This window comes from Gouania willdenowi, chromosome 7 (assembly GCF_900634775.1).
Source record: "Gouania willdenowi chromosome 7, fGouWil2.1, whole genome shotgun sequence".
NCBI lineage: Eukaryota > Metazoa > Chordata > Actinopteri > Blenniiformes > Gobiesocidae > Gouania > Gouania willdenowi.
In genome coordinates this window covers 33,774,403-34,024,146 of record NC_041050.1, presented here as the reverse complement: position 1 = coordinate 34,024,146, position 249,744 = coordinate 33,774,403, and the positions used below count along the sequence as shown (strand labels likewise).

The window sequence follows — 249,744 nt, the reverse complement described above, 5'->3', positions numbered from 1 at the left end:
GTGCAAAGGTCACTACACGTGCTAATAAACCGTACAAACCCCAGGGAATCAGGAGTGCGCGGCTGCTGCACGTCGCAATGCGTCCTCAAACCATTTAGCGCGTTTCCTCTAATGAATATGTATAGTAGGCGGAGCTCACAAGGGGAGCAAAAAAATGGGAGGAGGACATAAATAAATTAATGGGACTGGAGCAAGAGCTTGAGCTGGAAATAGAGCAAGAGAGTGATAAGAGGGAGCGAGGCCTTTTATAAACATATCAAAAGGTTTTCTGATTGGGCAAAACACATCTGCAGTGCAGGAGTGAGTGAGACCTGATTGGTTGGCAGAAAGAAGCGGGAGTATTAACTTTTCCTGTAAAGACAAGATAGTGGGGCTATCGCCACTTGTGCTTTTTAAACAAAGAGTCATAAAACTAGATAGGGTGTTAAGGCTAAAATGGAGGATGGGTGTGTGCAGATTGTATGAACCCTTGAAAAATGGCTTTCAATTGATTAACCCTTAAATGACTGATTTGAACTATTTCTAGCTTTAAGCATCACAAAAGAGGACAAAAACACTTTGATTAATAATCATGGAATATGAAGAGTTATAAACATTTCCCTTGAAAGATGATTACATTAGTGATTAAACATGTCAGATGGCACACAATGACTCTCTTTCCTGTAGAGAAAAATGGTTAAAATCGGGGTCCCAAGACTGGAATTAGTTTAAATCATAGTTCTGCCTTTAAAGGGTCAAATGGCGTTTTAAGTTGTATTGTTTATTTTTATTTCTTCCAGTTCAACTTCATGTTGGAGCAGGTTTCTGAGGTGTAAGGTGTCTTCCACTGTGGAATGTGTTTGATCTTTGGGGGAGTGTCAGCACAGGGGACCTGCAGGTCACCAGCAGGTGGTCCGCAGGATGAGGGCAGGATGAGGGCAGGCTGGGGTTTGAAGAAATTTTCCTTGGTCCTTTTTTGGCATCTGTTTTTGAGTCATTAAAGTGTGAAAAATTCCAAATGTGCGACAGTGTTTTTACCACCTTTGGACATCAACCAGGGTTCCTACAATTAGGAAACACTGCAGAATGTTTTACTAGATGAATGACGATGGACAAAAACACTTCACTTCATTATCTGTTACCTCACCATTGACCAATGTACAGTAAAAACGACGTATGAAGATGTTGATTGTGCGTGTTCCAACTTTCCCTGAGACATCTCATCATCCTGGACCCACGAGTGCATAAATGACTCTAGAAGTGAGGAAAACATGTGAGAAATCAAGCGTTTTCTTCTGATTAGATAAATACAGACACATTAAACATGCACCAACAGTCTCTGCGGCGTCTCATGGTTTGGCTCAGCTTTACAAAAAAAAAAAAAACTATTGCTGCCCTTGAGGCAGCACTACTGAGAATTCTTCACTCGACGGGTTGATTAACTTTAAGGGTAAGAGTAACAGTAAAATATGTGTTTGTTCAATTTTCAGAATGTGAGGAGTGTTTCTATCTGAACTGCTGTTAAATCTATGCAACCACTACACCCAACTGTTTATCAAGCGGCACCATGGGAAACACACAACTGAAGCATAAAAATAATGTCTATCGTTAGGTTTCCAATACAAATTTTCGCAAAATAAAAGCAATATTTCTAAATGTCGACAAATAATATTTGCACTTTGAACGTGTTTTTCCATTAAACATTATTTTTGGCAGGAGCCTCGTAACTCCCGTGAAATCTCATCCCGCGAGTCTGAAAAACCTCCCTTAATGAAAGCGTTAAAACATTTCAGCGATAATTCAGTTGTTTTTTTCTAAATTCAGGTGTTTCCATTACCAGTTTTTATTGCACTGTTTATATTTTGCGCATTTCCAAGGGTAATGGAAATGCAGCTTCTGTTTTGTAGGTTTTTGGATGTTGTATTATTGCATTATACCAACTTTAATAGCAGAGTGTTAATATTTCTAAATGTGCTAGAATTTGTATTTTGGTTTAGCAAAAGGGGCAAAACGGACAAGCTATAAGATCCAAAGTTGGGTCCAATCATTATTTGTGTGCTTTGGAATGCTGAACTACACATAATTTACTCAATTAGCTAAAAAAAATTACTGGATTCACCTGAAGGTGGTTCCTGGTTTATAAACACCTCTTGGATGTTTTTGTGGGTGGGAAGGGTTTATTACCCATACATCTTTGTGTAGCTAGAGACAAATGTGTACACAGAGGTGAAAGTAATGGATTACAAGCTACTGTAATTAAGTTTCTTTTTTTGGTATTTGTTCTTTTTTGTGTATATTTCTAAACTGGCAATTTCACTTGTATTCAAAAAAAGTGTTTTATTGCAATTCTACACCCAACCATGAGTGAGCAAATTACATTTTTTTCATTTTGAAATGACCAGACAACAATCAAATGCATCACATCATAGCCGACCAATCAGAATCAACGTAATGCACGGCGCCAAAACAGCATTAATGGAGGTTATTTTCAAAATTTTAGAGTTCATAATTGTAGCTATACTTTATATGTATTTTTTTTTTTTTTATTGAATTTATTGGTATTATTTTATCTAAGAAAAATAATTTTACATTTTGACAAACCTTTTATTTTATACAGATGCCTTTGTGGGAAATAAATTACGATTCAATTGTGTAAGATTTGGTCTCTTCCTTTTTAAGTTTATACATGAGATGTTTTCTGTATGCAAGGGAACCGTGACAAGATTTATTACCAAAAATAAATGTGGTGGGTGAAAGCAACTAGTAACTTTTACTTTGAGTACAATTTAATTGAGCTACTTTTTACTTGTACTTGAGTATTTTATGTATAACTTAATTGTATTCGAGTATAATTTCAATGAAGTAACAGTACTTCTACTTCTACTAATCAGTACTCTCTACACCTCTGCGTGTACATCTGTGAAATTTGAATGATTTGATATGTCATTGAAAATAATAAAAAAAAAAGTTGTTTGTGTAGCTTGCGAGCACGCTTATAGTATTGGATGCTACATGTCTATGCAATGGATGAGTTAATGACATTATGTGATTTAGATCTGGAAAATAAAGTCATTTCTCAACCTAAAATTTTTTTGTAGCAGAGTAAGACACTATTTCAATCACAAAATTATAGTTTTATTAGTATTTCCATTGAATATCTATACCATCATATATCAGACAAGAAATGTTGCCTTTGCACTAAGAAAACTGCAAAATTTTGAAATGTTAAAGGGATAATTATGAACAATTTACATTGTTGGAACCTTGACAAGGTGTAAAGGCCCCAGTTGCTCCTATATTGCCGTATATTTAAAAACTTGAAAAATATATGAATAAATGGCTTAAATAAATAGTTACTGTTGCATGGGAAAGGATTACTGCTGTGTTATACAAACTTTAAATAAAGAAATAAAAGAGAGGAGTGATATACCTACCGCACAACAGGGCTGCAACGGGGTTAATATCAGGATTTATCTGTAAGTAAACTGGGAATCGCCTAAATGCATGTGCTTATAAATCTTCTCATATAAACACTTGAACCCATCTCTGTGTTATTATTAATCTTTTAAAAAGACAGTAAATGTTGTTTTTGGTGTTCCCTTTTCACTGCCACATGTGAGTTTTGTATATATTTGCATAGCAGATAATACATAGTGTATGTTGGACTTTGAAGTTTTATCTGGATGAATCATTGCTTCAATATCCATTTTCTGGGTGGGTTGAAAAACTGGTGCTTGAACTGTGCTATATTCCTAGTGCTAAGTTGGTTGTAATCGTTTTCTTCCTAAGAACCATTTTGGATTTCCATTGACAAAGAGCCAAGTTGGAGCTCTCACATCACGTTCTACAAGCTCTCACATCACGTTCTACAAGCTCTCACATCACGTTCTACAAGCTCTCACATCACGTTCTACAAGCTCTCACATCACGTTCTACAAGCTCTCACATCACGTTCTACAAGCTCTCACATCACGTTCTACAAGCTCTCACATCACGTTCTACAAGCTCTCACATCACGTTCTACAAGCTCTCACATCACGTTCTACAAGCTCTCACATCACGTTCTACAAGCTCTCACATCACGTTCTACAAGCTCTCACATCACATTCTACAAGCTCTCACATCACGTTCTACAAGCTCTCACATCACGTTCTACAAGCTCTCACATCACGTTCTACAAGCTCTCACATCACGTTCTACAAGCTCTCACATCACGTTCTGCATTATATTTAGTTCAGAGATGACTTGTTGTAATTTCGCCTTTCCCTAACTCCTCTACCAACACCTTTCCTTAACCCTGTGGGTTATGGAAAAGTGGATAGGAAAGGAGATAGGAGGGACTATTTGCATGCAGCTTGAGTCATTAAACCATTCACTATAGCTTAGTTCTGCTTAGTTGCTTGTCTGCAGGAGTGTAGCTCCATCTTCTAACCATTCCTTAGGACAGGTATATAATGTGAAGAATCACATCTGCTACACCTGCGATAAATCACCTACAGAGTCCCTCTCTGAATCCCCTTCCCATTATTCTCTGCCTGCAAGTGAATATATACACATCAAATATCTAAATTGCTGCTAATGCTGACATAGCGTATCTGTGGTAAAGCCACCTAGGGAGGCCAAAGGTCACAAGACCTGTGCCCTGTGTGGTTAACTGACACCACATTGGCGTGACAAGGTGGAAACTCCCTCTGTAGGTGATGCTGATGAATGCTTTTTAGTTCATGATGGGAGACAAAAAAAAAACATCGGTGGTCGTGTTGGTGTGAGCCTTTTTAAATGCCTGTTAAATGTGAAGGTTGAAATATTAGGTGTAACTACATCAAGGAGCTCATGTTATAGGAGTCATATTTTTCCCTTCTTGTTGCCCATTTCTCCACCCACCTGTTGCACGTAAAGAGAAACATCCTCTACCAGAGTATTGAAGTGTGTTGAAAACAACATTTACAAGCAACGAGTGTCACACAAAGTAACACTAAGCAAGTGTAAAGTTGTTTAGTTGGTCAAAAAGTGAACGTGAACTGTTTCTACTTGTTCTTGATAAGTGGGTTTTTCTGCATTAATTGCACGTTATTTACTGGACCAAACTGCATTTAACACATTCAGCATAAAGACATAGCATATTTTGTATTATGTAATACACTTGACTTTTTTATGCCCCCAAAACAAAGAGCTGAAAGAAGACCTTTGGCCTGGATTGAAGGGCAATGATGCAGAGGTTAAAACATATTTATTTATTTCAAGGACAGTGCATATTAATAAATAATACTGTAAATATGCCAGAATTAGCCAAATGGCCATTTTTCATCTGTAGCCCATTTTATAGGCAACCTAAAAACAGGAATAATACAAACTAGCCTATACAATATCAATCTACAGCGTTTCTTATGTAGTATTTGAGTAAGCAACTACAGTATAGAATAAATACAAAATATACAATACACAACAAAGACAACAGACCAACAGTCTCACAACAGCATATCACCTCATTCATACTATCGTAGGAGATAAGTTCATTTAGAGTACATAAATCAAATGTGTCAAACTCATGGTCCGGTGGTCAAAACCGGCCCTTTAGAGCATCCAATTCAGCCGGCAGGGGAAAGTAAAAATTACAGAGAAAACATGAATTATTGTGGAAATCACCAAAAATATTCAGTTGTAGATATCTCAAATTCACCAATTTAATGAAACTCAACAATATTTTTAGGGGCTTGCAATTTTCCTTTGTTTATATCACATGAATGCAGTCATTTTTAATTGCAAATTGTGGAAATAACTCAATATTTCCATAAATCTTGCAATTTGTCACAATTCCACAAAATTCCTCTATATTACACAAAATTTGGGAACAAAATCAAGAATTTTTAAAGTGAATTGAACTGATATTGAAAACTAGGGCAATTATGTTATGTTGTTATTTTTTCCTCTCCCCTAAAATCTGCGGCCCAGTAGAGATCAAATTGGTCCCTATTTGGCCCCTGAAAAAAAATGAGTTTGACTCCCCTGACATAGACATACAATCAGTAAAAGGCCAGCAGGGGGCGGTGAGGACGCGATTAATTAGTGAAGTGCTCAATGTTCACAGCTGTGATTGTTAATGAGTCGTTGTTTTAGATGTTGCATGTGTCCATATTTCTGATGGTGGTGGGTAAGAGGGAACCTTTCCTGAGGGGTGTTGCGTTGCACAGTCCCCTCTCGCTGCCTCTCTGGTTCTGCTGTAAATAGTTTAACGAATATTTTAAAACTGGTTGAGAAGTGGAGATGATCGTTCATGGATAACTTTATAGAATAAGCATAGGTTTGAATACTTATACATGTTTTCCCAACTGAGTACTTTGCATTTTTGTAATATTGGACCAAGGTGGAATTGATGTTTTTTTTGTTTTGTTTTTTTTTATCCATAGTTTTTAGAGTTCGTTTGTAAAGGTGACTGAAGTGGTTGTAGTAAAGTGGCCAAAGTCAATGAGCAGTTGGGTAGACAGTATGTTATATGGGGCAGAATCGTAGTTACTAAGGCAGTATTTTATCTGGATGCAGACTTTATTGATGTGAGATTCAACTGATAACAACAAGTCAACTATGACACCAAGGTATTTATATTGTGAAACAATTTGCAGCATTTCTCCAGAAACAAAACCTCTGGTTCAAACCGTGAGGGGAGTTTTGGATTTGGTGAAAAATATTGCTACTATTTAAGATTAGATTAGATTAAATCGGGCTTTCGCCTTTAATTGGCCATGTAATGTTAGTACATTATTGGAATTTGTCTTCTGCACTTAACCCATCCCTGAGGAGCAGTCGGCAGCCATTTTGCGGCGCCTGGGGAGCAGTTCGGGGTTAAGGGACTTGCTCAACATCCCACAGTGACGGCCCCGGTGAGGCTTGAACCGGCAACCCTCCGATTACAAGCCCAGCGTCCTTAACCACTAGGCCACCACTGTATTTTATTGCAAGCAAGGGTGAACCAGGCCATGAACTCAACCATGGAGTCTGTGAGTTTTTAAGCAACCTATGAGATATTATTGCCATGGGTGTAAACAACAGTATCATCAACGTACATATGTAGCATTTTGTGTTTTACAGTGTCAGAAGCATTTTTTATATCCCAAAAATACAGCATCAACCACCTTACTCTTGTCCAGCAGTGCTCTGATGTTCTCTGTCAAATAACACGTTGAGTATTTGCCTCTGAACCCAAACTGCATAGGATGGAGAGCATAGGGTGTGGAGTTTAGGTGATTAATGATTTGCTCTGCTATTATTTTCTCTGCCATTTTCAAAATGCTGTGAAGAATACTGACACGTCTGTGATTTGCAATAAATTGAGGATCAACAACAGATGATTTACACATTGTAAGAAACAAATTTTAAGGCGACAGATTAATGATTTTGGTGATGGATAAATGATTGATGGGCTGAGATCCTTGAGCATGACAGCAGATTCCATACCATAGAAATCTTTGCATTTTTATTAGTTTGAGATACCTCAGTTTCTTGGACAGCTGTTAGACTTGAGACTTAGAATGTTAGATAATCTTTTTTCATAAGCAACATGCTTTCGTGGGATGAGCAGCAGAACTGAGTATGTGCTTTGCACCCATATAGAAAAAAAGCCAAATCTTCTGTGCCAAATGCCAGTTTATTCTGCGATTGACTCTTGTTTGGTGTTTGGTGGATTTGTTGATTGAAGTCTTAAGAAACAAGACAAATGAATTATTTAACAATTTGATCATTTAACTCAGCAAACAGTAGCCTCAGTAGCATCTGGAAGAAGAGCCTGGCTCCTCTTCCTCAGACCATCCTGATCACACACTGATGTTGGATCGCATTCTATTCTTCAACCAGTATTTGCCGAAAGTCAGTAAACATTGTTGTGTTGGTCTCAACAGTACGCCCAAGATGATCCCATAACGGTACAATGGGTTTAGGTCAGGACTGCAGGTAGGCCGTTCCAATCTCTTCACTCCCAAATCCCAGATCTGATAAATGCCACTCTGTGGGGACGGGCTTAATGACCTGGAAGGACAGAGTTTAGTATACCCACCTGCTAATACTGTATCATGTTTTTCTGCAGTCTGTGTCTTCTCCTCGCTCTTCTCTCTCTTTTCTGTTTCAGGTGTCGTGGAGCTGGCAGTTCCTGATCTGTGGTTCATGACTCAACAAGTCTGAGACACTCTGATGTTCTATCTCGCTATCCTGTACTGTTCTCCCCTTTCTGTCCAATAACCACAACCAGTTGAGGCAGATGGCTGCCACCTCTGAGCGAAAGATGACTATTGTTGTAATATGCGCAATATAAATAAAGTTAAAATTTGAAAGTTTGGTCCCAGACTGTGAAGATGTGCAAGACCAGGTTGCGATATTGGATTGGAACTGGTGGTATAGAATCTCAATATCAATCTGCAATGAGATTACCACCAATGCTGACAAGCCATGATTTTCCAGGGAAGGAGATCAACTACCTGAACCAAAAGATGTTACTGTAACGTTTGATGCAGCAATTAGCATAGCGCTCTCTGTGTCTTACAAATATGGCACCATCTAAAAGAGAAATAAAGAGCCTTTTCAACAGTGATTTATTGCCATTGAAGCATTGTTACAGCAAATAAATAATCTAGCAAACAAACACACATTTTCTTTCTTTTTGTCAGTCTCTCTTGTCTTCGAAACGTAATTACATTTTAAATATGTGAGATATGTGGCAAAATATGAGCGGGATACATCATAAGTGACTCGGAATTTAAGTTTGCAACAGTGCAAGCTGAGAACCAGAATAAAGTCAAGCTGTTTCCCATCTGAACAGCCTTAAGGTTGGACTGTGCAACTTAAACCACCTCAGACTCAATCACTGTCAACACTCATTATTGTGCAAGAATTCTCAGTTTTAAACCCAGGAGGTAAAGATATATCTGAAAATGGCTATGTACTGTACAAATAATCACAACATCAAAATCAGCCAATCGTTAATGAGGTATTTGGGATTTTTTTCTCTCTCTCTTAGGAAATATTCAGGTTTAAATCCACAAGGGAGAACAGAAGATTAATGATTAAAATGTTTGTGTGGGTGTAAAGACGAAACAGCAATGGCATCTAAGATCAAATTAGTTTCATATTTTCTAAAATATGAATTAAATTATTATGTAGCCAAAGATAGTGACTATTAGTGCAAACAGACAGAGGTGCACAAAATGACTTTACTAATTTTAAAACATACTTAAGTAGAAGTAAAATTACTGATTTAGAATTATACTAAAAGTACAAGTATCCCATGAAAGCAACTCAATTATAGTACTGTGAGTACATGTATTCCATGACTGTCACCTCTGCAAACAGAAAAGCTTTAAATAGAGTACCCATACATAATTGCCTCACATTGGCTTGATGTACAGGGTATTTGAATACCTCCAACTGTTTTAAAGGCATACAAGTCATACTAAAACTTTTTTGCATTTATTTGCGAGTATGTCAAAGTATCTTTTATGATTACGTGACAAGATTTGTGTACTTTTTTGCGTTGTGAGTATCAGTGACAGTTATTAAGGATCTATCTGCTTAAAGATGATAGACTTGTGCTTCTCGTGCCATGGCAAAGTAAGTGCACTTGCAAAAGAAGCAATACAATACTTTCCCACCATTTTGTAAAGCTCAGCCCAAATTGAGCTAATTCCCAACAACATTGATACTCGCCTCATTTTTCCAACGCGGTAAATTTTGTGTGCATTTTAGCAGCTGCAGTTTTTGCCAAATCCAAAATATTTCACAAAACGTGTCACTGAAGAAATGTCATTCTGTCAGAGGATCAATGATCAAAGCGTAATGAATTATTGCTGCAATGTGGTTTTCAAAGGGAGGCAAATTCTTAAGCCTTCATGTTTGCTTAGCCAGAATTCTGCTGGAGTCAATTTTTCGCGATGCCGGTGATGTGTAGAAAACAAGTCGGTAATTAAGACGAACAGTTGTCATGAGATTTATAGGAGCTTCACCAACATCTTCCCTGGACAGTAATGTCTGTGTTTCATTATAGCAGAGGTTTAAAGAGTACTGATATAAAAATCCTACTGAAGTAGAAATACTGTCACTTGACTGAAATTGTACTGCAGTACAAGTACAAGTCATTCATACATAAAATACTCAACTACAGATAAAAAGCAGCTCAATTAAATAGTACTTAAAGCACAATGAGATTTGACCCTTCTGCTTCCCGTAGCAGCTCAGAGCCTTGTTTGCGACATGGCGTACACCGCGGGTACTAGACTCATAAGTCTGTTGTTTGTGGTAATGCACCAAGAAAACAAGCCGACTGGAACAGAGAATGAGCAAACCCCGTGCTCAGTGCATGCTTGTCTGGATATAAAGCGATGGATTGAGCGGTGCCATTCCAATCTACTCTCCCCTCCACTGGCTGCCGGGATTCTGCATGCATTCAGCGAAGGCAGAGTAACGTTGTTAGAGACTTCTAATGCCATATAGTCTTTGTTGTCTGACAGAGTCTATCCCTCTATGTTAAAGTGTATCTCCCATATTAAAGCACATGTATGATAGTGTATGATATATCACGTAGATCATCATAAAAAATGCCACTGCTTAATTTGAGCAACTTTACTCTCTCCTTATTTGAGTTACAAGAGGGTGCTGAACATTTCAAGCTGTATTTTGGACTGCAGCAGTTCATGTTATGGTACTGCAGCAAAAACAAAGCAGAAAGCGGCCGCCGGGCTGATTTTATCATGAATTTACAACATTAAACAATGCATCAACGCAATTTTATAGTAATTCTACTAATCATTTTTTGCATTATTGTTTGTTACACACATTGTGGTTGGCGCAAATCTCGCGACATTCTTTTTTTTTTTGCCCCCCGGCAAGAATCCCAAAGTCCGGCTATGACTTAAAGTAAAAGTCACTTTCACCCCCCATGTTATTTTTTTGCTAATAAATCTTGCTACTGTTCCCTTGCTTACAGTAAACATCTCATGTATAAACTTAAAAAGGAAGAGACCAAATCTTAATTCATTTTCCAAAAAGGCATCTAAATAAAATGAAAGGTTTGTCAAATAATTAAAAAAAAATAAAATAACAGCAATGAATTCAAATAAAAATTCAAATAGATTATGAAGTATAACTACAATTATGAACTCTAAAACTGAGAAAATAACCTCTATTCAAATGTTTAGGTGCATTACGTTTAAAATGATTGCTCCGCTATGATGTGATGCATTTGATTGTCTGGTTATTTCATTTTTTGTTGTTTCACAACAGCCGTAATAATAATAAATAATAATTTACTCAGTAATGGTTGGGTGTAGAAATGTAACAAATTACTTTAATTCTTTGAAAACATACAGATTAACCATAGAAATATACCCAAAAAAGTACAAATACCAATAAAAGCAACTCAATTACAGTAAAATAAGAATGGGAGACAAAACCATGGCAAACATTCAAGAAATCTTTATTGTTTATGAAGCAAAATCAAACATTCAAGTTAAATAAATCAAATTAAACCAAATTCCATCAAAGTAAACCAAATTAGGTCAAATTAAATCAAATTAGATATTTACATCATGGAGTGTATATATCAGTAAAGTCAATAGTGCATGAGTGAAGATAATGTAAGTGTTGTAAGGTGTAAACAAAGTTAAACACCTAATTGAACCTAACGTACTGTATTTAAGCCAAACCAAAGTGTGGAGTAGTGTGTTATTGTGTAAAGGTGAGAGTGAGTGAGTCTGGGACGTTAAGTAATCTCAGCACACTGGGCCCAGGTGTGTGACATTACCCAATCAGCAGGCTAAAACACTGGGCAATCAGCGCATGATGTCATGGGAATCACATCCATCCATCCATCTTCTTCCGCTTAACCGCTTCCGGGTCGCGGGGACAGCATCCTCAGTAGGGAGGCCCAGACTTCCCTCTCCCCGGCCACTTCCTCCAGCTCTTCCAGGGGGACCCCGAGACGTTCCCAGGCCAGCCGAGAGACATAGTCTCTCCAGCGTGTCCTGGGTCTTCACCGGGGCCTCCTTCCGGAGGGACGTGCCCTGAACGCGGGGGAATCCTAATTAGGTGCCCGAGCCACCTCATCTGGCTCTTCTCGATGCGGAGGAGCAGCGACTCTACTTTGAGCCCCTCCCGAATGACTGAGCTTCTCACCCAAATAAATTAACACCAATGAATTCATTTCAAATTGAAAACATATTCTTAGGCTCTATGTATAGATACATTTATGAACTCTACAACAGTGCCATGCAGGTAACAACACAATAGGTAGAAACCACAACCTGAACTGTGGAGAGTGGCTGTGCTTTGATCAGAAATGGCACGACTAAGAACATATAGATTATGTTCAATGTGCCTTCATAGCAGTTTATGAAGAAACCATGAAACATAAATAAAAACATTACTTTACTTCTTTTAAAACATACCTACATTTCAATTACCCTTGGAGATGCGCAAAAACTGGTAAAAGAAACACCTGAGTTTCGGAAAAACACTCAAATATCGCTAAAACACATTAGTGAGGGGGAATTTCAGATGTTTCAATACTGAAATGTGTCGCAAAAGCGCGATGGAAACACTTTTTCAGCAAATGCACATCATAGAACGTGATGTACATGGTCACATGATCACTTTTCTCAGAGAAAACATGGCGTGGTACGTGTAAACAGAAGAGGAGATTGGGACATTTCTGATTATTACACTAAAAAAATGTTACTGCCACATTGGACGTGAAACAAAAAAAGGAATACAGAGTTTTATAAGGAGGTTCATCTTCCTGCAGCAAAGTCTCGCGGGATCAGATTTCACGGGAGTTACGAGGCTCCAAAACAACATTCAAAGGAAACACGTTCAATTATACTTTGTCGACATTTGGAAATATTGTTTTATTTTGCAAAACACTGTAATGGAAACCCAGCCTACTTCATGGTGGTGGGGGTGTTTTCTTACTTGATTGAAAGGGCTTTAGAGCATACCACAGAGAGCCTCAGTGGACTTCTAAAACTCAAGATTGGATGCATTTTAAAGTCACAAAAAAAACCCAGTAATTTTTTTAACTTCTTCCGTCTTCTGGAACCCCTGAAACGCACATGTAATTCATAAGCAGTTTAAAGCAGCAGGGGAAGGAAGCAAATGAAGTGCAACACAAACAGGCACACGGTGCATCTGGGAATGCATATAGCTGAACTCTTCACCTCTGTCGTTCCCAAAAGGTGGAATGAATTACCCAACTCCCAATGATCCGTATGAGTCCCTTTCTACTTTCAAGAGACGTCTGAAACTCTTGAAGGAAGAATCAATTTCTCTTTGTCCTTACGGGTAGAATGAGTCAGGTGGTCTAACATCTTAACCTGGCAGATTGATGTGTAGCCCTCCCACTAACTCGAGTTCTCCACATCAATCTGTGTCTGTGTATGACGAATCCTTTCGGAACCAGGGAGGGACATAAACAGAATGCTTGAAGCTGATTAGGCAAAGCGCCTGTCCACCATGATTTGTTTTAGCCAATCACATGGTAACAAAAATGATGATGTCGTCATCGGCATGCGCCCCAGAGACGCTGCTGCTCCAACAACAACAACAAGGCTCCGCTTTGCCATCTTTACCGTCCACAAATGCACAAAGCGCCTCTCGCTGTTGCCCGTTCAAAAAGGAAATGTTGGATTTTTCTAAAACTGAGTTTATAGCAGCTTCCACGCGTTCATCTTCCTGCGTCGACATCTTTCTATTTTGATTCAGAGCCTAGGTAGTTCCTCTTCGTCACACCCGGGTATCCCGCCCTAAACCACAACACTGCCTCATGATTGGTTCGAAGTTCGAACCGTTTTGGCTAACCCCTTTTTTACCTATTTTCTTTGTCTCATTTTTGCTCCTTTTCAAAAAGTTCTGACACTTATTTCCAACTTTAATTTCTTTTTTTCCAATAAATATCCCTTCTATCCTATTTTTGTCCATTTTTTAAGTTTTTTTTTTTACATTTTTATCCAATTTTTGTCCTTTCTTTAATTTTTTTTGGACTACTTTCCATCCAAATAAACTAACTTTTTAGTAATAAAATCACTTGTTTCCTTTTTTCCTTTACATTTTTAATCTTTTTGTTCCACATTTTTGTCATTTTTTACTATTGTTTGCCACATTTTGCCCATTGAAGCTACCCTTTGCCATTACATACCACCTGTTTCCTCTTTATTTGCCCCTTTTTTTTGGCCACTCTTGACTGCTTTTGTTCCTATTTAGTCACTTTTCACTCTTTTTTTGCCATGTTGAAGAAAAAAAAAAGGGCCGGCCAGACCGGCCAACTTCGGATCGACAGCCCACCGAGACGATGCCTGGCATACCAGATGGCCAGTCCACCCCTGCATCCATCACTCTGCCACCACCCAGGCATCTTTAGGTGGCAGTTCTCGCAAGCTTAGTGACAGCGTTCAGTTTCCAGAGGCAGAGGAATGTTTTTTTTTATGTGTCTTTTAATAATTATTAGATTATAATACAGGATATTTACTGGAGAATACAATTTTTTGTATTATTATTTATTGGTTTAATTAACAGGGACAGTGTACATTAATATCCATACAGAAAATAGTCCAGATTTAGCCAGAAGGCCATTTTTTATCTGTAGTCCCTGGACAGAATGTTAAATTGTCACCCTAAAAGAATACAAATGACAGGAAATACACAATAAAATATACAGTGAAAAGTAACTACATAATAGCATATCAATGTACCATTTACATATATATATATAAAAAAAAAAAGATTTGACCAGAGGATGATGGGAAAGAAGGGTAAAATACAGTAGTTTCCCGCCAAAACGGGAGACTTGACAGATCTGCTAAATGACATTGTAGAATTGTAGAATATAAGTTACATGTTTTTGTTGAAGATGGCTACCTGAAGGGCTGCTTGACTTGACTTCAGATAAGGAATCTAGAAGCCAAGCTTGAGTGTGGTGGTTGCCCTCAGGGAGTGCAAAGAAGCAACTAATGTTCACTGTTCAGCAGTTAATGAATCATTGGCAAGAATCCTTGCTGTCTGTCATTCTGCCAATTTATCACAAACGATATAGTTTATGTCTGGATATGCCCAGTGAGGAGGCCAGCCCAGCACAACACTGACAGGCATGTTACAGAAACCTTCAATGGGACTTGAACCACAATCCCTCCAGTAACATTCACTAACGCCAGTCACAACACTCTCACTATTTTTCAGTAATTTGGTCAGTAAAAACAGATGTTTGCAATGGAATAAAAAATTAAGATACGTTTTCAGTGAATACATGTCATTTCCCTTTGTAAAACTTGACTAATAGTTCAAAAGTACATTTTTTAACAAAGTTTTATGCAATAATCACAGCAGAAGTAACAATAGAACTTAGAGCATACAAATCATTTTTTTTTACTGTATTGTTCCATTTGTTTATTGGTTACTTCAAGGAGGGTATATTTTTGTCAGCATTTAAAAATGGGATAAAAGAACAAGTGATTAGATTTAGATGACATGGATCAATATATATATATATATATATATATTTTTTTTTTTTTTTTAATGTTATCATGATCAGTTTTAGGGCTGGGCGATAGGGACCAAAACTCATATCTCAATATTTCTTCTCAAAATATTCTCAATATTTTTAATTCAAACATCTGCACAAAATGTGGCACTTTTGGCATGAACTCAAAACATCTTGAATCTCAATATATTGCCCAGCTCTAATTAGGTTCACTGATCCAGATAACAGAGAAAATCTGGCAAAAAGGGTTCAGTATTTGGCTCTTGGCAGAGGTTTGCACTCTTATTTTTAGAAATAAAAGCCACCTAAATAGTTATATTTGTAGCTTAAAATCTGAAAGGTATATTTTAGTAACTTAAAGCGTGAGGGAATAGATTGTTCCCTAACTGTTTCACTCTAATACACTCTGTCAGCAGATGCATTGGTTACAGGTTATTTACCTGTCAGGGCTTTCAGATTTCAGATGGAGAAAAAGCTATGCCAAGTGCAGTCTTCATTTTAATCATACAGTGATGGGTCGTGCGTCCCAGCATGTTGAAATAATTTTTTAATCTATTCTCAGTTTACACCTGATGTTGAATCATTTAATTAAACACAGCACAACAAGTTTAGCCAAAGTGATGAGCTGATTTAATACATGACACTTTCAATAAAGTGAAAGGCTGAATAAGCATTGCATGCTCTAACTAAAAGCAACACAATTTTAAAGTAAAATATTATTATCAGAGCAAAACATATGCAGGGTGTGACTTACCTTGCCTTTGGCCTGCTTAAGAGATTTAATAAAGTTGGGATTTATTGACATATGATATATCTTAGGGCTTGAGGATTTCCAAACCTCATTGTTTTTTTTAAAGAAACCCAACAATGGTAAACACCAAAAGAACACAAACTTTAATATCACCATCAAACTCTGGGTATCAGATTCCATTACAGCTGGTATGAAGTGGGTCAATCAACCCTGAGAATGTAAACCTTGGGTTACTTACGTGCACACGTGCGATAAAAAGCCATCATCAATGGATCAGAGATGACTCAAACTGCCATGACAACCAAACAGAAAATAGTGATTTATTCACCGTAATGGGTGAAATAAGCCGTTGTTTGATGAATATGAGCCTGTTCTAAAGGTGTGTTCAGTCTTCAGTGACTATAGTGACTTAAATCACCAGTAATTAGTCACACTTTTTGGTCACTTCATCACTTTATTGCTTCAGTGACGTGACGAGCGGTGAATAATATGAATAAAATGTGTCTGAGGAGATGTGTCAGCAGCATAGGATGGCTGCATAGAGAGCCCTGACGTTACACTGGATATAAAGACAGTGACTGCTGCTTGATTTCGAATCGATTATATTGATTGTTAATGTAATATTGTCGCCAGAGTCATCACAACGTCCTAAAAAAACACTGAAGCAGGACACGAACCTGCAACCCATCACCTCCAAGCGCAGCGTCACAAATCACTGCGCCATCATACCTTCAAAGATGCATGAACGACAGATTTGACTGTATAACAATATAAAACAACAATCAAGCCTTAAAAGTGGATTTATATAAATTATCATCTCCTCCTTTATATTATCCACAGGTTTGTATTCAGTGAACTTTACTACAGACGTCAGTAGATGTTTTAATGCAGATCAACCTCTCAGTGACTTTCACTTAATGATCTGTATCCACAATGTTATAAAGAAAACTACCGTTATCGCACAAAAAAAACAAAAAAAAAAACATAAAGCAACACATTAGTAATGATGTGAGCACGTCTGTGGTGTGTGATGTTACTAATGTGTTTCAGAGCAAAGTCTTAAGGTTCATTAAAGTGTTCAGAAACGGTGTTCAGGTGGGCGGAGCCAGGTAGAAATCCAGGGTTTCTTTGATAAAAACCTGCCAGCGACCTGGTTTAGTTCACGGACAATGTTACCATGGTAACATACTCAGAGAAGAACATACCTCGCGTTTAGGAATGGGATACTCAAAGTTTCCCTCATTTGAGCCCAAACATACTCAGAGTTTGAACATAACCCGCTTAATGGAATACCCCTCAGGTGTACAACATGTGCCCAGGGAAAGGAGCGCTAGAGCCTCCTAGCTGTAGGGCATATAAGGTAAAACCAAGAGCTAACACCCCCTTTGTCGACTAACATTTTGCTCAGAATTCCATGGAGAAAAAACACAACTATAAAGCATAACACATTTTACACATACTTTAAGGAATCTATGTAAAAAAAAAGTGGAATGAAACAGTATTTAGTGGCTTCTGAATAATATTATTTCTATAGTTTTTTTTTATCATTTCCGGTCATTTCTTACCTGGTGTGGGACCAAGCCTCACCTTTGTATTTTCAGTTCATGTTCAAATCCAAATAATTTATATAATTATTTTGTGTGTTTTTGTGTCATTTTGTGTATTCTGTTGTTTTTTTTTGCCATTTTTGTTGTTTAGTATATTTTTCTCTTATTTTGTGTGTTTTTGTTGTTGTTTTTGTGTTGTTGGTATTGTTGTAATTGTTCTCTGTCAGCGTGTGTGTTTTTGGTGTTTTGTGGTTGATTTTCATTTTTGTATGTTTCTCTGTTATTTTTGTGTATTTTGTAGTGATCTTGTGTATTTTTCTCTCATTTAGAGTATCTTTGTTGTCTTTTTGTTTCTTAGTGCATGTGTTTTTTGTGTCATTTTGTGTATTTTATCGTTGTTTGTCTGTTCTTTTTATTATTCATAATATTTTTCTGTTACTTTTGTGTGTTTTTGTTGTCGATTTGTGAGTTGCTGGTAATAGGATAATAATTTTTAACTAAATTAACATTTCTACACTCTCTCTCAAGTACCTTCTGTAGTGCCGTTGCGTACCCCTAGGGATGCACGTACCCCATTTGAGAAACACTAGCCTAAAAGAAAAAAACCATATCACAGAGATTAAAGTAATTGGTTGTTTTATGGTCATGAAAGGATTAAAGTGTTGGCTGTGTGTGTGTGTGTGTGTGTGTGTGTGTGTGTGTGTGTGTGTACTTGTTTATACAGGTGGAAAGGATATGTAGGGCTTTTCCCTGTTGAGAGGGAGTCTGATGGAGCTTGACACACAGTTAGCATTCCACACATTACATGAAACTCATGATCCAGATAGAGCTCCACATGAGTGCAAATTTATACAAGCACTGCATAATATGTATCGGTATTTGGAAAAGAAAACTGAGCAAAGGTATAAGCACCATAACTGAAAATGACTTGTAGGTAAAGGTACAGTCACCCAAAGGAAAATTCCTTAAGCAAAAGTTCAAACGTAATAGCTGAAATTAAATGTACTCAAGGTAAGTACAGAAATTGTCTTAACTATATGTACAGTGTGCAGTGTATATTAAAAAATGTTAATGTAGAGATTTCCTGTACTAAAGCAAAATTAGTGCAGTGACAATTGTGATATGCCGACCTATATATGCTCAAAAATAACTCCACATTTACTTAAATATTCCTTATTATTATTATTATTATTATTATTATTATTATTATTATTATTATTAATAATAATAAGGAATATTTATACAATAATAATAATACAGTGGCTCTCAACTAGCATCAACTTCAAATAATGAGCCATATGCATGAGCCAAACTGAAGAAAAAAAAATCTACTTTAATACCAACAAATATTTGCATTTCCTGAAGAAAATTCCCATTAGCTAGCATTAGCATTGAAGAGCATTAGCTTTGGCTAGCATTAACACTAACCTATCATTAACATTGACTAGCATTAGCAAGGGATAGCCTTTGTACTAAACTAGCATTAGCATTAGCTAGCATTAGCTTTGGCTGGCATTAGCACAAACCATGAGTGTTTGGAATAACGGCATTTAAAATAAAGGCATTTGGTAAAAGGGTTTTAAATTCAGCTACGGGGTAATCTAACTAATTAATTTTTACGCCGTTACAACGCCGTTAACGTTACTGAACGTTAAATGCGGTGCGTTATATGCATTGATTGAATAAATTGTGATCCGAAAGCAACCCTGGCTTCATACGCAGCTGTAGTGAGGAGGTGGGTTAAAAACAAGTGAGCGATTATGATTGGCTAAGGTGGCGTTATGTATCATGGTAGCCAATCAGAACCAGTGTTTTTACACATGTGCCAGCACACGCGCCACACACACGCAACCACTACAGATATGATGAAGCAGCAGAGATGGCGAGCGTGGAGCAGTCTGATAAAAAGTTGGCATTTTTAAGGTGACGATACAAACACTACTTTATATTAATTGTGGTCCAAGGTAAGAACGTGTATGTGAAGTGTTCATTATATCCAGGAGTGAAGACTTTGTCCACATCCGTTGTAAGCAACTCAAATTTAATGAAGCACCTCACGACGACACACGCATCTAAAAAAAATTCATTCTTAACTTTTTTTTTAACAGTAACGCAAATAGTTACTTTCCTTGGTAGTGAGTTACTTTTATTATAGAGTAATTCAATTATTAACAGTTACTTTTTGGAACAAGTAGTGAGTAACTATAAGGAATTACTTTTTTAAAGTAGCGTTCCCAACACTGGCACTAACCAAGCATTAGCATTGGCTAGCATTAACAAGGGATAGCATTAATACGAACCTAGCATTAGCATTAACATTGGCTAGCACTAGTGTTGGCTAGTATTAGCACTAACCTAGCATTTGCCTAGTATTAGCATCAGTCTGGCATTAGCATTGACCTAGCAATAACATTAGCTAATCTGCTGCTCTGGAGTCACCCCCCTTAACTGCACAACTGATGAACTGCATATTACAGACCATTTCCTTCTCTCATTCAACATCACCCTCGGCCTCTCCATCACTAAGCCCCCTTGTGTTATCTCCTTTCGCAACATTAAAAACATCAACATGAACTCACTCTGCTCCAGCATCAACAGTCTAACCCCAACGATTTCAATGACCTCCGCCCCATTTCTCACCTTCCCTTCATTTCAAAACTTTTAGAAAAAACAGTTGCCTCTCAACTCCACTCCCACCTCACCCAAAACAGCCTCTATGAAAAATTCCAATCCTGTTTCCGTCCCCTCCACAGCCCTGAAACTGCACTCCTCCAAATCACCAATGACTTCCTTATGGCAGCAAACTCCAGTTTAATCTCCATCTTCATCCATCAAACCATTTATCACCCCATCCTCCTCAATAGACTCTCTTCCAGTAGCGTCCCTCACACCCCCCTCCACTGGTTCCATTCCTACCTCTGAGGCTGCACTCAGTTCATTGAACTCAAAACCTTGAATGTAAAGCCCTCCCTCTTCACTTCTGGTGTTCCCCAGGGCGCCGTCCTGGGCCCCCTTCTCTTTATCATCTATCTCCTCCCACTCGGCAATATCTTCAGAAAATTCGGCATACTTTTTCACAGCTTTGCGGATGACACCCAGCTCTATCTGTTCAGTAAACCTGACTCCACTCTCCTCTCTCCTCCCTTACCCACTGCCTTGCAGAAATTAAAAACTGGTTTATCTCCAACTTTCTCAAATTTTATTCCAATAAGACATAACTCCTCCTCATTGGCACCAAATCCATCCTATCCAAAACTAACTCTTTCTCCCCCACCATTGACGGCTCCACTGTGTCCCCCTCCCCTTTTTTTCTTTTCTCTTCTTTATATTATACCGTTTTTATTATTCTGTTTTATTTTTCTGATTTTATTGTAAAGTGTACTAAAAACAAATACAAATCATGTTTTTTCCCCCTATCTATTGGTTACCTTGTTAGGCTTCCTAATCAATAAAAACATAGGTTTTTTAATATTTTTTAAAAAAGCTTAATATGAAACATATTTTATTAATTGTTAACTATATACAGTATGTGTAGAACTTTACTCAGAACTGTAATGTGGTTCCCCAGTTTTGTGTTAAATTAAAATTGACAATTTGTATATACAGTATATATTTTCAGGGCAATTACAATTACAAAGTAAATTATCTTAACTCAATTACAATTTAATTATGATTAGGACAGCAAAAGATTTCTAAAATTACAACTACACTATAATTGTAATTCATGATCAATTATGCAATTATAATTATATTATTGTCCCAAACCCTGATTAAGTCTAAAACCTTTCTCACTTACAGTCTTGACCTACGTAAAATAAATTCAAACATTCATTGTAATAAATCAAAACACAGAGGTGAATCTCCATGCTGTTTTTACTATAGCACACTGATGAAGATAATTGCACCAATACAGGCATGCACATGCACAGGAAATATAAATGTTCCATTATGATGAAATCAACATGCGAAAGTACTCAAAAAAATTTTTTATGATTTATAACAGGGGGGGGAAACCATAAACAGCTGCAGAGCAGGCAAGCTCTCAAAAAAATTGAACCAGAAAATGAGTCATAGAACTACATATTTTCATATACAGATGGTTTGAGAAAAGTTCAATAATATGTCATTACTGCTGTAATAATATGAGTCAATGCTACATTAGCCTTTCTACATGCAAGTGTTTGAACCAGAGGTGTTTCATTCAGGTCATTGACGAGGGCCAGTGTCATCGTGTGAATACATTTATCAATCAAACTGTGCCTGAGGGCAGCAGGCTTATTATTTACATTACAGCTGTGAAACCATAACAATGATATGCTTTACATTAAATAGTAACAAAGGGACATGATGTATTTAATATTCTGTCAGTGATATTTCAACAGGAATTGTGTTCTGAGGTGGTAAATTAAAAAAAAAAAAAAAAAAAGATAGGACACTGAGTTCATGCTACGATACAATAGACCAGTTGTTCTCAATCATAGGGTCTGGACCCCTTTTGGGGTCGCGAGACACTGGGAGGGAGTCTCAAATAACACCAGGAATCATAACTTAGATATAACAAGAACAATTTGAGCCCATTTTTGCTAATTTTTACCCTTTTTCTGCAACTACAATAAACTTGCCATATTTTAACCTATTTTCATTTCGTTTTCTTACCATATTTTTGCACCTTTTAATGCAGTTTTCTACATCAAATTCTAATGCAATTTCTGTACATTTTTCCACTTTCAAGACATTTTCCACCCATTTTCCTACTGAATGTTGCATATGTTGAACCATTATTGTCACTTTTAACCTCTTTCAATCACATTTCATGCTTATTTTTCCCAATTTTACTCCATTCACAATTTGTCATGCCCAATATTTGCCAGTTTAAACTAATTGTTCCTACTTTCTGCCACTTTAAAGCTAATATTGACACTTTGAACCCTTTTACCACTTTTTCTATCCATTGTTGGCTTTTAAAATAGTTTAAAATCCCATTTCACCACCTTTTCCACCATGTTTGGTCACTTTTAATCCATTGTATTTCTGATTACTGTGACAGTGTGTGTTAATACATGCAGCAATATTAAAAGCAGACAAACATATCAGCGCCCCAGGGTGATGAGGACTGCTTAACTTTTGTTTTGACTGAAGGAAACATTTACAAATCAAGAACCATAAACACAATGTCAAACAACACCAGCAGCAAAGCAGTTTGGCTCATTTTGGCTCAGTGCACCAACTTGATGGATTGAAAATGTAATAAATAAACATTTAGCTTTAATTCGTGTAAGAACGTCTATATCTGCTGAGGTAAGCATTTTATTTATAGCCAGCTGTTTCATTTTTATTAGGCCCGGCTACCGGACTCAAAACGTCACTCACTTTGTTCTTCTTTTCCTTATTCTTGTTGTGTACACTCGTTAAAATTGGCACTTCTCTGTTTGAATCAGGCTGAAAGTTGGTAGGTATAATTTATGGATGTGTACGCATCAACGCTCGGAGCCCGATTTTTGATTTGGGGCCCAGGGGGGCCACAAAAGAGAAAAAAAAGAAAGTCAATGTCTTATTTATTTGCGAGTCAAATATTATGATGGTTGGTGGTACCAAATCATTGGCACATACCAATATATAAATGGGGCCCGTTACCCCATACGTGTCACCGGGGGCCCATTTTTAAAATGACGACTCCTCTGTTAGTTATCGTTGGATCGTAATGCAGTTTGGTATGAATACTCTATGAATGAATATGATGAGACGCTCAGAATCCATTATTTTCAGAACCCATTTCCGGTAATTTCCAAATTTATGGGAACAGTCATGTGATATATTGTTTTAAAGGTAATTCAACGTAGATTATGATTATGTCTCGCACAATTCGATTAGGGGCCTCCTTTTTTCGTCCATTTTCATTAAAATCGTTTTCTCATTTATTTGAGTCAAACATTGCGACAGTTGGTGGTACCGAATCATTGACACATGCCAATATATGAATGGGGCCCATTACTCCGTGAATCAGGCTGTAATTTGACATGGATATTCTATGAGTGAATGTCAAGAGCCTTTCAGAGACCATTTTTTACTCGGTGGAACCGAGTTATTTTACTGAATTCTCGGGAACGTGGTGCGTGCTATGATGTTCCTCGGGCCCGGCCGTAGTTAGTCTAAACTTGTTAAGAAACCAAGTTGCTGTTTAGTATTTCACAGCCAGGTATGTGTTATTCACTCATTAAAACACTTTAGGAGTGGCAGAACAAAGTGACTAGAGTTCATCTCATGTCTGGCATTTGTGTTTTGGAGTCTCACGAAGTCAACTCTCAGTGTGGAGTCCAAAAAGCTGTCACTATCAGTGAAACAAATTATCACTGGGTTGAAGTATTAAACCACACCCATCACGTAGAGAGCAAGAGGATGGGGAATAAGTTAGTGGTGGGGACATTCCTAAAAAGGTGGAACACGAGGTTGAGCTCAATGCCAACAGATATAAGTAGAACAGAAAGAACAAGTGGATGACATAAGAGTCTGTTAACTGTTGAAGAAAATAAATTCACAAAAAATGACCACAATCACTAACACATCTTCATCAAGGTAATCAACAAAGAAAGGAAGAATCCTTGAGAGTGAATGTAGGTTTCAGTTTGTCCATTTTTTAAAGACTTGGGTGCAGTTTTAGAATCTAATCATACTGACGAACAAGACAAAGAGGGCCTTGTACTATAATGAACAAAAATATGAACGCGACACTTTTTCATGAGCTGAACTCAAAGATTTAAAACATTTTCTATATACACAAAACACCTATTTCTCTCAAATATTGTTCACAAATCTGTCAAAATCTATGTTAGTGAGCACTTCTCCTTTGCAGTGGTAATCCATCCCACCTCACAGTGTGGCATAGTAAGATGCTGATTAGACAGCATGATTATTACACAGATGATGTCTTCACTAACATAGATTTAGACAGATTTGGGAACATTATTTGAGAGAAAAGGGTATTTTATGTATATGTTGCATTTATATTTTTGTTCAGTGTAGATAGAAGAAATATAAAAGAAAGGTACAGTAGTAAAAAACTCCAATATCCAAGAAATAAGCCTCATCTCTCGAGCACAGCAGTGGGAGTGTTACAGCATGGCCTTGAAAGACTGACAGTAAAAATGGTTCTTCAATATATAATAATGATAATGTTATACTTTTTCTTATTCAACTTAGTGAAACTTTTATCTGAATTTCCTTCTCTTACCCTGAAGGGCTAGCAGTGGGTTGCAAAACAGGATCTTGCTCTGATTACAATTTACAGTATTATAAGATGTATTATTGAATTCCTAACCCTGAAAACCAATAATTTGTTGCTGAGATCATGCTTTTATGTCAAATAGAACCAAAGTTATGACAAAATATCCAAATTGGCAATACGGATGGTGGCCATCTTGAGTTTCTTGATTTTGAGCAGGAACCATTGGTTTGCCAGCATGGATCCCATTAAAAACAGATTCAGCATACTCAATGTAAAAATGTTCATGCTTTCTTCCAGTAGTGAACATCTTAGACCAATATTGCTACATATCTGCCGGGCTGTGTCTACTCACTGCTGGATTTGAGTTTAACAAAGGACAAAACGCAGCATGTTGATGAAAATGTTTGAGTCTCAAGGCTCTCAGTGACTGCAACTAATATTTGAAAAACAGGCTAATCATAACATAACCTAACCACTAGAGCAGACATGGGCTCATCTGTAAACGGTCGCATTTACTGGTTCAATAAATGGGAAGAGATTCAAATTCTGATGTAGATGGTTATGATTTAGTCCGTATAAACTGGACTGAATCATAACATAACCTAACCGCGAGAGCCGATATGGGCTCATCTACATAAATGGTCGCAATTACAGACCTTAGAGTCGCTGTTAACTTACCAATAAACGGGGAGAGATTTGTCACCTTTACAATAAGTGTAGTCAATACTAGTCAATACTTATTGTAAAGGTGATAAGGCCAAGGCAGACTGACTTGATAATACTGTATCATGTTTTTCTGCAGTCAGTGCCTTCTCCTCGTCCTTCTCTCTCTGCTCTGTTTCAGGTGTCATGAAGCTGATGATGGCAGTTCCTGATCTGTGGTTCACGGCTCAACTAGTCTGAGACACTCTGATGTTCTATCTCTCTATCCTGTTCTGTTGGTCCTTCTGTCCACTAACCCCAACCAGTCCACGCAGATGGCTGCCACCTCTGAACCTGGTTCTGCTGGAGATTTCTTCCTGTTAAAAGGGAGTTGTTTCTTCCCACTGTCGCTAAATGCTTGTTCATGTGGATCTTGTTGGGTTTTCTCTTTCTTATTATGAATTTTATATTTTGATAAGCGCATTGAGATGACTTTGTTGTAATTTCAGCGATACAAATAAAGTTGAATTGAATTAATGTACTGGGATTTTAACTAACAATAAACCCAGGGGTTAACATTGATACATTGATTAGTCTATAGAAAGGAATGTATCAATTGAACACCAATATTAATCTGATTGAACAAGGCATCATTTACAGTTATCAGCATCCTTGTAAAGGGTTGGAAATACATTTAGGGTTAGTTAGTACAAGGCTAATCTTCATTAACTGCACGATGGACTGAAATTGCTGAGCTTTTCACGAATATGTTAAAATAGGCTTTGAAGACAGACCAGTTCTAAAGGACAAATGGTATTAAACCAGTACTACCCACTACCTGCATAACTACTACAGTAGTCAGAAAGTAAACATGCTATAAACAGCCCATACACATTGTGGATACATAAATGCTAAAAAAAAAAAGATCATTTATAAACTGATTAGCCATAATATTATGTCCACTATTAGGTACAAAGACTAACTTTGATCATTTCAGTAAATGTTTTTGGCCACACGATGATGTGTTGGAAGCAGGATAGATACATGAATGTAAGGATATAAGAGTTTGACAAAGAATACTGTATAAAGTTTACTACTTTTGCAAATGGTTCAGATCATCTCTGGTATTGCAGTATTTGTGGGTTTTTCCTGGTCTTCAGTGATGAGTATTTATCAACATTGGTCCAAAGAAGGAAAAATGTCTCACTGATACGTACTGGAGGAACTCGGAGGGCCTTTTATTCAACCACAAAAAAGGAGTTACTATAGATTATAAAGTTAGATGAGTGGAGATTACAAAGGGCGTTGTACTTCATTGTATATGAGCGCAACATAAAGGAAAAAATAAAAGCATGACAGTAATATAATGGCTGAAATGCATACACTACACATCAAAGCAAAAACATGAACATAACTACAACTAACTGAAGGAACAAAGCAAGATAAATAATGCCTGCACATTCTCCATCACAAGTCCCCACAAATGCATTTTCCAGGTGGAAAAAACTCTCTGCAAAAGCTAATCAAATTAAAAACATGTGGCGTGACCTGGAAAAAGCACAAACACTTTTTTGTGCATGTGTTTTTAATTTCTAGCTTTGTATCCGCCACAAGGGGGGATGACTTCAATAAAACAAGAAGACAGAAGATTAAAAACTTTCAGCTTGGTTTTGATTATTTTCTGTACATTCTTTTAAAAATGACAGATATGTGACAAATAATAAAGAGGATGTGATAAGCCAATGAAAGTTGTTTCTGAAGTACTTGCTGACAGGAGTGAAATGTGTGGCTTATACACACAGCTCTACCATCATGGTTGTGCTGCTTGAGAAGATGGTTTGGGCCTGCCACCATGTGGAGAAATAGGATCACAGCTTCTCAAAGGAAGACTTAAATTAGTGGTTCTCAAACTCATGTACCCACTTTCTCTTATTTCTGAATCTAAGTACCCCCTTTGTCTGACTGCAACATTTTGTTCAGAATACTATGAAAAACCATTTATAGAGCATAATGATGGAATACGCGAGTAATCCCACACATGTATTTATTTATTTTTTCTTTTTTGTCTCCACCTTCTGTTGAAATCTTTTTACGACAGCTATGCATGATTTATTGTTGCAATTAAAGGCAGATTTTTTTAGCTAAAGAGTTGAGCCATATGAGTGATTTTAAATGATTCCTCAGGCCATTATGCAGCGCTTGACAGTATCAATGCTCCGAGCGGGCCTTCCCTCTTGAAATACCGCTCATGTAAGTTTGGAGAGACGGACCGTCTTTGGCCAGGTCATGTGACCTGGAGAATGCTTGGAGAACGTATCACTTTACGGGAGTCACGTGACCACAGGCTCGGATATATTCATTGGGCTAATTGGCTTTTGCTAGTATTTTTCTGCCTGTTCGACTCCTGGTCATGGCCGAGGCAAGCTTCCGCCCCCTCCGCCAACCCGCCTTCCGCCCGGCGGTGGACCAATGATGGTGGCAAGGCCAGGGAGTGGGGGGAGCGGCGAGGAGGGCCGAGCGCCTGGCCTCCGGCGGCGGTGGCTGCTCCTCCAGTCGTGGCGCGAGCCCAGCCCCTCTTCTCACATCCCCACCCGACCCTGCCCAGTGTTACGCCTAGGTGAAGGGGAAGGGAACAGGGAAGAGGGAGTCAGGGCAGGAAAATGGAAGGAGTGGGTGGTCACACACATTTTAAAGAATCTTATTGTAAACAAGTGAATGAAACTGTACTTAGTGCCTCTTGAAAGGATTTATTTCTATAGTTTTTATTGTTTCCCATCATCTCCCGCCTGGTGTGAGACCAAGACTGACCTTTGTATTTTCAGTTTCTGTTCTAATCAAAAGAACAGGAACTGAAAATACAAAGGTCAGTCCTCAATATTATGATGATCATTTTAACTAAAAAATAAACAAACCCTATATTTCTAATACTTTTATTTGATAATTTTTCAATTTCTCTCTTTCTCAAGTACCCCGTGTAGTGCCATTGCGTACCCCTAGGGTAATAGCAATAATAATAAAATTTAAGTCATAATTATGAGACACCAAAGAGGATCAGGACCACTGGGGAAAAAAACAGAGCCAGAAAGAAAGAAAGAAAGAAAGAAAGAAAGAAAGAAAGAAAGAAAGAAAGAAAGAAAGAAAGAAAGAAAGAAAGAAAGAAAGAAAGAAAGAAAGAAAGAAAGAAAAAACACAGCCAGTGGTGGAAGAAAAAATAAATAAAAAATCACAATTGTAGTTTTATTATTTGTATTGTTTTTTTTAGTCAGGATTATTTTTTGTCTTAAAAAAAAAAAAATCTTTATTCTTATTTATTCATTTTTTTGATCTTAACTTTTATTTTTGATTTTTTAAATTTGTATCTGTTACTCTTCCGTGCATATTAAACTGCTTGAAAATAAATCTGCTAATATTTTCAAAGGCCACTGTGGTTCTGTATTTATCTATATTTATCAAACTAAACTCCTTGGATAAAAAAAAATGAGAACATAAAAGTCCAGAGTAAGTTCATGATGTAATAATATCGTCCATATGGTTCTTATTTTAAATCCTGACACAAACTGAAGGAGACCCAGTGAAGCGTGGCAGTAGGAATAGATTTTTTTGGTTTTTTTCCCTGTGTGCACATATTTGCATTTCAACTCAACATGAGGGAGCTGAGCACTGAGTCACTGATGCACTACAATACATCACCCACTGAGCCTTCACGCTTTCAGCCTGCTGCACCAGCAAATGTATGGCAGCTTTCACTTAACGTCAGACACAGACTTTAGTCTTGGTAAATATGTCACATCTTGTCAGATGTTGTTGCAAGTGTAATCACATTACACAGAGGCAGTGAGAACACTAATAAAATAAAGATAATTGATTAGGCTAGTGCAGTGGTTGCCAACCGTTATTTCTTGTCGTGACCCCATTTTTATACTACACATTTCTGGCGACCCCAGAGACTTTCTTTGTCTTAAATTAGTTTTTGCACCACACAAAGCAACCCTGCCGTTTTAGTGCCTATGCTCAAATAGTCTAATTTTTTTTTTTTAAAGGTTAAGATGACCTCAAGTCAAGACAATGGACAGCTCTGATTGAAGGTAATGAGGTCAGTACAAAAGATTCAGGACCAGGGACAGCTCTGCACCAACTTCTTTTATATGTTCTAATAGTCACTTTATTGTCGTGTAGGCCTTAATACAGTCACACACATGTGCAGTCATGACGTGTGTCATGGAAAACAATGATTCAACTGCAATGAATTGACCTTAACTCTTTGTTACACTGAAGATCAGAGGGAGTCCAACATTCTCCCTAAAAGCCCTTGTCTTTTTTCAATTGACCTGTGTATGAAAAGGTGATTGTGACTTGCGATACCTGGAATCCGGAGATAACAAAAAAAACGACAGAAAAACACTCTATTTATCTTTATATTTGGAATCACTCTTTTGGATACTTTGTCTGTTTATTTGTGGAAAATGTAGAATATTATCCCATTAGAAATCCTCCTCATCTATACTTACATGTATCTAAATCAGTGGTTGTCACACTTATTGTGTCATGTAACCATTGACAAGTTATTTTTGTTGTCTTGGCCATTGTACATTATGGATTTTTTTTTTATCACTGATGCTGTGGAAACATTGCCAGGTGCACACGTACCTTGAATTGATTGATAAATGATCACTGATCTACAGAACACTATAAACTCAGTTCAAAAGAGATTAAACTCTCGGCCTATGAATCAGGTTGAAGCATCTTTCCAACCTAAAGCTCTTAACAGCAGAGGTGAAAGTAATGGATTACATGTACTCACTGTAATTGAGTGGCTTTTAAGGGTACTTTTGAGTATATTTCTTAATCAGTAATTCTACTTGTAAAGTAATTTGAGTACAAAATTTTTTGTTGTAAAATGACCGACCAGATTAAACGTAATGCACGGTGCCAAAACAGCATTTAATGGCGGTTATTTTTCAGTTTTTCAGTTTTAGAGTTGATAAATAGTTATAGCCAGAGAATAATAATAATAAAAAAAAATGTGCTATTTTATTTTTAACTGAATTGTAAATTTTGACAAACCTTTATTTTAATACAGATGCCTTTGTGGAAAATAAACAAAGTTCCAACTGTGCAAGATTGGGTCTCTAACTTTTTAAGTTTATACATAACATGTTTACTGTATGTTAGGGAACCAACAATAAATAAAGCATGCTGTGAAACGACTGTTACACAGGAAAATATATAGATCTATGTTTGAAAAAAGATTGTGTGTGTGTGTGTGTGTGTGTGTGTGTGTGTGTGTGTGTGTGTGTGTGTGTGTGTGTGTGTGTGTGTGTGTTCAACAGCTATTTTTGGAAAAAAAATTTGGTTGGTTGAATTAAAACATATAAAAGTGGAAGAATAGGAAGAATGTGGGTTCCAGGCAGGGGTGGACTGGCACCCCGGTTTGGTCTACTACGTTTTTAGTTTTTTTTGTTTGTTTTTTTACGAGCAAGTGAGGGCAGACATGTTAACAGGTGGTCAAAAATGGTCCAAAAGTGGCAAAAACATGGCAAGAAAAAAGTGTTGAGTGACTAAAATGGTCCAAAAGCAGTTAAGAATGGAAGCAAGTGGCACATAATGGCAAAGTGTAGCTTAAATGAGCAAAAATGTGGAAGAAAAAGAGGGAAAATGTGGGGAAAAATGGAAACAAGTGGTATTAATTGGGCAAAAGTCAGCTCGTTTGGATGAAAAGTGGTCAAAAAATGTAATAAATGACAAAAATTGGATAAAAGTGTCAAAAAGAACTTGCAAAAAATGACCAAAAATAAGAAAAAAGGGGTATTTATTGGCAAACGGTAGCTAAAGTCTGAGAAAAAAAAAAAAGTGTCAGGGGCAAAAATGGGACAAAGGAAATAGGTTAAAAAGTGTCCCCATTTGAAGGTTTTCTGGGGGAATAATAATTAAAATGAAGACATAAAACACCACATGTTGAGCATCACTGACTTAATAAAATCTTCTACATGGTGTCACTGATAATGGATAGTGGGCTGGTGTGGAAGGAAAATACCAGGGCTGTTCAGGGTGAGACCAGGTGAGAACAACAAACATGACCTGGAAACCACAGAGTGAAGCAGGACTCAGATAAAGGACGCAACGTGCCACATTACGCACGACGTTAGGAGTTCCCTTGTTCACGGTAAACGCCCCTCCACCCCTCCACTCTCCTCCTAGCCTCACCGACTGTTAGCCATCACTGCCGGCTTGTCTAGTGCCTGCTGTCCCGGCTCCATCCTCAGACCTCCGCGGCAGAGGAAAAGGAAAGGAACGGAAAGACGCTCCAGGGGCGGAGGCGTCCGTCCTTCCTCCGACCGATGCTCACAACCTGGGCTAAAGCCTGACACCCGGACCTTGGAGGGCAGGTAATTCTTATGTATTTATCTGTCTTTTATTTTTATTTTTTTAAATGCTGTGGACTGCATGTTGCCTGGTGACATTGAATGGAAAGGCAGCAGCAGCAGCAGCAGCAGCAGCAGTAGCAGTAGCGGTGGTGGTGAGCTGTGTGCACCGCTTTGTGGCTCCGGTGTGAGGGTTGGATGCAGATGGAGGCTGATGATTCTCCATCTATGGTGGAACCAGCTTCTACTGCTCTATTCTTATTAACGAGGCCCGGCTGGATGCAGGTGTGTCCGCCCTGACAGACACAGCAGCTCTCTATTGTTCTTCATCTCCTCTCCTCACGCACATGGACCATGACTACAGGCTCACAGCTGATGCTCCACCATCATCAGCTAATTAAAGATGGAGTGTTATTATCACGGGTGTGGCTCACTGGACAGGAACGTGTGATTGAGCCATGAAATGCTCTGTTACTGAGGGAACACACACATCTATATACACACACTATATTAAACTATACATAGAATTACCTTTGTAATAATACCAAATAATGTTGTAAATTAGGACACCACAAAGGAACCAATGGGCAACAAGTGTGGAACAGAGATTCTCAACCACTGGCACGCATACCCAGAGAAGTACAAGAGCATCTAACAGGTTAAATGTAAATAATTGACAATAAAAGACAATACTCGAGTACTTTTCACATCCCTTTGATTTGTTTATTGAACCAAGAGTTGCACCTTGCACTATAAAGTTGTAAAGTACTGATATCTACTGTAAATAACTGATATATTGGTCGATGGCCTATTTATCAATTGCTATATAAAATAAGAACATTGATATTAGGGGTGTTGCGATCCAATATCGATATCGGTCCGATATCAGCCTGAAAACGAATCTCGAATTCAAATTTTCGATTTTTTATTTACTTTTTTGCTATTAAATTTAGATTTTTTTATTCAACTGCAGAATACTGTAGATATAATGTTGCAATTTAAAATGTCTGTAACCAATTGGTTAATAATAAATGGGTCAGTTTTTGTCATAACTACTGTTGCTGGCTATTGTTCTCTGTTTGAGTGACATCACTTGATCAAACCTTTTCTAACATCCAACACTACAAAATAAGTAATTATTTTTTTTTTAACTAAAAAAAAATGTTATTAAAGTATGTATGAGTCATGCTGATATAATATCGGTATCGGTCGATACGCAATGCTGCAATATCGGTATTATATCTGAAATAAAAAAGTTGTATCAGGACCTCCCTAGTTGATATACACAGGATATATACAGTACATAAAGATACATTCTTACGTTAGGGCGGCCGTGGCTCAGTGGTAGAGTGGGTCGTCCAATAACCCAAGGGTTGGGGTTTCAAATCCTGTCCCATCTCAGATATTGTCATTGTGTCCCTTGGCAAGGCACTTTACGCACATTGCCTTATTTGAATGGGTATGAATTGTGCTTGAATATAGGTGGTGGTCAGCGTCAGCCTGGAATCTATCCTAATCTCCTTGTATTATTCAATGTTTACTACAATGTTTACCAGGTGTTTGAGTTCCGGGGGCTGAGCGGGGCGGGGCAAACGCGCTGAGTAACCAATCAAACGAAGAGCGAACGACGTCACGACAATAGCGCGACAAGCTAAGCCGGCTCCGACAGAGGAAAATGACAGACTTACGGTTTTAAATCCTCTTCTTGTTGTGGTTTTAACGATATATCCAGGTCTTTTAAAACAGGGCGCCATGTTTGTTTGACACAAGGAGATATGGTGTTCTTTCTGTACGGCTCTGATTGGCTCGGTTTCTTTTGAAACCGAGGAAATACCACACCCACTCTCTTACAAAAAGTAAGAAAGTGGGTGTGGCTTACTGCCAGGCTAGATTTTTGCCGATAACTGATATATTTGATGGCCAATATATGAATCAATATATGAAATAAGAAAATTGATGTGCATAGGAAATATGCTTTACATCAGTGTTTCTCAAATGGGCATATGTGATGGCACTACAGCGGGTACTTAAAAGTATTAAACATTTAGTTTATTAATGTTTATTTTAATTTTAGATATGATAATCGTAAAAATGATGATGGAAATGACCTTGATTAAAACATTAACTGAAAGTATAAGGTAGGAGATGACTGCAAATGATTAAAAAAAACTGTAGAAAAATCTATTCAGGAGCCACTAAACACTGTTTTATTCTTTGTGTTAACGCTCATTCATTCCATCATTATGCTCTAAAGTTGTTTGTTCATAGTATTTTAAGCAAAATGTTGTCGTCGGACAAAGCGTGCACCGTACTGTGATTGACAAATAAGAGAAAAGTGGCACTTGAGCCCAAAAAGTTTGAGAACCACTCCTGTACATGAAGATAAATTCTTATGTAAACCAAAATATGATTCAAGTCAAAGAAGCAAAACACAGCTAAATTAAAATAATGAACTTTATAAATAGTGACACTGTCTATATAGCCACTCATGTTTAAGAAAAGCCAAAGTTGTGCAACTTGTATTTCTGGATTACAATGTAAAAAAGTCAAATTCAAAATATAAAATGGCTCAAATCTCAAACGGGCAAAAAAGGCAAAATATAACGATGAATTGGTGACTTTTACCATGTTTTTGTCATTTTGTAATCATTGCTGCTGATTCAAAAGTTGCAGCATATAACGCAGAAAACACAGCACAGAGTGCAGCCAAAGTGTTAATACATCAGCTACGTATCATAGCCCCCCCCCCCCCCCCCCCATACACACACACACACACACACTCCACCAACATCATTTTTAATGATTCTCAAACTGAGCTCAAAGCTAGTTATTCTGATTGTTGGTATCCACATCTGTAGCCACAGCTGGCCCTGGGTGGTCTGACATTTGCATGTGTACACAATGGCTTCTCCAACAATTACACACTTCCTTCATTTACATTCAAATGGTAAAATGTGCCTTGGATTCCAAATCTTTGGTTCGTGCACGACTGTGTAAACCACTTACTGCTGATCCATCCATTATCTTTTTTTTTTATCACCGTGACGCTACAAATGCACAGAAATGATGGGGTGATCAGTTTGCACTGGTCAGTATTGAGCAAAAAAAAAAAAAAGAACAGAGGGGACTGTGTCATCAGCAGCCATGAGTCACTGCAAAATGAGCCGCAGTGGTTACAATTACAAGTCTATGATAGTCATATTTTGATAAGATACAGAATTCAGTGATTGTTTACGTTCATTAGATGAATATTTATTATTATTTGCTAAGATTTAATCAGAGAATCAGAATTAGAATTCCTTTATTGATCCCAGGGGGAAATTGCTTTTGTTACAGCCACAGAAAATAAATCACAAATAAAAGAATAAAAACATTTAAGACGAAAGAAAGAATAAACAATAAATAAGTGTATAATTAAGTAAAAGACTGTTAAAAATAGGGATCAGATACACATTACAGTAGTAGAAAATAAAGTAGGATAGATAATACTAATAATAATAATAATATCACCAATATGATACATTTGTGATTATTTTCTTTATTGCTTCAGGATCCTTCTGTTCACCACTTAGACACTGAGCCTATCTAAATTTGTCTTGTTGCAACCAGACCACAGCCTTGTATCGCTCCCAGTATCGTTCACATGTGGAATTATTGGAGGCGAAGGAAATAAGATATAAAAGCCATCCATCCATCTGTCCAACCAATGCATCTGCCCCTCTCTGTATCCCTCCAACCTCACCACTCTCAGCCTGCCTGGTGTTCATTACATCTGTTGTGGTGTTTCTTCACCAATTTGTTCATTCAGGCTAAAGGGCAGAGCTTTCTGGGGCTATAGAAGAGAACATTATCATTTTACTGTATTCTATTCATCTGTAAGAGGGATTTTAGTGGAAGTACTTTTTACCAAGGCGGGGGGTCAATTACATTTAAGTCTTCAATTATTCATGTTCAGTTTCAACTCAATTACGATTATGGTGATCAGCATTTTTCCCAATTACAATGATTATCTTCCACCTGAAAGCGAATTACATTTACGTTCTAAATTAAATAAAGTTCAATTGACAAAAAGAAAAAAAAGAACGGAAAGTCCAAAATTTGAATCCGATATCCGATATTTGTTTTCAGATTAATATCGGACCGATATCCGATATCGATATCGGATCAGGACACCTCTAGTTGAAATGACATGGAATGACCCATGCTACTTTTTCACTTAGTAATCAGCTTTTATTTCTGATCTGTGCACAATTTAGCAAACCTCCCAGCTGGAGCAATACAGTAGCGTCAGATAGGGCTGCACGATTCTGGCCAAAATGATCATCATGATTACTTTGATCGATATTGTAATCACTATTATAATCACAATTATTTATCATATTAGGGAAAAATCTGTGTTTTTATTGTGCTACTTTTGAACAAATATGTGTACAATTTACAGTGCAAAATGAAGCTTTAAAATTGAATTATAATAAAAAATTAAAATATAAAAAACAATTAGCCCAAGAATTTAAAATGTACCAAAGGCTAACTGAATAAACAAAATATAGTATTACAGAGTCCGTATTTCAAATGTGAATATTGCAGATGCTCAGGTTAATGTAGTCGTGGCAACCAAAATTGTGATCACGATGAAAATGTGATTAATTGTGCAGCCCTAGCTTCAGATTATGGTGTAAATAAGACACATGGCAACTGAAGGCGGTGGTTGAATCTTTGCTCTGCGGTGTAGCAACCCACATGTAATCCATTGCCAATCAATGCATGCACCCCAAGTGGTAGCTGATGTGCTACAGAGAGCTGCATGCGTGCGGTGCATATACTGTATGTACATCAAGTCCACATGCCAGCTTGTTATAAGTCTATCACACAATTATCCACAACATCCTGTGATGGATTTGTGTTTTCCCTCAGAAGCAGGGCCAACGCTCAGATAATTCTCCACAGATCACAAACTGCTTAGACGTAGAGGAGCCTAACAAGAACACAAGGTCATACACAGCATTGTATCACATGAGATAACATGTTATTATAATAGGTGGCACAGTGAGATCAAATATATCTAAGATGTGTCTCAACTACAAATTTAATAGGACTACAAAAGTAAACATTCATTTCAAAACCTACATCAATACTGAAGGTTATCAGTGTCTGTGCTGATACCTGAGGGATAATTTAGTTTTTAGTTTAATACAAAGTGTATTATTATGGACATTGGACAATGTATTTTACATGCATTAAGTAAGGCATTTTGCAGAAATAGTTATATCATGCTATTTTTCACCCATCTCCATTTGTTCTAAGAACCCGAAAACATAGTATTTGATGTTTATGTCCCCAAACTCTCCTGTTTTCCAGAGTTTTAGCCTCTGAAATGTCACTTTCTAAGCAACTCTACACAAACAGGCTGATTTGCGGCCTACTTATGCATATTCATGAGTGGGCGTGTCTACAGACGGGACACTGACTTCCTCCTCCCTGCACGGTGACGTAGGGCCAGAGGACGACCCGCCCTCCTCCCACCCACTCTGTAGCCGAGCTCATGCTGCTTTATAAACACGAGACAGAGCGTGGGGGCGGGGCGTTTGCCGGTACATACATAGACTGTAGAAAATACATACATAGCACTGCGTGAAGGACGCTGAAATGCTCACCTTCGTGGGTGTGTCTGTTTACATGTCAATCACGGCAGAGAGCTTTCTGGAGGCGCGGCTTCTACAGCTCAGTGCCTCGTCAAATTCGTCATCAAAGTGGGAACGCGTCATCAAATTGGAGCGAGGTGTTTGGGCTCACCCTGCAGTAAGAGAGGAGCAAATCACCCTCTAACTAACGATTGAGGGAAACAATGAAAAAAACACTTTGGCCATGTGTATGAAGCTCTATTAGCACTTTATGATGTTTAAAGCACAGAAAAGTTGATTTAGCGTAACATGGACCCCTTAAAAGATATATATAGGCCATGGACTACGATAGCCATCAATGCACCCCCCACAAAACTCAGACACCCTATTTTTCTGATGCCTGAGGCTGTTCTGAACATGGCATCAAATGTTAACATTGCATAAATTAGGATTAACTTGTTGTTTTGGCATAAAGTTTAGTATTACCCTTGAAATACATTTGGAATCAATGTTTCCTTAACCATTTTTAGTTTAATAATTAGGTCATATCTGTGTATCAATAAAAGACAATTGGGGTACCACATTAAAGGTGCTGCCAAATATAATAATGACTTCATTTTCTATTAAGTCCAGATCTCAGATTTGATCATAATTACTATATATTACAATGAAACTGTGTATAAACACCTTTAATTTGACACTAAAAACAAAGTAGGTGTGGTCATACTTTAGCTAATAAGTCTTGTAAGGTATTTATTAATGATATAATATTGTTTGCGCGAGACTTAGAAGAAGCATAGATGACATTTGGTACTATATTTTCTATATACAGTATTACTGCTATAGCAATTCAGCAATGTTTAACATGTAGGATGTTAACAAATATCACAACGAGAGTCAATCCTGGTCATATTTTACTTCAATTTGAATCTGTTTTAACATCGTGATTTAACGTAGTAGAAACTTTGTTTGAATTTGGTATTTTGGATGTAATGTTGAACTTCTTCTATTATAGGAAAGTATGACAAACACAGGAATGAGAAAAAATAGGAAGGCTTCATGTGAAATTACACTGATGTTCATTAATACTGAGATTACTAGCTAACCCTAACCCTTAGATTACTAGATTTTTAAAAATATAATCTAAATCCCTGTGTCGGACTCCGTTGTGATGATTCACAGAAGAATGATTTCACCCAAAAAACAGAGTTAAATACTAATATTTTACAGTAAGATGATACCTTAGCTCTGATATGTGTGTTTAGTTGGACTACACTGCAAACAACACGTGTATTTACAACTCGTCCTACAATAGAGGAACACATAAACAGTATATACAGTACATTAGTCATTTTAAATATTTGATGCATTTTGAAAAAAGTTATTTATTTGGGTAAACATTAAATATTACGTTAGTTAGGGCTGCTCGATTATAGAAAAAATAATATTCACGATGATTTTAGTCATAATTGAAATCACGGTTATTCAAACAATTATTTGTCAACCAAAAAGTTATTTATTTTTTGTACAAAACAATGTAAAATATGTTGGAAAAAGGTTTTTGAGGCCATTCTTGGCTATATTGAGGGACACATGGCTCGCGACCATCGCTAATAGCCTGCAAGCTAGCTTTAGCTTTTGCTTTGAGAGAGGCAGAACTTATAAGCTTGCATGCACATGCATTAAACAACTCAAAGTTAGTATTAATAATCATTTTTTCTCATGTGTGCCAAGCTTTAATCTTTGTAGATGTCCTAAATCGTGGAAGTTTGTTTTGTTTAGCAAATCAAACAGTACAGTATGTATAATGAAACATAACAAAAATAAGAACATTTTAAATAATCATTTTCATCGATTATGTTATTCTTGTAATCGTTGAGTGTAATAATCAAAATTGTAATAAAATTTTTATTAATTGCACAGCCTTAACGTTAGTTAAGTATTCCATCGATTAGTCAATCGATCAATGGAGTATTTGCAGGAAATACTTTTTGCCACTTTAGTGTCAATTTTAGATTTACAACTATAAAACGAATAACTTATTATTAGTAACCAATTGATAATTCCAGCAAGTTAATTTTGTCATCTCATAATATATTAAGGTTTAATTTATTCAGACAACTTTACTTTGAAATTTACTTTGATCTCCTGACATGTTTCGACTGCCATCTGTCAGTCTTCCTCAGAGGCATCTACTGATTGCTTTGATGTATCCTTACAAGTTCTACTGTATTACTAACCAATTTGTTTTCTTTAAAAAAATTTACATTTGTTTACAAAATGTGTACTAATTACTAATTAATACATTAATAATAAATTGAAACAGGCTTATACATTTTCCCTATATTTTTTTGAAAGATCATATTCTTAAAGTTTGTTAGTAGCATAATTATTTTAACATGGAAAGTATAATTTTAATTGTTGAATTGCTCAGAAATAATCTTAAAAAATAAGGTTTTGCTAATTCCAAAAGAAATTCCTCGGATAGATTGTCTTCATCTGGTCCGCTGATCAGAAAATACAAAATTTAGTCCATTTTCAATGTTAACCTTAACAGAAATTGTTTATTTTTGTATAGGTATGTGCTCTTGCCCACCGAGTTACCAAATGTGTTCTGTAATTTCTTTAAATATTCTTCTGATTTTCACAATTATTTTAAAAATTCATTAACAGAGGTTGGTAATTTTTGGAAAAGTTTAATTTTTTGTATTAATCTATTGCTTTGTATATGGAAATTGGTTACTTGTCGTTGGAATTGGTGAGGTGGGTTGAGAAGACCTTGACCTCTACCAGCACAGTTATGTTATAAATGTTTGATGGATTTTTAATAATATTTTGAATGTGCAAACAAATACATCCATCTATCCATCCATCCATTTTCTTCGCTGCGGCCACAGTGTCAGCAGCAGCAAACAGACACATAAATAAATAAATACATAAAATAAATGTATAAGACTTTACATGTTGTTGGCTGATCATTGGCTGTAAAAAGCTTCAAGGCTGATGAGGATCTGACACCTTCTTCATCTGTTGGCCTTCATCTCTGTGTCTTTCTTCACATGGCCTGTCATGTTGTTCATGACAGCGCTCATCACGCCTCACCTCTGCATCGCTCTCAAGCACATGCATGTGTGTCAGTGTGTAAAATTATGCTTCCAAGGTTTTTTTTTTTTCTTCTTCCTCTTTGTCTTGTTTTGGCTTGGATTTCCATGGCAACTGCATATAAAACAGACGTCTGACTTTTCTTTGTGAACTATTATTTAGAGAAGTCAGCTCTGTGGTCAGATTAAAAATAAATAAAAATAAACATGATGCAAGCACATGTCAGTTTTTTCATCAGTTGATCAAGAGTGAAGTGATTCTCCTCCTCCTCCTCTGTCTGAATATGTTTTAAATCCTGGAGCCTGAGGAGGATTATATTTAGTCTGATGTGCTGCTGAGATAAAGAGAAATAAAGTCTAAGAAGGCTTTGGTTTGAACTCAACTTTTTTCATCAGTATGATGTTAATTATTTACTTTCCCTGTGAATCACAGGGGTAACAATGTGATCTTGTATGCGCCTGCGGCACGTTGTAAAGGTACTGATACAGTGGGGCAAAAAAGTATTTGGCAGTCACCTTTTGTGCAAGTTGTCCCGCTTTAAAAAGATCAGAGAGGTCTGTAATTTTCATCATAGCTACACTTCAACTGTGAGAAACAGAATGTGAAAAAAAATCCAGGATATCACATTGTATGATATTTTAAAGAATTTATTGGTAAATTCTCACGTAAAATTCCTGGTACTGGCACCTATTAATGCAATAATAATGCATTGGATTTATATAGCGCCTTTTTGTTCAGTCAAAGCGCTTTACATGGCATTGTTCTTTCACTCTACACTTAGTGGTGGTAAGCTACTATTGTAGCCACAGTTGCCCTGGTGTAGACTGAAGGAAGCAACGCTGCCATAGTGCGCCATTGGCCCCTCTGACCACCACCAACACTCACTCACACATCATATAAATACTAGCCAGGGTGGGTGAAGTGTCTTGCCCAAGGACACAATGACAAAAAGTCTTGCTGAGCGTTTAATTACTTCCTAAAAACACTGTGACACTCAAACAGGAATGGCCTCAGAATGGAACTGCCAACCTCTCAACTAAAGATGACTCCTTTGTATTTTGAAATCTGAGGTCAGCACCAGGACTGGGAAGGATTTTGGGAATCACAGGATTAGCTGGGAGAAGTTGCCAAATTTCTGCAATGGACTGGCACCCTGTCCAGGGTGTACCCCCATCTAATGCTTAGATAGGCACCAGCAGACCCCCAAAACCACCCTGAAAAAAAAAGCAAGTTGGTCAGAAAATAGATGGATGGATATAAGTTGGAAAATTTAGAATGCCAAAAAATCTGGTAACCCTTTAGTTGAAGTTTTGTATATAAGGCTGACATTACGCTATCATTTTGATGACATGACACCTGTCATTAGCATGAATAAGGTGTCATGAAAGCTGTCATTAAACCCCAAACCCACTTCTTTCTGCTGAATACATATGTATTTGGGTATTAAGTAGTGCTGTTGATTGATCCTTGTCCAACTTTTAACATTTTCGTGAAAGTATTTAAATTTTGCATTTTTAGTTGTAAAATGTCAGAGTGACTGGCCTCTAAGCTTTGAACGCCGACCATTACAACTGAAATAAGCTATTGGCTTAAACGGATTCTTTAGATTCCTGTGTCATCAAGTTTCACTGTTGGCCCCGCCCCTCCTACAAAAGCTGATAGGAGGGAGGAGGGTTTCCTCCAATCACAGCCCTCAGTGATTGACAGTTCCAATAAGGAACTTATCACTTCAGATGTAATGTTTTTGACTCTGTGCTTCTATAAAGAGCAGATTCTGCACTAATCAGAGGGTTTATCAAGCTATGTGTGTGTGTACAGATACATCATGTGTGTATTCCCGCCTGTCTCTGCGTGTGCGCGAACGTTCTTGTCGCGTGTCTTTCCGTTTGTGTATGAGTGGCGTTCATAACTGAACAGAGGCTGGAACTCCAATGTAGTGTTTGTGTGTGTGTGTGTGTGTGGGTGCAGCTTCACGTGGGGATTGTGTGCGTGTGTTGTATTTTATCGCAGATGTTACAGCAGCGCGGCCTGACTGGTCTTGTCTTACTGCTTTAGGAGTAACGCCCATAATCGAGGCAGTTTTTGAATTGAGTTTAGTTACTCTTTAAGGGTTGTTTGTTACCCTAACCCTTTGTTACCCTAACCCTACCTAACCCAACTAGATTCCTCCACCTAACCCAGAAAATGCCAACATAGCTCCAAAGGTGTCATAATTTAGCAAGTGACACTTAATGACAGCCTTCATGACACCTTATTCATGCTAATGACAATGAATAATGTTCTTTTTTAATTAGTTTTTTTTTTTTTTTTAACCTGTTGTATTTCTAATCTTCCTATGATCACCCTCTTTTACCATACAAACAAATATATTGTGGTATTGAGTGGAGAAGCTGTTTCTTCCATCAGTTGAGTGATTATCTCTTTCTTTTCTAGGATTTCACTGCTAAATTTGTTTTAATCAGTAAGGATTAACTTTACAGTGACCCTGCTTGAGTTTTCTGCTCTAATAATTCCGATATGCACATTTTCACCCTATTTCACTGCAATAATTAGGCATTCACAGATAAGCTTCTAATCACACAATCTGTCTTTCCGTATCGGCTCAGAAGAGCGAACAAAGAAGTTCAATTGCAGGAGTGTGGAATCTGCACATAAAGTGCGTATATAACCTCCTTTTATTATGCAGCTCTTTTTCACAGAGAGTGCTTTTACTATCTAGACGCAGGTGGGACAACTTCCCTCTAGTTGGCTTTCCTCTCTCAGAGGATGAACTTGCAGCCTCATTGGTTCCGAAGTCGTATCATTTATCTCGGTTGTGGTGCGACATGATTTGCAGCAGACCTGACCGTGGTGCAACGCCATGTGCTTCCAGGAGTGCTGAGTGCGGAAGCTTCAGAGGATGTGTGTGTATGTGGCTTCTCTTGAACAAGGACATCTTGACACTCCTTTCTCAAGCCCCCCAACCCCCCCAATGCCCTGTCCCTGGTTTACCAGAGCCAGCAGCTGCCCTGCAAGGATTGATGGACTGTCACTGTATGCCATTAGAAGGGAGGGGCTGATTATAAAGCTGAGATGTGGAGAAAGCTGCATGATGAAATGGGTATGGCACGACGAGGCTCTGGGATTGGCTTATAGAGTGAGTGGGCTTTGAGCACGTCAATGCAGACACAGTCATCTGACATATACTGCAAAAAATGCCTGATCTTAACATAAATGTACTCTGTTATTTTCATTTCAGAAGCTGCTTGAGACGTATTGTGTTAAAGGGTACCTGTAGTAGAAATGCACATAACTATATTACCAATAGGGCTGGGCAATATATTGAGATTCAAGACATATCAAGTTTTCTATTTTGGCGATATAGAAAATTACAATATCGCCTATAATGATATATTTTTATGTTATAGCTTATTTTTTTATTGAAATACTCATTTTAGGAGTCACTGCTTTCACTGTTTATCAGAACAGCATGAAAAGCACAGTTACATAGATTGATGATTGTGTCCTAACCCAGTCCTTCCCCTAGACAAGCCACACTATAAAACTCACTCACACGTGCTGTCCCTTATAAGAAAACAAAGTCAAAAACGTCAAATATTGTGAAGCTGTTTGTTAATAAATGTGCCTGTGAGGTATTTTGCTTCAGCATTTGTACTTTTTGCACGTTTGTTTACCCTAAAATATAATCCATGGGGAGCAGCCATTTTTGGCCAGATGTGACTTGAAGTCAAGGCTTCCCATTTTTTTATTTTTTTTTCCCATGGCCAATACCAGATTGCTTTGATTTTGTAGTGATTTCAGTTGTGCTTTTCTGACTTCTTTAATATATTTTTATTTCTGAGACGGACAGCATGAGGATGTGTGTTGGAGCTACTTTGGAGCAGTTATTGTGAGCTTTTGCTGCACATTGTAGCAGCCACAGCCGGCAGTACTAGTTACATATGAGACTTATAGATATAGAGATCATACTAAACAAATGAGTAGGAGAGAGAGAGCGGATTTATTGTGGCACAAGTCTGGAGATTATAGGAAAATCTGCGTTGAGCCTGCGCACAGTGAGATGCAACGACCCAAGGTCACTACCGGCCAAGGTTGGCGTCAGTGACATTTTTCAGTTACTATTACATTTTCAATTACAATTCAATTACGATTACAGTGACCTGCATTTTTTCCTGATTACAATTAAATTAAAATGATTTTCTATCCTCAGAAAGCTAATTTCAAGTATGCTCTCAATTACTGAAGTTCAATTACAATTAATCACAATTACTGAGCCTGAAATAAATAACCTAATAAAAGGTAATCTTCCTCTTGTGTTAGCTTTCTGTTAGCATCTCTAATGATAACGGGTCCTAAATCAACTGTAAAATACACTAAAAACAAATATCTATCATCTAGTTAGGCTTCCTAATCAATACAAATATAAGTTTTAATATTTTTTGTGTGGGCGTTCGGGCCATTTTTATGTCAGTATAACCCTAGATTTAAATTTTTTTTAAATGCTAAAATGTGGGAAAGCTTGATGTGAAGCATATTTTAACAACTGTTGACTCCAAATGTGTAGAACTGTAACGTTTTGCAATAAATTATAATTATTTATGGCAATTAACAATTACAAAGGAAATGATCTAAACTCAATTACAATTTAATTACGATTACAACACCAACATATTTTTAAGAATACAATTACGATTACGTCATAATTGTAATTCATTATCAATTGCAATTATAATTGACCCCAGCATCTGAGATGAGCAAAATGGCAGCTACCGTGTCTTATGGACGGGCAGGTTTTTACAATCCACTACAGGTATTCTTTACTGTAAGCTTTGGGCTGAAAAACACAGCTTATATCAATCCATCCATTTTCTACTACTTATTCGGGTGGGGTCACAGGGTCACCATCCTAAGCAGGGAAGCCCAGACTTCCCTTATGGTATGCTATGTTTTAAGTAGGCTTTAGACTAGGGTTGAGCAATTTTGGAAAATAATCTAATTGCAATTTTTTTCCTCAATATTGCAATTTTTTGCAGTTTTTTGTATTTTTCAATGAATCAATCTGTTCCATGATAAACAATTTCAGATTCATTCAAAACAATTTTTAATTATTCAGCCCTACTTTACACCGATCTGATCAGCTATTTGGGATCGGCTGATATTTTGCATTTTATGCAGTTATTGTGATCGGCTGTAATGTCTTAATTCACCAGTCCGATCAATGACGTCATTGCTGTGATTGAACTTTTTGTAGATGCTACCATTGGATTGTTTCATCATCTCATTTACTCTTGAAGACGTTCCACACCACAGTCATTCTTGCTCTACGCGACACCGTTTTATAGTATTTAACTCACATCTGTCGGCCAGAGCAAAGCGCTGAGTCAGCTAGTTTTGTTTATTGAGCCAGTTGTGTCGCGAGGTGAAGGAGAGTCGGATTAAAGGGCGGACAGCGGAGTGAGGCGCTCCCTTATACTTACGACCAGACATTTCACACAGGTGCCCTTCTTTCCTCATACGATCGGATTGTGATCAGTTGGTTTTTTTTTTTGATCAGTGATCGGCCAAAAAATAGTGATCGTGCAAAGCCTAGTTTTAAAAAACATTACCTCAAGCTGTTTATCAAAACAACTTACAGATTTGGGTGTTTTGACATTTGCCGTCACCAGTTTATCTGCACTGATTCCATCCAGTGATAAAACAACACAGTTTTCTGTGTTCATCACAAGCACCCCAGGGTGGCTTTTATCTCCAAAAGGTGCCAAAAAATCCATTACAACTATCAAAGAATCCAATTGGCTCTCAGTGGAAAGGCTAAATTCCTAGCAAAAATCTATTCCTGGATTTGTTAACAGACAGTCTTTGTATCATTGTCAGGAGAGGTTTAAAGGATGTGCATTTAACCTTTTTAAATGATGGAGCATTCAATTGCAGCGATGGCTTGAAAGGGTCACCGTTTAATGACCATAATAACTTAAATTTAACAAAGTCAATTTAATCCATGTCTTCATTTAAGGGACCATTAACACTGTCACCCATTTATCATCACTCATCCTGAGTGCTTAAACTGTACTTTGATTAAGTTTCTATAGTGTACATGGTTCTTAGTAATACTAGCTAATGTAAATAAGTGGTCAAACATCTCTGGTTTAAAACTGTTTTTGATCTAAACTTTTAGATATTTGCTGTTATTTTTCTCTGAACAATAGAAGCACTGCAGCACAGGAAAATGATGATGGAATCAGTGGTTTAGGCTGAAATTTAAACTCCTTTCCAAGGGGAAAGATGTAATAATACAATGCAGAGTGGGAGTTAACCTCTCGGGGATGTTCTGAGAATTGCTTGAGAAGATGGAGCGTTTTCCACAGCAGCAGCAGCAGCAGCAGCAGCAGAATCACAGGGTGTGTCAGAATAAAAGCTGGACAAATTTTGCTTTTGGACTGTAGACATTCGCACTTTGATCTTAAAGCTTGGAAATAGAGCGAGTTCACAGTCAGGAGATCAATCAGATGTTGTGATGAGAACTGATGTAACAAATTGAGGAATGTGATTCCAACTTCAGGATTTTAATCTACCTCTGGTTTCAATTTAACATATAACTCCCACTTCCTTCAGCAACATTTCCAAACTAAAGCTATTTCTGCTCACAAACATTTTTCTTGCACAGCTTGGGTTTTGATCTTTTGGATGGGCTAATGATGAAATGAGACCAACAAGGCCTTGTTTTTGGCTGGTTACTGATGAAAACTAAATGTATAATCATGTTAGTACTGCTCTCAGTAAATAATAATTACATCATCAAGCCTGATCTGCTTTAATTAAAATCATAGATTTTTAGCAACCATAACTTTATGTAACTCATTATCAGATATGAAATAAACAAAATTCAGCAGCAGTGGTTTATATTAAACAGTAAAAACACTATTGGAGTTATTTGTTTTATTTTCATGTGCTTTTATAAAATAATTTGATTACAATGAGGAAATAAATGAATTGCATACAATGACACTAATAGAATGACCCACATGCACAAAAATATGGTATAGAATATCAGCCCATAAAGAATAGCTCTTTGAGTCAGCATTTATTGGAGATTTTTTTATGTGTAAATGCTATTACTGAAGCAGATTATAGTGTAGATGTATTACACTTTATTTTGGGAATTGTTTTATTTATTTATTGTTTTTATTTATGTTCATTTTTATCATTATCTATATTGTCCATCCCTAGTCTGGGAATATTTCACTCAAATTTAAAGGTTTGTAGCAACATAGAGCAAATAATTGTATGATTTATCATCTGATTTAGGAATGTGCAATATTTTATCGTTAATGATTTATCGTCAAAAATATTCTCGCCGGTGAGAATTCCCATGTCGGAAATAAGCGAAGGCCATTTGTCCCTCAATTTAGCCAAGAATGCCCATAAAATCCTTGTTCCACAGGCCAAAACTGCCCCCGTTTGTTGTCAACTTATTATTCTTTGGAGCGAAACGCTGTTCTCCACACCAGGCCTCCCACCCCCAGCTCTCTCACCCACAAACGGCGGTGCTCGTCACGGCTACCTGAAGCTGCGATACATCATGGACCGCGACTTGGTTAAAACCAGATAACCATCCAACAAAGTGAACCGACTCAAGTTCCTCCGTCATGTCCACCCAAAGTTCCACAAACACGGGGACAGAGATGAACCCGAAGCAACGAGTATGAACTGAAAACTCAACTAAAGCTAACTACGCTAAGCTAACCCACAGACTGGGCTAAGAGCTAGCGCTAACCACTCCATATAAGGAATAGGCCAAATAAAAAGAACACGTCTTACTGTCATACAGCCACAGAGAGCCATCAATTTGTTTATGGTCAGATTTAACACTTTACTATGGAAGGATTAAAGCTAAACATGTCACATTGTGTGAAATAAATGTCACTATGCATCCGTCCAAACTTGTGAAACGCAATATTTTTTAATTATATTTCACGTGTTCACAAACAAAGCTGGTCCCATTAAACTAATATAACTATTGAGATTATTACACATAAATATACTGAATGATTAAATCATCAGCTTCATCTGGTTTAATTATAGGAAATCAGATAGTTCTTAATCAATCATAACTATGTAACTCATAAGATGAATGAAACAAGATTCAACAACAGTAAAAACACTGATGGAGTTATTTGTGGTTTTCATGTGCTTTTTTTTTTAGAAAATAATTTCATTTTAAATGAGGAAATAAATTAATTTTGTACAATAACACTAATAGAGTGATCCGCATGCACTGATTTTTAATGCGTTGATGTATTAAAATGTATTTGTGTTTGTAAGGAACCCGTTCACACTTTAAGTTGGGAATTGTTTTATTTATTTATAGTTTTTTATTTATCGTGATGTTTATCGTTGTCGTGATAAATACCAGAAATTATCAGGATTATTTTTGTTAGTCCATATCGCCCATCCCTAATCTGATTAGTCAATTAATCATTTCAATAATCGATGACTAGTCGACTATTAAAATAGCCGTTAGTTGCCGCCCTAATGAAAACACTCGATGTTAACACAAGCACATTTTGCATGTGTATAAGCACATCCGTTTGAGGAAAGGGATGATTCTACAAGCTGTCATTTACATATCGTCCTTCCTCGGCTGTGACATATTTTTCAAAAGCCATATTTCATAACTTCTTTCTTCTGCGCATCAGCCTATGAATGATGGGCCTGCGGGCTACCAAAGCCATATTGATTTTTTTACTCCTCCAAACTGACAGACTCTTTGTTTGAAAGATGACAGGAAGAAAAATGTGCAAAGGCAGGTCGCAGTGAACGTTGCATTATTCGGATCATTTTGCTTGAGATGATCAGTCGTTGCGTCTTTTATGAGCTGGAAATTTGTCAGCAGCTTCCTGTTGTTGATATTAAAAGTTTCTGCACATTGCAATGGGTTATTCTGCTTTTTGTCGTGACAAGTAGTACGTACATCAGTTGTAACTAAGGGTGTGCATCGCCATATATATATATATATATATATATATATATATATATTTATATATATATATATATATATATATATATATATATATATTTATATATATATATATATATATATATATATATATATATATCTCGCAATATCAATAATTACAAATTGCTTTTTTTATGTGTAAGGCTGTAAATTTTAATGGTTTTTCACAAGTTCTTTTTCCATTGATATTTATTTAAATAGTTTAGTGGACACCTATAGCGTAGCGGTGAGCATTGCCATCAATTTGACGATATGATACGATTTGCATGTCACGAGTGATGTAGTTTAACAAGGTCTGATGTGGTTCACTGACACCTATTGACCGGGTGTTTATGTGCTGTGCATATATTAGCGCAAATGTTTTTTTCGGTAAAAACATGAGTAAAAAAAAATCAGTTTTGGAATTTTTTTGGGTCGATACGATAATCACAGTGAAATATTGCGATATGTATATATATATATATTTATATCACAGAATCGATTTTTTTTCTTACACCCTTAGTTGTGACTGAGGTACGAAGCATATGAATCAAATATGAACAGATACAATAGTGTTTTCAGTGTGTGTGAACTCTAAGTTTAGAGCAGAAACTAAGATATCTGAGACTAGCTTCTTGGTGGAGTTTGGAGTTTAAAAAAACATTGATCATGAGACCGTCACTAGAGCGAGCTTGCCTTTTACATTGAATTTTTCTTATCTGTGTTGATAACATTTTTCAATACGTTTGTCTATCCTGCTGAACACAGTTTGTGTATTGACAAATATGTGACACTCACCACCAGTACACTTGCAAAGCTTTACATGAAAGTATTTCTTTGGTTTGATGATAAGTAACAATGACAGTCAAAGGTACATTCCACTCCTCCTCTTATCACTTTTACTTTGCACCCCAAAAAACAAAAAAAAATGTAGACAAAGTCCAGTGTGGTGAAAGTAAAAAACAAGTCACACACACAGTAAACAACATGATTGTACGCTCATCGCTCAGCTAAGGAGGTAAAGACAACCCTCTATCCTGAATGACAGGTAAACAAAAATCAACTCCAGTCTTTAACTATGTAATAGGAAAAAGCCACATAGGTAAAGATGTAAACTGTATGGTTTATAGAAATATAGTCATTATCTTTCTAGATTTTTGATGTGATCGCTAGTTTGATTTAGTTAGGGCATGATCCTGCTTTTTTCCAACTTAAAGCTGTTTGGTGTTAATGAGCTATACTTTACTAAAAAGTGTATTGACTTCCCATCACTATGGAATCTGAACAATTTGTCCTCATTAATGTTTGGTTCAACTATTTCCCAAGCTTATCGGCGATAAATTGAATTAAATTCTTGAGGTTCATTCAGGCAATTGGAAAAACAAGGTTTTCTTTATCTTTTTGAGATATGGTAACATTGTGACATGAATATTTATTTGAATAATATATGACAAAAACAAACAGCTAAACTCTTCAAAATGTTCAGTATTAGCAACTCCTGTGGACATATGACATGGGCATTTGTTTTTATCTTTTGGAGCACTTATAATTTGCGAAATATAGTATAAACAAAACAAAGTTTGTTTTTAAAATGATTCCCTTGGATTAAAAGGTTGAGGCAATATACATCACTGCTTGTAGTTTATGGACTTTACTTAAGGAAACATGCATGTTTTGGGATTGTGGAAGTTAACCAGAATCTATAGATAAAAAAAAAAAAAAAAACCTAACTGGACTCCAACTCTTTTTTGAAAACTGAAGTCCTTGCATGTTTTATTTCTGCATCAGCAGGTAGCTAATGCAGAATGCACGTTTGGGCAACAAAACATGCTGTATTGCATCCTTCTCGGACTGCAGTTTGAGACCTCTGCATCATTGGGAATTAAACATGGTAGTTTAAAGAATATAAATATAAACTACAGTTCAGTCAAGATGACTTCAGTGTTAGGGACGGTTTAGATTTGGTGGTAAGGTTCTATGTTGGGACCTCCCTGCTCATCCATGCAGAAAAGCCAGAAGCAAAGGGAGCTCTCCCTCGCTCTTCCCTACATTGAGAGGCATAATCAGAGAGTGGTCAGCAGGACCCCCTGGAACAGAAGCGCAGACGTTAGATGCCAACAGAAGACACTGTTTAGTTAGACAGAAGAGGAGGAACTGGGGTGGGGGAGGGTTGCGAGGCGTTTGCGGACGAAGCATGCGGAAGTAGGCGTGTTGCCATGGTTTAAATATAGCGCCTTGACAAACTTTAACCAATGGGAAGTATGGAACATGATCAGTTGAATGAATAACTGAATTAGGGGATGGATGCGGTCAGTTGTTAACAGCTACTGTGGGCTGGGCTAGGGCTAGCTTGAGTTCCGTGCCTGCCTGAACTAGCGCAATGCTCAATTTTTGGTGTTGCCCTACACAAGGTATCAGAAAGTACAGCTCAGGAGTTATCCGCTGTTGTTGCTTGAATGTGTGTGAAAGCATCCAATCCAACAAGCTGCAGTATAGATTTTTGATTGTTTCATTTCACTTTTTATATACATTATTGTTGCACTGTATAAGAGCTGCACTAACACATGTTTACCAGTCAGTTCTTGAAAGTACTACCTGTTGTACATGGTTTGTTTACTCTTTATTTCCAGCAGAGATTTCTAGTAATATCCATTATGCATTAGGTTGGTAAATTGTGAATGAATGTCAAACCCTTTTTACATATTTATCTCAGTATGGCATTGGCACTGACAGCTGGCTCTTGATGTCTGACACTATTACCATCACTAGTAGTTTGGGCCCAGTGTGACTTTGTGAGGTGCAGGTACTAATGGATTTAAAGCAGAAACACATTTGCAACACACCCACTTGGATACACAAAAAGCCCACACAATATGAGCTTACTATTGAAGAGTGGAAGCAGGGAGACGGGTCTCTTGGATTATTTTGGTCCTACTGCAGTGTGTGATTCAAGATGTACTAGATTTGTTAGATACAGATAGTGTTTATTTTGGTTCATTGGAGGTATATAAAGTTTGTGCTTTATATAACTTTACTCATGACAGTGTACTTTTTGTTTTTTTCAGACTAATCTTGGTGTTCTTATTTTCTAGTCGTACAACTTAAATGCTCCATATGAATTCTTAACCTTCCTATTATGCTTGGGGTCAATTTAACTCCATTCAATGTTTCTCATTCAAAAATTGTATTTTTGACTTTTCCTAATTTGATAGGTTCAATTGATTAAGCATAAAATGAAAATGCTAATTTACTTGGTGCTGAATTGGTTGTTCCTCTGGGGTCAGTTTGACCTCAAGCTGTTTTAGGTGTGTTGTGAAGGACCCTGATTTTGAAGAATTTTTATCTGATGAGAATGAGAGTGTTGACCATCCAACAGACAATCCCTTCCAAAAATCTGAATGATCTCTCCTTCTCCTTTTCTAAATTGTCCTCTAGGAAAAGGTTTACTGTAAATGAGGTTTTGGAACAGCTCTTTCACAGTGAAAGTGGCGTAGAACAGAATGTGTCTGACAGGATTGTGTTGAGGCATTCTCATCTGAAGTAGTAAATAAATATGTTTATGAGAGGAAAGGGGGGTTTACAGCATCAATGGTTTATTCTGTGAAAGTCATGAATGTGCACCCCAAATTAGAAAATATTTGGATGAAAGATTTTCAAGATGCACTATAAAATTAATTTCACTAAATTTGAGAAGATTTGGATGAAAACTATTCAAGATAAATTCATTCTTATTTAAAAGACTGCCCTGATGGTGGCGCTAGAGAACAGGTCAAGGTTTCATTATCAAGGGGTTATTTATGTATTCATTTGGTGTCGGAGCACCTTACAGATTTCAACCTGCATCACTGCTCAATTTAACACAGACCACTGGGTATGCAGAAACCAGAAGTGATGTGGACCTTGCCCGATTGGCTCATAAAATGACCAAAATGAAATAATTTGATTGGCTGTGCTCATGTGTTGTGCTTCAAAATGAGCTGCTGAAAGTGTCCTGAAGCTTATCTGAATCATCTCAAGCTTGACCTGCGATTCGTAGACACTCTGCTCTGACAGCTGCTACGTGACACTGACATTCTCGCTGCTTGGTTTACACGCGTGAACTCTTAACAAGTGACGACAGACGAGAAACACCTTCGTGATTCTCTGTCATGCTCTCATCTCCTTCACTAGAAATATACTGTAGATATTTACTGTTTTATCATAGCAAGATAATGATATGTCGGTCTCAAATGGGAGAAAAACATTGGAATTTAGCCTTTTAATGTGTATTGTCATGGATTCTTTTTCATAAGGATTTTATTTTAAAGGCCAGTGCTAGATTCTACATTAGGTAGGGCTGTGCAATTAATCAAAATTTTATTTTGATTTAGGTTTTTACAAAAACATAAGAAAAAACTTTTTTTATTTTACAAAAGTTTTATTTGCTAAATAACATGAGAACATATGTAAACACTTGGTAAACAAGCAAGGCAAGTCAAATGTTCTTGTATGGGAACACTTTGGGTTTGATGAGCAAAGACATCACATGCAAGAACTGATTCGTTTTGTGCAAAAGTGAACATAAAGTACTTGATTTTAAAGTTTGAAGGATTTTATTAATGTTTAAAGAATAACATTTACATTGTTTTGTACAAAAAATAAAAAAAATTTTGGTTGACAAATAATAATTTCAATAATCATGATTTCAATTATGGCTAAAATAATCATGATTATTATTTTTTCTATAATCGATCAGCCCTAATAACAGGTCTGAACCAACAAAAGGGATTAAATGGGTGGTAAACAATCATTAATTTTATGATATATTCAAAATACATACCTCTATATTTAAAAAACGCAATATATGTCAATATAAGTAAGTAACATTTATTTCTATAGCACCTTTCACAGACAAAAACCCACAAAGTGCGTCACAACACAGTTTAAAATCAAAAACAGTACACACAGTATAAAAGGCCATGACAACATAAACTCAGAGCAGCCCAAGAGTAGCTAATCAAAAGCTTGAACAAATAAAAAGGTCTTAAGTTGGCTTTTGAAGGTGTCAAAAGAGAGACAATAGAGAGTCAATAGAACGCAGGAAGGAAGGATCCGTCTCCTCTGGTCCGTAAACAAGTGTGAGGAACCATCAGCACAGTATCTCAGATTACACAACACAATCTAACAAAACCAATAACAGAGCTAAGCTATTAGGTCACCTGTTAATATTGATTTGTGTTAGACATTTGGCTGATTTCCTTGCAAATTTTTGTTTCAAAAACAATCTATTTTGTAGCTGAAGAGAATTTCTAGAGATTTGAAATATATATACAATTTTACACAAATCAAGCTGCCCACAGGCCCCTCAAAGGTAAACTGGGATTCTGCACAGGCTGCCAAACAGCTGCAGCGTCCGACTGATGCAGCTTCATTATGCAGCTTGTTACTGGACCGTTACCAGAGCAGTGGCGCACTGAAATACAGCCCTTCAAATTTCATTAAAAATATAAGTAATTAGTGAGCTGTTGACGTAAAAAGGACTCCAGTCCTCGAGGGCCTGATTACCGAGACTTTTAGATGTGTCCCTGCGCCGGTTCAAAATGCATCTTAGGAAACATGGAAGTATACTTTATTTGAAACAGTCACTATCCTAATCATACTAATAGTATATACTCATGGAGTGTGTTGTATAGTATGTGGTTTCAAATACAACCCATATTTATTTTTACAACTAACCAAAAACCCAAATCCAAAAAAAGCACAATTAAGGCAAACTGGGGACAGGACACCACAACACTGCAGCACACAAGAGTGTAACATCGATAATAAACCATCAGTCTGTGTCCCAGCACTAGGCTAAATAGTGAGGAAAGCTTGATAGGGAACGAGCCACACCTGGGTGCAAAACATGAGGCAGTTAATCACTCACAACCCAAACACACTGACGAGCAGGAAGACGACACAAAGATACAAGAGTTAAAACATGAAAAAAATAACTCAACAGAATAAACAAAGATTCACAGAAAAACAAAAAGAGGACCACAAGGGCTATAATCAATTAAAACCAATCAATTTCATACACAAGGTCATTCAACATGCTGTACATTATTAAAACATAGAAACATTAAGCAGTTTGTTACACATCTTTGCAGCATAACAACTAAAAGCAGTCACCATGTTTGCTGTGAACTCTGGGCTCCACTATCTGGCCTGTGTCCATAGATCTGAGAGACCTGCTGAGTTCAAACCAGACTAACATCTCACTGATGGATTCTGGACCCAAACCCACTCACAGATTTATACACCAGCAGCAGAACTTTAAAGTCTATTCTGAGGCTGACTGAGAGCCAGTGTAAAGACTTTAAAACTGGAGTAATGTGTTCTGACCGCTTTGTTCTGCTTAAGACCCAAGTTGCAGCGTTCTGAACCAGCTTCTGCCAGGAATCCCCCAAGAGAGCCTCAGTCTGCTGGAGATAAAAGCATGGACCAGCTTCTCCCATTCTCCTGAGTCATGAAACCTTTCACTCTGGAGATGTTCTTTAGGTGGTAGAAGCTGGTTGTTGATAGATTTGATCTGACTGCTGAATGTCAGATCTGAGTCAACTAGATCACCAAGGTTTCTGACATAGGCTGTTCGAAATGGCATACTAACGTACTACTCATACTAAGTCTGACTTCTAAATGGATCTTATGGATCAAATATGTTGATATTCTACTTTTTCACTTATAAAGGAAAACTGGGAGTAGGACACCAAAACACTGCAGCATACAAGAGGGCAACATCATCAATAAACCAGTAATCATTCTTCCTGTGTCCCAGCAGTCAGCTAACTAGTGAGGGTGGCTTGATTGCGGACGAGCCACACCTGGGTGCAAAACACGAGGCCGCTAATCACTCAACCACACTGACATCACTGGGAGGAGGAGACGAGACCAGGAATTCCTGGGAACCCAGAAAGACAAGCGTTAAAACATGAAACAAGAACTAGAATGGAAACTAAACAGAATAAAAACAAAGACTCAGAAAAATAACAAGAGGACCAAAAGGGCTAAAATCATCTAAAACCAAACAGAACCTGACAATTTCATACACAAAGCAAATCAATGTGTTTAAAACAGTTTAAAAAAACAATAAGAACATTGAGACATTTACCAGGGTTTAAAAAATCAACAGTGAAAACAATAACTCAACAATGAAAGCATTACAAATCTCCCTCTCAGTCATACGCAGAGAAAAAGCAGTTCTCCTTTCTCTATTACCACAGATAATCACTTCCATCTTCACATGATTTAGTTGAAGGAAGTTTTCACTCATCAAGCAGTTTACCTTTTCTAAGCAGTCACACAAATCCTCTATGGGACCAAGTCATCTGGGTTCAGCGATTGATATACAGTGGTTGGAAAAGTTTGGTCACCCCTGACAATTTCCAAAATTTTCATTTATAAAACATTGGGTGTTTGGATGAGCAAGTTCATTTTGATCTATCAAAAAACTGATGGACACAGGAATATTTCAGCAGTGAAACTAGGTTTATTGGACTAACAGAACATGTGTAATTTGCATAAAACCAATGTCATATTGTTGATTTGAATACCTGTACCTACTTAGCACGGGTTAATTGGAACACACAAATGTGTTGGTGAGCCTGTCATGTCAAGCCTTGAACTTCATAGACGGGTGTAGTCTATTACACAAGGTTTTTTCTCATAAAACAGTTTGATTTAATCAAAATATTCTACAAGGGCAAACATTGTCTTTAATAATTTTGAGTGCACTTAATTTAATAAACATCTGTAAACATCATCAGCATACCAAGTTATTTGTTAAAGCTGCTATCCGGAGTTTCTGAGAGAACGTCTCGATGTCCCGCCCTCAACAGCTCTACTTCCTCCCTTGCCTCTGCCAATCTACCAGAAGCTACGCCTCTACGTTTGTGCACGTGCATTGCAAACACAACTAAGTCGGATAACTACAAAAACTACACATTTATTGTTAAAGTGCCATAACTTTTGATTAAAGGTCCCATGTCATGCTACTTTTCACTAGGGATGTAACGATTAATCGTAAGGCAGTTAAAAATCGATTCATAGGTATCACAGTTCACATCGATGCTGTGAAAATTGAATCGCAGTACTTTTTTTAAACACCAGAGGACGCTATCCAGAAGTGTTGGCGGCGGGCGGAATCTGCTACTGCTTTCTTTCTGGCTGCCTTCTACTCTTAAACATGTTCATAAATTATTCCTTGCCCCTTTGGCACTGAAAGAATATCTGTAATATTACATGAATATCTGTAAAAGTCACGTTTTTCTATTAGCTCTGTCTGCTAGCATAGCATCTCTTCTTCACTGCAAGATATCTGCATGCCAACCGACCACTCAGTTACCAGCGCCCTCTGCCGGTTCAAACAAATATCTGACACAAATACAGTGCAATGACTGTTTTTTTTTTTTTAAGTCGAATTGTTAAGGCACAAAAAACATTTTCAGTTGCACTTTTAAAAAGAAAAATAACTATTATGCAGTTTTGTATTGTTTACTACAGAACCAGAATTAAAATTAATAGGCTTCTTCTTCATTTGTATTATTCCTTTATTTATTTCATTCAAGATTTATTTTTAGTTAAATTGCATTCTTTTGAGTAGTTTATGAAGGGATTCTTTTGACAATGAAAAATAAAAGGAAAATAGTACCGTCATTTATGTACAGTCCCATTTTGTAAAATAAATCATGAGAGAATCGTATCGTGAACCCAGTATCATGAATCGAATCGTATCGGGAGTTGAGTGAATCGTTACATCCCTATTTTTCACTCATCTTCATTTGTTCTAAGAACCCCAAAAACATAGTATTTGAGGTTTATTTTCGCAAACTCTCCTGTTTTCCAGAGTTTTAGCCTCTGAAAAGTCACTTTCTGAGCAACTCTACACAAACAGGCTGATTTGCGGCCTACTTATGCATATTCATGTGTGGGTGTGTCTATAGACGGGACACTGACTTCCTCCTCCCCGCACGGTGAAGTAGGGCCAGAGGACGGCCCGCCCTCCTCCCACCCACTCCGTAGCCGAGCTCATGCTGCTTTATAAACACAAGACAGAGCGTGGGGGCGGGGCATTTGCCGGTTCATACATAGACTGTAGAAAATACATACATAGCACTGCGTGAAGGACGCTGAAATGCTCACCTTCGTGGGTGTGTCTGTTTACATGTCAATCACGGCAGAGAGCTTCCTGGAGGCGCGGCTTCTCCAGCTCAGTGCCGCATGAAATTCATCATCAAAATGTGAATGCGTCATCAAATTGGAGCGAGGTGTTTGGGCTCACCCTGCAGTAAGAAAGGAGCAAATCACCCACTAACGATTGAGGGAATCACTGAAAAAAACACTTTTTATGAAAAAGTTGATTTAGCTTGACATGGGCCCTTTAAAACATATCACCTGTCCATGAGAAATGCTGCCAAACCCTGGTCCGTTCGGAATCCTTTTAAAAGCAGCAAGTCCTCCCACCTTTGAAAAGCAGCTCCGAGATAAATTCTGTTGCGGTCACGAAGACATTTATCCACAAGCTTTGTACCCGGACTTTTCTTTTGTCTTTTAGTAGAAGCTTTATACGTCGGCAATCGTGGAATGGGTAATGAGTTTTGGAGCCCTCCTCCATGACGCTATGCTGCTCTGTAATACCTGGTTGCTGTTGTGACAGTGCACGCACATTCACTTTGATTGACAGTGGCCCACTGCAGGAAGTCGAAGCCTATTGGCTGGGCCAAGTCAGCGCTTTCTTGCATTTGTATAGGGGTCTATAGGACAAAGGTGGGACTTATTTACATTAATGTAAATGAATGACCACCAGCAATAGACCATAGTAAAAGACTAGATAGGTATTTTTTTCGCATTTCAAAAGAATCATACGTAAACATAGATTTCTCAGAAATTCTGGACTTCAGCTTTAATACTACTGCGATTTTCTAACTGCACATTTACCATCAACAAGAAATTGAGAGATTGAGAAAGATATAGAAGTAGGGGATTCACCTATTTATATATAGCCTAGTAGTGAAGCTCTGACTAATAGCAGCCATGTAATAATTAGCAGATGCGCTTGTCGCTCACAGTAGATAGAAAAACACCTCCATTACACTCACTTTTAATCGTTCTTACTTACTGCCCTGACATCATTATATCCTTCCCAAACATCAATGACACGCTACGATTAGCTTGCTGAGCTGCACTGCTTTTGCTGACATCCAGGTGTTGTTTAATGAGGTTCTGCTTCAACCCGGTGGAATTATAGTAAAGGTTTTGTGTTGCACAGTTTGCAAAAAAACGTGTCATAAGTGATCTGAAAGTATTTTCAGGTGCTAGTTTTCTCTCTATCCCTTTTACTCACTGTTAGCAGCTATACATGCAGTGTATACAGTGCGTGTATCTGCACACACACAGCAGGTAATGATTCTGTAGATTATGCTTGAGTTAGTAACTTCATTAATTCTTGATAAATGTAATTAGGTACTAACACGTAGTTATTGCATTACTTTTAATTGGGGGGGGGTAACCTTCTAATATGTAAAATAATTAGATTTTTGTGCAGGTTTCACAAGCCAGTTCCATTATGAAATAGAACAGAAGATATCCATTATAGATACATCATTTCATGTATTATTAACAAACTGCAAACCATAACTGGTAGTCATACTGTCGGCCCTACTTGACGTCAATTTAGTGTTAAATAAAAATAGCTCTCACACAGCTTCCAGAAAAAAATGGTGCATAGTGTACTTCCAAATATAGAAGATTCTCTTTCTTTGTAATCTAAATTCTATTAATCACACAAAGAACAGTTTTACAATAAGTGCTTTTAAAATGGCTCTTTTGAAAAGTAAGATTTGGACAAATCCAACATTAGCTCCAAAACATTATTCATTCGTTCATCTATCTATCCACCATCCATATACTCTGAACACCCTGTTAACTTCAACTTCAGTTAGAATATCAGCTATCAGAGAGAGAGAGAGATAACGTGTGTGTCCTTTCTACTTGCAGCATGGGGTTATCTGTGTTTTTGACCATTACCTTTGTTGGTATGTGCTGTTGAGAGATGTTTGATGAGATTAGTGTTACTCACATCGCAGACAAACACTGCTCTGGGACATAATCTACATTTCCTGTGTCTGTTCTTTCCTTTTACATCAATTACATTGGAGAAGAGTCTGTATACCTCCATCCTGGAAACAGCTGTTTTAACTCAACAGACTGCTTAAGACTTGTAATTGGTGCATTTACATCTCTGTAGTGGTTGTCTGCCGTGCATGCTGATGTTTGTATGAAAGCCCATCTATCTTAGCTCTGGCACTGATTGGCTTACCAATGTTACATACTCCACCTTTAGCCAATTATACATTACTTGTGTAAGAAAGACAATCAGGAATAAAACATTTGCAGCTCCCGTTTTGTGCCTTACAGAGTTAGCCAGGTTTAATATCAGCTGTTAGCCGCCAGTATTCAGATTCATAGTACGCACAGAGCGTTTCTTTTTACTTTTCTCTATGGGACAATGGGTTTTAAGATGTTCCAATGTGGGGTGGGTCTATGTTTCAATGTTTTTCTAAAAATTCAATAAATATATAATTTAAACACGAAAAGCTCAGTCGCTCAGGACCTCGTCGCCTGAATCACACAAATTGGGTTGCTTGAAGGGAGGTCGCGTCATTGACATTGATTTTGAATGTAATCTAGTCGCTTCAGTCGCGTTCGGTATAGGCTTCAAAATCAGTTATTGACAGATGATATAAATGACAATCATTGGCCTTTTTGTTAGGCTTCAATTAACTGGCTTAAAAAACAAGTGGACTCAGCATGTTTAGCCTATTACAAACCAGCCTCTTTATAGTTTGATGTATTATTGTTATTATTATCCCAATTTACCACTTTTGGCTAAATATATACTGTAGGCATGATTGTAATTTTCTAAAAAAAATACAAAACTCAATATATCTTGAATCTTGATATTTCGCCCAGCCCTTGTAGGGCTCTGATAACTCCCAGTTTATGTTCCAATGGGCAAGTTGAACACTTGGTACTGGTCTGTGTGGGTTGGTTTTCTGTAGTGCCTAATGTTAAGGTGCCCATCTCCCTCAAAGCTCACTCTGCAGTCCAAGAAGGCTCATCTGTTTTCTTGGTTTTCTTCAGAGTGAATTTGATGTTGCTGTCTATTGTATTGATGTGTTGGGTCACAGATTGCATTTCTTGGGACTTGATGTGAGCCCAGGCGTCATTTACCATTACATACCATAACAAGTGGCTCAGAGCTGGGAGGTCAGCTTCTGTCTTTCTATCTCTTCCATGAACATCTAATATAAAGGAAACAGGACATTCTTTTCAGGACAGCAATGGAAGACAGTATTTTTGAGGTGTGAAAGAGTCCACCTTTCTTTGTAAAACATTGTTGAACAGAGGAGGGGGTTGAGACGCAAGCCCTTTAAGATATATACCTGTAATCCCCTCATCTCTTCACTCCCCAGATTTACCGTACTCAACAGTAATCTCCCTATCAGAGTTTGCTGATACCAGGGATCATTTAGTATGCCAAAGAGTTGCACAATAAGTTAATCAAGCCTAATCAACTTCAGGGCATAAATCCTCCCAACTATAAAATTACTGGAGAAGCCTCTGAGAGGTAAAAAGTCTTCAAAACTCCTAAACTAAGATACTAAAATCTGTAAATGAAGTTAGTCACAATGCCACTGCAGGTATAAGGTTTATGGCATTACTCTAAATACTAGAGTAAGTGATTCTACATGTTGACAGAAGGGTGCTTTTTGATTTAATTAGTTAAATCCACCTTGGGTTCTTTGGAAGATTAGACTTTAGGCAGCAGTAAACATTAATAAACATCCCCTTTTGTATTTGATGTTGATTAGATACAGTATATCTCATGTGTTCTTGCAGGACTGTAATCTATTTCTATGACAACCGAGACAGCCTCCGCTTGGGAAATGAAGACCGCAATGGAGGGTGACACAAGAAGAACCAATCAGGTAGGAGCTCTGGGCAGCACCCAGCAGCTGTACATCATTTTACTCAAGCATTTCAATCACTTAGGGGCTCCATCCGGCTTTCTGTTTGATATGCAAGGCAGCGAGCCCACCCTGCCTGTGCCAGCAACCCAACATCTCAGAGCATCAGTGCCACTACATCATGCATCTGCTGATCAAAAAATGAAGTTAAATAAATTTGTTGGGCCAAATAAACATCACTTCATAAAACATGGGGATACAAGAAGTTTTTTTCTGAAATATGGAAATGGGGTGTTTTTAGTTGAACATGCACAGAAGTAAGATTTCTTCTCTCTTAGGTGCCAGAAGACCATGGCGAAATGGATGATAACTCAGAGAAGACTCCCAGCAAGGCCTCTAAATCTCCACAAAAAACCTCCAAACGCCCAAAAACGGTCCCTGTTAAAATAATCCTACTGGATGGTTCAGACTACGAGACTGCAGTTGAGGTAGGGCTGTTTCATTATGTTTGTATCGACCAAAAAAGGGGGTGGGAAAAAATGAAATTGTCAATATTTAAATATATCTTATTGTATGATTTTCTGTGCTTGGTATTGAGTACAAAACTTAATAAAGTAGCATTTTTTTCTCTTAACAATACTGCAACAAGATCACACGTGAAACCATAAGAAGCATTAGCACCTTTAACTCTCCTATAATCCTTGGGGTCAGTTTGACCCCATTCCATGTTCATCATCGAATGAGGTCAACTTGGGGGAAGGAGGAGACAATATCCTCATTTTATAACAGCTCTTTCACAGTTACATTAACATAGAGGAGAATGTGGAGAGGAGTTTAGAGTGAATAACCCCAAATATGTTACAAAAAAGGAGATATAAATAAGTAAATACATGTTTATGAGAGGAAAGGGGGGTTCCCAACTTCAATCAATATGGTTAATTCTGTGAGAGTCATGAACGTGCACCCCAAATTAGAAAATATTTGGATGAAATATTTTCAAGATATGCGAAATCTAAAAGTGAAAGTTTCACCACAACCAATAGGGTTCATACTTTTGTGGTCCTTAATGTTGTCAGTAAATTTGAGAAGATTTGGATGAAAACTGTAAGATTGATTCTAATCTAAATGTTTGGCCTGATGGTGGCGCTAGAGAACACTATCAAGAAGTTATTTATGTATTCAAATAATAAACAAAGTGCCTGACACAAAAACTTGGTCAACAGTTTTCTGAAAATCATTTTCTGGGGGCAAATATTCCTGGGGTCAGATTGACCCCAGAGGTAAAATATGTTAGTAATAGTTTAAAGATAATAGGATGGTTAAAGATAAATCGATTTAAAGCAAAAACAATGAGCAGAGATGGTTTATATCCATAACAACAGAAGAAATAAATAAAGGTTTACATATTTGACCTTCACTCTCTGTTGACTTTTAACGGTGAAATGAAACCCCCCCAAAAAACTCACCCTCCACTTTATCTAGGGCATTGCTCAACTCATAGACTGCTTTTCAGGTAGTTTGTACTTGTGAGTATTTCAGCATAAGCACTATAGCAAAAACCCTTCACTTTAAAACAAGTATCTGATCATAAGCTTCTTTTTCAATGGTTGTTTCTCTGTGTTGAAATGTAATCATGCGTAAAATTTGTAGAAATAGAAACAGTGGCAGAAATCCGCTGATGATTTTCATAAGCTATAGTGATAATCTCTAGTATTAACAGTCATCTTAAGGTAATGCCGTGTTACTCCATGGAAGTCCTCCTGCCCTTGATATGTGTGACTGAGTCAACAAAGGCTGCTGTGTTGCGTTTCTCTCTGAGAGACAGAGGAATATGACAGGTGAACGGAGGCGAGATGAGCTCTGCGTTGTGATGGATGGAAGCCTCAGAAGAACAATCTACTGTATGAACTGATTATGCTTGTGCACAGCTGGTAGTAAGACTCAGACCCACACCAGTCTAGTTTTATTTGGATTTCACAGCTACCCACATGATGATCGAGCCCTGCTGAAAATGAAATTTGCTCCTCTTCGGCGATGTCAAAACACTTATTTCTAACCAGCGGGGGACCAATGGCCGAGTTCACATTGGTTTATATTATAACCTGTGCTGGGACCCCATTGGCTGCTGCTGTTGCCGATGATGGAGTGTGATGTGGTTGGCAATGATGGACAGTGTTTGCTTTTCAGCCTCTTTCGTGTCAGCTATGTTCTTTTTATGGCTTACTACCAGAGAGGGGAGAAATACAGTATATTGGAGATGCTGCCTGGGGATCACATGCTGCATATATATTATACCTTCTAACCTCACCCCTCATCTATCGTCCTGTTTTACTTACATACATGCATGCATACACCCCCACAATTCTTTAGGTCATCTGGCCATTGACACAAGAGGTTGTGGGCTTGATGGGAAAATCCATACCACTGACAAATGAGCTCTCTAATGTCGGAGTGGGTAGAGAATAAAAGAGGAGGAGGGAGAGATGAAGAGTGAGGCTCTGGGAAAGGAATGATGAAGATAAGGTGGAGCCCAGGAGCACTCCTTTCTCCTTTCCATGCTGTAGTATTACTGAGAGTGCATTTATCAGTGTGTTGGCAAAGGAGGCAGAATGATCGATGCAGTGAAATCATTATTTTAATTACAGGCATGATATCCGATGGGTACGCCGGGCCACGTTGAGAGAAAACAAGGAATTGGCCTGAAACGCTTATCGATGTTTGGTTTTTACGACATTATAGATATTGACCCAGTGTAGTGCATTTACTGTACATTCATCAGTCTTTCATGTGAATATACACTATTAAACAAGAACTCCACCTCATTAGAATACTTCACTGTTTTAGTTTTAGCAGCAACATAAAAATAACTTTACAATGTCTTTCACTTACGGTTTTACGTAAATGGCATTTCCTGAAGGAGTGTATCATTGTGAACGGTGAACTGCTTAATTGAAACAAAACAAAAATTGTTGAATTTTGTCAGATCTAAAATGTAGGTCAGTGGGTAGAGAGTAGCAGGAAATGGCCTAATTAAGAAGCATAATAGACAGCACTAAACTGGCCTATTGTGCATGTTTAATCTAAAAATATCTATTCAAATTAAACATTTTCCCTTTAATCAGTTACTGCACAGTGGATCCTCTTCCTCCATTAACCCTCCTATTATTCTAGGGGTCAATTTGATCCCATTCAATGTTTATCACTCAAAACATTATAGTTGACTTTTTTTGATTCATATTTTCATATATTTTCCTAATTTGATGGGTACAATTGATTAAGCATATAATTATCATTATGTTATTTTTTCAATGGTGTTCCACTGGGGTCAATTTGACCCCAAGCTGTCTTAGCTGTGCAAAAGTTGTTGTCTATGTGTGCTCTTACAGCCCCACACCTGCAGGTGCAGAGTTGATACATGATATGTCTCAGTAATATTTCAGCATAATAGGAAGGTTAAATGTACTATAAATATAGTAGATTATATGTATTAAAGTGAATAGAAAATATTTAAATACTTCTGAAAAATTATTTTTGCTCGTCTATTAAATAGTAACATTTGGATTTATTATTACGCGTTCATAACACTGTGAAAACAATTGTCGTGGATACAACAGTTTTTCCCGACGCAAACCCTCATTAGAAATTTAGTGTAGCTCTAGAAAATTGTCTGTCATCCCTTTTTCTAATGCACTCACCCTCTGTCTTGTTGGCACGAATGAGGCGATCAACAAATGGGTTCTCTTAAGATTACACTGAATAAATTCGAGCCACAGAAGTCCTTACAAAAATTGAATGACTTGGAAATTTCTTAAATGATACTTCCTTCCCTATCTATGTTGTTTCAATGTCAAATGTGTCTTTAATTGCATAAAAAATAACAGAAATTACATCCTGCTTGCCACTATCTACTATTACGTTGTCTTTACCCCAATCAGTGTCAGCATCCTCTTTTATTCAACTCTGAAATAAAGAGACAGGTTTCTTTGTAATGCTTAATTAACCACATGTTTAATATTTTAAAGTTATGCTGACTTGTGCCAGACTTATTAAGTGGAGCTCAACAAAAGGCCTCTGGGGACCTCGTACAACCCAGAGATGAAGAAAATGAGAGGGCACTCTCAGTAGAGACCTCTTGCTTCTGTTTCCATGGCAACAGCTGCTTGGTTTGCTTTGTTGCCCTAGGAGGCAGGTTTTCTGAGGAGATGTATCTGGTGCCTGTGTGTGTGTGTGGTCAAATTATAATAATGATGATAATACATTTTATTTAAAGGGACCTTTCAAGGTACCCAAAGTCACATACAGAAAAACAGGTTAAAAAACAGTAGAGATGGGATTTGAAAGTGCTGAGTGAATCTGCGTTTCGGAGGTCAGGAGGGAGTGAGTTCTAGAGCTGGGGAGCAGAGCGACTGAAAGCTCTGCTCCCCATGGTGATGAGGCGCGCAGAAGGGACACTGAGGTGGATGGAAGAGGATGATCTGAGTGAGCGAGAGGGCGTGGCAATGTGGATGAGGTTGGAGAGGTATGAGGGAGCCGGCTTGTGGATGGCCTTAAAAGTGAGTAGAAGTATTTTGTAAAGTATGCAATGTGATATGGGTACCCACCAGTGGTGCTGCTGGGGGACGGGTATGGTGATATGGTGAGTAACGGGGGTCCTGGTGATGATCCTGGTTGCTGAGTTCTGGACGATTTGAAGTTTATGAAGGGTTTTGTTGGGAAGACCGGACAGGAGGGAATTACAATAATCCAGACGGGAGGTGACCAGACTGTGACCGAGTATGGCAACAGTATGAGTGTGAGAGATTAGCGGAGGCGGTTTATATTGCGGAGGTGAAAGTATGCAGACCGTGTGATGTTATTGATTTGAGAAGTGAATGATAGAGTACTGTCGGGGATGACATCCAGACTCTTAACCTGTTGAGAAGGAGAGATGGAGGAGTTATCAATGGTTTAGAAGAAAGTGTCTATTTGTATGGGTGCCGTACGGACAACCCCTGGGGCTATTGGTACATTTACCGAAGTACACGTACGTAATGTCTTAGGGTTAGGTTCTAACGCTATATCGCAACAATTTTTAGGGTTAGGGTTAGTTTTATTCTTAGTCCCATGACCTAAACATGGCCAATGACTGACCTATCACTTGACCTTTGGTTAAAATGGATTAATAAAACTTCTGTTTGATCACTGTTTAATTTCAGAAAGTTGGATGTGAACCATGAGTTTATTTCAGTGAGGCAGTGAGTGAGGGAGAAAAGCGAAAGTGAGACATCAGGCTTGGTGGAGATGTAGAGCTGGGTGTCATCCGCATAGCAATGGAAATTGATGTGATGATGAAAAATATGGCCCAGAGGGAGTTAGTAGAAGATAAAAAAGCAGGGGACCCAGGACAGAGCGGGTGGGAGTGGGTGAGATGTAAATGATTTTAGTTGAATGTACTGAGTGCGGCCTGAAAGGTAAGATTTAAACCAGTTGAGGGCGGTGTGTGTAATGATAACAGAGAGAAGTCTGTCGAATGGTATCAAAGGCTGCACTCAGATCAAGCAGGATGAGGATGGAAAGGAGACCAGAATCAGCAGCCAGAGATCGTTGGTGATTTTGAGTAGGGCTGTTTCGGTGCTAGGAGTGGGCGGAAACCAGACTGGAACTGTTCATAAAGATTATTACAGGAGATGTGAGTATGAAGCTGTGAGGCAACGTTTTTTTTTTTGAGTAATCTACAGAAGAATGGCAGGTTGGATATAGTTTGTAGGTTTTTGAGATTATTGGGATCTGAATCAGGTTTTTTGAGTATTGGTGTGACAGCAGCTGTTTTTAATGAGGAAGGGACAGTTCCATTGGTAAGTAAGGAATGTATAATGCATGTAATGAGGAGAGCCAGAGTGGACACAGAGGCTTTAACGAGAAAAGTTGGAAGAGGGTCTAAGGGTGCTTTCACACATGCCTCCTCACTCTGCACCATGCTTCGCTTCCTCGGATACTCCGGGCTTTTTGCGATATTTGAAAGGTCATTGAAACACTGGTGCGGAGCAAACAAGCAAACTCTGGTCCTCTGAAAAATGTAGGTCTGGGTTCGGCTCAAGTGAAGCATGGTGCGGTCTTTAACCATGTGAGAAAGCAACCACTAGCAAACATAGGACTTTACATTGAAGCACAATTGTAACGAAGCAACTCCATCAATGACAGCACAGCAGCAGCCGCTGTGTGCCTCCCGTAACAGACACAAGTACACATTCATAACCCAGTGCTCCAGCAGGAACACACATGTCTATCCATCCATTCATCCATCCATTTTCAGAGTCACCTTTGTAAGCACACACATCTCTGTTTTCTCAAACTGATCACATGATCAGTGATGGCTGCACATTTGACGACTCTGTTTTTTCTGCGTATATATTCTCATATCTTTACACATTACACATCCTTACTGGTAAGTTACTGTTGACATGACGGCTCTGAGCTCTGACAGGTGGAGACGGAGCGGAGTCATCTGTGTTTATGTAGAGCATTAGCGCAGGTTGTGATTATGGGTTATTTGAATTATTATTAATTACTTTTCTGCGGGGATTGTTTTAGGATTTCCTTTGGAAAACATAGGAAGAGAGACCAAATATGGCGCGACTGTCAGTAGTGACAGGGCAGCGGCACATCGTCACAGCATTGGAGGTGGAAGTATTTTGTCCAATCGGAGACCGACCGTTTTGCCTGTGTATATAGAATAGAATGCGTGAAAGCGGACCGGAGCAAATTAAAATGCAAAAATGTTGCAGATTCACCTCCTGAATCGCACCAAGTACACCGGACTGTATGTGTGAAAGCACCCTAACTGGCAGGTTGAGATTTTAGATTTAGCAATGAGTTCAGTTATGTCGCAGACAGAAGGTAAAGTAAAAACAGGGAGTGGCTGAGAGGGTGGGAAAAAGAGAACTGAGGACAAAGTTTCCTGAGCTGGGTTTGGAAGGAGGTGTTGATGAATATTATTGATTTTGATGGTAAAAAAATGATATGAGGGTATTTCAGAATGTGGTGGAGTACATGTGCGAGGGAAGAGTATCAGGGGCCTAATTGACGCGTCTGCGTACAGAGAACAGGGCTTGTGAATTGCCTGTATGTGAATGAATTCAACTGGAGTAATGGGTGGATACAGCCCTTGTAGTGTGAGATATGGTTGAGATACATTTGCTTGTGAACAGTGTGTTTATATAAGCATTGACAACCTTTTGCTTTAAGTAGAGTTATTGAGAACATCATGAAGGCTGTCATTGTAATGATTAACCAGGTTGTCAGGGGTGGAGTGGCTGATGGGATGAGGAAAACTGTTAATACAAGATGTGAAAGTATTCAGATTAATGTCCTTGATATTCCAAAAAGAAATGGTTCGTGGGAGGATGGTTTTGTATAGTGGCAGGTTAACATTAAATGATAAAAGCTTGTAGTCAGAGATAGGGAGATCAACAGCCCTGTAATTGACAGGAGAGACACCAGAGCAAGTCCAGAGTATGTCCTTTAGTGTGATTTGGAAAGTTAATATATTGCTGAAAACCAAGACTGTCAATGGCAAGAATGGTTTAGATTGTCCATATGGATATTAAAATCACTCAAAAAAAATATGTTAGATGACAGACAGTTAAGATGGGTTAAAAAGGCAGTAAAGTCATTAATAAGATAAGACATTTGGCGTGGTGTAAACAAACCCCGGAGGAGGTTAATTGCATTATGCTAAAGCTTGCTGCGCAACCCACAGAAGCCGTAAAGAGGTTGGAGAAGGAAAAAGGGTGTGGTCTGGTCGTTCTGTTCACAACCATAGTGTCAAACACTGATTTTGCCTGATGGATTCAAATGAATCTTTTCACATTTCTTTTTTGGTTTCATGAACATTTAGTAGGTTATCGGACAGGGTTGGGGTCAATTACATTTTTTAGTTACAATTATGTTTTCAATTACGCATGTTCAATTACAATTTGATTATCATTACAGTGACCAGCATTTTTTCCAATTATAATGACATTACAATAATTTCTTATCCTCAGAAAGTCAATTGCAATTACATTCTCAACTACTAAAGTTCAATTACAATTCATCACAATTAGTGAGCCTGAAATAAATAATCTAAGAAAAGTTAACCTTCCTCATGTGTTAGCTTTCTGTTAGCATCTCTTATGATAACTGGTCCTAAATTAGCTGTGAAATACACTAAAATCAAATATCTATCATCTATTTTCTTTCCTATCCATTGGTTACCTTGTTAGATTTCCTAATTAATAAAAAAAAAGTTTTTAATATTTTTGGTGTGGACATCTGAGCCTTTTATTCTCCTCGATTATTATTATTTTTTTATTTGTAAAATGTGGGAAAGCTTGATATGAAACATATTTTAATAATTGTTAACTACATACTCTACGTGTAGTACTGTACATATAATTGTAACATGGTTCCCCATTTTTGCTTTAAATTATAATTAACAATTTTTATAGAATTTTCATGGCAGTTACAATTACAAAGTCAATTATCTGAATTCAATTGCAATTTAATTATGATTACGACAGCAACAGATTTTTAGAATGACGATTACAATTAAAATTATGCCATAATTGTAAATAATGATCATTATAGTTGAGCCCAACGCTGGTAACGGATTGTTTTCTCATTGGAGAAATAAAAAAGAGAAAGAACTGAATTGGCTTAAAAGCCTCCTCTTTATATCTATATCAGCAGCTTTCTAGCACTGGTTCCTCTCTGTTTTCATGCTCTTCCTATAAATGACTTGTTCCCTGCCTTGCCTCATGCTGTGTGTTGTTTATCTGTGTGTGTGAGACAGAAGTTTGCCAAGGGCCAGACCCTGCTGGACATGGTGTGTGGCCATCTGAACTTGTTGGAGCGAGACTACTTTGGTCTTGCGTTTCAAGACACCGACATCTCCAAGGTTAGACACACAGGAACAAACACATACTCACGTTTAGGTAACTCACTTAGGAAAAATAATGTTTGAATTGTATTTTGTATTTTGTTTATTTGACAGGGACAATGTACATTCATCAACATCGCAGTAAATGTACTAGAGTTAGCCTAATGGCTATTTTTCATCTGCTGTCTCTGGATCGCTGTTAAAAACTAAATCTATCAACATTAGTGCAATAAAAAATGTCACATTCTAAAACTAGTATGTTTGTATTCGCATGTGTATGTATATGTATATATGTTTTTTTTATTTTTTTTTTATATATATGTATATATGTTTTGACTTTGTATTTCTTTTGTTCAATATTGTCATTTGTTTTTCGATATACATTTTTGTTTACTTTGTTTATGTATTTGTTTTCCTCATATACGTATCACAGTTTAATTGTTTGTTTGTTAGCCTTTGTTTTAAATTGTTTGTGTTTATTGAAAGGGGTGGAGCTCTTATACAAGCATAGAAACATTCATAAAACTTTATAATTCACCTTCCTAAAAACGTGAGTTCCATTAAATTGTTCAATACATATTTTAAATATAAAAAGAGAATAAAATGCAAGAGAATCAGGCCTAATGATTGCAGATCAGTTTACTCAAAAATCTTAGTTGGCTTTTTATTTTTATATTTAGAGTTGAAATATTGTAGCTATTGCTAAATGTGAACCAGTATTTTAACAAAAAAAAGGAACTTCTGCTGCTCTGAAGTGATCTGACTACATACAAGTAGATGTGCAGTATATGTGTTGAGGATTTGTACTTTTACAGTACATCAGTATTTCTGTATAAAACTTCAGCCACCCTCATAAGCCTGTTTAACCCAATGAGTTCTGAGTGTGAGGCCTTTAACCTTTTAAGCTATAGGAGAGCATGGCCTTATAAAAAGGCTGCTAAAGGTCCACAATTCAGCGACGAAAGTTCAGGTGATATCAAGTCGAGAGATTTAATAATTTATTGGAGGGGGAAAGAGGAGGAGTTTGGACCTAAAGGCAGAGATAAGGCAGACTCCAGAAAAAAACAACAACATATCATTCTAAACTTGAACAAAAATCAAAACAATAATAAAATAATGTAACCCATTTTAACCTATTTCCTTTGGCAATTTTGCTACTTCTTTTGTCCCATGTTTGCCCCGACACTTTTTTCAAAAAATAAATACCATTTTTTTTTTTTTTTGTTCATTTTTGACACTTTTCCATTTTGTGTACTTTATTGGAATTATTTGGGCCACTTTTCATCCAAATAAGCAAACTTTTGCCCAATTACTACCACTTGTTTTCTTTTTACCAAATTAAACTAAATTTTGCCTGATTTTAACAACGACAGGACATAATTTCATTGAAAACAAGGACAAAAAAGAAGACAAACAAAAGAAACAAACTTACAGAATCCAACCGTAAAATTTGAGGGCAGAAGGAGGTCCTGTGCAGAACTTGAACACTTGGGACTGTGATGCTACCAGTTGCACCACAAAGCAACCAAATATCTACCAGCGCTTTATAACACTTAACACTAAAAACACTTAAATCGTAAAGAGTTTCCTAAATGGCGGTGTATTCATGTGTTAAGGTCAAATTTCTCAGGCGTTCATTCTGTTTTTGTTTGACCAGAATTGGCTGGATCCTTCCAAAGAGATAAAGAAGCAAATTCGAGGTAAGAAATAATGACAGATAAACCACAGGCATACAGTGTGAATGAACAGATTCCTTACAGAGTATTTTTGTTGCTGTGTCCAAAGTTGGTCCCTGGACTTTCGGATTTTCTGTCAAGTTTTACCCTCCAGACCCATCGGTACTCATCGAAGACATCACCAGGTAGATCCCAATCTAACTCAACATTGTTACAGTAGTAGAACCATCTTCCTTTTAGGTGAGGATCAAAAGAGGGATTGTGGTCAGTTCAGGCCCCTGAACTATAATGAGTTTGACACCACTGCCCTTACTCCTAACCCTAACTAACCCCACTAGATCTCTCCACCTTACCCAAAAAATGCTCCAAAGGTGTCATAAGTTAGCAAAAGGTGTCCTAATTTAGCAAACGACACTTAATGACACCTTATGTATAACATTCCAAGTAAAGTGTTACCCGTAAACCCCGGAATTGGTTGACATTTTAGTACCGAGCAGAAAAACTTCCTCAAAACCCTCCTCTTAATGGTGGTCGTGGCTTATGAGGCAACAGTTGACACTATCTGATCTTCAGGTACTACTTGTGCCTACAACTGAGGGACGACATCCTCTCTGGTCGTCTCCCATGCTCATTTGTCACCCACGCTCTATTGGGCTCATACACCGTCCAGGCTGAACTGGGCGACTATGACCCGGATGAACATGGACCGGACTATGTCAGCGAATTCCACTTTGCCCCCAATCAGACACGAGAGCTTGAAGAACGGGTCATGGAGCTGCACCACAACTACAGGTCAGAGAATATGGCATTTCTTGTCAAAATGAGAAGTTATGGTTTGTGGAATAAATGTGAGCAAACCAAAGAGAAATGAGGAATGGCATTTGCACTTTAGGGGTATGAGTCCAGCTGATGCAGAGGTGAACTTTCTTGAAAATGCCAAGAAGCTGTCTATGTATGGAGTGGACCTACATCACGCTAAGGTATAGAAATATTCTCCTCAGTTCTCTGGCACATGTTTTTAAAGCACATCACCTGAGGTCCTTCTGTTCCCTTTGTCTGATCAGGATTCAGAGGGTATAGATATCATGTTGGGTGTGAGTGCCAATGGTCTGCTCATCTATCGAGATCGCCTGAGGATCAACCGCTTTGCCTGGCCAAAGATACTCAAGATCTCTTACAAAAGAAGCAACTTTTACATCAAAATACGTCCTGGAGAGGTACAGGACATTTTTTATTAACAACTTAAGTCATGTAGTCAGAGATTACACAACAAATATTTATTGCAAACACAACTTCACCACAATAGAACCAGATCACGTCAATGGTTTTCACGATAAAGGCTCATTTATACCAAAAGCGTATATATTATTTATATTTTCTGGTTCTCAACCCTGGATTATTGCTTCTACTTTTTCCTTCCCAACACACATAAATAGCCAATTAATTGTTTGATAAAAGTGCTACATCTGAGATGTGTCAGCTTTTGTGTCAGTATTCTTGCTGGTATTATTTATAGCACTTTGGAGACGCTATCCTTCAAAATCAATTTTAGAGCTCTTGTTTTTTGTCTCATCCCGTTCTATTTTTTTCATGATGACTAAAGTTTGATAATTCAATCTTGAGGATTATAGATTTCCCCCCAAGGATTTGATTTTGCAGGGTTTAGAGCCATAATAGTCTTGCTCTGGTTCTACTTTCTAAAATTATCATGATAATCACTCATTAATTGGTATCCACTGTGTTTAGTTTAGTTTGTTTTAGTTTAGTTTATTTGAGCAATTCACATTAATTTTTTTTCTTTTTTTTTTAAACACAAGATACATCATTACAAGGTAATGAAAGCTAAAAAAGGAGTAGGTCAAATCAAGAAAGCTTTATATTCATTTATCATTACAAACATACAAATAACATCAACAAGAGAAAATTATTTAAGTACATTTTGACATCACAGTATTATCAGAATCTGAAAACATGTAAACATACATTATATTGGTGTTTATGATTTAACATTTATATTAATTATTTTCTAACGATTACTAATACCCATCGTCAATGATAATCACCAAGTATTTGATCCCTTCACATTATTTGTACTATTTATGGAGATTATTCACTCAGTTATTATTGTATTGTTGTGTAATCATATTTTAATCAAAGCTATAATCCTTGACATAATCTTTATTGTTTCTATTATTATCTATTAGTACCATACTATCCTAGAATTTCAACAATATTAATTAACACTATCAAAATCAATCAGTTCATATTATTATAAATTACCTTATTCACTGCAGTGATTGTTCATATACAGTATGTACAGTATTTGTATATATTTATACACATATATAACATTTTTTGTATTCTATATCTGCTGTTTCACTGAATTTGAACACTTCATAATTAGAATAAAATACCCTCATATCTTTATATGCAAATAGATTGAATATTTCTTCTATCTTTCTCATAATTGCTTTTGGGGTGGTCATTGTGTTATATATTTTTAACCTGTTATTAAATTGTGTAAAGAAAAGATGGTTTCTTCTTAGTGTTAGACTGGTTGTTTTCTGTTTGCTTGAAAGCGTTTCTTGTTGATGGACTATATGTGCAAGAACGTGAAATTCATCTATGATTTTTGGAGGTGGAGAATCTACTGACATGTCAGCAGGCAGCGAAACACAAACATTGATTTTTCTCAGTGCTGTGGAGGAAACGCAATTCATCCCACTGTCATCCCTCCATATTTTCCCACACTTGCTTTACTCACATATTTTTTTTTCTTCTTCTTCACCTACTCTCCCCGCACCCCCACCCCACCTTCACTGCTATACTCAGTATGAACAGTTTGAGAGCACCATAGGCTTTAAGCTGCCCAACCACCGGGCCTCGAAACGATTATGGAAGGTCTGCATTGAGCACCACACCTTTTTCAGGTAGGATTCCCACTCACTCACACATTGACCCTGCACTGTAACCATCCCTCCCTGCATGTTATAACCACTGTACTTATCAAGTGATACCCTAAATAAAAACTAGACCACTCTTTACAACTTATTGGGTAAAAAAAAAAATCATATTCTGTACCGCAGAATTTGTTTCTAAATTCAGAATTATTGCTTCCAAAGTTGAAACAATATCCACTATACCCAATATCTATATTCTACATCAGCATATACAGGAGTTGTTTGAGCTCAATTTCAACATTATTGTGCCCCAGTTTGCACTTCCACGTAGATATAAAGTACAAAAACATGTAAGAAACTGACAATATTCAAGCAATAAGTGACAGATATCAGTCCCAACAGAATTCACACTTAAAATTTCCTAAATTGTGTGACTAATTTGTATTTATTTAAGGGAAATATTATGTAATAATTTGTGGAAAATTGAAGGATTTTGTTAAAATTTTGAGTTTTTTCCAACTGTTTAACATAAACAATTAGTGCACCGGGAACACTGTGAACCCCTGAAAAAATATTGAGTTTAATTTACACAATGATTCATGTTTTCTCTCACTTCCTCTTGCGGGCCGGATTGGATGCTCCAAAGGTCCGGATTTGGCCCGAGGCGATGAGTTTGACACATGTGGCTTATAGAACAGAAGAATTTAATAGAATATATTAGATTTTAATAATATCAATATATTATATTTCTATTCAGTACCCATTCTATGGATTTCTATTTCCTACATCAGTGTATGATGATAAGGAAGACTGGGTGCTTGAAATTATTCCAGGTAACTCAAGAACTCCCAAACTCTCAAGTGGAGCCAATTGTTTAAAGAGTAACTAAACTTTGAGGTTTTGGCGAAAGTGCGTCAAGGCTGAAGATTCAAAATATTATGATTATGGGCGGGGCTCCTGGAGCAGCTAAGACGCACCCAGTCTATACTGTAGAATCTCCAAGAACAATCTGTGCCATGGTACCTACAGTACCTACTCAATAGACACTATAGCTCTCTATTCACAATTCTCTCAATCCAACCTGCTCGCCACAGATTGCAGAGTTTACAGGTGCTAGTTTTTATAGGATGGGTGGGGCCAAAAGTGGTTTGTGACGTAGGAAACCATCAAAGTGTCACAAACCACCATTCTCAGCCAATAGCGAAATTCAACTGATGAAGAGATGAAACTTTGTACTTATTCAGGACTCAAAAATCATTCGTTATCTCCACCAACCTGTCAAACCTATTAATTAAATTTCTTAAAAATAATTTTCCTCTAAATCCAGGTTAGATAATGTACTTTTATATCCTTCAGTTACTGATCTAGACTTCAGAGTAGGACAAACATAACATTAGTGTGCTAAAAACGTGTCCCTCCCTGTCTATCAGTGTAACCTTTATCAGTTAGTAGGTCACTGGCTTGTGTTTCTCGCCTGGCTCCACTGTTGAAGTCCAGCCAAAATTGCCATATTGTCACATTATGTTGCTTGGCTTCATCTAGATTCAGCACAGTTTCTGTTGGAAACACCACAACAAAAGAAATGTATTTGATTTTATTTTAAAAGGCAGTGTTTCTCAAATGGAGGTAACGTGGGGTAACCCGTAGGTGTACATGATGGCACTACAGGAGGTACTTGAGAGAGAGAGGAAGAAAGAGAGAGTGGCAAATTAACAAATTAAAGCATAAAAATATGGAGTTTAGAATTTTTTGTGAAAAAATGATGATGGAAATGATTTTGATGAGAACCTGAAATGAATATACAAGGGGTGTGGCAGGAGATGACCAAAATTGATAAAAACTATAGAAATAATTCTATTCATTAGGCACTAAATACTGTTTCATTCCATTTATTTACAAAATTAGATTATTTAAAATGTGTTTCTATCACTCATCCATCATTATGCTCTATAGTTGTTTTTTCATAGTATTCTGAGCAAAATGTTGTAGTCAGACAAAGGGGGTACTTGGATTCACAAATAACAGAAAAGGGGTACTTGAGTCAAAAAAGTTTAAGAAACATTGTTCTAAGTAATTAGTCATTAAAGTAAATCTCATTTTTCACAAGCTTTTTGTAACAGGCCCATGAACAAAAGCTGCCGTGGTACTTTTTAGCCAATTCCAAAATGTTGACTACACATCTTTGGGTTTATGTAACTGAACCTTCGTAACTTGGCTTCAGGCTGGTATCACCCGAGCCTCCTCCCAAGGGCTTCCTGGTGATTGGCTCAAAGTTCCGCTACAGTGGACGAACCCAAGCGCAGACCAGACAAGCCAGCGTTTTGATTGACAGGCCAGCCCCGCAGTTTGAACGCTCTGTTAGCAAGCGTTGCATGCTGCCTAGGAGCATTGATGGAGGTAAGAAACAATCCCACATTTCACTTAACGGTTCACTACGACTGTGTTCTGTGGCATTTTATTGATACTAGCTGCACAAAAACTTAATCAATGCATATTCTAATGTTGTTCAAGTTTCCTTCAACGAAATCTGTTATATTTAATCAGAGTTGGGGTCAATTATAATTGTAATTGTGTAATTGATAATGACATTTATGGCATATTTATTATTTATTTATTTATTAAAACATCTGTCATAAACATAATTAAATTGTAATTGAGTTTAGATAACTGACTTTGTATTTGCCATTAAAATTCTATAAAAAAATGTCAATCATAATTTAATGCAAAACTGGAGAACCATGTTACAGTTCTACACATATGTAGTTAACAATTATTAAAATATGTTTCATATCAAGGTTTTCCACATTTTACCATAAAACTTTTTTTTTTTAAATCTAGGGGTATACCGACACAAAAAAGGCTCAGACGCCCACACTAATACATACCAATATTTTCATTGATTAGGAATACTGACAATGTAACCAATAGATTAGATGTAATTGAACTTTAGTAATTGAGAACATGATTATAATTGACTTCCTGAGGATGAAAAAAGAATTGTAATTTAATTGTAATTGGAAAAAATGCTCGTCACTGTAATCGTAATTGAAAATGGCTTATTGAAAAGGCAATTGTACCTGAAAAATCAAGTTGACCCCAACCTTGATGTTAATTAAAGTAGGAATACAAAAAGGTTTATTTTAAACTTGCTAATTTCTGAGCGCATGTTTGGATTTTGACCAGCTTCAGCTCTGGGTGACAGTATGGACCAGCTGTCCCAACGAAGCTCCAGCGATCGGACACAGTTCATGTCCAGAGAAGACCTCGACCAAGAGGGCAGTATAGACTTTGAGCACGACCAGTATCACTATCAGGGCCAAGATCAAGATCAGTACGATGATCAGGAGAATGAGCACCTCGAGGCTCACGATCAAAGGCAGAATCCAGGAGCAGAGACATCCACACCCACCAAGGCCTTGGAGCTCAAGGTAAGAGATTGGCAGAGGTGTAAAGAGTACTGATATATCCTACCCAAGTAGAAGTACTGTTGATTGAAATTATACTCAAGTACAAGTACAACTAAGTCATACATAAAATACTCATGTACAAGTAAAAAAAAATATAGTAGAGCATCTTATTCAGTCCGCAGGAGAAAGTAAAAAGATAGATATCTCAGCCAAAATATTCAAATACACATGGATATAAATTAACAAATTTCTCATGCTTATGTCACATGATGGCAGTCATGTTTTCATATCAAATTGATGAAAAAAAACCTTTTTTTCCCCAAATCCTGCAAATTTCCTCAAATTATTTTACTTAATTGAATAATTGTTCATAATATCAAGGAAATGTAATGCTTGGATATTGTCTGTCTTTTATATACTGTATATGTACCGGTAATTAATTACATACATATCAATTCTGTATATATTATATACTGTATATATACCTGGAAGTAAAAACTAGGGCACATTATTGTTGAAATTTCTTGTTTTCCCGCCTTAAATCTTTAACCTTAAATCTGTATTTGACACCCCCACCCTAACCCTTCATTACCCTAACCCTATCTAACTCCACCTCACCCAAAAAATGCAAACATAGCTCCAAAGGTGTCATAATTTCGCAAATGACACTTAATGACAACCTTCATGACACCTCACTCATGCTAATGACAGCGTAACGTCAGCCTTATGTATAAAACTTCAAGTAAAGTGATACCACAACTTGTATTTCCTCTCCACTCTCATTGTTCAAATAAAACTTTTCAGTATGAGTTCCCCCCCGACCCTCCTACGCACCAGTTCACCACATTTTTCTAAGCTGGTAACTTGCCAACTAACAAACAATCCTGTATCTTTCTGCTGCTGAAATGACTAACTCTGCTGCTCTAGCCGCTGCTGTCCTCTTACATTCTATGCTCTGACTTGTCCTGTCCTGCAGGGTGAGGAAGCAGGCTCGCCGCTAGACTCAAAGACAGAGGTATTTTGTTCTTGGACCTCATTGTCTCTGTGGTTGTTTGTTTTTTAAATCTATTAGGAAATGGGGTTTCCTTTCTTGCCAGTATATATTGTATTTCTGGTAAAACTATGAGGGAAATTGTACAGTATAAATTAGTCTTCAGAAAAAGACAAGTTGGATGTCTATTCACTCTGGCTCTTTAATTTTCTCTCGTATTTCCAGTTTGCCCAGCATATGTGTAGCAATATTAGGCTAAGATGTTGACTTCTGGAAGAAAGCATAACAATTTGTACATGGGATTTTTTTGAGTATGCTGAATTCATTTTTAATGTAATCCACGCTGGCAAACCAATGATTCCCACTCCAAATAAAGAAATCCAAAATTTGGATATTTTGTCATAACTTTGGTTCTGTTTGACATAGAAGCATGACCTCATTAATTATAGATTTTCAGGGCCAAGGAATTCAATAATATATCTTAAAATACCGTAAATTGTACTCAGAGCAAGATCCAAAATGGCCGCTTTCCGTATTGCGAATTTCAATCTTACCATAACTTTGGTTCCGTTAGACGTAGAAACATGATCTTTGTGGAAAAACGTAGGTTTTTGGGGACAATGATTGTCATGAAATAGCTTAAAATACTGTAAATCGCCTCCAGAGCAAGATATAAGATGGCTACCACAATGCTTTACACAAGGAACTGGTGAAATTGTGATTTCTTTGCAGCCACAACTGTGTATGACAACAATGCCTTTAAAAGGGTGAACAATTTGATTTAAATCCCCATCAAAACCTGAATTAAAATGTATCTATTTTCATTTATTTCTCAAGAAGATTATAACCATTGTCATGCTGGTGCATGCATAAGCATTAATCCGATGATTATTTGTTTATTTTGCAACACTTGCCAACATGTACAATAATTAAACTGATTATTATTTAAATGAACGTAACAATGTTTCAATTCTTTTGCCATCTGGTGGCCATCTTGGATTTCTTGATTTTGAGTGGGAACCGTTGGTTTGCCAGCGTGGATCCCATTAAAAATAGATTCAGCATACTCAAAAACCCTCATGTACAAATTTTCAAATGTTTTCTCCCAGAAGTGAACATCTTTCTGACTTATCTGATTTAAAAGTGATGCTAGACATTATTAATTTATCACGTCTTTAAATTTCTCACTACAACAGTAAACTATTGTGGGAAAAAAGCTTCCTGCTGGCTGGCAAGATAAACAACATCTTAAATCTTTAACCGCGTCCCAGCGTGATAGAAGACAGGTTCATCCTGGAGGATTAAAGGAGATTCTCACTCATTGCTGAGGGTTTAATGAATCAATGTTAATGTGTAGTGCTTGTGCTGAAATCCTGGGAACCATTTAGTTTGTTGTTGTGCTTTAGAAAATATTTATTTGTCAGCCCGGTTAGACTCATCAGTTTGGTGTTTAGAACTGTTTGGGAATGTATAGTCTTGAGATGTAGCAAATGTTGACATTGCATCTGTCACTTAATGGACATTTGTGGTTTTGAGATGTTTTTGCATCAAATGTTTGGTCAGAGAAGAATGGGAACAGTCTGCTGCCAAACTATAGACTTTGAGTCAATAACTGACTCTATTAATGATCATTTGGCTGACATTGAAACATGGCCGCCCCCTTTCTTCTTGGCTCTACATTGAATCACTTAACAGTGTCAGTGCAAAGTGCGACACACCCTGGCTGTGTCAGCTGTCTCTGTCGTCCGCCTGCCTTTTGGACTCACGTGCAGCATTTTACCTCTCTGTCTCTGCACGCACCTGTTCTCCCCCCTACCCCCTGCTTTGCTCAAATACCCTTCACTTCATCTCACTTTGCCCCACTTCATCTGTCGGACAAGGATCTGGTCACCCACCGGCCCAAACAGGAGGTACTGCTCGTCCTCGGTCTTTTTGGCATGTTGCTGTGTTTGTGATCCTCACCAGGTGGTCTGTGTTTTCTTATTCATTTTCATTTTGTGCCAGCTGCTTCAAAGGTGACTGCAAGAGCTAGAGATTCATTTAAAAGCTTAGTTTCTTTTTGATATCGTCTTTGGTTTTTGTTTCCAATAACATTCAAAACTATTCATTTGTGTACAGAGTCAATTGTCGTTAGAAATTTCAGAATCAGAATAAGAAATGTTTTAATGGCCAAGTACAGTTTTTAGGACAATACAAGGAATTTGACTTGGTAGTCGGTGCACGAAACAAAAAACAACCCAGCAACAATAATAATAATAATAATGATAAATATAAAGGATGAGGGATAAATAAAGGATAGATAGAGAATAAAGGATATATATATATATATATATATATATATATATATATATATATATATATATATATACAATATTCACCTACTTCCGTTTCAAAACAAGAACCCTGGATATAGACTGCACATTGGGTATTAGCTAATAACGTCAACAACTGTTAACTGTTTCATCATAATAACTTCATTTTGGATTAAAAAAAAATAAAAAATATATATATATATAACTATTAACTCTGAATTATGAAAAGTTAAGGCCAGGGTTAGGGTCAATTACATTTTTCCATGACAATTACTTCTTCAGTTATCCATGTTTAATTACAACAATGATTGCGATGACCTGCTTTTCCAATTACAATTAAAATCACAATTATTTTTCCCTTGAAAGTCAATTACAATTAAGTCCTCAATTACTTTAGTTTAATTACAATAATCACAATTACCAAATAACTCCATAAAACGTGACATTTCTCTTGCGTTAGCTACCTCCTAGCATCTTTTATGATAAATGGTCAGTTTGACCTATGTTTTAAATCAGCTTTAAAATACACTGAAAAATATTATCTGTTATCTAATTAGTTTCTCATATCTTGGTGTGAGGCTTCCTAATCAATGAAAGTATTGTATTATTATTGACAGGTAGTGGGAAAATTAAATAAGAAACATTTTAATAAAGAGCTATAACATGGTTCCCCAGGTTTGCGTTTAATTAAATGCCTACACCACATACACATAAATCCACAGAGGCTGGAGGGGGAGCACCGCTCCCCTCCATCCCCCTTCTTTTAATTACACCCCATACATTCACCAAACACACACATTCACACAGGGGATCGGGAAGTGCCTCTCCATTGGGGAATGGAGAGGCACCATAACAGGGTGGTGGGTTGGTACACATATTTGGGCCTCTCCGGTGGGGGCCTGGCCCCTCTGTTGGTGGCTGGGCCACTGCATAGAGTAATAGCACATCAAGATGGTGCGGTCGGGCGTGGCGGTGGGTCTCGGGGGGGCTTTGCCGGGGTCTCTCCTTGCGGGGTCTTTCCGGGCTGTGTCGGCCGGGTGGGGCGCGGGGGTGCCTCTCCCCCTTGGGTGTGGCTTGGTGCTTGCTTTGTCTCCTGGTGGCCTTGGGGGCGGGCCCCGCGGTGTGCGGGCCCGGGGCGGCCTGCCTCGCCGGTTTGGGGGGTGGGTGTGCTGGGGGGGTGCTGGTGTCCTCACCGGGGTTGGGGCAGGGTTGTTTGGCGCCTCGGGATGATGCTGTTTACTGGGGGGGCGGCGTTAGCTGTTCCGATGGTTGAGGTTGCTTTCGGCCGCCTGGTGGGTATGTCCTGCCATCTGCGGACTGGTGGGTGGGTCCGGGGCATCTTTGGCTGGGGGCTGCTGTCCCGCGCTGGATGTGTGCCGTTGGGGTGCCTCCGTCCCCGCGGTGGGGGTCGCCGGTTGCTCGCGGGCCGGCGGGGGGCGCTGCCCCGTGGCTTGCGCTGTCCGGGGGGCGGCGGGCCCTGGGCTGCTGGCCTTGTGCTGTCTGGGGCTGTGCGGTCCTGCTGGGCTGTGGCCGGGACCTGGGCTGGGGTGGGGGGCGCGTCCCGGGGGGCTTGGCCCGGGGGCTTGCCCTTGGGGGGTCCTGGTCCCTGGGGGTGCTCCTGGGGCCCGGGGTGCTTGGCCGGCTGGCCGGGCCGGTCCTGGCGGGGGTCTTCTGGGGCGGGTGGCGCGTGCCGCGCCCTTGCATACCTTCTGGTGCGGCCCCTGCTTGGGCAGTCCCCCGTGAGGCAGAGTGTCGGGGTTAGATTAGGGGGCCACATCCCGGCGGGGCGGTCTGGCTTGGCCTCTGGAGGGGGCCCTGGCTTTAAAGAACTGAAGCTCGTGGCGCGGGCGGCATCAGCATCTGGGGCGCCCGGGGGGGCTAGGTTGGGGTGCCTGGGGACCGGCGGGGGGACTCCCAGCGGCCCTCTGGTGCCTTATGCGGCTTCGGGTGTGGTCGTTCGCCCTGGGCGGGCTGCTCCTGGTGCTGCATCCATTCCGGGTCCTCCTGGCCTGGGGTCGGGTCCTTGCTGGCTCTGGGCTCACCGGCGGGGGCCCGCCGGCTGCCCGTTCGGCGTGGCTCTGGTCGTCTGCTGGGCGTGGGCTTTGGCTCCTCCGCTGGGGTCTCGGGCGGGGGGCTCTCTGGGCCCTCCCCTCGGGGGGCTGGGCGCGGGGGTGTGGGTGGTGGTGGGGGGCCTGGGGGTTGGGGGTTGGAGTCGGTGGCGTGGTGCGCTGGGTCCTTGGCTCCTTGGGGGCTTTTCGGGTGTGTATGGGGGGGGCAATGGCAGCCTCTCGGCTTGGGACCTTGGGGGCGTTCGGGGGGCTGCTTGGCCGTGGGGTGGTCGCCGGGGGCCCCTAGATCTCTCGCTCTTTCTGCTGGCCCGACTGCTTCTTCGGGCCCGGGGGCGGCTTATGGGTTTTGCAGTAGTGGCTCTTGGAATCACATTTGTCATGGCACTGGCCTCGGGCTGTGGGATAACACTCATACTGGGCTCAACCATAGACACGTTGTTCCCAAATACCTGTTTTATGTAACTTCCACTCACTTCCTCCTCTGCTCACAGCCACCACCGTTATTCCTAAGCCGCACACTGGTCACCAGACTGGCTTGATAACGCAACAATAAGCACAATATACACAACCACAATTTCACATCACATCACTTGAAACTTATTGATTATTCCCCACCCATTCGTTTTCCTACCTTGTATCCCTACTCCCTGTTAACTCCCCCCCCCCCCCCCCCCCTCACCCTGGTGTAACACTGCCCTCTCTCTTTTTTACATCCTTCCTTTAATAAAGTATTTACCCTTCCCTAGGGAGGGCTGGTGATGGTCACAATTATGCAATGAAATAAATTCATTTATTTAATTGCAATAATAAAATATGCATTGCTGTTAAAAGATTGCACTTCTTGTAGTGTTAACCTTCAACAGCATGTGCAAACAAGGTAAAAAAAAAAAAAAAAAAAAAAAAAAAAAAAATTATTAAATGCCTATTACAATTACAAAGTGAACTATCTAAACTCAATTACAATTCAATTATGATTACAACAGCAATTTTTTTTTCCAATTAAAATTACAATTATAGATAGCTTTTTTTCAGACTCGGGGTACATAAAAACCATACAAACACAAAAACATCATAATTGTACAAAATTACGATTATAATTGACCCCAACCCTGGATATCGGTACAGTCCATTCAATAAAATCAATGAGAAAATGTTATAATTTTCTATTTTTCATAATACAACCCAAGACAGACTCATTGTATTGTGAGTCTTTGAAAACTCCTAAATGTCACGGTTTATGCTTCATAATAGACATATTATTTCCCCTGCTCCTACCCAGTGAGGTAAAGGTTCTGAGGTATGGGATACAGATTAGTGGATAACAAACTGCGTCACTAATTACAGTCAGAAAATAGTGCAAAATAGACAATATTTTTTCCAAGCTTTGTTCAGCCAGTTTGAAGTCCCTGTTCTTCATTCTGTGAGTAGCAGTTCCTGGATAAGCCTGAGGATGTTATCCTAAAGCACCAAGCCAGCATCAATGAACTGAAGAGGGCTTTGAGGCAACCAAACAGCAAAATGGTCCAGAGGGAGAAGCGCCAATCATCAGCTACTCCACCAGGAGGAACCCCTGAGAGGAAATCTGTAAGAATATGATCTCTTGACATCTAGGACATTACCATTACTTTATTGTACAGTCTCTTTCCATTTTATTAGCATGATGTTTTCCTAGCCCATTCTCTTCCTCCGATTCACTGCTTCAGTTCAGGCAAGGCACAGAAGTCCAAGTTTGCGATCACAAATCCAACAGTTGTCATTTTTTTCTTTACCCATCTGTTCACACCAATAATATAAGGTGTCACATATTACAGAGCAGTTTATCCAGTTAGGCTAATGTAACTGTCTACTTTGTCAACATAGGCCACCACTGATGCCAAATTGAATGACAAGCAGGATGCTTACGAAGGAACTTTGGATACTCAGGTGGAAAAGAGTAAGACTGCTTCTCTATGTAGAGACTCATACCCGGTGACATCTTGGGCGGAAAAAAATATTGGCGATTTTCAAACGTCTCAGGATTCTTTGAGAAGTAGGTTTGGAACATCTCCAAAGCAGGAATCAGAGTCCTTGCCAACAGGACTTGGAGATTTTAACCCTATGAGTTATACAGTAGCAGCTAATGGACATCATGAGAACCACATGACAAATAATGGCATTCAAGAAAATGGATATGGCTCTACATTCAATAAACAGTCCAAGAAGTTCCAGAATGATCCTTCCAAACGACCCCAAAACTTTGAGCCGCCACTGGCTGTGGATTCCTCCGTAAAGCTTAACCACACTGGACCTGAGGATGGCACAAGACATTGGAAAATTATAGAGTCCAGCCCAACGGGAGGAATGGAGAGCAACATGCCTGGAATATCGCACTCAGAAGGCACCAAAGTAGTTCCTCTCAAGCCTCAGAGATCAAAGAAGACATTTAATAAAGAGAAAAAAAACATTGCAAGCTCTCAAACACTAAATCTGCCTGACAGTTTCTCTTGTGTGTCTGGAGATGAACACATGACAACTTCAAACGACAGATCCTGTGAGGCCAAACTGGTTCATACGGCTCTGCACCCTGTCACAAAGGTTGGAAAAGAAGATGCGACAGCTGTCAAACAACACAGTGAAGCTCAGACGTGTTACCAGCAGCAAATGCAACTACAGAATCAGATTAGGAATGAAACGTCTGGAAAGGAGGACCACAGAGAGGACAGAGATCAGATGGGGCAAAGCCACTTGGTACGAGGAATCCCACTAGAGGATAATTTCCAAAATGTCTCAGAGTTTAGTATCAAACCTCCAGCAGCTCCCCCTCGCTCACTCCCCCTGAAAACTCAATGGTCCAGAGACAGACAGAACAACATGGACAGCAGCCACATCCGCCACGGAACGGCCAATCAAGAAACAGCCAAGAGAAAGCAAGCGGTAAACTATCTGCCCCCTTAACCCTTATGTCAGTCATTGGAAAGTAAAACATTGCATGGCCTTCCGGCGTTGCCAATCAAATCTTGTTTTTGCCATCTAAAACCTTAAAGATTTCACACACACACTCCCATACAAACACATACATCCGATCTCATGTGGCTGTGTATGAGGAAGCAAAAGTTCACCTTTGCATCGCATCATTAATTGACCCACGTCCATGGCCCTGGAAGCATTTTGCTTTCCCGCCGTCCTCCTCCTCTGCAAAGCTTGACATCTGCTTGGCCATTTCAGAACGCTGTGGGCCTTTAAGCAAACTCCTCATTGCTTAACCTTCTGGCGTCCTCTTTATCCAACCTTAACTGGTCATGTTACCACCTGGTCTCTCCTTCCAACATCCTCAAATAGTAAAAAAAAAAAAAAAAAAAGTGGCTGTTGTTGCAAGGAGTACAAGACCTTTTTTCCCTTAAGGTCTCTTACATGATCTTAATCACTTTGTGAATGGCCAAAAGGGGCATTTAAAGAAAATGTTCTGCCTTGGCAACTCTGGAGCAATAGTTTAGATTAAAGAAACTGATAATTGTAATCGCAAGCTACAGAGATGCCAAACCTTTTCAAGGCTAAGGCATTCATATTCTTCATTTATGAATATGGAAACCTTTTCCCTGAAAAAAGGATAACAGATTTAAACTTGTAAGTGCATGGCATTACCTCAGCATAATCAGGTGTAGAGGGTTTACCTGTGCAAGGTCTCTGTGTGCATGCTTCTAACAGTTCAGTCTCTGAGAAGTCCTCTATTTTAGCAATGAATTAGGCTGTTTGACTTTATAGATGAAAACGTGTTGTTATTTACAACCAGTATAGAAACAACACCCTTAAAATCTTGATTTCTTCAAACATCTACACATACTGTACACAAAAGAGACATCCAAGCAGCTGCAACTCTCCTCTCCCTCATATCACTAGCTGCAGTTTTCAATATTGTTTTGTTGATCTGACACATGCTTGAAAAGTTAGATGTTAATGTGCGTTTATTGTCTTATTGTTTTTCATTTCTTTAGGACACTCCTCCTACACCTACTATTTACGATGAGCATCTCAGCGAAGCCTCAGTGAGTTATCCCTTGACTCTTTCATTATTTTCATTAAAAATGGCAGGCACACTTTTCAGGTCAGAAGAGAGTTCCTATCTTAAGTGCATGAGTTTAAGTATCTTGCAAGGTGTCTGTAAGGAAAGAGTCAGATATATACAGACAGTTTGGAATAACTTAATTAGCTGAACCTTTATCAACTGTCTCCTGTTGTCATGGTTTTTGGGTAATAATCAAAAGGATGCTCCTCCAAGTTGATTGTTGAGGTGATTAATGTATCTGATGGCCCCTGGAAGTCTCGGTAGTTTGGGGCATGTTAGCGGCCTCCGGCTGACTGTAAGACTGTTAGAGGGAGTTTACCTCTCAGTTGGTCAGGCAAGTATGGGGTGTGGTGAAAGTGATGGAGGAGAGAGTTGCCATGGCTACTTGCTGAGGCAGCTGCCACGGCAACCTGGATCTGAGGAGGTGGCTGATGAGGAGTTATGCGTCACAAGCAATGTTACCTATTGTATATTGCAACTTTAAACTCGTGGCATTTTTGGAAACTTTGGTAACTGATGAATGATAAATGGTAATTGAGTGCAGTAAAAGAAGGAAGAAAAGAGTTGAAGTTAATATGGGGTTGGGCAGGGGGAGCATTGCCCCCCCTAGTGGTCAAAAAATTTCATTACAGTTTTCCCAAATTAATTAGAAATAATACAATACTTAATATAATGTACATAACATACAAAATAATAAGTTAGTTAGTTCTACCTCAGGTGTGTAGTATAAGTTTTTTAGTGAAATCCCAAACTTTTGAGACTTTAGGTTGGTTTTTCTTCTGTTAGGCATTTCTTCTTCACAATGTATATGGTGAAGCGACACTGCACCCAAAATGAAGCAGAAAGCGGCCACCGGCCTGATTGTATCACGAATTTACAATATTAAACGACGCGTTGACGTACATTTTTGTCGCCAACATTATTAATTATGTTATTCATCACTTTTACATTATTTTTGAGACGGTCTATGTATTTAATTCTATTTTTTCTTTTGCACCCCCGGCTAAGAATCTCAAACTCCACCTATGATAATAATATGTAATAGTGTACTCTCAGGTACGCTAGCTTTTTCCATACATGTTGCTCGTACAGTATGTAGTGGGACCTATTTGTAATTAGAACATTTTATTAAGAACACAATGAGTTCTGACATCGTATCTTATCAACATGGACATTTAGAAATTCCATATTATGAATATTTGTTCAATAAATTATTTCATTGTGTTTAGAAGGAACCATGGGAAAGACGTCTGGGCTCTGTGTCAGAAGATGATCAGGACCATGACATCCTCTACCTAAAAGAATCCCATCTGGGCATTGAGCGCAAATGTTCCAGCATCACTGTCAGCTCCACGTCCAGCCTGGAGGCCGAGGTAGATTTCACCGTCCTCACAGATCTGCAAACGGGCATGGAGGAGTTCTCCAGAGGGATGTCTGAGCTTGGAGAGAGAGACCTATCACCTGATGGGGGTCTGTGCTTTGGCATTGACTTCCTTCAACAGCAGGGGCCCTCTGAACTCTTGCCACCCTTGGTGCCAGCGCCTCCACCCAGAGGGGCCAGCAGCAGCAGCAGCCCCCCAGCTAAACCCATTCAGCCTGAAGAAGTCCGACCTGAAGCCAAGCGACCTGAAGGACAGGTAGAACAAATCACATGTTTTTCTGCTTATCTGAAAGCCCTGCTCATTAAATAGGTTTTAGACTAGTGGCTATTGTTGAGGGGAAGTGCTAAACGGGTGGCAAAGGTAGCACAGGTTTCTGTAACCTGATTAGGCACCTGGCACACAACAGGTTGAAAGATGGTCAACTTGAGTAAATGATTGTTAAAATGGTAAACATTGGTAAATAGTAGGGGTGCAACGAAACAGTCAACTCAGGATACCATATGGAATTTGATATAGGGCTCACAATATGAAATACTCACAATATGTTAAAAAATAAATAAATAAATAAAATAATTCCCAATGAAGAGTAACAAACGTGTAACACATCTTTGTTAATGAAAACAATTTGACTGCAAAAGTGTGTGACAGTGTGTGTGTGTGTGTGTGTGTTTAGCTTCACAAATAAGGAATGAAAACAAATATCAGTCTGTTTTTATTATTATTATTTTTCATTTCTGTAACATTTAAAAGCTGTATTATGGACCTGCCAAAAAAAATCCAAAATGTTCAGCACCTTCCTGTAACTTAAAGGAGGAGAGAGTAAAGTTGCTCAAATTAAGGAATGTTATTATTTATGATCTTCTTCTACAAACAGACTTATGAGTTTATGGAGCACCCACAGAGCCCGCCATGTTGTAAACATAGCACTGAGCCTCTTATATGGCTCAGTGCCAGTGTCTAGTTTACACTACGAGTCAAAAGGTTGGACATAACTTCTCATTTAATTTAAATAAGAAGGTGGATACAATTTTTTGACGAGTAGTGTAAGTTGCTATAAGGTCCATATTCCTAAACGAATACATGATACACATACGTAATAGGCATGCATGTCAGCAGTATAGTATTCATGTGGCTTCTTATGTCACGAAGCAGCACTGTTGAGGGAGTTGCGAATATAGAGGTATAGTGAGTATTGAGTTGGCACTTAGCATAGATTGTTCTTTGGAGATTTTATAGATCTAACTGGGCGTGCCCAAACTGTTTCAGGAGTATAAGTCTAGACGCACTAAAGCCAAAACCTCGGTTTTAGTTACTCTTTAACTGAATCGTCGATAGTGTGGTCATGTGTTGTCTTTGAACTGGGGTTACCTTTTAGTTACACTTAAGCTACAGAACAAAACAATTACATTTTGTAGTTTTGGTGTTGTCTTTGTTTCCTTCTTTTTAATTAATTATTGACTAAAAGCTGCTTTTGCTTCATAATCCAGCCTGTGGTCCCCAAAAAACCAAAGAGGTCAGTGCCAGTGTCGTCGTCAGTCGACAGAGAGCAGTCGCACCGAGACACAGGTCGTATCTCTGCGGTCCCTCCACTGAGCCGAGAAGCCAGTGATGTCATGCCCACCCCTACAGTGAGGAAGACCGACGTCAGGATAGAGACTCAGCCCAACGGGTCAGAGGTCACCACCACCATTGTGGAGTTCACCGATCAGGTCACTAACACGAGTCTCAAACTCACCTGAATATTAACTATTAATAACTACCGGGACAAAATTGACAGACTTAACGCACACACAATCTTCCTTTTGTTATACATGTATGTATTGTTTTTTTCTATGATTTTGTGTTTGTTTTTCTATTGTTTGTCTTGCAATATTAAAAAAAATATATTTTTTTTTATTGATTGCGTATCACTTTGACCTGACAGCTTTTTGATTATTTTATGTATCTGTATTATAATTATTTATGTTATTTTATCATTATTCTCTCTCTCTCTCTCTCTCTCTCTCTCTGTCTGTCTGTCTGTGTGTGAGACAAAAGTAATTCCCCCTGGGATAAATAAAGTTGGGATAAATAAAGTGTTTCTGATTGTGATTCAGAAACAGTCCATAAGGATAAATATCAAAGGTCAATAATGATTTGCTCTGTTTTAGGATCATGGCATCACTAGCCTCAGTGAGGTGTCGTTTTCTACTGGACAGAGTGTATCCCCAGTAAGTTACACACAGGCTACAACTTTTTCATGAGTTTGTGCTTTTTTTTTTATTGTTGGTTGGAAACATCCTCTGCTCTCTCAGGTGCACAAAATTGGGAGAGATGCGTCACGTTCGCCCATCCTTATGACGGAAAACGTTACGTCTGCAACCACCCACGTTACCAAGGTAGTAGCATACGGCATATAACTGTAACAGCTGGATATTCAAAGCCATCAAACATACACTCTTGGTTATGAGTTTCTGCTGCAAAATGGAGTTTGAATTATTTCCTGTCCATATACAGTGATAGTAAAATGAAATAAAATGCTCTTGCATGTTGCAGACTGTAAAAGGAGGATATTCAGAGACCAGGATTGAGAAACGGATCATAATCACAGGAGACGATGATGTAGACCAAGAACAGGTGAGTAGATGAACAAAATTCTTTTTTTGCAGTATTTGATCATTTTTGTTTTTGTGTCCTATTAAGAGAAAACAATGCTAAGAATTTACACATTTTTTGTGAGTTACAGTTTTATTTTTTATTTTTATCTGTATAATGTGAGTCAGACACGTGTTGTTCACGACCTGTCAGAGCTCTGTGAGCTGATCTGATACGTTCTCTGAGTAACAGACACTTACGTCTGAACACGTTAACGCTTTCAGTCCAGCCATCATTAGCAGCCACTTCATTTTCATGGATCGCTTTAGAACCAAAGAACCGCTATCCACTTCATAACACACCCAGCCACAGCCAAGCATTCAGCGTGTCTATATTAATGTTTATATTAAATCTAGTAACGTCACTGTTGAATCATCTCCGTCTTACATGTTGCTGTTGGTCTAAAAGGTTTTAAAATCTCTTCTTTCCTGTGTTAGCGACCTCATTTCAATATGATTTACATACGTAAATGTGGGCGTGGACAGAGAGGGGACATATGTGCGCTCACATCCCCGTTGATTCAGATGTTCAAATGATAGGTGCGTAGATCCTACGCACAGATTTAAACATTTGAATTTTTACGAGCCTGTCTCTGGATTGAGACGTATGCTTTTTTTCACACCATTTTATACGCAAGTCTTTGTACATGAGGCCCCAGAGCTTTTGTAGCCGCTGCTACCACCTTAATGCTAAACATGTAGCAGCTAGCACGGACACTGGGACAGCGCTAATCTCAACATGCTGTGAGCACGCTGTGTCTCCATTCCACACTGGACAAGATTAATAAGTCCATGAACAAAGTCAGTGGATAAACGTTATTATGTGAAGGAGAGAAAAAGCAACAAGTGTTCTTACTCTTTATGATGTGCTAACTTTATAGCACTACGTGGTGGTCTAAACTAAAGGTGTCAGCAGCCCTTGGGGCGTCTCACATACAGTGGAATGTAAATGGCTACGCCTGCATCTGTTTAAGTCTGTTAAAAACAATAAAGGACTTTATAAAAACACTTTTATATATCAATCATTTGATCTGCTATGTAATTAATTTTAATGTAAATACCTCAGGTTGAGGGTCGTTTCTCAGTCATTTTTAGGTGGGATTAAAAAAAAGATGAATTAGATTCATTAAATGAGTATTTTTCTAATCTCTTGACAGCACTAGAATTGAATGAGTTATAAAGATTTGGTAAACAACTTGCTCTCTTGTTGTGCTTTCATCTGCAGGCTCTGGCTATTGCCATACACGAAGCCAAACAGCAGCATCCAGACATGCAGGTCACAAAGGCTGTGGTTGTCAGGGAAACGGAGTCATCCGATCGACACAGTGCATCTGAGGTACGGCTGGATTACCGACTGGAAGCCAATGCATCTTGTTGACGTGTTTTCCTTCTTTTGATGCTGAGGGATTTAAGGTTTGGCCTTTATTTGGTTTTTATGCCCGTAGTCCTGATTGTGTGAGAGGAAAGAGACCCACCACCACCACCACCACCCCCCATCGGACCGGAGACATCAGTGCTGACCCCAAAACGCTTCCCACCATTCCAACTGAGAAGACGACTGCCGATGCCGACCTTATGGATCCTCCAGAAAACGTTCTAAAGCTACTAAGTACTGAATCCACATTTCTATAGATTAGTTTAAAACTAGCAGCTTTTCCATTACCATATCTGGAACAAAGACGTACATTTCCTCCAAAGCACTCGGGGTCCATGTTGTCCAGTCGCTGTTACTCAGAGGTGAAGGGAAATTATTTCTCGGAGTGTTGTTTAAAGTCACTGTGGAATAATCCAAGGTCACCTTCCTGAACTCTTACAGCTGGAGGAGCAGCAGAGGCTTATTTATCTGAACTTATTAGCTGCTTTGAAAATGAAAAAAAAGGTTTTTGCATTTTTTTTGATGAATGAGTGAAAGTTTGTTTTGTGTTGAAACTATCAAATGCAGGAGGTTTTAGGTAGAGCTGATTAAATCCATGAGCAATAGAGGATGAACAGGGGTGGGCTGGCATTTTCTGCCCATTATAAGTTATTAGCGACACCATGTAGAAGCCATTATTTAGTCAGTAATGCTCAACATGTGGCTTTTTGTCTTAATTTTGATTATTATTCCCCCAGAAAACCTTTTACCTATTTCCTTTGGTCATTTCACAACTTCCTTTGTCCCATTTTTGCCCCTTTTCAAAAACTTCTGACACTTAAGCGACCTTTTGCCAATAAATACCCATTTTTCCTATTTTTTTCAATTTTTGCCAATATTTTGACACTTTTATCCAATTTTTGTCTTTTCTTTAATTTTTTTGGCCACTTTTCATCCAAATGAGTTAACTTTTGACCAATAAATACCACTTGTTTCCTCTTTTCCTGACATTTTGCCTTTTTTTGTTCCACATTTTGTCTCTTTTTTTAACTATCGTTTGCCACATTTCCCCAATTTAAGCTACCCTTTGCCTTTACATACCACCTGTCTCATTATTTGCCCATTTTTTTGTCCAATCCTGACTGCTTTTGGCCCATTTTAGTCACTTTTTACTCTTTTCTTGACACTTTTGGACCATTTTTGACCACCTGTTACCATGTCTGCCTCCACTCGCTTGTCAAAAAAAAAAAAAAAAAGGTAGCAGACCGGACCGGCCCACTTTGGATCAACAGCCCACCGGGACGATGTCCGATATGCCAGATGGCCAGTCCACCCCTGAGGATGCATCGTTCAGAGCTCGATGTTTGGAGAGGGAAGAAAAAGTTAAACTTATCACAATACTTCCATCCAAATGTCTCACCTTTTAATATTTGAATTTGTTTTGGGTGGCAGGTTTGTAAGGATTGCTGTATACTGTATGTATTGGCAATAGAGGCTAAGAATTCGTTGCTAGTTGGTTTTTTTTCTGCCTTTTTTTTTTACGCGTTTATTAAAACAGGAGCTTTTTTTAGTTTTTGTTTCTGTTTCTGAGCATGCTGCTGAGTCGTCACATTATGCCTGCTTCCTCTCCTGTCTCAGCTTTTAAATCCAACAAAACCACCTAGGTCACTTTGACATAATAAGTAGAATAGGTTACGGACGTTAGCATCAGTAAAATAGAATCAGAGATAATGTTTGCATGGTCATTTCCTACATTATTGGATTGTGATTAAGTTAAAATACATGAATTCAAAAGAGATTATGAAATGATCATTAATCCATGTACTGTTAGTTTTTTGGTAATTCCATTTTAAAACCAAATCAAAATAACAAACGGTCTGGTTCTTTTTGTTTTACTGAATTAAAACCTAAATAGAAATAGAGGAACAACAGAGTCAGCAGAGTTTCTCTGTTTCAAAATTGAAATATTATTGGCAAAATCTTGTTGTGTTGGTGAGTTATGTGGATATTTACGGGGAAATTAGAGCGAGACGGTCCAAATAGTATCCAAATAAACTGGTGACTGACTATCGACTGTAAAGCTGGTGTGAGGAACAATAGATGTTTGTTGGTACCTTCAGTCACATATCATCAGAACCAGAAAAAAAACTTACCTAGAACAGCAAAGAGCATGTTAAAAGAACAACACTAATAATAATAATTCTACACACATGCAGAAAATGTGCAAATGAAAGATAAGGTTAAAAAATATTGAAAATACATTTTTAGGTCCATGTGCATGCTTGTTGTAACAAATTTTAGAAAATATTCATGTACTAATGTTTAAATTAATCATTCATCAGTGATGTAGTCACATTGCTGCATTGCTTATTTTTTTTTGTCCAGGAGTAAAAGTCCGCCCCCCTGTGAGTCCCCTGTGGTGAGATTAAAACACGAAGCTCTCGTCTATAGTTTCCCCGTAAATATCAAAATATCACACAAACAGTACAAGATTTGATTTTAAAACAAAAAAACACTACTTGTCAGGGGTTTTTTTCTTCGGTAAAACCAAATAACCATACTGTTTATTAACAGAATAGCCAAAACAGTACATAGATTGTTGACAAGATTACAAACTGAGTTTAAAATAATACAATTTTTTTTTTTTTAAATTCGAGAAAGATGAGTGAGATCAGTGATTTTTTTTCACTTCCATGTTATATTAAAGACAGAAGACTTAAAAAGTTTGACTAACAAGCAGACACTCTGTTTTAAAGAGCTACTAATTTGATTTAAATCAACACGTTTAATTCATCTTCCTTAATGCCCTGCTGAGAGGTATTGTTATTACATCAGAGCTTTTCTGATTGAGTTTTATGTAAAGTGCTATTCTCAAAAGTAGATGAAAATATTCAGTAGAAGAAGCATCTTGAAGCTTTTAGCGGTGTTTGCTTTGCTAATTGAGTGTTAGAGGGACGTGAAGGAAATGTAATGTGCCAAATAAAGGTAGCAGTGCTATTGTACAAACACAGGTTTTGTATGGAATAACTTTATATGATGAACAAGCTACTTTTTATTTACTTAAGTGCCAGAAGGTCAAGTAAACAATGTGTCCCTTTAATTTTGGTGTCTTATACATTACTGAAAAAAAAAAAACAAACAAAAAAAATCACTTTGCCAATGGTATATTTTCTATATGAAGCAGCAGGAGAAAAAAAAAAAAGAAGAAGTTGGTATGTTGCTGAAATGTAATGTCTAAATTTTCACTGTGAGTTCCTTCAGTTTTTACTGAGGCCTTCAAACACTAAACCTTTCAATGTTATCGTATTATCTTTCAGGATTGGTTCAAAAACGCATTTAAAAGTGATTTACTGACATGAATGTGAGTGTTGAATTGGAAGGTGGAAAAAATGTAAACAATACTTGTTCTGTATGTGTGGTGGTGATGTTTGTTGGATTGTGGAACTGTTTATAAATGGCTGAAAGCTTGATGTACACTAGGGGGCGCAGGTTGCCTTGGAGATGAAAGACTGAGAGAAAGAAGTCAATCACATCAGGGTTGGGGTCAATTGTAATTGTAATGGCGTAATTGATCATTCATTACAACTATGATGTAGTTATGATTGGAAATTGTGATTTCAAAAATCTGTTGCTGTTGTAATTGAATTACAATTGACTATATTGGAATTGGCATGTCAATTCTATAAAAACATTCACAATTTCATTAAACACACAAACCAGGCTTACGCGTGCATAGATAATGAATAAAATATGTTTTATAATATCTGCAACCTTACAGTTCTCTTGGTCAGTGATTTCTCAAATGGTGGTACGTGTACCCTTAAGGGTACGCGATGGCACTACAGGGGGTACGTGAGACAGAGAGAGTGGAAAAATAACAAATAAAAGCAGTAAAAAATATGGGTTTATTTTTAGTTAAAAAATGTAATAATAATAATAATGTTGATTAGAACATGAACTGAAAATACAGGGCAGGAGATGACCGGAAATTATATATAAAAAATAACAATAGTAAAAATAAAAATCAATCCTGGAGCCACTAAACACTGTTTTATTCCACTTAATTACAAAATGAGATGATTTAAATTGTGTGTTAACGCTCATTCATTCCATCATTATGCTCTACAGTTGTTTTTTCATAGTATTCTAAGCAAAATGTTGTAGACGTTTAAAAACCACTGCTCTTGAGGATCATTTTACCATTTAAAACAAAATTAAAAATTTAAATTGAGGTGTAGAGTGATAGAAAAAAGGCTCATACGCTCACACAAAAAATATTAAAACCTATATTTTCATGGATCAGAAGAATAATAAGGTAACCAAGAGATGAAAAACAAATTAGATGATAGATGACATTTTTTAGTTCATTTTACAGCTGACCCTTTATCATTAGAGATGCTAACAGAAAGCTAACACAAGAGGAAGGTTAAGTTTTAATGGGGTTATTTATTTATTTATTTCGCATCAGTAATTGTGATTAATTGTAATTGAACTTTGGTTCCTGAGGATGTAATTGTAATTGACTTTCAGCGAGAAAGAACAAACATGTCAGTCACTGTAATGGTAATTGAGTTGTAATTGAACATGGATAATTGAAGACGTCATTTGAATTGAAATATTGTAATTGAGCCCAACCCTGAATCGCCCTCTCATTGAATCTAACCCTGAAACGTAACCATGTGTGTGGTGAGTAGATCAGTGGACTGGGAGTAATGGCGACTGTTGGCTGGAGCTGATGGGACACCTGGTGACGTCCTTTGGCTGACCCTCTAACACAGCCTGCTTCACTCTTCCTCCTCCACAGCTTCATCATCATCTCTGCTGCTCTCATCGCTTGGCTTTGTGTCTTTGCTGTGCATTGTACTCACATTCCTTTTAAGATGAATAAAGAATGAAAAAACAACAACACACTTGTCGTCTTTGGATTTTAAATCAAACACAATTTAAAAATTCATATCCTATTAGGATTTGTGTATTGACATTTTGGAGACTGATACAATGTATTGACAAATTTAGTATTTAACAAATGTTATGGTAATACTGTTGTTGATGGAGACATTTATGAATGTAAAGCAGCTTTGCATTATTTGTCCACTGCTGAGTGCAGGTTTATGTGACGATTTATCCCCTCGTACAGGCTTTCTTTATGCACTCTAACGTGTATAACATACATGAGTGACTATAGACTCTAAACATACATATGCATGGCCATGGGTGCACTAAGTTTAATGGGTCTTTATATGGTTTCTCCAGATCTGTGATTCTCAGACTTTTCAGGCTGCGACCCCAAAAATAAAGGTGCCAGAGACTGGGGACCCCCACTGTATCTGAATGTGGTTGAACACAAACATGAATATTGAGCAACAGTCATGTGGAGACAGGAAAAACAAAAAAAAGGGTTCAAAGTGTCAATATTGGCTTAAAGGTGACAGAAATGGGAGGAGGGGGTGGGTAACGTAATTTAAAAAGTAGCAACAATTAGTTTAAACTGGACAATAATGGGCAAAAATAAGCATGAAATATGGTTAAAAGATATAATAATGGGTCAACATATGTGCCATTAGGTGAAAAAAGTGGTGGAAAGGGTTTAGAAGTGCTGAAAATGTCTTGAAAAGTGGGAAAAAAAAAGTGCAGAAAAGGCATTGAAATTTGATGAAGTGTCAGAAATAGGAATAATGTAGCAAAAATATTTTTTCTATCTTGACAGTATAGATATTTAATTAAATACTTCCAGAGACATACATTTTTATAACATTTTGTTTCCTAAAATGGGGAAACCAGGCACTCCAAAACACAAAAAATCAAAATGAGGAAAGATATTGTAAAAAGCCTTGATTAAAATGGCCAAATCATTAAAAACCAACATGTTTAACCCAGCATGGTCTTCATCAGGGCTATCAAATATCTGTGCTGGTCGTCACACCTATATATAGACATCAGCCAATTAAAAGTAGTCATCCCACCTTTGCTCACTCACTGGTATCACGTGTTGGCCACGCCCACACCTTGTGATGGGAGCCAATCACAGACTGAGACAGGTGAGGTCATTTAGTAATCAGCAACACTGTTGGAGAGGAAAAAGCAAACTATACAGTATACATTATGTTTCTAACAAGAATGTACTGAGAAATATCTCTGAACTAAATCAAAACCTGAAATTTGAACACTTTTTGAGAATACATTTATTATTAATCATAAACAAGGTGAATATCCTACATTAAAAAATAGAGATAACTTGCAAAAAATGAAGAAAAAGTAGACAAATCACAATTACATAATTTCATCATTTTTGTTCATTGTTTTCTTTGTTCTGTTCTGTATTGTTTTGTGTTTATATATACATATAAATGCAGTACTTTTGATGACAGCTGTCTGTAAAAATGACATTTTAATTAATACAATAAAATATATTTATAAAAAAGTAATCAGCAACACATGAAATTATGGAAGCCCACTACTGCCTGTAAAAGAGAGAAAAAAAAAAACCTAGGAAAAGTAAAATAGTTTAAAAAAATATATAAGTCTCTATCTGATAATTATAATTATAAATATTTTACTTTTCTTATTTGGTTTTTTTTTTTTTGTAGGTTTTGCTGGCAGGGATGGGCTTCCGTATGAAAGAGGGAACAAACCTGATAAAACAATTAAGAAAAAGAATATATATATATATATATGTGTGTGTGTGTTGGGTTGTCTCATTTTTATTGTTTTTCAGGTTTTTTCACTCTAACCATAACCCTCTCACCTGTTTCTCCTTTTCATTGTTCTGAGTCTGTGATTGGCTCCCATCACAAGGTGTGGGAGTGGCCATTACATGATACCAGTGAGTGAGCCAGGTGGGAGGACTACTTGTAATTGGGTGATGTCTATAGACACATGTGGTGTGACGTGTGCGTTGCACAGGCTGGGTGCAAAACCAGACCAGAGGACTGCGTTGTGCTACTATCGGCACGCGATTTAAACACTTTTGTTTTTGTGTAAACACAACACAATGCCATCGTGTTGCTTTGTTGAGTACCAACAATCCAGGGCTTACATTTGACAAAGTGTCTATCTGTACGTAGCTGTAAAAGTTAAACAAAGATGTTTGTCTGTTCTAGGGGTTAAATAATGGAATAATGTTGATAAAGACATAAAAATCAGTAACACGAGTTATGTGATGTGTATATATATATATATATATTTGCATTATTTGAAAAAAGGCAACTCAAATGTACTTGTTGAATGCGTGCATTGCTTTTGTGTGTATTATTGGAAAATGTAACTTAAATGTTTGTATATAGGAATAGAAGCATTTTTGCTGTTTCAGTCTTGTTAAATATTTCTAAATTGTGATTTCAGTTTGAATATTTTTTTTTTGGTTAGACTGAAACAAACAAACAAACTGAAACTGAGTGAAACTAATAATCAAGGAAAACAAAGAATAAAATGGAAAGATGTTTATTAAAAGCAGGTTGATCCATTCAAACACCCGTGGCCACATAAACACATCCATGGACCAAAGTCATGCCAAACATACTGTCTTTAATCAGCTATGTAGGAAATTGTAATGTGGCCTTTTGTCTCTGAGCCCAAACGTCCATAAAACAGAACCAATGACGGTTTGCACACAGTTATGTCAGTACATGGCAAATAATTAGACAGCAAAGCCAAACAAAGGACTAATAAATAAAAGCTCTTTTGTACAACATTAATTCTAATCATTGGACTTAAGGCTCATTTGGGACCTGAGGATATCAGTAATACAGATAGATGAGGCATGTATTCATTGAAAGAAACACTCTTGTGTATGTGTCAAACCCATGGCCCGGGGGCCAAATCTGGCCCTTTGGAACATCCAATTCAGCCTGTAGGAGAAAGTAAAAGAATACAGAGAAAACATGAATTATTGTGTAAATGAAACTCAACACCCCTGGTGCTTTTATCACATGATTGCAGTGATTTTTTGATTCAAAATATTGCATAATATTGACATTAATTAAACAGAAATTTGTCACAAAATCTAGGAAATTTAAAATTTAGATCATTTTGGGATGATATCTGTCACTTATCGCTTAGATATTGTCAGTTTCTTATATATTTTGTATTTTATGTATATGTAGAAGTGCAAACTAGGGCACAATGTTGAAATTACTTGTTTTTCTACATAAAATCTGTGGACCACTTAAAGTCAAACTGCTCCGTATTTGGGCCCTGAACTAAAATGAGTTTGACACCCCTGCTCTAGTGTGAATATGTCTATGATTTGACGTACTGTAGACTACACCTGGTCAGGCCCATAGCTTTGGTTCCATCATTCATCGCAGCTCTGAAGGTCTGATGTAAAGCAAAGTAAAGGGAAAACCAGAAAATGTGATAAACGTTGATAATTGTTGTCATGGTAAAGCAGTGAGGCAGAAATGACCCACGCAGGGTGGACTGGGACAAAAACTCAGCCCTGGCATTTTGTGTCCAGACCAGCCCACTATACATTATCAGCGACACCATGTAGAAGCTGTTATTAAGTCAGTGATGCTCAACATGTGGCTTTTTACATCTTTTTTTTTTTAAACTATTATTCCCCCAGAAAACCTTAAAGGGGGAAACTTTAACCCCTATTTACCTATTTCCTTTGGTCAACACTTTTTTCAGACTTTAGCTACTCCTTTTGCCAATACCACTTGTTTCCTTTTTTCCATGCATTTGGCCTCTTTTTGTTTCACATGGCCTTTTTCACTGTTTTTGGCCACATTTAGCCCATTTAAGCAACACATACCACCTGTTTCCAGACTTTAGCTATCTTTTGCCAATAAATACCCTTTTTTCCCACATTTTTTGACACTTTTCATCCAAAAATGCTAACTTTTGCCCAATAAATACAACTTGTTTCCTCTTTTCCCTACATTTTCACCCTTTTTCACTATTGTTTGCCACATTTAAGCTACCTTTTCCATTACATACCACCTGGTTCCTCTTTATTTGCCCATTTTTTTGGCCACGCTTGACTGCTTTTGGCCCATTTTTGTCACTTTTAACTCGTTTCTTGCAATGTTTTTGCCACTTTTGGACCATTTTTGGCCACCTGTCACCATCTGCCTTCACTTGCTCCTCAAATAAATAAATAAAAACGTAGCGAACCACATCGGCCCATTGAGACGATGCCCGGTATGCCAGATGGACAATCCACCCCTAAATCCACGTGTGTTTTATCTTCTTTGACCAACTGCAGGATTAACAAAGACTTCTCCACCAAAAAGAGCAGAAAACATTCAGGGGCAAACAACTTCAAATCACATCAATGTAAAGTTTCTTAGTCCTCCTCAGTCCCATCATTCAGTGGTGCATACATGCTGTATCCATTGTACTGGTTCTGCACTAGAACCACAGTGTACACACACACTCCTGTAGTCTCCAAAGTGAAAAACCATACTTGTTGGATAGAACGGAACAGAGAAAAACAATATTCTAAGACCTCGCAGACCCACAGAAGCAACGTCTGCATGTGAAAAGTTGTCAGACTTCAGTTTAGTCACCAAAAAAGAGTTTTTTCCTCTCAACGAGAGTAGAGGAGAGTGAGGGAGGGAAAAGGAGCAGGTGGAAATGTGGCCGTCCGCCTTTAGTTGTCTCTGACCTGCTGCTTCGCCACCTTATGAACAGCTGCATCCTGCAGATGTTTGTCATAGTAGCATCGATGCTGTGAGCATTACTGTAGCAAGGTTCACCCAGGAGAGCACAGAGGTCTGTCGTGCTGCTCCTCTGACAATAGAGCCTGAAAAACACAGGAAACACATCATTATCAAATCACTGTTAAATTATCCATCCTTTAATGCAGTGCTCTGCAACCTTTTCAGCACACGACCCTCAAAATAAAGGTACCAGCGAACAGGGACACCCGCTATAGCTGAAGGTGGTTGAACACAGACATTAACATTGAAGAACAGTCATGTGGAGACGGGACCATCTATAAGGGGGAATAAAGGGGAGAGATATTTGGGGTCCATTCATAAAGTCAGCAAAATGATGGACCATTGTTCTATGAATCTGTGATAACCACATTTATTTATTTATTCATCTGAATAATATCCACTGTTATCCAGGAAGTTTATGATTATATTTGAGCCCAATTTATAAGTCATTTTAAAGATTTAAATCCTTGTTTTAATCAGAAATAAAATGAGTTAAAAGTTGGCTAAATGGGGATTATAAAAACCACAGAAATTGGTTAAAAACTGGCAAATAATGGGCATGATAAATTGTGAATGTGGTTAAATTTGCAAAGATAAGCATGAAATATGGTGGAAAAAAGTTAAAAATGACAATAATGGGTCAACATATGCAACATTAGGTGGGAAAAGTGGTGGAAAGGTGCTGGAAATGTTTTGACAGAGGAAAAAATGTGCAGAAAAGGCATTGAAATTTGATGGGGAAGTGACAGAAATGGGAGTAATGTAGCAAACATGCAAAAAGGTTCAAATAATACAAGTTTGGTGTGGTTGTAGAAAAAGGACAAAAAAACAAACAAAAATGTGCTCAACTTGTTAAAAATCTATATTTTTAGTTTCTTAAAGGCATCTGGTGACCCCAAGGTTGAGAACCCCTGCCTTAATGTACAGTGAATACTTAAGGAATGAATGTCATCAGTAGTAAAACCAGATGTCTGCCTGCTGTTGGTGCTTTAGTGCATCAGTAGAGGGCAGTAGTAAACACTACAGCAACAGTAGATGTCTTTACCATTGCTATAGTGTGATGTAGAATCAGCCACAGAAACACATTCATGTTTTAACAAAAGAAAACCTTCAACATTAATAATCCAGCAGAAGTCTGTCCCTAAACCTCAGAGCTCATCTTATTGTTTGATTGGATACGACTTCACTTCTAGTCTGTGGCTAAATATCTATAATTACAATTACACTTTTTTTTTTATATCTCTAACAATACTTGATTTTTTTTTGTGGGAAAAGGTAAAAGACAAAAGTGTCTGAAAAAGCAAAATCTGTTGAATACAGTGGCAGGATGTCTGTATTTACTGTATATATCATTTAAGTTAGTATTCCTTTTCAAAATAAAACAACGGGATGCTATACCTTCACTTTCCTCAAATATAAATACAGTTAATAAAATGCAGTATAAAGAGAAGAAGAAAGATTAAAAAAAAAACATTATTATACACATATTATACACATATATATAACCATGATCAAAAACTGACTCTCAAAAAAAAAAAGACCGAATGTGGTCACAATCCATATTTTTTCTACAAACCTTTCCAACATGTGTATCAAAACTTTAGGACTTTCTATTTAAAAGCCATTGAATGCATTGGAACAATTTTGCAGTCCTGGTTTCTATAGAAACACCAAACTGTGTGTCTTGTATTATTTCATATAAAACATTATTTATTAATCTGTGTCTTCATACGGAGGTCACACGTGTTGAGAATTGATTTCCAAAGGTGCCAAGTCAAAAAGAAAGGGTAATGACTTTGTTTTAATAGCGGAGAGCGCAAATGTCAACGGAGACGATGCAGCGTGACCTTTAATCATTCAAGGTGTTCCTGGATCCAGCTTCGCTCCCTGGATTGTTCTGTAAACATGTCTTTAGCTGTAAAATGCACTCAACCAATCAGAAACGCATTCCTGACCACGCCCTCTACATTCTGTAGCAGGAAAAATGAGCCAAACACTTGGTTTAATGTGTAACCATTCATCCATTAGATCAATCAATCGATTTATATTCCTACGATCCAACTGCATCGATCTGTGCTCGGCAACTTGGCCTTCTGGAATCAATATAAAATAGTTTATATGGATATGTTTAAAAAGCACTTTTATTATTAAAGACGTTACGACCGACTGTCGCTGGCAATCACACCAGGGTCGGATTCAATTACAATTGTAATGGTGTAATTGATAATTAATTACAATTCTGACTTAGTTATGATTGCAATTGTAATTTTAAAAAATCTGTTGCTGTTGAAATCGTAAAGGAATTGTAATTGAGTTCAGATAATTGACTTTGTAATTGGAATTAGCATGGAAATTCTATTAAAAAAAAATGTACAATTTAAACACAAACCTTGAGAACCATGTTACAGTTTACACAGACGTAATTAACGTTTACTAGAATATGTTTCATATCACGTTTACCAACTACTTTGCAGTTTTCTTGGGGATACGTGCACCCCTAGGGGTGTGCAATGGCACCACAGGGGGTACTAGAGACCGAGAGAGTGGAAAATTAACAAATGCATTCAAAATATGGGGTTTAATAATGTTTATTTTAAGCTAACAATGTTAATCATGATGATAGTGATGATGGATAAAACATGAACGTGATGAAAACAACAGAAAACAAATCTATTCAGGAGCCACTAAATACTGAGATTCTTTAAAATGTGTGTAATCACTCATTCATTCCATGATTATGATGTATAAATGTTTTTCATAGTATTCCAAGCAAAATGTTGTTGTCGGACAAAGGGGCTACTTGGATTTAAAAATAGGAGGTTTGAAAACCACTGATCTTGAGGATTAATCGAGGGGTTTAGTGACAGAAAATAGGCTCAGACACCCACACCAAAATTATGAATACCAACATTTTCATTGATTAGAAAGCCTAACAAGCTAACCAATAGATGAAAAACAAATTAGATGATGGATAATATTTTTTAGTGTATTTTACAGCTGGTTTAAGACAGCAGTCATTATTGATGCTAACAGAAAGCTAATACAAGAGGAAGGTTACGTTTTATGGGGTTAATTATTTATTTCAGGTCAGTAATTATAATTGAAGTTTTGTAATTGGGAACGTAATTGTAATTGACTTTCACTGGAAAAATTATGATTGTAATTTTTTTATTGCAATTGGGGAAAAAAAGTCGGCCACCGTCATCGTAATTGAGTTGTAATTTAACAGGGATAATTAAAGATGTAATTGTAATTGAAACCCAAGCCTTCAGCACCAACAAACACATTAATTCCCTCAATCACTGCTTTGGGCTTTTTACAAACTCCAATAAACCAAACTCACTGTTTGTGTTTTATTGTTGGAAGTGTTGTTTTTTTGCCCTTTGTGTGGTTTGCACCCTGGAAAAGATCTCGCTGCATTTCATGGTGACATCTAATGATCTCTGAGTCTGAGCTGTCCCACCTGCTATCTTGGGGATGGTAATCTGGCGGCTGCTGATGCCTTCTCCCCCCTCGCTGAAGGGTTTAATTTGAATCACGTAACCTTGGTCGACCGGTAGCGACAGCTCCAAGGAGGTGTTGTTGGTCTCCACCACGCTAGGACTGCTGTGCTTGTCCTGGCTGTACATCACCTACAGCAGAGTTCACACAATTAACAGTGGGACTCAATATATCACAAGCACTTTTTAACACATCTGCAAGAAAATCTTGGTCCAAATTCAAGCAGTGTGAGAAGAAATGAGTCGTTTCTGGAGGCACGAGGATAATTCTTGCGCAGTAGATATCTGCACTTGAGTGTAGTGGATCTCCAGAGGAACGAGTGGGTGCAGCAGAGATAAGAGACAAGCAGAGATAGGGCAATCCTGAGCTTTCGGGCAGAGCAGTGAACGCATCAGCACCTTTTTGGAATAGACTAAGCTGCTACTTTCAGAAGAGACAGTTTTTTGGCGTGGGAATAATGTGAAGTGAATGCAGGTGATGAGAATGCAGATTTAAAACTTTTGGATAACAGAGGCTGATAATCACTGCCCTTTAAAACGCTGTTTAGAGCAGTAAACACAAAGAAATACAGACTCTTCAATTCAGGTTGGAAGGCAGATATCCAATGATAACATCATAAAAAACAAAAAAAAACCAAACATAAAATCATTAAAAAGTGGCTGGAAGTTAATAAGCTGTCATGTTTTTCTTTTACGTTCTAAACAATATTTTAATTAAATGTTTCATTTTGATGTTTAGGCTTTTTCCACATTCCTTTTTACATTTACCACTTTATAAATACAGTAACACTTTACTTGAAGTTTTATACATAAAGGCTGACGTTACGCTGTCATTATTATGACATGACATCTATCATTAGTATGAATAAGGTGTCATGAAGGCTGTTATTAAGTGTTAGTAGTTGCCCTAACCCTTACCTAACCCTAACCCCACTAGATCCCTCCACCTCACCCAAAAATGCCAACATAGCTCCAAAGGTGTCATAATTTAGCGAACAACACTTAATGACAGCCTTCATGACACGTTATTCATGCTAATGATAGATAACGACAGCGTAATGTCAGCCTTATGGATTCAAGGAAAGTGTTACCATAAATACTATTGTTCCTATTTATGTTTCAAAGTCAAAAGTCAAAGTCAGCTTTATTGTCAATTCCTTTGCATGCACAAACATACAAGGGAATCGAGAAGACGTTTCTCACTTCCCACGGTGAACAGATAAAGTGCTCAGGCACAACAGAAAAGACATTCCTATACTAAAGGTAGACATACAATTTTTACAACAGATAAAACATTTACCAATACCAAATACTAAAACTAATACTAATATATAAATACTAAATACTAAAACTAATACTAATATATAAATACAGTGTGTAGGTGGGAGTAGCAGCATGAGTTCCTATATGTTTGTATTCATGTTTAACTTTTTTTTTGTTTTAAAGAAAAATGTAGAAGAAACTCCCTCCATGTCTGCTGCTGGTCAAAAGTTGTGCCTCCTTGTTCATTGTGTTTCTGCGAAGTGTATTATTATACTTATTGAAAATGATCATTTATGAACACATTGGTTGTATTATTTATCTTCCATTAGAGTAGGGCTGGGCGATTTTGCCAAAAAAAAATAAATAAATAAATCTCAGATTTTTTAAAGAAAATATCGAGTTTTGATTCAATTTTGATTTTTTTTTTTTTTTTTAATGCACTTAAAAATGACTGCAGACAATAGATATATTGACAAAATTGCAATTTTATTGCCGTGATTGTCCTCAAGAGTTAAAATGCATAAAACAATACCAAAATAAAAAGTAAATAAACCAGGTTTAAGCAAAAGTGCAACAGCAACTTCACAGTAGCTGAAATTTTCTGATTGAGAAATCAGATAACTACATATTTTATAACATATAACGTTACAATTTAAAAAAAAAATGAAGTCTGAATGTGTGGTAAACGAGTGAAGTGTTCTATCCTAGAAGAACATATGAAGCCTCACTAGTTACCTTATAACCTGTGACTTCCGACTCGTTCTCCAGTGCGTGCACTTGGTCCCACTTTAGGATGACCTTGGAGTTGGAAGTGTTCCACATGATTTTGACTGGGGCTTGGCTTGGAGCTTGAAAAGGACAAAGGTGTAGGACAAGGAGAGGAAGAAGAAGGAGAAAAACAGCACGCTGTTCAGTCAATAAACAGTGTAAAACCAACCCAGCGTGAAGGAGATTTCTCATTATCAGTTCAGCTTCCCACTGTGAGAAGTGAGCACCAATTCCACAGATATCCCAGAGTGGGAGGAACAAAGATCCTAAATTACAGGCTGGATGGATGGAAGGTATTTTATTTATTTCAACTATTTAAAAATGTAAAAGTTTGAATAGTTTATGATGGGGTGTCTTTATAAAATGTCATCTTATTTTACAAATATTTGCACATAGAATATGAGTGGATGTAGTCAGAGGTATGACGAGTACTGATATATCCTACTCAAGTAGAAGTACTGTTAGAATACTTGATTGAAATTGTACTAAATTGTATTGTAGCAAGTAAGTCATGCACAAAATACTCAAGTACAAGTAAAAAGTAATTCAATTAAATAGTACTCAAAGTAAAAGTTACTAGTTATTTTCACCCTCCATGTTTTTTTTTTGGTAATAACTCTTGCCATGGTTCCCTTGCATACAGTAAATATCTCATTTAATGGGAACTTAATTTATTTTTCACAAATGTATCTGTATAAAATAAAAGGTTGATTTAAAATCTACAGTTATTTTAAAATACAACATTTGATTGTTGTCTGGTCATTTTCTTCTCCTAGTTTCACAATGTTCGTTGATCATTTTAAAACAAAAACATTGGGTTAGAAATGTAATAAATTACTTTACTTCTCTTAAATTGTCCTTAAAGGTGCAGTCTGCAACTCTTAGAAAAGTGACTTTTTGTCATATTTGCTAAAACTGTCACTATGTAAGGACAGTTTTACATCAAACTAGTAGTTTGTGTGAAAAAAACAGACTCATTGAGCCCCGCCCCCTGCTGCCTTTGGCAGATTGCCAGAATGTACCGCGGCCGAGCAAAAAGAACCAATCAGAGCCAGGGTTACGTTTGATTGACTGTCTGACAGTTGTTGCTCACAGGACCTGCCCCTTTACCAGAGCTAGAGCGCCGTTTTTTACAGTGTATGATCTGAAGGAGTAGAAGATGGAATTGGTGACTTTTCTGCTTGAAAGCTAATTACTGCTGCTGGATTTACATTATGTGTGATTTGTAATTACACTAGAACTCTGTGGTGCATGTGTTGTTTGTTTGTGCACGCAGCATCCGTGTGGCTGCTCTAAGTCACACTGTGTTGTTGTTGCTTCTGCTAAGGTATGTGCACATTGAGAGAGAGAAGCGCTGCAGTAATATGCTTTTAACAGAGCATGTTATATTACTGTGATGCTGCTGTTTGGCTATCGTTAGCTTGTTAGCTCCTCTGAGGGAGGGACTTTGGAAAGTTTGCAGGGAGAGCGGGATCTGAGAGTTGCAGACTGCACCTTTAAGTACAAGTAAAATTAGTGTTTTAGAATCATACTCAAAAAAGTACAAGTACCCATAAAAGCAACTCAATTACAGTAACATACTTGTAATTAATAATTTTCACCTCTGATTCTAGTGTATGTTAATGTCAAACTGTCAACAGTGCATGAAACATAAAAAAGAACGACTAAAGAATTGTGTTTTTTTTTACTGTAATCACTGTCTCAAATGTTTAAAACATTTAATTCAGATAAATATTGTTACTAATCCATGCATACATGGACAAACAGACGCAGCAATGTGTGTGTAAGTAAAAGTTCTTACGTGGTTTCTTGGTGGTGACATTTACTATGTTGCTCTGTGGGCCCTCCCCAGCACTGTTATAGGCCCTCAGGGACACATAATAGGTAGTGCTGCCCTCCAGATCCCTGATTACTGCTATGGATTTGTTCCCCACTGTCCTGATCACACTGGCTGACTCCTGCTTCTCCTTTTTACTCCAGTACTGCACCTAAAAACACAACAGAATACGAAATAAACTCCAGATTTCAATTAACAAGTCAATATCCAACTATAATTCCTGAGGAAGAACTTGGGAGCAAAACTGTAGTTTACAAACAAAACAAGAATCCAGATCGTAGAAAGTAAGTAAGTAATGAGTAGAATTTGAAAAACTGATATAATGCTATGAGTGGTTGGCATTTCCCACAGTGCTAGTTGCGTAGGCAGGTTGTGGTTAACCTCGTAGCCTAGGATGCGTCTGCGGTTGTTGCTCCAGGCCAGCGGTCTCCAGGTGACCTGCACCTCCGATGCTGAAACACTCCTCGCCCTTAGCTTCCCTGGAGCTCTGCTGGGCTCTGAAAGAGACACACACTCATATTAGGAGAGGAACAGAGTGCTTTACTACACCCACGCCCACTGTATGACTGTGTGAATATAAGGCTGATCCTGCACGTCAATCTGTAGCACGAGGTGAGGAGGAGTGTGTGCACAGCAACATGGGATGTTAAATTGGTTAAAAGATGATTTACATGAGCATTGGTGCAACACATATTGTACAATGTTTATTATTAGTATAATATAAAATAATACAAAGCTCTATGTGAAACAGTTTTCTAAAGTTCATCAAGTTATTAATTAGTAAAACTGGAGAATTATAAATTGCGTGGTGGTTTTTGTCCTGTTACCAAGGGGACCATGCTAGGGATCTCGCCAGCACTGATGAGTGCAGAGACCGATATGATTTTGATCCTTTACGCTGTATTTCAACCAGCGTAGGGAGGCTTTCTGTAGTTTGGTGGTAGAGGTGTTGTCTTCTGATCGAAGGTTGGGGGTTCGATCCCAGTCTATACCTGTCAAAATATCCATAAGTAAGACACTGAACCCTAAGTTGCTCCCAGTGGTCGACTCGCGCCTTGCAAGGCAGCTCTGTCCCACTGGTGTGTGAATGGGTAAATGAGCTAATATGTAAAGTGCTCTGGTACTACTTCAGTCTGTATAAATCAAGTCCATTTAACAATAATTGTTGCACACTTGGACAATCAGGTGTGCATGTGTTGTTTTAACTCTCTTTTTAATCTGTATAACCGAGAAACACATCCGTCAGCTGCACCGTTTATATCTAATAAAGTTGATTTGCTCGGCTTCTCCTGTCTTCACCTGAGGACCCCTGCAGCCACTTAGCTGCCCCCGATGTTGCCTGTGTCCATCCTCTGCTTTGCAAACCTTAATCACAGTCTTCAGTGTGCTATAACTGGTGGTCGCATGTAGCGGCACATGAAGCTGCTTGTCATGTTTATAACTCACAACAGATCATACATGGATGCAAATATTGTCAGGTTGACAATATTTTATACAGGCTTCACTCAGATTTAGGGCCGTGTTCTGCCCGGCTTGGTTCGGCTGTGCATCCTCCGCAGTGTAACCCATAATCAGGGTCCAATTTAAACAGTGTGCTTCATAATCTAAACAAAAACAATAAACGAAATAAAATGATAGAAAAATATGAAATTAATGAGTATGTCCCACATAATACTTAATTTAAATTTGAAAAGCGCATCTTCGAATCAGTCTTTTGAATAAAATGTTTTTTCTTTTCGATACAGTGTGTATACAGTGTGTATACAGTATTAATTAGTGGAGGATGTATAGCAACCAAGCATGAGTAACTCTAACTCAATTCATCATGACCCTTCACCAATTCAACAAATAACTTTTGGCTTTAAAGTAAGGCAGTAGCTATCCGTACTGTTGCCGCATCAATATACCGACATTCTATCTGTACGCAGCACCCCTCATTGGCCAGTTTAGGTCATGTGACGTAGACTAAACCTAACCCTAAACCTAACACTAACTCTAAAAATTGTTACGATATTGGGTTACAACCTAACCCTAAGACGCTACGTACTTGTACTTTGGTAACCGTACCAATAGCACCGGGGGATTGTCCGTACGGCAACCGTACGAATAGACACTTTCTTAAACTAAAGCTGGAACCAAGTAACAACTTTACTTTGACTTTACAAAATTTGGCCCACAGAGAGTGAACAATTGAAATTTTTTTTGGAGGACCTCCCCCCACGCTGTGAAAAATACCTGGTTCCGAGAACCCTGCACGTGGGCTTTAACCTTCCACATCTGCTCCAGATGTTCTGCGAGCCGTTCTGTGAGACTTTTCCTTTTTCTCACGTTCTTTCTTCCTGATATTTCTGTCAGCTATATTGTCACATCTAAAAAGAATAGTTTCTTAAATTAGAAATCTATTTCAGTCAATTGAAAAAAGAAGTGATAATTTTTAGTTTAACAAAAATGGCCATTTATTTACTTATTTTTTAACTTATACGCTATGACCTGACGTTCTTGAAACGCATCATTTAGGGGGGCACTGGGAACTGATTATCTTTTACAATCCACTTAGTAGTACCCAACTATACCCATTGCAGTTTCAGTATCACACACCTTCCTCTGCAGAGTAGATGGTGGTCACTGGACTGAAAGGACCCTCTCCCTTGTTGTTGTAAACCCCGACTTTAACTTCAAAGGGAGTAAACGGGGGGATGCTCTCATTCTTGAAGACGTATCTGGAGGAGTCTGGAGACGTGACCGCTGCCTGCATCCATCCCTGTGCACTCAGTGGACGGAACGCCACTACGTATCCAAAGCCTGGGCCGCTCTGCAGCTCCTCAGGAACAGGCTAGAGAGGGAGGAGATGACAGAGGGATGACTTAGGACAACCCAGCACGACTGATCTCAAAGACACATACCTCAGATATACAGCTCTGTGCTTAAGTGGTTACAGTACTTGTAAGCTTTGCATGAAGTAATCAGCATGTCTGCTTATGTTGGTTTTATACTTATGGGGAAAAACCATAAGCCATAAAATATGATTTCTCACAATCGTGTTTTTGTCAGCTACTGTAGACGTAAACACCTGAACATATTCATTCAGCTTTTACATGTTTTCATTTAAAAGAGAAAGTCCTTAGAAAATACAACAAACCTAAAGAGGACTGATTTTACTCAAGTAGAATTACTGTTACTTGATTGAAATTGTACTCAAGTACAAGTCCAAGTCAGTCATACATAAATTACTCAAGTACAAGTAATGATGTAATGAAATCGTACTCAAAGTAAAAGTTACTAGTTACTTTCACCCCCCACATTTATTTTTGGTAATAAATCTTGCCACGGTTCCCTAGCACAGGGGTTCTCAACTGGTCTCACCCTGGGACCCACATTTTTCCACGGTCATTAAATCATGACCCAATTCAACCAACCAAATTTAGTGTTTCGAAAATTGCTGCTGAAAACATACAAACGTATATGTAATATTTTTTAAAACATAAATCTAAATTTTTCTCCTTGCAACATGCATTTTACAGCATGCTTGTCAAAAGAAAAAGTTATTTCAAAATAAAAGACAAGTCCAACATGAGAGACATTAAGTATTTGTTCATTTTTGACCAGCTGTCCACGACCCACCCAGTACAGGTCTGCGACCCACTTTTGGGTCCCGACCCACCAGTTGAGAATTACTGCCCTAGCATACAGTAAACATGTCATGTATAAACTTAAAAAGCAAGAGACCAAATCTTGCACAGTTGGAGCTTAATTTATTTTCCACAAAGGCATCTGTAAATGTTGACAAATCTTTTATTATATACATTTATTTTTAACACCAATTAATTTCATTCAAAATGAAAATCTAAGTATAGCTAAAATTATTAACTCAAAAACAGTGCCATGTCAAATGTGTCATGTGGGTAACAACATATTAGGTAAAAACCCAAACATGAACCCAAGAAAGTGGTAAAGTAACCTCCATTCAAGGCTGTTTTAGAGCGATGCATTACGCTTAATCTGATTGGTCGGCTATGATGCGATAGATTTGATTGTTGTCTGGTCATTTCTTTTTTTTGTAGTTTCACAATGTCATAACGGTTGAGTGTAGAAATGTAATGAATTACTTTATTTCTTTCAAACCAGGGTGTCAAACTCATTTTAGTTCAGGGGCCAAATACGGAGCAGTTTGATCTGAAGTGAGCCGCAGATTTTATGCTCAAAAACGAATAATTCCAACAATATCTACGTATAAATAAAAAAAAAAAAACAAAACATGTAAGAAACCAACAATATCCAAGCAATAAGGGACAGATATCAGTCCCAACAGGATCTAAACTTTAAATTTCATAGATTTTGTGACCAATTTCAACAATTTAACATTAAAAATGAGATTGTGGGAGTGTTGAGTTTCATTTACACAATGATTCATGTTTTCTTTGCAATTTTTAACATTCTCCTGCGGGCCGAATTGGATACTCCAAAGGGCCGGATTTGGCCCCTGGGCCATTAGTTTGACACATGTTTTAAAATATACTTGAGTACAAGTTAAATTACTGATTTAGAAATATACTCAAAAAAGTACAAGTACCCATAAAAGCAACTCAATGACAGTAACACTCACCTCTGCAAAACACACAAAAACAATAAAACAGACTCAATATATATTTTTTCTGTAAATACATTCTTACCTCCCATGTGATGACCAACTCTGAACGCCCGCCACCACCTCCGTTCACCCGGGCCGGTGTCACTCTGGGAACTACAGTATCAACACAACATCTACGTATAAGATGAATTTCAAAATGAAAAAATATACATCCATGACAATAAATCGATTAACCATATTAGGATTTTACTCAGCTATTAAATTATCTGCTAACACTGTGTGGTCCTGAGTGTCTGACCCTTGCTAATACTAAAAAAAACTAAAGGCTGGTTTGTGTCATTAAATCCAACAGATTTAATTAATTGTACATTAGGTTTTATAATTAACTGCCTTGATAGATGTGTTCGTTATTAGGCTATATATATACATAGATTCTTATAAATAAACAGACACAAACAAGTTCTAAAGAGGAGTCGTTCTGCTTTCCTGGAGTAGATTCTTCTTCTTCTTCTTATGTGTTATGAGCAGTTTCAAATTAAAGGTGTCACTGTTGGCAGTGTGAGAGCGTTAGAGACGTACGCATTTCTTTGGTGCGGGCTTTTTTGGAGGGTTTACTTGGCTCTCCCGTTCCTATGCTGTTGATTGCCAAGACTCGAAACTCATACTCCACCCAGGGACTTAAGTCAGTGACGGTGGCTGACAGCTGCTTCCCTCCAAGCGTCTCACGAACTGAAAGACATCATAAAATAACCTTTCATTAAAAAACTGAAAGTTAAGCGTGACGTATTGTTTAAAGCCATTTCCCAGTGTGACATTTAGAAAGGAAGATCTCATGATCTCTTTGCTCAACCTGATAGTGACATTTACTAAAAAGATTCAGGAAGTTGGGCATCCGGGTAAATATTAGCTGCGTTTCCATTACAGGTTCTTGCAAAAATAAAAGCGATATTTCTAAATGTCGACAAAGTATAACTGTGCGTTGAATGTGTTTCCATTGAAGGTTGTTTTGGGCTGAAGCCACAGGAAGATGGATGCTCAGAACCTCCTTATAACACTCTGTATTTCTTTGTTGTTTCACGTCTAATGTGGCAGTTATATCATTTTAAAGTATAAGAATGTCCCGTTCTCCTGTTCTGTTTAAACATACCGTGTGTTCTCGAGAGGAGTGGTCATGTGACCAGGTGAGTCACATTCTGTGACGCATAACTGAAGAAAAAGTGTTTCCATAGCGCTTTTGTGACACATTTCAATATCGAAATGTCTGAAGTTCCTTTTCATGAAAGAGTATAAACTTTTAAGTGATATTTGAGTGTTTTTTTTCAAAATTCAGGTGATTCCATCACCAGTTTTTATTGCGCTATTTTGCGCATTTTCAAGGGTAATGGAAACACAGCTAGTGACGTTTCGGCCTAGCAACGCCGGTCGCCATGTAGCGACTGTAGCACTGCAGTCACTTAAATTTCCCCTGATGTGTCGCTTGCACATAGTGGTGCTTTTTGGTCACTTCATCGCTCCAGTGACGTGATCACCAGGGATGAATGTGTGTATGTGTGTGTGTGTGCTGAGCCGGTGACAGGGTCGAGAAAAAGAGAGAGGGTTGATCACTTCTTTTCCTTCTTGCTCCGCCTACCCTTACAGAGATATTAAAGGATGAGTTCACTCAGAATGTTATGATCAGTAGTTACTGTGGTTTTCAAGAAGTTAACCACTTTAATTTTGCCCCAATAAATTGAGGAAGTTGTACAGCCTTCCGCTGCAGCCGTCTGTACTGAAGCGGAGGGGAGCAGGGAGGGGCTGCAGCCTCCGCTCTACAGACAGGACGAGGGATTTGTTGCTTGAAGTCGATGAAAAAGTTCAGATTTTTCAACTTTTAGCGACCTGGTCGCGCTCACCACGCCAAAGAGCTGCTGTTTGTCCTATGTCAAAAATAATTCAGATATAAGTTTTTTATAATTTCAAAAGAGAAAAAATGCAAAAAACACTGGCTGGAAGGGTGGAAATGGGTAAAAACTGGTCTCCAAAAGTGTCTCATTCCAACATGTTCTCTCTACATTTCATAATGGGTAAGTGAATAGTTAACATCTGAAATGATGATTTTTGGGGCATCTCGTTGGCTTTAGTTTTCATTCTAGATGACAATATGTTGTATTTATATCAGTTGTAGCTTTGTTTTAAAGGATTTTACCGCATGATATTTCATAAAATGAGCTTTATCAGGCAAAGTTTGCATGAATATTTGAAGGCTGGGACTTTGTTTGGGCATTCAGATATTCCCTAGCACTGTTAACTTGGTCTTATGTCGTCCCCTGGCCTCTTCTGCTAGAATAGACCTTTATTCACGTTGTAGTAACACAATAGAATAGCACACAGTTAAGAACAAAATTCATACCAACATAAGATAACAGCGCAAAGAACAGATGACCAAAAATGTTTTAAATAAATAATAATAAAAAATAATTACATGCCATTTTATAAGAATACAGAGATATAAATCACTCCAGTATTTAAATAAAGCCAGTTTTGTCATTGAACAAACAGGACACGGACGAGTAATTTTCCCCCATTTCAAGATGGCACCCGTTTATTTACATATATATAAATACATATATATATATATATATATATACCAGTGCTGACAGCTTGCCATCCCAGTGAGAAGGGACTCCTGGCCTGGATGGTGTAGCTGAGGATGGGGCTGTGGTTGTCCGTCCCTTGTCCCCAGGAGAGGGAGGCAGTGGTCTCGGTCATTGCAGTCACTCTGCAGTCCACAGGGGGTCCTGGGGGTCCTGGTGGACACATTATTAGTCACAATCACTCACAGTGAACGCTGACTACTGCAGGGATTAATAAAGCCTAGAGGAGGCAGAGAGGAGATGCAGAGTGGGTGGCTGATGCTTGCAGCTGATGTAACAAACCAATTAGAGACGGAAGACAACACCAGCGATGCTTTCTGAAGTTTGAGTGCTATTAGCTGCTGACGCTCAAAATCAGGAGAAAACACAATCTGTCACAGTTTGAAAGATGAATCACAACAATCAAAGGTAATAAGTTGATATATGCACTTCATTTACTCTACAAAGTAAGGAATAGTTTTCCTTAAACGCTGCTGTACCTGGTCTATGTGGGAGGAAAACTACAAAGAGAGGACAAAGTCTAATTTTGGATAAAATAAACAAGATGGTGGTAAAATTCTGAATGACAAATGCTTGCATGATGCATGTACTTGTATACGAGTCGGGTTGGGCAATATATCGAGATTCAAGATATATCAAGTTTTGTATTTTGAATATATAAAATTACAATATGAGGGGTCTGCAAACTGCGGCTCTGGAGCCTAATGTGGCTCTTTGACTCTTTTGCAATGGCTCCCTATAGCTTTAAAAATTCATTGAAATAAAGAGTTGTCATTTCACTACAGAGGATATTAATGATTAATAACAAATAAAATCATGATATAACAATTTGTTTACCTAAAATAAAACACGTTGTGATGACAGCCACCTTCCTACTTCACTTCCTGCAACATCTACAGACCATCAACTTTCCTGCACCTGTGGCTAATCTTAAGTTTTAAATCCACCAATTAAATATGCATGCTTTATGTGTGGGAAGAAATGAGCAAATAGCAAGTGTTGACCAACAGATCAAACTTCAAGTTACTTTTTGTGGCCCTTTAAATACATGAACTAAAAAATAAAAAATCTTCTTTATAAAACAATGTGTTCATGTAAACTGAGATTGGTAAGAATTTACTGTTTTGTTGTTATTTCTTGATGTTAATTAGTTCTCTGGTCAGACTATATACGAGTTTATACAAAGGAACATGACTAATCCTTTTGTAACTGTTTTTACAGCCAATAAAGCAGAAAGCAATGGAAATATTGACAAAGGTTGTCCCAATGCACAGTGATGGAAGAAAAAAGCTCTAAAAACTACTAAATCAAAAAGGAATTAAGATAAAATGGCTTAAAGTTTGTAATCAACAATTACGCACATCCACTGGTTGATCTTTAACATAACACTTCTTGTATTGGTACAAAAAAAGGGAGACAAACTGCAAGCTCACTGTGTTTAACTGTAAAGGTCTCATAAAGGCTTGACATTTTTGACAAGTTTTTGAATTAAAAAGTCTTAACTTCCTGACATATGTTAAAGATTGGCAATCATGTTTTTTTTTTTTTTGTCTTTCGGTGTTTTTAACACCTTATAAAAATTAAGCTATGTCATCACTGCTATTATTCTAATATAACGATTTGAATAAAAATGTCATATTTACTCAACTCAACCTTTATTTATAAAGCACATTTAAAACAACTGGAGTTGACCAAAGTGCTGTACAGATTACAATGGTAAATACAAAAAGTACAAAAACAGAGAACATATATTAAAACCAATTAGAATTTGCCACGTTCCCATGTTTAAATTATTTAAAATAAAATAAAAATTACCTTATACACTATTAAACAATAATTTCCTTTCACATGTTTTATTTATTTTTTTGTTATATTGAGTTTCTTGAAGTTGATTTGGTTGAAATCCCTGGATCCTCGTAGCTGTAGCTGGTTATGTCCATATTTCACATTGTCGTCGTGCATTGTTTTTGTTTTATTTTGTCTATGTTTTGCATTCGTCTTCTTGGTGTAAACAGTGTTTTTTTATTGCTGCTCCTTTAATCTACTCGTGTGGAAAAACACTTTGCAGACACTAAGAGTAAAACACATTGTCACTACTTTGATAGCATTTCATGTTCTACCGGCTATCCCTTGTTAAGTGTGTCTGAGGCTGGTTTTCAGCCTAGAAGCAGCTTTTATCCAGCTGTGATAGGTTAAATGCCCAGCTGTGAGTTTTTAAACTGTCTGTGGCTACAAAAACCACAGGAGTTAAAGACTAGAGTTTCTTTAGTACAATACTCAATAACCCACACCGAACAGTCACTGAACACACACACACACACACACACACTCAGGACTGAGTCAGTGTTACACTGATGGAAAACTAAAGTGTCACAGCCAGAACAGAAATAACTAAAGCACAGCCACGAGTGCAGCAACAGTCTTGTTAATAAGAATGACATACAATACACAGTCGTACCCAGAGCTGTCTCTGCAGCTATATGTGAGAGAAAAGAGGGAACAGAATCCAGCTTTATTTTAGGATTCCAAAAAAGAAGAGAGCTGAGAGTGCACAAATCGCTGCCACTGGGAGCATCCTTAAATAAGACAATGCTGTATCCCCCAAAAAATCTCAATGTTTCCCTGTTGGTTTGAGAAATGGCTCTTTGGAACCCAGGTGAAGGGAGAGAAAACACAGTTAGTCATCTTAATAAAGTAAAATGTGTACTCGTGCACTAGTAAACCAAGAATCTGTACATAGACTCCAAACTTGAACACTAGTAGAGCTTAACTAAGGTTGATATCACCACCATTATTCACCACATTGTCACTCATTATTGTCATTTCTCATATTAATTTAGTTAACTTACTTTCGCTTTGATAACATTGCAACACTTACTATCCCAGGTTTGTTTGTGTCAGCATTTATAGTTTATCTCAAAGCATTTGGTATTTTTTTTGTAATTTAGTCTTTGTTTCATTAACTATCAATTTGATGTTTCTTTATGCATACTTTAAGTTTCATACATAAAGGCTGACATTACGCTGTCATTATTATGACATGACATCTGTTATTAGCATGAATAAGTTGTCATGAAGGCTGTCATTAAGTATCGCTTGTTACCCTAACCCTACCCAACACCACTGGATCCCTCCACCTAACCCCAAAAATGCCAACCTAGCTCCAAAGGTGTCACAATTTGGCAAATAACACTTAAAGGGCCCATGTTACATCAACTTTTGTGTGCTTTAAACATCATAAAAGTGTTATTTAGGCTTCATACACATGGCCAAAGTGTTTTTTTCATTGATTCCCTCAATCGTTAGTTAGAGAGTGATTTGCTCCTTTCTTACTGCAGGGTGAGCCCAAACACCTCATTCCAATTTGATGACGCGTTCCCACTTTGATGACAAATTTGACGCGGCACTGAGCTGGAGAAGCCGCGCCTCCAGGAAGCTATCTGCTGTGATTGACATGTAAACAGACACGCCCACAAAGGTGAGCATTTCAGCGTCCTTGTATGTATTTTCTACAGTCTATGTATGTAACGGCGAACGCCCCGCCCCCACACTCTGTCTCGTGTTTATAAAGCAGCATGAGCTCGGCTACACCGTGCGGGGAGGAGGAAGTCAGTGTCCCGTCTATAGACACGACCACTCATGAATATGCATAAGTAGGCCGCAAATCAGCCTGTTCGTGTAGAGTTGCTCAGAAAGTGACTTTTCAGAGGCTAAAACTCTGGAAAACAGGAGAGTTTGGGAAAATAAACCTCAAATACTATGTTTTTGGGGTTCTTAGAACAAATGGAAATGGGTGAAAAATGACATGGGACCTTTAATGACAGCCTTTATGACTCCCTATTCATACTAATGACAGATAATGCCAGCGTAATGTCAGCCTTATGTATAAAACTTCAAATAAAGTGTAACAGTTTTTTGTTTAGTATGTCATTTGGTCAGCAAGTAAAAGTGTAGGATCATCATTTCCTGCCTGGTCACAGAGTTGGTGATGTCACCAGAGACATCTCTGGGCCATACCAACTGAGTTTCTTCCTTGACATTTTCTTTTGTAACTTGTAGGGATGTAATGATTAATCGTAAGGCAGTTAAAAATCGATTCATAGGTATCACGATTGACATCGATACTTTGAAAATTGAATCGCAGTACTTTTTTTAAACAGCAGAGGGCGCTATATATTTATCCCTTCTCTTGTCCAGCAGTGAATGGCGGGTGGAATCTGCTACTATTTTCTTTCTGGCCGCCTTCTACTCTTACATATTAATGTTACATGTTAATAAATTATTCCTTACCCCTTTAGCACCGAAAGAATATTTGTAATATTACGTGAATATCTGTAAAAGTCACGTTTTTCTATTAGCTCTGCTAGCATAGCATCTCTTCTTCACTGCTAGATTAGCTGCATGCCAACCGACCACTGGGTTACCAGCGCCCTCTGCCGGTCCAAACAAATATCTGAGGTAAATCAGTGCAATGACGGTTTTTTTTTTTTTTTTAAATCCAATTGTTAAGGCACAAAATACATTTTCAGTTGCACTTTTAAAAAGAAAAAGAACTATTATGCAGTTTTGCATTGTTTACTATAGAACCAGAATTTAAATTAATTCATTTGTATTATTCCTTTATATATTTCATTCAAGATTTATTTTTAGTTAAATTGCATCGTTTTGAATAGTTTATCAAGGGATTCTTTTGACAATTAAAAATAAAAGGAAAATAATACAGTATTTTCTAGTTTTTTTTCCCAAAAAAAAAAAATAAGGTAATATTTTTGAGTCATCATTTGACTACAGTCCCATTTTGTAAAATAAATCGTGAGAGAATCGTATCGTGAACCCAGTATCGTGAATCGAATTGTATCGGGAGTTGAGTGAATCGTTACATCTCTAGTAACTTGTAATTATTATTTATCAAGTAGATTGATATCATTTGTTTATTGAAGCCATTGTGTAAATGAGTTAATACTAATTTGAGTTTGATACCTTTTGTTTGGTATTAAGGGAAATGTGGGTTTTCACCATAGGCAAAGTTTGAAATTCTTGCCAGGGGGGGTGAAATTAAAAAATACAATTTAATATATAGACCTTCTCGAGATACGTGCCAAACCACAATTGTGTAATATATACAATACTGCAAAAATGATTATTAACACAATTGATAATGTTGACTCCAAATATTTGCATCAACGGGTCGTTTAATGTTGTAAATTCATGATAAAATGAGGCCGGTGTCGTGTAGAATAAACCAACCGTGAAAGTTTCCTATGGTAGACGGTGGCCATGCGCACCTGGTGAACTGCGCATGCGCGTCCGTCATGTTGAAAAAAGGTAATTATCTTTCCTTTCATTTTTAGGCTTAGGGTTAGAATTAGGGTTTATCATAGTAGGAAAATTTAAGGTAGCAAAATATTGTACGTATACGTGTAAATATTTACTGGGCTATTAGTGCGCATGCGCCTGAAGGAGGCTTTCACACGTAGGATTATTTTTCGCTACACCGGCGGCCGCTTTCTGCGTCATTTTTGCTGCAGTACCATACATGACCTGCTGGGCGCAGTCTCGATTCACTATTTACATTGTGAAGAAGAATTGCGCAACAGAAGAAGAACCAACCTAAAGTCTCAAAAGTTTGCAACCATTTCACTGAAAATGTATTCTACACACCTGAGGTAAAACTAACAACTGTGACATGACACTCACAGTAATATGTTAGAATCAAAGCTGCAATTTATGCAAAGCTGCAAAATTAATGAATTTGGGAAAACTGTAATGAAAACCTCTGACCACCAGGGGGGCACATTGCTTTCCACGCCCTCACGTCTTTCACAGGAACTACTTAGGGAAGAACAACCTAAATGCTACCTATGAATTTGCTCACTGAAAAAAATCAAACGTGTGTTTTCGTCTCACCTCTAACAACGACATCAGTTGCAATAGACACACTGTCGACCTTCGTCTGAACAGCACAGGTATATTTCCCAGCATGCTTGAGCTGGATGTTCCGAATCATAATGTCACCTGCCGACTGCTGTTGGTGGAAAAGTCAGAGACAGAGAAAAACAATTACTGAATAGAAAAGAAAAAAAAAGTATGAAACTTTAAAAGTTAAGCTGCACAAACAAGTGCGATGCGACTGATTTCTTTCAGCTTTCAATGCATTACATTAGAGAAGAAAAAGGTAGAACACAAGACCAAGGACACATCAAATGTCTGAACACAGCTTTTCATGCAGAGAACATGTCACTTTAATGAATAAAAAAAGCTTCATTAAGCTCAAGGCTTTTGATTTTTCCCTTCATTTAGTCTATTCCAAAGACAACCATTCAATGCTGGATGCATTATTATCTTTGAAGCGCCAACTAATATTAAGTTGACTTCTTTATCAAGAAATATGAAAAAAGGATTTGTCTTTGCAACTACTTTGATCGACATTTAGGGACATTTCAAAGAGAGAAAAAAAAGTGAAACACCCGGTCATGTAAATAAAGAGATAAAGTAGCCACAGATATAACATTTAAAAAAGGAAAATAGGAAAAACAGAACCAACAACTTTCCCGACCAAAGTAATGAAAGTCCTTCATTATAATAATAATAAACGAGCGAATCTACGTAACATTTAGGGATATCCCCATACAACCTTTTCCCTTCCGATACGATACCGATATTGCAGCCATGAGTAATTGGCCGATACAGCTATTGATTCGATACGACACCAGCACGAATCATACATACTTTGATGACTTATTTTGTAGTGTGAAATGTTAGAAAAGCTTTAATCAAGTGATGTCACTCAAACAGAGAGCAATAGTCAACAACAGTACGTATGAGAAAAACTGACCCATTTATTAGTAACCAATTGGTTACATAAATGTTAAGCTTCAACATAATATCTACAGGATTCTACAATTGAATAAATATAATATACAGTATATCGGAGATTTTAGATGCAGTCTGATAAAATACAATATTCATTTTCTGGCTGCTATTGGACCGATATCCGATATCAATATCGGATCAGGGAAACCCCAAGTAACACAGCTTCATAATCATGATTCACGAGTTTGCAAAAACAGGTAGAAAAATACAAATGAGGTATACATTATTTACAAATGGGAGGTCAGAATGCAAACTGTTAATAGTAAACTGACATAATTAATTTAAATAGATAATCATTAGTAACTATAGCAGTTTAAAACCAGAGGTTTGTTTTTGAAAGTGGGAGTGGTGTCGCTTTGGTAAACAATCACATGTTGGTAGACAGGGATGGAACTTTGAGGTGAAGGTTAGTTAGTCTGTGTTTTTTTTTTTTATATATAATTTGAAGGTTTTCCTAAAGTGTGTCTCAATTAATTGGTTTTATTTCAGTTAGTTAAAATTCAAATTTAATTTGTTCATCATTCAAAAGAGTAAAGATTTGCTTTTCAACTGAGAGAATAGAACACTGGCCTAGTTAAAGCAATAAATTTAATTGACATAAGTTTAAAAAAAAATTGTTAAACACCATCACACACACACACATGAACATTTTTATCAATTGAAGATACATTTAAATATTTTGACTGCAATAAATATTGAAGCTTTTCATATTCAGGTCTCGACTTAGTCTAGTGTGAGATGCTGAAAGCAGTTAATATATTTTCTCTATAGCAGTGTTTCTCAAATGGAGAGACAATGGAAAAATGAACAAATAAAGTGTGAGTCTAAACTATAGAAATCAATTTATTCAGGATTCACTAAATCAGTGTTTTTCAACCTTGGGGTCAGGATCCCATGTGGGGTCACCTGAAAAAAAATGTAAATATATTTTAGAAATTCTTTTTTTTTTTTTTAAATGAAAACAACATTATCCTAAACAACAGTTTTTCTAAACTTTCACTTTGTGAAATATAAATCTAGTTCAACTAAAATTCAATTAAAAAAATTATCTTAAAATCAAAATCAAAAACTAATTCTAGAATAAAATGTTTTTGGGGTCGCCAGAAATTCTTGATATCAAAATGGGGTCACGGTCCAAAAAAGGTTGGGAACCACTGCACTAAATATTGTTTCTTTCCACTTATGTACAAAATGAGATTTTTTCTAATGTGTGTTATTACGCGTTCATTCCACCAATATGTTCTATTGATGTTTTAAAATAGTTTTCTATAAGCAAAATGTTGTTTAGTTGGGCAAAGGGGGTACTTGGATTAAAAAAATAAGAAAAAGGTACTTGAGCCCTACTCTAAAGTTCTACTACAATATCAACTTTTTCTCCTTCAATCACTGACATTAGAACAAATCTAAATGAGGAAATTAGGTGCCAACTAACATTTGGTTTCTTTCAGTTGTGACTTCTTTGTCACAAAAATACACGAGTTCACTCACCCCTCCAACTTTTTCAAAGTAGGTCCCTTGGCTTCCAAAGTGGATGAGCTGCTCATTGAAGAACCAGGTGAATTTAAGGTCCAGAGACTGGTCATGTCGTACCTGACAGGGCAGAACGATGCTCTCACCTATTGTAACATCCAGGTGACCTGCTGGACTCGTGATTACGGTAGCCTCTGTAAACAAAGAGAAACCATTTAGAAAGAGAAGCACTTTGATAGAAAATCACCACCAGGTGTGACCCAGTTTATGACTTGCTAATACTGTATCTCTATTGAAATGATGGTGCAGTTTGAGCCTGAAATACTAAAAATAGCACAACACAATCAGGCCGTGATAATGATAAAATCTGAACGACTAGAAAGTGGTGATAGAGAGGGTAACAACGTCTAAAATTAAGACAGATTTGAACAATTCAAAAAGATTACATAGATGTTATCAACAGTTAAATACATAATTATACAAAGATGTGCTTAAAATTAGAGGTCGACCAATATGGGATTTTCAAAGGCCGATGCAGATACAGATTCTTAAAAAAAAAAATTCAGCCGATGGTTGATATCGAAAGTCGATTTTGGAAGCCAATATATATATATATATATATATATATATATATATTTTTTTTTCCGTCAGTCAAGAGGTGTCTGCAGCTGTTCACACGGGTGCCTGATCAAATATCTTTATATCATATTATATCCTTATATTAAATATATATATATATATATATATATATATATATATATATATATATATATATATATACATATATTTATTATTTTTTACATGGAACTTAATTTGAATATCTCTCCATGCCAGTAAGTGAAAGGAGGTGGCACAGTAATGTTGCAATTGGGATGTAAATGAATGATGGTCTGCTTAGAAAAAATGCTTTATTCTCTTCACAAAGCCGTCTGTCAGACAACTCCTTCCAGCAGACATGAGCAACTGGAGGCCCTCACACTATTTTTGAGCGTTCCCTGAAGTAAATGCACAAAATGACTTTAAAACACATAGAAAACTACAGACATCTACACTAGACAACATAAATACACAAAATAACTCCAAAACTGCAAAAAACAAACAAAATCACAAAATGACAACAAAAATACACAAATTGGCTAATAACACACAAAAAGAGAGGAAAATACGCTAAATGACTAAAAAAAAAAGCACATAAAAAACAATAAGAACACACAAGACAATAGAAAGCTCAAAATGAGAAAGAAATTAGGCTAGGCAAATGTATTTGTATAGCGCATTTCATACACAAGGCAACTCAATGTGCTTTACATGATAAAAAGTGCAACAGAAAACATTCAACAGCTTAAAAATTACATTAAAATCAGCAGTAAAAACATATAAAATAATCAACAAACACAATACATTAACACCAACATGACCCACAATCTCCCTCACAGACTATTACACAAAACAACCACAAAGAACAAAAAAACAACACAAACAGCATTAATACAGGGAACAACACCTTGTATTAATGCTCAGACCGGTTATTATTCTAAATGCTGACATGAATGTTGATAATGTGACCCTCAGATCAGTAAATTAGTTTTTTGTGGCCCCGCTGTAAAGAAATCTGCCTCAGAGTAAGTTCTTCACTTCTTTAAAGTATACAAACCTTTTAATTTCCAAAAATCTGAAGGACAAACACTCACAAAAAGAAGACAAATGACTCAAAGGCTTCACATTCTTTGTACATTTGCCTTCTTCGAGTTGCATAAATCAGTACATTCATCCATATCAACAACTACAAAAGTGAGAGGGATTGAGTAAAATAATCCACAGGTTGCTTTTCAAAACCAAAACAACTGTGAGCTTGGAGTCAATTATTTAGCTTTATTTATGCAAAACAAAAACCCAACGTCGTCCATCTTCAGTGTGCCACTCATCAATGGAATCTTTGGCTGAGCTAGATGAGCTAGATGTCTTGTTTACAGCAGGGCAAAGTGGAGGGCTCAGCTGAGACTGAGAGCCACGTACACTGAATTATGCATTCATGTCATAAGCATCTCATAGACAGGGAAGCCAATGCAGAATGTCAGGGGGAGTAGGACCTATATTCTGCTCTGTCAAAACCAGCCCGCTTGTTTATCTTGCTCTCCCTAAGGAGAACCGAGTAGCTGACTTAGTGGAAATTGGAAAAGTTTGGCACCATATACAAATTTGTGGGACTTAATGTATTTTATTATAAAGCCAACATGCTAATATCTTAGGATGACTGGAAGGAAATTCACAAGTTTTGTCATTTCTGATAGGAAATCATCTTTTATGGCATTTAAATATATTCAAATGAGCAAGTTTTCATTATAAAGATCAAAGGGAGTGTAAACGAGATCTTAATGGTCCCATTTTTATAAGTATTAGAAGTCCTATGAGGGGATGTTAAGAAAAATAGCAACATAATGAGACACAGACCCAAATTGCTCCCCTGAGGTTTAGTCGACTCAAACTACTTCCTTTGGTCTAATGTTGCCTGTCAGTTCTCACTCTCACTGAATTTTAGGAATGATTTGCAGCATCAAATTTAGTTTTGATAATAGGAAATTATTTTTCCTACCAATACGAAAAGTCAATTTGTGCATAAGGTTGGTGGGTAAAATCCCACTTCTTTGAGACAATCTCACAGCGTGTCAAACATAGGTTCATGCCCTGGGGCCTCATTTATAAAGCATTGCGTAGAATCCACAATGAAAGTGTGTGCGAGCAGAAAAACCTGAAAATGATCTGCACCTGGACGCACTTTCTCCTTAATATGTCACAGCCCAGCTAGATGTTTGTGTGGGTAAATTCTCTGAACACACCCACACATGTGGCCATACCGGTGTGTCATTGGCCGATCATGTTAGATCTCTGAAGCTAAGCAGGTCTGGGTCTGGTTAGTAGTTGGATGGGAGACCACTGAGAATTCCAGGTTCCACAGTGGGGGACAGTGGTATCTGCCATTGGCCACGTTTACATGGGAGCTTTAATTCCTCTTTAAAGCGGAATAAAAGTTAATTCCTCTTTAACCTGACCTTGTCAACACATAATTCCTAATGCTAATTTAATTCAGAATTAAAGTTAATTCCAAATTAGGTGGCTGGTTTATTCCGTTTTTTGATCCCGAATTAGATAATTCCTCTTTCTTGTAAACACTTCACTTGCCTAATTCCGCTTTAAGGTAATTCTTGTCGTTCTGCGCTTGCGCGACTTGCGGCGATGACGCGTTGGTGACGACATAATACAAGATGGCCGCGGCCCGGACTCCAGCCTAGACTATTTAATAAGAGCCTTAAAAGACATGGATATAATGAAAAGAATGAATAGACGGAGGCATAAACATGTAGACTTTAACACACGGACTTATTAAACATACACGAACCTCGGTAAACGGAACAAGCGTCACCTGACGGCTGGCACTAGAACCCGGAGGCGGAGTAAATGCGTCCCCGTACTGCATGTACAGACTGTAATATCACCAGTTTATCATTTTATCTGTTGTTAGAGCTACTGTCTGACCAAGGAGCAACTATTTATTCCTGGTTATAGTTTTCCAGACTTTTTACCGGTGATTACTTCCTATCTTCCTTACGCTCCGTGGTCCAAACTGAAATCGTGTGTTATTGTTGAGCTGCTGATTCAAAGCTACAATCAAAATAAAGGTGAAAACAGTTCTCATGTGTGGTGTTCTGTATTATAGCCGACAATAAAAGGTTTGCTGTGTGTTTTTCCTGATAGACGTGATACGTCACGTTCTCCCACTGTCCAATCAGAGCCTTCCCAACCCCCAGACCTAAAGCGGAATTAAATAAAGCCGAACAAACCAGTTTTCCATGTAAACCTCGTTTGGGAATTACCATTTCCATGTAAACACGAAGCGGAACACTTTAATTCTGAATGATTTAATTTGGAATAAATAACTCCGAATTAAAAAAGGTCATGTAACCGTGGCCATTGTGTCCTTGGGCAAGATACTTCACTCACAGCCTAGTATAAATGTAGTATGTTGGTGGTGGTCAGAGGAGCAGCTGTGGCTATAATACTAGCTTACCACCACTAAGTGTGAAGTGAAAGAAAAATGCCTTAATTCTGTAAAGCACTTTGAGTGTTTATGATAAAGCGATATATAAAATCCAATAAATTAATATTATTATTATTACTACCATACAGTAAATGGTCAATGGAAAGGAACTCATAGATTATCTTTGCATTGGGACGAGCTGCTGACCAATGGGATTTTACACTCGGTCATGGCAGGAAAGACAATTCAAAAAGTTTCAGATTGAGGAAGAGCAAAAAAGTATTTATTTGGTGGTTACAGTAGTGGCATCACTAATAAATAAAAGTTAATTACAGTTGTAAACAGTGTGATTGCCATGGAGCTAAATGTGTGACAGAGGTAAATAAAAAGTGGTCTGAAGGGCAGGAGGAGAGTTTCATTAAACGGTCACAGTGTGTCTGCTAAAGGTGGGGGCAGAGCCTTTTAGAGAGAGAGAGAGAGAGAGAGAGAGAGAGTTGCGACATCTCCGTTCACGCCAATGGAACCGTTTTTTTTCTTTTTTTTTTTTCACAGCAATGGTGGTTCATGGAACCTCATAATAGTTCCTGTTGACTATTGCAGTGCAATGGAGCTAAAGCGACAGTTTGTGATCAACTTTTGAACGGCAAGACGTTTAAATAATCATATTGGATATTATTATCATCATTATCAGCATATAAGGGCGACCGTGGCTCAGGTGGTAGTGGGTCGTCTTCTGATCGAGAGGTTGGGAGTTCGATCCCAGTACCTGACTATGTGTCGAAGTGTCCTTGGGCAAGACACTGAACCCTAAGTTGCTCCCAGTGGTCGACTAGCGCCTTGCATGACAGTCCTGTCCCACTGGTGTGTGAATGTGAGAGTGATTGGATGAATGCGCTGATATGTAAAGCGCTTTGAGACTGCTTCAGTGTGGTGATAAAGCGCTTTATAAAATCAAGTCCATTTACCATATCTAAACTCATTAACGTGTGCATTAAAGCATGTTAGTGGATTATTATTATTATTAACATATATTGTATATACGAATACACATGACGACGTACTATATAGATATTGTAAATCAATGCAGTTATTGACGACAAATTACCAAGAATCCCAGTTATGTCTCTCGGAATCAAGGGATTCGAATTGCCCGCCAATAACTTCCGGGAACTATTTGAGTCCATATGAACCATGTGACAGTCAAACATTTCAAACTTCCGTTGTCGCAACTCTCTCTCTAAACGGCACTGGGTGGGGGCCAGGGAACCCACACCTGGGGCCAGTTCCCAATAAAAACTTGTGTCCAACACTGCTGTGCTTCAGAATAAATGAATCATGCATTGATGCCAACAAAGTATTCAGATTGCAGATTGATTGAACACGACCATATTTGAATACATGACCCAACAGTTCACTGTTCACATCTATAACACAGCAGGCCTGGGTATGATTACGTCATCTATAATTCTGATATGTGCAGACATTAAATGTATGAGCTTCCATTCATCCACCTCATCACCTCATTCTCCACGTCAACAAAATGTGTGTGTGCCAGGGTCAGAGTGACCGTACCAGTGCACAGATTCTCACGCTACATTTGTTTTAATAATTCACAAAGTTTGCACTTAAAGCGTCGTGCGCATCTTTCAGGCCCCGTTTTGTGCGTGCGCAATGGTTCTAAATGAGACCCCTGGTCTCTCTCACAGTATTACTCCATATAGCAGCATACAGTACTTTATATATTATGCTTTTATTTTAATTTGTCAATATATGCTACTTCCCCACATCTGCAACAATGATTTTAAATTTTTTTTTCTAATTTACGTAGAATAAATTACAGAAAATAATTAGTGAGTTACATATTTGGTGTCTTTTTATGGATTTAAACCTTTTTTCTAACTAAAAGAAATGCAGTTGGATGGAATATTTAATGGAAACACTTGGAAATAAAAATAGAAATACTCAAATCTTACACAGGACTATAATATGATAATAATATAACTATAATAGGGCAGAAAAAAAACAAAAACATTTGAATAGATTTAGAAAAATATTAAAGAATATTTTTTAAACAGCAGCGATGGTCATGACAACAAGACATGAGTTAGGACAAATGTGGCTACTAAAAATTATGTTTATTAATTCTTAAAAAATGTGTTCATTCATACATAAAATATGCATAATCTGAGCATTAAATAGTACATTTTTAGTTGGTGTTACGGCCCCCTCAACTGTAAAACACAAAACAGTTTTTAAGTTCTTAAACATATGAAAAGTATTATTATTAAGCAAAAATGTTGAGTTGCCACAACTTTGAGTTCTACAAACTTAAAATTAAAGAAAGTCAAATATTTATGTCACAATAAATAGTGATAAGTTGCCTGAACAAATTAGTAATTGGCCAAACGAATATAACAAAATCTCAAAACCTGCAATTTTTTGTTCTGCATGAAAACTTAAAAATATGGTGGAGCCAGTTGCTTTATTATTTTGAGTTTTAGAAACTTTTCCTTTTTTGCAGTGCACATTAAAAACTAGAACCTGCTGAAGCTTTTCACTCACATGTGTCAAACTCATGGCCCGTGGGCCAAATCTGGCCTTTTAGAGCAACCGATTCGGCCCACAGAAAGAGGTGACAATGACAGGGAAAACATTAATTAATATGTAAATTATTAAATAATTCAGTTGTAAATTGTTGCCGAAAGTTTTTTCAAAACCCTGCAATTTTTCACAAAATCACTCAAAAATAAATCCAAATTGGTCAAAAAATAAATGAATCAAAGGACATTTAAATATCTGTAACATTTTGCTTAGATATTGCTGATGCCTTCCTACTTTATGCTTACTTAATTTATAACTGGAAGTGCAAACTTGGGCACATTAATGCTAAAATTTTTCATTTTCCTACATAAAAACTGCGGCCCACTTGTGGTCGAACTGGTCCATATTTGGCCCTTGTACAAAAATGAGTTTAATACCCCTGAACTAATGGGGTGAAAAGGATGTAGCTAATGATAGATGTTTGGAAAAATGATATATTTCAAAGAAAACTAGGTGATAATATACATAGTATGCGCTGAATAAAATCCCAACTGAAGAAAGAGTTTTTTCTGGAATATCAAGAAGATAAACACGTGTTGTATATAATGTAAAAGACTTATTTGAACATGTTAAAAGGCTGTGGGGAAAGAAAGGCAAAGACTGATTTGCAATTCAGAAACCTTGTGAAGACGAATCACCATAAGCCATTTTAATAGAGCAGTGCTGTTGACTCTGCTCTTTGGAAATTCATGGCACTGCAGAAGTGTATGAATTTAATGGAATACAATTGCAAAAGAAACTGAGCAGTGCTATGAGTCATCGTGCAAAAAAAAAAAAAAATAAATAAAATAAAAAGGTATGAATAAAACATCATTGTACAGAAAAGTAATGAGTCCTGTTCTTTTTCTCGCAACTATCAATCAACTAATTGGACAGCATACGTTGTGTGAGAGTCGGCTTGATTGCAAACACGACCATTCATTGTGCCACGGTTTGAAGATAATGTCGAATGTAACAGGCTTTCAATGCTTAGTACGACTGGCTTATTATATTTATATAGTATACATTAATATTTGATAGGCATAAAGCCAGCAACTCCTTACATAATAGTACAGTAATCAGTTTGTTTGTAGTCTTACCTTTTACCAAAAGGCTGCCAGCACTGCTTGCCACTCCAAACTGGTTTCTGGCTACACATGTATACATTCCAGCATCCATTTTGGTAATGTTGGATATCCGTAGGCTCCCATTATCCAACACCATCACTCTGTGAGAGGAAGAAATAAGCATGAATGAACGAGCCTTTATACTTATAGTCTTACATCTTTGTCAAATGCGCAGCAATCACTGTCCTAAAATAAATACATAAATATTGAACATAAAAATATAACCATTTAATTGTCTGAAAGAATAAATAATAATGTATTAGAATAAACCAAGTAATAATTAAAATTTTCTAAACAAACAAATTGATAGAAACTAACAAGTTACTTATTTTTACAATTTAGTATATTTTTTTTAATTTGTTTTTAATCAATTTATTTATTTATTTTTAATTTATATAAATATGTATTTCTTTTTTTAATAAGCCCTTCGAGCTTTCTGCCGTTTTCCTGCACCTGTTTATCCATATTTTATGTTATGTGTCTTATTCTGTAATTGTGCAAAGTAAATAAATCAAAAATAAATAAATTATGAAAGCCATTAACTTTAGTAGGGGGGGAAAACATTGCATTTTGATTCTTGCCAGCCGAATAAACAGTTAACACCTGCCTTTGAATTTGCTTGAATTATGTTTAATTCATAGGTAAGACTTTTTCCTTATTTCACTCTGTTTTAAACAGTCATAATCACTATCATCTCTCATTTAAACCACTTTTTGGACTTCTTGAACTAAACAGAAATAACTGTAAATAAATGTTTGTTTTTTTTAAAGTAAGGTAAAAACAGACTTTATTGGTCCCAAAGTTGGGAAATGTGGTTTGTCACAGTAGTGTATAAAGAATTAGGACACATAGCCATAAAGTAGAACAGAGCAAACTAAATAGATACTGTCATCAAAACACATTTGTATAAATGCACATTATAGCAATATTAAAACACACATCTTAAAGTCACTATGTGTGTTTATGGTCCAGCTAGGTGCTCATTAAACAATGTGACAGCTTTAGGGATAAAGGACTGTTAGTGACTCAGTCTGGCACTGTTCAAAGAAGTGTTTCTCCTGCAGCTTTAATGTTTATTCGACATACGAGGCCGTTAATTCCTGCTGTTTTTCCCCTATAAACATGACTATTTATCATAATGCAGAAAACTCTCTGCTACGCTTGCTCTAGGGGCACTCAAACCTTTCAAAGTAATGTCCTTCAAGGATTTAAGGTCTTAATAAGTGCGAATAGTAAAAGTAAAAGAGCGGTATGAAAATATGCATAATGACATTCTTTTTTTACAACATATTTTGTATTCTAATCACAGTCAAGTTTGAGGAATAAAAGGAAAAACACTTGGATGGATATTGTTTTTTTTTTTAGATAAAATAGGCCTCTGACACGTTAGACAATGGAACCACAAAACTAGGGTCACAGATGAACATGTCACATGTAAAATCTTCAGCAGGATAAAAAATGCAAAATGGTCACATGCTGCACAGTATGCCAAGAATGAAAGCAAAACAAAGCAAAGCTTATTTATTAATCATGCAGATCTCCAAGTCACGATTTCATCAGAATTACCTCACACAGGCTTCGTTTAATATGTTAAAAAGAATCCGCTTTTTCAGCCTCAATTTCCCCTCCTGCAATTGAGATATTTCAGCGGCTTTGGAAATAAAATGTCTATAACAGTGGTGGCCTAATGGTTATAGGAAGCGAGCTTGTAACCAAAGGGTCGCTGGTTCAAATCTAACGTGGGCCATTGAGCTAATCCCTTGACCTTGACTGATCCCTGGGCACTGCTCTGTATGGGTTAAAAGCACAGAACAAATTGTGTGTATGTATGTGACGATAAAGTCTATCCTACTCTTTTTTGTTTTTTCTTTAATGCCTTCATTTCTAAAATATATATAACCAGATACCAGATCCATTTGGTGTAGTCATGATTGTAGCATATTTCACCTCTCAGAAAGTAAAATGTGTTCTATTTTTTAGATATGTCGAGGTTATCTGGTATCCTTCTTTCTCGCATTTTCTAAGTCCACTCCACTTTCAAAAAAGATACAGTGATTGTGGAACAAAAAACACAGAAGAAAATATCTCCTGCAGGGCATAGAAGGTAATATATATTGGATGTGCATCAATAGTTGTCAGAATACAAAAAAAATAAGAATATATATGTGTTTAGTTAAGTATTTCACTTTGAAATTGAGTTTCCTCAAATACACACACAGAGTCATGTCTATCCAAAAGCTAACAATATGCGTTTATATGCAGTAAATGTATATACATTTATAATGAAGTGAATGTAAGTAAATTACAGATATTTTCTAATAAAGAAAATATGTACTTGTTATAATGCACATAATGTTGAACAAAGACCCCCATGGACTTAATCATGGGCACTTGTTGGAGTGTTTAACTTTCCCTTTAAGGTTTCTGGTACGATCTTCATTCATTCACCATTTGTACTAGTGACAAACTTATGGACTGGGGGCCAGATCTGGCCCTTTGAAGCATCTAATTCGGCTCGCAGGGGAAAATAAAAATGACTGCTGCTCACAGTTTTCCTTGTGCTTATATCGCACCATTGCAGTCATTTTAATGTTAAACTTTTGAAAAAAACCCAAATTTCTTACAAAATCCTTACATTTTCCTCAAATGACATAATATTTCCCTTCATTTAATAGAAATTGGTCACAAAATCAAGGAAATTTAAAGTGAAGATCCTGTTGGCACTGGTATCTATCACTCCATGCTTGCATATGGTCACTTTCTCCTACATATTTTGTATTTTATGTACACGTAACTGCAAACGTTGAAATTAATAGTTTTCTAGGGCTGAACGATTTGGGAAAATAATCTAATTTTGATTTTTTTTTCCTCAATATTGCGATTGCAATTTAATATGCGATTCTTTTTTCGAGGGCCTCTTGTCAAGTATTTTTCAATGAACACAAGCAATAAATCAATCTGATTTATTTAAACTTTAAATAAATAGACATTTTAAAGCACAGATTACAACAATAAAGCAAACAAATCTGTGGCTTTACCTCTTCAACATACTGATCTAACTAACGTCACGTTTCATAAAACATGTAAACGTGGACTGCACTTCTTAAACACTCTCTGAACTTAACAGGCGATGCAAGAAGAAATAAAAATAAAAAATTGCAGCTTTTGTAATTAGAAAATCGTGTTTTATGATATAGCGATAATATCACAAATGCAATGAATCGTTCAGCCCTATTGTTTTTTCCTGCATAAATTCTGTAGCTTACTTGATATCAAACTGCTCCATATTTGGCCCCTGTTGTAAAGGGTGGTAGAGGTCTGTTGGTGCCTATCCCAGAACAAAATCCCACTCACACACTTAAAGGTTTGTATAGTGTACACTGTACACTACTCCACTAAAGACCATAAAAAATACATATACTTTCATCTGCATACATTTTTCCAATAGTTGTTTCTCATCCCTACAACAGAAAACCTCTCTTTTCTTTGTCATATCAAAGCCAACAGCTTGTCAAGTTTGTTCTTCAGCAACAGCCTGTATTCACTCTGATCTTCCCTTAGAGGGCTGACATGAGAGAAGATTACCTCCAGGAATCAATAAAAACATCACAGTGCTAAAAAAAAAGAAGAGCTATCCTGTGGTAAAGACACCCCGTGTTGATAGAACTAAAAAAGTAATTTCATTTTTTAACGGCAAGCAGCAATCAGTAAACTTTGGTGACATTTTTGCGATATGAAGCAGCTGAGACAGTTACAGAGGTAAAAAAACTAAACATAAAAAATCTTTTTCCTGACCACACTTGTATCCACAGAAATTATTCACCAAACTGACAAATGACTTGCTTAGCGTATCTCTTGAAAAAATCTAATTTTACCCTCTAAACTGCACATTGGCAATGTAATCGCATAAAGCCAGTGTTTATCACATGAACGGTACTTTCTATAACATCGCTTCCAGACACCGTTGAACCCATACGACGATCAAAAATGACCCGTGTCACTTTTTAAAAGCTGGAAGAATTAAAACACATTTCAGTTTTCCACTCTCAGTAGAGGCAGCGCTATTTTCTCCTTAGAGAACCCAGGGCTTCCATTGCAATGGCCTATAACAAAGAGTTATGGATATTAGATGTCACAAGAATAAGACTTGCCATTAAATTGTGCAGCAGCCTATGTCAGGCTTCCTGCTCAGCAAAGCTATACAAAAGAATGGCTGAAGATAAAGATGTGCAAGTGTTATCAGAGTGAAATGCTCTCACTTTGTTTGTTTTCCTCTTAATGGCTGCCCTTGAGCAATTAGGTCATTGGGGAAATTTGTGGGGTACATAAAATCCTATGCAGTGTGATATAGTAAACACTTTTAAAGCTCTACTCCAACCATAGATGTGCGGTTACAGTGAGTTAGTAGTAGTAATCTAAAAGCCTTTGTATTATACGGCTATGGAAATACAAACAACTGTTCAACTCCTACAATAAGAAGGTCCAATTAAGCTAATATATCACATCAGTATGTGCAAAGAACAAGTAAATCAATCACAAGTTATGATATCAGCTCTTAACCAACACCTACATACATGCATTCATACATATATTAAGTTCGCACTGCAATGTTGAAATATCACATGAATTATGTAAGGCGCCCACTATATCCAGGCAATAAATGACAGATATCAGTCTATTATTGATTTTGTGACCAATTTTTAATTTAGAGGTAATTATGGTAAAAAGGAAATCTTAGGTATTTGAAATTTCAGATTTAAAATGACTGCAATCATGCATGGGGGAAATTGTCATCCTCCAAATATTGTGTAGCACTCGGGGCAGCGACCCCTAAACTGGGAGAACTGGTTGACGTCCAACAGATTTCAGGAACATCTGAGGCCTCAGTCCAGCAATTTGCAAAGCTAGGAACAGTGTGGATATTGTGTAGATACTGTGTAGAAGACCCAAGCTTGAGGAAGACAAACACAGGTAACACTTTACTTGAAGTTTTATACATAAAGGCTGACATTAGGCTGTCATTAGTATGAATAATGTGTCATGAAGGCTGTCATTAAGTGTTGTTCATTACCATAACCCTAACCCTACCTAACCCTACTAGATCCCTCCACCTAACACAAAAAAGCCAACGTAGCTCTAAAGGTGTCACAATTTAGCGAAAGATGTCATAATTTTGCAAACAACACTTAACTCACCCACTGCCCATGACGTAAATATACGTCATTTCAAATCCAACTGCTCACTGCCATTGACATACAGTAAATGTGTCAATTGTATTTTTCAACGACGGTTGCTAGGAGACACTGTTACAGACCTCTCCAATGAATATCAGCCTTGTACTATGATGTAGTGACCAACTGGTGCCATATAGGTGGCAGCAGTGTACCTTTGGATGAGCGATTAGCTGTGATGTGCACCATCACCGGGGAGGGAGAAACCATGGACGAGGGATAAAATGGCGCTACGAGAGAAGAAGGTGAAGCTTCCAGCACCTAACATCAGCGCACACGTGTTGACCGAAGTCCACTATTGAGAGTGTCGCGATTGTGAGAGAAAACGATCAACAACCCGGTGTCACGTACGGAGTTTACCTCCGTACTGAGATTATAACCCTAACCTAATCCAATAAACAAATAAAACACGTGTCCGTTCACTTTGAAAACAAAAATATTATTTATTTTTTTTAGCAAAAATTCAATTTCCCGTAGTGCGTATATACGATCTCAGTACAATGTGCACTCAGTACATGACACCGGGCCATACAGGTCGACTGGGCATGTCAGAGAATAGGAGGAAGTTGCGTGTGTGGAGACTGAGGTGGGGGAGATTTGGAGGAAGGCCAAAATATGGTAAGGGAACCAAACAACTCTGACCCAGATAGCAAAATAATTATAATTTTGCCATCAAAAGCCCAGTCTCAGTGTTTTTTGTTGTTGTTTTATAGAAAGAAACCAATGTTGAGGTGTCACTAAAGCAAAAAAATAAATTAGCCTCAAAGTCACTGACTGATTTTTTTCAGAAAAAGCCTTTTTTCTCAGCTTTTGGTCAGACACTGGCCTTTTGTGTGTACCTATATTCAACTGCTGATTACGGAAGAAAAAAAGATAGAAACCAAAAACATTTCCTGATGAAAATAGAGTCTATTCTTTCAGAATCTGGTTTTTAAATTTTACATGATCATAGTACAAAATATTCTGTGGGTCTTTAAAAATCAGCCAAAATGCTGTAAAATGAGGTACTGTAGCTGTTCTGAAAATGGCTGGCAGCCAGTGAGTTAATGACAGCCTTCATGAAACCTTATTCATGCTAATGACAGATATTGACAGCGTAATGTCAGCCTTATGTATAAAACTTCAAATAAAGTGTGAGCCAAACATAGCACCCCCAAGAGGGTGAGAAGAGGATTTATCATTTTATACAAAAAATTATAGTTTTATGAAAACCATCAGCCTGTAAGCTTAGATCAAAATTCCATCCATTTGTAAATAGCTGTGTGTGTGTGCAGGAATTTTTTTAAATCTTTGTTTTGTGGGTGGGTAAGTTTTATTGTTTTGACTGTATTTCACTGTAGTGTAGAAAGGCCCAACCAGGGACAGCAGTTGTGAACTAGCATTAACTACATACTCTATATGCATCACATCAGCGGCAAACTTTTATGTCTATGTTCAATTGCATTGTCCCTATAAAATAAATTAATAAAGAAAGAAATAAAGAAAGTAAAAATTGATTGAAAATCAGATCTGCCACTATAGGAAGCAAACTACACAGATTTCGAGTTGGCATATAAAAAGTCCACATTCTCTGCTGTTCACCAGATAATGTATTAGCATAATAAGTCTTCATTGTGCATTTTGGTTTGTCTTGATAGTCGTTCCTTTACAAATCTATTCACATTAAATTCTAAAGAAATAAATACTGTTTAGCATTACAATTTATCCTCCAGTGGCTCAATGTAGAAGTAAGATTACTAAAAGCTTTTCCTATATGCGATCGCTGGCAGTGGTCAGCAGTTCAATTAAATTAAGCTAAGCACTTTATCATTAACCTCAGAGATCTCTGCCTGAGTGCCTAGCAACTCTGCAACATCCTGTTACACGTTTTTTCTTTAGGTATCACCCACTGCATGATTTCATTAACTAATCAGATCACAGCCTTTTTCCTCAGTCAATTAGTTTTCTTTCATACTGCAGATCCTTAAATCATTATCCCAGAAAGATTAGAAGGAATTATGGGTACTTTTGTTGAGCCAGTGGGACGGATTAGCGCTGTGCTCCTGTTATAGTATTAGTATCAGCCCTCCTTTTAGTATAGAAAAAGTAAATGCAAACCAGCAACCAGGGAAATATCTTGCATGAGATGCTGCAATAATGTCAAATCCTAACATTGCATATTCAGCTCAGCCTCTTCAGGGCAAAGCTGTATCATATCTGAATTGATATTTTACTGTGCATTTAGATGGCCATTCTTTTTTCAATAATTAAAGACAGTCATAAATCATAAAAAAAAATATGCAGCTGGAGGTTTGGCAGGTCAATCAAAAAAAAAACAAAACAACCTCTTTCTTATAACCAAAGTTTTTTCACATGGAATTTGTCGCCAGCATCACTGACAGGCCATATGGCAGGTGGAGGTTAGATTAGGGCTGCACAATTATGGCCAAAAAGATAATCACAAATATTTTTGATCAATATTGCAATCACAATTATAATCACAATTATTTATCATATTAAATAAAAATCTGCTACTTTTAAACAAACAGTAGATGTACAGTTTACAGTGCAAAACTAGTAAGTAATTTATTTATAGAGTGCTTTTTGCAGATAAAATCACAAATTGCTGTACAAAGAGGATAATAATGAAAAAAAAAATTACCCAAGAATTTACAATGTACACTATTACATAGTACAGAGCTCGTATTTGAAATCTGGACATTGCAGACGATCAGGTTAATTTAATCGTGGCAACCAAAGTCGTGATCACGATTAAAATTTGATTATGCAGCCCTAAGTTAGACACCAACAAACCTGCAGCACCCCCACAGTGGTGAGGATGAAACCCCAGAGGTTAGGTGTGGGAAAGCCAGTGAGTGTGCTGATGAAAATGTAAATGAAGTTAAACGGGTGGAGAGACATTTTTGTAGCTTGCATAAAGGAAAATAAACACACCAAAATGATCTCATAATAGTAAATATAATATTTGCCCAAGCTTGATAACAAAGTCTCTTTTTCAGGCTTTAAAACCAAATATTGACATTTGAGAGGAAATTGATAACTCATGACTAGTGCTTTAATAAACAATTAATCATAGACGCACCTGTGATTGAAAGCAATTGTGTAAATAAAAGATGTTTCCATCTTTGACTCATACAACAAACAGCTAATTTTCAACACATTTAACAATATTCAAAAATAGACTTGTATTACCATTTGTTTTTATGATCTAAATTAGTTTTTCTTCTCCATTGTATCTCCTTTACACACAAATAATGCTTTGATCAGCACTTAACCTCAGAGGTGAAAGTAACGGTATATCTTTCAGTACTTGCGTTACTGTAATTCAGTTGCTTTTATGGGAACTTGTACTTTTTTGCACATATATCTAAATCAGTAATTTTACTTGTATTTAAAGGCACACCATGGACTTTTGGACCTAAAGAGTTGGACACATATGAGGTATTTTAAATGATTCCTCAGGCCAATATACAGCGCTTGACAGTATCAGTGCTCCGAGTAAGTTTGGAGAAGACGGACAATTTTTCACCAGGTCACGTGACCTGGAGAAGGCCTGGAAAACTTTTCACTTTACGACAGTCACGTGACCACAGGATATATATAGTTCCCACTTGACCTCACATCATACGGGCAATTTCCGACCCGGCGCCATTGCTGTGGGCAGCTGAAAGGAGTGAGCCTCTGTTTACAGCCAAAAGAGCACAATACGGTTGTTTCGTGTTGGGTTAATGGTGCATTAATCACCGCGATAGCTCAGTTAAACATCCGTAACTTCAAGATAAGGATTGGCTCTCAGGGCTGTGGTGCGAAGCGGCACTGCTACAGTCTATGGGCTGGAGGAGCAGCTGCCACCGCCGCACTGTTCTCCTCGCCGCCGCAAAAGGCCGGCCTGCCTCACTGCGTCGGTGGCGCTTCCCTCCTACTTCCTGTCGGCCGCCTTCGTCGGGGGTCAAGGCGGAAGGGCGAGACCCCGGCCGCCGCGCCGACCTTGACGAAGGGGGCCGACAACTGCGGCGAAGAGAGGAGGATGGTGGTGGCGGCTGCTCCTTCAGCCCAAAGATTGTAGCTGCGGCGCAAGCCCAGCCCTGAGAGCCAGTCCTTATCCCAAAGTTACAGGTCAGCTACTGTCTGCATACACAATCAAAAGACAAGGGAGGCTGGCCCGACTCACTGTTTGATGATTTTTGCGACAGTGCTGCGACGTTTAAACATTTTTTAAGTGATTTGTTACATTTCTACACCCAACCATTACTGAGTGAATTATTCTTTCATCAACAGACATTGTGAAACTACAAAAAAATTAAATGACCAGACAACAATGAAATGCATCACATCATAGCCAACCAACCAGATTAAAAGTAACAAATGGTGCCAAATCAGCCTCTAACTGAGGTTATTTTATCACTTTCTTGAGTTCAGGTTTCTACCTATTATGTTTAGGGCTGCTCCGATCTGATATTGATATTGGTCCGAACTGCATCTAAAATCTCCGATATATTATATTAGATGTATTCAATTGTAGAATACTGTAGATATTATGTTGAAGGCTAAAATTCATGTAACCAATTGTTTAATAATAAATGGGTCAGTTTTTCTCATACTTACTGTTGTTGACTATTGTTCTCTGTTTGAGTAACATCACCTGATTAATCCTTTTCTAACATTCAACACTACAAAATAAGTAATAAAAGTATGTATGATTCGTGCTGACATCGTATCGGATCAATATCGGTGTCGGCCGATACTCAAGGTTGCAATATCGGTATCGTATCGGAAGTGAAAAAGTGGTATCGCGACATCCCTAATTATATTGTTACCCACATGGCACATTTGACATGGCACTGTTTTTAAGCTCATAATTTTACCTATACTTAGATTTTTATTTTGAATTGAACAAATTGGTGTTATTTTATTTAAAAAAAAAAGAGTTGGGCATTTTGACAAACCTTTTATTTTATACAGATGACTTTGTAAAAAATAAATTAAGTTCCAATTGTGCATGATTTCATCTCCTCCTTTTTAGGTTTAGACATGAGGTGATTACTGTATGCAAGGGAACCGTGAAGTAACTAGTAACTTTTACATTGAGTACTGTTTAATTGAGGTACTATTTACTTGTACTTGTGGACATATTGGTACTCTTTACACCTCTGTTTAACCTCCTACTAAAACAAGGTACGTAATATGTATAGTTGCTGCCAAAACTTTCACAAAAGGATCTTTTTGTTGAGGATCTGCACATTGATCAGTGCATTTGGGAGTTTCTTCAGTCCCTCAAAGCTGGTCTGGATCATCATCTGCCTTTGGCTCTAATGACCCTCTGGGCCTCGCATGCTGCTAATGAGCTGATGGATCAGTGTATTGATTCCACTGATGCAATCTAGGAACATCCAATTATCTTAAGTAAACAGTGGAGAAACCCATTCTGAGCCAAACCGGTGAAACAAAGCACGACGGAGCTCAGAGACGAAACTCAGATTGAAAGAATGTTTCTTGCAATTGAAAATAATGTTGTGTCACACACTGTGAAGCTGCTCTTTGCAGTTTGTCATCATGAATATCAAGCAGGGGAAATAAAATAAACCAGTCACACAAACACTGCTCGGAGAGTAAAATACATGCAGTGTTTTTGGCTCTGTGTTCTGAACGCACACGCACACACACACACCGTTATATAGAGAAACCTGGTACCTGTGGCTCTCTCTTAGGGCTTCCTTCCCTTTCCTCCATGAGATTACACCCCGAGGAGACATCCTGGGCTTACATTCAATGAGAACATCGCCACCCTGCCGTGCCAAAGTTTGGACCTTCACCAAGTTTTGAGAAAAGTCTGGCGCAATCGCTGAGGATGGAGTAAAAAAGAGGAGAGAAAATAGTGCAAAACAAGACACAGAAGAAAAAAGGTTTAGTGACAAAGAAGAGCGGCAGATGAGTAGAGCAGGACACTCGATCCATTAGGCAGGTCAGCCTTCACTCCACAGATGCATTCATTTACACACACACGCGCACACACACACACACACACACACACACACACACACACACGCACACACGCGCACACACGCGCACACACGCGCACACACGCGCACACACACACACACACAAAGACTAATGCTGTTGAACAGATGTTGCACGTCATTTTTCAAAAAAAGTTTTTCATAAAACAAGTTTTCAATTCCCATGAATTTTCCACTAAGGCCCTTTGAAGCAAAAAAAAAAAAAAAAAAGAAGAAGCTTGATGCTGTTCCTTTAAGCCTTAATTACTGAGGCGTCGCTGTCTGAAGCTGTTTTGTATGCAGCCCGACTCAGCAGAAAAGCTCTTCAAAGTGAATATGCAGCCTGGCGCCACTGTAATGGCTGAGCACCTGCCAACGTACGCACGGTGTTCCCGGTGCATTTACATTCAAGGATACAAACAAAATATGAGAATCCACTCTTGTGCTCATCGCGCGTCCTTTCTGACGCTGTGTGGGAAACAAAGCATGCCGTCGACTGTCACAGTTGCCTACTTTAATCACTTTGGGGAGGATTTTATTCAACAGGATCTTTAAGCTCTAAGAAGTTACAGTTTCTTGATTTTAAAACAACTAAAGCATTTTAAAAGCGTCTATAGCAGACATAAGCAACTGGAAGCCCTGGGGCCACATGCAGCCCTTGGTCTAATTTTTATACAGCCCCCAAAGTAAACAAATACATAGAAATACAAAAATAATAACAGAAAATACTCAAAAAATACACAAAACTACTCCAAAAATGAACAAAATAACAGTAATACACAAAATTACTTAGAAACATATACAATATTTCAGAAAATGAGAACAAAAGTACACAGAAAAACATGAAAAATGACTCCGAAAAACTATAGTACTAACAGAAGTACACAAAAATTACACCAAAAAATGCAAAATGACAGCACAAATACACAATATGACTCCAAAAAACATATTTTATAGGAAAGGACAATAGAAATGCACAACATTACTCCTATCAAGCAAGACAACAACAAACATACACAGAATGACAGAAAAACACAATTACTATAAAAATAAAAACTCATTGTTAATGCTCAGATTGCTCATTAATCTAAATGCCAACAACAATGTTGATAACGTGGCCCTCCAATCAAACAAACACATTTTTGTGGCCCCGCTGTTATAAAGCTCACCTAACTCTGGTCTATAGTTCGCTGAGAGGAAGTGTTATTTATTCTTATAGTTCTCAAGTTTATTTAAAACAGTGTTTTTAAAACATTATCCAACATCCTCCCACACAGAATAATACCTTTAGAAGTTCACTAATTACAGCCTGGAATAATATGAACTTCATTGATCTCAGTCTCTGTAAACACCTTTAAAATGTAATGAGTTACGTCAGTATATCTATTTATGGGCCACTGAGGACACTCGTATAACAACAAGAGTCATTGGACCACAGGTTTGAGAAACGCAGCAAAAGTAAGTAATTATTACATTTTCCAATGTTGCAAATCTATCATTAGTTTTGCATTATATTTATTCTTGGTGCTAGGATTAGTTAATTGTTCAGTATGTTAACTAATCATATATGTTGTATATTCTTCAATTTTAACTTGTTCCCCAATTTTTTCTGTTGTGCCCCCCCTTGAAAATTATTCAGTAAGGCTTTTCTAGCGACCAACATTAGTTCTCAGAGGTGAAAGTAATGGATTACAAGTACTCACGTTACTGTAATCGAGTTGTTTTTATTGGTACTTTTTTGAGTACATGTCTAAATCAATTTTTCTAAAGTACGATTTAAAAGAAGTCATTTGTTACATTTCTACACCAAACCTTTACTGAGTAAATTATTATTTTTTTTATGATCAACCACATTGTGAAACTACAAAAAAATTGAAATGACCAGACAACAATCAAATGAGTCACGTCATATACGACCAATCAGAATAAACGTAATGCACGGCGCCAAAACAGACACAAACTGTATCTATAGCCTGATCTTTTTTTTTTTTATTATTTTGAATTGAATCCATTGGTGTTTTTTTTTTTTTTTATTTAAAACAAAAATTGTACATTTTCACAAAAGTTTTATTTTATACAGATGCTTTTGTGGAAAATAAATGAAGTTACAATTGTGCAAGATCTATTTTAAGGGAACCATGGCAACATTTATTTCAAAAATAAACATGGGAGGGGGGGGGTGAAAGTAACTATTGACTTTTACTTTCAGTACTATTTCATTGAGCTACTTCTTACTTGTACTTGAGTATTTTATGTGTAACTTACTGCTACTTGTACTTGAGTATTTTATGTGTAACTTACTGCTACTTGTACTTGAGTATTTTATGTGTAACTTACTGCTACTTGTACTTGAGTAAAAATTCAATCAAGTTATAGTTTTTATATCTTATATCAGGATATAGCATAGCTATATATTAGAGCTGAAACTAATAGAAGTGCACCCACTTTTTCACTCCAATACACATTATTAATGCAGGGTGTCTGACTGAGCTCAGAAGCATTAAATCTGCTTACATGCATTCCATTTTTAGTTCAGCTCAACCAATTACAGTTACATCAGTTACTAAACATCATGGATCTGAACAGGCTGTGCATCCATTTGATTGGCTTTGGTTAAAAAATGTTTCATGCAATTAACCAAAATACTACATCCCACAAGGATCAAAATATTTTTCTCTTTCCAGACGTCTTCATATGGTGTGGGTATAAAGCCATATTTGCTCAATTCTGAGTTCTACTAAAACAGGCTTCTTAACAGCTCATGAGCAACACATTGCATCCATTCCTCGCTTCTATTGCGCATATATTAACTGAACCTTTGTTTCCTTTACAAACCATGAGTCAATTTTACTGCTTGAGGAGGTCTTCTAAAGTGTTGTTTTTTAATTGGCACATTTCTACTAAGGAAATGTTCCACTCCAAAAAAAAAGCTTTTTTCCCCCTCCCTCCAATCTTTATTTTTGTTGCTTGATTCTAACTCGCTACTCCTTGTTGGTTATTCCATAGATATTGAGTATCACTGTACATCAGCATTAATATTTAATTCCATGAGAGCTAAACAGAAGCAAACAGAATTAAAACCATAAATAAACTGACGGTTTAATGGTCAGGAGTGCGAACAGAAAAAAAAAAAAAGATCAAAGACACTTTTCTGTGTGTGTGTGCGCGCGTGTTCACTTGATCTCACCAATGACTCGGAGCTCGGCGTTGCTGAAGATTCGACCGTGTTTGTTCTCGGCCACACACTGGTACATTCCGATGTCTGCCAGGTTCAAGCTGCTGATGTTCAGCACTCCATTATTCATCTGAACCCTGTCCTGCTGAGGACACAAAAAGTACGCCACAAAAACACACACATTCCTGTTTAATACATCACTCATGAGGACACCTGGTAGTAGTACTACTGATCAATAAGTGATTGAGTTACTGGTTCTGCTGGAGATTTTGTAGCTGATGCAGGTTCATGTGGAATTGTTATTTTGATGAGCGCTATGAGATGACTATTGTATTTAGCGCTATATCAATAAAGTTGAATTGAATGGAAAAACAAGCAGTTTTATTTCCTCACCCACAGATGTTTTTCTTCTTATTACCATTTGTCATGTTCTGTTAAAACCTTTGCTGTTATTTTTACACACATTTCTTAAACATAAACATCCCTCAATCTGCCAAAAACTTGGAAATTTCATTGTTGTCATAATTTCTCTTGCTCATATAGAACTTGGACAGTACGTATTGTACTGCTCTTAAAAACACAATGACCACAAGTACTTGAATAAAATTACTGTTCCGTTATAATTTGTCCCTAGTCATTTCTAATAATCTATCAGCAAGATATTTTAAATATTACCCTAAAGCCATGTTTTTCAACCTTGGGGTCACCTGAAATCCCTAGGAATTGATGAAAAAAAATACTGATTAAAACTATAAATTTTATTTATTTTTTAAATTAATCTTCAATTATTGTATTTGGTGATTGAAAATTGCTATTGGCAATTAAATATATTGTTCTCGTAGGAGTTATTTGTCTTCCGCAACTCCTTTGTCGTGGAACTCCTCCTAGGCTATTAATGCATCACGAATGACACGTCTGTCATGACATAGGGACAATGTCAAGGATGTGCAGTCGACCTTTTTTGAAGCCAAAACGTCAAGGTCAAGGTCGTGTCAAGTGCCAAAAACCAAAATTTTCCATATCTCTACAAATATTTATCATACAAGTTTGATGCTTACATTTCTGAAAAGCTCGTTTTAAGTGAAGTATTATATTTCGTTGGACCGAAGCTGTACCACCTAGCAGTAAAAAGATTGGTAGGGGTCAAAGTTCATAACGTCATAACTTGGCCACTGGTAACATTGAACAACATTTCCTTTCAATGTGTGACCTTGACCTTTGCTCAAGGTCATATTTAAGGTCAATAACTCCTCAGAAAAGTGAAAAAAGTGACTTCCAAGTTCAGCAAAAACAACACACATTGTCCCAGCGAGTAATCCATTGTTCCAGCATGTCTCAAATTGTCACACATCGTCCCAGAGTCCTACATTGTCCCAGAGTGTTCCAAAATGTTCCAGTGTCCCAAATTGTCCTACATTGTCCCAGTGTGCAATCCATTGTTCCAGCATGTCTCAAATTGTCCTACATTGTCCCAGAGTCCTACATTGTCTCAGATTGTCCTACACTGTCTCAGTGTTCCACATTGTCTCAAATTGTCCTACATTGTCCCAGCGTGTCACATATCGTCCCAGCGAGTCTCAAATTCTCCTACCCTGTCCCAGAGTGACCCACATTGTCCCAGCATGTCCCACAATGTCTTAATTTGTCCTACATTGTATCAGAGTGTCTCAAATTGTCATACATTGTCCTGGACTGTCCCACAATATCTCAGTGTCCCAAATTGTCCAAGTGTGTCCCAAATTGTCCTACATACAAAAATACTTTTTTTTCCCTATAACTTGGCCACTGGTACCATTGAACAACAAACTTGTCAACAAATCCAGATACAGGTTGTCATTTTTGCTAATTTGCATTTGCCAAAAATGCATTGCAAATACAGGCCTTGCCTAGTTATTATCATTATTGTCCATTTACTTTCTGACCCGCTAGCTACTTTATTCAGGGTCGTGTCGTATTATTATTCAGTCATTATTATTAATATTATTCTTTACCACACACAATCTCAAACAAAGGTATTCTATATAACTGTATAATTAATCATGTGCACTAATTCTGGTTACGCTGTTTTTTTAACACAGTATAACAAATATGATCAAAAACTAATTTTAGAGAAAAAATTGTCTCTGGGGTCGCCAGAAATTTGTGATATAAAGCTGTGGTCACGACCCAAAAAAGGTTGAGAACCACTGCCTTAAAGCATGGTTTTTGCTGAATTTAATACCATTTGTTTGGCATAATGTGTCCAAAAAAATAAAAAAATCACAAAATCTGTTCAAACAGTGCAGTTTATTTTACATTACATTCTGAAACCACGGATTGGTTAATATGACTGCTTAGTAATAGACTTTATACAACTTTAAGCATGTTCACTGTGATAAACGGCCTGGTTTAATTCAAGGTTCAGACACTCTCTCCTGAGGGGGTTGATAATTGAAACAGTGTTAATTTTCTGTGGTCTTAATAGTCCCGCAGTGACTAGATGTAACCCCCCCCTAGCTTTAATACCACAGAGAGATTATCAAACGATGGCTGAGATCAAACCTCAGAGGGATCAGGCAGGAATAAACTCAGCAAGGAGACTGTTATTTTTGTTGTGTTAATGAAAAATAAAAAGCCAAATTCAGTTTCCGGCATTTTTTTCAACCCTGTGGAAGCTTTAACCACTGATTTCTGATGCCATTTATAGATACATTAATACAACTATGGTAGTCCTCATTGTTCTTGTCCTTGATCTTTCCATTCATTGTAACTGGACCTTTTCATTTCACTGACAAACTAGTCCAGAGGGTCCTGATGCCACTCTTTTTTGTCATCTGGATTCATTACAGCACTGCCACTTGAAAAGACGGCGACTAACCCGTAACATCTGTCAGTGGCACTGCCAAGTATCTTCAGATAGAGTTTTGATTTTCCAAGTCTCAATCTCTGGATGAACATTAAACCAATGTAACAGTGAAGCCATGGCCACGGGGGGTCGAGTGAGTGGATGCAGGGAGCAGCTTCCAAGTAGGGCACAATGAGTCTCTGGGTTTTTGGATTTGGTCGTGCTCAAGGGAAAGGAGCTGATAATGAGAGAGAAAGATCGAGGGGAACTGTAGTGATTTTGAACAAATGAAAGATGGTCCCTTTTAGGTTACACAGCCAGGGGCCCAGAGGCATGACAAAGATGAACTAAGGATGTGAATGGGTTTAGTGCCACACAGCACTATGTGGAGCCCTGTTGAAAAAGCTTCAGACACTAGTGGATCTGCCACAATGTCTTTCAAAGTGGAGACGGATGATGACATTTTTCTGCTTTATCACCATCTTTAATTATGCTTGACTTCTACCAACAGAGAAAATCTGTAGAAGGAACTGATTGATGTCCTGTTAGTAGCATCTCTTTATGGCTTATAAAGCTAATTGTTTTTGCGAGAGTAATTGTATTCTACGACAACAGTAACTAAAGAAGACATGTAGGGGTTTTTGGATGTGTGGTTAAAAAAAAGCACCTCAAACTCTGTAAAACAAACAAATATAAATAAAAGAGAGGATATAAGGAAGAGACGGGCAAGTTTTATCACAGCGGGGCCACAAAAATGTGACTGTCAGATCTGAGGGCCACGTTATCAACATTCATGTCAGCATTTAGAATAATGATCTGATCATGAATACAAGAAAAACAAAGGGTTTGTGGGTTTTGGTAGTTGTTTTATAATTCACCATGGTAACTTAGGCTGAATGACTAACCTGGTCGGGATCAGGTATTGTTTTGGATAAGATCTGAGCGAGTACTAAAGTCCTGCCTCCTGACCAATCAGTTCTCTAAGAAAATGACTTGTCCAATAAAAAGAGGATCATTCTGTTGTTTTTGGTCGGCATTATGGATTTAAATTCTTCATATTTTTAAAGAAGTATTACTCAATTTTGACAAATTGCTTTACTGTTCCTCCGTGTTTGTGATTGGTCTGAAGCTGTAATCTCTACCCCCGTCACAAGAGCGCACACGTAGCCAGACTGAAATCACCTGCTTAACTTAGCCAGTTGATATTGAGATTCGTAGGACTGCTTCTCTTTGACTGAGAATGTTTGGTTAGGTGAAGTCTGCTAACGGAGATAAATTCAGGATATAATTATCTAACTTTATAGTACAGGCCCTTTGTGTGATTTTGTGTTATAGGAGTCATTTTTGTATACTTTATTTGATTTTTCTGTTTGTAGTGGTCTTTTGCCCTAAGTTTAGTGTCATTTTGTGCGTTTAATTGTTGGGCCGCACAAAATCAGACCGAGAGCCGCCAGTTTCCTATCTTTAATCTATGGTGTAGTAGGAAAAAAGGCACGAGTGTATCCTTGTTGTGCTGGGGTGACATTTTGAAGTGACAGCCCTCTTCTGTGCCATTTAATTTCCTTGGAGGGGGGCCAAAATGAGAGAATGTTGTGGGTGGGAGGGAAAGAGAGCACAAGAATGAAAGTGAGGAAAAGAAAGAGATGCAGAGATAAAGAGGGGTGGGGTGGGGGTGGTGGGGGTAGTGTTGTGAAGAGGACTGATCCATTCTAATGAGGAATAACAAATGGCCCTCTTGGCCTCCCTCCCTCCCTCTCCTCCTTCCTCTCTCGCTACATTGCTGACCTTTTGGGTTTGGAAATTGATTTACTGTTGCAACCGTTGACGGTGGCATTTTGAAAATGGTAACACCCTACCTCATTAATACAGCTGCATGTACAGTGAATATGTTAGCCTGGTCACCTGCTGAATGAGATTTCACCACATTATTTACAAATCAATGCTGGGGATGCACAGGTGGCACGATTATAGTATCCTGTGGTTAAAGACGTAGGGCAAATGAAAAACAGCCTGTCAAGATGAGGAAAGAGAAAAAGTTTTCCCGTTTTCAAAAAGTTTGTGATAGAAATGTCTTGTTTGTTTTTCCGTATTACCACTTCTCTTTTTTTAAAAACAGGTCTCTAAATGTTAAGTACAAAGGCAATGAAAAGACTGGCTTCTCAAAGTGATTAAAGTTTAGCAGGTGCTCTTGGGAAAAACTGGGGGAAGAAATGTGTCAAAAAATGGAGAAACCAGGCACTCCAAAATTGAAACAATCAAAATGAGGAAAGAGATTGTTTTAAAAAAAAAAAAAAAGCCTTTATTATAATGGATAAATCATTAAAAAGCCAACATTTTTCAACAGCACGGTTTTCATCAGGGCTATCGAACATCTGTGGTAGTTGTCACACCTATATATAGACATCAGCCAATTAAAAGTAGTCATCCCATCTGACTCACTCACTGGTATCATGTATTGCCACGCCCACACCTTGTGATGGGAGCCAATCACACACTCAGACAGAACAATGAAAAGGGAGAAACAGGTGAGGTCATTTAAATAATCAGCAACACATGAAAAAATAAAGACAAACCAACATAAATTACATGATTTAAGCCAGGATATCATAAAACGTCCAATGGACAATGGATTTAGAAAGCTTTGATGTTCAATATCCATAATGTAAAGTAAAGAGTTGTTTGCATTGTGGTATTAGGTAGTAACAAAAAAACCCCATTCAACAAGCTCTTGATAGGGTACAGTGCAATACTCCTCTCCAGAAAAGCACAAGATGTAAAGCTATCGCTCAATTTCACCCTTTTTTTATTACTAACTACACCCACTCTGAGGGACAGATTGACGCATTCACACCTATTAGTGGAAAAGAAAACAACTTGGTACAATAAACCAGCTGGTACTTTTAAATGTGTGCACTGTCCTCATTCTGATAATGTTGCACAAATTAAAGAGTTTACGAATGTTCATACCAAAAAAAACTTCAAAACAAAAGGATTACATTCATTGTAACACTACCTTTGTCATATATCAGTTCTTTTGTCCGTGTAGAGAAGGTTTGTTCTACAAAAACACGTTTGAGGGATCGACTAGCTGAGCATAAATATGCAATTTGAACCAGAAATCAAGAAAACCCTATGGCCAGACACCAACCTTTCTGAAACTGTGAGCTTCATACATACTGTATAGTTCAAAGGGCCACCAGTTTGAAAAGTACTTCTTAAATACTAAATGTTCACAGTTTCACTTTAACTGGAGGGTAAGATAATAAGGAAGGCTAGCAGTAACATAAAAATTTAGGAAAAGTTTAAGTTTCAACATGCAACATTTCTCCAAATTAATGAATAATTAAATTATTATCTTCCTATTTCACTAGCTACTAACAAACAACTGTTAAGTAATCGTATCACATAACATTTGTAAAATTGAACAATTCTGTCATATTTTATATTATATCTAACATACCATAACCATACACCAAATCTGCAACACCTAAAAACATCTTTCACAATGTCCATCCATCCATTTTCATACCCGCTTATTCCCGTTTAACAGGGTCGCGGGGATCTTTCACAATGTTTCAGCGAAAATAAACATTTAAAGATGGTTAATTTAATCCTAAAACTTTATCACTTGCAGCAGTATTTAACTCTATTAAGTATTAACTACATCTGTCATATGTATTTATCCTGAGCTCCTGAGGGCCCCTCACATGGCCCGTGAGGGCTACCCAGTGCCCGCGGGCACCGTGTTGGTGACCCCTGCTCTCGATACATACTTTCATTTATACATGGAAATGCAAGGTAGCACTAGTGTTGAAATTGTTGAATTCCCCATCTCTGCGGTCCACTAGAGGTCAAACTTGTCCGTATTTGGCCTCTGAACAAAAATGAGCTTGACACCCCTGCATCAGTTGGACACTTTATGATTTCCTGGCTTAAATGATGATTTTGATCTATCATGTTTATTGTAATATATGTTGGTTTTGTCTGATTTTTACAGTTTTCCAGGTTTTTTCTCTCTTTCATGTGCTGCTGATTAGTTAAATGACCTCACCTGTTTCTTCCTTTTATTGTTCTGTCTGAGTCTATGATTGGCTCCCATCACAAGGTGTGATTTTTTAGCCACTAAATATTATTCATAAATCAATGAATGAGTCAATCAATGCCTTAAGGGGACATGTACCAATTTTTCACCTTTTAAAACAGTTCCCTGTGGTCGAAATGACTTATCTGTGTTGATGTTTGGTCAAAACATAACATGAATTAAGTGAGGGGAGGTTTAAGACCCTATTTTATTGAAGTCTTTGAAAGCACTCTGTTTTGGGGGGGAGTGTCCTTAGATTTGCACAGACCTCCCCTTTCCCTGCCTCTCTCTTCTGTGGGGTGCGCACACTAAAGGTGCGGTCACACCAAACACGACTGAAGTGTCAACATTACATTCAAAATCAATGTAAATGACGTGACTTCAAGAGGTCCTGCGTGATCTCGTCGCTCCAAGTTGAAAAATTTTAACTTTTCAAGCAACTTCAAACATCAAGTCCCTCATCCTTCACTGTCTGTAGAGCCGAGGCTGGGGCGGGGGGCTTCCTCAACTTACCTGGGCAAAATTAAAGGGGTTAACGTCTTGAATAAGCCTACATTCTGAGTGAACTCATCCTTTAGTAACTCCGTAAGTTGATCATTGAAACAGTAAAAGTGGTGCTGTTAATTATAAGTGCTGTAAACATACGGCCGGAGAAGAAGTGATGGAGTGACCAAAAAGCACCAATATGTTGAAGCGCCTCATCACGGGTGATTGAAGTGACTGCAGTCGCTACAGTCGTGTTCGGTGTGAACGCACCTTCACTCCTTCACTAGCAAAAAAAACAAATGTTTTCATCAGGCTGGGGGTGGAGTCCATGGGTGGAGTTACCAGCGGAGGGGAGGGTATTTTCTTTCCTGATTTATCTTGTGATGTCACAAACTTAAAATGTGAAACAGAGCAGTTTTCGATGTTATAAGACTTAACACAGAACAAACAAACGACTGGATGGTTTTATTTCACATTTTGTGTGCGGATGGACACTCATATGTGATCAAAAAAATTGCAAAAGTGGATTGTTCATATAATGTCCCTTTTAAAGACAGCAAAGCACTACAGCAACAGCTAGGTTTTGGTGTCATTACCAATGCAAACACACACACAATCAGTGAGTGGAGTGTACTGAAGCCTGTTATCTTGGGCAGAAAACAAACTCGCTGCAGCAACACAATAATGAAAAACTAAATTGTCAAAATGTTTGATGTTCTTTGAGAGATAAGGCACTATTCACCCTCACGGGAGAGCACGGATTTAATGATAAAAATCGAGAGCATCAAATTGGAGAGATTGAGTGCCAAGGTGCTGCAAATGTCTCTGGTTGATGATAGACAGAAAATGGCATCAATTTGGCTCCTTCACAAAACACATTCAAACAGACAGAGGCGCACACAAAGTTACAGGCCAAATGTACTCCCGAGCAAATGCAGGCACATTTATGTTGCCAAATTCAAGCTAATGTGTAGCATTTCTACTCAAAAGTATATTTTACTTGTTTGGAATGCATAACACAATATGCATTTTGTACTCGGGACGAGCTTTAGATTCAGATTTTAGATTTTATCCTTTGCATTTATTTTGTGCACATCTTATACCCTTTGACCATGTGATACTGTGCTTTCTGACGATATAATGACAACAAAAGTATGCACATTTTAGGCAGTTTTTGGACCCTGCTTTAACAGAAGAGCACAGATTGATTTTTTTAAATAACAGAATTCCTATTTGTGTCTTGTGCTGAGTGTAGACTATGTTGCCTTAATAGTATAGATATTTCATTTGCTGTAAATACATAAATTTATAAATTATCATATTTTGCATTTTAGAATTACAACACAATATTGTATGTGATTATTTAGAGCACGTGTCAAACTCTAGGCCCGGAGTTCAAATCCGGCCCTTTAGAGCATCCATTTCGGTCCGCAGGTGAACGTAAAAATTGACATATTTGCAGGGGCTCACAGTTTTTGCGGTGCTTATATCTCATGATAGCAGTAATTTTTAATGTTAAACTGTTGAAAAAAACCCTTAAAATTCTTAAACAATTCTTTAATTTTCCTCAAAGTTAAAGTAAGATGGCGGTGCATGTGGCTGCAGTAGCCCCTCTGTGTCCATATACATTTGTTGTTGCACTGCTGTTTTTTTTCGAAATGCACGTCTTTGCACAGTATCTGAAAATTGAAAATCTGTTGGTTTATTTTTATCCTTTATATTTTGTATATATTGTAAAATCTTTCTACTGTTAGTTTACGCCGTGGATCAGAAAGAAACATTTTTTCGATTTTTCTGCATGTCCAGAACACGTTGAAAATTTGACAATAAAAGATGACTTTTACTTTTGACTTTGAAATTATTACATAACATTTTCCTTAAAGCTGATAGTTTCGGAGAAATCTATGTTAATGTATGATTCTTTTTAAATGTGAAAAAAAACCTAACTCGTCTTTTACTATGGTCTACTGTCGGTGGTCATTCATATACTGTACATTAATGTATATAAGTCCTGCCTTCGTCCATAGAGCCATATACAAATGCAAGAAAGCGCGGACTTCGCTCAGCCTTCTTCCTGCAGCGTGTCACTGTCAATCAAAGTGAATGCGCGTGCATCGTCACAACAACAACCAGGTATCACTGAGCAGCATAGCGTCATGGAGGAGCACTCCAAAACTCCAGTTACCCATTCCACGATTGCCAACATACAGTATAAAGCTTTTACTAAAAGACAAAAGAAAATTCCGGGAACAAAGTTTGTGGATAAACGTCTTTGTGACCGAAACAGAATTTATCTCTGAGTTGCTTTTCAAAGATGGAGGGACTTGCTGCTTTTAAAAGGATTTTGAACGGACCAGGATTTGACGACATTTCTCATGGACAGGTAATGATAATAATAAACATGTTTTAATCAAAAGTTATGGCACTCTAACAATAAATGTGTAGTTTTTGTAGTTATGCAGCTTTGTTATGTTTCACAATGCGTGTGCACAAACAAGGAGGCGTAGTTTCTGGTAGATTGGCAGAGGTAGGGGAGGAAGAAGGGCTGGGCGATATATCGAATATACTCGATATATCACAGCTTGTAGTCTGTGCGGTGTTGAAAATGACCATACCGTTAAACTCGCGCATTTTTTTTTTTTTTTGATTTATTATTATTTATTTTTTTTTATTTTTTAAAATATCTTAGTGGCATTATGCACAAAAGGTGCACTTAAATTTAGTGTTGTTTTGAAATGTCATCTTAATGACAACATGCACAAAAGGGCACTATTTGTTTTAAAATATTGTAGTGGCATTATGTACAAAAAGTGCACTTTAATTTTGTGTTTTGAAATGCCATGTGAGTTGCATCCTGCACTAATGTCTTGTTTTGAAATGTCTCTGTGACAATTTTGCACAGAACGTGCACTTTCTGTTGACAATCTTATGTTTGAGCCACTCACTGTTTAATAAATACAGTTATGTCAACTTTGACTTAGTTGTGATATCCCCTTTTTTGCATGAAAGTTTAAAATTGGCATATATTAATGCAGTATGATCAAGAATGTTTTAATGTAGACATATAGAATCATCATACTGGTGTGATTTTGTGCATCAAAGTGTTAATTCAAGGGTAATACAAAATATCGAGATATATATCGTGTATCGTGACATGGCCTAAAAATATCGCGGTATTTATAAAAGGCCAGCCCTAGGAGGAAGTACAGCTGTTGAGGGCGGGACATCAAGACGTTTTCTCAGAAACTCCGGATAGCAGCTTTAATTAAAGGTGCAGTCTGCAACTCTTATAAAAGTGATTTTTTGTCACATTTGCTAAAGCTGTCACTATGTAAGGACAGCTTTACATCAAACTAGTAGTTTGTGTGAAAAAAAAAAAAACGGACTCATTGAGCCCCGCCCCCTGCCGCTCCTGCAGCCTTTGGCAGATTGCCAGAATGCATCGCGACCGAGCAAAATGAACCAATCAGAGCCAGGATTGTGTTTGATGGGCTGTCTGTCAGCTGTTGCTCACAGGCTCCGCCCCTTTCCCGGGCTGGAGCGCTGTCTTTTTTACAGTGTATGGTCTGGAGGAGTAAAAGATGGAATTGGTGACTTTTCTGCTTGAAAGGTAATTACTGCTGCTTGATTTGTAATTGTTACACTAGAACTCTGTGGTGCATGTGTTGTTCATGTGTGAGCAGCAGCCTCCGTGTGGCTGCTGTACGTGACACTGTGTTGTTGCTACTGCTAAGGTGTGTGCACATTGAGAGAGAGAACCGTTGCAGTAATATGCTTTTAACAGAGCATGTTATTTTACTGTGATGTTGCTGTTGGACTAGCTTGTTAGCTCCTCTGAGGGAGGGACTTTGGAAAGTTTGGAGGCAGGGTAAGAGAGCAGCAAGGAGAGAGGGATCTGAGAGTTGCGGACAACACTTTTAAATAGAAATTGGTCACAAATCTAGGAAATTTCAAGTAAAGACCCTGATATCTATCATTTATTGCTTGAAAATTGTCGGTTTCTTACATATTTATGTATATGTAGAAGTGCAAACTAGGGCACAATAATGTTGAAACTACTCGTTTTCCACCATATAATCTGTGGCCCCGCATTGAGCTATAATTATATGTTCTTAAACACCTTTAAAATCTTTATTTGCAGCTTGTGCCAATGTAACTAACACTTTTCAAGTAAGTGCTGGAAAGTCTGAATGCAAATGGGCTTATGACACATGTTTCTGATTACTTTATTTTCCTCTGCTGTGTTTTTGACTTGCAAATAATGGCCCTGATGTGCTTTCCAGTGAGACTTCCTGAGGTGTCGTTTGACTGCATGTTATATCACTCTGTTCTCTCAGGCACTTAGTTTAACTTTTGGCTTCAAAACTTAATGACAAAAAGGGAAAGGAAAGGGATAACCATCAACATTATTTAAAGCATGATTTTTTTGTTAGCCATAACACAGAGAGTGGTTTTGTTTACTGCTGATTATCCAAACAATAGGAAACAGTCGGATGAACAAACAGCTTTAATTGTTCTTTCGAAGTAAAATGGTAGATACACTAATGTTTGTTTCATGATTAAACCAAAGTTTTACTTTTTACTCTTTTCTGTGATGCTTTTCAACAAAGCAATGCTAAAATATGTTCATTTTTTCCATTTCTATCTAAAGAATAAAAGTCTACCTCCATATGATCGAGTGGTTCTCCATTTTTCAGCCATCGGTACGAGGGTTTGGGCTTCGCGGTGGCTTTACACTCCCAGACTAGGGTGTCATCAATGGTCTTTTGGACATCCTGTGGCTTCTCAGTCAATTGAGGGGCAGCTGTAAAATTACAAAAAAACAAAAAAAAAAAAAAAAAAACTGTAAACAAAACAAACCTTTTAAAAGTGCACAATTGCTTCTGTGTTACCGGTGTGGCAGCAGTTTCTGGGTAAATCAATGAACCAGCTGAGCAGACAATTAGTCCATTAAAGAAGCAACGAAGGGCACAAACTATATAAACCACCTACCATTAACCTGAAGCTGACCTCTGCTTGAAAATCATATTATTAAATCAGAGGAAGAAAGGTCATCACAGAGGAAAATCAATAGTCATTGCTCCATGCTTAGGAAAAAAAATACAACTTTTTGTTAGTTTAGTTGTAAAGTCATTGAAAATATTTCTTAATACTCAGGATGGTGATGCAAGGGTAACACAAAGTGCTTTGACTTTAACTAGAGCGTAGTAAGTGTCATCGACCTTGTAAAGCAACCAAAAACAAATGCTTGCAGCCATGGCAGGTTCAAGGGGAATGGAATAAAAGTATGATGAGTTGCTCTTTCCACCTACTTATATACTGTACCTGTTTTACTTTGACAATATCAGCTACCTATATATCTGTATATGCATCATTAGGAGTAAATTCTTTGTAGATATAACCATTCAAGCCAAAACTCTCCTGCAGCGCATATAGAACATTTTCTTCCCCTTACATCAAATAAAATTTGCTCAATAAACTGTCATGTTTTGCTAATTTTGTTTTTAAGAATAGTGATTACTGTATCTCCGTCAAAGTTGAGACAAAAATATGCTGTCAAACCTTTTCAGACTGGTTAAAAACAAAACAAAAACAAAGAAATAACAGAGTTGTAAGGCTGAACGATTAATTGCATTTGCGATATTATCGCGATATCATAAAATGCGATTTTCTAAATGCAAAGGCTGCAATTTCTATTTTTTTTTTTTTCTTGTCCTGTCTTGTAGTGTTCTGTTAAGTTCAGAGAGTGTTTAAGAAGTGCAGTCCACATATTTGCATGTTTCATGAAACGTGAAGTTGAGGTAAAGCCACAGATTTGTTTGCTTTATTGTTGTAATCTGTGCTTTAAAATTTACATTTTATATTTATTTAAAGTTTAAATAAATCTGAAAGTTTTTATTAGGAAACAGATTGATTTATTGCTTGTGTTCATTGAAAAATACATGACAAGAGGCCCTTGGAAAAAAAAAATTGGCATATTAAATCGCAATATTGAGGAAAAAAAAAAAATCGCAATTAGATTATTTTCCAAAATCGTTCAGCCCTACTGAGTTGGTCAAATATCTCCTAACTCAACTCAACATACATGTACTGTATATAAACATACAAGTAAAGTTTTACTTAAAGAACAATTCAAGATTTTTTCCACAGCATCTCTGCTTAGTTAACCAGACAATTGGTTAATAAATGGTTCGAAAAGAGAAACTTTGTTAGTTTTAGGGTCGCAAAGACTTAGTCACAGAGTTCAAGCTTAAGAAAAAAAAAACACACCGTAAGCCCTACTTTATCATGTACAGTTTTATATAAGTATCGTATTTTTTGAAATGTGTGAAACTTAACAAAAAGTCAAATGTGTGCATTTGATTTCCACAGTTTAAAACAGTATGGATAAACTTGAGTCATCAAAAACATCGTGCGCATTATAGAAAATTTCATTTCTCAAAAATAGCTGTTGAAAACACATATATAATCTTTTTTAAAACATAAATAATGTGCAATATACATTTCACAGCATGGCTGTCAATAGAAAAGTTTCTTTCAAAATAAAAGACAAGTCCAAAATGAGACATTGAGTATTTATTTATTTAGCTTTACGTGACCCACCCAGTACAGACCCACTTTTTGGTCCCGACCCACCAGTTGAGAATTGCTGGTCTATACATTAGCATATTTTCAAGTTCAATGTCATATCCTGAAATAATGTAAATGATTGCTTTGTGCTGGATGCAAATTCTGATTTAGTCAACAACTTATTAGTAAAGCATTTAATAGAAATGCCTGAATATCCAACATATAAAGAACATCTAATTATAGAGCCTTTTTTTCACGGAGAAGGAGCAAATGTACTGCATGGGGATGGACAGTCAGTGGTGTGAAACAGATCCGTCGTCCATTGAGATATACAGTAGGTATATTTTTGGTAGAAGCGCCTGGACCAATGTGGCGCCATCACCTCTGTGGTCACAGGGCATTCATTTTTTTTTAGGTCTATTTTCCATTTTTACAGAAATATAGGACAAAGTGTGTCCTATATCGGTTCATTAAAGGACACGTGGTTTTATGGTCAAATATAGGACGATTCCTTTTGAAATAGATTAGTACAAGGCCAATTAAGTGTGCATTAATCAGTGGAAGCAAGATACGTATACACATTTCAAATGTGAAGATTTATTGTTGCTAAAAACTGTTCTAAGACTAAATGGTTTCATATTACTTTTGATTAGGTTTTATGATCAAAAATCACATTTTACACAATAATTATGAAGAGTGTTGAAATACTCAATAAAGGACCTTTTACTGCATGACAGCCAGTTAACATTAAAAATGAGACTGTCAGAGAAAACATAATGGAAGACAAGTCTTTATGCCAGCGTCTCCTATCAAGAGTCCCTGACAGTCTGAGCCCATTCAAATGCAGTTAGTCCATGATCTCATTATTCTAATCTTCAGGAAATGTACAAGGACAATAATGAAAAGTAAAGAGAAATTATTCATACTGTCTCTGGACTGTTTGGTTGTTGCAAACCCCACAATCCTATGTTTCGATTATCTGGTTGTTCTATAGAGTTGATGGATGTCCCACATGATCCCGTCTATCTAAAATGGGATTAGAGATTTTTATCACCTGGCAGCTGGTCAACCAGTGTGGCTTTAAGTTGAGTAGGGGCTTAAATCTCAACACCAAGAACCAAGATTTCCACTCAGCTACAGCAGGGGCCAGGCTATTTAGCACCAACACGATATAGCCTCAAACAGATGAAAATGTATGACCTAGTTTAGAAAATGACCAGGATATTATCCAGTCTTTGTATCGAGCTTAAAGCTTTCCCAGCTGTCAGAAAGTACAGTATTTCTAAAGCACAGCCTGCAGAATGCACAGCCTCTCCATAGGTACGACGAGCATTTCATATTACCCACAGGTGCTGCAAATTACAGATTATCATATCAAAGACACACTCTTTCACACAAAAGAGAATTGCAGATTTAAATATTTCACTCAAGCGCCTCCCTATAGGGTTTTATGTGCAGGCTCCATCATTGCATAAACAAAATATTGGAAAGAATAAAGACATAAAACGCCCTTCATCAAGGACCATTAAAGCCGTTTCAGAAATATAGGGCATAAGTCCAGCGTGGGTGAGGGAAAAACGTCCTCTCTTAGGAAGGTGGAATAAATCAGTGGGTTATGGCCCTGTGGTAGCCGCGGGCACCATAAAAAGCATGTCAGAACAAAACTACTGGTAAAAGGTTAATTCATGACCACATTCCCCAGTATGATGCTGTTATAGATGTACTCCAATAAAAACAACATATTGCACAGCAGCAACAAAAAGTTTTTGCAAAGCTCTCTCTCTAAATGTGCACTTTTATTAAAGCAGTTAAGCGGTGAGTTTAAATAGGGTCATCAATCAATGAAAAGAAAGTAAATAAACATAAGTGAGAGCCTAGAGAGAAGGTTGAACAAACCTGATTAAATTCAACTGGAGAAAAAAAAAAAAGGAGTGAAGTTTGCACATCAAAGTGTGGGATCACATCCTCCCACTCACCATAGAAAGACAGTTTCCCTCTAACCAGGTTTTTTCCTCGGCTGTTCTCCGCCACACATTCGTATATGCCTGCGTCCTCCTGCTGAAAATAAGGAATCTCCAAAACGCCGCTGGCTTTGTTGACATCGACCTTCCTGCCAAAAGTGGCTCCATCATCCCTTCTCCAGCTGATAGTTGGCACTGGGCTAAACGGGAAACACAGCGCATAAGGACACACAATGTCAAACAAGTCTAAAAGTGTTGTCTATCATTGTTTAGCTCAGTAGAAGAAGCCTATACAAGACAAACAGCGGATATATACGTTTACAGCTCCAGAAAGACTCAATATCAAACAGCTCACACTGGTACAGTCAACAGGCAATAAAGAAGTTGTAATTTTGGTGTATACATACTTTCCAAGTGCAAAACATTCCAGTTTGACTGTTGAGCCCTTAGCAACAGGGACGACTTCTGGAAACTGGACTTCGATCTTTGGTTCGTATTCGCCCATCGCACCTGAAGAGGAACACAGAAATAATGTTTTACATGTGTGTCTAAGACGGGGTTGTCAAACTCATTTTAGTTCAGGGGCCAAATTAGTAGCAGTTTTGATCTCAAGTGGGCCACAGATTGTTTTTTGCAGGAAAACAAGTAATTTCAACATTATTTTGCCATAGTTTGGACTTCTACATATACATGAAATACTAAATATTTAAGAAACCAACCATATCCAAGCAATAAGTGATATATATCAATCCCAACTAAATCTTCACTTTAAATTTCCTAGATTTTGTGATCAATTTTTATTTAATTAAGGGAAATATGTCATAATTTTAGAAAAATTGTAGGAATTTAAAGGAATTTTGAGTTTTTTTTTAACAGTTTAACATAAAAAATGACTGCAATTGTGCGATATACAGTAAGCACCGGTAAAACTGTGGGACCCTGCAAATATTGTTTTTTTTTTTTTGTTTCATTCACACAATGAGTCATGTTTTCTCTGTTATTTTTACTTTCTCCTGCAAGACGAATTGGGAGCTCCAAAGGGCTGAATTTGGCCCCCGGGGCATAAGTTTGACACATGTGGTCTAAGTGGTCACAGCAACATATATTTTTATAAATAAAAGCTTGGGAATACTTTACTTGAAGTTTTATACGGACGGCTGACATTACGACCGTGGCTCAGGTGGTAGAGACCTCGTCTTCTGTCTAAATGTCAAAGTCATTGGTCGACTAGCGCCTTACATGGCAGCTCAGTTGTATTGGTGTGTGAATGGGTGAATAAGCTGATATGTAAAGCGCTTTTGGACTACTTCAGTGGTTATAAAGCACTATATAAATCAAGTCAATTTACCATTTATGCTGTCATTATGTGTTGTTAGCTAAATCATTAAAACCTTTGGCGCTATGTTAGCATTTTTTGGGTTAGGTGGAGGGATCAAGTGGGTTAGGGGTTAGGGGTGGAGTTAGGGTTATGGGTTGGGGTTAGGTTTGTGGTTATTTTCTCTTGATGAAACCCCCTGAACAGTTCTGGACGGTTTAGTTCTGTATGGGGAGTCAAAGGCAAGGCCTGGGCCGGCGCATGTTACTCGAGTTCCTCTGTACCATACATCGTTCATCAAGGAGTTTGTGAAGGTGCATCAGAGAAGCTGTCTGAGATGTGTCCAGAGACCAAAAGTAAGTAGACTTGATGCAGTCGGCCACAACTAGGATTTAGGGTTAGGTAGGGTTAAGGTAAGGGTTACGGGCTAGGGTAACGAAGGGTTAGGGTAGCAAACAACACTTAATGACAGCCTTCATGACACCTTATTCATGCTAAATAATGACAGCGTGATGTCAGCCTCATGTATAAAACTTCAACTAAAGTGTTACCAAAAGCTCAAACTAATCAATGCAGCTGAGCAATAGCCCCTTTTTGATTTCTCTGCCAGGAGGAAGTTTCTACCATTGAACTGTGTTTTAATGTCATTTAGTTTAGTTTTTTCATGCAAGCTCAGACGCAGAAATAAATGGCGTATACGGTAATGAATATGCTGGCAACTGTACACAGAGGCTGCTGCTGGCAGGCCAATAGTTCTCCTCTCCACCCCGTAGTCCTGCCAGCTAATAGTTAATCAAAGCCGCTGCACCTGCTCTGGGAGAATGGTTCTACCCCCACTCCCCTGCATTGACAGTAAAATAATAAAGCCAGCTCCAACTTTAGAACAACACTGTTACCTACCGTCCACCCTCAAGACGAGAGGTGATGGGGGTCCCTGGACACTACTTTTGGTGACTGTGTTGGTGACTACACAAGTGTAGTTTCCTACATCTGAAGGCTCCACTTTAGCAATGTAGAGGTTTCCAGTCTTCTGGGACACGAACCGCCGTTTGTCTTGAATGACGAACGAAGGGTACTCATTGAAGATCCATGTAAAGCTGAGTTCTGCGGGCAAAGTCATTGAGAATAAGTGACATACAAGCAACATGTCCTCTACACACCATTGTTTCCTGTGTATGCGTGCTTGATAAAGGCTCTCATGTCAGGGATTCCCCTCAGGGACACAGCGATCGGTGGACTGAGCTGAGCATCAACCCTCTATCATTAAAACATAATATATATTTAAAAAGAAATGAAGCTTGTGCACTGCTCTTCACATAGTAAACATTTATTCTACCATTTGTTTGCAGATGAACACTTTTATAATCATTTGAAACAAGAAAGCATTAGAACTAACAGAGTTTTTTTGTTGAACTCCATGGTAACATTTGTACTGGAGTAACACAATATGTTACAAATAGTTAAATGGTCAGGGAGGCCAGTGGTGCAGCAAAGCTCAACCTGGAATCTCTGAACACCAGACAGGACAAATAAATCTATTGTCAGGGACAAATCTCATCTGTTACATAAGGAGTTTCAGCTTCTTCCATCTGGACGGAGGTTTGCAGTCCCACAGCGCAGAACAAAGTCATACAGGAAGCACTTTGTTGTCCATTTCAACACTTCTTCATTTGAACTGTTGATATTTATTCTAAAGTGTCCAGGGTTTTATTCTTATATTCATCCTGTTACTACTTATGTTTTTAGGAATTGGTGTTATGTTTTTTTGTCCTTTAGTTTGGTGAACAGTTGTGGTTTAATACGTGCTTTCATACCTTTTTCTTTGTCATATTTGTCCTGTATATATTTGGATTGTAAATTGAAGACTGACAAATCAGAAGAAAAGCCAATGGAAGCACAGCGGGAACATGCAAACACTGCACATAAAAGTCCCAGGTGTCCCACTACAACACTATTACCTATTTACATTATTCAATACCTTGAATTATTATTTTCTAATACAGATATTCAAAATTATTTCAGATTGAAAAGCCTCACTTGTCAAATAACACGGCCTCAGGCTTCAAAATAAAAGTCATCCATGAAGAAGTACGTTGAAAAGCCGTTCTTCCCTTTTATTTTTTAAAAGTCAAGATATATGTGATATCAACATATTTTTTTATGAATAAATACATAGTTAAATGATATATTTTAACCTTTCGAAATAAATAGAAAATAACAGCTTTCAATTTACTCGTGTATCCAAAGCAGCGCATATTGATTATGTCGTGTATTTCCGGTTTCTCAAAATACAGCGTCATTAGGGGTGTTGAAAAAAAATTGATTCAGTGATATATCGCGATATTACGTCGCGTGATTCTGGGATCGATTCTAAATGCATCCATATCAATTTTTTTTATTTAAAAAAAAAAAAAAAAAAAAAAAACCTAATATAAACAGGTATATATATAAATACACATATATTTATTTATTTTTCTTAACCTTTGTTTAACCAGGAAAGTCTTTTCCATTGCAGGAGACACTGTAACTGCACAAAGAAGTGTGCTGAAACCTTGCACGAAAGTTGGTTTAAAAGCCACAAGCAGATTGTTTGTTATTTTTTTATTTTAAGTTGTTGGCACATGGCATGTTAAAGCCAATGTTTTAAGTGTAAAATATGCCAATAAAATATATTTCATACATAATGTTTTCATGAATGTGTACACATTTACAGATTAGTTGTTTCTTAAGTCATATTTAAAATTTTAAAAAATCGCAATAATCACCTTTATGTTAATATCGGGATAAATCGTATTGTATTGTGGCCTATGTATCGGGATAGGAATCGTATCGCCAGATACCAGGCAATACACAACCCTAAGCGTCATGCTGCGTTTTACGGACTGAGGCTGTTGAGTGTGACTTTTATTTTGAAGCCTGAAGGTGCATTCACACCGAACGTGACTGAAGCCACTGCAGTCCCTTCAATCGTCTGTGATGAGTCGCTTGAACATATCACTTCATTGCGCCAGTGATGTGATGACCAGAGAACAGCACTTATCGTAGACAGTGCCGCTTTTACCGTTTAAATAATCAACTTACGGGATTACTAAAGGATGAGTTCACCCAGAATGTAGGCTTTAAGGAGTTAACAGCTTTAATGTTGCACCGGTCAGTTGAGGAAGTGTACAGCCCTCCCACTGCTGCCTTAGCTCTATAGACAATGATGGCCGGGGGAGTTGACGCTTGAAAAGTTCAAATTTCTCAACTTTGAGCGTCTAGGTTGCGCAGGACCTAGTCGGTTGAAGGGAGGTTGCATCATTTACAATGATTTTAAATTCAATCTGGTCGCTTCAGTCGCATCCTTGAGGCCATGACACTGTTTGGTCTGAAAAATGACAGACGTTTTCCTGATACCTGATACCTCACTCTGAGACCTTAAGATGTCCTAAAATGTACACTGTACAGTGGATACAGGATGTAACCCCCCCATAGGGTTGTCTTGCTGGCCATCACTTAGTCAAGTTTGGAGGCCACCAACAGGACTCAAACCCACAATCTCTGCACTGAGAGGAAGCAACGCTCACTGCCACAGAGTGACCCTATAATCAGTGTGTTACAGAATAAAGTATTCAGTATGGCACCACCTTGTCTACTAAATTTATCATCTGTGATAACAAGCTTCTGGGAAAGACTCCCAGTACTACCAACCAAATGGAGTGCACTCGGCGAGGCTTCGCACTAACGATGAGCTGCATTATAAAAAGGAATGATGGTGTTTTGACATATTGACACAGGAATAGATTGCTGTGGACCATATTGCATCCCTGTCCCAAAAGCAATCTTGGCTGTAGGTAAAAACTTGTCTAAGCGATGACTCTGCACTACAGTACAGGGAATAATTGAGATGTGAGTTGGACACTCATACTGACTCATGATTCTTTACTTCAGATCTTTAGGGGATAAGAGAGTGTGAGCTTTGACATACTGCTGCAAACCTTTGCAAATCACAGACCATCCAGTAGAATCCTAAATTGACTTCTTTTGCTTCAGAACCTAATTTGCTGTACCTCCCAGGCAGCTACATCCATCTGCTCGGCTTTTTCCAACTTGCTACATCTTCTTATCTCCTCCACCCTCTGCTCACCTGTTCCTGCACCACTCGATAGACCCTCACTACATATAAATGGCCTGTGGTCAAGCAGCACATCTTGCCAGCATCCCTCCAACGTGGTGCCAAAATGCTCCTCTGGCCTTCTGTTTGATCTTGTGCCTAATTTTCAGCCACAGATGCAAAACCTGAACAGTTTTTCAAGATTTTTTTTTTTGGCTGGCACCATTTCTTCCTCAGCCCACTTAGTTTTTGTGACTTTCTTTAACCTACTGCTAGTGTTTAAATTAACTTTAACACTCTGGCTTCCTGTGTCAGGATTTATGGAGCCTGTGATGTAAAACTGTTTGACAGCTTGACCTTCACAACTTCAGGCTGTAGACACTTGCAATGTGTGCACATTGAACATACAGTTGTTTATGAATGAAAACATCAAACCTTTTAATTGCTTAAGCAGGAAAATAAAAACTTTTGAAAATGCATTGTTGGTCAAGTTTTGATTAAAGTCATATCTGGAAAAACTAAATAAATAACTAAAGTCATTCATTGGATTTACTGTAGAAAGAAAAACATTTAAAGCTGCTACCCACAATAAATAAAATTATTTAGAAAATTACATTAAATCATAGTTTATTTATGTTTTGATAAAATTTTGAAATATTATATTTGGACAGGTGTGTCTTTTATTGAGTTAAAATCACTGGAAATATCATTGTACACACATAACCTGAATGTAAAAACTGAGTGCGAGTGAGGAAGAGAGGGGAAAGTCAGGCCACGCCCCCACGCTACATCTAAAGTGTGATTTATGCAGAAAAATGTTTTCTCTGTCAGCTTGCAAGACAATAGAATAAAAAAGAGCTTTTTTAAGCCAATAAGTGAAGCTAAGCCTGAGGTAAACAAGTCAAAGGTTGTTTCTGTGGAAATCTAAATATTTTGTATTTGTGGGTTTTTGTGTTGTGAAAGTTTAGTGTCCTTTGTGATGAAAGTGGCTAAATTAGCATTGTTTTTGGTGTTGAAACATGGCACTTTTGTGCTGTCGCTCAGAGTGAGAGACGGATGCGCTCCATAATGGCCGATTGTCCGTGCATCTTTAAAGCTGATTCATCATTTCTTTATTAAACATTTAGGTTAATTGGTTGTTTATGTTCATGTGATAATATTGGCCAATTTAGTTAGCAAAAGGCGCTTAATAAAAGAAAAAAAAAAGTATTCCGTGACACTTTTGTCTATCTTTTACTGCCGGAACAACACCCTGCCAATGTTCTGGGTTCTGATGATTTACAAATTAAGCACTGATAGAAGGTAACTATGGATCCAAAATGTGTTACTCTCATATGCAAACAGTTTTGAGACACTTTTAATTGTTTCAGGACTCAATGAGAAATGTACAGTATGTGGCTGGTTGAAACTTTCGACGAGAGCGGTAGAGTCGGCCATCTTCATGAAACCATGTACAGTATATACTCACTAAAAATGATCAACCAACCAACTTGAATGCAAGCCATCCATCCACCAACACTCATCTTAAATTAGATTAGTACTAATGGGTACTTTTACATAGGAGTGACCCAAACCGTAGATAGTAACCATCTGGCTTCAGCCTTAAACTACAATTCTGCCATCACGCCATGAGCTACAAAATGAAAAGTTGCATTCTTCAACATGTTGAATTAATCCCCCAATAGCTGTCTTGGCACCTTTGAGATAAATTTTGAGAGGAGCTAAATTTCAGCATCAATATTTCCCCTTTGAGGACGCTCCTGCTATAAACTCAACCCCTGCCTCACTGACTTTTCAACCATAACTTTCATTGCACCCACGAGGAGAACTGCTGCAATATCACTCTCTCTTCTAAATAATATATCACTGCTCTCATCCTGACAAGGTCATGTATATTTGATGTGCGTTTCTGAAAACAATATCTTCCAAAGGTGAATGCACAACAAAATGCTACAACAACAAATGAGAGGTTACTAATTGGTTAGTTAAAGATTCATGCTGGGGAAACAGGAACCAGGAAATAGGAAGTGGAAGACTCCCCTGTTTGGAGCTGATGGTTAGACTTGAGAGCATTCTGTGGAAGGGCAGTAATGGATTAATGCAATCATGAGTGACAGTGAGTGGCAGATTTTCATTGTGGTTCCATTTAGCCCTTGTATAATGAACAGGCAGCATCAATTCCCCCTAATGACCTGAAGTGAGAGAAAAGAAATGGAACATGACAAGCCAAGGACGTCGTAAATCAAGGGTGGTTTTTTTATGCATACACGTGTATTGTATTGATAAAATGTATATGCATGCAAGTTCTGTCAAAGTTTGCAATCCTAACTGTGTTCACAAGGGACATGAATGACAATTAACCAGGGCAGGGTTCCTACAGATTCAATCAAATTAGATTCAAGACTTTTCAAGACTTTGAAATTAAATCTAAGACCAACTTCACAGTGAACACAAATGGGGAAAGAATAGCCACATAAATTACATAGGGTTAGGGTACATTTTTTCCAGTGTCTAGTGTAGACTAAAATAAATTACCACACACAAAAATACACACACGATGACTAGAAACATTTATTATTAATGCTTTAAACAAGGCCTAAAAACCTATATTTTGACAAAATATATCTGCTAAATTATGCTTTATTGATTGTATTCACTGTATTCACTGGTTTATGGTTTTTGCAACGAAATCACCAAATAAGTCCAAAATATTAGATGCACACACTCGGGCTATGTGCAAGCTGTTAAAAGTTTCAGGTCAATCAGACACTGCCTCAGGGAGATACACACACGCACGCACACACGCGCACAAACACGCACACAAACACACACACACACACACACACACACACACGCAAAGACATTCCTTGTATTTATAGATTTATTATTATTATTATTATTATAAAAAATAGCCATAAACAACAACAAAAATACAAAAAAATTTGAGAGTTTGAAATGTGAAACTAATTACAATCACAAAATCATACTTATGTGTTAATATTTAAGACTTTTTAAAGACTGATTTAAGACATTTTAATGACAAATAAGGCTTTATTTTGAGATTCATGAATTGAATGCCTTTAAAGACTTGTAGGGTTTCTCGTCTGTATTCATTATACACAACTTCACTCCTTCATATAGCTTGGGACACACACACACGCGTGCACGCACAAACACAGAAAAAAGGCAAAATCCCTGCCAGCCACGAGTGCTGTTTCTAGCTCGGACCAGCTTCTGTTTTGGAATAGATGCCCTGTATAGGGAAAACAAGCGATTTCAGCCCTGAGTGAACCTGAAAGGTTGGTTTCCATTAGCGAAAAGGAGGTCAGGTGCATTAGGGTCTTGAGTAACTAAGAGTCATTCAAAGCATCTTAAAGCAAAGGATGACATGGGCAGATACAGAAATAAACATTACATGAAAACAACAAAAATTGAGGTACGATGGAAATTTTTACGAGAATAGAGTTTTGGAAAATTGACGTGTTTTGATCAGACCATAACAATGAGCCGCTGTATGGTTTTACAACATGCTGGGTGCACCATATTAGTTCCTGCAGTGGTCTTGGGGGTTTTTGAGGCACCATAAAACAGAATAATGGTTTCCTGAATCATGCATGGGATATTGAAATCCTTTACAGAGGAGATGAGGCAGGTCCTTGTACAAGACAGCATTGTGCTGATTATTAATAATGTCCTGTCACCCTTTATGAGAACAGGATTCTGACTTTTCTCATGCAAGCCACAGTCTATTTACCAGTCATTCAGATATGCAACAATGCACCAAAGATCCTACAGATACTACAGAAAAATACATAAATGTACTTTTTTCTTTTTATTATTTCATTTTTCGCTCATGTGTAAAACTTTACATTTTACATGATAAATCTATTCTAGTTATTGTATTTGTTGTTATAGTTATTGTATAATAATGTTATTGTTGTTATAGTTATTTTATAATAATGTTAGTGTTTTAGTTATTGTATAATAATGTTAGTGTTATAGTTATTGTATAATAATGTTAGTGTTATAGTTATTGTATTTTCACTTTCAAAGGAATCTAGCTGATCCATATAATCTCGAGAGACTCTTTTCAATCTCTAGACACCCCTGGTGATCCATTAATATTATTTCAAATATTATTAAATGGCTTATGCATATTGAGAAACAAGATAAGATATTATTTACATCAAAAAACAATTAATAAACAGAGGAAACAACTGTAATTTTAATGTGTGTGTGCATCCTTCTCTTATTCATTCATGAAAATAAAAAAACAATATCTCTAAACATCAAAGCACTTGAGAAAATATGACTTGTTAATGTTGCCAATCTACAGTCACACTGGAACAAGTTAGTGGGAGGAACATGCGTGACCATGAACAGCTACAGTTCAAAAGCAATAACAGAGTGAGATTATTTCCTCAACACACATGAAGCATTGGCCTTTTTATTAATAATGGAAAATATTAATTACATTTGTTAATTTTCTCTGATTGTATGTGTGAATGCATGATATGTCTGATTCACTGTCTGCTGGTGACCTGTCCATGGTGCACATTGCCCTGCATTAAAAGAATCCAGCTTTGAATGGATCCAGTGCCCAGTGGCTCTGATAATACTGTATAATATGGATGAGTGTTTAAAAAGACACTCCCAGTGCAACAGATTCCCTACATGTCATTTGTTCTTTTTAAAAAGTAGATAAAGACTTCTTAAAAGATGTGACAGACATAGGCCAGGTGCAAATAACATTGTAGCGTACTGACAACATCACCCCCAGGACTACAGTCACACACACACACACACACACACACACACACACACACACACACACACACACACACACACACACACACACACACACACACACACACACACACACACACACACACACACACACACACACACACACACACACACAATGGGGGGTGGATCGCTTCTAAATTCATGCGCACCAGTCTAACCCACGTGTACCTGCCTGCCTAACTTTCACTAAACTTACCCAATTTACGTAGTTAGGTGTAGTGGCAGGTGTGGCGTGAGTGAAGCTATAGCGATCAGGCGTGCTTCACTATGTAGCACCGTCTACGTGACATGTTAAAACAGTTAAAAAAAAATTGTTAAGCGTGCAGGCGTGTACACGCGTGCAAGTCAGTAAGTGTGTGTGAGTGTTGAGTGTTGTATCCTGTCCAATCACAGCAACGATCTGACTCAGAGCGTAACACTACAGTCACTACCACTCTATGGACGGGTGTCATGACACAGACTGTAACCGGACTAAATGGGGGTCCGTTATACACTCACTCTCACACACCCTTACATACCTGCTTGCGTGTATACGCCTGCACGTGTAAGCGTCTAATATTTTTTTCTGTTCACATGTCACGTACACGGTGCTACATAGTGAAGCGCGCCTGATCGCTATAGCTTCACTCACGCCACACCTACGTCTACGTGTCACTGATATATTTATGTTTGTTAGGTGCACATTCAGGTGTGGCATAGGAGTGCATACGCTGTAATGTGTATGCACATTAAAGCGTATGAAGACATGTTAACACAAGCACACATGCAGACGTGAGTTGTGCATTGTGCCCGTGTACCCATTCTAAGTCTATGGAAAATGTAAATCAGATGTGCAGGCGCAGGGTAGGCGTTCGATAGACTGGTGTGCATGAATTTAGACTCCCTGGGGGTCAAAAGGTATAATTATGAGAATGTCTAAGGATTAAGATCATATTTCTTGCATAATTACATAAATTATTAAATACATCCTAATTCACTGAAGATTAGAGCAAAGTTGATTTCCATTTTTAAACTGTAGCATACAACTATATACAAATATTTGTGAAAGTGACTTAGTTATGCAAGACTGCAGTTACAACAAAGCAGGCAGAGTTGTTGAAGATCAACATCAGAGGAGAAGAGAAACTCACAAATGTTATAACAAGTAGATCTGTAAGTATGATGTTTCATTTTAATCTCAATCTGAATTAAAGTAGTCGTTGGATGCCATTGATGTCGTGAGGTTACAACTCAAGATAGACCTTTAGAATGACTAAAAATCATCCATGGTAAAATGAACTGTTCATTTTCGGACATTTGTGAAAGGTTTAAACTTGTAGGTGGTATGTTTACACTAAAGCTCCATGGCCTCTGAACAAGGTCATTTGAAACATCCAGTTATTATTTCCTTTCATCTACATTTCTTTCAGATTATAAAAGGTGAGCTTGTCCATATTTCCTTGGTTTTGTTGGAATCCAAAAAGCTTCACGTGCAAGAATGAAATACATTTAAAGGAGCAGACGGCATGATCAAGAAATAAGATCCATAGCAACACGACTGCCGTTAGTGTAAACTATAGTCAAGCCGACACGAGCGCGCACGTGTACTCTTCTTAGCAGAGCAGCTGATACTGTGGCTAGAGGATGGATACACGACGGAAGCTTTGAAGCCACAAAAATATAGATTATCTTTATCCTTGATACATGGATTATATAAACAGATTCACTGGGTCTCTTGCGTGCACTAGGAGTGTGACAATATCTCGATACAGCGATATATCGCAATATTTTTCCGCACTATCGATTATCAATATGCTCGTGCTAAGTATCAATTTTTTTTTCTCTTTTTTTTTTCCAAAACCTTTTTTTGCTTTTTCACTAAAATGTGCAGGTAGGTCTTCACAGAAATGTTGTCACTGTTTGTTGATTGAACCATTATGTTGTTTAATGGAATATTGCACTATAATGGTGTCACTGGTAAGAAAGACCCTATTTTTTGTTTACAAAAAGCACTATTGGAGATACTTATTCATTTACATTGGTATGTTGACACTTATTTACAGAAATGTTGCACTAAAATAGTGTCACTGTTCATAGGACTCTTTCAATTTATTGTCTTTCAGAGATATAAAATAAAAATTGTATTTTTTCACTTAATCTTTTTTTTTTCTTGTTATGTCAGATTATCGTAGATTGATTTCCGACCAATATATTGATAATCTCAGTATCGTCATATCGTGAGATAATTGTTATCGCGAGCTTCGTATCGCGTATTGTATTGCATCGTGAGGTAACCAGAGGTTCCCACCCCGAGCGTGCACTACGCGCCTATTTGTGTTTGACGTTATCTGATGTTGACATTAACAGTTGTTGGTTATTAAAGCAGGTTTACCACTAAAACAAACATGAATATGTCATTTGTATGAGGAAAAAAAAATTGACGTTTTAACTGTCGGGTTCAGATCGGAAGAAAAAAATACCTCCTCTACGGAACCAAACAGTAGTTAGGTTCAACGGCCCACATTTATTAACCTTGCGTGTAAACGGGAGCAAATCTGAGTTGACATTGTGTTGTACGACAGGACCAAAGTGGAAGTTATGGACCATTCGTATCTGACCAATCCCCCTACCAATGATTGGGTGTTGATAAATGCTGCAGCTGAATTTGATAATCATTAACATGTTATGCCCTGAAATATTCCTGGTTCAGAAACAAACATTTGCAAGTAAAAAAATGTTTCCGAGATGAAAATCAGCATCCTCACAGCTATGGTGAAGAAAAACAAAGAAGTTATTTTTGGTAGTGTGAAAACTGTAATTTAAGGAGCTAATTTAAAGGCTCTGTGGAAGAGAATAACAGAGGAGGTGAACAGCCTTTCCATATTGGAATGGACTCAGGCTGAGGGTTGAATTAAAATATCAATAACTGCAAATGATGGTTTAAAGCAGAACTAAGTAACTTTTTCACCTTAATAAATCCTGCTCGTAGTCCCTGTGAGGGTAATACAAGTGTTTATTGGGTGATCGGGGGTCTTTCACCCCCCCAAAACCAAAAGGGACCTTTAGGGGGAGCGCTAAGCAAAGTTACTTAGTTCTGCTTTATATGAAATGTTACTCATCTACAACCTAAAAGCTTAAATATCAGCTATTTGATCAAGACAATTATTTGCATTTAGACTAGTTAGGCAGGCGGGAGTGAATGAGGGCCAATGTGTTTGTCTTCTTTCAGTCTCCAAACCATCTTCTTTATTGGTAAATGGACTTGATTTATATAGAGCTTTTATGCCTACACTAAAATAGTCCCAAAGCGCTTTACAATATCAACTCATTCATCCATTCACTCACCAATGAGACTGAGCAGCCATGCAAAGCGCTGGTCAACCACTGGGAGCAACTTAGGGTTCAGTGTCTTGCCCAAGGACACTTCAACAGGTATAGACTGGGATCAAATCCCCAACCTCTCGATCAGAAGACAACCCCTCTACCACCATGGTCGCCCTTATTTCCGGCAGAGTGGACGCCTCTCCAAGCGTCATCAGCACTATTTGACATCAGCGTCATTTGACGTCACGTCTGCAGAACTACGCAAATGAATGAGAATGAGCCCACACACGTATTTCCTTATTTCCTTGAATGCTTCATTAGCCATTAGCATAAAAAGACTTAAAATTAGTGTTTATTTTTTCTGCCCTGTGCTCCTTTGAGGCCACACCCTTTGTAAACCTGCATGAACTGTGTACTAAAGATCATACCACAGTCATAGACAAGTGTGACTGCAAACTGAAACCACTGAAATGTGGCCCGGGCCTCCTGCATCAAGGAACATTGGCTTTTTGCACATGCAATACAAGTCATTGACAAATACATTGTCAACATTTTTCACTGTTTACTTTACATATTTTAGCATACTAAGTTTTGGGTTTTACTAAATGCAAACTAACCTGGAAGTAGATATTAGAGTACTTCATTTTCTGCATTAATGCTCAAAGAAGGTGAATTTGAGGGTAATCAGTAACGTGGAATCATTTCAGAATGAATCCAATTATATCCTGTTCATCCTCTGCTGATTGTACCATATGTCCAAGGTGAAATCAGGTAACGTGGACAAGTTTCATTACCAAATTATGCTAAGAGCTGCCTTAAAACCTCAGAAGCTTTGTCAAAAAACAACTTTCTCTAATAAGATTTAAAGATTACAAGTTACAAGATTTAAAATAAGGTATGATCAACATAATCCAGTCTGAATCAATGCTGCTTGGAAAAAGGGTGCAAATACAGTATAACTTGCTGTGCCAAGATATTTCAAAGATATTTCTGGATACTGTTCCTGACACTGTTACTACTACAGCCCAGAACTGCAGGCAAAGCTGTTGTTATCCTGTTTGTAGTCTGTGGAGTGAGCTGGCATGTGGACACCATTCTACAGAGCTGCTAGATGTAAGCATATGGCCTTTTGTTCCAGCTTTTTGTTCTCAACACAACCTCATGAGAGCTAGTAAAACACACTCAGAACAATGCACAAACAAATGGGAGCTCACTATTTGGTTCTAGTGCAAACAAAACGCGTGAGAATTTATGGAAGTCAAAAGTTACCTGTGCTGTTTATTTGTTTTGTGCTTGTTCATTGGTTGCTCCTGGGGTCCATTTAAAAAATAAAAAATAAAATCAAGATTCTAGTACGTGTAAGAACAGAAAAAATGTAAGAATTAAAAATATACAGAAACATTAAATAAAAAGGTAAATCAAGACATATTTTCATTACACCAACAAATACATTAAAAAATACATGATATATACAGTACATGGTTAAAAATGTATATTTTAAAGCGTTTTAAATGTCTTTCAGGTCCCTGGGCAATTTGTTCCATCAGTATCAAAGCTCTAAAAAAAGACAGACATTTGTAAATAGTTGGTATGAGAACAATTGGTGACTAAGCTGGAGTTTGAACCAAGTTGAGTATTGTACAAGCAAATAATTTTTTATTTTCAATAATCTCAGTTGGCCAGCTAAAATAATCTTTGTTGTAAATATTAGTAAATTATAATGCATTTTAGTTTCAATGAGGGGTTTGTGGAGTTTGTTGAGATACCTCAAGTGTCTTAATCAAATGTTTTTTAACATTGAGCCAATTTAAATCAGCTTAAAGAGCCAACAGGACGCCGTAACTCAAATAGGCATAAACACACACATATATACAGTATATATATATGATAAACAAATGCATTAAATCATGAATCAAGAATACATTCCGATTTTATTAGACACTATCATGTAATTGTCAATAATGACATTACATAGTTGATTTCTCTGTATTTCAAACATCTTCACAACACCAAGTTTGGTAAGAACACAAGGACAACCAACAAAATAATATGAAACTGTGACTGAGTTTAAGTTAAAGTAATTAATTAAAAACGGTGAAAGATTTGATGTTACTTTTTCTTTAATTTGAAATTAAAAACTTGGTTTAGTGGTTAGCATTGTGGGTTTGGCTTCTTAAATGGTGACTTTCTCTGTTGAGATTGAGTGCTCTCATGTCCCTGTGTGGTGACAAACTGGTGTCCTATTTAACTACCAGCAGACCCAGACAACACACTATCCTTGGAGATTTTATATTACTGTTCTGTGGCACAGTGTTGTGGTGTGGGAGATCACCTTGTGTGCTGTATAAAACTGTTCAGAATTGGTCGATGATGTCTAATAGCTTTCATTTAACTAAGCCTTAAATGTTTGTGTGCAAACAAGTCTGCAATGCAGGAATATTAAGGAATATTGCTGTTCGGGATGGGAATCAAAAACCGGTTCTCTCTGAGAACCGATTACCAGTAATCCAATTCCTAGGAATGGTTTGTTTACTTGCCTGTCAATTCCGCTTATCGTTCCTCTTACGTCGCAAATACGCAACAATAAACTCCTCCAGGTCCTGTATATTGTCTTTATGCTAGCACCAAGTGAAGCTCCTTCCAATAACAATAAGTGCAGCTGTACTTTTGGTTAATATGTTATTTTTTACAGAAGAATTATTTGTTTTATGTCTGAATTCATTTTAGATCAAGTTGTTCAAGTTCAAAAGGAGCACTGTCAATATTCTCAAATGTTTGTAGCCAAAATGTGTCATATGTTGTAATAATAATAATAATAATAATTCATCAATTTTATATAGCGCTTTTTTATATATTATTATCCAGTGAAAACAATCTATACCTGGTGAATTAAAAGACAGCTGATATCCCTGCAGGAATCTAAAGAGACAAAGATAATATAATAAAGAGTTAAAGCAAACAAATCCATTTGTATTATTTAATTCTCTCACCCAATGAGAATCGATAAGAGAATCAGTAAGGAATCGAATCGATAAGCAGTATCGATAATGGAATTGGAATCACCAAATTCTTATCAATTCTCAGCTCTAATTGCTGTACATGATAGAGATTTATGAATGAATGAATGAATGAATGAATGAATGAATGAATGAACTAATATTAGTTTATCTCTGGACAGTTGACAAACAAAAAGATATGCTACTTTAAAATAGGCATACATAAATAGAAAATGCTCTCCACCAATCCCAGCTTTAGCACTAAAAGGAATGATGGGAATCTCCATTCAACCTCAAGTCAAAATTAACTTGAAAAATTGCGTCACTACTAATTGACAAAAACGTCCTTTTTCCTGATCCTGTATTTAGAACACTTAAGAATAACTATTTGCATTATACAATGGATGCAGAAGAATGATGAGAAGCAACGTAAACACTTTCAGAGAGAAACTCTATCATTCACTTGGCGAACCACCAGACAAAGACAACCTCTTCACTTTGCCTGCCAAAGTTTTTCTTCCCCACCATTAAAATTTAGGCTGACGTCCTGTAGGGAAAATGACTCATTCCTCAAGCTTCCATAGTAGAGACAAGAAGCCCAGGGAAGTGAGCAGGGGAGAGCAAACATGATTTTCACTTTGTCCAGATAAAGCAGCAGGCGAGAAATCAGAGAAATGATACCGCACTGTGTCGACAGCTCAGAGGAAAACAGTGACTTCTTCACTGACTCTGAACAGTATCGCCAAGAACTGTGCACAACCATACACACACTCTGACACAGTTTAAACAGGAAATACCGTTGGAAAAAGCATGATCTTACCTCCAGAGTGCGATGGTGGGCCACAAAGTAGAACCACTCCTTGACCTTCACGAACCCTCACTGGACTTCTTCTCTGGGTCTTGAAATTCTCCAAGTCTTTTTATAGCAAAGAGAGACCAACAACAAAACAAACACATGATTAGTTAGAATAGTACAGAAGAGGATTATGGCCGATTTTGATGGAGAAAATAATTTTGGGTGTATCAAGAATAAAGTTTGAATGTCAAGAATCGTGATGCACCAAAATTCCGGCCACCAAAACTCTTTTCTTGCTGAAAAAAGCCGACTGAATGAGGATGTTTTGATGACGCGAACAACGTGCGCATACCGTCTTGCCTCACAGAGCGACTGTATTCTATACATATGATCACCTAAGTGTCTTTTGATCAAAGTTGACCGAGCACGTAAGTATGATCTATGCTTCTGTGTCACTTAGACACTGTATAGTTACGTGTAGCCCTCTGTTAAAATGGACTGTTAGCACGCCTGCGCATCAATAGCATCTACAGCGCATGTTTCTTAGAGGTCCTCTGGACTTTACCATTTGCAAAATCATTTATTTCCGTGTTTGGGTTTTTGGCCTTCGTTTTCTCATTGTTGGTTTTCGGTTTTGGCTAAGAATTTTCATTTCGGTGCATCCTTAGTCGAGAATAAAGACAAAATGTCGAGATTAAAGTTGAAATTTCGAGAATAATGTTGAAATATAATGTCAAGATTAAAGTCAAAAAGACGAGATTACAATATCGTAGTAAATGTTGAAGTTTTAGTATTAAAGTCAAATCTACAGAAGCTGACTAGGGCCAGTTCACCATATACCACAACGTTCTCTATCTAAACTGGTCCTAATCCGTTTACTTAATAGCCACAGAAGGAACTGAATTCTCCACCTCTTCCAAACTTGACTGGTTTTTCCTACTGAACAGAATACACTTTTGGCAATATCTCCTCAAAAAGATTACGACACCGTGTTTGAGATAAACAAGAAACAATCTGTTATTAATCCCAACTTTACAGTGTAGTTTAATGATAGGGTTCTCAACTGGTCTCACGCTGGGACCCACATTTTGCCACGGTCATGAAATCGCAAACCACTTTTTTTTGGAATTCAACCAACCAAATTTAGTTTTTCAAAAATAGCTGTTGAAAACACAGTATATAATCTCTTTTTTAAACATAAATGTATATATTTTCCTGTGTAGCATGCTGTGAAATGCATGTTCACAGCATGTGTCCAACATGAGAGACATTAAGTATTTATTTATTTTTGACCAGCTGTCCACGACCCATCCAGTACAGGTCCGCAACCCACCGGTTGAGAATCATTTAACGCATTCATCATTACACGGCAGTTTGTAGACGACCACAATCTGCTGTTTTGTGTCATATGGTGAATTGGCCCTTATCAGCTTCCGTAGATTTGACTTGTTTAGTTGACCTTCGACTTCTATCATGACATTGAATTTTGATTTTATTTTCAAAATTTCACCTTTAATCTTGTTTTTTCGACTTTATTCTCTTGACGTTTCGACTTTGATCTCAACATTTCAACTTTATTCTCAACCTTTAAACTAGACATTTAAATTTTATTGTCTACATTTCAACTTTAATCTCAACATTACGACTTTAATCTCGACGTTTCGGCTTTATTCTCATTATTTCAACTTTACTCTCGACCTATAAACTTTAATCTCGACATTTCAACTTTTATCTTGATTTGTCCAAAATTATTTTCTCCATCAAAATTGGCCCAAATCCACATCCGTAGAACAGTCATGCACATAGGCAGTGTTTGGAATAACGGCGTTTGTTTTTCAGTAACGGGGTAATCTAACTAATTACTTTTTAAGCCTTTACAACGCCGTTATCATTACTGAACGTTAAATGCGGTGCGTTACATGCATTGATTGAATAAACTTTTATCCGAAAGCATCCCTGGCTTCTGACTCCGCTGTTGTGAGGAGGTGGGTTAAAAACTAGGTGAGCGATTATGATTGGCTTAGGCGGCGTCATGTTTCATGGTTAGCCAATCAGAGCCAGTGTTTTTACACATGTGCCAGCAAGAAGAGGCGGGTTAAAAACAAGGTGAGCGATTATGATTGGCTAAGGTGACGTGCCAGCACACGCGACACACACACACACCCACACACTACTTTAAATTAATTGTGGTCAAAGGCAAGAAAGTGTATGTGAAGTGTTCATTATATCCAGGAGAAAAGACTTTGTCCACATCCGTTGTAAACAACTCAAAATTAATGAAGCACCTCACGACACACGCATCTAAAAAATGTGAATTATTTGACATTGAGCAACTTTTTTTTTTTTTTTTTTTTTAAATAGTAACGCAAATAGTTACTTTCCTTGGTAATGAGTTACTTTTATTATAGAGTAATTTAGTTACCAACGCAGTTACTTTTTTTAACAAGTAGTGAGTAACTATAACTAATTACTTTTTTAAAGTAACATTCCCAACACTGCACATCGGACACCAATTCATATAGCTGAGTTGTGCAAATTATTTATTTTTTTTAAAAAGTGCTTCAGCAGTCCCTTCAACAACAACTGCTGACCACTATTTACCGACCCCAAAGTCCTGCTGCGTGTCTCCGTGTGCACCACAGAACACTCTTGGCATGTTTGCACGAACGCAGACATGGTGTTGTACACTCTTAAACACTTCTGACTGCTGCAGAAAGCAATTTCTCAAGCATAAGTCACACATGAGTGAATTTAATTGGAACAGTGTATCGTTATCACTCTCTGTGTTTCATCCAGAGCCACAGAACAGCAACAATTAATGAGTTAGACGGAATCAACAGACATTTCTATGGAGCTCGACTACTTGTTGACAACCTGTTTAGAGAAAGCAAAATAAACATATCCTGATCCATGAGCATTTGTGCTGCAGCTCTGGGAGATATCGCAGCAGGGTGTGTGGCTGCCATATAATGATATAATAAAAGCTGAATTGAAACAAGAAGCACAGTGAGATATAATGCATGACGGACACCTCCTATGTAGCAGCACGGCAGAATGAGTTTCCACCAATTAAATACAGCAAATTACCTTTTAAGATGTTGTGAAATATGGAGAAATGCATTATTGTATTAATGCAACATACAAGCAACTCGAGGCCCCTGGGCAATTAGCTAGTAGATGAGCTGGTTTAATAATTGGTAAATGCTTTTTCTCCTGTTTGTAAAAAAATTATAGTTAGATAAAAACAATAGATGTTTTATTACTTTGATATTTATACATCATTTAAAAGGCACTCAATTTTAGTGGGTATTGTTCAGTATTTATAGGAAAATAAATAAAGCAAATGTAAGATAAATACAATAATAAGTTATAAATGTGCATTTTTATCGCATTGTAATAATAATTTTTTTTTTCTTCTTTTTTTACAGTAAAACTAAACAAAAAATGGTTCATGCAGTGTGAATATTTTTTTAGAATGGAATATAAAGGGTACAAAATAACTGGATGTACAACAGTGGTGACAGTTGGTAAATGGGTTAGGCAAAAAAAAAAATCTATTAACAGAGGGAAATATTTTGTCACCAATATAAAAGCTTTTGGCAGTGACTTCATCACGACTTTGAACAGGAAGCAGACAATTGTTTTTGTGCGCCTCTCGTTTCTGACATCAATGCCACAAATTGTTCTGCAGACCTCTGCAGAAAACAAATGCTAGATTTTGACAAATGCATGTTTCTAAAATGTCCTTCAATGTACTTACAACACTGCAGTGTAATCAACTGCAATGACATAGCATTAGCAATGGCACGTACAGTGTCAGATTTTTCAGACCACAGGTACAGCTCCACTGATCAATATTGCTTTGGTCTTCAGAGCGGAAATGGGCTTGTGCTAAAAGGCAACAATGCCTGACAGGCCAAGCTGTTGCACTGCATGGATCAAATCAATCACAGCGCTGCACCTCCATGTGTTTTTACAGGACAAGGTCCATTTGTTTGAGTTCTTTAGGATTCATGAAATTTAATGTGAGATTCAGTCTTTAACGCTTTCAGAGTATTCACTAACTTTTCCATCATAATAAAAAAAGAGAATAACATTTCAGTAGCATTGAGATGAGACCTTTAGGACAATAGTATACATTATGGCAGGCGTGTCCAACTCATTTTCTTTCAGGGGCCAAATACAGACATGTTTAATCTCAACTGGGCCGCAGAGAAGGGGAATCAAACTATTTCAACATTAGTGATACTTTGCATTTCAATGTATAAATCATCTAAAAGTTTGTAGAGTATATAAGGCCCCGGCAATATCCAAGCGATAGGTGATGGGTAGTGACTATATTTATTTAATTTGGGGATTGAGCAAGATTTTGGAAAAATGTGATCAACAATTTGTGAGTAAAAATGACTTACATCGTGTTCTACAAGCACGAGGACAACTGGAAACCCCTACAAATATTGTGGAGTTTGATTGAATTTGGGACAAATTCAATGAAACTCCACTTGAATATTTGTAAAGTTCAATTTCCAAATAAAACTATTGAAATTTTATGTTTGTTTTTTTGTAAGTGTATTTTGTGTATTTTGTTGCATGGATGCCAATATTTATGTTTGGATATGATACAGTGATTCAAAATTACTCCCAATTTTGACTAAATTTCAATAATTCCCATGAAATGTTTGTATTTTTTGAATGTTGCCAAAATTCCAGAGATACTGAGATATCTACAACTAAATGTATTGGTAATTTAGAAGATAATTCACAATTCTCAGCTATTTTTACTTTCCCCTGCAGTCCGAATTGGCCGGATTTGGCCTCCGGGCCTTGAGTTAGACATGTGTATTATGCTATTAGAAAACTTTATTTTTATCTTAATATTAGTAATTAAAGGAATATTTCAGTTCAAGCTGACCACTTTCTATTGACTGCAAATTGTTTGAACCAAATAATTGTTTTTTAATTACAATTTTGTTACAATGGCTGATACAACATTTTTCCAGACCAAATATTCAGATTTGCACCTATTGATGCAAATACTGGTGCTATGATTGATTAAATTTTTTCTCAAATTGTTCTTTTAATCACTTTTATTGCCCCTTTCACTCATACAAACCATAAAGTATTTCCACATAGCTGACATTGTTCCTTAACAACCAAGCTTGTTATCATTACATTTTTCACAGACAAATTTTAAAATGTGGTACCATGGACTGAAATGCCACTTAAATAATGTCAACATAAGATAATAAAATAAAAATGCAAACTGTAATCATTGTTTCCTATTTAAGTCAATGTCACATCTCTGTCTTCAGGGAATCGTCACCCAGTGGGGCCATTAATGGTGACTGACACAGGACCTTTGGTGAGGGTCAAACATCACGTGAGTGCAATTCTTACAGTGTGTTTGTGCTGATATAACTGAGGAGGTGCTTTCAACACAGAGCTCGTGACTTTCCCAGTATGAAGGAGAAGTGAGATGAGGGGCTTTGACAGCACAAAACATGACAAACTGCAAGAATTGAGCTTCACGTCATTAACTAATCAGCGTTTAGACCTTCCCCTATAAGCACAGGTCATAAAACTAAAAAAATATTATAGTGTCCATTAATGCTGTGCCATATAACGATATTGCAGTGGCTGGGCTGTGCTCGCACATGAGCGTTAAGGGTTTATTTTAGTGCTACAGTAGTATGTGGAGCTATACTATGATACATTTCGGCCAGATTGGGTCCCCCAGAGCAACCGGAATCATCAATTAGTCTGTTTACAAACAGTAGCTGTGTTTCCATTACTCTTGGAAATGCACAAAATCTAAATAGCGCAAAAAAGACTGGTAATGGAAACACCTGAATTTCAAAGAAACACTCAAATATCGGTAAAACGTTTTTACGCTTTCACGAGGAGAAATGTTTCAGACATTTCGATATTGAAATGTGTCGCAAAAGCGCCATGGAAACACTTTCCCGCACATACACGTCACAGGACGTGACTTTCCCTGGGTCACATGACCACTGCTCTCAGAAAAAACATGACGCGGTATGTGTAGAAGTGAAACAACCTGTAGCGAAGTCTCGCAGGATGAGATTTCACGGGAGTTACGAGGCTCCTGTTTAAAACAACGTTCAATGGAAACGTGTTCAAAGCGCATTTATACTTTGTCGAATTTTAGAAATATTGCCTTTATTTTATGAAGATCTGTAATGGAAACCCAGCTTGTGTCACTACAGCCAATAAGACTCTTCCAAACAAAATGGCTGCAAACGTGTCTCACAAATAAAAGTGTTATTTTATCTCCTGCTGCTCTAGAAGGATTTTTAAAGAATATAAACGAAAACCTCTACAATCATCAACAACAGTGTATGTAGCAAAAGTAACGAATATTCCTTCATTGAGAAGATTCTTAAAGGAGAAATACCTTTTATTTTGGGATATTTTTTGTTTGTTTATTTTTATATATAATAAAATATATAATGAATAGCAATTATCCAGTCATTTCATGTAATTTTAAGGAAGAAACAATATATTGGGATATACAGTATATCGTTAAAGATATAAATCTACCTATATTGTGATGTAGCACAGCACTAGTGTCCATATGGGTCATTGGATGCTATAAAAAATTGCCTTTCCCCTTTCGAATGTACCCAATATCAACACACTTTAATTTCATATTTAGCAAACTTGTGGAAATGGAAAACAATCTGCTAACCAGAGATAACAATACACCCTTTAGAACTGCCTTGCAGAACCAGTAATGTTGCATCAGGGTGCATCTTGCATTAGTGAAAATCCTTACCTCGAATAAAGAAAGAAAAAAAAATCCATTCAGGATTAAGAAAGTCAATCTGGCTAGATAACCGACTAGATTGCTTTCCAGCATTCCCAGCAGGCATGCAGAGTAACCCAACATGTCAGTGTCTACTGTCAACAGGATCTAAGACCTTTGTAATTTTACAGCTTTAAACTCCAAGCAGATGGTAACTGAATTGTTATATCATGCATCGTTCAGAGGATTAAAAATGAACTCTAAAAGCATTAGTAACTAATCCTTGCTGTGAAAACCTGTGGTGGTTAAAAACGTCATTAGATTAAGTGAATATAAGACTGCTTGTATTACACAGGAGTCAGACTTCCATTATAAGGTTTTAAAGTTTAATGTTTTATCTACTGCGTTTTTCACAATCTTTTGCCTTATAAACACTATTTTTATGCTTCTAAACAACCATTATTGTAAATCTTTGAACAATACACTAAAAAGCTTTTCCCTTGATCTTAATATCAGAGGTAATAAAGGAGCAAAGAGAGGAGGAGATTCATCTATTGCAGTGGTTCTCAAACTTTTTTGGCTCAAGTACATTTTTAAGAAATTTCAGGCGACCCCATTTAAACTCCCACATGGGGTCCTGACCCCAAGGTTCAAAAACACTGAATTAATAGATTTATTTCTATAGTTTGTATCATATCCAGTCATATCTCTCTCTCTCCCTCTCTCTCTCTCTTACCGCCTGTAGTGCCATTGCGTACCCCTGGGGTATACACGGACCCCCATTTGAGAAACACTGATCTTTTGGAATACTGAGCCCATCCTGTCAGTTTGTAACAAATGAATGAATGAAAGTACCAACTTCAATAAGAGAGTAGTCCTTTATGAATATGTTCCCTGACCTGATTAAAAGATTAGAAATAAATTGGATATATGGCACATCAGAGCAAATCCTGATTCTCTCCTGTTGACAGAAGCTGTGGGCCAGTGTACCATCACCTGTCAGACCCAGGTGATGGATGTGACAAATCAAGGTGACATACAGCTAAGGTTGGACCTAAAATATATTAGAAGTTAGAGAATGATCAAAAGCCAACTGGAAAAACTAGGCACACATTTGCTTTATAGGCCAGATATTTAATGGTACTTTGTGATATAAAAATCCAAATGATAGGGAGATGGATATTATCTTGTGCTCCCCCTGCAATGATCACTAGGTCCGCTATGGCTGGGAAATAGACCTCAGATTTCAATCTAGTTGGGCCATCTGTTCAGACAGCTGAGCTGTCGTTTCTTATGGGCTGCCCATCAAGAATGGAGGCCTCAAGCTCACCTTGTCATCAGTGTTGGCCTGGACTCCACTCTTATAAAATGTGATGGATGGAAGCTGTAAAACATCAACTATATATGGTATCTGCCAAGAGCCCACCATATAATCATAGAGGCTTTATCACAGCACGGTGAGAACTGTGGAAGCTCAAAGCATAAAGAACATCAACACTAGAGTTAGAGGGTTAAAGTGTGAAAACATGGAGCACAAGCCCCATTCCGTGTTTTCCCATTAAGTGTTGAAGCTGCAGAATGTAGGTTTTTTTTTCGGGGGGGGGGGGGGGGGGGGGGGGGGGGTTTGCCTCATTTGGTCAGATCTATACTAACCTTTAAGCATATTGTAATTCAAAGTGTTCTGAGAGGAAACTTGACCTCTGAGACTACTCTTGGCTCTGTTTCAAAGCTTTAGAAATCAAGGAGCGGGAGATCGTGTAACAAACCAAGTGTTCCATGAGCTGTTTAGGGCGTTACTGTTGGCTACTCGACAAACGTTGAAGCATGTTTACATCCTTTAGATGAGTGGTTCTCAAACATTTTTGGCCAAGTACCCCCTTTGCTGACTACAACATTTTGCTTAAAAAACTATTTAAAAACAACTATAGAGCATAATGATGGAATGAATGAATTTAACAAATCTCATTTTGTAAATATGTGGAAAGAATCAGTATTTAGTGCAGTGGTTCTCAACCTTTTTTGGACCGTGACTCCATTTTGATATCGAGAATTTGTGGCGACCCCAAAGGCATTTTTTTCTAGAATTAGTTTTTGATAACGTTTGAACTCAGATTTTATTTTTTTTTTTCACTTCATTTTAGTTTAACTAGATTTATGTTTCACAAAGTGAAAGTATAGAAATACAGTTGTTTGAGATTGTGTGTTGTTTTCATTCTTTTTTTAAAAGAAAATAAATGTCACATCCTGTGACGTGTATTTGCGGAAAAAGTGTTTCCATCGCGATTTTGCAACACAATATCGAAACGTCTGAAAACACTTCTCATGAAAGCATATAAAACTTTTTATTGATATTTGAGTGCTTTTTTGAAATTCAGGTGTTTCCATTACCAGTTTTTATTGCATTATTTAGATTGTGCGCATTTCCAGGGGTAATAGAAGCGCAGCAACAAGAACAAGACTTAAAAACAAACTATAATAAGCACTATCAATTCAGAGACTACTAGAAACATGGTACCATTTGATTTTACATCAATCGGTACCAGATAATACCGACAGAATTCGGTCGGTACCTAAAGTACCGAATTCGGTACCCATCCCTAGAGACTACCAATAGTCAAGCAAATCGGTTTTCAAACTACATGTGGGAGGAAACCAAAGTATCTGGAGAAATTCCCAGGTACACTTAAAGAACATAAGGACATTTTAATTTGACTTATTCCAGGTTCCATTATCATGACGGCTTTACTCGTTGGGGTAAGGGATACTTTAATGTAATGTTTAAGATCATGTATATTCCTAATCCCACTGGAAATGGCAAAGTGATTTGGACAAAGAAATGTTGGTAACACTTGAAATTGTATAAATAAGGCTGACATTACACTGTCATTATTATGACAGGACACCTGTCATTAGCATGAATAAGTTGTCATGAAGGGTGTCGTTAAATGTCATTTGTTACCCTAACCCTTTGTTACCCAACCTGCTAACCCTACGTAACCCCACTAAATCCCTCCACCTAACCCAAAAAAGGCCAACATAGCTCCAAAGGTGTCATAATTTAGCAAACGACACTTAATGACAGCCTTCATGACACCTTATTCATGCTAATGACAAATAATGACAGCATATAATGTCATCCTTATGTAAAAAAACTTCAAGTAAAGGGTGACCAAAATTAAGCACTTGTAGTAACTGTTTCAACTCTTTTCTTGGATTATTTGAAAATAAAATGTTTTGTCCAATTAGTCACAAGCATAACTTACATGCAATATGAAGACTGGCTTCTCTGCTGACAATTGTTCCAAAGGAGTTTGAGGCCAAGCACTGATAGATGCCAGTATCTTCATCTCTGTTCAGATGGCTGATGTGAAGGTTTCCTCCCATGAGAGAGTAGCGTGACCCGGGTCTGGGCAGGAGGAAAGTGTCGTTGAGTTTCCACCTGTAAATAGAATAATAATAATAATAATAAACACAAAGTCTAAACTTTAAAATAGACCCACATCTGCAAATATCTTCTGATTAGTGTATGATGACACTTTAGCTACTTCCTAGTTCTGCAATATGTTGTGATTATGAGATAGCATATGTATAATTTGCTTATATTTTTGATAAAATTGATTTTTCATCTAATTTTTATTTCAAACATGAACACAACAGCACTGTATATACCACAATGACAAAATAATAAGTGAAACATAAAAAATAAAACAAAGCAAAGAAAATAAAATAAAAATAAAAATCGTTACAAAATCATGTGAAGCCTGTACATGTTTGTATGAACTTATACTGTTTGATCCTACCCCTTGTAATATAAATTGAAATATAAAGGAAAATTCATGGAACTATATATACAAGTCTTATTTTTCTTTATTTATCATTTATATGTATTATTATTGTTTCTGGTTTTTCTTTTGTTCTGTTTAACTACCAAGTTAAATTCCTTGTACTTTTTTTAAACTGTACTTGGTGAATAAAATCCATTCTGATTCTGATTATAATATACACATCTTTATACTATAAAGGGAGACATACAATTCATTGATATATATCTATATAATTATACAATTTATGTAATCCACCATACACATACATAAGTATATAAGTATCACAAAACACAAAAACACCTTTTCCTCAGGTTCTCCGGTTTCTTATATTGTAGTCTATGCATCAGTTTTATGGTTACATCACGACCTGCCAATCTGATTTTCATCATGTGTATATAAAAATAAATTAGGTACCTTGTGGCAAAGCCTGTTCAGCCTTTATCAGAAGCATTTTATAATGTTGCACTTTTATTCATGTAAAGCACACTGAATTGCATTGAGTATAAAATGCTCGGTACAAATACATTTGCCTTGTCGAGCAACCATTAAGGATACACAGGAATTTAAAAAGTAGATGCACCTCACTGCTCTGTTTTGCCTCCTTGGATAAAACTTTGGCTCCTATTTCCATCATCCTAAGCGCAGCTTTGTGCTGTGCTTTGCTTTCTCAGATTGGTGGTGTTCTCCTTGCACTGTTGGAGGCATTTCCCCAAAAAATCAGGCGTGGTGTAGAGATTTTGCAGTGCAGGCCAGTTGAAGGAGGCACAGTTATTGATAACTACTTACAGTAGTGACTAGAGATGCAACAATACAGTCAGCTCATGGGTCAATACTTACCTCAGGTTTTTTGGTCACGCTTCATGGTTCGGTTTGGGTCTGATGGCCCGAGGCCGTTAAAGTGTTTTCATTGTTAAGTGTTTTAAGTTCATTTTAACTCACTCACTGCCATTGACGCATATATTTGTCATTTCAAATCCAAACGCTCGCTGCCACAGACTCATACAGTATAACAGTCAATTGTGTTTTTCGGCCGCATAGAACAATCCCAAAATAAAAAGTAAGCGAAGCTCTGTCATTCACCAATTACAAGCTTTAAAACAGGTTTAAGCAAAAGTGCAACAGCAACTTCACAGTCGCTTAAATTTTCTGATTAAGGAATCAGATAACTACATATTTTATAACATAACATTACAATTAAAAAATCTCTTATGATAACAGGTCATAAATCAGAAGGAAAATACACTAAAAACAAATATCTTTCATCTAATTCATTTCCTATATAATGGTTACATTGTTAAGCTTCCTAACCAATGAAAATATGAGTTTTATAATTTTTGGTGTGAGTGTCTGAGCCTTTTTTGTGTCACTATACCCCTAGATTAATTTTTTTTTTAAATGGTAAGGTGTGTTGATATGGAACATATTTTAATAAGTGTTAACTACATATGTGTAGAACTGTACATAGAACTGTAACATAGTTCCCTAGTTTTGCACTAAATTATAATTGTCAATTTTCATAGAAATTTCATGGCAATTACAATTACAAAGTCAATTATCTGGACTCAATTAGAATTTAATTAAGATTACGACAGCCACAGATTTTTCAAATTACAATTACAATCATAATTATGCCTTAATTATAATTCATTATCAATTGCGCAATTACAATGATAACTGACCCCAACCCTGGCTGGCAGTGAGCGTAGCTGCCGGAGGTGACAGAGAGCAGTGAAATCATGAAATCTATGGGAATCTCTTTGGATTACACAAAAAATGATACGCACTGAAAGCTCAGCATGGCTCCCTGAAGGTGTGGGGTGACAAAAGTTGTATGTTTACACATGCTGAGATCCTCAGGGTGTTACCTGTAGAAGGGAGAAGGGTGTCCTTGGGCTTCACAGCTAAACACCACCTCTCTGCGGTTCTCCCCAGGGTGGATGGGGAACACCACGCTGCCTGGTTGTTTGGTGAACACTGGCTTCAGCAGAACTCCACTTCCTGAGTGAAAAACCAAAACAACTTTCAACATCATTGAGGGATTTTTTCAGGCTTAAAGAGCAAGCAAGAGGACAAACAAGCTGAGAAGGATGAATCATGTGCCGGGGTTTAGCCTCCATCCCTGAGCCATGTGAGCCGAGCCCACAAGCATTTTTCATATTAGTCATTAAAAATCTGGCAAGCTCCCCAAGGTACTGCATAATCAGCTGATAACCTTCATAAAAGTTTAACGCAAACATCTAAATGTACAGACCATCAAGGGTACACAGTTGCCACACTTCAGCAGAAAATTTGATCTCAACTCTTTAAGCTTGTCATTGTATTTCCATTGGATGTCAGCTAATGAAATAACAGGAAAAGCCATTAAAGTTAACAGAAGAAGGATGGACTTAATTAGATGGATCACTTATTTTTATAGCCCTTAAATTTCACTTGCTTTACAAACTTTCTAAAATGAACCAGAACTTGAGTGAGTCTTGAGTTTGTTTGTTTGTTTGTTTGTTTCATTCAAGGGAAAAGGAGGTGATTTATTGTTTCACAAATTAATTTTTCTATGATGCAGCATCTCAATAACTGAGATTAAAAAAAAAAAAAAAAACGTTTTTTTTTTTCTTATCTTTGGTAATAAAGTATTGTATATTATGAGCATGAAAATACAAACTACAGAAATAAAAAGAAAACACATATAATTAAGTTAAAACTGTTAATTAAATAAGGATTAAATACAAGTGCACACATTCCAGTAAAATCTAAAACAAATGTACAAATATACAAATACAATACAGATAAATAGGAGGAGGCAATGGGATAAAGACCAGATACATTTTTTTAAGGTGAGAATAACAGGGTCTGAATGTACATCTATTGACTCTTAATACTTGCCATTACATGGATGAAAGAATTAAAAGTAATATATATATATATATATATATATATATATATATATATATATATATATATATATATATATATATATATCTCATATCGCGAGGTACCTGGCGATACCCAGACCTAGTATACATATACTCACAACAACAGCTCTTTGGGTAACAGACCAAATTTCCAAAAAAATGATTCCTAGTGGTTTTGCAATTATAAACACATAGTAGAGTAACAATATTATTGAAAAAAGTTTTAGGACATACAGTCATTTGATTCAGGTGATCAAATCGACTCCATGGCCACAGATGTATGGAATCACCAAAGCATGCAGAATGCTTCAATAGTGAAAGAAAGGGTTCATTTCAGGAGTTAAATACATATCATAATAAGATGCCAAAAATCCAGCCAGTGCATTTCTTACATTTACTAAATGCTAAACATTCCAAAATCAACTGTTAGTGATGCTATAAGTAATTTGGCGCAACAACAAAATGGCAGTAGATGGTTTGATGCTCACCAAAAAGAAACAAGTCGACAATGGCTACAGATGTTAAGTTTCTACTCTGTAAAAAAATCAGATTCGCTGAAAAAAAAAAAGAATACATTGCCTGATTAGATGGATTTCCATGTCATTAGAATTCTACTCAAACACGATCGCAGATTTAATACAAAGTGTTGGATGCAGAAAAATATTGGGACACAAATTCCACAGTATTGTAATAATCTTGCAGGAATTCTTAATGAGTTGGAGTTGTCAGTTTAAGAAAAATTCTGAACAATAAATAAAAATGGTTGCAACAAAAAGCAAACAAACTATTACTGATTTTTGTCTGACTTTTTAACAAGGGTTGAAAGACAGTCTATGAAATACATTAGTTCTTCGTATAGGGCGTATAGGTTTAAATAGCTGCATGTCATATCATTAGGAGTGTGACGATATCTCGATGCGGCGATATATCGCAATATTTTTTTTTCCGCACTATCGATTATCGATATGCTTGCGTGCCGCTAAGTATAGATTTTTTTTTTTTTTTAAAACCTTTTCTGCTTTTTCACTAAAATGGGCAGGTAGTTCTTCACAGAAATGATGTCACTGTTTGTTAAAGGAACCAATATAATGTTTACTGGAATATTGCACTATAATGGTGTCACTGGTAAAAAAAAAGACCCTATTTTTTGTTTACAGAAAGCACTATTGGAGATACTTATTCGTTTACATTGGTTTGTTGACACTTATTTACAGAAATGTTGCACTAAAATAGTGTCACTGTTCATAGGACACTTTCAATGTATTGTCTTTCAGAGATATAAAATAAAAATTGTATTTTTTCACTTAATCTTTTTTTTCTGGTTATGCCATAGATTATCATAGATTGATTTCTGACCAATATATCGATAATCGCAGTACTGCCATATCGTGAGATAAGCGTTATCGTGAGCTTTGTATCGCGTATCGTATCGTTAGGTAACCAGAGGTTCCCACCCCTATATATCATTCATGCTGGTGTTGCTAATAGGGAAGCCTTTACAATCACGGAAGGTTCAGCGTCTTATCCTTACTTTCTGTATGATAACTTTTCAGGATAAAAAAAATTATTGTTGTTGTCTTTTATTCTGTAACATAAGTAGTCATTCCAAACAAATTGTGAATAGAAAATATTTATATTACCTGCTTGCAAACCAATTATCACCAAGAACTGCTATTTGTTTCCCTTTAACTACACGGTTAAATCACTCCTAAACACAAGAGAACAATAGTCCAACTACAGAAAGCAAATTTACAACTCAAACTTTTACATTCATACAGAAAGCAATCAGCAGCTTATTACTATTCATTCACGCAGAGATAAAGTGTTCTCATATTTTCCAGCGCCATAGCAACTGTTATTATTGTTGGGATGGACATGAGTCTAAATCCCAGGAGGTAACTTAACTTCAAACCAAGAGAAAATGTTTTGTCCTTCAGAACTCGTAAAAACAACGTAGAACAGTAAAAGAGCAAAAGCAAAAGCTTATGTGATAAGTTAAGTTGTCGTGAAAATTGTTTGACAGTCTGAACACATGAAATCTCAGCTCCATAAAATCCATTTCACACTAAAAGGCATTTATTACTCACAGAATTTTTTCAAAACTCAAACAGTATAAGGTGTGCTAAGCAGGAAAGAAAGTAAGGTGCAGTAGGAAATACAGAATATTGTTAAGGATTGATTATATCTCATTAAACAATGAGGTGCTAAACACTACACCACCGCTGCTTAGCTTAAAACTCCACAAACGATAGACATTTTGGTAACTGTTTTTGATTTAAACATAAAGCTGACATTACGCTGTCATTAGCATAGATAAAGTGTAGTGAAGGCTGTCATTAAGTGTTGATAGCTAAATTATGACACCTTTAGAGCTATGTTGGCATTTGTTGGGTTAGTTGGAGAGGTCTAATAGAGAAAATGACAAAATCGTCTATATTGATATAAATATGTTTTTATAGCTCATTTTTTTTAAGGAGTCCCTTTCACTACTTCTCAGAACAGCATGAAAAGCACAGATAGATGGATTTCTGAGTGTGTCCTAACCCAGATCTTCCCCTAAACAAGCCACACTACAGAACTCACTCACACGTGCTGTCCCTTACAGGAGAAAAAACCAAAGGTGGCACATATTGTGCAACTGTTTGTTAATAAATGTGCCTGTGACAATATTTATCAGCAAATTTAACCCTGAATAGTCCTTCTGGTAAGACGTAATTTGAATTAACATTATCGAGATTTATATCGTATATCGCCATTTTGAGAAAAAATATTGAGATATGAGTTTTGGTCCATATCGCCCAGCCCTAGGTTAGGGTAACGAAGGGTTAGGATAATGATCAACACTTAATGACAGCCTTCATGACATCTTATTCATGTTAATGACAGGTGTCATGTCATAATCATGACAGCGTAATGTCAGCCTTGTGATTAAACTCGACTTTACACGATCAGGATTTTTGGGCCAATCACTGATCACCAGTCTGATCATATGAATTCAGGGGTTTTTTTAGGTACCGACCAAATTCCTTTCGGTACCACCTGATACAGATTCACGGACTGCAAATGCCGAAAACAACTCTTCGGTGTAAATGAGACAATAAAACAAAAATGGGAGCATCTACAGACTATGAAGTCATTGATCAGATCAGCAAATTAAGACATTACAGATCACATTAATTGCATAAAATGCGAAATATCGGCCCATCTAATATAGGCAAGGCAAATTAATTTGTATAGCGCATTTCATACACAAAGCAACTCAATGTGCTTTACATGATCAAAAAGTGCAACAGTAAACATTCAACAGCTTAAAATTAATAAGAACATTAAAGTCGGCAACAAAAAAAAGATACATTTAAAATCGTCAGTAAAAACATTTAAATACAGTATATAGCCGATCAGATTGGTGTAAAGCCTAGCATAAATCTTCAAAGAAAAGTGTTTTTTCTGGTATAGCATAGGCTGTGCAGGTATTATCAAGATAATGACTGGCTACTGTTGTGAAATATTTAAGATTCATGGTAAAACCTGACACTAGGTTGCACAATGAGCAGCCAACAGTAAGCCAAGGACAGTGATTTAAAGTGCACTAATGCAGAAATCCTAACAGGAAGTTGACTACAGGAGGGTGCAGACCCCGAGGTCCTTTTTAAAACGTGTCTTTTTTTATGTGGTGCCACAAATTTAATCTATCACCTGCTGCCAGGAGGTGACGTGTGCATGTTTTCCAAGCCTCTTTAGACAACATGGAGCACAGCATGGAAGGCACAAGTGGAAAGCAGAGGGAGCCGTTTTCAGAGTCTGAAATAAAAAGTAATCTCAAATTCAATACTCGCTGACAGCAAATGAATTCCTCCAGCTTACCTCAGCATGAATAAACAGGCACATAGGGAGTCGGCTGTGGGGGAGGAACGAGTCGTTTGTGAGGCACCAAATCCATTTGCTTCAGCTCAGGGTTTTATGCATCAAATAAGAAAAGGCTAATCTTGCTTCTTATGGCAACTTCCTCCTCTGTCTAGGGCGATAAGGTACACCTTTAGGGTCTCTAATTCAGGGGTGGCAAAAACTCCTGACTGGACAGGTGGTTTAGGATGTTGCACATCAGAAGGTTAGATTACATCTGGCTAAAATGCTTGAGTGTGCTTGATTTAGAAACCTTTATGAAAAAGTTAATTTGACATTTCCTCATAGAAATAAAATGTTAGAGTGCTGCTGTGATTGTAACACATCCAAGATCTGAGTTAAAAAAGTTGAAGAAACAAAATGTGCAAAACAACCATTAACCCTCTTATTATCCTCAAATATTACTTACACATTTTTATGCTTGAGGTCAATTTTCCTCTACAAAATGATTTTCAGAAAATTGTTGACCAAGTTTTTGTCAGATATTGTGTATTTGTTGAATACATAAATATATACAGTATATGATAATCAAGGGCTCCCATCCTAAATTTAAATGTAGACCATTTCTGCGTCACTTTACCAATTTTTATTTTGTTTCTGTCGCATTGTTTTTCCCCTGTTTAGATAACTTTACTGGCTATTACTTACCAAAATTGCACCAAACATGCTCAATGGGGGCCAATAAAGTCAACTACGGTTATTATTTATACATTTATATGCTTCAAATAACTTACTTCCTGGAGTCGCTGAAATCACGCGAGATTATCACGGGAGCTGAAACATGTTCGTTTCTGACATTTAGCATCTCAGCAATTATTATGGAAATGTGATTTGCTCCCAAATATTGGTGTAAGAAAAAAATTGTTGTAGCAATATAACACAATATTACTTGACGTGATTATCGTATCAATCCAAAAAAAATGTCCAAATCGATTATTTTAATCATGTTTTTAAACAATAAACATTTAATTGCGCAAACATATGAATAGCGCGTAAACGCCGGGTCACTAGGTGTCAGTGAATGCATTTTAGCTTGGAAGTTAAATCTGTGTTCCTTTTCAGTCACAGAATAACATGATCTCTCGTCGAACTGTAACGTGTTGTGTGCGAGAATTAACGAAATTTGACACATTTCTCTGTTTACTCACTTGCTAGACATTCTGTCTCCTGTTTTTGCAGGGGAAAAATAGCATGTACGTGTGTGATATTATACCACAAGATATAAAGGAGGTATTTCTGTGTTATATTGGGCCCAGATTTTAATCCTTTTATTATTTACAAATATTACTAACACATTTTAACCCTTGGGGTCAATCTGACCCCAGAGATATTTGCCTCCAGAAAATGATTTTCAGAAAATTGTTGACCAACTTTTTCTGACACAGTATTCATTTGTTGAATATATAAATATACATATGATAATTGAGGGCTCCCATCCAATTCAGTTTCAGGGTACACCTGCGTTTATTTACTGAGTACATGAACAACCCCTTGATAATGAAACCTTGACCTGTTCTCTTGCGCCACCATCAGGCCAAACTTAAAAATGTATATATACTTTATATCTTGAAAATATTTCTTTTAAATCATTTCTAACTTGGGGCGCACATTCATGAAGCATAATATATACTGTATTGTGTCATGTATCAACTCAAAAGTATCAACTCTGCACCTGCTGGTGTAGGGATGTAAAGTTTTACACAGCTAAAACAGCTTGGGGTCAAATTGACCCCAGAGGAAAACCAATACCTGCAGTGTGTGTTCAGCACGTTGAAAAATGTCATCATGATAATTCTATATTTTTATATTTATATTTTTTTTTGTAAGCTTGGCCTATGATTTCATTACATTGTGTTATACAGACGATAATAACAGAAATTATTGCAAACACATACTGTAGCTAATATCAGACCATGTCAAATAATGTAATGGCTCATCAAGGCCAGAATGACGGAAACACATCCTTTGTATTCAGGCGATCCAATGTTAGGTTTATTGAGGAAACACAGCATTGATTTAGTTTAACTCCATAGGGGAAAAGCAAATTAAAGCTATATTTTTGGCTCCTGCTCTTTATAGAGAAAGAAAAGAAAACCTTTTCTTTAGCGAGGAAGCCATTTGTCATCTAATTGCAGTAATATCCACACCTTTTCCCTAAAGGAGTTGTTTGAAGGCTATTTGTCACTCACCAGATGCCACGGTGATCACTAATGGAAACATTTATCTTGGTTTCAAACTGCATCATTAGGTTTTTTACCACAGACGTTTACAGAACACCTAATTCACAGTTAGTGAATCTAATGTAATAGAAACCTCTTAAAGGCTAATCGTGCAGGACACTACAGATATTTTTGCCTCACTGTAAGATGGCCCTGGGTGCAGCATGGCATCGGGCAAGTAATTCAATTACCTACGACTGTCCAAAAACTTATTTTTCACTGTATTTTGTTGAGTCCTAATATTGGTAATAGGTGTAAACGTGAATGTGAGAGTCAGTCCCTATATGTGTTGGCCTTGGCACCCTCAGCATGATGTCTTGCTAGGTGAGCTTGTAAGTTAGTCGTGTTCCCACAATATTTCATTGGGAGCGAGCCAAATCATGCAGACGGCGTTGTCCTTATCAAGCTTGTTTTTATTCCTTAAATCAATTTAAAAAAAAAAAAAAAAACGATTTAAAATGGGCATTCAAAAAAATCGCGAGGTATATAGTGAAATAGATTTTTATTTTTTATTTCTGTTTTTCTTTCAGATCTTATAAAGCAGGGGCGTCAAACTCATCTTAGTTCAGGAGCCAAATACGGAGCAGTTTGATCTCAGTGGGCCACAGATTTTTTGCATGAAAACAAGTAATTCCAACATCATTGTGCCCTATAGTTTGCACTTCAACGTATACATAGAATACAAAATATGAAACAAACCGCCAATATCCAAGCAATAAGTGACAGATATTAGTCCAAAGAAGATCTTCACTTTTAATTTCCTAGATTTTGTGAACAATTTAAATTTAATAAAGTTAAATATTATGTCAAAACTTCAGTAAAATTGTAAAATTGTGTCAGAATTTTGAGGGTTTTTTCAACAGTTAAACATTAAATATGTTTGCAATCGTGCAATAAAAGCACAAGTTTCATTTACACAATGTTTTCTTCGTCATTTTAATTTTCTCCTCCGGGCCAAATTGGATGCTCCAAAGGGCCGAAATTGGACCTTGGGCCATGAGTTTGACACATGTGGTATAAAGCTTTTAATATAGGATTGTTCCCATAAGGCAAAGGAAATTAGAACTAGATTTTTTTGCTAAGTAGTATATATACTACAGCAAAATCAGCCGATAAAAGCAATGGATAAAGAAAAGTGATGTTGACACTAGAAGCTTCAGCAACAAGACATAGTGTGGAATGGAATGAAAGCTTACACCAGTACATTTAAATGCACTCTGAGAAAACTACTTTACTCATAATTTATTAAACTGTTTGAAATAGAAACATATTTAAATAGTGTAGCAATAAAACTGCTACAGATTCATTATCGACCCTTTGTTAAAAATAGAAATACTAAATGAAATACAACATATATTTTGGGTATTTTTTCTAGTGGTGTCCCGATCCAATATTGATATCAGTCCTATATCAGCCAGAAAACAAATATCAAATTTTATCGGACTGCATCTAAAATCAACTATATAAGCTCTCCGATAAAATGTTCCGCTCCATTACTTCTATCCATACGTGACTGTGGTTCACACTCCAACAAAATAACATACTGTTGCTGACTATTGTTCTCTGTTTGAGTAACATCACTTGATCAAGCCTTTTCTAACATTCCACACTACTAAATAAGTAATTAAAGTATGTATGATTCGTGCTGATATTGTATCGGATCAATATCCGTTTCATATCGGAAGTGAAAAAGTTGTATTGGGACAGAATTTTTTCTCAATTTTTTAAAGCAAAACTAAGTAACTTTTTCACCTTAATAAATCATTCTCGTAGTCCCTGTGACGGTAATACAAGTGTTTATGGGGGTCTTTCATCCCCCCTGCTGTCTCTGGCCAGAAAACAGCACTTGCAACTTTCCTGTCTCCGACCCGGTGGCAACAAGTACTGCTTTACGGCAGCCCAATGCAAACTAATGCTAGATTATGACCAGCTGCATGGCTGCACACGCTTATCTACAAATTCACTTTTCTCAAAGTTATATCAGGGCAGAGAAGACCTTTGTCTGAGGAACGGAGCAACTCTATGCAGTGACAGCTCAGCAGCAACACACAGCAACCACACACACAAATGTTCATTCATACATCTATCCATCCATACATCCATCCATTTTCAGAGCCGCTTTGTCAGCACACAAACAAACACATCACACACATTTCCACACTCCCTTCCGTATTACTCCCACATCATTCATTTCTTTTACTTGTCTCTTCCTCATACTGTTCACAGGGGACTATATGTGTGAAAGCACCCTTAGTGTCACTGTATTAGGATTTTTCAGTGGTCGGTTGCTACCATCTTGGGAGAGCAAAGCTGTGGGGTAGGGCAGGCGGCGGGGGGTGCAGAGTGTTTAGGGGGAGTGCTAAGCGCAAGTTACTAAGCTCTGCTTTAAATAAACCCAAATTTAAAAAATGGCAGGCTCTGAGTGGGAACTTTACATTTTTATGTTCACATTTTCACATATCCAAAAACTTAAGGACACAAAGACAGCAGCATGTAATAAAGGTAAAGAGACTTCATCAGAGGAAACAATGGGGTTTAGGATGATCCACACTAATGTGGGACATTTTGATTTCCAAAAAAAAAAAAAAAAAAAAGAGGACACTTTGGCCAAACCCGGCAAGCTTAAAAAGTACTCAATATTTTCTTGAATCTACCGAGCAACGGCAAAATACAATATAGTAGATAATTTCTCTCTTTATAACAACGACTTTTGAAAAAAATCTGAAATCAGTGGTGACTTGAGTCAATATATATTATATATTATAACATTCTGTCCTTGAAAAATCTCATATATACCTTCTTAAAATCTCTTAATCATTGAAACAATAAAACATCACCTCCTAAAATTGAAAACTATGATAAAAAAAAACAAAAAACTTATATCTTATATAATATTCTAATTTTCTCAAACACTAAATTTTGGGTTTTCATTATCTGTAAGCCTTAATCATCAACATTTAAAATACAAAGGCTTGAAATACTTCACTCTATGAGTCATGAGTTTATAACATATATGGGTTTTACTTTCTGAAATGAGTGACAAAAAATATTAAACTTTTTCATGATATTCAAATTTTTTGAGATCGGAGCCCCTACATCAACTTTGGGGTGGGGTCCCCATGTGGGGTCGCGTGAAATGTCTAGTAATTGGTAAAATCTATGAATGTGTATGCATCAACACTAGTAGCCCGAATTTCGATTTGGGGCCCAAAAAAAGAAAAACAAAAGTCGATTTCTCATTTATTTGCAAGTCACATATTACAACAGTTGGTGGTACCAAATCAAGGGGGCCCCATTTTTCAATGAACTACTCCTCCGTTAGTTTTTGTTAGATCAGAATGCAGTTTGGTATGAAGATTCAATGAATGAATATGATGAGACGCTTGAAGCCCTTTTTTCTTTTTTTTTTTTTTTTTTTTTTTTTTAAATGGGGCCCCCATTTCCGGTAATTACCAAATTTATGGAAACATAGTCGTGTGATATATCATTTCAAAGATAATTCAACGTAGATTACGTTTATGCCTCGCACAATTTTTTTTCGGCAATTTTCATTAAAGTTGTTTAATATATGAATGGGGCCCATTCCTTCGTATGTGCCAGGGGGGCGCCAGGGTCTGAATTCTTGAGAACGTGGTACGTGTTATTCGGCACAGAGACGTTCTGCGGGCCCGGCCGTAGTTCATCTGAATTTGTTCATTAAACAAGAAGATCATTGAAATTAATATTGAATAATTCCAGCCAAAAACTGTAAGCTAAGGGGCATAAAATCATAAATATTCTTTAAAGCAGTGCCTCAATTGTACCAAAACGATCACACAAGTGATATTAATATTTTCTCACTTGGTTCTAAAACTGCTGCACTAAAACACGCCAGCAATAAGAAAAAAATGCATTTCCGAATAGCCAAAAATAACAGTGGGAAGTGTTTTCTGAAAACCAGCATCAAATCATACTCCTCCACCTTCAACACTCTGCAACACATTATTTACTTTCATCACACCAAACATCAAAAGCTAAAATTAAAAAGTCAGTAAGTAGGAAAGACTGGAGAAAAATAATATGCAGAGAATTAACTTTTGTGTTTGTGTAGCAGAAGTCCAAACACATCCATTTAAATCTGTGTTTCGAGGAGTTGCTAAATTGTTGCCCTGCGCGCCAGCAACAGATGTTTTACTGATTGCACCACTGCAAATAGCTTCAGCCCCAAATCTTGAAAATCAAGTGAGCTTTTAGGAAAGTGTTTTGAAATCAATATTCTGCTTCAAATGATTTATGCTGTGGTGGGTGGTTGTTCTACACCTGAAGGGACTCCTTTTCCTTCCCAGAGCTTAGCTTTCACTAATAACCACATTGCTCTACGTTTCATTTGGACAGATGGAAAATAATCCAATTACTGCAGTGCAATTATTGGATACAAGTTAAATTTTCTTGCTGAGGTTCACAGACAATGAGCCTCTGTGTACGGGGGGGAAAATATGACCTTTCTTAATAATACACCTCTGTGATTGTTCTCTCAGTTCAAAGTACAACTACATTCAAACCTTTCTCAAATTGATAGTGTTGATTCAGTGCTAGATGATTATATATATATATATATATCTGAGAGGGGAAATACATCCAGCGTGACCTTTCTGCTCTTCTACTCTTGCTTGTACTCACTGATTTACACACCCATGCCGTGGGTCATACAGGCCTTCAGAGGGAACAGTGGTTAACTTAAGATGAACTCACTATGGGACTCACTTCGCTTCACCCCAGTTCTCTCCCACAGCCAAAGCACACGGTTGGAAAAACAACACTTGGGTAGCTTGAATATATTACCTTGGAAAGAAAACATCTAACAGGGTCAGATCGTATTCACTCCACTCAACTGTAGGTTTGTTTAGTAAAACGCTCATCCTTTCTTTCTTATATCACAGAGGTTTTATAGTCATTGTGGTTTCCAACTAGGGCTGGGCAATATGGACAAAAACTCAATATTTTTCTCAAAATGGCACTATATGACATTAATCTTGATATTTTTTAACTCAATACAGTCTTATTAGAAAGACAATTCAGGGTTAAATTTGCTGATGAAAAAAGCCACACAGGCACATTTATTAACAACATGTGACACTTTTGGCTTTTTTTTTTCAAATAAGGGACAGTACGTGTGAGTGAGTTCTGTTTAGTGGCTTGTTTAGCGGAAGGTCTGGGATAAGACTGACTCAGAAATCCATCTAACTGAGCTTTTTAATGCTGTTCTGAGATATGGTGAAAACAGCGACTCCTAAAACAAGCTAAAATAAAATAATAGTACATAAATAGTAATAGAAATAAGCTATAAAAAAAAATTATATATATATATATATATATATATTGATATAGTAAGGGTGTGCGATCTGACGATATTAGATCGTTAAGGATTAAAACGTGACGACAATCTTCCAAATCACGGAGATCGTAGAACTGTCTGTAGTTCACATTTTAACTGTTGCTGTGCCGTTTCTGCATCATATGTCAGTGGTCCATACACAGCACATCTCTGCCAAATCACACCATTTGCTCGTCAGCATGTCAGCATTACAGCATTACAAAACAAATAATTATTCTGTAAAAAAGAACATATTAACCAAAAGTACAGCCGCATTTATTGTTATATATTTAAACGGGAAAGCTTTAGTTTAGCCTTTGTTTACATTTCTATAAATGGACCTTCAGAGACGCCGTCCCCGTTGTTTCATGTGATGTCATCAGCCGTGTGTGTGAATGTGTGAAAGAGCAAACTAAAAACAACGATCAGTACAAGTCCGTCCCCGTGTCTGATTACTTGTTACGAGAACATAAACTGGTGACAAGGTGTGTGTTCTTGTGGAAGTTTGTTGTTTTTCGGAAAAAAGTCTGTGCAAGAAGCAACTTTAGTGCGAGTGCACAGAACCCTGAAGTGAGTAGCGTAGCAACAGAGACGCTACAAACACAGCACTATATGGTGGAAGGAGCTAGCATGAACACAATATACAGGAACTGGAGGAGTTTATCGTTACGTATTTGTGACAGAAGAGGAATTGATAAGCGGAATTGATAGGCAAGCAAACAAATGATTCCTAGGAATTGGATTACTGGGAACCGGTTCACAGAAAGAACCGGTTTTTGATTCTCATCCCTAGTCAGAGGCTCAGTGCAGATGTCTGTCTGTCCTCTGTTAGAGTGTTGAAGCACTGAGAGACATTTGAGAAAACTCTGTCGCTTTACACTTTCTTAAAGGGACAGTGCCCTGAATGTAATTTACTTTAAAAACTACTTTCAGCAACGATACATAATTTAATCACACATTCCAGCCTTAATGAAGCAAAACTATTGGGGAAAAAAAAATGGAGTTTATACTGTTTATCGCTATTTTGAGGAAAAATATAGAGATATGAATATTGGTCCATATCACCCAGGCCTAATGTAACCAAAGCAGTAACATTTTATCTCGTAAAGGATATGATTGTCCAAACTGTGTGAAATGAGGGGTTCAAACACTGCTTAAAGTAGGATTTTATTAACATGAATGTGTTACCTCAATAGCAAATAGAAATCACTAGACTGATATGCTGCCTTGTTATGTAGCAAGTGTCGCTAATGCTAATGCTAATGCTACACCACTTTAGTTAAACTAAGTAAAAAGACTGTGTGACTAAAATAACTTGTCAGCTGTTTTGTTTGATTAATTGTACTTGGAGGTTGGAACCAGTTTAATAAATTGCTTACATACAATTTTTAAAATATTTGAAAATTACCTTGTCTAAAATGATCTTTTATTCCTTTTTTCCATTTAGGGTGATGATTTTAAGTAGGTGAATTCGCTCTTCGTTTGATTGGTTACTCTGCACGTGTCTGCCCCGCCCCCCTGAACTCAATATAATCTCCTGTATGAATAATACAAGGAGATTAGGATGGATTCCAGGCTAACACTTTTTAGCTTTTGACCCACAAATTCAATGACAGCCTCTGCTTTACAGGGCTGCTCTTATATTACACCATACCTCTAGTAAACAGAGCATATGTAAAGTACACTCACACTGAATATTAATGCTTGGTAAGTCTAGGCTGCCAGCAGTGTAAGCTACCAGGATGAGGCAAGGGCTGTGCAACACAATGCTTTTCAGAAACATTTTGTTAAACACTAAACAGCTTCCAACAGACGACTCTGAATGCTAATTTAGCCTTCCATGATTGTAAATTAAAGCCATTCTAATTGCAGCAAAGGAAGATGATTTTAAATAGTGTCTTTAAAGCAGCAGTTCATCAAAACTCTGACACGTTTATGCAAGGATTTCTCTTTTGTCTCATCTCTGGTCTGGATATCTAAGAGAAGGCTTAAGTGGGACACAACATCGGATCCTGAATTTTGATTTAAATCCTATAATCCCACAGTGAGTCACAACTCAACTTAATAAAAGCTTCATTAAACATCCACTAATGTACTTTAGATTAAGTGATAAGCTGTGCTAATTGCCGTGTAAGTAAATCTAGGCGTCGGAAACGGCATTCTGCTTCCGGAGAAAAGATAAACATGCGACAAACCCAAGCCCACACACACACACACTAATTATTCCAGGTCCCAGCTGTGAGACGGGGTGGCTGGTTTTTTGAGCACGGCGACTTGAAAGATTACTCATTCCTCAAAATACTTTGTTCATGCAACAAAGCCTTCATTCATCTTGTTCTCAGCCTCAGATTCTGACATTGTGCAGAAATGAGCATTTGACCCTGAACAGTTTGCAAAGCAGGAAATATAAGGGCTCTCATTAAAGGCAAGCTCAGTGGCAAGATTCTGAAAATCCCACAGCAATTTCAATTAGGATAACATTTGAAGCAGACAATTTAATGAGTGCACGTTGGCCTTTGTGTAACAGCAGTCCGTCACAGATGAAGGTGATTTATACTGAAACAACATGGCCAACCTTCTGGAGGTAAAGATAGTTGCTACGTGCTACCAAAGCAGCAGTGTTAGGGTGCTGTCTGTAGCTAATGAGAAGACAATGGCTGTGTTCAAAATTGCATCCTAACGTACTACACACCAATGAGTATAAACTGTCTACCAGAGGTGAAAGTAATGGATTACAAGTACTCACGTTACTACGGGTGAGTATTGCCTGGCATCTGGCGATACATTTTTTTTTTAATATTTGACTTAAGAAACAATTAATCTGTAAATGTGTTGGCATATTTTACACTCAAAACATTGGCTTTAACATGCCATGTGCCAACAACTTCAAATAAAAAAAAATAACATATAATCTGCCTGTGGCTTTAAAAACAACTTTGACTTTAGTGCAACTTCACTGAGGTATATGCCAAGAACAACTAATGAATACAGAAAATTAGTACTTTCTTTTTAAATTTAAAAAAAAAAAAAAAACACAAGCCGAGAATCCGTGAGTCACAGATCGCGGTAAATGTTAGCTTGAGCATATACATGAGTTTTCCCACAGGCGTTAGCATGAAGCTAGCAGACTATTTGTATAGTGGTATTTTCTATTTATAAAAACACTAATATGTATTTATATGTTCAGTTTACAGTGTTTCCAGAGTAAAGACTATGCGGATCTTCTGAATCAAATGTTGAGGAAAAAAAAAAAATGTAAATAAAATAAAAAATCGATTTTTGAAGTTTATGATTCGATTCAGAATTGTGGATGATTAGAATCGCGATTCTTATGTGAATCTATTTTTCCCCCCGCCCCAACAAAATACGCATGAAAATAAAGCTATTTATTAATATGAACAATATTATCCTTTTCTGTATTGCGCAATATAGAAAATCTCTAAGCATGACTAGTGTTTCCACTGTGCATAAAAATATATTATATAAAAATATCCCCATATAGAATACATCAAGGTATTACTCACGTACTCAATCTTTCCATACTACCTAATTGGAACTCACTGCATACTCATGGTGACGTCAGACTTAGTAGTACATTAGTAAGTATGCCATTTTGAACACAGCCAACATGTTTCACGCTCAATGTCACAAAAGCTTGTTTTTGTTGTCAACCTACCAAAAAATGCTTTAACAGGTTTGGGGTCAATTACATTTTTCAGTTACAATTATGTTTTCAATTACCCATGTTCAATTACAATTCAATTATTATTAGAGTGACCAGCATTGACCAGCCTGAAAATATAACCAAATAAAATGTTACCTTCCTCTTGTGTTAGCGTCCTGTTGGCATCTCTTATGATAAAGGGTCCTAAATCAGCTGTAAAATACACTAAAAACAAATATCTATCATTTAATTTGCTTCCTATCTATTGGTAAACGTGTTAGGCTTCCTGATTAATGAAAATATAGGTTTTAATATTTTTGCTGTGGACATCTGAGCCCTTTATTGTGTCAGTATATCCCTCAATTTCAATTTTTAAAATGGTAAAAAAAATGTGTGAAAGCTTGATATGAAACATTTTTCAACAATTGTTCACTATACAGTATATGTGTAGAATTGTACATAGTACTTTACAATGCTTCCAGTTTTGTGTTAAATTATAATCGACAATTTTATATAATTTTCATGGTAATCACATTTACAAAGTCAATTATCTGAACTCAATTACAATTTCATTATGATTACGACAGCAACAGATTTTTTTAAATTACAATTATAATTAAAATTACATCATAATTGTAATTAATTATCAATTACAATTATAATTGAGCCCAACCCCGACTAGCAACTAGTGGACCTTATCCTGTTGCATATAATGATGAGGAACCTACCTGTCAGACGCTCCACCAATGACAGCAGCAATAGAAGTTTCCATAGCAACCCCATTTTAATTTTCTCAGGTCAGGTCTAGTTTACATCCAATCACAGGTGTGCAGAAGCCAGGCTTTGTCCTTTGCTGCACATTCACTGTCCTTCTGTCAAAAAGGAAAGAGAAGGAAAGATTAGAAAAATATTCCCACCAGTCCACCTGTCTCATCTGCTGATTACGAGACCAGGACCTGATCTTTAAGTCTACTTTAGAAAGTCCTCCTTGGTGACATTCAACAGCCATTCAAAAGCACATCAGCACCAGACACGTCTACGTCACTGCAGCGTTTGTGTAAAAATACTTTTCTGCCTATAATTGAGATCATGTCTCCAAAAAAAAAAAAAAAAAAAAGGATTATTTTCTGGTACTTAAACATGCTGAGACAAAACAAAAAGGAAGCTGGTTGTCAGACGTATTCCCAGCATGTAATGAAACACTTTCCTGACCCCTTCAGTTTGTCTGATCTGGAAGAATCCGTGTTTGATTACTTTCAAGATCACTGACTTTTGAAGCTTGCTGTCAGTCAGGGTTTGGATCAATTACAGTTTTCAAATAAAATTACGTCTTCAATTATCCATATATGAACTTCCCTCTGAAAGTCAAACATAATTACATTCTCAATTACTAAAATTCAATTACAAATAGGGATGTAACGGTTCACTCAACTCCCGATACGATTCGATTCACGATACGATTCTCTCACGATTTATTTTACAAAATAAGACCGTAGGCAAATGACTGGAAAATGTTCCTTCATTTTTTTTGCGAAAATGCTGTACCATTTTCTTTTTATTTTTCATTGTCCAAAGAATCCCTTGTTAAACTATTCAAAACAATGCAATTTAACTAAAAATCTTGAATGAAATAAATAAAGGAATAATACAAATGAAGAAGAAGCCTATTAATTTAAATTCTGGTTCTATAGTAAACAATGTAAAACTGCATAATAGTTCTTTTTCTTTTTAAAAGTGCAACTGAAAATGTATTTTGTGCCTTAACAATTGGACTTTAAAAAAAAAAAAAAAACTGTCATTTCACTGTATTTACATCAGATATTTGTTTGGACAAGCAGAGGGTGCTGGTAACCCAGTGGTCGGTTGGCATGCAGAAATTCTTGCAGTGAAGAAGAGATGCTATGCACTAGCAGACAGAGCTAATAGAAAAAAGTGACTCTTACAGATATTCACGTAATGTTACAGATATTCTTTCGGTGCTAAAGAAATCATTTATGAACATGTTTAACAGTAGAAGGCGGCCAGAAAGAAAGTAGTAGCAGATTCCGCCCGTTGCCAACACTTCTGGACAAGAGGATATATAGCGCCCTCTGCTATTTAAAAAAAGTACTGCGATGAAAAAAGGAAAAATAGAATTAAATATATAGACCATCTTGAGATTCAAGCCAACCATTGTGACGACATTCCACAATGTGTGGTAGGCTGGAACTAAACTGTCACTGTGAATTAACATATACATAGCGTATACTATTTAATACAAATGATCGACTCTTTAATGTAAATACTGGAAAAGATAACTACCTCATGTTTACTTCATTATCCTTTGCACTACTCACCACTGCACTATTATCTTATTGACTCTTGTACGTATTAGTCTTTAAATTACTTGTTTATGTTTTTAGTTGATTATTATTATTTAATGTTTACATTGTACAGAGAGCTCAGTCTACCAAAGTCAAATTCCTTGTATGTTAAACATACCTGGCCAATAAAACTGATTCTGATATATTTAGTAACATAATTGATAATGTTGAAAACTAAAATTTGCGTCATTTTGTGTTGTAAATTCATGATAAAAATCAGGCCGGCAGCCGCTTTCTGCTTCGTTTTTGCTGCAGTACCATACATGAACTGCTGGGTACACTGTTGCTTCACCATTTACATTGTGAAGAAAAATTGCGCAACAGAAGAAGAACCAGTTTGGGACCATTTCACTGAAAACGTATACTACACATGTGAGGTAGAACTAACATCTGTGAATAAAAAGTAACTGTAATATGTTGGAATCAAAGCAGCAAAAAACTATTCTATGAAAAAAAAAATCTCAATAACGTAGCCTTGAAAGCAAGATGATGGTCACATGACTCGAGCGCCAAAAAATTACTTGGAATTTTAAAACAACAAATGAATTCATATATATTTTGTACAGTCACTGTTTTATGGCATTAAAATATGTGTCTATTATGTAAATTATATTAAGAATTGTATTTTTTTAGAATAAATTTGGGAAAATTTGGTCAGTTTGACCCATGTCTTAAATTAGCTATAAAATACACTAAAAATATTATCTATCATATAATTTGTTTCTCATCTCTTGGTTACCTTGTTAGGCTTCCTAATCAATAAAAATATTGGTATTCATATTTTTGGTGTGGCAGCCTTTTTTCTGTCAGTATAGTCCTAGATTTAAAAATATTCAAAAATGTTAAAGATTCTAAAGAGAACTGACGGTAGTGGAAAAAGTTGGTACGAAACATATATTAATAATTATTAACTACGTATGTATAAATCAAAACTGTAACATAATTCACCAGGTTTGTTTAATTAAATTGTAATTAACAGTTTTTATAGAAGTCCCATGACAATTACGATTACAAAGTCAATTATCTGAATTAATTTACGATTACAACAGCAACAGATTTTTTTTTCAATTAAAATTAAAAATACGTCATAATTGTAATGTAAGAACTCACTCACACATGCTGTCCTTTATAGGAGAAAAAGCCAAAAGCGGCCACATATTAATCTTAATAAATGGGTCTGTGTGTCATTTTGCATCATCAAATGTAAACCTTAATTGTATTTCTGGTCAGACTTCATTTGAATTAAAATTATCAAGATATATATCATATTGCCATTTTGAGAAAAAAAAATTGAGATATGAATTGTGGTCCATATTGGCCATCCCTAACCTGAATTAATTTCCTTCTAAACTCTGAGGAGCACAGTAGGAGGAGAGGAGCTATGATGCTTTTCAGTACAGTGTCAGATAAAGGCGTGCAGCAGGCACCTTATGGAGTGAAAAAGGACAAAAGGGGGAAATTAGCCATTGTCTTGTCCCAACTATCTCTCCTCGGTACATTTAACTGACAAATGGTAAAGCTTTTTCCCACTATATCAGCCATCAGCTGAAAAAATGAGGGCAAAGCATTCATATGAACAGGGAGCCTATATAGTGACAAAAAACATACGCAGGTGAAATATCAGAACAGAGATGGGCAACTTCTGTCAGAGCGGGGCCACAAAAATGTGATAGTCTGATGCGAGGGCCAAGAATGACTAATCTGAGCATTAATAATGCAACTTGAAAACACACATTTTGTGTTTTTAAATTCATTTTGTAGATTTTCTCATCAATATGGCCAATTTTTGTTGTCTTTGTGTGTGTTTTACAAGTCATTATGTGTGTTTTTGTTATACTTTTTCTGTTCTTGTTGTCATTTTGGCTAATTTTGTGTATCTTTGAAATCCTTTTGTACATGTTTATGTGTTTAAGTGGTTGTTTAGTGTGTCTTTGTTGTCATGAAAGGCTCACATTCCTGTCTTAAGTTTCCATTTGATAATAGACTGTTTTTCCTTACATTGGTGCCCAGAACTGAGTTGATTCCTTAGATGGTGATGAGCTAATGTTAAAGACATACCCCCGAAGATATGTATGCTTTGCTTTCCTCTTTCGAGTTCAGAGTTTGCATCATATTAGCCCGCAGCTCTCGGCAGGTCTCATTTTTTGTTACTTGTTCAGGACATTGATTGTATTAATAAACTGCATATTATTTACAAGTCACTTGTCCCGAAGACCTTTTCTACACCACCTTTTTTGTCATCACCATCCACACCACAAGAAACATGTTTTATGAATTTGTTTGCATTGTTTTTTTATGTTTTTGTTGGTGTTTTTTTATACTTTTTGTTTTGTATATACAGTATATATTTTTTTTCATTTTGTGCATGTTGGTGTCGTTTTTTGTGTTTCTGGAGTTTTAATGCATTGGATTTTATATAGCGCTTTTTTCATACACACTCAAAGCGCTGTACCTTGATGTGTACATTGATGTGCATTACTTTCATTCCACACACAGTGGTGGTAAGCTACTATTGTAGCCACAGCTGCCCTGAGGCAGGCTGACAGAAGCAAGGCTGCCATGGTGCGCCATCGGTCCCTCCGACCACCACCAACACTCATTTATACTAGGCAATGTGGGTGAAGTGCCTTGCCGGAGGACACAACGACAATGAGCGAGATTCCGGAAGTGGTGTGAAACAACTTCCTATGGCTATAGCTTTAGCATTAGACAGTGATAAAAATGGCCCAGTCTTGGTGTGGTTGCTCTTGTTCTGTTCCTGGTTGCTCTTGTGGGGCAAGAAAACAGTCGTACCTGTCTAACCACGCTTTTCCGACGGACCCAAACCAAAGGAGGCGGTGGATCTAAGCAGTTAGGAGGGATGAGGGTCCGGAATCTGAATTCTACATGACACCGGCTCTTCACTCAGGAGGATTTTTTCAGCGGACCCAGTCACCATCAGATGCCTTAAAAATGGAGCTGTTCGGTGGTGTTTAGCTCAGTGGGTTGAGCACCCGCCCCATAAATGGAGGCTGTAGTTCCTCACCTGCAGCCGGTCCCAGGTTCGATTCCCGGCTTGGGACCCTTTGCTGCGTGTCATTCCCTGCTCTCCCTTTCCTGTCAAGCAACTGTCATATAAAGGCCACTAGAGCCCAAAAAATCCTTAAAAAAAAAAAAATGGAGCTGTTCCATCTCTCTTTCCCTGGAAAATTTTATGGCACCACCGTAGAGCAAGTCTGCCTTTGAGAGGGCTCAGAAACTGCAGCTTGTCCTCTCACAGCAAGCTAGCCATGCTAAAGCTGCTACGGCACATCCACCCACAGGCAAATAACACAAACACATATCAGAATGTTAAAATATAATTTAAATGTCTATAACATGCTTTTCTTTAGGCATTCCAAATATTTTAGCAGACTAAATTAGGTTTCTTTATTACAATGTTTATACTTCATATGTTATATATATATATATATACACACATAGCAGTTAGTTCACAAAGCTACTTCTTTTTTCATCTTGATATTCTTCAGGAAAGAACTTATACCCCTTATTAAGTTCATTTGTTTGGCTATTTGCTGCTGCGATTGCCTCCGCATCAGCGAACAAAAAAGCTGGCAAGTTGAGCAACGCTGTTGAAAAAACAAGAGCTATTTTCCCTTAGACCCGCAATAACAGGAGGCGCTACTTCCGGTTGTCGTGAAAAAGGTCTATTACAATTTAGTTTTTGGGGACTTCATAAAATTAGACCAAGGGCCGCATGTGGCCCCCGGGCCTATGTCTGTTATAGAATGTTTACTTTATCATAAATCTGCACCATTATAGGGACAGAGTGTGAATATATTAGCTTCATCACGAACAAGTTTACCCACACTACTATCTATTCTGTGCGTATTACCCCATTAAAAGACACTTCTTTTTTTTACAATCTCATATTATATTTGGTTTGAAATGTCATCTTAGTTCCAAGTTATCTCACATTTATTAGCATGCAAATGTCATGAGTGTTGGCTTTAAATATTAAAGCAGAAAATTCCAAATCCCTGCTTGTGCTCCTGGATATATTTAGAAAGCCCTTTCCTTTTGATGGAATAATTGTGAGATGCGCTGAATAAATTACTTCACACAATCATTTTAAAAGGGACAAAAAAAAAAAACAGGCGTCTAACATCAACACAACTTCATCTTCTATCGTGTTTATGTCAACTTTTTTGGATGACATCTAACTTCTGTTTGTGTAGGAAATTTGTCGACTTCTCAAACTTTGTTTTTTGGCTGTGAAAGCACAAAACGAGGAACCACTCGGGGAGCAGACCGAACCCTCTCTGCAGTTTGACACATTTATGACAAATGCTTCATGTTTTCAAAATCCTTTTAAGTAATTGTTTTGTCAGCCATGTAAATGTTTTACACTCTGGTCATCTAAAATTAATTCCCCCAGCTTTGACAGTGTGAGCAGCAGCTACCAGAGCAGAATGTGTGAACTATTGACTCACCCATTCATAAAAGCTGTAATCCACTGGCCTCAAACAATAATCTTTTGATCTCTATTAAGGATTGTATCCAGTGACACAAGACGTCAGACAACAGTGTTAGTGGGGGGGTGGGGGGGGGCTCAGAATTAAAAGGAAATCTTGTAAATTCATATTATCTTTAGTACGAATAGTTACCTGTGACCAAAAGTGTATTGATTTAAATTCTAATGGATATTAATAGGGATGTGCATTATCATTAATATGACGATACGATACAATTCACGATTTGCATGTCACAATACGACATATTCCAATATATCCTAATACTAAACAATACGATATCAATTGCGATATCAATAATAACAAATTTCACCTTTACTTTAACTTGTGAAAACAAACAAATGGAAACAAACTGTAATTCAAGTACCAATATAAAAAAACAAGTGGTATGTTTATCCCGATACATCTCGGTACTAAACTATACGATATACATAGCGATATGATGCAATATTAATAATTACAATTTTTTCTTCTTACACCCTTAGTTAACATTGGATTATTTGCATGACATTACGTGCGACCATTAAACTCAAAACCTACTTATTTGCTAAAGCGTATACCGTATAATTGCATTAACTTAAAGCGGACAGGGTCTCGTCACAGACAGGGTTGCAATCACAGACTATTACGTATATCCGGTACAAGACAAAGTCTCGTCTGTAGTGGGAGCATTTCAGAACATGGCAGATGCCGCAAGACGTTTGCCGTTAATCTAACCACTAAAAGCGTGCAGGCAGACCTGCTAATAGTGTAGCATGTTTTTTCTGCAGTCAGTGCCTTCTCCTCGACCTTCTACTCTTTTCTGTTTCAGGTGTCGTGATGCTGGAGCTGGCGGTTCCTGATCAATGGTTGGCGGCTCAACTGGTCTGGGACACTCTGATGGTCTATCCTTCTATCCTGTTCTGTTGGTCCTCTTTCCACTAACCCCAACCAGCTGAGCCACCTCTGCACCTGGTTCTGCAGGAGATTTCTTTGGAGATTTTTCGTCCCACTGTCGCTAAACGCTTGTTCGTGTGGATCTTGTTGGGTTCTTTCTTTCTTACTATGGATTTTTTTTATTTTGTAAGCGCATTGAGATGACTTTGTTGTAATTTGTGCTATATAAATAAAGTTGAATTTAATTTATAGTGAACAACCATAAATATGTTGCATGAAAAAATAAGTAAATAAAAACAATCAATATGGTTCGTTTTGTGAGAGTCATGAATGTGCACTCCAAATTAGAAAATATTTTGATGAAAGATTTTCAAAATACACTAACTCTAAAACAGAAAGTTTGACCTGGTGGTGGCGCTGCAGGAAAGGTTATATCGTCACCACAACCAATAAGTTTCATATTTTTGTGATCATTAATGTTTGTAAATTTGAGAAGATTTGGATGAAAAAACATTCAAGATAAATTAATTCAAATTTAAACATTCGGCCTGATGGTGGCGCTAGAGAACAGGTCAAAGTTTCATTATCAAGGGGATATTTATGTATTCAACAAATAAACAACAAACTTGAGTCAACTATTTTCCTAAAATCATTTTCTTTAAGCAAATGTCCCAGGGGTCAGATTGACCTCATGGGTAAAATATCTTAGTAATATTTGAGGATAATAGGTGGGTTAAATGTGCTATACAAACTTGACATACTTGTAGTTGCCATTTTTTAGCCATATCATTAAAAGTAAGGAAGATTATTCATTAAACCGATCAACATATACACCTAAATGTAATAATTATGATTCTGTATGTCACCAGTAAACGATAACTGGTATTTATCCTGCAATTTAGGAAAAAAGTCGCTGCTGTCAGAGAAATTTTTAGATTACAAAGACAACAAACTTGTCCCATTTTCTCTTGACAGCTCCAACTGGAGTTTTGAACCTAAGACTGGAGTTCAAGCAGCCAGAGAGGCTGACACAGACGGCATCAGAATCCACGTGCTCTCTGTACCCAATCTTTCAGCTACCAACTATTTTTCAGGCCTCAAAAAGTGTATTAATAGAACGGTACTCGTACTCTGTGCCTCGCTGGTTGAAGAGTCCACATGAAGATAAAATTCACACTAAAAAGCATCAGCATCCCACACACACACACACACACACACATCCTACCCCTGGAGCTCTGAATCATGAATGAGCCCAGACTCCCACACTCGGCAGGGACGAGACGAGACTGGGAAAAATGGCATACAATGCTGCATCTTTAATCACCTGAGCTGTGACTTCTCTTGATCTGCAGACACTAGCTCGATAAGTGTTTTCCAGCACGTGTGCCTCGTCTCGCTGCTTTGAGTGCCTCCAGTCATTCAAAATTTATTTTCTGGCTACGCTCGAAGTTCAGCACGAAAAAGTAAAATTGTAGAATTTCAAGCCATTCCAGCATATTGTGATTTACCACACAGTACACACACAGAACGATGATTGAATGATTTACAAGGTTAGAGCGTGGAGGAGTACCATGTGCTGATGAGGACATTATGATGGGTCACGTATTTCCACAGATATACCGGTAGTTGCTTTTACAGCAATTGTTCAAAATGCATCATATGAATGAAGAGTTTGAGACAGCGCTGTCATTTATTCCATTGAAGGCTAAGTATTAAATATAGTGTAGGAGGTGGTGATCATGAAAAACGGAAGGCAAACACAATCCATTGAATTCTAAAAAGAAAAAAGCATTCTGAACTGGGGTTTGGTTTTTCCTCTCTTTACTTAACCCCCCTATTATCCTTGGGGTCAATTTGACCCTTATTCAATGTTTACCATTTAAAAAGTAATCTTTTTTTTTTTTTTGCTTCATATTTCATGACTTTTCCTAATTTGATGGGTAAAACTGATTAAGCATGAAATTAGCATGATGATATTTGACCCCAAGCTGTTTAAGCTGTGTAAAACATGTCTGTGTGTGTGATCCATGTGTGACCTTACATCTCCACACCTGCAGGTGCAGAGTTGATACATGGTACATGTATTGAAGTGCCTGATACAAACTCTTGGTCAACAATTTTCTGAAAATCATTTCCTGCTGGCAAATATCCCTGGGGTCACATTGACCCCAAGGGTAAAATGTGTTAGTAATATTTGAGAATAATAATAGGATTAAAATCTGGGCCCAATATAACACAGATACACCTCCCTTATATGTTTTCACATAATATCACGCACTTGCACGGTATTTTCCCCTAGAGATAATGTTATTGAAAGGGAATGTAGATAAAGTGATTTATGGGTTGGCTGTTGGTTTTATAAATAATGCTTTGGGATTAGGGTTGTGCTTGGCCATGAATATGACGATGCAATTCATGACACAATATATCGGAATATATCCCGCTACTTAACAATGCAATATATATTACGATAAATTATGATGACAATAATGACAAATTTCACCTTTACAAGTACAAAATGGTATGAAATACAATTTAGTTATTTATTTCAAAACTTGTGAGAACAAGTAAATGGTAATTAACTGTCAATCAATCAATCTTTATTTGTCATTGCACATGTTACAGCGCAACAGATCAACATGAAAAGACAATCACCTATAACATGGGAGGACAGGGGCGGGATAGCTGTGGGTCGCCACAAGGGCGGTGCCTGTATTTCTCAGATGAAAAGTAGAAAACAGGAGGTAAGAAGAGGGGAAAAAAGGCCGGCCCCAAACTATGCCCCATTAGTGAGGGGCAAAGTGTGAAATTAGAAAAAAAAAACTCCTCAGCACATAGAAGCAAAAAACACAGTAACAACAATTACAACAGCAAAATTTGAGGACAAAACACATTTCTTAAAGTAACCACAATAATCTATAAAAGTGCCCAATATGTTTTATGGAAATTACGTACAATTAACTTCCGAGCTAAAATGCATTCACTGACACCTAATAACCCAACATTTACGTGCTAGTCATATGTTAAATGTTTTTTTGTTTTTTTAAATCAATTTGAAATTTCTTTGCATCGATACAATAATCACATTGTGAAATATAGCAATATATCGCCGCAGTGACTTTTTCTTACACCCTTATTTCAGACCAAATCACATTTAATAATATCGGCGGAGGTGTGAAGTGTCAAACTGACATGTTTAAGCTCCCATGATGTAACCTCGCATGATTTCAACGTAACCCTTCTGAAAGTAAGTTATCTGAAGCATACAATTGTAAAAAATAATAACCGTAGTTGACTTTACTGCCCTTATTTAGCATGTTTGGTACAGTTTTGGGAAGTTTAATAGCCAGTAAAGTTATCTAAACAAGGAATGACAATGCAATAGAAACTAAATATAAATGAGTAAAGTGACACTAAGGTGACACAGAAATGGTGTACACTGAAATGGAATTGGGGCTTTTTTTTAAATTTAGGATGGGAGCCCCTGTAAGCGATTCGAATCTTTATAAACTCATGTATGAGGTAAACCTAGAAAAATCTGACTTCAGTCCCAAGGCATCCACTTTCTGCTGCAATAACTTTGCAAAAAATCTCTCAAAGATAGAGGATGAGAAATAAGTCTCAACTCTTTCTCCTCACATAGAGAATCAAAAGTCTTCAAACATTCCTCAGCATTAAATCTCATGCGCCAAAGAAGATTTCTCCCCTTTTTCTACTAAAGGCACTCAACGGAAGTCAGTTGAGAAAATGCCAAAGTATTCCCCGGCCAAGTTTCTACCTCAAATACTGGCACAGGACAAAGGAAGTCATAACACTTTGATCTAAGCACCAAAGTCGCGGGCACGAGACAACACATGCCAGCTTTTTTTTTTATTTTTCCAGACTGCACAAGTCACGAGCAAACAAGTGTGTTCATCCTACTTACATGTGAGCTAGGGTTGGGCCTCGATTTAGATTTAATAGATTTTTAGAATGTGTAGTAGGGATGTACCGATTCACTCAACTCCCGATACGATTCGATTCACAATACTGGGTTCACGATATGATTCTCTCACGATTTATTTTACAAAATGGGACTGTAGACAAATTTCTTTTTGGGAAAAAAACTAGAAAATACGGTACTATTTTCCTTTTATTTTTCATTGTCAAAAGAATTCCTTGATAAACTATTCAAAACAATGCAATTTAACTAAAAATAAATCTTGAATTAAATAAATAAAGGAATAATACAAATGAAAATGAAGCCGATTAATTTAAATTCTGGTTCTATAATAAACAATGCAAAACTGCATAATAGGTATTTTTCTTTTTAAAAGTGCAACTGAAAATGTATTTTGTGCCTTAACGATTGGACTTTAAAAAAAAAAAAAACCGTGATTGCAATGATTTACGTCATATTTGTTTGGACCAGCAGAGGGCGCTGGTAATACAGTGGTCGGTTGGCATGCAGATATCTTGCAGTGAAGAAGAGAAGCTATGCTAGCAGACGGAGCTAATAGAAAAACGTGACTTTTACAGATATTCAAGTAATATTACAGATTTTCTTTCGGTGCTAAAGGAGTAATGAATCATTTATTAACATATTTAAGAGTAGAAGGCGGCCAGAAAGAAACTATTAGCAGACTCCGCCCGCCGCCTACACTTACGGATAAAAAAAGTTCTGCGATTCAATTTTCAGAAAATCGATATCAACCGTGATACCTATGAATCGATTTTTAACTGCCTTACGATTAATCGTTACATCCCTAATGTGTAGATAAAAACGATTTTTATTTTGCAAATTCAAGTTTAATTTTTGTATTTTTTTTTGCCCACTACAGTCTTTTTAGTGTTCTGATGTGAGCCAGCCCCTTCTTTGTTTACGCTTTGAGTAGGAAGTAGCTATATGTGAGCCACAGGCATGTTTACATTTTTTTATTCGCACTCTTCTAAGGGAAAGTTTATTATTTTTTTCATTGTTGTTATATGTTATAAAATATGTAGTTATCTGATTTCTTAATCAGAAAATTTAAGCTACTGTGAAGTTGCTGTTGCACTTTTGCTTAAACCTGGTTAAAGCTTGTAATTGTTGAATGACAGAGCCTCATTTACTTTTTTTTTTGGGATTGTTCTATGCATTTTAACTCTTCAAAACAATCACAGCAATAAAGTTGCACTTTTGACAATATATCTGATGTCTGCAGTCATTTTCAAAAAACCAAAAATCAAATCTAAACTCGAATTTTTCTTTAAAAAAATTGGAGATTTTTTTTTTAGGCAAAATCGCCCAGCCTTGTGTGAGCTCTAACATACATTGTTTAACATAATAAGCAGTTACAGAAAAATACTCATTGAGATTAGATGCCAAAGATGATACAAAGATTTTCATATTCATGATAAATAAAAAAGAAACAATATTAAAAGCCTCTTTATATAAACAAACTAATTTAACTAATTTAAGATCTGGTTTATGTTCTCCAAAGCCCAAATAGGTGATGCAACAACAGTAATCTCATTAGTGATCAAGAAAAGACATTATTGCAATTTAATAGCCAGCTAATTATTAGTAAATTACACACACTGGCTGAAGTCTTGCTGAAAAACTGTTTAAAATCAGCAGTAATCATGAGGGGTAATTTTAGGTGGCTTGAAAAAAAAAAAAAAAAAGAAAGAAAGAGAGAGAGAGAATACGGTAATACTGTGACTTTTGAGAAGAATGCCTAAAACATGCATTAATCTGTGAGCAAAAACCCCAATATAGAACAACATCCTGCTGTGCAATAATCATCCTGTCTAATCAGTATCTTGATATGCCACACCTGTGAGGTGGGATGGATTATCTCTGCACAGAAGTGCTCACTAACACACATTTGAAAACAATATTAGAGAGAAATAGGTCTTTTGTGTATATAGAAAATGTTTTAGAGATCTTTGAGTTCAGCTCATGCAAAACGGGAGCAAAAACAAAAGTGTTGTGTTTATATTTCTGTTCAGTACATTAAAAATAAATAAATATATATATATATATATATATATATATATATATCTCAAGAGCAATATGCATTCGATCTGGATGAAACGAGGTGAAGTAATTGAGGAACTAACCCGACATAACTGAGACAAAATTCATTAAATCTGTTCAGTAATTTTGAAGTAATCCTATGAACAAACAAACAAATAAATTGTTTTGTTTTGTTTCTCTGGTGAAAATATTACTTCAAAGTTTTATTCACACAAACATTATTGTCTTTATTGTAAACAAATACTGGTACTATCCTGGTCAGTCATGTTTTTAAGATATTTCAGCATCTGGAAAGCTTTGATGTTTTTTAGTTGTCTGAGCTTTGGCATTTAAAAAAAAAAAAAAAAAAATTATTATTGTCTTATTGGTATTGATCAGTATTTTCAGAGCCATCTCTCAAAACATTAATCTCATGCTCTTTAATAAAAGATGAACATCAGAAGCCTGTTTCATGGGGTTGTAGAGCTGAAGTGAAACAGATCCTTGTACTTTCCCTGACAATAACTCACATATATGTAATTTCACCTACACTGACCTTCTGCTTCATATGTTCATATGTGTGTGGAATGGATTTGCTTCTGCTCATGCATATCATGTTCTGCTCAGCAGGGAAGGCTGAACTTCACACAAACCCTCTTTTTTATTATTATTATTAAATGTTATGCACAGTACATTCATGTTTCTCAGTAACAATATAAAAGTAAGTGCATCAAACATGACATCATGAACAACAGCAGCAATATAGAAAGGAAAAAATAAAAATAAAGAGGCATAAGGTAGATTAGTCAAGGTTAAAGAGGTTATAAAGCAGTCAGAACTCGAATCTTTTAAGTATTCAGACCCCTTTACATTTGTCACTCTTTGTTTCTTTGCAGCCATTTGCTAAAATCATAAAAGTTCATTTTATTTCCTCATTAATGTACACTCAGCACCCCATCTTGACAGAAAAAAAACAGAAATGTAGAATTTTTTGCAAATTTATTAAAAACAAAAACTTAAATATAACATGGTCATAACAGTGAAAAATTTAAAGGGGTCTGAATACTTTCCGTCCCCATCAATTTATCAAACTGAATGTGTGGATAGACTAGGGCTGAACGATTTTAGTAAATAATCTAATTGCGATTTTTTTTCCTCAATATTGCGATTTAATATGCGATTATTTTTCCAAGGGCCTGTTGTCATGCATTTTTCAATGAACACAAGCAATAAATCAATCTGTTTCATAATAAACACTTTCAGATTTATTTAAACTTTAAATAAACATAAACTATGAATTTTAAAGCACAGATTACAACAATAAAGCAAACAAATTTGTGGCTTTACCGCTTAAACATTTCATGAAACATGTGGACTGCACTTCTTAAACACTCTCTGAACTTAACAGGACAGTCTATAAATAAAATAAAGAGATAATAAATAAATAAAGCTTACTAATATCTAGGGATGTAACGATTCACTCAACTCCCGATACGATTCACGATACTGGGTTCACGATACGATTCTCTCACGATTTATTTTACAAAATGGGACTGGAGACAAATAATGATTAAAAAAATATTCCTTTATTTTTTTGGGGAAAAAAACTAGAAAATACTGTACTATTTTCCTTTTATTTTTCATTGTCAAAAGAATCCATTGATAAACTATTCAGAACAATGCAATTTAACTAAAAATAAATCTTGAACGAAATAAATGAAGGAATAATACAAATGAAGAAGAAGCCTATTAATTTAAACTCTGGTTCTATAGTTAGCAATGCAAAAATGCATAATAATTCTTTTTCTTTTTAAAAGTGCAACTGAAAAATGCATTTTGTGCCTTAGCAATTGGACTTTAAAAAAAAAAAAAATCCAGTCTGCATTGTTTACGTCAGATATTTGTTTGGACCAGCAGAGGGCGCTGGTAACCCAGTGGTCGGTTGGGATGCAGCTATTCTGTGCAGTGAAGAAGAGATGCTATGCTCGCAGACCGAGCTAATAGAAAAACGTGACTTTTACTGATATTCACGTAATATTACAGATATTCTTTTGGTGCTCAAGGGGTGAGGAATAATTTATGAACATGTTTAAGAGTATAATGCGGCCAGAAAGAAAGTAGTAGCAGATTCCGCACGCCGCCAACGTTTCTGGATAGCACCCTCTGCTGTTTAAAAAAAGTACTGCGATTCAATTTTCAGAAAATCGATATCAACCGTGATACCTATTAATCAATTTTTAACTGCCTTACGATTAATCGTTACATCCCTACTAATATCCAGTCAGTAACATCACACATACTAAAGTGCAGGAAAAGTAAGGAGAACTAATATCTGCTTTAACCGATTGGATGTTTTTCAGGCAAATCAAACTCTCAACAAACTTAAAATAAATTTTTAAAAAAACAGAAAGAAAAAAAAAATTGCAGCCTTTGCGATTAGAAAATTGCGTTTCATGATATTGCGATAACATTGCAAATGCAATTAATCGTTCAGCCTTAGGATAGCCTTCTTATTATTGATTAATTTGATGGATTCTATGTAATATTTACACTCGATGCTGAAATTCTGAATACTGTAAGCAGAGGTAGGCAACCGTTATCACAGCAGGGCCACAAAATGTGTTTGTTTGATCAGAGGGTCACATGATCAACATTCAAGTCAGCATTTAGAATAATGAGCGATCTGAGGGTTAACGCAGTAAACATAGTAGATTTGTGTGTTTTCAGTCATTTTGTGTATGTTTGTTGATGAGGCATTTAGTGCATTTCTGTTGTCCTTTTGAATATTTTTCCTGTAAAATATGTTTTTTTTAGCCATATTGTGCATTTGTGCTGTCATTTATAATGTGTGTATTTCTGTTTGTCACTTTACTTGTTAGTGCTGTGGGTTGGCAGAGCCATTTTTCATATTTTTATTGTCTTTTTGTGTACTAGTTGTCATTTTCTGTAATTATGTATATTTTTCTGAGTAATTTTGTGTCTTACTGTTGTCGTTTTGTTCATTTTTGCAGTCGTTTCTGTGCGTTTCTCTTGTCTTTTACTGTATTTTCCTGCAATGTTGTAATTCTATGTATTTTTCATGTATTCTTGCTTTTGTTTTGTGTATTTTTCTCATTTTTAACACTTACTTTGGGGGCCACATAAAATTAAACCTAGGGCCACACGTGGCCCCCGGCCCGCCAATAGCCCATGTCTGCTGTAAAGTGTGGGTTAGTTTTCTGGAATTTAAGATGAATGGATGTGGAATTTACCAAAGAAAAATCATCAGATTAAATATTTGTTGTAGTTTTTTAGCGAGTTCAATCAGTGGACATTTGTTAAATAGGTGCACTATATTGTCTTCAGTTGTTTTGCTCTTCACACTAACCCTTCCTTCTCCTTTTTTCCTGAACCGGTGACATCATCAGGAACGTGTCCAGCCATACACACACTTCCCTCAGGAGAAGCGTAGTAGCTCTGCTCTCCCAACATCAGTGCACAAGGTAAGAGGAGAGCAGTAAATGCTGAGTAAGGTTTAGATGGAGGGGAAAACACCCAAGGAATCGCTCAATTTTCAGTAAAATACTAGTAGGTATCTAGAATATATCAACCTCACCCTTTGTAATGCAAAAGCAAATCTATAGCCACACAAGATGTAAGTATTTGTGCAAGAAAAAGAGAAAAAAGAAACATATTTGATTTCCATGAGAGCGCACACTGCCAGAGTAGTTCCTTTTCTAACATATGGACACTCGATTTCCTGAAAACTGTTTCCAACGGAGTGGCAGGACTTGAGACAGACGGAACCAATCAGGCTTTTAGCTCAGTGCAATCAAAGTAAAGGAGAAAGAAGAATGCATGAGAACACTGAGACTGAGCTGAATCCCAACCACTGATGAGGACTCATCATCATCACAATGAGCAGCACTGCCTTTAATTAGAATCAACCAACATTTAGTCTGCGCCGTCACTCTAAAATGCATGTAAAAATGTACAGAATACTGTAACTAAAGTAGTGTTTTTCAACCTTGGGGTCGTGACCAAATGTTGTGTCACCTGGAATTTAAATTGGGTCACCTGAAATGTCTGGTAACTAGGGATGTAACAATTCACTGAACTCCCGATACGATTCGATTCACGATACGATTCTCTCACGATTTATTCTACAAAATGGGACTGTAGTCAAATGATGACTGAAAAATATTCCTTTATTTTCTTTGGGAAAAAAACTATTCAAAACAATGCAATTAAACTAAAAATAAATCTTGAATGAAATAAATAAAGGAATAATACAAATGAAGAAGAAACCTATTAATTTAAATTCTGGTTCTATAGTAAACAATGCAAAACTGCATAATAGTTATTTTTCTTTTAAAAGTGCAACTGAAAATGTATTTTGTGCCTTAACAATTGGACTTGAAAAAAAAAAGTAATTGCACTGATTGACGTCAGATATTTGTTTGGACTAGCAGAGGGCGCTGGTAGCCCAGTGGTCGGTTGGCATGCAGCTATTCTGTGCAGTGAAGAAGAGATGCTATGCTAGCAGACGGAGCTAATAGAAAAACGTGACTTTTACAGATATTCACGTAATATGACAGATATTCTTCGGTGCTAAAGGGGCAAGGAATCATTTATGAACATGTTTAAGAGTAGATAGCGGCCAGAAACAAAGTAGTAGCAGATTTCGCCCACAGTGTACACTGCTGGACAAGAGAAGGGATAAATGTTTGCTGTTTAAAAAAAAAGTATTGCGATTCAATTTTCAAAGTATCGAGGTCAATCGTGATACCTATGAATCAATTTTTAACTGCCTTACGATGAATCGTTACATCCCTACTGGTAATTGATTCAAAGTAATTACTGATTAAAAATGTATTTTTAATATTATTATTCTTCTGCAAACTAAACACCACCCAATCCTAAACAATTGTATTCTATACTTTCACTTTGTCAAATATAAATCTAGTTAAAATAAAATACAGTCTAAAGAAAAGGAAGAAAATAATAAAATAAAATTAATAAAATAAATACAACAAATAAAATGTACAAAATTAGTTAAATAAAACATAAAATATAGTGTGTAAATATCTAAACTGGTGTAATGTGTCACTTTGTACACTAATCCTATAGCTACTCTGTATTTACTACATAGCATAATAAACAAGATCAAAAAAAAAAAAAAAAAAAAAAAAAAAAAAAAAAAAAAAGTATTTGGGGTCACGATCCAAAAAGAAAAAGCTTGGGAACCACTGCACTCAAGTAATTATAATAGGGGTATCCCGATTCGATATTGATTTCGGATTTTATTGGACTGCAGCTACAATCTTCAATATAAGCTCCCCGATACGTTTTTGTTGTATTTGTCCCAGCCCTCAATTTGTTCCCACCATAAACTGACAGTAAAAAATAACTGAAATTAACTTGAATAGTTTTCTGTTTGAATAACATCACTTGATCAAGCTTTTTCTAACATTCAAACAAAATAAGTCATAAAAGTATGTATGATTCATGCTGATATCGTATCGGCTTGATATCGGTATCAGCCAATACACAAGGCTGCAAGTCGGTATCGTATCGGAAGTGAAAAAGTTGTATCGGGACATCCCTAAATTATAGTAGCTACAAGTTTGCATTTATAAAATAATAAACAAAGTGTGTTTGCAACTTGTATTTCAAGGTCAAAATTCAAAAAATAAACACTCACTAATTAAATTTGAATAAAAAAATGTATTTGTAACCTCCTGATGTGTAGAGCGTTCAAAAACACTAGTAGCTACTATGCTGTGATCTAGAACTGGGCAATATATCGAGTTTTCTATTTTGGCAGGATAGAAAATTACAATATCGCCAATAATATCCTCATTTATCCTCAATATCCTCATCCTCAGCACAGTTAGATGGATTCTGATACATCCCAATTCAAACATTCCCCTAAAAAAAAAAAAAAGCCACATTACAGAACTCACTCACACGTGCTGTCCCCTATAGGAGAAAAAGCCAAAAGTGGCACATATTGTGCAGCTGTTTCGGGGCAGATTTTATTTGAATTAAAAAAAAATAATCAAGCTTCATATCGAATACTGCCATTTAGAGAAAAATATCGAGATATTGATTTTAATCGATATCACGCAGCCCTACTGTAATTGCGTCCGATTTAAAGCTAAAAGTTTTACATTCACTAATGATGCAAACGTGTGCAACAGGAAAATGCAAAAAATAAAAACAAACAAAAAAAAAAAAAAAATCTGTACCAGACTCAGAGTGCATCCTTTGCATGTCTTCATCCTTCTTCGTGTGTACATGTTCCTCCTCTTCACATCTCTCCATCCTCTCACAGCAGCAATAGGACGGAAGAATAGCGAACTTCGTCTCTCAAAAGTGCGAATTTTCAGGAAATTAAATGAACGGCCAAAAAAAAAAAATAAAGTGTCCGAGGAGAGGCTTCAGGCTTCAGCCTTCACCCTAGGCGCGTCCCTTCCCTCTGTCCATCCCCGGAGCTGATGCTCTGAGTCCCGCTAGTTGTTGTTGAAGGAGCTGTTGTTGTGGTGGTGGTGGTGGTGGTTCTCCGGTGGCTCTGTTCAAAACCACGTCACGGTGAGATTATTTTACCCCTGTGGTCCTGCCCGCAGGCGGACGCACCACAAACCTGAAGAATAGTCTTATTCTGCCTCTACTTTGGTATTAAAGTCCGAATATGTGCTCTTAGTTTGGCTGGTGTTAGTTTCTCATCGGTGTGAGTCGGTTCCTTCAGAGGGAGCAGCTCGTGCAACTGCGTGTGCCCTGCGCGCGCGCTCAGCGGCACATGGGACATGTGAGGTGGAAACAAGAGGAGGGCGTGCGTTTTTACTCATGCTGCACACAGAAAACATGGATATATAACCCTGAATGACCCGAATAAACTCCCACTGTTCCACTATAATATTAAACTATAGGATGTTTGCTTAATGTCATTAAAACCTTTCGTAAAGACTCAATAAATGTAGTTAATTAACGATGCGCACAACAATTTAGTAATGAATCACTAAATAAGGCACGAACCAAAACGTATAGTTACTCTCATACCGATTTACTATTATTATTACTTTTCTTACACATTTGGCTTTTTTTTTTTTTTTTTTCCTGTTCCTTTTTATTTTTTAGTATAGACACTAGTGGCAATAGCAGTCTAGTATAGACTTACTAACATGGATAGAGAAGGTACAGAGAATGAATAAATATTAGCCATGGGCAATATATCGTGATTCAAGATATATCGAGATTTATATTTTGACAATATAGAAATATACAATATCGCCTACGTAAAGCAAGAAAATGCAAGTGTATTTGGAAGTGTCTCCTCGTACATAATACGTATCCATATACAGGCATTCTATCCATACAAAAGATGACGTTACCGAAAGTCACGTGATCATTCCGTGCGGTTAGGGTTAGTTAGTCCGTAACAGTTTTAGGTTACGGTTTATGGTTAGTCCATAATTTAGGTTACGGTTAGGGTTAGTTAGTCCGTAACATAGTTTAGGGTTCGGGTTACGGTTAGTCCGTAATTTAGGTTAGGGTAAGATAGTCTGTAACGTAGTTTAGAGCTAGTCCGTAATTTAGGTTAGGGTTAGTTAGTCCGTAATGTAGTTTAAGGTTACCGTTAGTCCGTAAATTAGGTTAGGGTAAAGATTAGTTAGTCCGTAACGTTGTTTAGGGTTACGATTAGGGTCAGTCCATAATTTAGGTTAGGGTAAAGATTAGTTAGTCCGTAACGTTGTTTAGGGTTACGATTAGGGTCAGTCCATAATTTAGGTTAGGGTAAAGATTAGTTAGTCCGTAACGTTGTTTAGGGTTAGTCCTTTATTTAGGTTAGGGTCAAGGTTAGTTAGTCCGTAATGTAGTTTAGGGTTACGGTTAGTTAGTTTGTAACGTTTTTTACGGTTGGAGTTAGTCCATAATTTAGGTTAGTGTGAGTTAGTCTGTAACGTAGTTTAGGGTTAGGGTTAGTCCATAATTTGGGTTAGGGTTAGTCCATAGTTTAGGTTAGGGTTAAGGTTAGTTAGTTCGTAACGTTGTTTACGGTTGGGGTTAGTCCATAATTTAGGTTAGTGTGAGATAGTCTGTAATGTAGTTTAGGGATAGGGTTAGTCCATAATTTTGGTTAGTGTGAGTTAGTCTGTAACGTAGTTTAGGGTTAGTCCATATTTTGGGTTAGGGTTATTTAGTCCGTAACAAAGTTGACATGTTAATACAAACGGAAGTACAAGTGCGTAGCGTCTCATTGGCCAGTTTAGGTCATGTGGTGCATGTATATGAATACATATTACGTATTGAAAGCCACTACCAATGTATATGTATAACGCATATCATACACAAAGCATTTCATTGTGCTTTACATGATCAAAAAGTTCAACAGAAAACATTCAACAGCTTAAAAATCAATAAGAAAATGAATAATAAATGTTATTTATAAAGCACTTTACATTTGAAACAAATGTCAAAGTGCAACAATGGGATTAAAATCTGCAGTAAAAACATTCAATCAACAATAACATCATTAAACATCTCCCTCGCAGTAGAGAAAAAGATTGCCTATAACGATATATTTTTATTTTGTAGCTTATTTTGAAGAGTCGCTGCTTTTGCTACTTCTCAGAACAGCATGAAAAGCACAGTTAGATGGATTTCTGACCCAGACCGTCCCCTAAACAAGCCACACTACAGAACTCACTCACATGTGCTGTCCCTTAGAGGAGAAAAAACAAAAGTGGCACATATTATGCAGCTGTTTGTCAATAAATGTGCCTGTATCATTTTCTATCAGCAAAATTTAACCCTGAATTGTCTTTCGGGTAAGACTTTATTGAGTTAAAAATATAGTGTATATAGCCATTTTGAGAAGAAATATTGAGATATGAGTTTTGGTTCATTTCGCCCATAAATAAGGCAGAAACCAACACATAACAATCACTCTTGTTTACTTCCTGTTTACCATGATAATTATTTTTCTTTCTTTATTTCTCTCTTTTTTTGCAGCTTCCCTATATTAGTCAAATAAGCCAGCTAATACAATCATTGCATGAATAAATTCAGACAGACCTACCTTTAGCATAGGCAGTGGCAAGCACAGTTCCTTTAGATTCATTAGCATGGATAGAGAAGGTACAGAGAATGAATACATACTTATAAATGCTAAACCTAATGGGTAAAACTCTGCAGGCAGTGTAGTCTTCATGTCTGTTGTTAGGTCCAATCAGCAAGAATAGGAACACCTGTGTGAGATTAAGCCCCAAACCTGATAACCGCTAGCAAGTAAATGATCTGATATTTCCTACTCAAGGAGAAGTACTGTAACTGTACATAAGTACAATAAAATACTCAAGTACAGGTAAAAAGTAACTCAAAGTAAAAGTTACTAGTTACTTTCAACCCCCACGTTTGTTTTTCGTTATAAATCTTGCTACGGTTCCCTTGCATACAGTAAACATCTAATTTAAAAATTTAAAAAGGAAGAGACCAAATCTTGCACCATTGGAACTTCATTTATTTTCCACAAAAGGCATCTGTTTAAAATAAAAGGTTTATGGTAGGTAAATTAAGAAATAAATAAAATAAAATAACACCAATGAATTCCATTCAAAATAAATAAAAAAAAAATTCTCAGACTCTAAGTATAGCTAAATTTTTGAACTCTAAAACTGAGAAAATAAACCAGCATTCAATGTTGTTTTGATGCAGAAGTGTAATAAAATATAGCATTAAATAATCCTGTTTCAATAAAGTACAGGAAAATATAGTGTTTTATTGAGCAACATTGCTGTTAGTTTGTGGTGAAGTCTTTTTTTTTTTTTTGTCTTTATTTTATGGGAGGAATCTGAAAATATTGAAAGTGTCTATTCGTACAGTTTCCGTACAGACAACCCCCGGTGCTATTGGTACATTTGCCGAAATTCCCTTACGTAATGTCTTAGGGTTAGGGTAAGAGTTAGAGTTAGGGTTAGAGTTAGAGTTTGCGTTAGCGTTAGCGTTAGCGTTAGCGTTAGGATTAGGTTTATGGTTAGGTTTAATCTTAGTCACGTGACCTAAACTGCCCAATAAGGGGCACTGCATACGAATAGAATGTCGGTATATTGATACGGCAACCGTACGAATAGCCACTGCTAAATATTTTTGCATGTAAGGTCAACCCAACTCAACAGTTACTTAATCAAGCACAACTTTAAAAAAAAAAAAAAAAAAAAAAAAGAAAATTAACATCCAGTTGCAACTTATTGTAATCAGCGATGTTCATTCTAAGACTGGAAATCACATTTTTAGAGGAACATATTTCTGTCTTCTTCTTTCTTTTTTTTGGGTTTTTAAATGGTTTTGTTTCACAACCATCTCTTGAGTTTTACAAAGAATGTTGTTCGGAGAAATAAAATGTTTTGCAAAAAAAAAAATAAAGGCACTTCCCTGTAGTGAAATACATTGTTGATGCCAAAAGTCAAAAGGAGAATTGAAAGTGGTTTGATATAATAGAGAAAGCGTGAGTAACTCAGTCACTTGTTACAAACAAGGTAAGTCGAGGACTATTCATCACCGTAAAAACATGTCAAATGTGTCAGCAAAGGAGAGGAAACTCAAGCTCAAATTCAAAGACAAACAAAAATCCGACCATCAAAGAGTGAATAGGCTGGTTGCCTGGTAAGGTCAGAATGTGGCGTAAACAACATGAAAGCATTGGATTTGTGCTTTCTGCCTTGCATCAATGTTTCAGTCTTGTAATGGTGTGCAGAATATTTGGCCCAGGGTTATTCACCATTGAGTGTTATTTGTCGCACATCATAGAATTGTTGCTGACGATGGTCGTCCTTTTATGACTGCGGTGGCCATCATCTGGAAACCACTACCAGCAGGACAGGGTGATGTCTAAAGACTAAATGCTCTCAAAGTGCTTTCTCAAACATGACAATTAGTTCATAATGGCCTCTAAAGTCAGCACATTTAAATCCAAAAGAGCACATTTGAGATGTGGTGAAATGGGACGTAATGGATGTGCAGCAAAAGAAGTCAAAATGCATGAAGCTGTTATGTCAATAATGGAGTAAAATGTCTAATTCTAAAAAACTAATGAAGGCAGTTAAAGGTAGAAAAGTGTCCAACCTGGTTTGAGACGAAAGCAAACCCAATAAAGAGATCAGTGTTTGTACGTAAATGTATGTATGACTGACTAATTCAAGTAAAAATCAAAAAGAGACATAACTTGTCATGAATAATCATAATCAGAATATTTTTATTGTCATTGTACAAAGTACAATAAAATTGCAAATGCCCCCCACACAACATACAAGTACATTTAAAGATTCAAGCCAGGACAGACACAGTTATCATAAAAACACCATACGGTATGGTAAAAGTCAGAAGGAAGTTGTTAATCAAATTAGTTTTTCATGCACAACATCCTAAAAAACATGTGTTCCAAAAACAAATGTACAGAATCCCTACATAGTAGCGCTGCTCGATTATCAAAAAAAACATAAAATATGTTCTTTAAACATAAATAAAATCCTTCAAACACTAAAATCAAGCATGTTCACTTTTGCACAAAACAAAACACTTCTTGCACGTGATGTGTCTTTGCTTTAGGTCGTCATCATCAAACCCAGTGTTCCCATAGAAGAGAATTTGACTTGCCAGTTGTTTACCAAGTGTTTTTACTGCATTTCTGCTGCCATGTTTCAAGACCACTAGCAACAACTTTGCACGTGTTGGCCCGCAGGCTAGCTTTGGCTTTGAGAGGGGCGGGATGGAGGGGAGGAGCTTGCATGCGCATGGATTGAACAACTCAAATTTAGTAGTAATAGCGTGTGTGTGCAAAGCTTTATTATTCCAAAATAGTGGGTTTGTTTTATTTAGCAAATAAAACATATGTGTATAAATATATATATATTAATAATAATAATTTTTTCTCAATTATGTTATTTTAGAAATCATTGGGTGTAATAATCGAAACCGTAATCAATTTGTGATTAATTGAGCAGCCCTACTACATAGTGTTTTTGAGCCCATGTTTTTGATGTTTCCTTTGGGTCTTTCCATTATTGCATACGTATAAAGTAAATTCTGTGTATTGCTGCATGTTTTGCATAATAAGTATTTTCAGTTGGCAGTGACAGCCCCCAGAGCATAGGTACTGTATCCTGCCACAAAGAAGTACCGGTAATATTTCTGGAAGTGTTTTGGGAGTCACTTTGAATTCAAACTGTTGAATATGAGTCTAAATTAAATGTCACCCTAAGTTAGAATTGCATAAAGTCTAATTATGGCCCCACTCACAAATTTAAATAGACATAGAATTGAATAGACTTAGAGATCTGTTGCTGAAAACATAGAAAATGTACCACACTAAAACATAGATGAGTATTTGTGTGAGGCTAAAACAATCATTATTATTTACCTACGCCAAGGACATGATAATTTAACCGGCGTTTATATATTTGTTTGTTTGTCTTTCAGCAGCTTTATGTTAAAAAAATAATACATGGATTTTGATCAAATTTTAACCAACATAGACCTTGTATAGAGGTAGATTTGTGTCTTTATCAATAAATAAAAAAAGATCACTTCAATAATAATAATTAAAAAAAAAACCCTTTTCAATCCAAAAAAAAAATACACTTCAATCAAAAATAAATATTTTCTGTCAAAGAAATAAAATGTTCAAATGCAAAAAAATGAGATTTGAGACCCAAATAATTGCATTTGAACATGTTTTTCTATATTGAAAATATTTATTTTGGATTTAAGTATACTTTTTTTTGGATTGAAAATGTTTTTGATCTGTCTATTATTGAATTAAAAAATAAAACATTTAACTTACCTCACTGAGTTTCATCTGGATTGAATCTAAATTGCGTATTTCATCGTAATTTAAAAAAAAAAAAATGGGGTGCCAATACATTTGGACCTACTGTATCGTTATTAATAGGAATAGAAATGTCTCCCAAGCCTTTAACTCACTGATCTAACTGCCACTATCTGCCAAAGACACTACTTTTTTTTTTTATTTTCGACCACTGTGCTTCAAGATCCAAATCCATTCTTATTATTAAGTAGGATTTAAGAGAATGTACCTTTAACTGAGCTAATTTTAGAGTGATCACTACAGAAATATATTAATGGATGCTCCTGTTAAGCCTTGGTAAAGCAAAAGAAAAAACACTATTTTGAACATCCAGATGAATAAATGCTTAGTATTCCTTAGTCACTTGTGTGCTCAGCTAATAATGGCACATCAAAGCTCCTAGGAACACTTAATAGTATAGGCATCGTAAACACAAATATCTGCAACCAGGCTTGAATATTTAATACATATTTTACGCTCATAGCTGCAGGGAAATGTCCTTATCATTTTCCTGCAATGATTCAAACTTAATTTTACTGAATTCTACCGCACGCAGTTTACTTCATTCCTCCTGCTCTCTGAGGGCAGAGATAGAGCACGTAACCACCCCTGTTTGACAAACATTTTATTGTTGCTTGGGAAAAATTAATTCAAAATACATGAATTACACTTTTTCCTCAGGCGTAAATAAGATGCTGAAATGAGCATCTTGTCAACAGTGCCAGGAGTCGGAAAGACAAGTGTTGTTATAGCCGTCACTCAGAGAGCAAAGAAGAAGGAGGGGATTTCTCGGCAGGAAGGGGACGTATCATAAACAGTGTTGATCTACATGAAACTTTCCCCTGGGGAGAAACATTTTGTGTTGATGTGTGGAGAAGCTTTTAGGATTTAAAGGTTTGAGAATCAGTCTTTGTTTGCATCTTGGAGTTGTCTTTAGATTCCCAGGTTTAGACACTTGTAACGTATGCTCAGTTAATCGGAGACATTTAATTATACAATGATATTTAACATGTGTATGCCTATAATTGTCAGTTGCTGTATAACTGGTGTGTTGTAATCAGGCATAAGATAAAGCAAGTTTAAACAGTAGTGCAATCTATGGAGCTTTGTCAACTTTACTTTGCTAATTGTACAGAACGAACACAACAATATTCATAATAATGATAGTTCAGAGTCAGATGTGTCAACAGGGCTTGTGTTCGACACTGAATTATGATAGATTTTGTTACAGATGAGGTTTTGTGGATAAGGTAGAAAAGCCAGTTTACAATTGTAGGAAAATCTAATGAAAAAAAAATAGAATCAGCATTTAACTTAACTAAAAACTCATTCTAGACAGTTCTTTTTTAAGCATGATTACTTTGGCAAACTTAAGAAATCATTATGTGGGGTTCATATGTGGAGTTTGCGGGGTCAGGGGGAGCATTCCAAAAGGTTTCATCACAGTTTTCCCATATGTATTTGGAAAAATACAATTCTTCATATAATGTACATAATATACAAATATTTTAAGTGCCATGAAACACAGTGATTGTACACCTCAAGTGTGTAGTATAATATTTTCAGTGAAATGGTCCCAAACCTTAGGACTTTAGGTTGGTTCTTCTTCTGTTGCGCAGTTCTTCTTCACAGTGTAAATAATAAAGCGACACTGCACCCAGCAGTTCATGTATGGTACTGCAACAAAAATAGAGCAGAAAGCGGTCGTCGGCCTGATTTTTATTATGGATTTACAACATTAAAGTTGCAGTCCGCAACTCTCAGATCCCTCTCTCCCCCTCCCTCCCTGCTGCTCTCTTGCCCTGCCTCCAAAGTCCCACCCTCAGAGAGCTAACAAGCTAACATTAGTACGACAGCAACATCACAGTAATATAACATGCTCTGTTAAAAGCATATTACTGCAGCGCTTCTCTCTCTCAATGTGCACACACCTCAGCAGCCGCAGCAACAATACAGGGCCACTTACACACATGAACAACACATGCACCACAAAGTTTTAGTGTAACAATTACAAATCAAACATAATGTAAATCAAGCAGCAGATAATACCTTTCAAGCAGAAAAGTCACTAATTCCATCTTCTACTCCTCCAGACCATACACTCTAAAAAAGACGGTGCTCCAGCCCCGGGTAAGGGGTGGGGCCTGTGAGCAACAGCTGTCAGACAGTCCATCAAACCCAATCCTGGCTCTGATTGGTTCTTTTTGACTCAATGAGTCTGTTTTTTTTTAACACAAACTACTAGTTTGATGTAAAGCTGTCCTTACATAGTGACAACTTTAGCAAATATGACAAAAAGTCACTTTTATAAGAGTTGCAGACTGCACCTTTAAATGACACGTCCTTGCATATTACTGTTGTCAACATTATCATTTATGTCACTAATCATTAATGAATTATTGTATATGTTACAGACATTGTGGTTAATGCAAATCTCAAGACGGTCTATATATTTAATTGTGTTTTTTTTTTTTTTTTTTGCTCCCCTTGGTAAGAATCTCAAACTCTGCCTACGGTGTTTAAAACTGTCCAATTGTAGTTAGTTGGCCAATAATGCAAATATTTTGATATATGTGGCATCTTCAACATTTGTCAGCAAAGTAATTGAATATTTACTCATGACAGTAATTGACATATAAGGTTGCAACGTGTGTCAATTGTTAAAAAATGATGCTGAATGCATTGAATCAGTCGTGCACGGCTCTGACAAGCTTTTAAAACACAGAATAAAACAAAAAATAACCTTTGTTATGTGAAAATCTGCAGCGTTTAACTTTTTGGGTGAACTCCAACACCTTTAAAAATATGCTGAGGTATTTTATGACCCATGTGCTAAGTTCAGCCTGTAAGAACAGCATCTGTCCTTGGTGAAGACTATAACTCGATGTTTCATTCGAACGTTATTGTGAGTAGTGAGGAGTGTTTGTGTTTAGTGTTTAGAATTACAAAGACTGATTATACTGTATTGGGTCATGTCCATGTTGATGGATCCTTATACTGGCTTTAGCTGTTTGAAAGAGCTGATCTTAACCACCAGTGATGTGTCCCTAATGGTCAAACTTAACAGCACTAACAGAAATTGGTTTCCATTCATGTTGAGCTTTTGGTAAAATCCTGTATGGTCCATGACATTGAATCTGGTTGGTCGACTATGACGTGATGCATTTGATTGTTAGCTTGTCATCTCATTTTTGCAGTTTCACAATGTTCGTTGATCATTTTAAAACAAAAAATAATAATTTAGTCAGCAACGGTTGGGTGTACAAATGTAACAAATTACTTTACTTCTTTTAAAATGTGCCTAAGTACAAGCAAAATGACTGATTTAGAAATATACTCAAAAAAGTACAAGTACCCATAAAAGCAACTCAATTACAGTAACGTGAGTACATATAATCTGTTACTTCATCTCTGGAATCAAGTAATAATAATGATGGGTTGGATTGATAAATCGCTTTGTTCAATGAGACTCAAAGTACGTTATGGAAACCATTATTCATTCACATCATCGTCATACTGGTGACGGTAAGCTACATTGTAGCCACAGCTGCCTTGGGGCATAGTGACAGAATCAAGTCAGACTGATGTTTTTCTCATTTACCTGCAACAACACATGCCATAATTATGTCATAATTGTAATTAATTATCAATTACACAATTATAATTATAATTGACCCCAACCCCCTGGGTTCCAGTGTGGGCCTTCTGAAATAAATACAAATAAGTTTGTTAAAACTACAACAAATCTTTTTTTCTTCTTCCCACTAATAATAAATTGTGAAATAAAGAGGGTTTTTTTTTTCATTAAAAGTGAACTGCTTTTTATTTTTATTTTTATTTTTTTATCGCACATAGCATGTAACAGGTAGCATGAATATCAGTTAGTGCACACAAATGTGGCACAGACTAGCTTCTACATAGGTAGCGTTAAAAAATAACTGTGTGTAGTAGAATCTTTTTAAACTGTACACAACCTATAGCTTTATAAAATACATTTGAATACAAGGAGGCATGTTAATGCAGGTTGTTGTTGCTCACTTGCCACGTACTGTATGTGTCGCAGAGCAATACAAGGCTTCATTTTGGGCTACATTATGACAGTAAAACTACAGTCCTAAGGGTAAAACATGCGTCTCCTTCAACAGCCTTGTTGAGAAAATAATGACGATGGATAGAGAAGGTCCGACTTTGAAACAGTGTTACAGTGAATGCAAGAAAGAGAGTTGTACATCTATGTTTGAAGCCGGGGGTAGAGCGGTTTGCTGCCTTTGATTTAACTAGAAATCCTATAAACACCCACTCAGAGAGAGAGAGAGCAAGAGAGAGCGAGCAATGTACCGTACTCCTGCCACACCATGGATAACTACTGGGAATCTGGCAGAGTAACAAAGGGGAAAAACTTGTGCCTGCTGTGGACTGTGAGGCACACAGTCTGAAACCACAGATCTATGCTGAGCTTTGTTCTTACTACGGTTTGTGGAAAAAGACTCAAGGCAACTCTAAAGTGTTGCCAAAGTGCAAAAATGAAAGAAATGTAAATGTATAATAGAAAAACAGTGCAGAAAAATGGATTTCTGCCAATATCAGGTAGTGGCCTCAGTTGTTCACCTGTGGTTTTCTTTCTTCTTCTATTTTTTCCCCCAATGCTGAAGTCATAATTAGGATATCTTGGGCCACAGGATTTTCTCTTTGATGTCACTTCAGCACCCTTTTGCGTTTTGAATATGCTTTCAGCTGTTTAAATGGAGGCTCCATTGATTTTACACATCAAAGTCTGTTTACGGGTTTTGAGGAAGAAGAAAGAAGCATGTATTGAGTATAAAAGACATTACCAATGGCTCTCTTACCTCGATTTTGATCTTTTGTCACAAATTCTTCAATGCAAGTCCATTAGTGCTACAAGTGTACACTCTGATGGAACATTTGTGGTTGTTAAATGTGGATATATAAAATAGATTGCTGGGGAAATGATGTGGTATATTTGTAAAGGTAGGCTGGACTCATTTGGAGTTGTTTCTTCAACAATACAATGCACTGGTAGCTCTTTATTTCAAACACTCATTCTTCTGAATGACTGAGGCTCTTAACTGACAGGTTGAAATGGTGTTTTTCCCTGAGTTGATAATAAGCTATACTGCAAAGAGGCATCACGTTTGGTGTAACACTTAGTGCTCGTGCATGATTGTTTCACTGTGACTCAACTTGGTTTCCTGAAGCTGCAAAAATCAAATTGTCAGTTCCCCGACAATTCAATCAAAATTGAATCACTGCCTACACAATATTGTTGCATTAAGATACACACTGTGTGGGAAGCCCAGTCAGAGTAATGTGTTGTGATATTGACCCAAAGGACTTCACTTTTACTGTTTTAGGCTAGTTCTCTGTTTGTGTGTGATTGACATTTATTTGCAGAAATTAGGTTAGAGAGCAAGAAATAGCACTCGTTTAAGAATGAAATATGACTTTTTGAAATGTATGTGTGCTGTCAACAATTATATCTTTTTAAATTGTGTTCATGCAATTTAAAGAGATATCACTAACACTAACAAAAACTCAAAAGGACAATGAAAATATACTAAATGACTTCAAAAAACCAAAATGACAACAAAATTGCACAAAATGACTTCAAAACCAGACAAAATTACAAAAACATACGCAACTGGGCACAAAAATTCACAAAACAACACAAAACGACAACTAAAATACACAAAATGACTCCAATAATACACAATAGGAGAGAAACATACACAAAAGGACAACAAAAATGCACAAGATGACACCAAAAACCCAAAATGACAACAAAAATGCAAAATAAAAATACATTACAGGAAAACAAAAATACACAAAATGACAGAAATATAAAGGACAATAAAAATACATAAAATAACACCAAAAACCCAAAATGACAACAAAAATGCACAAAATGACTCTAAAACTACAAAACAACAACAAAAATGCACAAAATGAGAGAAAAATACATTAAAGGACAAACACAAATACTCGACAGAAACATTCAGAAAAGGACAATAAAAAACCCCCAAAATAACACTAAAAATACCCAAAATAACTAAAAATCCAAAATGACCACAAAAATGGACAAAATGACTCCAAAAACTAACAAAATTACAAAAACATATACACAAGTGGACACAAAAATTCACTAAATGATGCAAAACGACAACAAAAATACACAAAATGACTCCAAAACGACAATAAATAAATAAATAAATATATTGTGTTCATGCTTTTTGTATTTTCTATATTTCTATAAATCCTTTGTAAGTAGATTACTGTAGATTATGTGTGTTATTGAAATTACAGTATCAATATTGATATCTTAAATGCATTTACTAACTGGAAACTGTATCTTTTATCCATTGCCTTGCAGCTGAAAGATTCAAACCTTTTGCTCTCCAAGGGAAAAACTTATGGATCAACAACATTATAACGTATTGTCAAACAACTAAATCAGCCTAATTTGTTCACATGATTATCTGGACATCTTCTTAATGGACATAATTGTTATCCAACAACACAAATCAGGGAAGTATTCAGGGAAAAGAGTGCGCTATTATTCTCTAATTAGTCTGTTTAGACTGAAATGGTAAGCAGCTTTGATATTGACTTGTGACACCTGACTGCATGGGCCAAATTGTCTGTGTGGGAGATATCTCACAGAAAATCAAGAGGGAAGAGTGTTTCTTTCTTACCATTGGTCCCCACTGGCTGCACACTAATGACAGTCTCGCCAAAGCATTTAACCTTGAGCCAATCTGTCTTCTCACTTAGAAAAGCAGAGCTTGTGAACCATGAAATAGAAGTAGTTGACCAACTGAAAGAAGGTTACAACCCAGATGCTATCGAGATTAATCGATTATTGCACCAGCAAATGTTTTAAAGTTAGTGGCTGAAAGGATTTACAAAGCTTTGCATTCAGTGGCGATAGAAAGTGTCTATTTGTACGGCTGCCATACAGACAACCCCCGGTGGTATTGGTGCAGTTACCAAAGTACAAGTACGTAGCGTCTTAGGGTTAGGGTTAAGTTTAGGTTTAGGTTTCGGGATGGGGTTAGGTTATAACCCAATATTGTAACAATTTTTAGTTTTAGGGTTAGGTAGAGATATAGGTTTAGGGTAAGGTTGAGTCTTAGTCACGTGACCTAAACTGGCCAAATAGCGGCGCTGCGTATGGATAGAATGTCAGTATATTGATACAGCAACCATACAGATAGTCACTGCCTTTTTGATATGGGCAACATGGGCAGGCGCACAGGGCGGCAATCTCTAGGGGGCGGGACAAGGGGGCGGCTGACTGAGCGCCCATCCTCATAAATGTGGTGTGTTTGCGTGTTTGAAAGTTATGAATGTACCTCGACATTTATCGCCACGTCAGTCAAAGGTGTCCAAATACCTGGAGACGTCAGCGTGCACCAACAGGCCGGAACACACAAAACAACACAAAAAAAAATATTATTTTTGGTTTGTTTTTGGGCTATTTTTCTAATTTTTTTCTTCTTCATTTTTTGGGACAAATTTTTTCAGTTTTTCATGTAAATGTTTTTCTGTTTTTCTGATTCATTTTTTGTTTAGTTTTTCAGACTTTTTTTTTTTTTTTTTTTTTTTTTTTTTTCGGAAAGACAGAAAACAAATATTAATTATTCCAATTTTTTTTTTCAAGTGAATGCAATACGCTTCCATAGTAAATAGCAAAAAAAAAAAAAAGAGTTGACGATTAAGAGGACGAGTACAAACCTTTCAGTTTAAAAAAAACCGATGTTCTCCTCTGGCCCTGAATACGTGGGTTTTCTCCAGATTTACTTCTACGGTTCCAGAGACTTGTCAGTAAGGTTGCTAAGATTCTCTAAGTGTGTGTGTGTAAGTGTGTAAATGCCCTTGAGCTGTTTCTCCTAATTGGTATGTGCCTGCCATTCTTTTATTTCTGTGAATTTATGCCAGTTCAAGCCAGCAACTTGCAGTTACACATTGCGTAGGAGTGCTATGAATATTTTCCCCTGTATTTCCGCTGAAATCACTGAGCCAACATCATTTTCTAATTATTAGAAAATAGATTTGACGACGGTTATGACTAATTTAGTACATACAGGGCAGAACACTTGAGCTGAGCTCGCCACTCTCATCCCTGAGCTTGGAAAGATGTTCACGAGGAAAAAATTGGCAATGCAAATTGGGAACGACTTTGTGTATATATAGTTTAAATCATTGTAAATAGAAAATCTTTTTGATAAAATAAGATGTTTGAAACTCCCTTTTTATGTCCTTCATTTTACGGCTTCATTTATTGTTAGGAAATAAAATTATATCTATATTTGCGTCTATATCTTTTCCCCCAAAGAATTAATTGGTAAAATGTATTGCATTGTATTGTCAGGCATACCGGGCATCGTCCCGGTGGAACGGTCCGTCCGCTACCTGTTTTAGACATGGTAACAGATGGCCAAAAATGGTCCAAAAGTGGTAAAATTGCGGTAACAAAAAAGTGAAATGTGACTAAAATGGGCAGAAATCAGTCAAAAGTGAGCAAAAATGGGCAAATAAAGTGGAACCAGGTGGTATGTAATGGCAAAGGATAGCTTAAATGAGCAAAATGTGGCAAACAATAGTGAAAAAGGGCAAAAATGTGGAACAAAAAGAGGCAAAATGTATAGGGAAAAAATTGAAAAAAAGTGGTCTTCATGGGGCAAAAGTTTGCTATTTGGATGAAAGTGGCCAAAAAAACTTAAAAAAAGGAAATGACAAAAATTGGCTAAAAGTGTCAAAAACAACTTGCAAAAACTGACAAAAAATAGCAAAAAAAGGGATATTTATTTGCAAAAAGAAGCTAAAGTCTGAAAAAAGAATCACAACTTTTTGAAAAGGGGCAAAAATGGGACAAAGGAAGTTGCAAATGGCCAAAGGAAATAGGTATTTTTTTTACCTAAAGGTTTTCCCCTTTTTAAGGTTTTCTGGGGGAATAATAATTAAAATGAAATCCTGCATGGCTTCTGTAGAAACCTCATCCACGTCTCCATTTCAAATGAGTTTACTTTCCCAGGTACTGTCTTCTAGCCTCTCTGGAACAAATAAATGTGCAAAGCAGCAGCAGTTTCCGTATAATCATATTTCTGTATCATTGTTCACATTTTTTTTTTTTTGCCTCTTCTGCACTTCTGCAGTCGCTGAAAATGTGGCTGTATCTTTTATGTCTGATGAATAATGTACACCAAGACACCCTGAGTTATCCAAAACTCAGTTCTTGCTTGAGTGCATTGATTTTTAAGCTCACATATATAGTGTCTGCAGTGGCTCAAAGCCAAACCCTGAGAACAAGTTAAAGGGAATAGAAGTGTGCAACAACCTGGCAAGTGTCGAGCTTGTTTTTAGTCTCACATACGCTCAGATTCATTGTAACGCTACGCTGATAAAAGCTGAGAAAGAGGCTGTTACCTACAACCAAAAAAACAAGTGCTATTATCAGGCACATCTTGTAATGATTTTATTGTTATCATTTATAAAAGAGTTCACTTTCATTTAGGACTGATAAATTCAATAATGATTAAAGGTGATTACGGTAATTGTGGGGAAATGTACAATTATCTGTAAATACATGAAAACATGTTTATATTGGAGAAGAGTAACCTTACATTCATAATTCATATTGTTTATATTGATATATAGCTTTATTTTAATGCTTATTTTAATGCTTATTTTGAGCATGCCTCGGTCTCTAGTCCCTAGAGACCTTGTCCTTAGGGGCACAAACACTGTGTTCAAAATCGCATACTAACATACTACTCATTAGTGTTGTTGTAGTCGAGACCGGTTTTGAGACCAAATTTTAAAGGTCTCGGTCTTGTCTCGGACTCGGGATTTTCCCTCAAGATCGTTCGAAACCAGCACTAATTCCTGCTATTTTTAAACTTTTTTATATTGTGATAATAACACGGAGAAGAACAAGATAAAACAATCCTTTATTCATTCTTTAATCCACCCCGTATAATGACCGCAACCTTCCTTAATGTGACTGAGTGACGTGTGTGACACACTCACACACACAAGCAGGAGAGAGAGGCGGAGCTAAACATGTCCACTAACTTGTTGGTTGTGAAATTTGGTTTCACAAACCACAAATAATACATTTGTAAAAGCAGAGCAAAGAGGAAACACTCTGTGGTGTGTAGGTGACCAGCCATGTTACATGTATTTCTTGGTATCAATACTTCCAAATTTGTAGAATAATTGTGAATTTATCAGTAGCAGTAGTAGTTTTAATATTTTTGTTAATTTTTTGCAGTCACCTTTTTTGTCCGTCAAATGTATTTAAAAGAAACTAAAACTAAAGAGAGAATGTTATTTAACTGTCGAACCTTGTCATAATTTTATTTATTTATATATTTTTTAAATTAAAAGAAAAATGTTTATGGTCTCGGTCTCGGTTTGTCTCGGTCTTGGTCTTGACTCGGTCTCGGCTCCCGGAAGTCTTGGTCTTGTCTTGGTCTCGGTGCATTCTGGTCTCGGGCAAGCCTTGGTCTCGGATAGTGTGGTCTTGAACGCAACACTACTACTCATACTAAGTCTGACGTCAAAATGAGTATATAGTGTGTTCACATTATGCAAAGATTGTGTACGCAACAAATACCCAGATCTACACTATATTGAGACATTTTTGAAGTATGCACGGTGGGCACACTAGTCATACTCAACCTCCCCATGATGCATTGTTGTTGGCACATGACATGTTAAAGCCAATGTTTTGAGTGTAAAATATGCCAATAAAATATTTTTCATCCATAACGTTCTCATGAAGGTGTACACTTACAGATGAGTTGTTTCTTAAGTCATATATATTGTATATATAAAAACATCGAAATAATCGCCTTATACTTTAATATCGGGATACGAATTGTATTGCCAGATTCCCAGGCAATACACACCCCTAAAATCAACCAACAATTACAATGTGAGCAGCCAACCCCAAATAGTAATTGGAACATAATTAATAAGGGTTGGACAATATATCGTGCCACATAATATTGCAATTTTAAAACACTACAAGGTAAGGCAAGGCAGGGCAAGGCTAATTTATTTGCATTGTGCATTTCATACACAAGGCAATTCAATGTGCTTTACATCATTGGTTCCCAAACTGGGATACATGTACCCCTAGGGGTACTTGAACACCTCTCAGAAACATTTGTCAGTTTATTTTTTAACATTATAGATTTTTTTTTACATGCACACAGACTTTTTTCTCATCCATCAATAATAATTTGTAGCACAACTCTTTAAAATACACCAAAAAGTGAAGTTCAAATTCTAAAATCAGCAAAACATCAGAAATAAATAAATAAAAGGGCCTAAATTCAAAATTAATGTTGGTTCAGACACAGGAAAGAGTTTAGACGAGCCTGCAGACAAAAATCAATTATGTATAACGTGAGCTAAGAGGTACTTGTGATAAGAAGAAAAGGCTAAGGGGTACATGGGCAATAAAGTTTGGGAAACACTGCTTTACATGATCAAAAAGGGCAATAGAAAACATTCAACAGCTTAAAAATTCACAAGAACATTCAAATCAGCAGTAAAACATTTAAAAACATATATCTGATGGTACAAGTGGTATCGCAGTATTGTAGTGGGCGTGGTAGGGGTCATGAATTAGATTATCATGAGTTGTCAGTCTCTGTTTTTGCAGGAGTGGCAATAAATGCACTTTAAAAAGGGAAAAAATCATCAATTTTATGTTAATGTTTGTTTTATATTTTAAATAACTTGAGTTAAAAACAGACCTGAGTGAGGAAAAAGCTAGTGGAGGGATCATTTACTCTGGAACAGACTGGGACAAAGACAGGAAATCAAACAGTATGAAGTAACACCATGCTCCATGAACCCCCACAATCAAGAAATAAAAGAATAAACAAAAAAGGAAGAACCCTTAGAACTCTACAGAAAGCCTAGAGATACCAGTCAAAAATAAAATTACCCCAAAAAAGACCCAATTTTAACAAATAAACCTCAGATATGAATGTTGTCAGATACCGTTTTAATGGCTTCTTTTTGTACTCATTGTTTCATTAAAATGAGTGATTGTGTAGGGCAAGATGGCAGCCGCCAATGAGCGTTATTATATTCACGAGCTTCCACCATCAGTCCTATATTTAACAATTGAAGATTGAATC

At 37.0% G+C, this 249,744-nt stretch overlaps 2 protein-coding genes across 4 annotated transcripts; one reads left to right on the top strand and one right to left on the bottom strand.

Moving 5' to 3' along the window:
* The first annotated feature begins 31,741 nt into the window (after nucleotides 1–31,741).
* Nucleotides 31,742–95,184, top strand: LOC114467164 (band 4.1-like protein 1). The gene is made up of 24 exons (XM_028453256.1): nucleotides 31,742–32,035; nucleotides 62,651–62,739; nucleotides 63,057–63,206; nucleotides 71,531–71,635; nucleotides 73,275–73,317; nucleotides 73,403–73,478; nucleotides 73,867–74,085; nucleotides 74,186–74,273; nucleotides 74,358–74,510; nucleotides 76,126–76,223; nucleotides 78,415–78,590; nucleotides 79,377–79,621; nucleotides 80,577–80,615; nucleotides 82,472–82,501; nucleotides 86,401–86,556; nucleotides 86,833–87,885; nucleotides 88,944–88,994; nucleotides 90,244–90,651; nucleotides 91,884–92,105; nucleotides 92,547–92,606; nucleotides 92,691–92,774; nucleotides 92,932–93,012; nucleotides 94,255–94,365; nucleotides 94,475–95,184. The coding sequence occupies exons 2-24, from the start codon at nucleotides 62,668–62,670 to the stop codon at nucleotides 94,478–94,480; spliced, it is 3,726 nt and encodes a 1,241-aa protein (XP_028309057.1). The 5' UTR covers nucleotides 31,742–32,035; nucleotides 62,651–62,667; the 3' UTR covers nucleotides 94,481–95,184.
* An 8,141-nt stretch (nucleotides 95,185–103,325) lies between these two features.
* Nucleotides 103,326–231,495, bottom strand: cntn3a.1 (contactin 3a, tandem duplicate 1). Of its 3 annotated transcripts, none has more exons than XM_028453224.1 (23): nucleotides 230,955–231,495; nucleotides 211,723–211,866; nucleotides 194,812–194,944; nucleotides 192,386–192,561; nucleotides 182,381–182,476; nucleotides 167,263–167,466; nucleotides 165,455–165,557; nucleotides 165,063–165,247; nucleotides 161,181–161,320; nucleotides 149,138–149,270; nucleotides 145,646–145,796; nucleotides 134,697–134,824; nucleotides 126,999–127,174; nucleotides 124,545–124,662; nucleotides 118,632–118,790; nucleotides 116,584–116,733; nucleotides 116,087–116,157; nucleotides 114,015–114,249; nucleotides 111,798–111,913; nucleotides 111,381–111,567; nucleotides 109,547–109,659; nucleotides 107,512–107,680; nucleotides 103,326–104,131 (listed from the first exon to the last, which is right to left on the bottom strand). In XM_028453224.1, exons 2-23 carry the CDS (start codon nucleotides 211,775–211,777, stop codon nucleotides 104,040–104,042), a joined length of 3,090 nt encoding a protein of 1,029 aa, XP_028309025.1. In that variant the 5' UTR covers nucleotides 211,778–211,866; nucleotides 230,955–231,495; the 3' UTR covers nucleotides 103,326–104,039. The 3 variants fall into 3 exon arrangements, with proteins under 3 accessions (XP_028309025.1, XP_028309027.1, XP_028309026.1); XM_028453226.1 differs by having other exon boundaries at nucleotides 149,138–149,267; XM_028453225.1 differs by having other exon boundaries at nucleotides 211,723–211,863.
* Between the last annotated feature and the right edge of the window lie 18,249 nt (nucleotides 231,496–249,744).

Coding starts and splice junctions, on each gene's coding strand:
- LOC114467164 (XM_028453256.1), top strand. CDS start 62,668: ATGACAACCGAGACAGCCTCCGCTTGGGAAATGAAGACCGCAATGGAG. Junction 90,652..91,883: donor CCAAGCGACCTGAAGGACAG/GTAGAACAAATC, acceptor TTCATAATCCAG/CCTGTGGTCCCCAAAAAACC. Junction 92,106..92,546: donor TTGTGGAGTTCACCGATCAG/GTCACTAACACG, acceptor GCTCTGTTTTAG/GATCATGGCATCACTAGCCT.
- cntn3a.1 (XM_028453224.1), bottom strand. CDS start 211,777: ATGGGGTTGCTATGGAAACTTCTATTGCTGCTGTCATTGGTGGAGCGT. Junction 167,467..182,380: donor CCCACCATCGCACTCTGGAG/GTAAGATCATGC, acceptor CTTTGCCCGCAG/AACTCAGCTTTACATGGATC. Junction 104,132..107,511: donor TACCATCCCCAAGATAGCAG/GTGGGACAGCTC, acceptor TGTGTTTTTCAG/GCTCTATTGTCAGAGGAGCA.